General features: G+C 35.6%; 1 protein-coding gene and 1 long non-coding RNA gene across 2 annotated transcripts; one reads left to right on the forward strand and one right to left on the reverse strand.

Annotated features, from left to right (window-relative positions):
- Positions 1 to 28,638: 28,638 nt before the first annotated feature.
- On the reverse strand, positions 28,639 to 31,468 carry Nap1l3 (nucleosome assembly protein 1 like 3). Its single transcript, XM_034486064.2, has one exon. It carries the CDS (start codon positions 31,066 to 31,068, stop codon positions 29,467 to 29,469), a length of 1,602 nt encoding a protein of 533 aa, XP_034341955.1. The 5' UTR covers positions 31,069 to 31,468; the 3' UTR covers positions 28,639 to 29,466.
- A 227-nt stretch (positions 31,469 to 31,695) lies between these two features.
- LOC143435588 (uncharacterized) lies at positions 31,696 to 204,701 on the forward strand. Its single transcript, XR_013106066.1, has 3 exons — positions 31,696 to 31,964; positions 32,529 to 32,579; positions 204,535 to 204,701. It is a non-coding gene; the product is annotated as an uncharacterized LOC143435588 (long non-coding RNA).
- The last annotated feature ends 83,657 nt before the right edge of the window (positions 204,702 to 288,358 follow it).

Genomic DNA, 288,358 nt, shown 5'->3' on the forward strand with positions numbered 1-288,358 from the left:
GTTCATGATGATCACTTGAGTGCTGTAATTAATAGAATAACGTAGGTAATATAATCCTTAAGCATTGCTTCTAGGAGATAGTATTGAACTGTTCAAAACAGATCGTGGCAGTAAAATAGTAGCGTCACCTACCTCCCTCCCCTTTGTATAGCATTACTTTAAAAAAAATCCACTGATAGGATATCATCTAAAATAGCCCACCACAATTTCTGTAATTCAATTAATGGAAAATGAAGCTTTTGAATGACAACTTTTTAATGGGAACTCTTATATTTTGGGGTCCATTTCATCTTGTTTTTTCCATATAAGGAACCAAATTAGTAAATTAAAAACTTCTATTGAATAAAAATGTGTATCTCCCACAAAATAAGTCACGAAAATAATGCTAATAATAGAAATTAAAAAACATCATAAGAAACTATAAAACGTTTAAAAAGATAATTTTAAGAAAAAGAACATTAAACAGATAAGTAAAAATCATTTCCAAAAGTTCACTAATTCATCATTATTTTATAATTCAAGAAAGTAAAATAGGAAGCATTAAATCTTCCAATTCCATGCCTCAATATTGCTCAGTTCTTGAACTCTAAATTGCACATGCTACATTTTCCGTATATCTAAGATTTTATTTCATTGGATACTCAAATCTGTATCTGTGCTTTATCAGTATTCAAAGAAATGTCTGTGATATATATATATATATATATATATATATATATATATATATATATTTCTATAGTTATATATTATTCATTAGAATATTTATTCATTAGAATAATTATTTTAAAGTTTTACTAAAAGAGAAAAATGTAAGTAATCAAATAAAATAAATCCATTGCTTAAGTTATGTAATTGTAGTATGAAGAAACAATTTAATTAAAATTACAGTAGCATTAAGTATAATGAAATACATAGGCAAATTTAACTAAAGAGGTACAATAAAAAATGTATGTAAGAAAATAAGAAGTCATACAATGTTTTTGGTTCATGGGCATTTATGTGAGTCAGATTGTCAGTACATACATAATTTTGACATTATTTATGAATTTATGTATTCTCTTCTCAAATTGAAGTTTTCCTTCTCCCCTCAGTGCTCAGGGAGCTATGCAAAATAGAATGCTGAATGATTGAAAGATTTGAGGCCGTAGATGACACAAGTACATATAAATTCAGAGACTGTGACAATATGAACAGAGCCTATACTAACCCTGTTGTTAAGTAGTACTACAAAGCAGTAGTAATAAAAAAAAATCACACGGTACTAGCATAAAAACAGTCATGTTGATCAGTGAAATTGAATAAAACACACAGAAATAAACCCACACTCCTATGAATATCTGATTTATGAAAAAAAGCTAAATTATACAATGGAGAACAGAAAGCATCTCCAACAAATGTTGCTGATCTAACTGGATGTCTGCATGTAGAAGAACGCAAATAGATTCATATCTATTAACTTGCACAAAACTCAAATCCAAGAAGATCAAATACCTCAACATAAATCCTGATGCTCAAAACCTTATAGAAAAGAAAGTCTGGAATAACCTTGAACATATTGGCACAGGAGACAACTTCCTGAACAGAAGACGCACAACTCAGGCTCTAATATATACAAATAATAATGGGACCTCATGAAATTGAAAAGCTTCTGTAAGGCAAAGGGTACCATTAAAATGACAAAACAGAAGTCAACAGAATGGGAAAAATTCTTCACCAACCCTACATCTGACATCGAGCTGATATCCAAAATATATAAAGAACTCAAGAAACTAGACCTCACCAAACCAAATAATCATACAAAAACTGGGGTTTAGATCTAAATACAAAATTATTGACAAAGGAATGTTTCATAGCTGAAAAGCACTAAAAGAAATGTTCAAGACCCTTTGTCTGCAGGGAAATGTGAATTAAAACAACTCTGAGATTGTATTTTACATACTTTAGAATGGTTAAGACCAAAAAGTCAAGTGATAACTCATGCTGGCAGGGATATGGAGCAAGGTAAAGACACCTTCATTGCTGGGGAGGGTGCATACTTGTACAGCCACTTTGGAAATCAATTTGATCAGTTAGATTAGCACAATTTGTTGAATATTCTTTCTTCCAATGTATTTTGACTTCTTTGTCAAAAAAATCAAATGCCCATAGGTGTGTGGATTTATTTCTGAGTTTTTTTTATTTGATTCCATTGATAAACCTGTATTTTCTTGTGGTAATGCAATATTTTTATTGCTCGGTAGTACAGTTTGACTAGCTTAGTCTTCTAACAATGATGGATATGGATCCTGCACTGACCATCTACTTACTCTAAATAGGCAAGATTCATAATGGATTGATTGGGACACAAACCTAGCCACAAAACCTTCCACCCACAATTTTTCCTACCTACAAGATATACAGGAGTAAAAGATGGAGCAGAAATTGATAGAATGACCTACCAAGACTAGACCAGCTTGAGGTACATGCCATGGGAAAGAGAGCATTCTTTCTTACTATTAATGATATTCTTCTATACTTGCAGACATGAGCCTAGCATTACTATCATCATAGAAGTTTCACCCAGGAACTGATTGAAATAAATGCAGAGACCCACAACTAATTATTTGTCAAAGCTTGGGAAATCCTATGGAATAGATTGAGGAAGGATTGAAAAAAAAAACAGAGCTGTTGAGGAAGCCACAAGAAATCCTACACAATCAACTAAACTGCACTCATAGGAGCTCAAAGAGACGTAGTTACCAACCAGAGAGGATGAAAGGGATGGATCCAGGCCTTTTGCACATATGTAACAGTTTTGCAGCAACTTGGACTTCATGTAGGCATCCTAACAACAAAAGTGGGTAACTCTGACTCTGTTGCATGCTTTCAAATGTGTTTCCCTTAACTGGGCTTCCTTGCCTAGCCTTAAGAGTAGATGTGCCTAGTCTTACTGTAACTTGTATGTCCAGACTATTTGACATCCATGGGGAACATCCCATTTTCTGAGGAGAAAGAAAGGAGAGGTGGAGGGGGTATATGGCATGTGAGAGGCAAGGATAAGAAGGAGAGGAGAGAGAAGACAAAGTATTTGGACATAAAGTAAACAAGTTAATTAATAAAACATTCTTAAAAACAAAATGGAAATCAATTCATTAATAAATGAAAATATTAATTATTTCTTTGTAGCATAGGCATAAGAGAAGATATAGAAATCAGTTGAGGAAAATTGATTCCCGAGGTATTTACATACTGAATTGATTTTTTTTTCCAAGGGTGCTCTATTAATCAGGTTCTCTAGAGGAACAGAACTGAACCAAAATAGTGAATGTATAGTTATACAAACATTTGGAGATGTGGATTTCAGCCTTATTATAATGGAAACTTATTTAACAGACTTAGTTAATATGTTCTGGATAGTCAAAGAGTAAATATCTGTACACTTGAGAAGCTGCCAACCAGAAGACACTGTTCTACAAGGCTGGGAATAGTCCATTTGAGGAATGAAGTCTGGAGGATTCCTGGTGAGAATCCAGTCTCCTACATTCAGTTAGACATTCTAAAAATACTTTCCTGAACCACTTCTTCATTGATCTAAGATCTAGTCCACATGATAGCAAGACTAACTATTAAAGGCATCAAATAAAGTTAAATTGAAAGAAAATATTCTTTTCAACAAATCATGTTAGGACAATTGTACATGAACATGAAAAACAATCTTTGTTTCTTACCACATTCACAATTAGATTCACATTTATTATAGATATAAACATAAGAACTAAATATGTCTCCAATAATCTCTTCATCTTACTATTCCTAGCCTCTGATAACAATTCTACATTGAATTTCTCTCAAATCAACTTTTTAAAAGAATAAGTAAAATTATATAGTTATTATGATGTGATGCCTAGCTTGTTTACCTTAGCATAATGATTTCCAGTTACATTTTAGCTGTTGCAAATCGCGGAGCCCTTTTTTTATTTATCAAACAACCATTTTCTTGTGTATATGAACCACAGTTTTAAATCCATCATTGAGGTGATAAACTTGAAGGTTGGCTCTATATTGTGAAAATTTGGACTACTATTGTGATAAACATGGAAATACAGATGGTGCTTTGCTGTGTTTGTTTCATTTCTTAAAGGTATATACTACAGAATTATTTAAAAATCAAAGGCCAGAGACTTATTTCAGATATACAGTAAATGTAATACTTTATGTAGCCAAGAGCTGACAAGAGAATTTTGATGCCTCAGAGTAAAAAGTGTGAAAATAAAGTATCAACTATGTTGAAAATCCAAATTTACATTATTCTTGATTCCTACACTTTCCCAAGCATTGTATACATATTAGTCTCTTGCTGTTAATTTATTTTGTATCTGTAAGAAGACATTTATCTATGTTAAATGTGGGGACCTGGTCCTGCAGATGTCCCACGGCAGTCTCCTGGCTGGTGGCAGGGCGTGAGTGGGGAGGGGGTAATTGTCTGCCCCTGTCGCTGCTTCTGGTGTCCGTCGTTGTTGCTGGCCAATCTTCTCCAGGTGTTGCCCCTGCTACTCCGTGCTGAACTGGTCCAGGCTCGGGCCAGGCCGATAAGGAGCCAGACTAGCTGACAGAAAGGCAGCCGGGCGTTCCAGGCAGGCTCCAGGGAGAGCCGGCGGGTTGTCAAGCCGTACAGCTCTTTGTTTAGCCGGGGAATGCAGCTACGTAGCAGAAGAGCCTAGCAGGCTCTGAAGCGTTACAGCTCTTAAGCCGGGAAGCACCGGCTAGGTAGGCTAGGTAGGCTAGGTAGGCTAGGTAGGCTAGGTAGCCGGGAGCCCAGCGGGCTCTAAAGGGTTACAGCTCTTAAGCCGGGAAGCGCCAGCCAGGTAGCGGAGAAGGGCTGCGGCGGGTCAACGACGAAAGGAAGTTCTCGGACACCTGGATGGTTCTTGTGTGTCTTTACTTCTCAATTAAGCTCAATATATACAGTTTGGGGTGGGTGAAGGTTTTAGCAGCAGGTAACCTCATTGGCTTAGTCTGAGATTTTGGGGATGCCTCATATGCATGTGAGGAGAGCCTGGGGCACCATTCCTACCCGTCGTAGACCTCTCAACCTCTCTGAGGGAGGGGCTGTGAAGCAGTAAAGGGCGGAAGCTGAGAACGCCAGGGGGCCAGGAACAAAGCCAAACGGTCTACTGTCCCTCAAAGGGTCTCCAGGTCTCTCAGCTCAGTGCCCTACAGTTAAATGCTTACTCAGCTTACTTTTATAATGATATCCTAATTTAACTGATAGACTTATTACCTTAACCAATTTGGAAGTAAAACAACCTCCAGGCCTTGTAATACCAGTTCATTTTTATAGATTACAACATATTAACTTTGCAATAGTACAGAAAAGCAGTAGTCAAAGCAACATGGAATTAACCATCTCTCTGGTAAGTCAAAGACAAGATGTTATGTAAAAGGAAGAGAAAGAAGAATAAAGGCAAATAATGTTATTCAGAAAGTGGAAACCAAGGGAAAGTGAAAGAAATCAGGTAAAATAGAGATGACACAGAATATAGAGCCATCTGGAAAACCTGTTTGTGCTGTAATATTTAAATCCTCTCATCGGCCCACTGAAGTTCACACACTACAAGTAAATCTCAATAATACAAACTTAGCAATGTGGTCTTTCATTTGTTCTTGTCTGGAACATACTATCTTATTTAGCTATGGCAAGAGTGTTGTTTCAGCTGAACTAAATGTATCACTTTTTCACTTTCCCTTGAGAATAAAATCCTTAAATCTAGTGTAGAAATACTCCTTTGTTCCAAAAACCCAAAGAACAAAGACTTTTGATAATTGGGAAAGGTAATAAAGGGACTTAGAGAGTGGGGACTTTGTGGATGCTTGCAGTAGCAATGCCATCTGATAGACTCCAATTAAGGGACACAAGCAAGAAGACCAAGACAATAAATCTCTGACAGGACTATTGAATTTACTTGCATTACCCCAAAAGCATCAGAAAATTACTTCTAAGCATTAAAGTTATATATAAAATGGGACTTGTTCCTTAGTGTGATACATTAGTTCTCAGTGTCATACAGAGTGCAATGATAGAAACATGCAAATATGTTTATGAAACAGTATAGAATACACTGAAGCACAGAAAAAAGGAATGTATATGCACTTTTGCCATATATAATTAAGTAACCTCTAATGCTAATCAGAAATATTTCAGCAAAAAGTGGACTGGAACTAGGTTACTTGATCAAGTAAATTTGGTTACTTGGAAGAGGAAGGCTAAACATTTCTAGGATATTAAAAGGAAAAGTGAATACCTGAATATTAATATTCTTTATTAACAAAATAATTTGATGGTAAAAGTATATGGATTTGTAGGCCATCCATATCTAGCTAGTGTTTTATGTTGAGGGTGTAGATGCAATGAGTCCACAATTTCTTAGCTATGAGACAAGAAGCTAGGAAATATTTAACATTATGTTATTGTTGTTGTTATAAACAATTGCTGGATAGTTATCTACCATGAATGTAACAGCATTTGTGTGTATCCTTATAACATACTATTTTGCACTGGTACACATTCAGCATGTCTACATTTCTATACCTGACGTTGGAGACTGTAGCCCCATAAAATTGTTTCCTGGAACCCAGAAACATGTGCTATCACTGCATACTCCTGTAATTCCTACCATTTTTATCACACAAGAAAATTATGATCATCATTTAACTTTTAGAACACCAAAATTTGCTGATGAAAATTTACTTAAATATTTTTTTGCATAAAACCCACTATAAACATTCTGAGTTTTACATAATTTACATATATGAATATATTTCCACATCTTTTGTCACTTTTCATTAAACAATTTATCTCTGATATCTTTCATTATCAGCACATGTATAAATTATTATGTTAAATGCTTTTATCTTATACAGTATTATGAATAACATAAAAGCTGATATGTTGTTGAACATTTAACATGATTCCCATATTTCAGAATAACAAGCAGCACTGAAAGAAAATGAAATTTTAATTACTTTTACATACTATTATTTTTTTACGTAAAGTTTGGTGGCTTGCCCCTTCCTTTCATTTGCAAATTGTTTTCTTCAAAGTTTGTCATCCATGTTTCACATAGTTTTTTTTTTGGTAGGGCCAGTACAGACTTTAGCTGAGGATGTCAAAATAGATACTAAAATAGGATGAAAAATTTAACCTAGATTTTTCTTTCTTCTACAGTTTAATTACTGTTGTAAAGTTATTTTTTCTGTATTGCAGTATTCCTTCCCAGGAGATAAGAGGGCTCATAAGTTTCCTAAAGCTCAAAAGTTACAAGACTTAGGAATTCCCATCCAGAGTTTCAATCTCTAGATAATTGTTAAGGGAAGATAGACAAAATAAAGAATATTAAATACTAGTATTTTGAAATTAAATTATATTATTATTTATTTTTTAAAGAATTTCATATACAAGTATATTACATGTATTAATTTGTACACTTTCCCAGTTCCTTCAACTACTACCCTATCTAAAATACAATGCTTTCTCACACTCATGTCCTTTTCTAGAATTACTACAGTTCTGCATGAACACACACACACACACAATACAATTACTGAGACCAATTATTGACACCATAGGGTAAGAAAACATATGAGGGAGTTCATCTTTTAAAACAATAATAATTCTCATTCCCTCAGTAGCCATTGGCTGCTTGTAGCTCTTTATCTATATATAGATCCTTGGTAAATTTCCATAGTTCTCTTTGCCTGTCAACTAGTTTCTGTCATGTAAGTCTTATGAGATCAAACCTGTTTTTCATAGTTCACAGGTTGAATATCATGTCAAGAATAAACTATCATGCAACAGTCATCCCAATATTCTAGCTCTTATAATAAATATTTCTGCTCCTTCTTCTGTAATATTCTCTGATCCCTAGGTATAGGTATTGTGTTGAAGATAACCCAATTAAGGCTGGGCAGCCCAAAGTCACTTATTCTTTGAATTTTAAGCAGTTGTGGCTTTCTGTAGTAGCCTCTGTCTACTGAAAAACAGAATCTGCTTTAAAGACAGGTGAGACCAATATTTATGCATATGAGCATATTTTGAGATGGGTAGCCTCATCCCTCATCGAAGGCTGGTTGACAGATGTGACCACTGACTTATCTCAAAAATATTAACCCAGAATTGCTCATATCTAAAGGAAATACAGGGGCAAAGAGTACAGCAGAGACTGAAGGGAAGACCATCCAGTGCTTGCTGACAGAAGCCTGGTATAGCTGTCTCCTGAGAGGCTCTGCCAGTGCCTTACCAATACTGATGCAGATGCTTGCAGCCAACCATGGGACTGAGCACAGGGACCCCAGTGGAGGAGTTAGGAAAAGGCCTGAAGGAGGTGTAGGTTTTTGCAACCCCATATGAAGAACAACAATATCAAACAACCAGACCCTCCAGAGCTCCCAGGGACTAAACCACCAACTAAGGATTACACATGGAGGGACCCATGACTCCAGATGCATATGTAGCAGAGGATGGCCTTATCTGACATCAATGGGAGGGGCGTTCCTTGGTCCTATAAATGCTTGATGCCCATGTGTAGGGGAATGTTGGGGCAGTGAGCTGGGAGGTGGTCAATGGGGGAGCATCATCATAGAAGCAGTGGAAGTAGGAGGGGTTAGTGGCTTTGCCAAGGGGAAACCAGGAAGGGGGATAACCTTTGAAATGTAAATAAATAAAATAACCAACAATTCCTTTTTAAAAAGAGTAAGGATTTATGCACAAGTCAGTGCTTTATTAGTTAATATAAAAGAAGCTTCCTCTGGCAGCACATGAGAGCAGATCCAGAGACCCACAGCCAGACACTATGTGGAGAGAGTCTAAATTGGAGATGTCTATCAAATCTTTCCCCTTAGAGCTCATGAAGTCCAACAGAATAAGTGGGATAAAGATTATAAGTCTCAAAGGACACCAGGAGAACAAAACCCTCTGAATCAATTAAGTAAGGCCATATGAGCTCACAGAGATTGAAGCAACAAGGGCAGGACCTATATGAGTCTACAGTAGGTCCTATTCATATGTATTACAACTATTAGCTTAGTATTCTATGGGACTTCTGGCTATGAGAACTAATGTGTCTATGACTTTATTTCCTACTCTTTGTACTTTTTACTCTCATGTAGGATTGCCATATTCATCTTCAATACGAAAGATTTTGCTTTATCTTATATTTTATTTTTTCATGTTTTGTTGTTCTGTCTTAGAAACCTGTTTTTTCCTGATGATTCACAGAAAGGAAGTGGATGTGGGGGGAGGTAGGAGAAGCAGAGAGAGGGGAAACTATAATCAAAATATATTGCATGAGAAAATAATCTATTTTCTTTAGTTTTTAAAAATTAACTTTAATTTTTTTACAGTCCAGTTGTTATCTCCCTCCCTGTCTTCCCTGCTACATTTCCTCATTCCATTCCTCCTCCTGCCATCTCCAAGAGGATGTCTCTACACCCGTCTCACCCCTCTAGACCTCCCTATTCCCTGGGATCTCAAGTTTCTTGAGAGTTATGTGCATCTTCTCTCACTGAGGCCAGACCAGGCAGTTCTCTGCTGTATATTTGTCAGAGGCTTTGGACCAGCCCGTGTGTGCAGCCTGTGTAGCTTAGTGTCTGAGAGATCTCAAGGTTCCAGATTAGTTGAGACTGCTGGGCTTGCTATAGGGGCACCTTCCTCCTCAACTTTTTCCAGCATTTCCCTAATTCAACCACTGGGGTCACTGACTTCAGTCTATTGGTTGGGTATAAGTATCTGAATCTCAATCAGCTGCTTGTTGGGCCTCTAATAGGGCAGCCAACTGAGGCTCCTGTCTATAAGCACATTATCACATCAGTAATAGTATCAGGACTTCTTGGATCCCCAGTTGGGCTGGTCACTAGACCTTCTTAAAATCAGTCTCTTCTCCACTTTTTCCCTGAAGTTCTTTCAGACAGGAACAACACTGGGTCAAAGTTTTTGACTGTGAGATGGCAACTCCATCCCTCCACTTGATGCCCTATGTTTTTATTGGAGGTGGACTCTACAAGATCCCTCTCCCCACTGTTCCACATTTTATCTAAGGTCCCCCCTTTGAGTCCTGGGTGTCTCTCACCACCTAGGTTTCTGGTACATTCCAGAGGATCCCTTCCACCTTCAACCTTCCAATGTTGCCTGTTTTCATTCTTTCTGCTGGCCCTCAGGGCTTCACTCCTGCACCCCAATACCTGATCATATTCCCCTCCTAACACCCTCATTTTCTTCTTCCACCCAGGTCCCTCTCTCCCTCTGCCTCCTGTGATTGCTTTCTTTTTAAAAGAGCTTTAAAGATATAGTTGGAGGCTATGTCAATGTTTAAAAAGTTTTAATAGAAGAGTGCATCGAATCACATTACAGATGGTTCTGAGCCACCATGTCATTGTTGGGAATTGAACTCGGGACCTCTGGCAGAGCAGTCAGTGCTCTTAACCACTGGGCCGAGAAGGAGAAGGAAAAGGAGAAGGAGAAGGAGAAGGAGAAGGAGAAGGAGAAGGAGAAGGAGAAGGAGAAGGAGAAGGAGGAGAAGGAGAAGGAGAAGGAGAAGGAGAAGGAGAAGGAGAAGGAGAAGAAGAAGAAGAAGAAGAAGAAGAAGAAGAAGAAGAAGAAGAAGAAGAAGAAGAAGAAGAAGAAGAAGAAGAAGAAGAAGAAGAAGAAGAAGAAGAAGAAGTGGTGTAAGGGAAGTTCATGGTTCCCTAATTGTTTTTTGATTGGGTAAATAAAAATGGCAGACTTCAATCACTGGGCAAAGATATAGAGGCAGGAAAAAAGTTTTAATAGTATGTTCTTCTGCAGAATGTATGACTCTTCCATTTTTGGGTTCTTGGCTAGGTCTATAGCAAAGGCTGTGGTTCTCTTCCTATGGAATGGACTGTAGGTTCAATTTGACAGGTCTCAGTTGCAACAAGACATAAGTATAACTGCTACACCATTACAGATATCTTGCCAGTCCTGGCATTGCTGTGGTTCTCAGGCCTTACCTCCAGGTAATACTCTTGGTACCTTCTCTTGTCTGGCAGCTCCGACACCTATGAAAGCAAGCCTTGGGGAGGAACTCTCCAAATCTATAACAGCTAGGTTCATCCACTTTTCTGAATCAATGGTGGCTTTAGCAACAGTCTTTCATTGGACTTCTTAAAGGCAATAAGGCAATGAAGGTAAATGACAATGGCATATATTATTTGGGAGTCACATGGATCCCTTTAAAAAACAACACAAATACAGGTGTCCCATTAGACACTGGTTTTGTTTTTTTTTGTTTGTTTGTTTTTTTGTTTTTTTGTTTTTTTTTTTTTTTGGCTATATATAGTTCCTGGATGGAATGTTATCATCTTATTTCCAGTAACAAAATTTAAAATATAATCTTTGGTTGTTTCAGAAAACACACACTGATTTCTGGTAAACATAAATATATTTATATTCTCTGAGTTAAAACTTTTGACTAGTAGGGGTTCTTTAGATCTTCCTGGTGACCCATTCCAGCCTTTTCTGCTAGCCCATCCCCTGTCTTTTTAATTCTACTGTCCTCCAACACCTCTTCCAACCAGGGATCCAAAGCTTGCATACTAGGCTAGAACTCTATAAGGAATGTTCATTTCCTTTTTTTTTCTTTCATTCCAGTGTTGCTTCAGTCTACCTTCACAGTCCCTCCTCTGAGCTGAGCATTCAAGAAACACACTTAACCAACAATGATAGTCATCAAGTTACAATAAAAAGAAGGGGGAAAAGTTTTCCAAACAAATTGAGCCGAGAAGCAAGTAGATATAGCTACTTTATATCTGTCAGGACATATAAAGAAAATAAAAACTAACCATAAAAAAACAGAGGATACTACATAGTTCATAAAAATGTCAACCAAAAGTATATCACAGATACAAAATCTATGCACCAAACTCAAACACCAGAAGATGGAAAGATGTCCCATGTTCATGGTTCAGTAAGATTAATGTAATAAAAATGATCATGCTACCAAGAGTAATTTATCAAGGCAATGCAATCCACATCAAATTTTCTACAAAAATCTTCATGGAAGTTTAGCTCTCACCTTACTATAGACACATAAACACACACAAACATACATTCCAAGAATGTCAAAAATTTGATGAATAAAAAAGGACTGCTGGAGGTATTGACATCCCAGATTTCAAATTGTAGTACAGAGCTATAATTATAAAAAACATGTGTTATTGGCATAAAAAGCCATATTAACTATTAAAATAGAATTGGAGACCTGGACATAACTCCACATGCCCATGGACATTTGAATTATGGTAAATAATCCAAACACATACTGGAGAAAAAAGAGCATTTTCAATAAACGGTACTTACTAAAGTAGATGAGTACAAGTAGAAAAATGGAAATAGATCCCCATCTATAATCCTAAATAAACCTAAACTCCAAATGAATCAAAGACCTCAACATAAAATCAGATAACCTGAATCTGATAGGAAAAAGCCTTGAACTCATTGGAAAAATGGACATTCCAGAAAGGAGAGTGGTAGTATAGACATTAATATTAATAATTAATAATATAACTCATAAAACTAAAAACGTGTTGTACAACAGAGGAAACTAACTGATATGAGCAAAGTTTCAATCTTCAGAATGGGAGCAATCTTTACCAATTATACACTTGATAGAGTTTTAGTATCTAGTATCTAGAATGTGTAAAGAACTAAAACATTAAAAATGTGTTATAAAGCTAAACAGAGTTGTCATAGCATGAAAAACAATTAGCTGAGAAACATTAGAATACATGTTAAATATGTCTAGTCATAAGGTGATGAAAAATAAAACTTTTAGATTTCAACTTACTCCAGTTAACGATCAATAAACACATGACAACACATGGTAGTAAGAATGCAACAGGAACAATTCTTCATTGCTGTTGGAAGTACAACCTGGCAGAGCCATCATAGAAATTGGTATTTCTTTTCTTTTGCAGAAAGCTGAAAATGTATATATATCACATGATTCATAGATATAACTATTTTGCATATGTGCATATGTCTTAGGGTTTTGGTTGTTGTGAAAAGATACAATGACCAAGGCAACTTTTATAAAAGAAACCATCTTATTGGGGCTGGCTTACAGGTTCAGAGGTGCAGTCCATTATCATCATGGCAGGAATCATGGCAGCATCTATGAAGGCATGATGTTAGAGAACCTGAGAGTTCTTCATCTTGAACATACTGCAGCCAGAAGTAACACTCTTCTGCTCTGGGAAGAGTTTCAAAGCCCACCCCTACAATGACACACTTCTTCCAATAAGGCCACACCTCCTAACAGTACAACTCCCAATGAGCAAAGCATATTTAAAACACCACACTACATGACTCTATATCTTACTAGAGAGATAATTGCTTATGCATGTTAATTGATGCACTATTCATAATAGCCATAAATTTGAAAAATTGGAGATGTTCATCAACTGATGAATGGATAATGAAAAGGTACTAATTTATACAATAGAATATTATCCAGCTTTTCCAAAAGTGAATCATGAAATCTACAGGTAAATGGAACCATCATCCTCTGCGTTTGGTCACTTAGACTCCCAAAATACAAATATTTCATATATATATATATATGATATATAATATCATATATATATATATATATGATATTAAACGTCAGACATATGTGTTTCAATTTATACCCAAAGAAGTTCCATAGCTAGTAAGGGACTAGGGAGAAGAAGATCTCCCAAAATAAGAGAGATAGACTGCCATGTTTATAAAGAGATAAAGGGGGAACTAGAATAATAGTATTAAGTGGAGGGATGGGAAGGCAGGCTAAGGATGGAATATGGGCAAAGACAAGTAACACAAAAGGCTTTTGTCATATGAAAATATATACTATTTTAGAAACTTCCTCAAATATATTTAAATTGAGTTATTATATAAGGAAGGAGACAATGCATCAACCAGAAGTTTATGCCACCAAGTAAAACCTTTGGCATCAAGAATGGGTGCTAAAGTGCTCTTGTAGAGTTGTTACCCAAAGTGCTCCCATAGATTCCTAAAACACCAGAGGCTACTGCATAAACTATTGGTTTTTCTCCATGTGCTGAAGGCAACGCATTATTGCTTAAGATAAAACTTATTTATGCCTTTCCATATGGAAGAATATAACTAGTCCCCTGCTAGAAGTTTTATCCCTACTGACTAGCAATTATGGTGCTTTGCATAGTAACAGAGGAGAAAAGTAGTCATCAACTTCACCCAGATACAAAACTTATGATCAACCACAGAGACCCATATGATGTGGATGTCAGGACGTGCATGCTGACAGGAGCCTGATATAGTTGTCTCCTTAGAGGTCTGCCAGAGTCTGACATATTCAGAGGCAGATGCTCACAGCTAATCACTGATCTAATTAAGGGTTTCCCAATGGAGAAGTTAGAAAGAAGACTTAAGGAGTTGAAAGGGTTTGTGGCCACATGAGGAGAGAAACAATACCAACCAACCAGAACTCCCCAGGGTCTAAACCACCAGCCTGGGAGTACATAGGGAGGGACCCATGACTACATCTGTATATGTAGGTGAGGATGACCTTGTTGGGCATAGGTGGGAGAGGAGATCCCTGGTCCCATGAAGGCTGAACACCGAGTGGGGGGGAATTTGAGGGTGGGGAGATGGGAGTGGGGTGTAGGTGGAGGCACATCCTCATAGAAGCTGGAGGAAGGGGGATGGGATAGGAGGTTCCTGGGTGGTGGTGGGAATGGAGTAAGGGCATAAAATCTGAAATGTAATATAAAATCCAATACAAATTTTAAAAAAGAAAAATATACTGGTGTAGCTGAGGTGTTTATATTATGGGAACAGTCAACCATTTTTAAAATTTATTTAAGGCCAACATTCATAAAAGAATCCATAACTGACACTAAACAGTCAAAGAACTTTTAAACAGACACGTCATGGGTTGAAGAGAGTACTTAGTATTATTTTTTCTAAATTGACATAGCAATTAAATGATGCATAATGACATATTTCAATATACACAGAGCAGAATATTATACTACCCTTATCATAGAAGGCTTTTCTTACAAGTGGTGATATGAGCAAAGAGTACCATAACTGGGTAATGTTCAGAGAGTGCATGACTTAGTGGCACTGAGCCCTAAATGGTACATCTTTATTAAACACATCCCCTCATGGCCCAGGGTTCTATGAAGAAGGAAAAGAAGAAACATTGTAACAGCCAGAGATTGTGGAAAGTGTCAAGGAAACTGTACCAAACAGACACCTACCATCTGACATACATAAGAACTCACAGAGACTGTGGCAGCAAACAAAACACACAGGTTTAATCTAGTTAGTCTCACCACTCAAAAAGAAAAGTTTACTTCCAATTTTAGATCCTGCATGGTTTTGTTTAATTCCTTCTCCCGTTTGGTTGCATTTTCTTGCAATTCCTTAAGGGATTTTTGTGTTTCCTCTTTAAGGGTTTCTATCTGTCTACCATTGTTCTCCTTAAGATCTTTGAGAGTGTTATTTATGTTTTTCTTAAAGTCCTCTATCATCGTCATGAGAAGTGATTTTAATTCTGAATCCTGCTTTTCTGGTGTGATGGGGTGTTCAGGGCTTGCTATGATAGGGGAACTGGGTTCTGATGATGCCATGTAACTTTGGTTTCTGTTGCTTACGTTCTTGCGCTTGCCTTTTGCCATCTGGATAACTCTAGTGCTGCCTGTACTTGCTGTCTCTGACTGAAGCCTGCCTTTCCAGTTATCTTGCTTGTGTCTGGTCTCCTAGGGGTCCATATGTCTCTGTGATCTTTTCCAGCTGCACTAATTACAGTGGTATCTCTAGGGTGCCTCAGGATATGGTGCCTCCAAGGTAGCAGTCCAGCTAGGTGTCTGCTGTTCTGGGTGCAGTGTCTCCTCTAGGACATCTCCAGATATGTTGTCTGACGCTCTGAGTTCAGTTGTTCCTCTGTGGCTCTGGGTTGAGTGGACCTTCCAGTATGTCTCAGGCGGAATCTGGGGTTCACACAACAGCAGACTGGGCAGAGGTCTGGTCCAGGCCTCAGATCCAGGAGAGGGGTGGAAAAGGAGTGCTAGCCTGCAGGGGCAGGGAGGGGGGTATCTGCTGGGATCTGAGCACTCACAGCACCCAACTATGGGCTTAGGGCAGTAAGTGGGTCTTCCTACCTAACACGGGCTGTGGGATCCATGGAGCCTCCAGAATGTCTCAGGCAGGATCCATGGTCCACACACCCGCAGAGCAGGCAGAGGTCTGGTCTGGAGTGGGGAATCTGAGGGCGGGGAGGGAGATTGGGGGTAGGTGGGTAAACACCCTCATAGAAGCAGGAGGAGGGGGGATGGGATAAGGGGTTCCTGGGTGGTGGGGGGAATGCGGTAAGGGAATAAAATTTGAAATGTAAATATTATATCCAATAAAAGAGGGAAAAAAAGAAAAGTGGTTAGAACCAACATCCTTAATAAAATGTCAGCCCTCTTAAAAAAAAAAAAAAAAACTATCTTGATACTAAAATTTGTTTTGAGAATTGTATATTGCAGAATGATCAGCCTTGGTGTATCTACTCAACAAGCAAGCTGGGCAGACCTGCTTAAACCTCAGAGGTCTGGGAATTCCATCTGGAGGCAGTGAAGACACAGCATCAGAGGGTTGTCAATTTGCTCTTCCCCCCACTCCTCTTCTAATATCTCAACACCCATAATCAGCTTGAAGAAGCTAATGAAGTGTCAGCGCCCCTATTCCCTGGGCTTGGGGACTAAGGTGGTAAATGTTGGGCTGTCTTTCTAGGGAAAAGTAGTGGTTTTGTGGGAATAGAGAGGATTAGCTAGGGGTTAATTGCATAGCCATAACCTATTAGTAGAAATCTGTATAATTAGTATCAAGATGAAGATATTAATTCTTAAACGGCACCAATTTACTTTGATTACAAATTTTAAGGTTTTCATTGGCATGAGCTTCTTAGTGATATAAGAGTGAGATGAATATTGTTACTCTCATAGGCATTGTACCAGTATAACACATTAAGGAATACAAGTCTTAGACCCAGTCCTTCTTTAACTTTTTTAACTGATTTGAGATGGTCAGCCTATGAGTTAAGGGATTATAGCAAATTCATGGCTTGGAGTTTATTATAATGGTGTTCTCTATGTTTTATTTAGGAATAGCTGAGTGGAGTTAACAGACAACAGTCCAGATTACCTTACATGGATAGTTGGTTTTCAAAACATCAGAAATTTACAGAATTGACATGACAAACATTTCTGTATTAATGTTCATTTTGATTAGAGACCTGTCTGCTCCTGACAGCTTCCTATATTGAATTCTAAGAAGAAATGGAGCATCTTTGTAGTTACTCCAGTTGTGGTGAGACAGCCACTAGACAAGAATTGCCTCTTTCCTTCTACAGACAAATTACTGTCCAGAAAAGGACACACTTGCAGAATAGTCGACTGATTATATCTGCCTAGACAGAGTAATCAGCCCTTAATAATTCTGCATCACTAAGGTCTGTCAGATGATCCTGGGCCAGAAGGCGGAAGAATAGATGCTCCAACATTTTGAAGTAGAGGGACTGTCCAGGAGTTCAGAGGTCTCTATAAATTGGCTAAGTTTTAGAAGGTATGCTTCTCACAATTATAGTTAACTCAGTCATTCTGGATTTGTGATTGGGTTGAAAACTTATAGCCTCATAGCCAATCCTGGCTATTTACCTTGAGAGAAAAGATTTGAGTGGATGGTCGTCAGCTGACATTCATTCTAAAGCCAGGTTCAGAACTAAATGTTTTAGTTAGGATAGATGACAGAGGTGCTGGTTAGTCAACAAAAGGATGGACTGGGTATTAGGACTATCTTGTACCTCACTGGTACAAATCGGCATAATTATGCTCTAATTGTATTTTGAGAGAAAAGTTTCATTTTAATAGGAAGGGTGATATGTAGGAGGAGCTAAGGTGGAAGGAGTACTGAGAGGAAGAGAAGGAATAAGAAGAGGAGGAGAAGAAGGAGAGGAGAAGCTAGGTGATGAAAGAGAGAAAGAGGGGGGAGACAGGGAGGCAGATGTTCATGTATCTCCACCAGTCAAAGTTAGTTGATATATCTATGTTGGGTAGTGGGTTACACCTCTGATTGAGCAATACCAAACTTATAAAGCCTATGATTAACACTTTTAAAAATGTATAAATGCAAAATGGAAAAGGGGGCGTAGGATAGGGGTTTTCTAAGGGGGGGGATGAGGAAAGGGGATGGCATCTAAAGTGTAAATAAAATATCTAATAAAAAAAAAAGTTTACACAAAATCCCATCCCAAACAAAGAAGCTACTTGTAATTGATATCTGCTAGGAAAGGGAAAATGTGGCTTTTTTTTTCCAAGGAAGGATCACTGGGTATATTGACCATACTCTAAGACAGTCTATGTCCAGGAATAGTTGGCAAAGACAAAATATATTTTTTGTGCCCCTTCATTTTGTTTTATTGTTTTTGTTTGTTTCATTCATTTTCTCTTTTGAAACTTGCTTTGCCTTTTTGTTTGTTATTATTATTGTTTCTGTATTTTATAGGGACCAGAAAAAAAGAACAGGAGTTGGTAGAGGGGAAATATGTTCCAAATATAATTTATAAAATATTTAAAATATAAAATCAAAAATTACCTTATTATATACAGCATTTTATGTTATTGATGTGTTCATATTAGGGTAAAGCAGGTGTTTAAAGTATATTTAATACAAGTTTATCTCAGCTTCAAAGGAAAAAGCTGATTATTTCTTTTTTGTACATTGATAGGTAAAAAATTTCCCAACTTCAGTCATAAGTCTGAAGTTAGATGACCAAAATCAAGAACAACTACTTTCTTCCCTAAGCACATGTTAACCCTCCCAAGAGTAGTATCATGTCACCATCACTAACCTCAGAAGTAAACAAGTACTTTAAAAATTGTTCTATTATAGTAAACCTTGGCTAAATTCTTCTTAACTCTCTAATCTATAGTCTGTAAATGTTCAAAGCAAGCAGTTCATATTTTGCTCCCTGAAAATTTTTACTACAAAATATTGTGAACTCTAACATGTTCTGCCATTATTTCCAAGAAGTTGCTGCTATCTTCTGAATTCCACAAGCACTTGTTCTTATTTGCACATAGAACTCCACAGACAAGCATGCATAAATAAAAATATAGTTTTTACAAATAAAGGAAATATGATATGCATACACATTAATGTATGTACAAAACATGTTATGTGAAATTAACCAGTCACAGAAAAAGAAGTATCATATGTTCTCTTTCATTCATGGAAATAAAAAAACTCCTGGCCTGAAAGTAGAATTACGAAGATTGCAAAAGAGTACAGAGAAGAAGAGGAAGAATTATGGTTGGCTATGAACATTTCATGGTATGTGGATTCACCATGTAGAAACAGTGAGAAATTGTATGTATGATTAACACCAGCTTAAAAGTGAAAACAAGTATATTTAAAATAAAGAAAAGAGTTCCTCATAAATCCGTATTTAAACTAGTGCTTTAATACATTACATTTGTTTTGCCTGATTTTGAAAAGTTATTAAATCAGTATTCATTCTGCTTTATAGGGGTGAGGAAAAACAGAAGAAACTACCTTTTTAAAATATTTAATATAATACATTTTTAAATATATATTTAAAATAATATATATTTAATATTTAAAAATCATTTCTTAGATTATTGTTTAGAAAATTAGCCAATGATTGCCCTGAACAAAATTTTCTGGTGCTTTCTCACATGTTAATTGTAGACTATTTACCTACCATAAATTGCAAAAATTAGGTTTCCTTTTTCCTAAACCTTCATCACTCATACAGGCATTTAAAAATAGCTCTTTTTTTCTCTAGTCATTCAGTCTAGTTAAATATAGCAGTATTCTTTAGAAAAGAATTTCAAACAATTAGTTTGTAGTCTGTCACTGTTACTATGCTATGAAAATCTGTCTTTCAATATTTAAAATTAGTTTACTTTTATACTACTTTTTTTGTACTCTCCTTGAACCCTAAACTCATCAACAAAACCAGATAACAAACAAGAGATTTACCTCTCTCTGAACAATTATGATTGTATCTCAATTCAAAACCTGAAGAGATTTATTAAAGTTTGACATATAGTTAAATAATTATAAGTAGTATGTGGGATTTCCAGAATCCTCTGTTTTTCTATTTCTTTTACTTGAAATAAAAATACAGTGAGTTAACACTAATTCAGCAAGTCTCTAATAGCGATATTTTATCTTTAGTTTTAAATAGCAGTGATAGTTTTAGAGAGATACTACTTTTCACCTAATGTGGTACAAATATTTAAATAGTGATCATTTGGTAGGTCATCCATTGCCTTTTATTTCCTGCACTGTTTTACATATGTATACACAATTAGTTTTTAAAATATTTCTTATAAATGTTTCTTTTAAAATTCCACATACAGAGTCAGGAAATTGAACAGAGTTGTGTAGCAAAAGGGTAGGGTGGGGAACTGGGGGTAGTAACCAGAAAGACCCAGATGGCAGAAAAGCAAGACTCTGAGGACCCAACAGGGATGACATTAGCTGAAATGTCCAAACAAAGGGAGGCAGAACCTGTAAAGACAATATCCAGAGGTTAGGTACAGCTCTGGATAGAGGAATGGGGACACCCACCCTTCTCAAAAATATTAATCCAGAATTGCTCCTGCTAAAGGAAATATAGGGACAAAGAGTGGATTAGAGACTGAAGGAAAGGCCATTCGGAAACTAGGGATCCATCCTACATGCAGACACCAAACCCAGACACTATTACTGATACCAACAAGTGCTTGTTGATAGGAGCCTAATATAGCTGTCTTCTGAGAGGTTCTGCCCGATCATGACCAATACAGATGTGTATATTGGCAGCTAACCATCGGACTAAGCACAGCAAACCCAGTGGAGAAGTTAGGGGAAGGACTAAAGGAGTTGAAGGGGTTTGCAACCCCATAGGAAGAACAATAATATAAACCAACCAAACTTCCCCAGAGCTACTAGGGACTAAACTACCAACTAAAGACTACAGGAGAAGAGACCCATGATTCCAGTTGCATGTAGCAGAGGATGGCATTATTTGGCATCAATGGGAGGGGAGACTCTTGGTCCTGTGAATGCTTAATGACCCAGCATAGGGTAATGCTAGGTGGTAAGACATGACTGGGTGGGTGGCTGGGTAGGGAGGGGAATACCCTCATAGAAGCAGGAGAAAGTGGGTATGGGATAGGGGGATTTCAGAGGGAAAACTGAGAAGGGGTAACATTTGAAATGTAAATAAATAAAGAATAAGATAAATATTTCATGTCAGAAGTTTATCTACCCAGTTTTGCCTCCCTTAATAATATCCTGCTTAGTACTAGAAGAGAGTGGACAAAAAGCATTTATCTCTTCAAATTGTTTCCAAAAGCTTGGATTACTCTTTCACTGATGTTTATTACTAAAATATAATCAAAGAAAGGAGAGCTGAGATCTATAAAAAGGTATTCAGACATTTGATATTACTAAAGATTATAACAGGTAGACTTTTATTCTGCAACTATAGTAGAATCTTGACCAACTGAAGGCATGAATAATTCAGCATGGCTTTGAAAGACTGAAGATAGAGGTATTTAAGCATTTAGCATAAACATTAGCTACCTTTCTCACTGTTGTGACAACATCCTTGACAAAAAAACAATTTGATGAAAGATTTATTTTTGCTTGTGTTTGAAGGAAAAGTTCAATCTTATAAGCAAAAGCACAGGGATGAGAGCATGAGTCACCTGGCCACATGGAATCCAAGGTCAGAAGTGTAGTGGATACTTACTGTAGCAACATTTGCTTTTTCTATCTCCAGTTGGAGACTACCCCCAACCCATGGGATGCTGCCTCCTATATTTAAGTGTGTCTCCAACTTGAGTTCAACTTCTCTGGACACACTCTTGTACAGATGCTCAGAGAGAGGTTGCACTAGGGACCCAATGTCCCATAAAGTTGACAATCAAGACTGTTGCACTAGATTATTAGTTAAGACCTATTGAATTAGAAAAAGGTAATATAATAAAGGTTAATAATATTTACAAAAAATCCATGAAAATCAGAGGATACTTTTCTCTAGGAGTAAATATAAACTAGTAAGTTAATATCATTTTAAATACATTTTATACAATTTTATTATTCCTGAGCATGTTGCATTCAATAATAACTATAATTTCAATATTTATTAATATAACAGACCATTTCATATAATCATAGAAATGAAACTATAAAATAAATTTAAGAATATATTTTAGATTACATTCAAGGGTTATTGTAAGCTTAATTTTACAGAATGACTTAGGCATGGATTGCAGGAGGATTCAGTGAGCCACCACTTCTAAGTAAGTTGGAATTTATAAGCATTGCCTTGACTGTAGTCTATTACTTATGTGCTATTTTTATATTTTATCCTGAGTATAGACATGAGGCTGTTTTACTGTGTAGAGTAGCATGAAAGAATGGTTATATGTTATAATAGTTGAAAGTATGACTTCTAGATTGATTGCCAAGTTTACATTCTGGCTTTTAAACTTACCAGGTATGAGAGCTTGCATATGTTACTTAACTTTTGTTCATCTTACTTTTCCATTTGTTAAACAAGAAATAATAATAAAAATTACTTTATAGGGCTATGGAACTATGAAATGAACTGAAATAGCAATGGTTTATAGCATGAAAAATGATTGTATGTTATAATAGTTAAACTATGACCTCTAGCTTGATTGCCACGTTTATAGGCTGGCTTGTAAACTTACCAGGTATGTGAGCTTGCATATGTTACTTAACTTCTGTTCATCTTACATTTCCACTTGTTAACACAAATAATAATAATACTTACTTAATAGGGCTATGGAACTATGAAATAGATTGAAATAGCAATGTTTATATCTGAATACAAAGATCCTTATATCAGCATTACTAGATGTTAGAAAAGATGACCTTGAAGCTAAACATAATGGTACAAATGTGTAGTCCCAGTACTGGAGAGGGTAAGGTAGGATAATTAGGACTTCAAGGCCACTTTAAGCTACTTAGTGACTTCAAGGCCATCCAGGGATAAATGAATATGTATCTCAAAGAAGGAAAGCTATATGCCCACATGAAATCTGTTAATATGTACATGTGTCCAGGGCTGACAACTTGGAACTGGATAAACTGTGTAAAAGCTTATCTTCAAGGAAACTGAATTTCCCTCTCTCAGCCACAGTTGCCTACTTGTGGCTCTAGATATTGTGGCAGGAGCTTGTGGAATATCCCATGTCTATATTACCCTCTCAACTTATGTTGTAATAACATTCTTGTTTAGGCAACTGTATTGTTGAAAGTTTATCAGTTCATTTTCCTTGTCATGTATAGGAAACTCTATTTAGCAAAAGTCATCCTAGTCCTATGTCTCTTACAATTTCTCTGTCACCTCTTTTGTGATATTTCTTCCCTGAGCCTTAGGTATAGGTGGTATATTGCAGATATATCTACTGAGGTTGAGTACCTGATGGACATCTAGGCCGTTGTTATTATCTTTGGTTGCCTCCATAAACCTGAAGACACCATTGGTGAAAACACCACAAAGAGAAAGAAGCAATAGATAATCCTAGCCATCTTTAACCTCTACAAGCCACAATGACATATCAAGTAATATATTTACCAATGATACAATAGTGGCATAGCAACATTTTTATCTTGCACTTGGGTTCCACAGTTAAGTTAACATACTGTCTTGCAGAGGACCTGTTCAGTTGCCAGTGTGTTAGGTGGCTTGCCACCACATGTAACTCAATTTCCAGAAGATTCGGATGAACATCTGCATTCACACTCATAGATATAAACACACACATATACATACTTTAAAACCTTAAAAACAAAATGTTGAGTGAGTCTATAGATAGCAAACCCAAAGGTTTCTCATGCTGCTAACGTCCTGGAGCTTGGAGCACAGTGGGAAAGGGATCTGTAGGGAAATGATTAATCCACTAATGGGCTGTTCTTTAAAGTAACAGACTGGATTTCGCATCTGCATTATGATATACAGGCCCACTTTCCATTTAGTGACCCATCCTTTGTTTTCTCTCAGATCTCACTTTGTCTGTATAATCTTAATCTTACCTTTTTTTTTTTTTTTTGAGACAGTTTCTCTGTGTAGTCCTGGCTGTCCTGAAATTTACTCTGTAGACCAGGCTGATCTTGAACTCATAGAGATCCACAGACCTCTGCATTCCAACTGCTGGGATTAAAGGCACATGCCAACATCACCTGGCAATCTTATCTTTCTTTCTGGAGATGTTTAGGCTAGAGCATACTTTAGCTTGTTATTTACAGTGATGCAACAGTGTGATAGAATCAGTTTGATTCTGCCAACTACTGAAATGCAGCCATAGTCCAGGAACAGAGAGATGGCTCAGTGGGCAGGACCATTTGCTACTGAGACTGAAGAACTGATCTTGCATAGTAAAGGGAGATAACAGAATCCCATAGTGTCCTCTGACGTCTACATGCATTCCAAAGCATGCATGCGCCAACCCCTATTAATTCATATGGAAAAAAAATGTAGACAGTGAGGACTAAGGATGTATCTCAGCTGTGAGCATGAATGCTGAGCATCCCGAAGCCCTGAGTTTGCTCTCCAGCATCACATAAGGAAACTAATGACAGGAGGATGAGTTCAAGGTTCCTTGGCTATATAGCAAGTTCAAAAAAAAAAATGAAAATAAAAATAAAAAAATCGGTGCCAGCCTAGTAATTCCAGAGTTGGAATGTGGCAGCAGGAGGATCAAGAGTTCAAAGGCAGTTACACACACACATATATATATGTGTGTATTCATATATATATATATATATATATATATATATATATATATATATATACATATATATACATATATATATACATATGTGTGTGTATATATCTATATATATAATTTGTTCAGAGACTGAAAGTTTTCACGAAAATAAATATGAAAACTCATTTTGGGTTGAATATCCCACCCACTTAAAATGTAAAATGTGATTATAATGTTTTATAGAAAGATATTCTTTATTTCCTCTTTGTCTCTTGATAAACTTGAAATTCTCAATTTCTAAATATTATGAGGATCAAACCTCATTGTGACATTAGCTAAGATCTACTATATATTCATTTTGAAATATACAAGTACAGATGTAACATAAATGTATAGTTGAACAATATTTCTCCTAATAAATTTATTTTCAATTTTTGCCAGTAGTTTCTTAACATTACCACTCCTCTCACTATCTTTTGGGACATTTAATTTTCATCTGTCATAAGAACAAACCCCACATACTCATATAATTAATAGTGTCTTAAAACATCTCAAATGAGAGTTTGTATATAATTTTTTCCCAGATCCTTTAACCGTGAGCAAATTCAATTCCTATTTTATTTTACCCAATGGCCATGTAGCATCTGAAGGGAAAATACACCTGTGTGGTCCCTGTGAGTCCTGTGCAGGCATTATCATTATTTGAGCTAATATTTTGTGTGTTTTCATTCAGCTCAATTTTCTTCAGTGATTTTTTTTTAAATTGCTTTATCTTTTGAAGATTCAAAATAAATGTATGTTTATGTTTGTCTATATTCATGTCTGGGCACTGAATGCATGTCTGGTTCTGAAGGCCAAAACAGAGCATGGAAATACCCTGAAACTAGAATTACAGTGTTGTGAATAGGCATGCATATTTTGGGAAAAGAACCAAGGTCCTCTGAAACAGAGGCAAGTGTTCTTAACCACTGAGTCATATTTCTAGCCTCTATTTATTTATTTCTTAGACTAGTTCTTAAGTAGCCAAAGTTAGACTCACAGAATTTGCTCTCAGGCCAAGGATAACCTTTAATTCCCAACTCTCCTGCCTCCAATATCCAAATGAGTTCTTCAGTAAATTTTTTTGCTGCTGTTAGTGTTCCTGTTGCTGCTCACAGGTTCTTGTTATCTCATCCTGGCCTGTTAAAGAAAACAGCAAATATTTAGATTAACCAGAGTGATATTTAGATCAACTCTGGACAAGAATAATCTCATCATGGAACAGATGGTATCCATTGCTGAGGAAGAGTGAAAGGATGAAGTGGCAGAGGCCTTGATCAGGTTGGCAGCATCTAAGTGAGCAGTTGGCTTCAGCTTTGGATCACAGAAAAAAAAGGACAAAGAGTATAAGAAAGTCATGGAAGAGCCTGCTAAACATTTCTTGCAGTTCCACCAGCTTCATTTTCAGGAGACTTTTTTTTTTTTATAACATCCTTTGGCTTATAAGGTGTGATAAACAAACATGCATTTCAATAAATGCCATAGATTAATAGGTTTCCATGATCTTCTTACCTTCTGCTTATGTTTCAAAAATCTTAATGTTACCAGTACAGTCAGCTCCTCTTATACCTAATCCAGTGTAATTCACTGTAGGGTTTAAGACAAGGACTGGGAGAATGAAATGCCTGCAAGCAAGTCATATTTTAACATAATATGCTTCTGTGTCTTTATTTTTTCATTATGAAAAACACAGAGGAAAGGTGCTAAACTTCTGTAAGAGGGTTTTTTTCTTAGAATTTCTTTCTTTCTTTCTTTCTTTCTTTCTTTCTTTCTTTCTTTCTTTCTTTCTTTCTTTCTTTCTTATTAATCATTCCATTCTTTTATATCTCAAATGATACCCCACTGACTGGTTACTCTCTACACCAAACCCCAATCCCAGATCTGCCCTCCCACTTCCTATATGCCTGTATGAGAGCACTCCCTCACCCACCCACACTCTCATTGCACCTACACTGGGGCAAATACCCTCCCTGGGAACAAGGGGCCCCCCTTTCCATTGAAGAATGATGTACCATTTCAGGTATAAGTTTTAAAGGTTCTGTTATATGTGTTGCCTAGCAGCTACAGAATATATTCATTTTTGCAACCTATGCAGCCACAGAACAAGGCATAGTACCTTTTACTAGCCTTCAGTTAGGCTCTGTCATATAAGTAAATCTGCTCTATAAACTCTTTTATAAAAAGTAATTTTTATATGCTTTGAAAATTCCATATATTTATATAGACTTTAGCAATAGCCATTATACTCCACTACCCTCCAACTTCTGCCCTCTCTTCACCTTATCTCCCTTCCATGTTCATTTTTTTATCTTTTTGTTATCAATAACAGAATGTTCAATTGGTGCTGTCCATATGCACATGCTAACTGGTCTTTCTGACAAACTGCTTTATATTTATGTTTAATCTCATAAATTTGTGCTGCTTTCACCTCAAGTCAGAAATGCTCCTTTCTGCTTTGGATAACAGTTAATGTAGAGAGACTCATAACTCGTCTAAGTGCTGACTATAAATAATTCTGAGTGCTCATCTGTGGATGAGTCACCTATTTTCTAAAGACTCTCGATGAATGAAAAAATCTAAATTAAAAAGGACTGCCACCAACCACGCAGCATACACCAGGTGATAAGATTCCCCCAACAGCAGAGGACTGCTGTGTTTGGGTTCAGTCAAAGAAGATGTACCTAACCCTCAAGAGACTTGAGGCCCCAGGGAGTGGGGAGGTCTGATGGGGTGGGGTGGGGGGTGGGGACATCCTCTTGGAGACCAAGTGGGTGTAGAGTTATGGGATGAGGAAAAGTCAGAGGGTGGACTGGGAGGGGGATAAAATCTGGACTGTAAAAAAAGATTATAGAATAAAAAAAAGGACTGCCTAATGGTACTGATAAAGTAAAAATTTATTTGTTATTTATATCATAACCTAAAGATCAAGTATATTTGATTAGTTATCAGTCAGTTATTATTCATATTTTTCTTTTTTATGTATATGGGAGACAAAATTCTTATTAAGCAAGAATAAAAGGAAATTACTGAACTATATATAAATGGTAGGACCTAGGATGACTAGTACCAAATTTTATGCTCTGAGGCCTAGAAATCTGTAATTCTGTCATTGTTTTGTCACAGTATTTCCTATTATCTTGATGAAAAGCATCTATATGGAGAAATGCCAAATGTAAAATAAAGTACTTTTTTACTTCCAGTGCTTATTATGTTTGCATACTCTATTCCTGGTCCAGTGTACTTTAGTAAAATAGAATTTAGGGGACGTAATACTCTTGCTAGCCTCAACCTCAAATTTTAGGATATGATTCCCTTGAGATCATCTGTGAGTTATGAATGAAAAACAATGTTGCCTATAAGAATAAAACAAGTCATGATACTGTGACATCCTCAAGAGTCATAGTACAGGATAGGCCCTGAGCATGTGAAAGCAGTATCTTTCTGAGTAAGATAATCTCCCTTCTCCCTTCCCAGCTGTTCCCTCCCCTAGTTCAATCCCTTCCCCTTTCCAACATCTGTATTTCCCTCCCATCTTCTTCCCATTTCCTTCTTTCTCACCCTTCTTCTTTCCCTTATCTACTTCCACGTTCCTATTCTTCCTCCCATGTTCTCTTCCTTCTCCCATCCATCCCATTCCTCTTCAATATTTCCACTGGTATCTTCCACTTGAAGAATTACAATCTAGGAAAAATATTAGAATGTTAATAGTTATGCTTATTAATATTTCACTTTCTTCAGTATTCCTTATTTTGATAAGCCATTTTTATAATTAAAAGAAAATGGTAAGTTTATAGCATGGCAGTTTATTTGATATTTACTCAGGGTACAATAAAAGAACATGAAAATGTATCAATTGATAAAATAATTTTTAAAAGGCAAAGTAGAACACATTACGAAGAAAATATGGTTTCTTTAGTTTTCAATTACACAATATACAACGAGTCAAATTTTTAAAATACTATATCATATTTAACACCTTAGTGGTAAACAATACTTTTCCTAATAGAACAATAAATCACATGAACAAATCCACAAAAATCTAATGTGATCCTGAATGACAGTTTAAATATATTCTCATCTTTTTTTCAAGCAACTACATTTCACAATATAATGTTTTGGTTGGTATTATTACTACAATTCTATGGCAAAGTAATGAAGGCACAACTAGTGCAAGCAGATTTAAGTCTTTAGTCTTCTGGGCTGAAAAAAAGAAAGAGAAAACACATGTATATTGGCATTTATAGTGTTGCTTATTCAGGCAAGGATTTCTCTAACAAGTCTGACAATTTTCACAGGTACAATCTAATAGTAACATGACAAAAACTGACTTCACAAAAACCAACACTGTAGCACCAAACAAAACATGCTTTGGAAATTAACAGCAGTTTACATATTTTGAAGAATATTACAGTACAACAGGCAAGATAGAATAAACAGAAGTTTAAGACACTTTTTAGGACATTACCAGGAAAACTGAAAACACCAGACTATAAGGAGTAATAGTGTTCAGGTTATAGGGCAAGTATTCTATCTTATAAGGTTAGGTGACTCTACTTCACTTCTGCTTGCTTGACTTTAAGGATTCTTGCAAAATCTTTCAGCTTGCCCTTTTTACTTGTAGTACTTCCTGTTTCCATAATCTCTGAAGTCGTGGTAGTAGGGATCATTGATTTCTCCTGTGAAGTAATAGATTGACTTCAAGATGACATTATCATGCAACATTTGACCAATCTCAAAGTCCTCATCAAGAATAGCATCTTCTCTTGGTTCCAGCTTTCCAATCAAAGGAATCTCAGGAGGATTGAAGAAATTGAAGAAAGATGCATTCGGAACCACTCTTGGCTGGACTTCAATCTCCCCTGTAATAGCTGGGCGACTCCGGGTGGTTGTCACTGTAACATCTTTTCCTTGTCTCCAATCTATTTTGCAGCCTTTACATTCTTCAATTTCCCATCCCCAAGCAAAGAAAGGGTCGTAGTGATCTGGTTTTGACCTTATTATGTATGTCTTCATCAGGAGCTCATTTCTGAAGTATGGGTTAGGCAGGAAATGAAATTCAAAAGTGTAACCTATAGGCTGGCCAGGGTTGGAGAACTTCAGGCTAACATCAGATAAGAACTTCAAAATGGGTTCATCATACTTTTGAATCATTGGCCCAAGCTTATCAACATTCTTTAAAACAGTCAGCCAGTAGTCAGGAATACCTTTAGGATCTTCTTTCTTGGGTTTTCCCTTTCGAGCCCTTTTAATATTGACTCCTCCTTCAGGCTTTGTCTCAGGAACTCTTTTCTGAGCCTCTCTTACTGGAGCCCTTGATGTAGATTCTTCTGTAGGCTGATCCTTATTTTCTGCAACTGCCTGGGTAGCTTCTTTAAGGTCTTCTTTTTCTTCAGGGGCTGTGTCTATACAATCCGTAGAGTCTGTTTTTTCTTCACCTTTTACCTCAGGAATTTCTTTAGGAGATTCCTGTTCTTCAACTTTATCTTCAGTATCTTCTTTTGGAATTTCTTTTTCTTCAGTTGTCACCTCAGGAGTTTCTTTGGGAGCCCCCTCTTCTGCAACTTTTGCCCCAGGAACTTCTTCTGGGACATCTTTTACTTCTTCCTTCACTTCTGCTTTTTCTTTACAGCTTTCTTCTTCCTCCTCACCCTCTAAGGGTGGCATTTCATTAGGTGTGTCATCCTGCATTTCCTCATCACCACTGAACTCTTCTTCTGAATTCCATTCACACTCTTCTTCTGTGGGCTCATATTCTGCATTTATGATCTGAAAACGCTTATCATATAGAGGCTTATTGAGTTCAGCATACTTTCTTTCAAGATCATGAATTGCCCTTAAGAACAAGGTGTCTACCTTGTCACACTCACTCTGAATATTTCTGAGGGCCTGCACCCGATTTCTTACTGCTTGCGGCAGCTTATCTATGAAATATTTCCCGGAGGAGGGACGTCGCTGGGCCCTTCTGGAAGGCTCAGGTACTCTCTTCTTTTGGCGTAAGTGACTGCCATTGCTGCTGCTGCCACCGCTACCGCTACTGCTGCTACTGCTGCTGCTGCTGCTACTGCTGCTGCTGCTGCTGCTGCAACTAGTAGTACTGCTAGAGCTATTGCTGTCAGATTCATCCCCAGAATCAGCAGCTGCGCTAGCCATCGCCTCTTCAGCAACCCCATGGGCAGCAGGTTCCGTGACCATTTTAGGATCCGCTTCTGCCATACTGCTAGCCCCGTACACCTCTTTAAGGTGGTGACAACAGCAGAGATCGCGCACCCAGAGATGGACAGAAAAGGACTCACGGATGCTCCGGTGGCGGCGGCGGCTGGGGCAGCGGCGGCGGGGTCGAAGGCCCGAGCTGGTCAGGCGGCAGAGACTGCAGCGGCTGCGGCCGGGACCCAGTGGCGGCACGGACTGCAGAGGCTGTGGCAGTGGCGCGGTGGGGGCGGGACCACGGAGGAGGCTTGCAGGAAACCGCAGCAGGGTAAGCAGCAGGGAACCTCAGCTATGAGGCCTGTTAGGCCGCAATGGACCTGTGCCTAGATCTGCCGCAGTCCAATGACGCAGTATCAGACCCAGAACCAGGTCCTGGGTGAGGATGAGCAGCCCCTCCCTTGTTGACAGCCCTCCCATTAAATTCGTTCCCAGGATGCTTTCAGCTCACTCCTCATTTGCTGAGAGGACTTGATTGACTAGTATTGAGTCCAAAGAATGGCCGAAGGCAAACGCCCTTCCTCCCGGCTCCTCCCATCTTCCCAGACACATCGGGGTGTCGTAAGCACACAGCCTCTGAAGAAGGCTACCCCACCCTTTCAAAAATCTCTCCTTTGAGAGAGAGGAAAAAAAAAAAAAACATAGACAAGAGCTAAAAATTACAGCTATAGTTACTAACAAAGGAAGAAAAGGAGCCCCTATGCTCAACTGCCCATCCTGAATTCCTCTTTCTTTGATCACGACCACCACACAGAAAATTTTTAATGAAAAAAATTAAAAATAAAATAAAATAAGTGAAAATGCTTTAAGTGACGTCATTGGATACTGGGACTGTGGATGACTGAGGAAAAATAAAGAACACATAAGGAAAGAAACAGACAAGATTGCCTCTAAATATTCCAAGAGTATGTGTTTTAACCTGGAAAGGGGGAGTCCTTTATTTGCAGAGGCGGGGAGGCGCTAGACAGAACACATATTGCTTTCCACGTAGCGGATTTAATAAGTGCTGTCTGTGATGTTTGGCAAGCCTTGTTTATATCCATCTACGAGGTTTGCTGTGAGTCAGTTACACCAATTTTTAAAATTGTATTTCTCTTTTAAAGCTAGCATATTATAATACTCTAATCTTACTGTTAAATTGCCACGTAGTCCTTTTTAATGCTTGTAGCAACATTTTAGATAAAACAAAGGGCTATTTAAATGTAACGTAATATTTTTATAAAAGCAGAGAATTCTGTTTCAGACTTTTGTGCAGCAGGTTTCAGTTCCAGAAACAGCAGAATGGGAGGGGGGACTTGTTCTAATCAAAGTGCATCCTCTGTTAAGTGTTTAAGATGTCATCTGCCACCAATTTCATTCCAATTTGGAATTGTAACTGTATTAAAGAATGATTTGTAAGTGTAGTAATATGGGAACAAATTTTTTCAAAATGGAGTTTAAAAACAGATATCTTTTATTTTTATTTACAGGATTTAATTCTGCTACAACCCAAAAGACCAGTGTTTACTTTTCATTGAAAGGTAAGGGACATATTACCCACCATTTGTTATGAATGAACAGAACTGCCCCTTGGTACTTAAATAAAAATTCATAGGTTATATATAACCTGTTAAAGATTTGATTGGAAGATATCTTGATGTTTCCAGACAAGCAGAAATATCCACAGAAGTGACTTGTCATACAAATGGAAAAATAGCCTACTTAACCACATTTGCTCTCTAAACTTAGTCATAGACTATAAGTGCTATGTTTAGAATATAAAATATGCTGCATTATTAATTTCAAATGAAGAAATATATTAAAATGAGACTTTAGTGTACTACTTTGTATTATAGAGTTTGTATTTTTCATTTAGTCATGTATTAAGACACATATTGTTAATTTAACAAAGAATTTTTATTTGCTTATCTGTAACTCAAATTACATGTACATTTTAAAAATTACGATTCAATATAGAAGATTCTGATGATAGTTGAAATTTAATTTTACCAGAAGATAACCATTTTTAACATTTTGATTTACTTCCTTTAAGAAGTCCCTTTATGCATATATACACCTGATAATTTACGTATATTGTTTTACTTGTGTGACAACATATGATTGTTTGGAATTTGCTAATTTATGGCTAAGTTTTAACAGGAAATGATCAATGAATTGCTTTTAAATAGATATATACTCCCTTATAATTTCCTTTCTATATTTAATCAGAGACTTGTTGTGGGGAATATATACGTATGTATGTATTTGTATATATGTATATAAGGTTATATATACATATACATATACATATACTGCCCAAACTTACAAAATAACCACACAATTTTTTTCACAATCCAATTTCTAGATATATATTTTATGTTAATATTCTGAAGTACATACTAACGCATGCAACAGTTATACACAAACAATTTTTATAACAGTAAAATGTATATATGTAAGCAAAGACATGATGTGGATATATATATACATACATATATACATATGTATATATATGTATATGTGTATATATGTATATACATATACATACATATATACACACATATATTTATACATATATATTAACATAACATTATAAACATTAACATAAAATATATATCTAGAAATTGGATTGTTAAAAAAATCGTGTGGTTATTTTGTAAATTTGGGCGGAATACAAATGTCCATGGAGGCTCTTATAATTTAAAATGCTTAAGAGCTCAACCATTCCAATCTTCAACCAAAAATGCCCGTTTTTTTTTTCCTGTGACAGCACTATTAGTAATGGATGTCAATATAATGCTAAATAGAAGGGGCTTACCTTTAACTTCTTGTTTTGTTATCTTAATCTAAACCAACTCTATGTGAGCAGTAATTCAAATAGCTGGGTCACAAAATAAATATTATTATGCCACTTATTTTTACTGAGAGTAATAGAGATATTTTAAATGATGATTCTTATGTTTTATAGTAGTGTAATTTACATGCTACCTTCTGTACCATCAGAGATTACTTTTGTGAGTTAATTATGAGTTAAGATGCAGATTTGTTTGTGTGTTTATTTTTCCAAAGTAGGAATAGAATCCAGGAATCACACGTGTTGGGGGCCAGGATCACCGAGGTATACTAATAAGTATGAATATTTTAAATTTCTTAATACCACATTTTTGTGAACCTTTTATTTAGTAATCTATTCATCTGCACCCATTGAGTCCCTTCATTTACCAAGTTAACTGAATCGATTGGATTTATTTTTACATTCAGATTTTGGATTTATTGAACACAGATTGTAAGCAAATAATGGAATCAGGCCAATTTTGTTTTGTTTTGAGAGAAAATATCACTATACATCACAGGCTGGCCTGAAATCTTTTTGTGTTTCCTAGATTTGCTTTAGTAGTAAGGGACTTTTAAAGTCAATTTTTTAAAATTAAATGTACTGAATGAAACAAGTTGACAATATATATATATATATATATATATATATATATATATATATATATATATATCTGTCAAACACAACTCAATATATTTCAAGAGATTGTTACTATTCTCATTTTAACTAATATTTCCTAAATATTTTATCAATGCTATAAATATCCATTTCTTAGATTTGTTTTAAGGTTGAGTGTTTATTTTTACTTTTGTTGTCCATTGAACAATTATTTATTATATTCTTCTCTCCAATTGAGAGAAAAAATAAATTGGTGAAATCAAAAAAGTAAAGTGACTTGGGTCTTGAATTAAGGAAACCATGAATATTTTCAAAAATATTTCTGCTCTAACACAAAATATAGGATTATATTGTTGAGTTAAGTTTAACATTATCTCTGTAGAAGATTTTCATAATTATAAATATATATTTATCTACCTATATTGGAAATACCTTAAGAAGAAAAAGGGAAATAAACCTATAAAAACCTCATACAATATAATATTTATGAACCTTTTTTATATTTATTTATTTTGGATATGTGAATCCACTATCACTGTCTTTAGACAGAAGAGCACATCAGATCCCTCTTCTGCTTGTAAGCTACTAAGTGGTTGCTGGGAATTGAACTCAGGAACTGTGGAAGAACACTCAATATTCTTAACACCTGAGTCATCTCTCCAGCCCCCAAACTTTTATGATTTTATGAAGTTTCTTTCTAAACTATGAGTTTTGAAATTAGGTGAGAGTTTCCAATCATACTGCTCTCTCATGTGCCTGTGTATGTGTGTGTGTGTGTGTGTGTGTGTGTGTGTGTGTGTACATGTATGCATGAGTTCACATGTGTATTTTCTTTCTTACATATTAGGTACCACTAGTATCATATAACATTATTTATATTATATAATTTGTTTATTTTTAATTTTAAAGTCACAGTCATTTCTTCATTTAGACAACTTATGTCACTCAATATATTTTCTACTGTTAGTATATAAATTCAGTGGTTACATTGCATTATATAACTAGTTTTCATCAGAAGATTATGTATTAACTTCTTGCACAATATATGCTTTGTCTCTTCTATTGCTTTGTGATTTTTTATTAGATATTTTATTTACACTTCAGATGGCATCCCCTATCCCCATTCCCCCCGCCCCCCAATCCCCTTTAGGAAACCCCTATCCCATGCCCTCTTTTCCTTTTTGCATTTATACATTTTTTTTAAAAAAAATTTAATCATAGGCTTTATAAGTTTGGAATTGTTCAATCAGAGGTGTAACCCACTGACCAACCTAGATATAACAACTATCTTTGACTGGTGGAGATACATGAATATCTGCCTCCCTGTCTCCCCTCTCTTTCTCTCTTTCATCACCTAGCTTCTCCTCTCCTTCTTCTTCTCCTCTTCTTACTCCTTTTCTTCCTCTCAGTACTCCTCCTACCTTAGCTCCTCCTACATATCACTCTTCCTGTTAAAATCAGAGACTAAATTCTAATTATTTACATGAGAATATGTTTATCACAGACTTTTTTTTAGCTACTCAGGCTGTACATAGCTGTTTGAGAACTGTGTACAACTTTTCTGATGTGACAATATACATAATTTCATGAATTTTTACCACACACAAACACACACACACACACACACACACAAACTACACAATAAAATGTGTGGCTGCATTATCGTAAGTTTCAAATATCTATAAAGCTATGCATAACCCGTTCATTTCTTATGAGCTTTTAAATTAAAACTGTGTAAATTGTTCATATGTGTATGTTTGTGTAAGTGTGGTGTGGCTATATTTTCTGGGAGTGCATATAGAGACCAGATGACAAATTTGTGGGGTTGGTTCTCTCTTTCCCCATGTCTCTGTCTCTCTGTCTCTCTGTCTCTGTCTCTCTCTCTCTCTCTCCCTTCATTTTTTTCGTTATTTTTTATATATATTTTTGGTTTGTTCTGTGGATACTAAGGGTGATCATGACAGTTTTATCCCTATTAAAATAAGTATTAAAATATAACATACACAGCAAATTTTAATAAATGTATCAAATTTCAAATCATTACTGCCACACAAATAATGGAATTTTTCATCATACTAAATTTTTCTCATACATGTATATATCTATTATTTCTTCTGTCCCTTAGAAATTACAAGTCTGTTTTATGTTTCCACAGATTAGTTCTCAATTTCTACAATTGTAAATGAACAATATAGCAGAAAATTCATCCTGTTGCCAGTATTCTTTCTTTAGCACAAATGTTTAGAAAATTTCTACTTTGTATATGTTAAGAATATTGTTTTCTATTTGTTGCTCAGTACTGATATGTTTTTCTGTAAGTACAATAATTTAGTCATATTTGTTTGTGTGATTATTAAGTTTGTGGCTACTGTGTGTGTATAAAGATGCTATGATCCTTTTCTGTACAAGTATTTGTGTGAACATATGTTTTTGTTTATTTTAGAAAACATTCCTAGGAGTGGAATGGCTGGGTCACATGGTAGATGCATGTTTACTTTTATAAGAAATTATTTATTTCTCAAATAAGCGGTTATTTTCAACACATTAAAAATATTTAACACATTAAAAATATTTGGTATGGTCAGTGTTTTTACATGTAGCTATTCTTATAGTTATGTGATAGCAGAGTCTTGTGGTTTTTATTTTCATTTTCCTAATGACTACTCATGTGGTTATCATTTCATATACTGATTTGCCAATCATATATATATATATGTTTGAAGTGTATATTCATATTGTGCCTCTGTAGCAATGTATGTTAGTTTCACTGCTATTATTCTATCAGTGTTCTTTCTATATTGTTCACATAAGTCCTTCATCAACTAAAATATTAGCAAATCCAGTCTAAACATACACTACATTATCTTAACAACAACTTTCACAATTTTCAAAAACCAGAATTTTTTCTGAACATTTATGATGAAATCCAAGTGTACTGGTTGGTTTTGTATCAACTTGAGACAAGCTGTATTTATCACAGAGAAAGAAGCTTCAGTTCAGGAAATGCCTCCATGAGCTCCAGCTGTAAGGCATTTTCTCAAATAGTGATCAAGGTGGGAGGGCCCATTGTGGATGGTGCCATCCCTGGGTTGGTAGTCTTGTGTTCTATAAGAAAGCAGGCTGAGCAAGCCAGGGGAAGCAAGCCAGTAAGTAACATCCCTCCATAGCCTCTGTATCAGCTCCTGCTTCCTGGCTTGCTTGAGTTCCAGTCCTGACTTCCTTTGGTAATGAACAGCAATATGGAAGTGTAAGCTCAATAAACCTTTCCTTCCCAACTTGCTTCTTGGTCATGATGTTTGTGCAGGAATAGAAACCCTGACTAAGACACCTAGTAATATTTTTTCAAGTATCATGTGTCATTTTCCACACTTAAGGATACTTTGTTTATCATTTTCTTATGATGTAATACTTGCCAGTTTTATATTAAGGCTGATGTTTTTGAGTATGGCAAAATACATGAATTGAAGTCATTTTATTACTTTCCATATACATATACAATTGGTTCAAAGCCAAGAGATTTTCCATTATCCATTGATTTGACTTTGCACAGATGTCAAACATAAATTTTCTGTATATGTGTGGATCTATAATAGATTATTTTGCTCTAGTGTCTACTGATTTTAATTCCCAGATTGGTAGTCATGTCTTTATTAGATAGTCTTAGAGAGGGGATATGAATCACAGTGTGGAATAACAGGATTTCATTATAATGAAGACAATTAAGCAAATTTATTATCATTGACTTTTCTCTTCTATCCTAAATGTTTGAGAAAGAGGATCAAAAAAGTAATAGCATAAACCCAGAGAACAAATTTTAAAAAAAGACAAGTTAATTTTATGACATAGCCAGTGTATAGGTATATACAGTATAATTATTAAGAAAAGTATTTAGCACTCTTCAAGAGCATAAATGATGGTTTTGTCTTTTTTACAACAAAGACACCTGTATTCTGCAACTGAAATACAAAATATTTTCAAGATGAAATAAATTATTATTGAAAAAGTAATAGTGAATCTATATTATTATTTATTTCACACCACAGTTTTCAGTATAATATTATATTTCATTTTTATTCTTTTGATAAAATATAGAAATGAACATAATGTAGTATATAAAGTTTAATTAAAAAATAATTGCCTGTGAATTAATTGTATTTTAGTCAATATCTAGTGAATTGTACAAGGTAAAGTTACAGTTAATGCAATAGCATATAAGAAAAAAATCAATGATTTGAATAATTGGTATAATGATAATTTAAAAGAATATTTTACAATAAAATAATATATATATATGTGACCATATATATTCATATATATGGTCACATATACATTTTTAGACTGGCTGAATTATAGGCTTTTAAATAATTTATTTGGCATCTTGATCCTGGATTACTTCACTTAACATAAGGGATTCCAGACTCCTATGTAGTCACAAATGACAACAGTTCCATTGTTTTGTTTTTAATGCTAAATATTCCTAACCTCTTTGTATGAAATCCATTTTTGTTATGTTTATTGATAACTAGATTGATTCCATACCCTGCCTATTGCAAATAATATAGTAAACACAGACAGCAGCTACTTTCCTATATTTATTTTGTTTCTGAACATATTTATTTTCATAATGGCTTATTAATGTATATTCCCTTCAACTGTGTTAAAGGTTTCCCTTTGTTCTACACCCTCAAGAACAATTAGTAGTAATTCTTTTTTGTGATAAATATTTCAACAGGAATGAAGTGGTATTTCATCATAGTTTTATTTTTTAATGCCTTGATACACACACACACACACACACACACACACACACACACACACATATATATATATATATATATATATATATATATATATATAATTGTTTTTCATGATTCTGCTATCTATTTGTATGTTTTACTTTGTGAAAATATATGCTTAGTTCCTTTATCCATTTTTCAATCTGGTTATTTGTGTTTTATTCATTGAATACTATATATTTGGGCTACTAACCACTTATGAGACCAATGATTTGCAGATTTATTGTCAGATTCTATAGATTGACTCTTCATTTTGTTGATTTTTTTCTGAGCAGAAGCTTTTTATCTTATAATCCAAGTTGTCAATTTTTTGGCCAATGTTAGTTTTCAAATTAAAATTGCATACACTATTCAAGGATGAAAAATCTTATCACAGAGGGATATGTTTACAAGTGTTTTCAAGATTTTTTTCCTTGAAATATATCTCTAAAGTATTTTTGGTATAATTCCAATAAATTATATCTTTTAAACTGTAAGTTTACTTATATTTTATATAATTTATTGAATATTGAGGGAAAAAAGTTCAAAGAATTTAAGTAATAAACAGTGTTAATATTTATTTAGCTTCAATACTTATTGCAAAATTTGCAATTTATTTGGACACATGCACAATAATAGGTTCATATTTTCTCTCAACTTCTATGCAGAATAATAGTTGTTGGGGTCCAGCCTTGACACAAGATTGGAGTTCACAACTGGAAGTAGGGATATCTAGAAGGCACATAGTAAATATACATAAACTACCTTTTGGGTACAAGCTGACAGGCAACTTCAAGGCTTAAAGTTTCTCTCTCTTTTCTCTCACTCTCTGCTTCCTTTCTTTCTTGCTCATTTGTTCACAAGCTTGAGGCTGCATACACTATGCATTCTCCTGTGCACTCTGCTTTTCTCCTGTGCACTTTTCTTTTCTTGAACTCCCACATTTCCTACACACCTCTGTGTGTTCCCTTATCACTCTCATGCACACTCTTCACACACATCTCACACACACCATATACACTCTCCTTTAACTCTCACACACACTCTCCATACACACCTCATATTCTCTTCACTCACTCTTCACATGTTCTTCTCAAGCTCTCTCATTTGCTCTCTCACTCATTCTCTCTTACCATATTCACCTCACATGCATCTTTACCTTTCTCTTGTCCCAGCCTTTTATTGATACTCCAAAAGCAGATAGAGAAAAAGACATTGTATAATCATTGCCAAATCAAACTCAAAAGAATAACCATATCCCACAAAGAATTAAAAATTACAAATGTGGCCGGGCAGTGGTGGCACACGCCTTTAATCCCAGCACTTGGGAGGCAAAGGCGGTGGATTTCTGAGTTCGAGACCAGCCTGGTCTACAGAATGAGTTCCAGGACAGCCAGGGCTATACAGAGAAACCCTGTCTCAAAAAACCAAAAAAAAAAAAAAAAAAAAAAAAAAATAATTACAAATGTTCCCCAGAGTTTCAAGCTTCCCTATTCCCAGGCCTGGAGCCAAAATAATTGCAACCATCATTATTTAGACTTTAACTTTTAACTTATTAAACTTCAGAGCTCAGAGATCTGAGGTCATCTACTTGCATTTTCCTGTAAAGCACTAATGATAAATGACTTGGGCAAAGCTGCCAGGCAGTGGCCAGAAAGAATCAAATTAACCCTTAACTCAATAGTTCCACTAGCTTTCTACTTCTATACATTGCACACAATGACTCTCCTAAGAGTTCCAGTGTTTTGCCTGAGTTTTAGTAGTATAAGATTTTATGTAGTCTATACTTTCTTATCTAGGAGCCACTCTTAAATGTTCTGCAAAACTTATTTCATAACTTCAATAGATTTTTCCTTTCATGGGGTCCCAGTGTTGCAGGGAAGAAAGCTGAAGGGCCCGCGCACATGCACGTGGGCATGAGTTCTTTGTTGTATTGTGGATCCATGCGTCTGCCACAGCTCAGTCAGAAGACATGGAATCTTTGACTGAGTTGGTTCTGCACAGCACTGGGCAAGCCTGGTGCTGTGCCCAGTGGGAAGTGCTCTCTTGTTCTACTTGCTTGACTTGAACCACGCCTCCTGTTGCTGGAATGCAGAGAAGTCCTCCAGAATAGCAGCTTGACAGCAGGCCCCAATAACATGAGGAAGTCTGGGGTTCCAAGAGTTTTATTGACATAGCAGATGATAGATGGTCTGGATGTGCACCCCCCCCTTAAGCCAGGGTGGGCCTGACTTAAATAGGGAGGGAGAAGAAGGAGGGACTGGGAAAAGAATACTTAATTAGCTATGCTCTCTGGATTTTAGATAACTCAATAATATGGAAATCTCTTAAGGCCTGAGACCTGTAGTCACACCCTCTACCTGTGGAAGGTGGCACATTGCCCTAAGTGACTGCAAGGAACAGGTCAAATGGAGGTCTTAGACCATGTGTTAGTACCCTGGGTTCTGGGGGCACGGCTGAACATCTGCCATTGCCCCATTGGAGTCAGGGTTCAAGGCCTATGCCATACCAAAAATCAAGACACCCTTTCACGGCCACACACAGTGTTGGCTCTGTTTCATCTTCTTTTTTTTTTTTGTATTTTTTATTGGATATTTTATTTACATTTTATTTTATTTTTTATTTTATATTTTATTTACATTTAAGATGCCACCCCTTTCCACATTTCCCCTCCCTAGAACATCCCTGTCCCATGCCCCCCCTTTCCTCTTTGCTTTTATATGATTTTTTTTAAATGTTAATCAAAGGATTTATAAGTTTGGTAATGTTCAATCAGAAGCATAACCCAATACCCAACCTAGATATAAAAACTATCTTTGACTGGTGGAGACATGTGAACATCTGCCTCCATGCCCCCTCTCTCTTTCTCTCTCTCATCACCTAGCTTCTCCTCTTCTTCATCTTCTCTCCTTGTTCCATCTCTTCCTCTCAGTACTCCTTCCCACTTAGCTCCTCCTACATATCACTCTTTCTGTTAAAGTAGAGCTTTTCTCTCAAAATACAATTAGAGCATACTTATTCCTAATTGTACCAGTGAGGTACAAGATAGTCCTAATACCCAGTCCATCATTCTGTTGACTAACCAGAACCTCTGTCATCTCTTCTAACTAAAACACTTACTTTTGATCCTGGCTTTTGGCTTTAGAATGAATGTCAGCTGAAAACCATCTACTCAGATCTTTTATCTCAAAGTAAATAGCCAGGATTGGTTATGAGACTATAGGTCTTCAACCCCATCAGAAATCCAGAATGACTGAGTTAACTGAAATAATGGGAAGCACTAAACATAGCTTCTAAAACTTAGCCAATTTATAGAGACCACTAAACACCTGGAAAGCCCCTATACTACCGAACATTGGAGCATCAAATCTTCAGCCTTCTGGCCCAGAATCATCTGACAGACCTTAGTGATGCAGGATTATTAAGGGCTGATTACTCTGTCTAGGCAGATATAATCAGTCGACTATTCTGCATGTGTGTACTTTTCTGGACAGTAATTTGTCTGTAGATGGAGAGAGGCAATTCTTGCCTAGTGGCTGTCACCACACAACTGGAGTATCTCCAAGGATGCTCAATTTCTTCTTAGAATCCACGACAGGAAGCTGTCAGGAGCAGACAGGTCTCTAATCAAAATGAACATTAATATATAAATATTTGTAGCGTCAGTTCTATGGACTTCTGATGTTTTGAAAACCAACTATCCATGTAAGGTAACCTGGACTGTTGTCTGTTCACTCCTCTCAGCTATTTCTAAATAAAATATGGAAAACACCCTAACAATAAACTCAAAACCATGAATTTGCTATAGTCCCTTAACTCATAGGTTAACCATCCCAAATCAGTTAAAGTTAAAAAAGGGCTGGGTCTAGGCCTTGTATTCCTAAATGTGTTATACAGGCACAATGCCCATGAGAGTATCAATATTCATCTCATTTTTATATTAATAAGAGGCTCATACCAATGAAAACCTTAAATTTGAAATCAAAGTAAATTTTGTACCATTTAAGAAATTATAACTTCATCTTGATAATTATACAGATTTCTACCAATAGGTTATGGCTATTCAATAAGTCCTAGCTAATCCGCCCTGTTCCAACAAAAGCACTACTTTTCCCTAGAAAGACAGACCATTATTAACCACATTAGTCCCCAAGCTCAGGGAATAGGGGCGCTGACTCTTCTTTAACTTTTTCAAGCTGATTAAGGGCGTTGAGATTTTAGAAGAGGGGTAGGGTGAAGAGTAAGTTGATAAGCCTCTGATGCTGTGTCTTCACTGAATCCAGATGGAATTCCAGGACATCGGAGGTTTGGGCAGGTCTGCTCAGTATGCTTGATGAGTAGATACACCAAGGCTGTGTATTCTGCAATATACAATTCTCAGAACAAGTTTTAGTATCAAGAAAAAAAAAATTTCCCACCCCTAGGGGGCTGACATATTTTTTTAAAGATGTTGGTTCTGACGACTTTTTTTTTCGCTTATTAAAATTGGTTGTAGTATTTATGTTTCAGATTTTATCCCCTTACCCTACTTCTTCCCACCACCCAGAAACCTCCTATCCCATCCCCCTCCTCATTCTTCTATGAGGCAGTGACCACACCTACCCCCCTCACTATCCCCTCCCCGCCCTCACATTCCCCCACACACACTGTGTGTTCATTTTTTTTTTTATGGGACCAAAAAACTCCTCTCCCACCTATGTCCGACAAGGCCATCCTCCCCTACATATACCTCTGGAGTCTTGGGTCCTTCCCTATGTGTTCCCAGGCTGGTGGTTTAGACCCTGGGGGCTCTGGTTGTTTGGTATTGTTGCTTTCCACCTGGGGTCACTAACCCTTTCTGCTCCTTCAGTCCTCTCACTAAGTTCTCCATTGGGAACCCCCTGATCATATCAGTGGTTAACTGTGAGCATCATCCTCTGAGTGTGTAAGTCTTTGGCAGACCTCTAAGGAGACAGCTATATCATGTTCCTCACATTATGCACTTCCAGCCATCCACAACAGTGTTTAGCTTAGGTGGCTATACATGGGGTGAATACCCAGGTGGAATGGTCTCCTGATGGCCCCTCCTTCAGTTTCTGTTCCATGTTTTGTTTCCCTATTTGCTCCCTTGAGCATTTATGTTTCTCGTTCTAAGTAGAACTGAGGCATCCCCTCATGGTCTTCCTTCTTCATGAGCTTCATGTGGTCTGTGGGTTGAGTCTTCGCTAATCCATGCTTTTGGGCTAACATCCGTGGAGATATGTTTGTGTAACTATCTTTTTTTGGGGTTTTTGGAAGATTACTTTCTTGCTTTTTCTAGGTTGTAGTTTCCCTCTTTGTGTTGGAGTTTTCCACCAATCATTCTTTGAAGTGCTGGATTTGTGTTGAGATACTGTGTAAATTTGGATTTGTCGTGGAATATTTTGGTTTCTCTATCAATAATGATTGAGAGTTTTGGTGGGTATAGTAGTCTGGGCTGGCATTTGTGTTCTCTTAGGGTCTGTATGATATCGGTCCAGGATCTTCTGGCTTTTATGGTCTCTGGTGAGAAGTCTGGTGTAATTCTTATAGGTCTGCCTTTATATGTTACTTTGCCTTTTCCCCTTACTGCTTTCGGTATTTTTTCTTTGTTTTGTACATTTGATGTTTTGACTATTATATGGCGGGAAGTATTTCTTTTCTGGTCTAAACTATTTGGAGTTCTGTAGGCTTCTTGTATATTTATGGACATCTCTTTCTTTAGGTTAGAGAAGTTTTCCTCTATAATTTTGTTGAGGATATTTACTGGTCCTTTAAGTTGGGTGTCTTCCCCCTCATCTATACCTATTATCCTTAGGTTTGGCCTTCTCCTTGTGTCTTGGATTTCTTGTATATTTTGGGTTAGTAGCTTTTTGTATTTGCATTTTCTTTGACAGTTCTGTCAATGTTTTCCATGGTATCTTCTGCACATGAGATTCTCTCTTCCATCTCTTGTATTCTGTTGGTGATACTTGTGTCTATGACTCCTGATCTTTTTTTTAGGTTTTCTATCTCCAGGGTATTGTCCCTTTGTGATTACTTTATTGTTTCTACTTCCATTTTTAGATCCTGAATGGTTCTGTTTAATTCCTTTTCCCGTTGGTTGCATTTTCTTAAAATTCCTTAAGTTTGGCATCAAGTTAAATCAAATATTGGTTGGAAACTCCCACATGTTCTGTGTTACTACCTGTCAAGCCCATTTTAAAAGAACAGATTGTATGTGGAGGGATTGGTGGCTGGGTTGGTTCCCAGAATTCTCTTACCATAGCCTTCTGAATACCTTGCACAAAAAGACTAGAAAATAGGGGCAGAGTCTCCAAGCCTGCAGCAACTCAACCTTTCTATGTTAAAAGATTTGAGTGTAAGTTCTCCTCAACAATAGAGCACTGCTGCCATTGATAATGGCTTTTTTGCTTCCACCATGAGACAGTGATTTTATATGGCACTTGATTCTTGATAAAGAAGCTGGGCCTGCACATTGGGGAAAATACATAGCATCTTCCACAAATGGTGCTGGTAAACCCTGAATGCCTGCATGTAGATCAATATTTACAACCCTGCCCAGAGCTTAACTCCAAGTGGACCAAAGACATAAAGCCAGACACACCAATCTAATGGAAGAGAAAGTGGGGAACTGTTTTAAATACATTGGCACAGGAGACAACATCCTAAACCAAACACTGATAGCATAGACACTAATATCAATAATTGATAAATGGGACCTTATGAAAATAAAATCTATAAGGCAAAATATATCATCAATAACATAAAGAGGCAGCCTATGAAATTGGAAAAGATTTTTTTATCAACTCCATATCCAATAGTGCTCTAACGTCCTAAATATATAAAGAACTCATGAAACTATATATTAAATTAAACCCAAATAGTTCAATTAAAATGGGGTACCGATGCAAACAGAGAATTATCAACAAAGGTCTCTCCAATGGCAGAGAAACACTTAATTGTTCAACATCTGTAATTATTAGGGAAATGCAAATCAAAATAACCCTGAGATTCTATCTTATACTTGTCAAAATGGCTAAGATCAGTGACAAAAACGACAGTTCATACTGCCTAAGATGTAGATCAAAAGGAACATCCTCCATTACTGGTAGGAGTAGATACATGTACAGCAACTATGGAAATCAATATAGTGGTGTGGTGGTTTGAATATGCTTGGCCAAGAGAATGCCACTATTAGAAGTCTTATTGGAGTAGAAGTGGCCTTGTTGGAAGAAGTGTGTCACTGTAGGAGTAGGCTATGAGACCCTCCTCCTAGCTGCTTGAAGATACTGAGTCTTCTCATGACTGCCTTTTGATCAAGATTTTAAATGGTACCCTTTGGTAACCTTTACTGATTTTCTTTTCTCTGCCTTCCATTTCTCTGCCTCACCGTTATAACCCTGGGATTAGAGACAAGCTACTGAGTCTAATTTTTTTTTAAACATGTTGGTTGCTAGGGTTACATGGTAAGTTATTTTACCCTTTGAGCCATCTTACTTGCCCCAAATTTTCAAGAAAGGTCTTATGCTCTGCTTTCCTCATATGTGATAGGGCAATTTTAATAGGATCCAATTTTGCATAGTCATGATGAGATTTGAATGATACAATATATATTTAATGCCCTTAACATATAGTGAGAATTCTCAGATCTTACTAAACATATATTTTGTAGGAATGCTTGATCAGTCTTTCTTTCCTTTAGATCTTACATTCTTGGAATGCTTTATGCATTGTGTGAGTGTGTGTGTTCTAAACATTATTACCAACCTTCATAAGTCATTTCTTATATATGATCACATATGTTCCTTTTTTAAATATAGTTCATCTTCCCTAGGAAAGACCAAGATATTTCCTTGTGTATTAACTTTTATTCTCATGCAGAGTTTATTTTTGAAAAACATACTTATTTCTAATAACTATTTTATCCTTTAATCACAATATTTTATTTATATATTGTCTGCTTAATTTGACAAATTTGACTGTCACACAATAAATCACAATTATTCACACTATTTTAAGATCTGTGGGATTATTCATTTATCAACCAATTTCTAAATATTAATACCTCACTCACTATGTTAATAGATATGTGGCCATAAAAAAACTTTAAAAAAAAATTCTTTGTTTCCACATTTAATTTAAGACATTTGCAAGTGTAAATATTTAGTTTCACTAGTTCTATTATTTTAGAGATTTCCAGATATTAATTATGTCTAATTAATTTTTTAAATTGAATGACTATTTTAATTGGTTTATCATAAATGTCCATAAGACCTTTGAACTGTGTGCGGATCAAACCTTGTTCTGCAACCTGAATTATGGTAGAGCAAATTTAAGATTTTCATTTTTAAAAATTGTTTTATAAATCAAAGTTCCATAGTTCTGATATGATTTATGATACCTTTGACTTCTTTTTTGTTTTGTTTGTTTGTTTTTTATTGGATATTTTATTTGTTTACATTTCAGATGTCATCCCTATTCCCAATTTTCCCTCCCTAGAAATCCCCATCCCAACCCTACTCCTCCTTTTTGCTTTTATACCATTTTAATTACATGCAAGTATTAAGGTCAGTTCTAGGTTGAGGAGTTAGCAATACAATAGATGCAAAAAATTCAAGGAACAAGAAAGAATAAATACAAATAGTCAAAGAACAAGGAAGGCAAGGAGCAAAGTTCCACGAACACGCCTGTGATCATTGTTTCAGAGGGCTTATCAGGATGACCAAAATATCTGAGCCTTCTTTCCTGTCCTAGCCCAAGGTCATTTTCATGCCTGAAGTCTACTTCCTTGTTGTAGCCTAAGATTTAGCTTCCTACCTGAAATTACTTATTTGTTCTAGCCCAATATTTAGATTCCTGCTTGAAATTTTTTCTTTGGTCTAGCCTAAGATTTAGATTTCTGCCTGAAATGACTGTTTTGTTCTAGCCTAATGTCAGATTCTTGCCTGAAGCCCATTTTCTTGTCCTTGTCCCATTTCAGATTCTTACCAAGCAGCCCCAAAAGCTCTCCACCTCTCCCCATTTTTTTATTGCATAAACAGGACTGAGCCTGTCTTAGGTGGTTCTGACAAGAAGGCCTTCCTTACCCATCTTGGAATATACATTATCTAAAGCAATGCACTTTTGTCTTAGGTTGGTAAGGCTCTGTGCAAAATCTAATCTGTCCTTGCCTTGTCACCCTATTAATTTAATAACTCTGTCTGGAGTCCATTTTCAATTTCAAGCAATGTACTTTGGCTACCAAAATATTGATGTTATTAAAGACAAGCTTTAACATGATGGGCAGGAATAAAATTATTCCTAACATTTTTGTGAATTTTTACTTTTGTGAATTATTTATAAAACAATGACAGAAAACTTCTACATAGTTTAAAAGATACTTTTGATGATTTTTTTAGTACAAAAAATTAAATATTTAGTTCATGGTGAAATTGCAGAAACCAAGAACTAAAAAACATACTTGCTTTGTTAACTTAGAGCATAGGAATTGTTTTTAATATTAACTAAAGATGTTTAGAATTGTATGTCTTATGAAAAGTCACGTAATAAAAATGCATATATGTTCTTTTGTATATATCTATATGGGCATATAAACAATTTGCATGTATATGCTCTTGTTTTCATATACATAAAAACTTTGTATGTACTAATGTAGTAGCTATAACTTTTAATGTTGTGAGACAGTTCTTAAATTTGTAAACATATTTTATTACTTTTGTAATTAAACAACATTTTTTTTTCTAGACAGGGTTTATCTGTATACTCTTTGAGGTCCTGGAACTCACCCTATAGACCAGGCTGGCTCAAATTCACAAAAGAGCCCCCTGCCCTTGCCTCTGGAGTGCTGGGATTAAAGGTGTGTACTAATACTACCTAGGATATATTAAGCAAAATTTTAAACCATCATTAATCATATTGAACACAATCTGTGGTGTTCTTTTTTTAGTCATAGTATATAAAAAAAGAACTGAAATAGTGACAAGTAATTGCTTTCTGATATAGTTTCACACAAACATTACTTTTTCTTGGGGTTGGGAATTTAGCTCAGTAGTAGAGTGCTTGCCTAGAAAGCACAAGGCCCTGGGTTCAGTCCTCAGCTATGAAAAAAAATTACTTTTTCTCAAAGAGTCCATGTTTTATTCTTATTGTTAGTTGGATACTTTGTAAGCAACTGTTCTGTCCCACACTACTTTATTGAATGATTACAAAGTTATCAGAGGCTGTATTCCATTTGTTCATTAGTCTTCTTTCCTTTATCATTTTTAATAAGTTGGGCAGTTTCTTTTTACATTTATTTGTTTTTGTTCTGCTCATACACACAATGTGTGTATGCTTGTGGGTATGTACAGCATGCTTGTTCCAAGGTGGGTGTCTGGAGGTCAGAGGAAAACTTGGAGTCATTTCTATCCTTCCACCATGTGGGTTCTGAAGATCAAATCCAGGCTGCCAGGCTTGACAGCAGTTTCACTTCCCTCTCTAAGCCATCTCAATGGCCCTTGGTCAAGTTATTTTTATTATGTAAAATTACTTTTGCTCTTAGCTCTTTTTTGGCATGGAAAATGATGATTATTAATGGGACAACCATTTTTCTAAATAATTCAATTTTACCCTGATAGGAATTATGTCAGCCAATTCCTGAAAATGTCTGTCTAAATTTTACAAAATTCTTGTGTTTTTTTTCTGATGATTTGAAGAAAACTTCTACAAGTGATATGCTACTAATTTGGCTGCAAATCATGTGTGCTTGCTTATAAGTTTATAATGTGCTTACTAAGAGATTCTATTTAATTCTGTAAGACTAGTGCTTACTGGACTAAAATTTGAAATCATTGGACCGAAGTTATTATAAAACATCATGCAAAGGCATTAATGGGATGCACATTTTGAAGAGATAGCTACAACAAGGGACCATACATTCCTGTAGCTGTTCCCTTCTATGTGTTCATTGGTTCAAACCTATATTTCATTAGTCAGATATGTCACATCTTATCCTGATTATTCACTTCAACTTCCTTTTTCTTTGCTTCCATATTATATTATACTAGCAAAACCTACTGAAAATATGATTGTCATTGTCTTTCTTTTTCTTCTGGAATATCTTTACTGATTTTTAGTTAACAAGTTGAAAAGTAAAGAAAAGGCTGAAGATTTAGATTTTAAATCTTGTCCATGCTACAAAGCCCATAATAAGCAAACTTTTAGAACTTAAGATTTCAGAATAAAATAATTTTTAAAACATATTCCAGAGTACAGAATAGTCATAGTTATCACTTACTACACATGTGGTCTTAAAAATATACTCAATTTAATTTTTGGAATGTCCTTACTTATAAAATGTTGACAATGCTACATAATTGTCATTTAAGATTTCTTAGTTATATGCAACAGTAATATAAATACATTTTTTATCTATATTATATGATACAGATAGGAAACAGTAATTATCAAATTGATCATTACTGAATTTGTGCTAGTTCCAACTATAAGCTGACGAACAAAGATTTGGATTTAGCCTATCATAGTTTGTCAGGAGATTTTGTGCGAATGAACCTTTAAAATTCAGTTACTCATAGTACACTAATAAAATGGTAGATAATGCAGTATTCGAGGAAATAAATATTATGTCCATATGATCAAATAGAGAACATCATCAATTTGTAATGAATAGAACAGTCATAATATCAAGGCTAAGATCAACTGGAAGTCCACCAACTTAATTACTTGGTATTTTCTACAGTGGGGTAAGCCTCTTTCCATGATCCCATTGGATTGTTGTCACTAGAAAATATGTACCATGAGATTAAGAAAATAAATGTACAACAAAACTAATACAAAATAGATGCCCACTATGCATGAAAATCACAAGTCAAATAAACGCTTAGTAACTGGATATGTTAACAAGTCTAGACTCTTAAGTTTAAAATTCATGGTGATTTTTTTTTTTGGTCTCAGCCTTTTTGAGTTTTAATTTCTCTCATTTTTAAGCATAAATCCCCCAGTTCTGACACCTTTCCTTTTTACTTGGTATGGTTTTCATTCTTAAAAATGTGCTCTATATATCTTTTAAGGCTCAAGTTACATATAGCCTTTTCACATCTTAAATCATGTATTTGCTTTTTCTGCATTCTCTCTTAATTATAGATTACATTATAGTTTTGAATGATAATTTTAACCACTCATGTGATGTAACTTTTGTAGAGTGACATATAAGTATGAGAGACATGGTCAGATGTCTTAGTATTTCTTTCATTGGACTCAATCTAGTGTTAAGCTTATAAGGCATGTATTCATGATATTGAGTATTGAGTACAATAATGTAAATCATTTAAGTCAACATTGAATACTAATAGAAATTGCATAATTACATTATATACTCACTAATGTAGTCGTTGTCACTTCTGAAGCACTATATACCCTGAAGACCATTGCTAGAAATCCATGGTCACATACTTCAGAATCTCCTAAATAATCTCCTGCGAAAATCCCCCAACTCTCAAAAATTTCCAGTTCCTTTCACTTCTAGGTGCTCCATATTTTTTGAATTTCCACATCAAGAAATATTTGCTCTCCCTGACACTTGACCTCCAGAATTCTCCCATTCAACACACACACAAACGACTTCATATAACTCTCCTGGGAAGAATCTCTTCCTCTAAGCTTCAGCTCATATTTTGATGCACCCAGGGATTTTGAAACCCTTGCCCCCACATTCTGAGCATTCCTTCCACTCTGGTAACTCTGCTCTTTAATTTCTTCAATATGTGAAACTCTGTTCCATGCCTCTTAGGACTTCCTTCTACTCCTTTAATAGTAGCTAACACCTATTGTGAAATTACCAAATCTTCCTGCTGCCTTTGAAACAGAAAAGAAAAACACATCTTGTTTGTTTCTGACAGCGTCTCCTTGTGTTTCCACATCATGGCTTAAACATTCCTTCTGTTTCAGCTTCCTGGATTGCCACAGGCCAACTCCAGAGCTCTGGTTCCCTCTTGAAGTGTGTGTGGTTGGGGGGAGGAGGGTATTGGCAAGGGGCAAGAATTAGTCTTGCAGAGCTTAGGGTTGCTTTTTATAATAACTTCACTGATCTTGATTTTAATTTACTCTGAGTCCAGAAGCTGCAGGCCTCTGGACCTATTGACACTTTGTTGCAAACAGTGTGTGGTGGAGTGTGGTTGAGGGTGAGGGGATTAGGTAAAGGAATTATTACTAGTATTCTCTTCTCTGGCCAGGCAAACCATGCAAGAGCAGTGGCCCATGTCCAGGAAGGCCACCTGCTAGCTTTAACCTATCCTAGATGCTTTCTTGACACTGGATGACTGAGACTACAAAGGGAGAACAAAAATGAGTTTTGGAGTCCTGAAACCTTGTGTGGTATAAATCATTATGAGCCTCTTTATATATACACAAGTCTTTTATTGAGTAAGTATGTGAAAGACAGCTCAGGATTTATGGTAGGGAAATATAAGAAAAAGAAAATGTAATGTTGGGGCTTATAAACACGCATTTTATTATACATGATTTGTTTTCCTATTTTTTTTAAATATATTTTCATCACACTGCCCTTGTTGTCTGGAATACTAATTGTGACTCAGGTGGGCCTAGAACTTGTTATGTGGCTGAAGCTGCCAACACATACTGTATTCTTCAATTATAGATTCCTGTCATCATAAAAGCTCCATGATATACAGTGAGGTCTTGAGTGGGCATTACTTGAAAACCAGATGATTTTCAAAGCCATGTTTCTTTTATTTTTAAGTTTTTATAATTTATTTTTATTGGATATTTTATGTATTTACATTTTAAATGTTATTCCCTTTCCCAGATTCCTCTCTGGAAGCCCCCTATCCCACACCCTCTCCCCCTGCCTCTATAAGGTACTCCCTGTCCACCTCACTGCCCTTGCATTCTCCTATGCTGGGTCCTCAAGCCTTCACAGGATTAATGGCCTTCCCTCCCACTGATGGCAGATAAAGCTATCCTCTACTACATATGCAGCTGGAGCCATGGGTCACTCCATGTATACTCTTGGTTGGTGGCTTAGTCCTTGGGAGCTCTGAGGGGTCTAGTGGGTTGATATTGTTCTTCTTATGTGGTTGCAAACCACTTCAGCTCCTTCAGTTCTTCCCCTAACTCTTTCTTTGGGGTCCCTGTGCTCTGTTTAATGGTTGGCTGCAAGCATCCATATCTGTATTGGTCAGGCTCTGGCAGAGCCTCTTAGGAAACAGCTCTTATACATGATTTGTTTTCTTATTTTTTAAAATATAATTTCATTATACTGCCCTTGTTTTCTGGAATATTTATTGTGACTCAGGGTGGGCCTAGAAATTGTTATATCAGGCTCCTGACATCAAGCACTTCTTGTACTCAGCAATAGTGTCTGGGTTTGGTGTCTGTATGGATCTCTAGGTGGAGCAGTCTCTGGATGGCCTTTGCTTTAGTCTCTGTTCCACACTTTGTTCCCTAGACAGGAGCCATTCTGGGTCAAAAATTTAGTGATGAGTGTGTGGCTCTATACCACAAACGGAGACCCTGTATAACCTCTGGATATGATCTCTACATATTGATGAGTATTTCAGCTAATCTTATCCCTGTTGGGACCTAAGAGCCTCTTGCTTTCCTGGCATCTGGGACTTGCTGGTGGCTACCCCCAGTTCCCCATCCTCCATTGCTAGGCACTGCTGTTCAAACTCCTGACCCTCTTTATATTATCCCAGTCTCCTCCCATACCTTATCCTGCTACCCCTTTCCCCCTCCTCCTCCTCCTTTCTTCCTCCCTTATTCCTTCCACTCTCTACCTCCTGTAAATATATTGTTTGTCCTTCTAAGAAGGACTGAAGCATACACATTTTGGTCTTCCTTCTTCTTGAGCTTCATATTGTCTATGAATTTTATCATGGGTATTCTGAGCATTTATTAAAAACTGGGATATAGACCTAAACAAAGAAGTTTCAACTGAAGAATATCAAATGTTCAAAATGCACCTAAAAATGTTCAACATCCTTAGTCATCATGGAAAGGCAAATCAAAATAACCCTGAAATTCAACCTCACACTATTCAGTATATCTAAGGTTGAAAAGTCAGGTGACAGCAGATGGCTACGATGTGGAGAAAGAGGAACATTCCTCCATTGTTGGTAGGAATGCAATTAGTATAACCACTCTAGAAATCAGAATGGTGGTTCCTCAGAAAATTGGACACAGTATTATCTGAGAACCCAGCTACACCTCTTCTTGGTATATACCAAAAAGATCCTCCAACATATAACAAGGACGCATGCTCCACTATGTTCATAGCAGCCTTATTTATAATAGCCAGAAACTGGAAAGACCCCAAATGTCCTTCAACAGAAGAATGGATACAAAAAATGTGGTATAGTTACACAATGGAGTATTACTTTACTATTAAAGACAATGACTTCATGAAATTCTTAGGCAAATGGATGGAACTAGAAAATATTACTGTGACTGAGGTAGCCCAGTCACAAAAGAACACACATGGCATGCACTCACTGATAAGTGAATATTAGCCTCAAAGTCATGATTCTTAACTACTTGGATATTAATATTTTTTTATACTGTTGACAAAGAATTGAGGGTCATATAAGGGTCATCTGTTTGTGTGGTAAATATTACATGATATAAATCATTGCAATTGGAATTTATGTCACTGATACTGAAATATATATTTTAAATATTTAAAATAGCAATCATAAAACTATTACATACTACATAGATACAAATTTATTTAAATATCCATTTCCAAATGGAAATAATCACCAAGTGAATGGTGCTTTATATTTTCCAATTTTCATAACAACTCAATAGTTTTAAAAGTCTTGAAGATAATATACCCTGCAACCACAAGTTGAGTTTTTGTATAACATATATTACCATTACTAGAAATTTCTATATTATTCAATCTATATTGGACATAAAATGTAGGAACAGTATGGAAAGTAGAATATTAGTTTACACCATATATTAAAGACTATATCAACCACTCAAAATCTCAATAACATCAAGGAAAATAAGTAGAATAAGTATAAGAGAAGGCAAAAGTGATAGAGTGGACAACTAAATTCTTGAACTCTCAGCAGTTAAGTTGCCTGTGAGAGTGAGTCAGAAATTCAGTCACTTTGACATTCTATCACAGAGAAAAGGGGTGTCGAGAGACCCCATATCACTGAGAATTTGTAGGAAATAAACAGTTGTTAGGAGAAAAATTAAACATTTTCTTTAACAACTGTTTAATTTTCTCCAGTGGGGAATATCTGATTAGTTGCTAATTCTATATAACCCTTCAACCTTTTTCTCCTGCAATTCTAATTAAACTTATTGAGTAACAAAGAATCTTGAAAGTAGAAGGAAAATGGTTGAGAATTGGAAAGGATTCAGAGGGAGTAGATGTATGGCAAAACTGTTCAATGGGTGTGAATATGATCAAAATACACAGCATGTTCATGAAAATGTAATAATGAAATCCTTGATGTATGATTAATCTATGTTAATAAAAACTTTAAAATTAGCAACAGGATCTTATTACTTTCTGAATTTTAATGCATTGTAGAAATTTAATATGGACATTTATGTGATTGATGATAGAGGGAGGTTCTCAAGTTAAGTGGAAAATTAATTTGGTAAACAAGAATGGGTACAAAAAATGAGAGTGAAAGCAATCCCTATGGACTTACAGTAGACATATACAACTGAATAAGTTAGTGAGAAAATTCTCATTCACTTTTTAAGAGAGTTCCTTTTTGAACTAACACTATTTTTTTCTTTTAATTATTTGAGTATCCCAATGTTATGTATTCATCATATTTCCTCAATATATAATTTAATTTTTGCTCTGTCTATGTGACAGACTGTTACTATTTTCTAGCAAACCATTGGTTCTACTAAATTGGCATGATTTATGTAAAACCTAATTTTTCTCAGTTTTCTTTTCTTCCTTTAAAATTTAAGCCACCCTAAATGCTGATTACCAGCTTTTCCCATACAGATTCAGCCATGGGGCAATTTATTTTTCTATTTTAAAATGATTATTCTTGTATCTAACTTATGTAACCATGATTCATATTCTAAGGCATTAATTTAATAATATGAAAAGCAAGTTGTTCTCCATGATAACTGTTTATAAACTTTTAAAATGTTTCTCTATTTTCACCCTTTTTATTTTGAGAAAATTTGTTGGTATATAAGCCATAAATTTTTGGGAAAATTGCACTTGCCTGGAGTTATAAGACTTTGGCATCTGCTCTCACATGATAGAATTACATACCTTGCTACATATTTCTATAATTTTTTTTAGTTATTGAATTTATTTGGATGATGAGCAACTTATTATTTATACATATTGGAAGCCATGTATCAAATAGAGTGTAAGGTATTTTGTAGAAGTGCCTATTAGAGTACTTAATAAGTTAAATAGTTGATTTGTATGTTTATATTCCTTGTTATTGTTTAATTAAAATTTAAAATTTATTCTGCAGAGGAAAGGAAGTTAAATTCTATTCTTTCTTTCTTTATTTCTTTCTTTCTTTCTTTCTTTCTTTCTTTCTTTCTTTCTTTCTTTCTTTGAGACAGGGTTTCTCTGTAGTCCTGGCTGTCCTAGACCTCACTCTGTAGACCAGGCTAGCCTCAAACTCAGAAATCCGCCTGCCTCTGCCTCCCAAGGGCTGTGATTGAAGGCATGCACCACCACTGCCCAGCAGGAAGTTAAATTCTTAAATTATTTCAAAGAGAAAAAAATTACTATGCTTAGGGTAAGTGGTATAAATGTATTTAAGATCTTTATTACCATAAATCAAGCAAATATATAGACAGGTTAGTTCAATGTTTGTCAAAGTCGGGGATACAAGGGCTATGTTAAAAGAAATGATGTTTCATTTTGGAAATTCTATATGACGACTGCTACTTGTAATGATCTAGTAAATTTGAAAAATAACTAATACATCTAGCTTATCTGACATGGTATTGTCAAGTAACTAAGAGTACCTGTCAAAGTGAGGAAATACAGCCCACTATTTGGAACAATGTAGGGGCTTATGCTTTGAAATTCTTAGGGACTTTCAATCTAGTGAGTCAAAGGAAAAATTCAAATGATATTGTATAGGAATAAATAGAAAAAAAATTTCCTTTCCAAAATAATAGATATGCAATAATCTGGAATAGAAAAGAGGTAATATTTAGTAGAGATTATAGATTATTAAGTTGGAATTGGAGAGTTTTAATTTCATTTTTGTTGATTATAATATTATTATCATTTTTTTCTCATGGGCATAAAGACAAGTCAAACCTTCAACCAGTTCAATTTAACAGCACTGATGATCATGATGTATAAGGAAGAAAAACCTTTGAAAGTAAAAATGACACTTTGAAATATTTTACCTGTCTCCTTTTCCCTAAAATATTCACAATAATGTGAATGTACATTGTAAATAATCACAGGATAACAGAGAATAATCCACCGATTGAATAATGTAACCTAGAGTCTCATCTGTACGCTGTCATAGCACTGACATTTTTTTTGTTAAACTATCTGAAAATTTTACATTTATTTAATAAATTTGCAAGACATTTGCTTTAAGATATTATGGTGTATAGGAATGCATTTCATCAAATAATTTATATTTCCTTTCCTTAAACTGCCTCCTACCCTCTCAAAGAAATATTTGACTTCTGACCTGAAACCAAGTAGAATATAAATATACAAAAAATGCTCACAGGAACTCTTCTGTTTGTAACATTCCTACATAAGCAGGCTTTAAATCATACTGCTAAAGGATTAACCTCACTTTATCTCTAACTAGCTAAGGAAATGTGGACACATTACTCAACGTTTCCGAGACTGTTTCTTCATTTATCAATTAAAGAATAGAGTAGCACCTAGTCCATAGAATTATTGAAAGTTAAATGAAAATACATGCAAGCCACTCAGAACAGGTCGTGGTCACTGTAAGTGTTGATAGTTGTTCCCATAATGTATGATAGATGATAACTGTCATAAGTATAGTATTTCTACATTTATATAAATAATTTCAACTTTCAGATTTTTATTGGAGTATGGGGGCAGTGGAAAGGATTTTAAAAATAATGATAGTATATTAATTCCATTTTTGGAAAAAAAATAAATTGGAGAGAGGTTATATGGTTTGATTCTGAGCATTCAGCAGTGAGTGGGACAACTAGGCCCTCATATATAGACAAATGCCTTAAGATGCTTTTTCTGTTTGTGTTTTTCTCAAAGTTGCCATCTTTTTCTCATTCCCCTGAGGATAAATGCTGAGTGATCTCTTTGCATAGATATTCATATTAGCCTAGATATGTAAATATAGTACCTTTTGTGTGTGGCATAATTAAGTGATATTGATATAAATTTCACAGTTTATGGTGTTTCTGGATTTAGTCTACCATTACTTTCAATAACTATCTTTAATTAAATCATTGTCACATTGATATGTTAAGGGCCTTGTTAAGTAATTTGTATATGCTGTTACTTATAGCAGAAGGCCTGTGACTTATATAAATATACCTAGATCCAATAACAATTATATTTAACTTAACTATTTTATTGTGAGACTATTCATGTTTACACCACAGTTTTCTGTTCTGTTTTCAGAAATCCATAAAAAGAAGCCTTCATATGTGGATGGTCGGTTTTAGAATGTAATACTGAGGCATTGATAGATGAAAAACCAAGTAAAATGATTGAAAATAATTTTTAAATGGTCTGTGTTTTCTTGGAAATAGTGAATAGTCCCTCTGGTATTTTGCTTACTACATGTCAGCCATTAATCATTTATAAGTTATTAAAAGAGATGACAAGTGTATCTTGGTTAAACTAGTTCCTTGGGAAAAGATGATATATTTTGTAATATAAATCAGTTTGGATGCTCATGCTTGTGCAAATAGAGGTAGCTCATGGTCCTCTTCTATAACATATATTATTTCCATTTCATACAGACTCATAAAGTATATGTGTAAATACTGAACAAATTAGAGAGGTCAATCTACCTCAAAAATTGAAATAATATAACATTAACATATTGGGCATGAATTAATCTTTAGAGGTATAGTGTTGAACTATATACTGTCTTATACTTAGAAATGAAGAGTTCTTGTCAAGGTATCCTACAAAATTTATACTATAAACTATTTAAGAAAAAATTGGGACAACGGGCAAAGGATATGTTAAAATTTTGTTTGAAATATATATTTATAAAAATAGTCTTATAAAATGGATGGAAGATAATTAATGCTCATTTAGTCTTGGTTTATGCTAGAATATTTCTTAAATACCATAACTAGAATTTTTAGGGTATTTTGTATCTATAATGCACATCCATGTCTCACTACATATAAAAGTAATATTCTAGAAAAATACATATTGTCAGAGTGAAAATGTACATATATAAAATCTGTCAAATTCTTTGACATTATAAATATAATTAAGAAAAATGCTAAACTGAATTGAGAACTTATGCATTTTCTGCTTTAAACATTAATATAGACACTATAAGAACTATTTTTTCTCTAGTGGTTTCTTTACTAAAACAAAGCAGAAAACAACATAAATGATTTTGTTATTTCTGATATTATTTGCTCTGTAATTTAGACCACACTCCTGGCCTTTTCCAGCAATTTTATAAATGTATACAGAAGTTCCTGCTTTCTACTTCAGTAATGAGTGAAAGATTAAGTCTAGTTAAGATGAATCAATTGGGCCATACAGATATTACATTATAATCAGTAAATGTTTATATATAGCATCATTAAATAATTTGTGGCTGTAGCTCCTACAATATATTCTTAAATATATTTTGCATTTTTCTTATTCAGTATGTGAGCAGGCCTAGGACCTGAAGTACTTACATATTAGTTTCTGTTTCTGTAATAAAATACCCTAATATAATCAACAACTTGGCAGGGAAAAGATATATTACAGTTAATAATTCTGGGCTTTAGTTTACTATTGTATGAAAGAGAACACATAGGAGCTTCAAACTGCAAGTTACATCATTTCCACAGTAAAGAGCTAAGGCAAATCATTCAATACATGTTCACTGATCTCTCTTTTTCTCTTCTGAAACATTGGTACCACAGTTACCTGGGCCTTTCTATATCCATCAATTAAGAGTCTATCATAAACATGCTTAGAATTCAACATAATATAGACAACACTTCACTGAGATTCTCCCCTCAGTCATTCCTAGGTTGTGTCAAGTTGATAAAGCTAAACATCACAATAGCTTTCTTGCTGCCCTAATCTTTTTTTTTAAGTTATTGTATAGTGAAAGATCCAGAACTCTTAGAGATGGATGATGCTGGGGCTAATGGAGGGTATGAACAAAATATTATGCAGTACCTGCTCAGAATCAGAAAATATAATACTAAAAAACACAAAAGTATGTGTGTATGCAAAGGAGAGACAACTGAAGTATTCACAACAGCCAATGTTTTTGCGATTAATATGCTTTTCCTATTATTATTATTATTATTATTGTTATTATTATTATTATTAAAGAAATATAGTTATCACTAAGCAATAGCACACCCCTTTGGATCAGATCTCTGTAGATCTATGAAAATGTACTGTCTTGTAGCAATGCTGTGTAGACAAATAGATGACTTCCTAAGTCTTAATGATGATCCTATAAGAATTCCTAAAATTATATCAATGATTATTAAGCTCTTTTATAACAGGACCGCTATTAGGTCTTTTTTCTGATAGTGAAAACTGCAATAAGATCTCTGCCAGTCTCCAATGTGTCATCAGTTTATTGCTCTTAGATAGTAACCAGACTTTCTCCTACTCAGAGCACATTCCAAGAGGTTGTAAAGCAATTAACCATAGGTAACTAAAAGGGACCTAATGATTTATTATAGGTGCTAGGACATAATATAAAATATGGCCTGGCTTTATCTATACAAAACTTCACTAATTTCTTAGTTATAATTTTAAACTTTCAGTGAACCTGTGGAGCTAGACAGATGATGGGCGTTTAGCCAGATAATTACTACTAATAGATATGTATGTAAACATTCTCTGTTATAAACTTCTATTTCTGTTTATGATTTAATTTTTGGTGTGAACTTGTGATGACCTTTGTAACATGTAATCATGTATTCTTAGAGATGTATAAGTACTGAGGACAGAGAGATGAGAGTTAGTCAGAATAGAGAGATAGACTAGAGATAGAATAGGATTTTTTTTTTAACTTTCCCCATTTAAAGTAGTATACAGAATAGAATTTTTCCCTTTTCCCCGATAGAAGTTTTCCTTTTCCCCACGTAGGACCTTTCCGCTTTCCCCCTTAGATAGCTTTCACAGGAAACTTTTAACAACTTAATAATAAATGCTACAACCGCATCTGTAAGTGTCTTTTCTTCCTGTGACCTAAGACTAGCAGGCATAAGTTAAAACCCAGCAGTTCTGCTGAGAGAGTACAAAGACTATTTATTTAATCTTTTGCTGGTTTTGGGCTGAGGTGCTAAGTGCCAGAAACTGCAGTTTCTGGCAAGAGGTTCACAGATAGAAGGTCAGCTACAGTAGCATAATAAGTAAACTTTTCTAGCATAGATAAGTAAACTTTTATTATACAGCAATCCTAAATATCTAATAAGACTAAACAAAGTCTTACCTTGAATCTTGTAAGACTAAAGTCTTACACCCAAACAATGCTCTTTTCCCTTCCACTGCCTCAAGAACAACTGAGAAGAAGAGAAGAAGAATACTTCTCCACCCATGCCCGGGCTGGGCCCTGGCAGGTATTACCATGCTGACCCCTTGATAATAAGGGACTAAACCTCTGGACATGTAAACCAGCCCTAATTAAATGTTGTATTTAGAAGAGTTGCCTTGTCTGAAAGCACACTGTAGCATCAGTAATAGTGACATGCCTTGGAACCTCCTTTTGAAATGGATCCCAATTTGGGCTGGTCACTGGACCTCCTTTCCGTCAGTCTCTTCACCATTTTTTCCTTCAATTATTTTAGATAAGGACAATTCTGGGTCAGAGGTAGGATGACAACCTGTCAATGTCCTGTCTTCCTACTGGACGTGGACTCTACAAGTTCCCTCTCCATACTGTGGGCTATTTCATCTAAATTCCTTCCCTTAGAGTCCTGAAAGTCTCTTACCTCCCTGGTCTCTGGTACATTTTAGATCGTCCTTCCACCTCCTACATCCAGAGGTTGCCTGTTTCCATTCTTTCTTTTGGCCCTCAGGGATTCATTCTGTTTAATTCTATACTGCATTTTTTGATTGGGGTGCCCTCCGTGAGGCCAAACAAGCAGCTGAAAGGGTCAGATGCAGATACTTACACCCAACCAATGGACAAAAGCTGGGGAACACTGTGGTGGAAATATGGAAAGGCTGGAAGAAGCTGAGGAGGAGTGCAACCCCATAGAAAGACCAGCAGTCTCAACTAACCTGGACACCCAGATTTCTCAGATACTGAGCCACTAACCAGGCAGCATATGTTAGCTGATATGAGGGCCCCCCAACCCCCAAGACATATATGCAGGAGAGGACTGCTTAGTCGGCCTTAGTGAAAGAAGATGGACCTTACACTCAAGAAACTTGAGGCCCCAGGGAGTGGATAGGTCTGGTTGGGTAGGGTGATGGGGGCATCCTCTTGGAGATAGGGGAGAAACAATGGGATAAGAAACAGTTGGAGGGCAGACCAGGAGAGAGAGATAATGACTGGACTGTAAAAAAAATTAAATAATAATAACAACAATAATAACAAAAGAAACAAAACAAAAGAGTTGTCTTGTTTATGGTGTATATTCAAAGCAGTAATTCTTAACTAAGACAACTGTATAGAAATGACTAAAATATAGTATATACAATTGTCTCTCGTCTGAGCTGTCTGTTGTAGGCATCATTTCTTGGCGTTGCTGGTATATGTACTTTAAAGTGGACATAGTGTGCGTTATCAACCAAGATTGTAGTAAAATCACAGAATATAACTTACAAAAGTATTATAGAAACACTGTAGAGTCATCATTACATTTGATTTCTAATTAAACTGTTTGTTTCATGTTAAGGAACCTTTTACTGCTGTTAAATGCTTTGAGTTCCAACATTCATTTGTGCTTCTGTATAAATAAGCTGTGCTCTAAACAGCCTATGTACATGCACAAATGCATTGGCCCAGGTCGACCCAACCAAAAATCATGTTCACATGTTTTCTTGGTTATCCATTCTTCCAAGCAAAAATCAACTCATGGTATTCAAAGAACTACAGATCAAGTGCAAAATCAACCAGACTTAAGAAATATCAAAACAGAACCAAACTTCTAGTTAAAAGAGGCAAACTAGAATCATATCATACATATAACCAATAAAAGAAGTCCATATACCCAGGTCACTTCACAGAAAGACACATAACCAAAACAATATGTTTCTTTCAAATTCCACAAATTCTATGGACATATTCTCCAGTGTGTATTCCCTAGGTGAACTCTATGACATAGAATTAAAAAGCACAATTATAAACATGATCAAATAATCCAACATATTCAAATAAAATTTAAACAAACATGTAAATTTTGAATATATTTTTTTAATTAATTGAAATTGCATTATAAGTTGCTCATATTTTCTTAAAATAGAGTTCAATGCATATTTTATATGTAAATTTATTTGATCATCTACTATACTTGTTTTCCTTATTTTCTTTCTTTTTTTCTGAATATTTAAAGTTAGAGGAAATGCCTGCTTATCACAGAAACTAAACAATACACAATTGTGGGGATTCCTGTTTTTATGTTGCTTACATTAATTTGTTATTCTTTTTAAAAATATTTTATTATCAAATCATAATTTTTACTTTTTAACACAGGGGTTATAAACACAAAAATGCAGGATGTGGGGAAGGGGATGACACAGGAGCATAGGTGTTCAGGGGGAGTACAGATATCTTTTAGAACAGGGTATCAGCTGGGTAAAGGTTCAGGGGACAGGACACTATGACTCTGCCTATGATTCACTTGTCCTTATCTAAGTTGGTACTATCCACCAAGGCTGCCTATTTACAAGGTGTATGACTACTCAGACTGGTAGATTTTCACAAAAGCTGCCTGTTTACAATTGCATAACTTGTTTTATTTAAAATATTTCATTAGTAACTATGTATAAATATTTTCTTTGCCTTCAGTCTTAACTAATTTAAATCAATCTTTCATTTGGTAAGTAATTGCCTCTTAAATATTCAAAAAAATACACATGTCACTTAGTTGATTAACATAACATTTCATCATTATCTTCCCTTTATGTATCCCTAGATATACTTAACCTTCTTATAATAAATCTATAATATTTTTGGAACTGGGATTGCCTGATTTTCTAAAGTAATATTAGAACAAAAGCTCAAGGAACTAAAATTAGAACAAATTATGTTACTGTGTGTATAGAATAACAGAATGAACCATCAAATTCAATGTAATTGAAATGTTCATGCAATTCTGCTATTTAAGTCAAAAGGACAATAATGTAGGAGAGGTTTTTGTCATATAAGTAGCAATGAAAAGGACAGAATACCTGATCAAAGATGGATATAACATAATTACATGGAGAATAAGATCAAGGAAACAGTAAATCAAACACTGGAAAGTGTCACACAGTCACTGGCATATCTACACTGTCGTGATTGTGATACATAGGTATTATAAGCTATTTAACAAGTCAGAAGTGAAGATGGGGACTAACAGAAAAAAAATCTATTATGTATCTAGTCCTCTCTATCTTCTTCTTAATAGGCTGCATTTTAAATCAACTACAGAACAAAGCTGTTTAAATGACTCAGAAGGGCCTCCCAAGCTTCTAACTTTTTATGAAGCCATACTTCCAACTACTACAATCTTGTGTCATAGCCTACAACACCTCTAAATGCATGGTTCACTTTAGAATCCCAGTATTTTTTAACATGCTGTTTACCCTTCTTGATATACCCTTCATTATTTCACTCTCAAGGTGAATTTATCTCCAGATTTCTGTACAAAAATGAATAAATCTGTTTGAGTAGGGTGGCACAAATTTTTGAACCTAGTGCTTAGGAGAAAGTGGCAGGCAGGTCTCAGGCAAATCTGTTAGACATATCCAGGACACCCAGATTTCCATAATAAAATACTGTCTTAAGATAAATAAAAATTAAAAGATTACCCCCAAAGAATCTTCTTCTGAGTGTCCTTTTTCACATAGCTAATCAATCATGCATCAATTCTTATGTTTTTTTAATTAAGCAAATATTTGTAGTGTATTTAATATGGGTTAGATTATGATGTATATTGTGGACACCATAGGAACCAGGAAAAGTCAAACCCAAAAGTTTATTCCTCATGACCTTCTGTTTATAAATTGACACATTATACATATACAGGCAAAATGATTACCAATTTAGTAAAACCTGTAAATTAAGAAAAATATACTGACATATAGAAAATGAGGGTGGGAAGTAGACAAAGGTAAACTACATTGTTATAAGGTATAAAAAATAGAGTCAGTTTCATAGGGTGAGGCTAGGGATTGGATGAAAAAACATCTATTGCAGTGGTTAAAGCAGTCATTGGTTATAGTTTTTTAATATTTACTTAAGATTGAAATCAAGTAGGAAGGAGTAGTGGCCTGAGAAAAGTACATAACAAGATATTTGGAAAGAAGGGAATAAAATGAGAGATATCATAAAGGTTTAAACAGCTCAATCTAGTAATGATTTGGATATAAGAAATGAGAAAGAATGGTTTTCTATGTATAGCACTTCAAAAGAAGTGGGGGTAGACTTTACTTACCTAGGTTAAGAAAGATCTTTTTATTTTTCTGGTAGAGATTTTTAGCTGTCAATTTACTTGTGTGAAGCATGTAAGACAGGGATGAAAGAAAGGAGAAAATGGTATGTATAATGCTATGTAAATAAATAGTTGTCAAACACTTCTGGTATTTGTCAGACACATACATGACATATATAAAATGCATTCAACATATCTATCCCCAATTCCCAAATTTTCAATTGTAATTTTTTATAACCTTCTATGTCTAAGATGTGGTATGCATGGTTATGTGGACATCCACTATAGCAGGTAAACCTACAGGTGGTCACACCCTTAATAGACTAGCTCTCATAGCATCAAGCCTCCATAGGATCAAGGAACTCCCCTTCCATTAATGTCAGATAAGGCAATACTCTGCTACATAGGTAGCTGGAGCCATAGTTCCTCCATGTGTACGCTTTAGTTGGTGGAATAGTCCCTGGAATTCCTTAGTGGTCCAGTTAGTTGATGTTGTTCTTCCTATGAGGTTGCAAAACCCCCTCAGCTCTTTTAGTCCTTCTCCTAACTCCCTCATTGTGGTCCCTGTTCTCAGTCTTATGGTTGGCTGCTAGCATCTGCATCTGTATTAGTCAGAGCTTCTCAGGCTACTGTCAGCAAGTGCTTCTTAGCATCAGCCATAGTGTGTGTGTTTGGTGTCTGTAGATGGGATGGATCTCTAGGTGGAGAAGTCTCTGGAGAGCCTTTCCTTCAGTCTTTGCTCCAATCTTTGTGCCTGCATTTCTCTTAGAGTGGAGAAATTCTGGGTTAATATTTTTGAGAATGGTGGATGGCCTCATCCCTCAGTAGGCTGTCATGCCTAACCTCTGGATATCATCTCTATAGGTTTTCTCTCCCCTGTGGTATTTCAGCTAATGTCATCCCCATTGGGTCCTGGGAGCCTCTTGCTTTCCTGGCATCTGGGACTTTCTAGTGGCTATCCCCAGTTCCCCATCCCCTGATGCTACATATTTCTGTTCAATTTCACAACTTTCTGTATTTCTCGCCCATCTCTTCCCATACCCGATCCTGCCCCCCTTTTCCTCCCCTTCCACTCTTCCTTCCAGTTCTCTCCCTCTCTCTACCTCCAGTGATTATTTTATTCCTGAGTATAAGTAGACTGAAGCATCCACTTTGGTCTTCCTTCTTTTTGAGCTTCATATTATCTGTGTGTTGTATTGTGTGAATTTTGAGCTTTTTTTCATAAGATCTTCTTATCAGTGAGTACATTCTTTGTGTTTTCTTTTGTGTCTGGGTAACCACACTCAGGATAATATTTTCAAGTTCCATCCATTTGCCTGTTTATTTCATGAAGTCAGTTTTTAAATAGTGGAATAGTATTCCATTGTGTAAATGTACCACATTTTCTGTATCTTTTTCTCTGTTGAGGATTGCTTGGGTTGTTTCCAGCTTCTGGCTCTTATAAATAAGGCTGCTATGAACATAGTGGAGCATGTGTCCTTGTCATATGTTGGAGCATCTTTTGGGTATATGCCTAGCAGTGGTATCGCTGTTTCCTCAGGTAGTACTATATCCAATTTTCTGAGGAATTGGCAGACTGATTTCCAGAGTGATTGTACCAGCTCGCAATTATATTTGGCATTTTTTGACAGATGTATCCATTTCTTCTGTGGTATCTTCTATGCCTGAAAGCCTCTCTTCCATCTTTTGTATTTAATTAGTGATGCTTGTGTCTGTAATTCCCATTCTATTCCCATGGTTTTCCATCTGTAGGGTTGCCTACATTTGTTTTTTTTCTTTATTGATTCTATTTCCATTTTTAGATCTTAGACTGGTTTATTAGTTTTCTTCACCCATTTGACTGTTTTCCCTCTATTTATTTAAGGGAATCATTTATATTCTCTTTTAAGGCCTCTATCAATTTTATGAGATGAGATTTAAGGTCATTACCTTCTCTTTAGGTAAGTTAGGATCTTGCTCCAGTAAGGGAGCTGGATTCTGTGGGGGTTATATTTCATTGGCTTCTGTTGATTATGTTCTTAAGCATATCTTTATCCATCCAGTTGTCTCTTATGGTTGGCCTGCATTTTGCAGGTTGGAGCAGGGCTGCCTGGAGCCAGGTGGAACTGTGTATCCAGGGTTGGAGTAGGTATCCCAGAATTGGGTCTGGCATTTCTCCTGTGTTTCAGGTTACAGCAGTCATCCTGTAGGGCAGGCTGAAGTAGAATGGTGGGCAAAGAGCAAATCCACAACTTATAATGTTTGTTTAACACATATTGGGTGCCTTTGCTTTTGAGGGATAGGTGTTAATGATTAAAACATCATCTTGGTGCATTTTTCTTTGATGAGTACTAAGTATCCCTCTATATCTCTTTTGAATAATTTTGATTGGACATCTGGTCTGCTTGGTTACAAATTAAAATGGCTACTGTTAAGTTCTTCTTTAGATCGTTTTCTTAGAAAACACTTTTACCTACTCTTTACTCTGAGGTAATGCATATCTTTGAAGTTGTAGTCTGTTTCTTTTTTGCAGTAGAAGAGATCCTGTTTTCATATCAATTCTGCTATCCTGTTATCTTTTATTGGGGAATTCAGTCAATTTATATTAGAAGATATTAATCTCCAATGATAGTTAATTTCTGTTATTTTGTTGCTGCTGGTTTTCCTGATAGTGAGTTATTGTTGTTATTGTTGTTATTGATTTTGTTGTATTTGGGGGAAATAACCCCCTGTGTTTTCATGAATGTAGTTTTCCTTTTACTACCTTCTACAACCTGTATTTGTAGATCGATATAATATAAATTTGACTTTGTCATGGAATATCTTGTTTTTTTCCATCTATGGTAATTTAATATTTTGTAGAATATATTTGTTTGGGTTGGCAAGGATGGTCAATTAGATACTTTAAGACATTGTACAGGTCCATTTGACCTTTAATTTCTCATTTGCTTAATCAAGTGTAATTCTCATAAGTATGCTTTATTATCATTATTATTGTTAATATATCATTATTATATATATTCTTTTAGAGTCCAGACATCTTTATACCCTTCTTGGTCTGTCCTCCAACTGTTCCCTATCCCATTCCTCCTCTCCCTTATCCAAGATGATGTTCCTATCTCCACAATCCTACCCCACCAGACCTATCCACCCCCTGGGTTCTCAAGTCTCCCAAGTGTTAGATGAACCTTCTCTCACTGAGAACAGACCAGGCAGTACACTGCTGTATATGTGTAAGTTGCCTTATATCAGCTAGCATATGCTGCCTGGTTGGTGGCTCAGTGTCTGAGAGATCCCAAGGGTCTAAATTAGTTGAGAATTCTGGTCTTCCTATGTGGTCTCCCTCTTTCTCAGCTTCCTCCAATCTTTCTCTAATTCAACCACAAGGGTCCCAGCTTCTTTCTATTTTTTGGGTGTAAGTATCTGAATCTAACCCTTTCAGGTGCTTGTTGGGCCTCTCAGAAAGCTGCCATGCTAGGCTTCAGTCTGTAAGCACACCACAGCATCAGTAACAGTGCCAGGCCTTGTAGTCTCCTTTTGAGCTGGATCCCAGTTTAGGCCAGTTGTTAAGCCTCCTTTTCCTCAGGCCCTTCTCCATTTTTGTCCCTGCATTTCTTTTGAACAGGAATAATGCTGGGTCAGTGTTTTTGACTGTGGGATGGCAACTTCATCCTTCCACTTGATGCCCTGTCTTTCTAGAGGAGGTAGACTGTACAAGATCCCTCTCCTCACTGTTGTGCATTTCATCTAAAGTCCACCCACCCCCATTTGAGACCTAAGCATCTCTCACCTCTTGGGCCTCTGGTACATTCTAGAGGGTCCCCCTTCTACCTCCTGAGGTTGCCCATTTTCATTCTTTCTGCTGGCCCTTAGGTCTTTACTCCTGTTCCTCCCCAATACCTGATCATGTTCCCCACTCCCCTTTCTCTCCCTTCTCCCACTCAGGTCCCTCCATCCCTTTGCCCCCCATGATTTCTTCCTTCTTCCTCCTAAGTGGGATTGAAGCATCTTCACTTGGGCCCTTCAGCTTGTTAACCTTCTTAAGTTCTGTGTATTGTATCCTGGGCATTCTGTACTTTTTGGCTAATATTCACTTATTAGTGAGTACATACCATGCATGTACTTTGGGGTCTGAATTACCTCACTCAGAAGAATATTTCTAGTTACATGCATTTGCCTGCAAAACCCATGAAGGAGCCTTATTTTACAGAAATGATAAAGGAGCTGAGAAAGAATTTAGGGAAACAACACCCTTCACAATAGTCACAAGTAATATAAAATATTTGGGGGTAATTCTAATTAAATAAGTATAAGACCTGTATAACAAGAACTTCACCTCTCTCAAGTAAGATATTGAAGAAGACCTCAGAAAATGGAGAGATTGCCCTTGCTCATGTATTAGTAGAATTAACAGAAAAAAAATGGTCATCCTACCAAAAGCAATCTACAGATTCAATGGAATTCCCATGAAAATTCCAACTCAAATTTTCAAAATTAGAAAAAGCAACTTTTAAATTTATCTAGCATAAAAAAAGCCAGTAGAATGAAAACAATTCTTTTTTTAAAATTTTATGGAATATTTTATTTATTTACATTTCAATTGTTATCCCCCTTTCCACTTTCCCCTCCACAAATCCCATATCCCATCCCCACTCAGCCTGCTTCAATGAGGGTACTCCCCCACTCACACAATCACTTCCACATCACCACCCTTGCATTCTCCTACACTTGGGCATTAATCCTTCACAGGACCAAGAGCCTCCCTCTCATTGATGCTAGATTAGGCCATCATTTGCTGCACATGGACTTGGAGCCAAGGATCCTCTTTGGTTGGCAGTTTAGTCCCTGTGAGCTTTGTGGGATCTGGTTGGTTGATACGGCTGCTGTGCTTATGGGATTGCAAACCCCTTCAGCTCCTGCAGTTCTTGCCCTAACTCCGCCATTGGGGTCCCAATCTTCAGTCCCATGGTTGGCTACAAGCATCTACCTCTGTATCAGGCTCTGTCAGAACTTCTCAAGTGACAGCTATATTATGCTCTTGTCAGTCAGCACTTCTTGGCATCAGCAATAGTGTCTGGGTTTGGTATCTGAATATGGAATGGATCACCAGATGTAGCAGTATCTGGATGGCTTTTCCTTTAGTCTCTAATCCACTCTTTGTCCCCATATTTACTTTAGACTGGAGCAATTCTGAGTTAAAATTTTGGAGAAGAGTAGCAGAGGCGTGCAGCAATGGGAGATGGGGGAACCAGATGCAGCCACAGGAAAGTCACTGATGCCAGGAAAACAAGAGGCTCCTAGGACCCAACAGGAAAGACATTAGTTGAAATACCCAACAGAGGGGAGAGAAAACTTGTAGAGCCCATATGTAGAAGTTAGGCAAGAACAATTTTTGAGGGATGAGGTGAAAACTATTCTTAACAATAAACAAACTTCTGGGGAAATCACCATCTCTGACCTCAAGGTATACTATAGACCAATAATGGTAAAACCTGCATGCTGCTGGTACAGAGAAAGACATTTTGATTAATGGAATAGAATTGAAGATCCAGAAATAAAACCACAAAATCAATCTGGAGGTTTCTTATAAAATTGAAAATATATCTACCTGAAGACCCAGTTATACTACTCCTGGCCATAGACCCAAAATATGCCTCCATCAAGTCACAAGGGTACATGTTCCACTGTGTTCATAGCAGCCTTATTTGTGATAGACAGAAGCCTGAAACAACTCACATGTCCCACACGGGAATAATGGATGCAAAAAATGTGGTTCATTTACACAATGTAATACTATTCAGCTATTAAGAAAGACATCATGAGTTTTGCAGGCAAATAGGTGTGCTTTTTTATGTTACTTGGCCTTTTTCCTTGCAGTTTTTCTTTTTATTCTCTATATGGTTAGAGTTTGAATATTATGTTTGAGGGGGCTTTCTTTTCTGGTCCAATCTATTTGGTGTTCTGAAAGCTTCTTGTACCTTTTGGGGCATGTGTTTCTTAAGGTTAGAAATTTTTCTTATATAATTTTTGATGGATAGAATTTAAGACTATTGTTTTAAGAGATGTTACCCAGAGCCAGAAAAAACAGGCAATATATGTATGTACAAATAAATAAGTGGATGTTAGTGATAAAGTGCAGGACAAATATTCTACAATCCACAAACTTAAAGAAGCTAAGTGACAAGTAAGGCCCAAGTAGAATGCCTGAATCTAACCCAGAAGGTGAAAATAGACATCAAGTGTTGATGGAGAGAAAGAACTCTGCAGAAGGCAGTGTGGAGAGGGAACAGGAGGGATTAAGTGTAAGGAAGACTGAGGGAGAGAGAAGAGGAAACATGTGGTAGAGGAACTTTTTTGCTACATTTTAGACATAAATCAGAGAGAATACTGATCTCAAAGAAGATATTCCCAAAAATCCACCCCTAAGAGCTGTATTTGCACAAATTGCCTACTAACTCCTACAGTTTCAAGAATGGCCCTCAAAGTACCATCTGGGGACCAAACTTTTGTGAATTCACTTAATATCCAAATTATAAAAAATACCAATAAATGTTACTGATGAATCATCTGCTAATTTGTAGAATTCTGACTAGATTTATTTAGATCAGGCATATACAACTTCTGGTTTATAGTTAAGTGTTATTGTGTACTATCAAATTTATGCTTATTTAAGACTATTTTAGTTGATAATCAGCAATATATTTGTCTAGAGTTCATTAATCTTCCATGAACATTTTTCATGTGGAAAATACAGCAGGATTAAATCTGTATCCTAAAACCAAGAGAAATATATTGTTATCTTCCCCTTAAGGTTTATTAGAAGTTATATATATATATATATATATATATATATATATATATATATATATATCTGTGTGTGAGTGTATGTGTATATATATATATATATATATATATATATATATATATATATATATACCCAACAAATTTTTGATAACTTCAATACCTGTATTTCATAAAGCCCTTTCACTTTCATTTGGAGCTGATAAAAAGTTCATTCTTTCCTTATATTAAATTGAAATCAGAAGATTTGCAGTTCACCAAGAAATGTGTTTGACCAGCCCACAGAATATTCAATATGTTGCTTTCCAAATCCAAAGAATAGACCATGCACTGTAAAAAATCCAAATAAGTTAAATTGGACATCAGAAATAATGATATAGAATGAGTAAAATTTTATAAGAACTGATATAGAATTCTTCATACCTAATGAACATTATTATTGGAATTGTATTAGTTTTTGTTCCTCTTGCTATGATGAAATATCAAAATGACAAAAGCAACTTAAGAAGAAAAGTTTTACTTGGCTCACAATTTCTGGTCACAATCCATATTTTCAAGGAAATTAATGTAATCATACCACATTGTGTCAAAATAACAAAGCTAACCTTTACAGGAAGGGTAATTGTATAATGGAAGATATAGCTTATGTTTTATTTATGAAGGCAGGAAGTTGACAGGGCTTTGTTTACTAGGATATAATTGTGTTTGAAAATATTTTGTTTTCTTTCTATATTTTAAAATATTATTTATTCTTCTTTTATGTAATATATCCTAACCTCAGCTTACCTTTACTTTCATTGTCCCAGTCCTCCCCTTGATGGAATCTAAACTTTTAAATGCATAAAGCTTACATGACTACTTTCAACTGTCAAATTTTGAAAAGACATCATTTAAATTTGAGTTTAGAAAAGGCTAAGAAAATTTATGGAGACCAAAAAAAAAGTGTATGCTTCAGGCTTATTCAAAGGGAGTAAAACAAATTTGGAGCAATAAAAGGAATCTTTGAGACAAGTAGTTGATATTTCTACTAAATTTATGAAGTACACAATACTTTATTAAACTAATGTTTAGGCAAAATTATCATTCTATAGGATATAAGGATGCTCAATGTAGATTTAGGCTGTATTCTGGCCTATATTATGTAAGTTCACAGCCTTATCATGACAGTCAATAGTATACCATTTTTCAAGCATATATAAAGTTCTCTTTTTTGTAATCCTAGCTGTCAAGAACATTAAAGGAAATAATTCTAGAGATCTACAGTCATACACTAGCAAATAATTAACATTTGAGACAGTGGCTGTCAGTACATTTCCTATTAGTTATTTGTGATTTTCTATTGTTGTTTTCATTGACCCATCTGGCTTTTGTACTATCAGACAAGTGTGCTAAAGGGAAAGTTATAGCAATATTTCTCATGCATCTAATAATTAATTGCTGCTGGTGATTATATGATTCAGTTGGTTTGGGTTTTTTGTAGTGAAAAAACTCCCATTTCCCCTTCTCTTTCAGAATAGCTATTTTTCTATCAGACAATGATCAATTATGTAAATCCTGTCAATTACTTCATATATTACCTCCCACTACGTATTCTTCTAGCCTGAGAAGAAAAAACACATAGTGGTTTTTAGCGTCCAAATTAATGTGTTTTGACATGAACATGGGCCAAGATTCCATCTCTCACTTCATTTCACTGAGCTCTTTGACTAGTGGAGTATAGTATTCTGAATTCTTAGGCAACAACCCAAATTCTGAGGATATAGCTATTCACAAGGCAGAGTAAGATTTTCTTTGTATAATGGACAGTCAGTTATTTTTTAAAAGCTGCAGATTTCACTAAGAGAATATTGCCAGAATTTAATGATCTAAGCCTGTGAACACATTCTATGGTACTCCGCAGAGATAATATTTTGCCCCATCATCTGAAAAGCATTGACCAGATTTCCACTGGAATCTCAGAAGAAGAGAGTCAATAATTATAGAGACTTGAGTTCACCTTCCAAATTGACTCAGGTTTTTGCTACATTTACTATCAATCAGCAACTTAGTATGGAGACTGCAATGATTAGCATTTATGCAGAGGAAATAAAAGTGGGAATAAGCAGTACAGGTACAATGATCAATGACACACAAGCATGGGGAATCTATCTGTTGCTAATCAGTTGAATTGTATAAAAATTTGAATCCTAAGCCACTCTTTTTCCAGAGTGCTCTTAAATCATATTTGTCATATTGCCTGTATCCCAAATCCTACTTGACACATCATCTATTTACAGATTGATTTTTTTTAAGCTACTGACTAACTAATGTATTTTTTCAATGTGGGCATCATTAGTGCAATTGAAAGTGTATCACCCCTACTCTGAGACATTTAGTTTCTAGCAGGATGAGGCACATCATCTTGTACTGGTGTCTAAATAGGAAGTTTAGATAAGGGTTAAGTGGATCCAATGACCAAAGTAACTCATACTCTACTTGTTAAGGGTCCCATATGAGTACCAAGTTGCACACTTTTAGGATATTATCATATCATCTGCAAATAGAGATATTTTGACTTCTTCTGTTCCAATTTGTATTCCCTTGATCTCCTTTAGGTGTCTAATTGCTCTGGCTAGAACTTCAATTGGTATACTGAATGGAGAGAGAGAAAGTAGAAAGTACTTATTAGAATTAGATATCAGTTGCAACTTGTGGATGTTTATAAATCATTCTAATTTTTGGACCATTTATTATGAATTCTCTCATGAATAATAGTCACAGTGTTGCACATTATTTATAAAATAAATATCTGTCTCTATTTCCCAGTCAATCTTATAAATTTAGTGTTTTATTTGTCTATAGTTTTTTTTGTTGGGTTTTTTGGTGTTTTGTTTTTTGCTTTTTAAATAACACTTTTAATTTTTTTTGTTTAGTATAAAATCTCACAATCTTGTCAATGAATTGGAGAAAAATTCGTTGGAAGAAAAAGGTTCTACTTAGATTGTATTATGGTGATGACATTTGTTATCTGTTGAATAGTCATATTTAAATGCTGAAATATTTAATGACTCTTGGACATTTAAAATAATACTGTGCTTTTATATTGTGATGTTAATATTAACATTGAATCTCTCAGATAAACATGAAGGAAAACTGGCTTTTCTCTTCTTATTTTGGGGGGGTATTTTCTGGATGTGTGTGTCAGGGAATACTATGGCTTAATAGTATTCCATGAATGTCAAGTATAAAAGGGTTTACTTTTGCTAATTAGTTTTTGTCAACTTGACAAAAGCAGCATCATCTGGGAATGGTGAGCTTCATCTGAGACAATGCCTCCATCACCCTGGTGTGTAAGTGATTCTATAGCATACTTTGGTGATTAAATGTGGGAATATTCTGCCAACTGTAGTCAGTGCCACTTTTAGACCATGTGGTCCTGGGTTTTATAAGAAAGTAATCTGGGCAAACAAATAAGAAATGTTCCTTCATGGATTCAGTTCCTCCTTACTGGTTTCTCAACTGAGTTCTTGCCCTTACTTTTTTCAGATGGATTGATTATACACGAAACTGAAACAAATGCTTTTCTCCCTAAGTTGTTTTTAGTTATGGTGTTTATTGCAATATAAATCTAACTTGGAGAGTAAAAAATAAACTAAGAATTTGCATTTATAATTCTTCCTTATTCCTCTATGTTGTAAAGATATTTATTCTAAACTGAAACATTCTCACTTCAAAAGAGGAAGAACACTCACCCATAAGCGTCACGATATTAAGGATGCTAGTAACATTTCAGCCAGTTCAAGAAGGTAACAATATGTATAAGTTTCAAGATGGCCAAAGCTTACAAAAAATCATGTGATACCTTCTCAAGTTTATGTAAGCAGTGAAAAAACTCTGAAGTGCTGAAGGGCAAGGAATATAGCATTCATGTTTCAGCTCCCATATTAGGGTGGAGTTTGGAAATACTGAGTCACCCATGTCCCTGAAAGCAAAGCTAATTAACTCATTAGGTCATGAATATAGAGCCTAGTAAAGGCATTTTGTGATTGCTTTGTCTGTGAGAATAAACTTGTTTTTAGTTCAGACAAATAATATAGCTAATATCTAAAGACTACAGATACAGTAGAATTTTAAACAGTATCCTTTACTAAAAAAATTCTTAGATGTATAAACAAAAATATAAATGTAAATTAACACAAGAGACTGTATGCATGAACGTACATAAACAGAAATAACTCATTTCATATTTCATTTTCTTAACAGCATTTAAGATTAAGCATCATCTTTGATCTTATTTTTACAAATATAATTGTCTACAGTCCCCAAGTCCCAAACCTTTATAATGTTGACAGTGTTTTCATCAGAAAACATAATTGTTTGACAACTCATAACATCTTTGTTTCCCATTTTATTACAGTTTTGCCTAATTTCTGCAACAAACATTGTCTTGATATTTCATTCTTCAAGAACTGAGAAGAATTATAGTCTCATGTAAAACATTTATGCATTCTATTTTATACTTGTAAAAAATTAAAATATAATACTACAGTATACAAAATAAATGTATTAAACTCCATGTTTCTTTAAGACATCACATATATTAATTGTATGGAGAGAGAGATTCAAAGGATGTTTAGCAATTTGACCTATCACCAGGGGAGTGCCTGTGCAATACATTCTGATAAGAGTACTAACAATGACTTAAATATGACAATTGTAGTAATACATGCTTAATTTACTTTATGAAAAATATAAAATTGATATAAATTCTTAGTGAGATAATACTATATAAAAATAGAATCACTGAAATTTCAAAACCCCAAAATGCCAAGATTTAGTAAAGGTGAGTTGTGGGGAGCCTACAGAATGCAGCTATCATCTTTGCAGCCACCTTGAGCCATATACCCTGACAAGAGATTTGATTGCATTAGCCTACAACAGCTGAGCACACTCTAATAACATCTTGTTTTAGATACCCAGGATTTTCCCTTGGGTATGTGGGACTTAAAAGAGATGTGATATAGAGCTGAGACTTAAGAGATCAGATTTAGAGATAAGACCTAAGGGTGTGATTTAAGGGTGTGGCTTAGAAGTGAGACATATAAAAGGCAGAAGGCAGACAGGAGAGTTCAGTACAACTTGGAGTAGGAATTAGGCATTGAGGAAGAAGACACTTGGACTAGAGAACTCGGAAGAAGAATTATTAGGTATTAGGCACTTGGCACTTGGAGGAAGAACTTGGAATTAGGTATTAAGTATTAGGCACTTAGCACTTGGAAGAAGTAACTTAGAACTTGGAGGTACTAGGAACTAGGGACTAGGAATTCAAGACTTGGGACTTAGACTAAGAAGAGAGACTGAAGAATAAACAGAATTGAATCACACTCTGGTCTCCATTCCTCGAGTCCATCCTCACTCTCTCTCTTGCTGAACTCTGACCCGTGGACTGGAGCACCTTGGGGCAGTGCTGGCTCTAACACTTAACCCCCAAGGCTTTTAGAAGTGTGGACCCAACATTGACAGAATTGTCTGAGACACTTTGGCCCCCAAAAGTGGGGGGTAGAGCAGCTTGCAACACTTTTGGTGCCCAACATGGGGCACGAGAACAAGAGATCCAGTGAGGAACATTACTGGAAGAAGGATCTGCTGAAAATTCAGAAGTGAAACGAAGGTGATCACTGCTGCTTCGAGAAAGGTAAGTCATGTTAATGAAAATGGGGCAAGAAATAAGTCAGCCTGAACTCAACTCTCTGTTTTTATTTTGCTGTTTGCTGCTCACGTGTGTTAATTGTCTGCTTTTGTTTCATTGTTTGAATGCTGTCTTTCTTGTTCAAAATAAGAAGAAATGTAAATTAGAATCTAAGATACAACCAAAGGTTGATGATGATGTCAGAGCCAGATTGTGCTAATCTAGAGGAAGAGGCAGCTGAACATTACAGTCCTGAATAACCCTCTTCCCAAAGCCCCTCTCCTTGTGTACCTCTGCCTCCAAGTGCTCTTGCAATGGAAGTGGTGGTTATAGATCCCATAAGGGAGTTACAGGAAAAATATCTGTTCTAAGACAACAAATAGAGTTAGAGAAAGAGTATCAGGACTTAATTATACAAAAATTAAAGACATGAAAGATGTCTCGAGATATAAAATTCAAAAATCCCATGGCTTCTTGTGTTCCTCAACCAGGAGTCCAAAGGCAGTCCCTGTCCCCTAGCTTAAGATTAGCCATAGATCATCCAGAGAAGGGAGACGCTGAGGCTTTCCCTGTATCAGAGACCAGAGACAATCAAGGAGTTCCTTGGAGACATCACACAGGGTTTAATTTTCAAATTATTAAGGAATTAAAAATGCAGTATCACAATATTGTGCCACTGCTCCCTTTACTCTTGCAATTTTAGAGTCTGCCACAGAGGAGTGGCTGACTCCTAGTGATTGGAATACTTTGGTGAGAACAGTTCTTAGCAGTGGTGACTATCTTATTTGGAAATTAGAGTATCATGAGAATTGTAAAGAAACAACTAGGAGAAACATTCAGGCAGGCGATGTTTGGTCCTTTGATGCCTTAGTAGGAGAAGGATAATTTGCTTCTAGTGATAACCAGATGCAATATGACCCAGGCTTATTTGCTCAAATTCAAAAGGCAGCAATGAAGGCTCGGTATAAACTCCCAGCAAAAGGGGACCCTAGTGCATCCTTAACAGCAATCAGGCAAGGACCTGATGAATGGTTTTCTGATTTTGTTCATCAATTAATGAAAACAGCAGGGAGGATTTTTGGTAATGCATAGGCAGGTGCAGATTATGTGAAACAACTTGCATAGGAAAATGCCAATCCTGCCTGCCAAGCAGCCATTAGACCCTACAGGAAAAAGACAGACCTTATGGGGAATATCAGACTCTGTTCTGACATAGGTCCCTCCTACCAACAGGGCTTAGCTACTGCAGCTGCCATGCAAGAACAAACAGTAAGAGATTTTTTGGCAAGTAGAAACCAAAAGGCCTATTTTAAATGTAGAAAGCCTAGACACTTTGCAAGAGATTGTGAGGCAGAAAATGAGTTAACCCAGAGACAGCCCAGAAAACAGCCTGGGCTCTGCCCACTTTGCAAACATGGAAGGCATTGGTCTAGTGAATGTAGATCCAAAATAGACGCACATGGAAACACACTTTCCCATAATCAGAGAAATGGGAACAGGGGCCAGCTCCAGGCCCCGAACCAACTCAAGCCAAAACAGTCTTATGGAACATTCAGTTTCTTACCAGCAAACAACAATCCCTTTCAGAACTTAGTTGAGCAACACCAGGAAGGGCAGGACTAGACCTCATTTCTGCCACCCACATAGTATTAACTCCAGAAAAGGGACCTCAGCTCTTACCCACTGGAGTGTTTTGGACCACTTATCCAAATGTGTTTGGCCTGATAGAGGGAAGAAGCAGTACTACAATGCAGGGACTACAAATTTTTCCTGGAGTAATAGATAATGATTATCAAGGTGAGATTAAAGTAATGGCACAGGCAATTCAGAATATAGTCACCATTCCTACAGGAAAGAGGATAGCTCAACTGCTGTTACATCCATTGTACCCTACTAATCACAAATATAAGAATCTTAAAAGAGGGGATCAAGGCTTTGGTTCCTTGGATGCATATTGGGTACAGCCTATAGTTAAACAAAAACCTATGATGACACTATGGCTAGATGGAAAGGCATTCCAAGGCTTGGTTGACACAGGAGCTGATGTGACTATCCTAAAACAGAGTGAATGGCCTACAACCTGGCCTTTGACCCCAACCTTAACCAATCTAAGAGGTATTGGCCAAAGGCAAAATCCACAACAAAGCTCTAAGGTGCTGATGTGGAAAGATAAAGAAGGCAATACAGGGAATATACAACCTTATGTCATCCCAGGCTTTCCCATTAATCTCTGAGGCAGAGATTTGTTATCCCAGTTGGGATTGATTATGTGTAGCCCTAATGAAGTAATCATGGCTCAAACAATAAACTGGATTTTCTTCCAGGGAAAGGATTAGGAAAAAGTGAAGAAGAGATTATCTAACTTGGATTAGGCCATAAAGGCTCATGAGTTACATCACCTTAATTCTAAAACTTTAAAAAATATGTTTAAAATTACCAGAGCAAGCTAGACAAATTGTTAAACAATGTTAATCATGTGTTACACTTTTACCAGTTCCTCATTTGGGCATAAATCCAAAGGCACTGATACCAAACAGTCTCTGCAAATGGATGTTACACATTATAATGAATTTGGCAATCAAAAATACATACATATGTGTAGATACATACAGTGGTTTCATTTATGTGACATTACAATCTGGAGAAACAAGCAAGCATGTGATCACTCATATGCTTGCTGCAATTGCTATATTGGGTGTGCTTAAACAGATAAAGACTGACAATGGCCCAGGTTAAACAAGCTCCAGTTTCCAACAATTCTGTGAAAAATTGGGAATACTACATAAAACAGGTGTTCCACATAATCCATAGGGCCAAGGTATGGTAGAAAGGGCACATCGAACCTTTAAATGTCAATTAGAAAAAAAATTAAAAAGGGGGAATGGTACTCTATCAAGGGATTCCCCCAGAAATATCCTTCATCACACACTGTTTATTTTAAATTTTTTGACTTTGGATTCTGAAGGAAAATCCGCTGAAGATAGATTCTGGCATCCTGATACCAAAAAGAGTTTTGCAACAGTCCTCTGGAAAGACCCATTAACTGGAACCTGGAATGGGCCAGATCTAGTGCTTATCTGGGGAAGAGGTTCTGTCTGCATATATTCCCAAACTGCAGATGCTGCATGCTGTCTGCCAGAGAGACTGATTAGACAAATAGACAACAATAAACAATCCAGGGAAAAGAAACCCCCTGAGAAGCATATTTTTTCTTTACAGGAAACATGAAGATGCCTCTCAATTGCCTTCAAACTAGAACAGATCAACCAGCAAACCTGTCTTGGGAAGTCCTCAGTGTAGAAGGGGACATCACCACCTGTACCACCAGGGTGGTTCTATTAGACTCTTGGTTCCCCAACTTATGATTTAGAGGGGAACATTGCTTAGACCCAGGAGAAAACCCACTACCACAGTTACTATAGTTGTTTATTGGGTTCAAGATTGACTAGAGCAGGAACAGAGATTTCCTTACTTGTTTTGTTAAGATCAAAGCTATGGCTCAGTTCTGTACTTCTATAGATTTATATTCTGCTATAACATATTTGTAAACACAATAGAAGAGGCTTATACTCTTTACTCCTCTAACAGAGGGAGTTATGTGTTACCCTTAAAAAAAGAGTGTTGCTGTTATTCTAACTATTCAGGCATTGTTAAGTCTCTTGTCTCTCGGGTCCATGCTGTTCAACAAACTGATGGCTTTTATCTGAAACCCATACAGGTCCATTATTATAGGCTGGAAGTAGGGGGTTTTAAAACCTCTGTCATCAAGAATAATGAGGATTATCCCCTAACTTACGTGATAGGCTGGTTAGTCAATGACAGGTAAGAGAACACTTCAAGACCCTTGCCCCTAAAAAGGGAGGCCTCACCATCCTAAGACAGGAGCTCAACCAATGGCATACTCAACAGTGAGTAAAAATAGAGCCATAATTAATTTCCAGAAAAAATGTAGGAAGCTGAGGCAGGACTAAGTGAGTGTATAAAGAACAAGTGAAATCCTGAATGAATATGTATTGTTGATATTGGCATGGCTATGTCAAGAAACAGTACCTCTCAGATCTATAAAAATTTGGCAAAGCTTTTTATATGGAGTAAGGCTCAGAGGGATGCTAAAGTCTTTCTCTGGACCAAGTACAAATGTAACAGCAGCTCCTCCTTTCTCACAGATATTCATAGCCTGAGACTCTTCATCTACAGAGACTGCCTAAGGAAATTAGCTCATTCCTGTGTCCCGTATTGTTCATGTGAAACACACTGAGGTTTCAGATTTTTGTACTAGTTCTTGTGGCTCAGTGTGTGCATGTCCAACATGACTCTCACTTTTCTATATATACTTTCTTCCTTCCCTCCTCACATCTTGTCAAATTCTGGAACCAATATATTTAAATAGATTAGCACTATGACAAGAAGTTTTTCTGTTTCTAAATTAATGAATGGAAAATGTAACTGAATCATTGTTCTTCTTAGTTATATAAAAGATGAAGAAATACATCTTCACAGTTAGGCCTTATATCAATATACATATAAGTACTATTGAGAAAAATTATAAACTGGAAACAATCCAAGTATTAATCAGCTGGGAATTGATAAATACTAAACTTAGGCATATCTATACATTGGGCTGACAGGAAAAAATTAAAGCAATAAAAGTGAATCTTGGAAATACGATGCTAAAAGCAAGAAACTAGGAACACAGGTGATGGTATATTCTATTATTCTTTTAAATGGGACTCTATAAAAACCCCAATAATAGAGATAAAATACATATCACAACTTTTCAGAGTCTGGAGTTCACAAGAAGGACTTTAACTGAAGAGATCAGGAGCAAACTTTTCAGCAAAAAAAGCATTTTGATGTTGAACATATAGTTAGATATATTTGTTACATTTTACCTGTGAGCTTAAAGAGCAACTTACTATACTTTACATAAATTATACTAAAATATTAAAAAAGACATCTTTGAAGAAAACACTTCCTTATTCTATGAGATTCTACACTTCTAGTCTTTGCCTCCAATACCATCAAAAACTTAAGCAGAGAATATGTGACATCAATTTTTATATCAAAAACTTTCTCTGTATTTTTGTTTTTCCTGTCATTCACTTGCTATCAGTGAGGTACTTATGTCAATAATAAGAATGCACTTTTGATATCTAGTCAAGATGTTTGGTAAGTTTGGCAAAGAGAGCTGTAGAATTTATGGCTTAGTAATAAGGAAAAAGAAAACATATTTATGGGACATGGCATCAAATCACTATATTTTTATATTATGATTTGGAAAACATTTAACAGTGATTGTGAATAGAAAATACACAAATTAATGACAAATGACAAAAGAATATTTTGATTTTGAATGTTTTGATAAATATGTGTGTATGGACCAGTCTCTACATGTGAGCTTATATCTACATATATATTGAAAGCAACTGTATATATTATGTGTAAGAATATATAATAAGCTAAATATAAAACATTATTTATAAAATTTTAAGTCAAAACAGTTTAAAATTATGACAGCCTATGCTACATATGGCAATCTACTGGGATGTTGTTTGTAGTGTCCTGTACATCTCGTAGTCTTAAGCTGGTTAAGGGCAATAAGAGAATAAAGAAAGAAGAGACACATAAATGGAAAATCTGGGTCAGGTAAGCTGTGAGTACTCTGATGTAGCTGAATTCAATACCACACAACCTGAAGTTTGGTGTGTTTATTATATACAGCACAGGTGGGACATATTAACTAGTTTTAGGAGGAGGTCTCTGTAGGTAGACAGTCTAGGTTGTAAATTTCTGGGGTGGGGAAGAAGCTGGGGTTCATAGTCTTTCCCACATTGACAATATTCACACTCTGACCAGAGAATGGCTTTACCATGTCTCTGAGTCTTTCTTATCCATGGTGAAGGCTTTGCCAAATTCCCGTGAATATGAGGCATGTATCTATGTCAATAATACACATTCACTCAGTACTTCTTTCATTCTTTATACATTAATTAGTGGCTTACCAGGCTCTCTACAGTTGGTGCAACAAAAATAATATTAACATTAAGAACTTTAAGAAGTAGAAAATCTGAATCACACATATCTTTTGTTTAACCAACAATTCATACTTCATGACCATCTTATATACAATTTCTCCTATGAAAAACTTATATGGCACAAAGAACCTATATAAACTATACTTGTTTGTATCTTTGCTGATTCAATCATACTAGGGATTAATTAAAACAGCAACTTTGCAGCGCTGTTGCCAAGATGTTTTATTCCTACATAACTGCTGATGGGAACTTAGAAATTACAAAATTTTATGTATTAGACAAAATAACTACTTACACATTTAACATATAAGTATTGTTGACAATTAGCTTTCTCAAAACTCTTCCTTTAAATGTAGCATTTGTAGTAGGAGACTGGGGACCTTTACTTTGCTTTATAATAACAACAGCAACTTGTTTTGTTGTGGTTGAGCTTTAAATGACCCTCACAAGTTCATATTTTGAGCAGTTGCTTCCTACTTATAGAAGAATCTGGAATATTTAGTGTGTGGAATATAGTAGGAGGAAGTAGATAACTGAGGAAAGATGCTTAAGAATATATTATTCCTGTATTCTTTCTGTCTTATTCTCTATCTACAGATTTATACTGGGTGGAGAACTGGCCAATGCAAGCACTTACCAACACAAAATGTAACTACTTCTCTGTGCTTTTCCTATTATAAAGGACTGAAATATTTTTAAAACACTTAGTCAAAGTAAAGTAAACCTTCTCTTTCGTGAGTTGCTTCTGTCAAATACCTTGTCACAATTTCAGGAAAAGTAGCTAATTTATCTTTGAATATTATTTTTATGCATATCAGTGTTTTTCTTGCATGTTCTGAGCCATGATTTGGGTGCCAATAATTGAACTCCAATCTTCTGGTAGAGGAACTAGTATGCTGTTAACTACTGAGCCAGTTAGCTATCTCTCTAACACACACAAAGCTTTAAATGGCAATATCTGATTTCTATTTCAAGGCATATTTGGCAAGAAAGTCATAAGGTATGTCCATGTGCTTTTATCTAACTCCCTGTCTCAACCATGGATCACTCCAAGTATGGCTATTAGTATCATCTCATACACAAAAAGAACATATTCCTAGTATAGAAAAAGAGAAGCAATATTTCTAATGATTGAACATTAAATGGAATCAAACATTTCTGACAGACATGACATTATATTAGCAGATCTATTCTTTTTGCTTTCCTTGAGATAAGCTTAAATGGCCCTTACAATGACAAGTTTGAGATCCTAGTAAGAGCAAACAACTATAAAGGGTTTATTTCAATATGATACTGATATATTTTGTGAAGACTTACTTTACATTCTTATTGTACTTCTTTAATATTTTTACTTGTGAATTAAAAATAGAGTGTTGTAATAATACATTCTGTTTGTAACCACCTATGTGTTACCTAAAAATGAGTGATTGCATGCTATATTTTTTCACTGATACTGCTACCTAATAAATGTATGTCAAGTCACTTTTTTAAATGAGAATTTCTTCAAGGCAGAGAGAAGATCTCCTCAAATATTTTTAATTGAGTATGTTTTTTTTACTACAATATATGAGAAGATAAATAGAGAGATAAGTGATAGAGGGAAAAGAGAAACAGTAAAGGGGAGATGTAGATAGATAGATAGATAGATAGATAGATAGATAGATAGATAGATAGATAGAATATTATTTTAATATTACTTGTTTTGTGAATGCCTTATATTTCTACGACAAACTAGGCAAGAAAGAATTCTTCAGAAGGTAGGCAATGTTTTAATTCACTAGTCACAAAATGAAAGAAAACAAAAAGTACAAAAATTATTCTTTGTCTTCATCAAAATAAACCAAATGGCATTATTTTGTACAAGGCTCTATATCTTGAAAAGGTGCATACATGTATGTTAATGTAAAAAATAGAAAAGCAAATGTCTGTATTGTTTAGTTGCTTTTCCTCAGCAGGTAGCAGTTAAAAATGGGCACTAGGAACCAGGGCTGCTGGCAGTGAGAAAAGAGACACAGAATACTGTTGTTTGTTTATTGTGTAGGCAGTTATAATACTGGATAATTCTCTCATTTTGTGGAGACAGTGCTTGGTAAGAGACTAAAGAAAAATCTCTCTGTGTTTGTCTCTCTGTCTCTGTCTATGTCACTGTCTTTCTCTGTGTTTGTGTGTGTATATGTGTGTTATAAATTCAATAATATCCTCACATATTGATTTGGTATTGATGTGGTGTTCACTTTCCAAACAAGCCTAAAAGCAGTTTGGTTCTTCCAATGACAAACAACATCTACAGCAGACACTTCCCCCACTGCTACAGAATGAGAATCTATATCTGGACTTGTGCCTTTCAACTTGTCTTGCAAAGTGATTGCTCAAAAAAGATGAGTTCTCACTGTGAGGCTGCAGGCGAACGTGGTCTTGAATTTCTAATGAGAATGTGCAGCAGTTCTTTTTCAAGCAAAATCTGCCTTGTATGCAGAATGAAGATCAGTACCATTTTATGTTCCAGTTTCCTAAAGAAAAGCAATTGTGGGTCAAGGGAGAGGAGCAATCAATGTAGAGGCTTTAGAAAGCAATTAACTCTTTCAAGTTTCAGAATGTCTGAAAGCCCAGTGTCTAATAATAGTGACTAACATTTTGGGAGTACTTTCTAAATGTCAAGGAGTATTGTAAATGTTCAACATAGATAGAGATTTTTTTTAATCCTCATAACCCCTAGTAAGCTTCTAAAATGTGAATTAAACCAAAGAAGTTTTGCTTTAAGTTCAGGGCCTAAGGCCATGTGCATATTGGCAGATACATAAATTTTGAGTTCAGAGAGCTGTGTATTACATCTTTCATTTGCCAATCACTGGCCTTGTAACTATAAGCAGATAAGACATTCAACTACATTTTCATCCATGAAACAGAAAGTACTAGCAATTTAAAGTGATCTGAACAACAGTTTCAAATGTTGCAAATACCAAATATCACATTGAATGTTGTCTGATGTATTAGGTACCAATATATGTATCAACGTAATCAGCAGACTTCTATTTAGGTTCACCTATGGGGCATTCCTTTTAAGGGAACTGGGGAAAAGAAAAGGGTGAAGTTTACATTTTTAACATGTCTAGGTTCCAAATTTCTTTTTGTTTACTTGCCCATTTGGATTGATATGTGATAAAAGTGATTTACTCTTACTAACACCAAGGAGTTGTTTCCTTATATTTATTTTTATAAAATTACTAAATTTTATAATGATATCTATTGCATTCTGACTAAAACAATTAATGCAGTTTTGATGTAGTAATGGGAATAGGGGTCAGGATAAATGGTTATACAAAGGAAATAGAAAGGAATGAGATGGAAATAGTAAGTAAAAAATGAATTGTCTACAATTAATAGGTAAGAAAATGTGTAGGGAAAGACAGACTTGAAAGAAGATGTTATAATGACTTTTCAGTTGCTTAAATGAGCCAACATGGCCAAAGCAAGCTACAGAAGAAAGGGTTTATGTACTTGCTTACAGTTTCTACAAGTTAGAGTCCATGACCATCATGGATGGTAGCATGGCAGATTATGGCAGGCAGAGAACTAGAAAAATATCAGAGATATTTTGTTTGTCTATCAAGACAAGGTTTCTCTATATAACCTTGTCTGTCCTGGAACTCACTCTGTAGACAAGACTGGCATTGAATTCAGATCCACCTGACTTTGCCTCCCTCCTGATGGAATTAAAGATGAGTTCCACCACTGCTGAGTAGCATAGATTTTATATCTGATACACAAATACAAGGCAAAGCAAGCAAGAGAGACACTGGGAAATGAAAAAGACTTTTGAACCCTCAAAGCCCACCCTAGGTGACAAATCTCCTGTAAATCTTTCTCAAATAACTCTACCAACTGGGGAGCAAGCATTCAAGTCTATGAACCTATGGGAGGGGTCATCCTCATTCAGACCACAACTGGAGATAAGGGGAAATCAATGGTTTTCTATTTTTAACATTAATGATATTAAAATGTTTATAGAGTAGTATAAACTGGCCAAAAAATTGAGAAGTGTAGAGTTGTTATCTAGTAAAAGACAACAAATTACAGTGGGAGGCAGCTTTCAAGAAAAAGTAAGCAGAACTGTAATTATTTTTATATTCAAAAGAAAGATACTTAAATAACAGAGATTGGGGTAAATATAAACAGATATCAATGTAAACCTTGGAAGCATGGAAACAGATCAGTTTTTGCCTGAACACATCTTTTGTTTTATCTTTTTTCTCAGATGAGTAAATATGGAAGGCATTATAAATTATCACCATAGAAAATAAAAAAGGGGATGGGGATCTTAAAGGGATACTTGGATAAACTACCTTGTTTTCCTGGGAGGTCAGTTGTTTTTGGAATCAATAAGTTTTGAATTATTGAAAGTCTTGTTTACAGGAATATATCTAATGTCTATTTTGTAGAATAGAAGTGAAAGATATAGTAATTTGCTTGGTTACAGTTTTATTTTTTATTTTTTTCAAAATAGAAGTATTTTAATTTATTTCAACAGGAGCTAGGACAGGGAAATAGGCTTAGATATCTTGGTCAACTTGATAAGCCCTTAGAAACAGTGATCATGGGAGTGTTCACAGAACTTTGTTTATTGCCTTGCTTGTTCTTTGACTATTTGTGTTTGTTGTCTTGCTTGTTTCTTGACTATTTGCATCTATTTTATTGTTAGTTCCTTAACCTAGAACTGACCTTAATACTTGTATATAATTAAAATGATTACAGGTTTTATAATTTGGAATTCACTGTTAGTGCAACTTTCAAAGACATATGAAAGTAGAGAATACTAACATGAAAATAATTGAAGAAATTTATCAGTGAGTCAAACCTTCCAAGAGAAAATGGTAACATTAAAATAAGGCTGATGATGAATTAGAAAAAGAATAGGAAGGAAGTAGAGAGCTGAATGAAATAAAATATTATGTACAAATTGATGCTTTGGCATTTGCCTCTGATCCCAGCCTTGAGCTAGAGGAGGCAGGTAGATTATAAGTTTAAACTCAGTCCAGCCAATATTTTGTGGCTACTTAGTAAGATAATAGTTAATAAAATTCATAAATATCTGGGATATATATATCTCCATGATTTATGAGAATTGCTGCTTTTGCAAATGATGCAGATTACTTTCTTAGCATCCACAAGAGTTTCAAAGGCCTCCTCTCTCTACTTGCACCAGGCATATACATGTTACACAGACATATGTTGGCAAAACATTCATAAAATAAAAAGTAAATCATAAATATAATTTACATATTGAAAATGAATAATATGTGGAAACAGATATCATATATTACATAAAATCAGAATGGTGACAGATCGGTTTTTAGTGAGACTGTAATGAATAATAACATGATGGTAACCAATCCACAAGTGAACTTAATTTGTCAAATATATGATTCAGGAGTATGTTGTTTTATTTTGATTAATTCTCTATTAATTTGTATATTTTAATACTTTCTGAGTATATAATTTCATATGAAGTCTATGAATAGTAAATATGTTTAATGCAGACCCATTTACTAAAACTTGAAAACACTTTACAAAATTGAATTATTGATGTAAAGTGCCATTTTGGTAGTCACCTCAGGCAAGAGATTATAGTAATATATCTTTCCTTCTGAATTTTAAACTTCAGTTATTATTTTATTAAATATAATACCATATGGGCTTCTTTTGATAACATTTTTACCATGTTAGGTTTTAATGATCTCTTTTGACTGTTCATGATTAATGAATAAAGGACTATTTGGTAGAAAAAAGGAATGCAGCTAACACTATTTGATGGTCTCAAATATTTAATGATTTATGTATAGTATATGTCATTTTTATACTTCTTAGTTTGAAATTGAATGTAGAATTTTATTTCTGGAAGAAAATGTGCACTTTCTACCACTTCTATTTTCTTCTATGAACAGGTAGCTACATTAGTAACTTAAATAATCATTACCAGCAGAAATTAAATATTATTTTCCTGGAGAGCAGATACTTTTGACATCAAACCCTTATGCAGTCAGGTTTGTCCCTCAGGGAACCCAGAAACATATTTTTAACTTTTATTTATATTCCCTTGCAGTGCTTAGCCTCACAGCCTAAGCAAGAATTCAGATCACCAGTCAGAGGGGGTTCTGGGTGGCCTCTTTGCTTGGTCTAGGGTCAGAAGTCCTCACTTTTAGGTTGGGTGGAGATGGGATTTGGAAACACCCTGGATAGAGTAACAACTTTGTCTTCAGTCTTGTGGTCCTCTATAGCCAATTTATGACAATGTATCTGAGTAGATTTTGCTATCAGATTATCTATCTGTTGTTTCACAAAGTTAGTCAGCCTATTTAAGGCCCAGGGACCAAAAGAAATAAGCAAAAATAACCCAATTAATGGTCCCAAGATGGACGCAAGTAGGGTTGACAATCACGTAGAGGTTGAAAACCAATTCTTGTTCCAGCTTTCATCTTTCTCTTTTTCTCTCTGTCTTTTCTCAAACCCTTCTCTGGCCTTTTTCATGCTCTCTTTAATCATCCCTATTTTGTCTTTGTAAAAGCAACATTCTTCTTTAAGGGTTGTACACAGTCTAGAGCTGTACTCAGTGTTTTCTATTGTAAAAGAGAAAATCAAGTCTAATAAAGTCCTTTGCAATTTTTGGAGATCACTTCAGACAGAGAAACGAGGGATTTCTTCAGATTAGTGATGTCAATCTCTAGCTGTTTGATGTCCTTGTCAAAGGCCCATCGAAGGTCTGAGTAGTATAAGTCTGGAGGCCAGCAACAGGATTAGAACGCCTAACAGCAGACAACACAGGTGATTCATTTTTACCTGGAGAGGAAAAAGAAGGGAATTCTCAGGGAGATTTCTCTTCTCTGGATTTCAATTGTTATTCATCTTATTTATAATTGGACCTGGTTTTGTGGGGATATCTATTTATTTCATTAATCTTTTTGGCGGCCATTTAACTGTGCCTTCTGTGGTATCAAACAGGCATATCAATCCTCAGCCCTATATGAGAACTGGGTCCTGGCCATTCCATTTAAGGGTAAGAGAGTCCTGTCACATAGCTGTGGCATAGTGTCACATAGTTGATGTCAAAAGTATCCCCTCTCCTGGAAAAAAGACATCTGGATGGGTATGGCCCTCATGCCTCACTGGATAACAGCAGGAGGACCAGAGACATTACAAGGTCCCCTTTAATTAATGGAGGTCAGGCCTCTATCCCCACCTTGGCAAGATTAGAATTGCCACAGCTCTTCTATACTTGGAGAAGGGAGGAGATGTCAGGGGCAGCCCTGCTTATACATTGAAGGCTAAAATCAGCCATAAACCTAAAATCAGCAATAGGCCTGACATACATGCCTGCTAACACAAATTCTTGGGTCTCTATGGAAGAACACTAAAACAGATGGCTATAAGCTATTGTAAACAGGCAGCTTTTGTGGAAATCTACCAGCCTGAGTAGTCATACCTTGGTGGATAGTACCAACTTAGATAAGGACAAGTGAATCATAGGCAGAGTCATAGTGACCTGTCCCTTGAACCTTTACCCAGCTGATACCCTGTTCTGAAAGATATCTGTACTCCCCCTGAACACCTATGCTCCTGTGTCATCCCCTTCCCCACATTCTGCATTTTTGTATTTATAACCACTGTGTTAAAAAGTAAAAATTATGATTATTAATTTTATATTTTAATTATAATTAGAATTAAATTATGATTGTGATTAATTTATAATTATGATTAGAATTACATTATAATTAATTTATAATTATAATTATGATTAAATTATAATTATGAAAAGAATGAAATTAAGTATTATGCAGATGAATTTATTGCATCACTTATACTTTTGGTGATTCTATGTGAATGATTTATGCTTCTGAATGCAAAATCTTGGTATTCAATGGACTACTGCTACCTGTAGAGAAAAAACTGCCTAAGTCAGTGGCTTACTAATAAAAACCACACATTTCCTCTCATAATGTAGTCACCATTATCAGTTGAGTAAAAAAAAAATTTTAGTTAAATTATAGAGTATATTTTGTGTGTTCGACTTCTGTACCTCTGTTTCTTATCCTTTCTAATATAATGCCATCTCTGCAAATGAAAATACCACAGGAATTAAGACCAGGCCAAAGTTAACCTAGATTTTAAATGGTGTTTAATTACTCATTTTTAGTTTTATTATTTTATTTCATTTTTACATCAAAATTTCTAATATAAAATGGAGGAAATAAGTATATCTATCATTTAGAGGTATGACACTAAATGAATTAATGCATTAAAGTCACTTGCATTTGTACTTTGAGTGTAGGTATTTCCACTGAGTGCCTAAAATTGTACTATTTTAGCTCCAATTTACAATAGTCGGAAGTTTGGATGTTGCTATCTACCTCTAACTCAAACTGAATTTCAGACCAGTCTGGACTACAAAAGATTTGACAAATTTGATGTCAATGGTTACAAACTTAACAATTTTCAACCAGGCCTTCTGCAAACTCTAACTCCCCCGCATAATTTGTTCATTCTTTTGGAAAATTCAAAAAATTATCTAATGTGGTTATGTTAGGAAGTGCAGTTTTTCTCTCCAATAAAATACACAAAAATAAAATATGTATTCCACTCATAATTAAGCTCATTTACATACTTCATATGATATGAAATCTAGTAAGTATATAAATAATTGTCTCATATTATTTTCAGATATTTATGCTATGACTAATGCTTGCTTTCACATCACTAAGTAAAATATATACTATAATTCTATGATACTACAACTATAGTTAGGGTCATTAATAATCACATTATATGGAAATTTGTTAGAAATGCAAAACTTTAGACCTAATACCACCCATACTGAAGGAGAATTTATATGTTTACAACTTGCAGTATGTTCAAATAAATATTCCTCTCTGAGAATTACTGTGATGAACATCAAATACAATTGAATTTTTATGATTTAGTTGAATTATTGTATTTCCCAAGAACTTACACATCAAAACCAAACTAAATATGTATTTCTGAAAGAAAACTTAAAGAGTGGAAAGATAATTTCAGTGTGACCACACCATCTCAAATCAGAATCTTTCTAAGTTTTTCTGGAATATCTGTGAAGTATAATTATACTTACTATGCATTAAATATTACTTATACATAGAATTAAAGTGAGAAGGGAAAGTGAATCAATAGTATATCATGTTGAATTTTTCTTTATGTAATAGCTCTGCCAAACGATTTCATTTCCTCTTTTAGTTTTCTTTAATGAAGAAAAACACTGCTAATAATTGAGTATATCTTGCATTTTCTATCAAGTAAGCAAGAAAATAATTACATAAGAGATGCTGAAATGAGAAACTAGTGATTCTATAGGAGGATGGGAAGCCTTATTTACCTCCTTTTATCTACAGTAAAATAATTACATAGTTCCTTGTATACTTTTAGATTTTTCTCTGAAATCTAAATGTATGACTAGATTGCCATTCAATTATTAATCATGAGATACTTGTTCACTATACTAGAAATATGTAGCAACATTTGCATGATTATTTCATTGAAAATAAAAGACATACCAGTATTTCAGATTCCAGTTTTTGTGCAAATACAGCTTTGCATATTGCTCTTTAACTCAAAAATAATGCTTAATAATTACAAAAATGACAATAAATGACCCAGAGACACCTGCAATTTAAATGTAGAAAATTGCCATCATCATCATCATCATCATCATCATCATCATAATATAAACTTACTAACCTAGGTAATAATTGGCTGATTTTTGAACTTTTATTTGTCGTATGATTTTATAAAATTTAAAAATTTTTGACATGTTTCAAACCAATTGATTTACAATGTTATAAAACACTAATAAGTTAAATTTATAGCTTTTGGAGAGAATAAATTATTGCAAACATATTTTAAACTTGAGTATATTACAAAGCACATATACTTATTTTAAAAATGTATATATATATGCATATATACAATATCAGAGAGTAATATTAATAGCATACCATGCAATTTTAAGTTCATATATACATTGTATAATGTTTAAATCATTGTAAACATCTATTTACATAGCTGGTTATGTATTCAATACTTTTAATATGATATTGAATATATATATCAAGTACTATAAATTGAATATTAACAATGTATTTTTATACCTGAGGCTTTCATGTTTATTTAGTATTTCAAATATATAGTATACTACTGGTTTCTTTACTCAACTTATGATGCAATAATAGTACACTAGAATTTCTTGCTCCTTTTCATATATCTATTTGTCATTTGACTACCAGAATTTTTGTTTGGGGGAGGAAATAATGCATTCCATTACTTCATAGATATTATGACAGTGAATTTCTGTTTTTCTTGACTACATTTCAAGAGTTCTGAGATTATGTAGGGTGGTATGCTATGAGAGGCATCTGGGTACCTGGTTGAGATGGTTTCAAACCCTGGAGACCCTCAGGAATGGTAGGAATTTGACCTTGCTTTTGGGACCCCTGGTTGCTTTCACATAGCCACAGCCATCTACAGCCCCTCCCATAGGTTTGTAGCCATTGGCATGTAGCACAGGTAGAGGGCATGACTATAGGCCACAGAGCCCCAAGACATCTCCATATTCATAAGATACCTAAAGGCCAGAGGGCAAAGCCAATTAAGAATTCCTTCCCAGACCTTCCTCCTTTCAAAAGGCATTTAACCTCAGGACTTTCCTGAGACTACGGAGGGGAGGTATAACTTCATCCATTTTCCACCATGACAATAAACATTTTAAGATCATGGACTACCTCTTGTCTTTGGGGCCTGCTATGGTGAACTGTGGAGAAGGTTTTCAACTACAGAGCCACCTTTTAACCTCCTACCAATGACTTCTCTACATTCCAGCCATGAAGACCACCAACTCAAGCCAGTTAGCGGAGCCAGCGGAGACCCAGCCAAGTGAGACACCATCCCCTTCCCACAGGACACTGTAGGAGCTTGTTCCTCTTGCCTCTTTGGCTGTGGGTCGGTTCAGTCCATATACCCCCACCCCTGTCTTGGTCCTTCCATGGCCACTCAGTGGAGCCTGAGAGCCCAAGGGTCTGAGACCAGTCAGTTCTCAGCTACCTCCTGGCCTGGGGATCCTCAACCCAAGAGCTCCAGCCCCCGCAGGACCCCAGCCTGTGTTCCCTTAGCCCTGGAGTGGAGCCCTACAGCTTCTCAAAGCCCAATGTCTTCCTGGCACTGCATGGAGTGAGTACAGTCAAATTCCAGCACCTCTGCTGCCCTGAGCCATGGCCCCAGCCTCTTGTGGAAACAAACATGGACTCACAATTCAGCCCAAAGGACCCATGCCCACCTGTGCGCATGCCCTAGCCCAACAGGATAACAGATCCATCCCTATTTCATTTAAATATTTTAATTGATTATTTGATATCTCCATAAATATATACCACTTTTTTGATGATATCCATTCTCCAGTCCCCATCTCTCATGAAGATGTCCTACAGGATCTCCTGTAATACCTCTCCTGTCCTATAGGAGGTATTAATGTTGATACATCCTCAGAGAGAAGTGGGGCACTATGAGTTCTTCTCCTTGAATTATGGATTGTGAGAGACCTCAATTTGTGGAGGTATTAAGCAGGTAAATGCAGTTCCTTTGAGTTCATGAGAACATGGGTCATTTCATACCCAAAAGATAGTGGACAATATATATTTATCATATTTAGTAATAGACTTTAGCAGTAAATTGTTAAAGTCCACACTATACTCCCTACAGGTGTTCATGCCTTCTCAGTACTCGCCCAAGAACCCTGGATACACAAATGAAAAGACACACACTTTGGCTTATTTTTATTCTTAATACTTTTTTTACAGTCTAGTATTTACCTTCCTCATAGTCTGCTTTCCCACAGTTCTCTAGTCCCATTCCTCCTCACCGCTGTATTCAAGATGATGTTTTCCCCACTCTGATCTACCACACTCCACCAGGCCTGCCTGCTAGCTAGGGCCTCAACTCTCTTTAGGGCCTCTACTCTCTTTAGGGTTAGGCTCATCTTCTCCCACTAATACCAAAGCAGGCAGTCTTCTGCTGTATATGTGTTGGAGGGACCTCAGACTATCTCCTGTATCCTGTCTAAAGGATGATGGAGTATCTGTGAGATCTCAGGGATCCAAGTTAGTTGAAACTAATGGCAGTCTTATGTGCTTTTTCCAAACTTTCTCTAATTCAAGGACAGGGTATCCAACCAGTCCATTAGTTGGGTGTAGGTATTCGTGTCTGTCTCTGTCAGCTTCTTGTATTTCCCTGATGACTAAGGACTTTGAGAATTTCTTTAAGTGTTTTTTGCCATTCAAGACTCCTATAGTGAATTCTCTATTTAGTTGTATATCCAATTTTTGATTGGGTTGTTGAGTTTGGGGGAGGTTGGCTTCCTGAGTACTTTACATGTTTTAGATATTAGCTCTGTATCAGATGTGGGGTTAATGAAATTTTTTTTCCAATCTGTAGGCTGCTGATTAGTCCTATTGACTTTTTTCCTATGCCTTACAGAAGCTGTTCAATTTCGTGATGTCCCATTTATCAATCCTTTTTCTTTTTTCATTTTTATTGGATATTTTATTTATTTACATTTCAGATCTTATCTCCTTTCCCCATTCTGCCCCCCAGAAACCCCTACCCCATTTTTCTCTCCTCCTGCTTCTATGAGGGTGTACTCCCAGCCACCTATCTACTCCCACCTCCCTGCCCTTGAATTCCTCCACACAGGGGCATTCAGCCTTCATGGGACCATTTATTAATTCTTGAACATAGAGCCTTGGTGACTGGTGTTCTGTTTAGGAAATTTTCCCCTGTACCAATGTGAGTTAGAGGCTCTTTTCCACTTTCTTTTCTATTAGATTCAGTGTATCTGGTTTTATGTTAAGGTCCCTGATTCATGTGGACTTGAGCTTTGTGCAAGTTGAAAAATATGGATCTATTTTCATTTTTCTACATATTGAAAGCCAGTTAAACCAGCAGCATTTATTGAAGATGCTTTCTCCTTTCCATTCTATATATTTGTCTTATTTGTCAAGGAATAAGTGTCCATAAGGGTGTGGTTTCATTTCTTAGTCTTCAATTATATTGCATTTATCAACCTGTCTGCCTCTATGCCAATATCATGCCATTTTTATTACTATTACTTTGTAGTACAACTTGAGGTCAGGGACAGTGATTTCCCCAGAATGTCTTTTATTGTTAACAATTTTTTTCACTATCCTGGATTTTTCTTTTTCTATATAAATTTGAGAATTACTTTTTCCCTGTCTTTGAAAAATTGTGTTGGAATTTTTTTTGGGATTTCACTGAATCTGTAGATTGCTTTTAGGTAGGATGGCAATTTTCAAGATGTTAATCCTACCAATCCATGAGCATAGGAGAATCTCTTCATTTTCTGAGGTCTTCTTCTATTTCTTTTTTGAAAGAGTTAAAGTTCTTGTCATAAGGATCTTTTACCTGTTTTGTTAGTTACCCCATGACATTTTATATTATTTGTGACTACTGTGAAGACTGTTGTTTTGTGAATTTCTCATCCAATTTATCATTTGCATAAAGGAAGGCTACTAATTTGCTTTTCTGTTAATTTTATATCCATCCACTTTGCTGAAATTGTTTATCAGCCGTAGATGTTCTGTCGTAGAATTTTTACAGTTGATTATGTATACTATCATATTATCTACAAAGAGTTACACTTTTACTTCTTTGTCAATTTGTATCCCCTTGATCTCCTTTTGTTGTCATATTTAATAAGCAAAGACACTCCATTTTAACCAGCAAATTTATTAGTTTAAGATAGTGCAAAGGTATTAGGGAAGCATGCTTTTTTGTGTTTCTGTGATGATATTTCCAAAGGACTAACTGAAGAAACAAAAGTCATCCTAAACTTTGAGCATGGGTAATATCTTCTGAGGCTTTGTGGCTCTGAACTGACTTTTGAAGGAAAAGAAAAAAAGGTGGTTGAGGACATACATTTCTTTTTCTCTGTTTCCTAATCCCTGGAGATATAAACAAGCTATTTTCCATGGCCATAGACAGAAATTGGTCCTGCTGCCTTTCTGTTTCCATAATGGTGGACTATATGCCTGTACTGTTGGCCAAAATGTTCCTTAAGTTGCATATTATCAGGCATTTTGTCACAGCACGGAGAAAACACACATACACACACACACACACACACACACACACACACACACACACACACACACACACATATATATATATATATATATATATATATATATATATATATATATATATCCTATTACCTAATTTAACATTTTAACACACACCAGAGTGCTGGGGCACTGGGCAACAACACTTTATATGGCTGTAAAGGGGATGAACTAGATAACAGATTTTCACCAGGAACTGTGCTAAGTTCCTTGTCCTGTACCATATATATATATATATATATATATATATATATATATATATATATATATACATAGCTTGTTTTATGCAGAAATATTACAAGATTCTATTTTACAACATTTCTATCTCTTCTCAATATTTTTTCATATGTGTTTTCCACAACCCACTACTATTAACCTAAAGTTAAGAAAGTTATCTATTCTGATTCTTGTCTGTATAATTTTTCTACAAATTTTAGGTATACACAGGCATACAATAATTATGATTTGTGTCCCAGATATTTTTAAATTTTATATCTTTATTGATTTTGGGGGGGTTCACATAGTATATTAAATTCATATTCACTTCTGCATCTTCCTAGGTCCATCCCCCTTGTACCTCACCCCCAAAATAAATGAAAAGAAAAAATGAAACTGAAATACCAAATCCAATTTGTGTTGCCCATATACCCTCTAGAACATGATCAATCTCCCAGAGTCCATCCCTTTAAAAATAATTGAATCTTTTCCCATTCCCCTCTAGAAAACATCAATTGTGAAAAGATGATTCAGCAAAGAACTCTCTTCAACAGATTGGCATCTATACACTTTCATAAAAGGCATGTGGAGGGGGTCATCACAGAACCTTTCAATGTCTTTTATTCTCAGTTATGAGTCTACAGTCATCAATACCACTGTAAAAGAAATATTCTTGCCCTTTACAATCAGAAGCAGCCTGGACCATAGATTTTCACATAGTTTCTTGTGACAGCATGGATTACAGACATCCACATGACATACACAAACATCATAGACCAATAACAACAGCATGGTCTCTGGAGGCAATACAGACACTGACATCAACATGACCTTTTATCCACAGCATGGACTATGAACAACATCATGGCTTTTGTTGGCATCTCAGGCCACAGTTATCAACATGACCCTTGGCTGCAGCATGGCCCATTGACATCAACATGGTTTGAATGATAAAACAGATCACATGACCTCCGGTTATAATAACATGGACCATGGATATCCACAGAGACCCAGCTGCAGCAGGACCAGGCATATCTACATAAACCTTGGGCAACTAAACATCCTGGGGGCATACCATAATGAATGATTTTCTATCTCTGACGTATTGTCATTGCTAAGAGCCAAGGAGGTCATGCTGGAACTCCATCAGGCTCTAGCCTTTAACACGCTGCCCAGCAGCATGATTGCCCTGTTTTTAGCAATGACAGGATGTCAGAGATAGAGAACCATTCATGGTCAGATGTAGGACTCCTCAGAAGACCTCCAGGGTCTATGCTGCTGTCTGAAAATCATGCTAATATCTGTTATCTCTGCTAAAACTATGGTCTGCGTTATCTGCCCCCACCATGACCAGATGTTTTGATGCCCAAGTTTATGTAGATTTTACTGTAAATGACTTTGTTCTTCTGTATGGATTTATAGCATCACATTGTGAATATGCATGCCATATTTTCTTCAGCTACTTTACCTACACTCCATGTTGTTTTTTCTGTTTCTCTGGACTTTACATCATTGTGGAGGGATTTAGAATCCCATGATATTTTTGAGATGGGAGTTGAAATTACTGTAAGTATCCGTTAGATTTTAAGCAGCAACAGATAGTAGCAAGCTTCTGGCAAATATATTTTATATTATCTCAATATGATAGTTTCATACTTCAAGTAATGTGGCTCCAATCAGTCTTCAGATCCAAAGGGATTCTTCCACAGTAACAGATCTCTGTCTTTAGCTAAAGACTAACATAAGTAAAATGTCAAAATCTGAAGTTCTCATAAGCTGAGTTTAAAGATTAGTATCTATAGTGCTTTTTAGAGGAAGAGGATTTGACATTAGAAACATTGCAAAGTTTATATCATTAAATTAATCTGAAAATGAATGTAATTGAACTTTCAGTTATACAGAATAATTACATTATTTTTTAAAAACCCATGTCTTGACCACCCTATCCATCTACTTTGCAGCTCCCAAAGCAGGTAAAAGTAGGCAAATTCGGTCACAATCTTATTGCTGAAACTAATTTATCTGCCTACTATTTTTGGTGTACAATCTATATGTGACCTGATAAGTTATAAATAAGAGCAAATCCTCAGCAGGCAGAAAAACCACCGCATACTCTTGAAAGTATTGTCATAATTTTATGTGTACTCAATATACCTTTATAAGGTATTAAGGAAGATGGGGGTGATGAGAGCAATCAGATCTTCTGCTTTTTTTGTAGGCAAATGCAGTATAAATATAACTGAGTGGTTTTCTTTGAACTGAATGAATCAAATCCTTAGCAACGACGAGCACATTGTTGCCTAGTGAAAGAAGGCTTAGTGTGCAGCTGTTTTAGGAGAGAATACCAGTATTTCCAACTGCCAATTACTGCTAGAGCAGCTACTGCTGCAGTTTTCTTGCAGTACCAACAGAGGTGGAATTTAAGAGAGATGAATCACAACCACTGTTGAAAATTCTCAACATAAAAATGAAAGTAAATAACCTAGGAAAATACATTTTGAGAATCCTGCCCGAGAAGCAGTTACTGTACTGCATTTATCAATCAAAACCTTCACTGTAATAATGGCAAGCTGATGATATAAAATGAATTTTGTGTTTCTGTTTTACATCTTTTGATTTGATTCTCACTGTACCTTGAAGGAATAATAGAAACTCTCTTATTTAAACATCTATCCATTTTGTCCACCCCATGTTGATTGTGCTGTTAGGGCTCTCCACTCACTATCAAGAAATCTAAGTTTCTAGAGTATTGTTGACAGAGGGCCTGTGTAGGCATCAGAAAGACTCTCTTCTTAAGACCAGGAAGGCCACATAATTCCCAGGAATCCATTATGAATACTTTCCTTTAGGTCAATTTTATCTATCTCACTCCAAAACTAACTTACAGAAAATAAGTGGTAGTAATAAAAGAGAAAAATATCAGGGTGGTGCATTTCACCACCATATAATAATAATATTGATTTATTTCGTTTTATTAGGAAGGCATGCTGATGCTTATATATAAAACAATAGAAATAACTTTATACTTAAGCTTTTAGAAAGACTTCATATTGCATACTTCAACTATATCTTACAATATATGGCATATAATTAACCTCTATGTGCATATAATACAGCCCCAATAAATTGCTATTCCATTGTATAAATTGTTCTTTCAATGTTCTTATCCTCTCACTCTTACTGTTAGAATGGCTTGAACCAAATTCAATGAATTAATTTTATCCATAAATATATCTGTATGTATTTTGAAAGGACTCAGCCCAGTGTCACCATTAATACTAAAATGTTAAAATTAAGTTCTTAATATACTCAATAATAAATTCAAAGTTTCTGCATTATATCATGTACTAATACTTCTCAAATCTAATATTCCTAGAAAGCATTAGGAGAATTTATTAAATGATTCAGACTCAGGAGATAACAAAGTGAACTCTATAAAGTTGGATCTGAATAATTTCCAATTGTTGCAAATGTTCTAGTCAACATCCTAAATGTTGACAAAAAGTCAAGATTAAATGATATGCTTAAACTGCATGTATTAAAATATAATTCTAACCTTAAAGATGAGAGATCAATGTGTCTTCAAACATCAACATCAGAAAAGTAAGATTTTGATCATTCATTCTCTCTAGAAGTATTTGGTTAAGATAAGACATTGTCCTAGGACATTATATTATTATATCAGGGAAGTTGGTAGTGTTTATAATATCATCATTACTAGGAAACTGATAATTTTATAGATGATAGAAAACAAAAGAAAGCCATATACCCATATTGAATCTCTGTCCATCTATCCCATTCACATGCACAAATATTTACAATATGGTGCATTTTCTCATTATGGGATAAGAGTGGTATATTAGCTTTTGGTGACTGCTGTAATAAATTAGCATAAATTTCAGACCTAAGCCAAAAGAACCTTGTTCACCCACTCTTTTAGAGATGAAAAGTATGAAATAAATATTACAGAGCTAAATTCAGTTTGTTATTTAGGCACAGTCATACTAAAATGTGACTTTTTCTGGAAAGAGATGAAACACATCTAGTAACCCTAGATAAGGAAATAACAACAGATTAAAGTAATTATTCCACAAAAGCCTAACTTAATCAAGCAATGAATTTATTGAGGTTATTTACAGGAACATGGATGAGGAATTACTTAGAGGAGCATGTGCTACTAATCTTTTGCAAGATCTATGGCTTACTTCTGCCTAGGTGAAAACCTGTGAAACCTGTATTATTGAAACTCCCTGTATGATTTTCAGGAAGAATGATCAAATGGAGAGTTTCTTTGTTTCTAGTAGTTATTATTGCTTATGTAACACTGGGAAGAATATTGTGACTCTTGTATGCCTCAGGATCTTCATGAATATTTTTTACATCCTGCATATTGATACATTTCTCCAGACTGAAATATCTAATTAAAAGTAAAGTGCTAAAATACACGTTCTGGTTCTGTGTAGACTCTAAAAATGGGGGTTTGTTCTTCAAGTTTCCCATTTTGTACTAGCTGTCAGCATACTGAAGTTTTTCATTCATGTGTGTGGCTACATTACTTTATACTGTGCTGTTTTAATACAGCCTTATAATTTGTGGTCTTATAATCTTCTTCTGCTTGTCTCTTGGGAAGCTCCTGTGACTGGATTAAGGAACGATTTCGATAATTCAATATAATCTTGATGTGCCAAAATATTTAACAACATATCTGCAAAAACTCATTAACTCTAAGTTTACATTCATGGGCTCTAGGGATTATGAAATGCTAACTTAAAGAAAATAAGTGTATTATACTGAGCTCTTAAATACTTAAATCTTTATGACCAAAAATAGATTCTGTAAAAGGAACAACATTCCCTTAAACTTTAGTGTAAGAGATATATCTTGATTTCTTTATTTTCCCTATAAAAATGTGAAGATTGCTGCCATCCCCATAGACTAAGTATGCTGACCTACATGGTTTAGGGTGTGGTAGAGTGTGTAGACTACATAATGTGTCCTGACAGGTGAGCACAAAAAGGGTGGTAAAAAATCATGCATATTTGAAAGAATATAAATATAATATTATTAAAAAGATATATCACCAGCATTGTTGCTTATATGAGTCAATCTAGTGAATACATATGTAAAATATACTATTTTATTCATAAGGAGAATGTCAAACATATTATTACTCTACACCTGATATGTTACCTGCCACCTTGCTATATTAGTTTTATTATTTCAAATTACACACATGGTCAGTGGTTCCTCCATAATTTATTACTTTTTGGTTATGCTTCTGCATTTGAAAGCAGCAGCATCATAGTGTCATAAAGGAGAGTTAAATACGAATTCATAAAATTCTTTAATTGGCCATGACTATCTCTTTTTATCAATTTTGAAATACCTGTAAGAAGATTGTAGGTGCACATTTTTTGTAACCTACTTCTAATAAGGGTTCACCATCTCCTCTAACCCACACCCAGCAGAGGTAAAGTAAGAAGTTATTAGGACAGAGGGGAAGTAGAACCTGTTCAGAAGCAGTTCTTTGGAGGTAAGCTTGATATTCTTTTGCAGCAGTTTATTACTGTAGCAAACACCAAATATGATTCAACAACTGGAATCCAGGCCTCTAGTCATGCAGATATCGCACATAAAACAGCAGCTTCAGTCCAGTCTTCTAGTCAGGCAGACACCAGGCACAAGCCAGCAGCTGTAGTTCAATCCTGAAAGAACTGCATGGCTTGCCAAATGGTGTGAGATGAGGCCATGCAGAAGCAGAAAGCTGCTGCAGGAAACTCATGAGCAGTTCTTGGGCAAGTTTCTCTCAATGGCAGCAATAACACAAGTTGAGCTCAGCAATGCTCTGTAAGGTGAACCAATACATGCATGCCTATAGTGAAGAATAGTGAGGCAGAGCAAACCAAACCAATATTCATTGCTCATCCTCCAGTGTCTTATACTCCTTTATCAAGCATCCTTTCATGTGTTTGCTATATTGAATCATCCTTGCACCTGCATCTACTTCAGGAAAACAGCTTTTCTTGTGTTTGCTTTAGCAAGACATTCTTTCACCTGTATGCCCCAGTAAAACATATATAACTAACTTTCCAATGAACTAGAAGTTTACACTTCAGAAGAACATCAGCTCTGTCTACAGTTAACAATATGTTCTACATTCCTTCAAAGAACAGCACTGTCTTGCCTATTACAGCAATATATCACTACTGAAATGAACACACATGTACATTGCTGGGAGAACATACTATGACATTTTAATTTATAGTTTAATTTAATTTACTATGACATTTATGAATTTATAAAACAAATAATTTAATTGGGCTTACAGTTTCAGAAAGTTAGAATTCATGATGGTAGGAACATCTGAGAGCTCACATCTTAATCCACAAGCAGGAGAAAGTGAAAAAGCACAAAATGGCACAAGTATTTTGAAACCTTAGAGCTCATCCACAGTAACATACCTCCTCCATAAGGCCACACATCCTAATCCTTTACAAGCACTTTCACCATCTGGGAACAAATACTCACACATAAGCCTATGCTATTCTCATTTAAACCACCAGTTTCTATTGTATATCTGATGTTCCGTTTATATTAATACTAGTTAAAATTTATTAAACACCAAGCAATCTTAGGAGTTTATTAAGTGAAGTATTCCTTTTTTATTTCTTATAAGTCTATGACCTATGTACTATTATTACCTTCCCTTATAAATGAGAATCCTGAGCAGGCAAAAAGAGTCAAGGAAACACCCGCTCTGACTGTTGGCAGTCCCACAAAAACATTAAGTTAACAGACATAGTATATAAGCAGAGAAACTAGAATAGATCCTGTTGTGCAATGTCAGTGTCTGTTAGCCCATGCGAATGCTGCAGAGTTGATTAAGGTGACTGTGTTCTCCTCATGTCCTCCATCATCTATGATCCATATGTACCATCTTTATTCAGCCTCTTCCAAGGGGTTGCCCAAGCTCATCGTTCAGGAACCAGAAGGAGACCTCCACTTTAGACTCTCTTTTTGAATAATGTCTGGCTCTGATTCCTTTGCCTGTTCGTAGAGACATTTCCTTCCACTGGGTTGCCTTGTCCAACCTTTATAGGAGGATTTTTTCCCCCTTGTCTTATTGTATCTTGTTTTGACCTGATTGGTTGCCCTGTCTTGGAGGCGTGTTCATTTCTGAAGATGAAAGGGAGGGAGAGTAGATCTTGAGGAGAGACAAGATGAAGGTATCTTAAAGGAGTAGAGGTATGGAAGTAGAGGAAACTGTGGTTGGGATATATTGCATTAGAGAAGAATCTATTTTCAATAAACTACAAATAAATAAATAAATAAATAAATAAATAAATAAATAAATACCCTGAAGCATTAAGAATGTTAGTGGCACACAAATATAGCAAGTCAAAATATGATTTACAACTAAGGAGTACAATTTTAGGAGCATATACTTCGGTATTATGTTGCACCTTTACAATAAGTATTCAAGGATTATGTATTCAATTAATGAATTAGAACTCAAAATACTATACAAATAATCTAATGTAAGTAGATTCTTTTAATAATGTGTTAACAAGAGTTAAGAGCTGAAGTGACTTTTACTTGCTCATAGTAAAATTCCAACTGTCAAAGTTCCATTTCAGTATTTTTTCTTCTACTCCATGTTCTGAGTCTACATTTCAAAAATGAAAGAAAGAAAGAAAGAAAAAAGACAATTTTCTGTAAAACCCTGCTAAACTCCATTGCTTTCAAAAGATAATCATGGGCACCAGCCATTTCCAGTGATAAAAACTGTCACTTAGATACATGTCATGACAGTTAAACAAATTGCATGAAATCATAGACTCATGGACTTATCTATAGAATAATATTGTTATAGCTGAGTAAACTTAATATCACCCTGCAAAGTGAAAATTGCAGAGTTTGTAATATCTGAATGTTTCTCACTGTGAGTCACAAGTGAATTTTCATTTTTCCTCTGCTTATTTTAAATTATGGCAAGACTTAAGTTAGACTTGGTATATACTGCCCTCATCTGCTGTAGTGCACTTTTTCCTTACCTCCATATGTGAAATCCTGCCTGCTTCTTAGGTTGAGATTGATATACCCAAGCTTTCAAATAAAATTCTGTCTACCATAGCTTAAACACAGACAGTCATTTCCAGGCTTTAGTTGTTTGGCTTCCTGTTTTCATCAAATATAAACAGGAATTAAAGAAACAACATGAGAAAGACATTGGAAGGTTGTGAATTTGGTTAATGGGATAAGATTTCATTAGTTTGTTCCCACTTATTTTAGTTTTTAATATTACTCATTATGCTATATTCTGTGATGATTGCCCTCATCCCAGAAGCATAAAGAAATATCCAGAAAAGGGAAAAGTTGATTAATTAAGACAAATGTGCATGCATTCAATTGAAATTAACCCATTTTTCATATATTACTAAATATTGTAATTATGATTTTAGTATATTATAATTTCTGAAACTTAGAACTATCTTTGGAGTTTTTCAAAATTATAATGTTTAAGCTGATGATTGATTAATGTATAGGCAAACTTGTTTTTATTATCAAACCCTAAAAGTGTAAAGGTCTCATCTTTTAAAAATTATACACAAAGTATTTGCTTAAAAAATAAGCTAACTAGATTTTTAATGTCACTCTACTTTAATTTCTTATATTCTTTCTCTCTTTCCCTTCACTTCTCTTTCATTTATAAATAAAGTCTATTTTCTATGGGAATACCAAGCTTCTTGATGTTCATTTCTTATCTTCCCTGCCCTCTGAAGCCTATCTAGTGTTGAAACTAAAAATAAATGAAAAGGAAAGCATGTTTTAAATCATTGAATGTGTTGAAGATGTGCAAAAGCAGATAATATAATATAATGAACTCTTGAGTAGCAATCACCTAACTAGCCATTATTAATCAAGAGCTAATCTTGTTTCAATCTGTTTGGATTATTTTAAAGAAAGCCCTAATTTTCATACCAATGTATGCAGATAATGTACTTCATATATGATTAAACAACTGGATGACTTTTTTTTTTAAATTAGAAAAACTGGTTTAACTTGTAAAATTAACTTCCTGCAGTCATTACCAGGATATCCCCTGACAAAATAGCAGTGTTAATGGGTCAATAAAGAGTGCAAAATGAACTTTGGGAGACAGTTTAAGGAACCAGCATTGGTTATATTGCATGTGAATAGCTACTTACACAGTGGAAGCCTATCAACTGTGATTGGTTACGTCATTAACTCAGATTAGATAGTGAGAAGTCATACCACCAGGATATCTAGGCACAAGAAACACACTAAAGTACACAAAGAGAGGATATATTCATATGCAGTCCAACTACCAGCATGCTACTTCAGATTTCAGAGTTCTAACTTCTAGAGCATGGTGTACCATGTTTCTTACTTAGAAGTACAGTCTATTATGTATCAGGAAGGCTAGCCACCAATTCATGCCTGTATTTTCTCCTACACCCTTCTGTCTTCTCATCACTCTCTTGCCCTCCCTCATTCCATATAAACATTTCAACCCTCTGTTTTTCCCCTCACTACTTACATATCACCTATATTTCTCTGTACCCATCTTTGAAGGAAGTCCACACACCACAGTGGCTCTTTGCTAGCATGCTGGTCTCTACAAGTCTAAAAGTACTCAAAGTTAAAAACACATACATATCTAAAAACTGGAAGCTAGGATCAACATATGAAAGAGATTGTGACGCATTTAACTTATCCTCCTAGGTTACCTCATTCACTGTAATATAGTTGAATATATTACAGTTTACTTATCTTCACACCTCATTATTTCATTTTCTTTATATTAAATACATTTTTATTTTGTATAATACAAAATTTTATTTATTCACTTGATAGGTAATTACAGTGCTTTCATTTCCTAGCTATGTGTATAGAATAGCAATGAACATGCATGAGAATGTGTTTTTGACATAGTATACAGTCATTAGGGTATAGGCCAAGCAATGGATAAGACTGTTGATACCATTTCTCTCATGGCACTCTGCTAGCACCTTCCAATAGTATGAAAATTGGCCAGTTGAGAAAAGCATACAGTTCAGTTCTTGTTTTATTTCTCTGTATGTTGCAAATAAGCTTTTTGGTGTCTTCAGCCATTGGATCTCATCTACAGTTCATGACCGCAATGTAGCAGTATTGTTAGAGTCTCACTATGAGAGTCTGTGGAGCAAATGTCTCGGAACACAGCTTGTCAGTGGGTGTTCCACATCTGACATTAGGATATTTGTCTAAAAATGTATGAATTTTGAAACAGCATTATTCAACCTTGCAGAATATCAGACTATCTCTTCTAACTCTTTTATAAACTTACATTTTAAATATTTTACAAAATATTAGGGTTCCATATGGCTTTTCCATATCATCTTTTATTGATTAGTCATCTTCCTTCCAGTGCATAAGTACTTAGTACTTCAGTACTTATAACCCTGATTAAACATTCCACAACCAGTGTTTCTTCTCTCTCATTAATTATTTTCTTCTTTCTGCTATTACTTCCTCTATTAAATTATCCCCTCCTATAATAGCAAATTTTTCATTTCTGACTTCTACAGATACTTGTATTTAAGCACACAAATCTCAACATTCAAAGCAAAACTCCAGTCATTGGAACAAACATGTCATTTGTACTTCTGTGTCTGGTATATCTTGTTCAGTATAATTTTACTACTATCATCTATTGCCCTACAATTTCATTTTTATTTACAGCTGAACCAGATTCCATAGTGTATAAGTACTACATTTTCATTATGTGTTGAACTGTTGATGGACATGCATGAATATTGCATTTCCTTCCTACTATGAATAGAACTGTAGAGAATATAGTTGAATAAGTATCTCTTTTAGTACAGTTTTAGTTTCTCTTAAAAAGTGTTTGAAAATTATATCTTGCAAGAGTAACTAATGCTTCTCCTCCTAGGCTGTGAGGTCTTTATGAATTCTTCATCAAGATAGCACTGGAAGCTCCCAAACAGTGCAATGTCTAGCCACTCTTCTTGGTTGTCTACCCAAACTAAATGATAAAACTCTTTTGTTGAATAAGCCACATACATTGATTGCATAACATAAAGAAATCCATATGAAACAAAATTGAAAACTTATTCCATGCTGACTAGCTTGCAGGGTGGTATAAGGTGCTAGTCAGGATTCTGAAAGAAAAAAAAATATAAATGATCTTATCTCGACATAAAACTTATGAGCTAAAATAATGATATATCGAGCAAAACGCCCCTGCTAATGCAATGGTATTTTTCAGATCTAAGGGTAATCAGCTGCTTTCTGATTTGGATATAAGCCTCATTCCACTGCACAAACTCGGTACTAGTACTATAAACTTCATGAAAGCCATGACTATAGAGTCCAAAGACCCTAAGGATGAGCCAATTAACCATGCTTACTTTTCCCAATATATAGTGTATCAAACTATTTTCTATATATTTCAGTTGATAGTCATAGATAAGTGTTCCTCTCTGAATTACTCATAGAAGTATTTGTTATACACTAGACGATGCTTAAACAGAGAATCATAACAGTGCGTATTCTAAAAGTAAACAACTGAGTTTTCTTCCTTTAATAGAACATCTATTGTACCCTTCCATGTCCCAGTGTATATTACACAATAGAAAAAAAAAAAAGGGTGAAACATTGAGGATGGGATGAAATGCTATAAAATCTTATCTACTGGACATGGCATGGCTGACTCAGCCATGAACTCACAACAGTTTGTATCATACTTCCATAAGATTGGGCCCATCAGCATTCCACCATGGATGATGGAAAGTCTCATAAGGCCCAGCTTTCCAAGTGGAGCTAATGTTAAAATTTGCAGAAGGAGTGGGAGTAATACCCCTTACTGATGTATATTTCTTACTGGTATATTTCTTCTATCAAACAAATACTTCTTAAACAAGATCTTGTAAGCAGCTTCATTTACATTTTTATTAATCATTATATTTGTTTACATTTCAAATGATAGCCCCTTCCTGATTATCCCTCCACAACTCCCACATCACATCCCCCTTCTCCCCCTCCCCTTTCCCTCTGTGATGGTGTTACTCCACCCACTCACCCACTCCTTCCTCACTGTTCTATGCTGTGGTATCAAACCTCAACAGGACCAAGGGCCTCCCCTCCCATTGGTGTCAGATATGGCCATCCTCTGCTGCATATGTATCTAGAGCCATGGGTCCCTCTATGTATACTCTTTGGTTGGTGATTTAGTCTCTGGGATCTCTGGGTGGTCCAGTTAGTTGATATTTTTCTTACTATTGGTTTGCAACCCCCTTCAGCTCCTTAAATTCTTCCCCTATCTCTTCCATTGGGGTCCCTGGGCTCAGTCCAATGGTTTCCTGCAAGTATCTGCATCTGTATTGGTCAGGTGCTGGTAGAACCTCTCAGTGAACAACCATCCCAGGGTTCTGTCAGCAAGTGCTTCTTGGCATCAATAGTGTCAGGTTGGTGTCTGCAGATGGGAGGGATCCCTAGGTGGGAAAGTTGCTGGTTGGCCTTTTCCTCAGTCTCTGTTCCATTCATTGTCTCTGTCTTTCCTTTGGACAGGCCTCAACTAAGGGCTTTACCTATGTACTGGAGGTGGTCTCCACATGTTCTCTCTCCCCTTTGTTGTGTATTTCTGCTAAAGTTATTCATGTTGAATCCTGGGAGCCTCTTACTTCCTTGGAGTCTGGGACTTTCTAGTGGCTACTGCCAGTTCCCCATCCTCCACTGCTGCATATTTCTATTCGATTTCCTGACCCTCTGAACTTCTCTCCTGATTCTTTCAACACCCAATCCTGACCCCTTTTTCTCTTTCCCTCTTCTCTCCTTCCCAGGTCTCTTCCTCCTCTACCTTCTGAAATTATTTTGTTGCCTATTCTATGAAATGTTAGCACTTTGTCTACTTTCTACACTGCAGTTACCTGGCAACAGGCAGGTGTGCCTGATTCACTATAAAAGGTGCTACTTGACCCCTTTGCTCACTCTTTTTCTCTTGCCTGCTTGCTCTCACTCTGTCCTCTTGACCTCTTGACCATACCCCTTTCTCTCCATTCCCCTACCCCCTCTCTCTCCAAGTGCTCACGGCCTCTACTTGTCTACTTTCTCTGCCTTTCTCTGTCTCTAATACCCTTTCAACTCCCCTGCCCATGCCCTAAAATAAACTCTATTCTATACTATACCTTCCTGTGGCTCGTCCCTCAGGGGAAAGGCATGCTGCAGCATGGGCCCATGGAGGTACCTCCCTTACCCCACACCTGACTACTAACCTAACATATTCTTCTCCTCTTATCTTTTTATAAACACATGTAGGATTAAAGCATCCACAGTTTGGTCTTTCTTCTTAAGCTCCATATGGTTTGAAGGTTGTATCGTGGGTATTCAGAACTTTTGGGCTAATATCCACTTATCAATGAGTACATAACATGTGTGTTCTTTTCTGTCTAGGTTACTTCACTCAGGATGATATTTTGTAGTTCCATCCATTTGTCTGAGAACTTACTGAAGTCATTGTTTTTAATCACTGAGTACTACTCCACTGTGTAAATGTATCACATTTTTTCAGTATCCATTCTTCTGTTGAGGTAAATCTGGATTGTTTCCAGCTTCTGGCTATTATAAATAAGGTTGCTATGAACATAGTAGAGTATGTATCCTAGTTACATGTTGGAGTGTCTTTTAGATATATGTGCAGTAGTGGTATAGCTGGGTCTTCAGGTAGAACTATTTCCAATTTTCTGAGGAATCACCAGTTGAATTTTCAAAATGGTTTTATTGCTTTGCAAACAATTTTTACTTACAGTTGCTTAAATAATAAAAACTATTGTTCAAGAAATAAAAAAAAAAGACATGGGAGTAGTAGTTGGCACTTAGAAAGAAGAAGTTTGGCAGCACATGGAAAGTAATAAGAGAATAATCTGAGAAAATTAGATCAAAGAATATTACACACTTATTTGTAATTCATATTAAACAACAGAAGAATAAAAGAAATAAATTTTAAAAGAAAGTAAAATTATCACAGAAAAATAAAACTAGTAACTTAATTTAAATATATGATTTACATACAATTTCCTTACACATCCTTTTTTTTACAATAGCTTGTTGAAATCCATGTAAAATTACTATTAAAATTTTTGAAATAGTTCTATCTCTTAAACCTATTTACTAAACACAATTAACATATTTTTTCATAGTTTTCTAAAAACAACAAAACAAAAGAAATAAAACAAATCAGAAACAGATTTTCTGGATTTTATTGATCACATCTGTCTTAGCATTAGTATTGTTGAGATGAACTGCCATGACCAAAGCAACTTGGGAAGGAAAGTTTTATTTTACTCCTAGTCCCATATAACAGTTCATTATCAAAAGGAGTGAGGGTAGGAACTCATTCAAGGCAGGAATCTGGGAGCAGGAGATGATGTAGATGCCATGGAGGAGTGCTGCTTTCTAACTTGCTCCACAATGGTTTGCTAAGCCTTTTTTTACAGAACCCAAGACCACGAACTGAGGGATGGTACCAAGCACAATGGGATGGACCCTTCCATGGATTTAGTAAATACCTTGCAGTTAGATATTATGGAGGCATTTTCTCAATTGAGTCTCCTTGCTCTTTGATGAGACTATCTTATGTCATATTGACATAAAACTAGCTAGTGTGAGATCTCAGTAATATTTTTAAAAGTGTAGACTTCTGTACCCTCCACTGCATGTAAAATAACAGATTAATCTAGAAGCTTTATCATTCTTAAGTTATCAGTTTAGAGTGGGTAATTGACATTTTAATATTTTCCTTGCATTAAATTAATGAGTCTCTAACAAGCTGTGACCACAATTTGAGTCAGGTAATGATTAAACTTTGAAATCATAAGTTCTCAGTTGTATATTATGTTAGAAATGATGATCATGTGTTTTTTTTTCAGTTTGTTTATATGGTGGATTACATGATGGATTATCATATATTGAATAATCCCTTAATCTTTGGGATCAATCCTACTTCATCGTGTTGGATGATGTTTTTGATGTATTCTTAGATTTGGTTTGCCAGTATTTCATTGAGTACTTTTGCATCAATGTATTTTTGAGGAGTATGGTATTAGCACTTGTTTGAAATTCTTGTAGAATTCTGTACTAAAACACATGGCCCTGAGCTTGCTTTTGTGTTGTTGGGGAGGGGGGGGCTTTTGATGACTGTTTCTATTTCTTTAGGGGTTGGTTATAGGACTGTTTAAGTAGTTTACCTAATCTTGATTTAACTTTGGTAAGTTTATATAAAGTATATATGTAAAAATAAATAAATAAAAGAAAAAATGATGAAATTATAGCTAGAGAGGATAAATGATAGCAGGAACACAGTGTCTTCCAGACCCAATAAGACTGATGTTCATATGAACTCATTACACCCATGACAACTTGATACAGGACCTGCAGAGTTTCAAGTCAGAAAGGATCATGGTGCTGAGATGGGAAAATAGACATGAATTCCCATTCCTAAGCATGAAGCTATTTCCAGTTGACAACTGCTAGCAAAGGAAAAATAAGTTTTCTCTATGGGAATCACATGGAATATACAAAACTCAAAATTGTACAGTCTATATCCAGCCAGACCATTACAAAATAAATTTAATTTACCTGTAGAGGAGGATTTTTTTATTTCATATAGTTTTATTTGGGCAACAAACTATTTTAATACTTACAGATTTTTTTCCTTGTATATAATGATTATTTTTAATTATCTTTAATCTTTTTGTACAGTTCCATAGTTATCCCTTTCTTGCTCTGCCCTCCCACTCTTCCTCATCAAATTCCTTCTCCCCATCTCCCAGAGGATGCCCTCACCACCTAACCCACCAGGCAGCCCCACTTCCTGTGGCCTCAAGTCACTCTAGGGTTAGGTGCATCTTCTCTCACTGAGGCCACACTAAGCAGTCTTCTGTTGTACATGTGCTGGGGCCCTCTATCAGCTGGTTTGTACTGCCTGGTTTGTGTCTGTGTCTGAGAGATCACGGGGATCTAAATTGGTTGAGACTACTTGTCTTCCTGTAGGAATGCCTTCCTCATCAGTTTTTTTTCCACCCTTTCCCTAATTCAACCACAGGGATCCCATGTTCATTGGTTAGGTGTAAGTATATGCCTATGACTCGTTCAGATGCTTGTTGGACCTCTGTGAGGTCAGAGATGCTAGGCTCTTGTCTATAAGCCCACCATAGCATCAGTAATAGTGTGAGGTCTTAGAAACTTCCCTTGGATTTGATTCCAATTTGGGCCAGTCACTAGACATCTTTTTCCTCAGTCTCTACTCCATTATTTCCCTGCAGTTTTTTTAGAACAGGAACAATTATGAGCCAGAGTTTTTGTCTGTGGGATGACAATTACATCCATCTGCTTGATGTTCTGTCTTTCTATAGGAGGTGAAATCTACAAGTTCCCTCTCTCCATAGTTGGATACTTCATATAAAGTCCTTTCCTGTGAGTCCTGAGATTCTTTCACCTCCCAGGTATTTGGTATATTCTAGAGGTTGCCTCTACCTCTTACCTCCCAAGTTTGCCTGTTTCCATTCTTTCTGCTGGCCCCCAGGGCTTCAGTTTTTCCCCCTAATACCTGATCATGATCTTTTCCCTCCCTGTCCCCTTTCCCACCCAGGCCAGGTCCCTCCTTTCAACTGCCACCTTGGGTGCTTTCCTCTCAAGGCATCCTTACTTGGGCCCTTTGGCTTGTCAAGCTTTTTGAGTTCTATGCAATGTATTTTGAGTATTCTGTCCTTAAAAAAATAAACTAGTATTCACTTATTAGTGAGTATATACCGTACATTCGCTTTTGGGTTTGAGTTACCTCACACAACATAATGTTTTCTAGTTCCACCCATTCCACCTCATGATGGCCTCATTCTTAATAGTTGAGTAGTATTCCATTGTATAAATGAACCACATTTTTGGTATCCATTCTTCAGTTATGGGACATCTGGGTTTCCAGCATCTGGCTATCATAAATAAGGCCACTATGAACATAGTGGAATATGTGCCCCTATGGCATGGAAGGGCATCTTTTGGTTATATATACCCAAATGTAGTATAGCTGGGTCTTCAGTTATATCTGTTTCTAATTTTCTGAGGAACGTCCAGATTGATTTCCAGAATGGTTGTACCAGTTTGCAATCCTACCAGAAATGGAGGAATATTTCTCTTTCTCCACATTCTTGCCAACATGTGCTGTTACCTGAGTGTTTTATCTTAGCCATTCTGATTGGTATAATGTAGATTCTCAGGGTTGTATTAATTTGCATTTTCCTGATTACAAAGGACTTTGAACATTTGAACTTTAAATGCTTCTGATAATTTGAGTTTATCCTGTTGTGAACTATCTGTTCAGTTCTATACCTCATTTGTTGATTAGGTTGTTTGGTTTTTCTGAAGTTTAGCTTCTTGAGTTCTTTCTTTATTTGGATATTAGCCCTCTATCAGATATAGGGTTAGTGACGATTTTCTTTCCAATCTGTAGGTTACTGATTTGTCCTATTGACTATATCCTTAAACTTACAGAAGATTTTTGTATTTTCATGAGGGTCCATTTATCAATTCTTGGTCTTATAACCTGAACTATTAGAATTCTGTTTAGGAAATTGCTGCCCCCTATTCCCCAGTGGCAATGAGTTCAAGGCTCTTTTCCACTTTCTTTTCTATTAGATTCAGTTTATGCAGTTTTATGTTGAGGTCCTTTGCCCACTTAGACTTGAGGTTTGTTAAAGGTGACAAATATGGATTTATTTTTATTTTCTATATATTGAGTGCCAATTAAACCAGCACCATTTATTGAAGATTCTATGTTTTAATCCCATTTATATTTTTGCCTTTTTTTTTTTTGTCAAAGATCAAGTATTTATAAGTGTGCTGGTTTTATTTTTTGGGGGGGGGGTCTTCAATTCTATTCCATTGATCAATGCATTTGACTCTCTAATACCATGCAGGTTTTTTTTTTAATCACTGTTGCTTTGTAGTACAGCTCAAGGTCAGTGATTGTGATTCTCCCAGAAGTTGTTTTATTGTTAAAACTTGTATTTGCTATCCTGGGTTTTTTGTTTGTTTGTTTGTTTTTCCATATGAAATTGTGAATTGCTCTATACATGTCATTGGAGAAAGCATTGGAATTTTGATGGGGTTTGCATTCAATCTGTAGATTGCTTTTAGTAGGATGACCATTTTTACTATGTTAATCCTACTAATCCACAGGCATTGAAGATCTCCCCATTTTCTGAGTTTTCTTTGGTTTCTTTTTTGAGAAAGGGGAAGTTCTTCCCAGTAGAATGCATACAAAAACAAGATTCATCCCTCTGCTACATAGAAGATCAAAAACACTTCAACATCAAAGATCAACATTTCCTCAGAGTAAAGGTAGAAAAAAGAATTTCCAAGCAAAAGGACCCAAGAAGCAAGATGGATTAGCTGTTCTAATATCTAATAAATATCACATAAGCACCCTAGCCATTTGTAACGCATATCTTTCCTTGTTACAGAGTAAAGAAATACCTGCTTGCTTGTACTGTAAGAAAAAAAATTAAAGGGTTCAATCAAAAAAAGTTTTTTTAGACTAGAATAGTTATTCAGAAGTGACACAAACTTGAAAACTATTTTACCAGAACCAGTTTTGTACTACCAGTTTTCACAGTACAAGGCCCAAAGAATCTTCACTTACTAGCAACAAACAAATGGGATCTCCTGGGTAGAATTTCAAATTATTAATAGCATTTCCATGACCAGCATAGTGTTTTACATATCATTATGAGAATTATTATTCTTACTATGCCTTTAACTCCCTCAATAGCCGGAAAAGTTGGCCAGTATTTCTATCATACATTATATAGTGTGAAAGTTCTCATCAGCATCTACATCAGATAACAATCATCATATGTGCTTTTGTAAATGATAGAAATACAGGGTCACTATTGTTTCCTGCAAACACCAATGGCTCTCTTCCTTGAGTGTACCCATGTTTAAAATTCTTTCAGTACTAATAGCACCAGCATTTTCTCTCACAGGAGGTCAGAATTTGGTTTCTCCACACTGTTCAACTTCTACTTCCTGGCTGTAGACACCTCTGTTCCAGATGCTGCTGTAGCTACCTTTTTCTTAGAAATATTCCTCAGCCCCTCCCCAGTTTTTTGCCTCTAATATAATTCTATTTTTCTAATTTTATTAATTCTTTTTTTACAATCTAGATATAATGTTCCTCACAGTTCACCCTCTGACTGCTCCACATCCCATACCTCCTATCCTTTTTATTTCTGTGTATTCTTTTTTTTTAATTGTGTATTTTATTTTTCCAGATTCCTCTCTGTAAACCCCCTATCCCATTTCCCCTCCCCTGCTTCATTGAGGGAACTCCCCCTTCACCCACCCACATCAACCTCACCATCCTGGCATTCTTCTACACTGCAGCATCCAGCCTTCACTGGACTGAGGGACTCTCTTCCCATTGATACCAGACAAGTGCATCCTCTGCTACATATGTGACTGGAGCCATGGGTCCCTCCATGTGTATTCTTTGGTTGGTGGTTTAGTCCCTAGGAGCTCTGGAGGGTCTGGTTGATTGATATTGTTGTTCTTCCAATGGGATTGCAAACTCCTTCAACTCCTTCAGTCCTTTCTCTAACTCCTTGATTGGGGTCCCAGTGCTCAGTCCGACGGGTGGCTGCTAGTATCCACCTCTGCATTTGTCAGGCTCTGGCAAAGACTCTCAGGAGACAGCTATATCAGACTCCTGTCAGCAAGCACTTCTTGGCATCGGCAATAATATCTGGGTTTAGTGTCTGTATATGGGATGGATCCCCAGGTGGGCCAGTCTCTGGATGGCCTTTCCTTCAGTCTCTGCTCCACCTCTGTTCCACACTTTGTCACTAGACAGGAGCCATTCTGGGAACCAATACCATGCAGTCTTTATCATTATTTCTCTGCAGTATAGCTTGACATCAAGGCCTGTGGTTCTGCCAGAAGCTCTTTTATTGTTAAGAATTGTGTTAGTTTTTCTGAATTTTTTTTTTTTTTTGCTTTTTTTCCATGTCTTTGAAAAAAAATTTGGATTTTAATCGTGATTGTATTGAACCTGTAGATTGCCTTTGGTACAATGGCCATTTTTACTATGTTAATTCTGCCAATCCATTAGCATGGGAGATCTCTCCATTTTCTGAGATCTTCAATTTCTTGACAGACTTGAATTTATTTTCATACAGATGGTTCACTTGTTTGGTTAGAGTTGCCCAAAGATATTTTATATTATTTGTGACTTTTGTGAAGAGGGTTGTTTCCTTAATTTCTTTCTCACCGTTTTTATCATTTATATACATGATGGCTACTGATTTATTTGAGTTAATTTTTATAACCAGGCTATTTGCTGAAGTTGTTTATCAGCTGTAGAATTTCACTGGTAGAATTTTTGTGATCATTCATGTATACTCTCATTGCAAATAGTGATACCTTTACTTCTTCTTTACAAATTTGTATCTCCTTGATCTTTTTTTGTGTTATTGGTCTAGCTAGAACTTTGAGTAGTAGGTTAAATAGATATGGGCATCATTGTCTTCTTCCTAATTTTAGTGGGATTGCTTTAAGTATCTCTACATTTAATTTGATATTGGCTTTTTTGCAGTAAATTGCTTTTATTGTACTTAGGAATCAGGCTTGATTTCCTGATCTCTCCAATTCTTTTAACATGAAGAGGTGTTTTATTTTTTCAAATGCTTTTTTATCATCTAATGTGATGACTGTGTGATTTTTGTCTTTGAGTTTGTTTATTTCGTGGACTATGTTAATGAATTTCCGTATATACTGCACCAATTTTGCAATCCTGGTATGAAGCCTACTTGATCATGGTGAATGATGTATTTTATATGTTCTTGGATTTGGTGGTCTCTCTCCATCTCTTTCTTGCTGCCTACTAATCTCAATGTAACACTCTCAGCTATCTCCTCAGTCCCATGTCTGTGTGCAACCATGTATCCCACCATGATGATAATAGAGTCTGAAACTGTAAGCTATCCCAAATAAATGCTTTCTTTTAAGAGTTGCCCTTGTTGTGGTGTCTCTTCACAACAATAGAAACATTGAGTATGACTCCATATGACTATATACCTTTTTCTTGCTAATGTGATAATTATAAACCTATTATAACTTTGAAAATTTTATACCATCATCAGTACCATCCATGAACTACTTTCTTATCATTACATAGGTATTTTCCTTACTCTTTCCATTCTAAAAAATGTGAGTATTAAATCTTTTGTGTTGTATATTGGTAATTATAAGACTAAACTCAAGGAAAAGTGGTATCAATTTTTAAGTGATATTATATCTTATCTTGACAATCTTATCATTTTCCTCTTGTTATTTTACCTATTCACTTTACATCCCTCTCACTGCCCATACCAGTCATCCCTCTCAGAATTCTTCCCCCAATACTCTCTCCTCTTCTTCTCTGAATGGGTAACCCCTACTAGGTATACTCTCCTACTGAGGACAGACAAGTCAGCCCAGCTAGTAGAACATATCTGGCCCTACTTGAAACCCATCCCATGGACAATCACTAATCCCTGACACTATTAATGATTCTTCGTTATGTTTTTAGACAGGAGCCTAGCATGGGTGTCCTCTGAGAGGCTGTGCTCAGCTATCAGCTGATCAGATAAATTCAGATGTTCCCAGCCAAACAAAAGCTTAGAGACTCTTTTGAAAGAATGAAAGGAAGAATTGCAGGCCCCAGAGGGGATAGTAACTCCATAAGAAGGCCGACAGAGTCTACTAATATGGATCTTTGGAACTCTCAGTGTCTGAACCAACCAAAAGCATATATTTGCTGAACCTAGCCTGATTTGTGGCTTTGTCTTCATGTAGATCCTGAACAACTGGAGTGGGGGCTATCCCCAAATCTGTTGCTTGTTCTCGACATGAATTCTTCTAGCTGGGTAGAAGAAAAGTTAGACTCTAGTTAGATGTCTATTTCTTTAATGTAATAAAATAATTTTTAAATGAACTGTTTTAGAATATCATATTATAAATCCCAATCTCAGTAATATCCCCACCTCTTTGTATCTTATCTTACAAATGTTCATTGAAATGAGTGATTGGGCTTATTCCTGGCCTCTGGCTTCTGCTATACTATTGACATTGGATTCTCACTAGGACTCCTCTGAGATACCCGATGTTGTCTTATGTCATGGAGACTCTGCAGCATTGGATATGCAGGACTGACCACTTCATGTGCTCCAGAAGTTCATAAATAAGGTAGATGTTGAGGCAGGCCAACTAAACATCCTGGATCTGGTCTTGGGTAGTGGCTGTGTTGGGCAGCTTCTAGATTCTCCTTTATCCATACCATCAGGGCAATCTCTTCAGTATGCTCCTAGCTAGCTCACTCAATTCCAAAGCCTGTAAGGGCTAGGATAAACTCTCTAGCTCTTACACCCTCCTGGCACTCTTGTCCACTCCCACACCATCAGGCCAGCTCTAGTGTGCTTCTAGGGCAAGGTATGGTGCAGGGTCTTTCTCTTGAATGCTGCAGCCAGCAAGGGGCTGGGCCAACTCTGTTAGGCCTTTGTGCATCAATATGGTCCAAGATGACAGCAAAGACCAGAGACATGCATTGGACTTTGGTGAAAATATGACCTGAGGACATCAACACAGACCTATGCTGCTACATTGCCAAGGACCCAGACATGTCTCTCAGCGACAGTATGGGCTGGAACATCACCATGACTTCAAGTGGCAGAGCAGGCTATTCTTATCAGTCAATTCCTCTCTATCCTTGTGTCTCTAGATCCACCACTCTTCCATTCAGCTCAAACCATTCAGCTTCTTTCTCTCCCCTCTCTCCACCACATATTTGCACTTCATTGTAGCTCCCACTCCCAGTGGGCCACACAGAAGTGGGCCTTTGTGTGTCTTCTATCCAACTGTGTTGCTCAATATGAATATGGTTTTTATTAGCTATATACCTGTCCATAGAAAACAAGTAACTAGGTTGTTCTCTATTACTCATTACCTATTTCTCCCAAGTTCTAGTTTTTTCTATATAATTAAAATTGAACTATATCTGCATGTATATATTAGATGTTTTCATGGATAAAATGACCTGAAGAGAAAGAATTAATGGCTGATAAAACTGAAAGAAGCCATTAGGAATAACGATATAACCATGGTGTTAGCTTATTATTTTTACTTCTTACTCTCAATTTTTTATATTCTAATTTAAAATAAACATTAGGAAGTTTTTCCAGACTGCAAAACCACTACAAAATAATTAATGTAAAACATTAGGCATATTCTACAATAATTTTAGTGTTCTCTTAGGTTTCTATCTCATAGTACATTCTTGAGATATATCAGTTAATTGCAATACAAGGTTTAGTGTTTGGCATGGTGGCTCACACATTTAATCTCAAGGTCTCTGTGGGTTTGAGAGTAGCCTGATCTATGTGGTGTGTTTCAAGACATTTAATGTTAGGTAGAAAGAGCCTGTCTTATCCCAATAAAACATAACAAGTTTATTTTGGCACTTAATAGAGAACATATGTGATGAAATTTACAAATTACCTAATGAACAAAGAACAGTAGACAAGAAGAAAGAGATGGAGGGAAAGGGTATTATAACCTCCTTTTTTGAACTCACCCACAAATTACCCAAAGACTTCTGAACAGGACAGATATTTTAAAGAGTCTACCACTTGTTGACAGTGCTTAGCAAAAAACTAAAGCAATAAAACATAAGCTTTAGAATAGTAATTTTAAACCCAACATATGACAGATGCCTTTGTCTTTCTCAAATTGTTCACTGAAACATTTGTTTTCTGAAATCTAACAAATAACATCTAATATGAGATGTCCTTAGTCAGTCAACATCTCCATGATCCCATTTTTTCAAACATATTTTTAATCAAAATCTTGATTTTGTATAAGAATCTGGATCTTTGATTAGTGGGATAATATAATACTCTAAGTTCTGTATTTGAAGTACTACTTGAAAATCTTTAGAGGCTGTACTTTTTACTTTAGAGGCTCATCGTCATCTTCATAACTGAAATAGTTATTGCATGCTCAGCCTATTTTTTTAATCCTGTCTTCTAATTTGAATTTTTCAGAATGTATTTTCCATAATTTAATTTTTATCATTAGGTTATTATCTTACTACTGTGTTTGACATTTCACATTAATTTTGACTCACAATGAACTGTCTTTTTAAGGGCTTGATATGATTCTGATAGAATGTGTGTTTTCCAAGATATAGTCTAGGAATAATAATTGTGTTTTCTAACCTTCTGGCTCTAATAGAACAGAGTAATCTTTGTTCTTGAAACAGTTGTAATTTCTAATAATTTTTGGAGGATTTGATGCTATAATTGTAAAAGAACAGTTTTCTGCTGTATCCTCTAAGTATATTCTAATAACTTTATTAAAAACCATGAAAAAGATCATCATTAGTCTATACCATGTTGCTTTAGAAGAAACATTTTTGCCTATATTTTAGTTTCTATTTGTGGTATCTTACAATCTGGAACAGTTACTAAAATACAGAAAAGTAGAATTTTCTAGAGAAATGGGTGTTCAGAGGAAATAGATATGTATTCTTGCCATGCAAGCATATAAATGTGATAGTAAACTTGTGCTTTTTCATTTACTCCACTATGTAGTTCCAAGAGATCAGACTTGGTTTGCCAAGTCCAGTGGCCATGTCTGTACATATTCAGCCATGTGGCCAACTTGGAGAGAAATTATACCTCTTATTTTGGTTTTACTCCTCTTAAGGTTTATTAAATTATTTCCTTAGGATAAAATTTACTGAGTCTAAGTGAACACTTTGATAATGTTATTAAACATTTATAGCTGTACAACTAATAAAAATGTGGTGGTAGTGGTAGTGGACATTACACAGTTCACACAATAGAATAAAATAACATGAGACACTGTCATTACTTTATAAAAATTGTCATTTATCAGTTAGCTGCTTGTTCCTGAATCCTGGACATGAGCTGTGAACATGAACCATGTCTAAGGACTCAGTAGGAAACATGGATAACATCTTTTTATGCAGATAATATTTGCTTTCTGTTCTTATTTTTCCATATTCATTAATGGCACTAAAAGAAAGGCCACTGAGAAATCCTGTGTATTTTATATGAGTGTAATTTATATCTGTTTAATGGTTATTAAGGTTCATGAGCATCCATATATACTAATACAGGTTTCCCATATGTTAAGCAAAGAAAGCAACAATGGTTGTCTATAGCAGAAAGTATTTGAAATATTGATAAATAATAAAAAAATATAGGCAACTAAGGAGGCTTCATAATGTTGTACCAGCTTATTTCTGTCAGATGCTGAGTAAAAAAGTTGCTGTTTGTAATATTCCTGTCTAAAATTCATGAAATTTTGGGACATTGTACCCTCATTAGACCTTCAATATTTATTATTCAATAAAAAGTGGGTCATGTTGAAGTTAGTAAATGTAGAATTTTTTTTAATACAGAGGCTAAGGTGAACAATAATGTTCTTTCCAGTAAAACAAATGCACAATAATCATGCTTGGTTCATTCTCTATTTGCTAAAGGGCTTTGGATAAATTGAATATCTCCTGGAAACTGGTGTCTCTATTAAGTCACAATCATTTAAAATTCATGGATGCAGACATTATAAAATATTGTTTAGTGTTTACCACGATTCAGAATCATCCATATGTGCTAAGACAGACTAACTAGCAAAAGACCAATATAGAATTACCAGGAACAATTTTAGAGGTTTTGTTTATATAATATAGATCTTGTTAACATAAATGAACACTATAGGTATATTTATATAAAACCAAATCTGCACAAAGTTTAAAATAAAGTTCAGGTGCATGATAGAGTGTCTGCTAGTTTGAAACTTTGTGTGGTTGTTCTGTAGTAACATGGAGTTTCCAGATCCATTCCACATAGGCTCTATGCAGTTTCTTATTTGCTTAGGTTCCATGTAAACCATCCTTCTTTCAAAACAGAAAAGTATACTCCCATTCTTTTATTTAGACAAAGTATATTATTCACTGTTCATGGTTTCCTCAGAGATTCCATTAAAATTTTGCTCTAAGTAGCAGTGGTTATGCGTAGGTTAATTACATAAATTAATCTATGCTATGCATTAATGAAGCACTGAATTGTTTTAGCCAAAAAAGAATGATTATCTTAACCAAATTAAATATACTTGTATATGCAAAATGTCCTTCTAGTGAAAAAATTTAAGACAACGTCCTAGTCAGGTGAAGATATTTTTAGAGCCTTCATTACTTTCTCAATCATACTATATAGACTCTGATATAAAACTTGCTTTGTTCAATTATTGGGCATCTTTTATTGTCAGTCCTGTCTCTTACTCGAGTGAATCTATCACATTCTTAGCTGAAAGATTTAAGCTCTGTTTTGCACAAGAAAAAGCATTTCCAATTTGTTTTTACTGTTGCAAAGTAATTCTTTCATATGTTTATATGGTTCTAGTGAGAATATTAAAGATATTACAGAGTAAAACCTTGGCTGGTATAGAATATTAATGGCTAAGCAAAAAAACCTTGTTTTTTAGAAATTCTTGAATATTGTACAAAAAGATTATTATTCTCCTTTGAAAGAAAAAATTTTACTTTTCCTTCATGGGGTTTGCCAACACAGTGTCATGTTTTAAACTTTAATTTGAAGTTCAAAATATGCCTATGAATTAAATAAGCCAGAAATTCTCATTTCCATAAAACAGAGAAAGACATATATAATATGTGCTCAAGTGTGTATAGCCATTTTGAGCAAAGCACTATGTTCTCCATATATTCAATACAATGCAACTTCTAAGTACCAAGCAAATTAGGATGACTCTATTTTGATCAGTAACATATATCTCAAAAGAAGATGCTTGACTTCATATTTCCTCTCCTTTTTCCACTTCTCAAAGAATATAGCTTTTGACAAGACTCGGGACACAATGAGATTTGCCTATGATATTTTTAGATAAACATTAAAAATGATAAAAATGATCATTGTATACTCTTTGATATAATATTGTTAGCTATTGGGGAATATAAAATGAAATTTCCTTTAATCTTCTTATTATAGTTTAGAATACTATTTAGTCTGAGAACTCCGTATACTCATTTGGGTGAGGAGGCATTTTATTTAACTATTATCTCACAGAGTGTTTCATCATTCTGTAAATACTAGTTATGTATATTTTGATATGAAGAATTTAAAATCATATACTGAGATTGAGAATGGTGATGGTAATAACAAGTATGGCTGTTACCTTAAATGGGATAGTCAGAGATAGCCTCATATAAATTATGACGTTTGATATGAACTCTGAATTATGAAGAGGTAAAGGATGCCAGGTTGATGGGACAGCAAGGTTTTGAGACAGAAGTAACAGTTTTCCACATAACAAAAAAGGCAGGGTGATTAGAGCAGAAATGGTGATAAAATAGTAGAAGGGTATAGAGTATGAGAAGGTGGACAAGTTACATTAAGATATCTTGAGTTCTGGTTTTTGAAGCACCAGGAAATCCTCTCATATGATTTTTAGAGAAAAAGTGATCGTTGCACAAGTTATTAGGAAAATACACTCAGTATGAATTTTGTCTGAAATACAGCTACAAATTCAGTTTAAATTCAAAGATACATCTTAGTGTATAAATATGTTGCCACCAGAAACTTGGTCTACTTGACTTTAGGAACCTACCATTAACTGTTTTGGGGAATTGGCAAATTATCCAGGTATAGGTAACATTCCTTTCTGAAGGTTTCTGAAATATCTTATAATTCTTTTCCACTCTTATTACTATCTCTTGGTTGTAGAATGAATCTGTCTTTGTAGAAAGATGGGGTATGTTCAATGAGGGGTAAGAATTATATTTGATATGTAACCTTTTATTCTAATATTTAAAATATCATTGACATATTTTTCTAATTGTGTATCTCGTCATGAAGGAACTCTTCAAATACATTTTTTTATCTAGAGTATCAGACACAGTGGTTTGTGTAATGTATTATTAATTCTTGGCCACATCACTCAAAGGGTTTCTATTAAAGCTAAAGCTTAACTTTAACATTAAGTTCTACTAGTTCAAAAATTCCTTTGTGAAAAGGATGAAAGTCTCTAAATACCAGGTATAAAGGACAAAATATTTCTTTTGCTTTCTTGAGATAAAAAGGTAACCTTCTCTACCATAAAGGCAACATTTCTCCTTTTACATGCTTTAAAGATTTGCTTTGTTGAACATGAAACCTTTCCCTTCTAAAACCCAATGTTTAAGATGTACTGCAATTTAAAACACACTCACACACGTGCATGTGTACACATATACATGGGCACACTCAAACTTCTTTTCAAATGAGCTTTCAAATTGCTTTCCTCTTTTGATTCAGATCATTACCAACAGCTATGGTGAAATTCTCTCAAATTGCTACAGGGAAATACAGTACTGAAGAAAAAAGGTTTCCCTTTGGGTTTAACACTACAGTTTGCTCTAATTTTATGTGACACTTTTTTCCATCATACTATAAGAGTCCTTTAAATTTTTCCTTTCACAAGGTGAGAGAACAGTTTTCTTCTTTTAGGTGGCTGCCCTGTTCTTTGTGTTCAAAAGGAAACCACAGTTTTCTTTTTATCCTTCTTTCTTCTTAGCCTCCAAGCAAAAGACTTACCAAGGGTGAGGATTAATAGCAGCAGGAGATTAAGCAATATCTTCAATTCACAAGCACCTCTGTACATGGTAGTTGTTCAACTCCATTTATGAGCAAGACTCATGAATTTTACACTTCTCATATGTGCAGTAGAGAAATTACTCTCTGATTTGCTAGTTTCTACTTCAAGCGTATTTTTGTACAAGGAAATAGAGTGTATTGGTAAAAAAAGGAAGAAGTGAAGTCATACTACTCTCAGAATCAATATTTTTAACTTCTAGCAGGCTGATAAGAAACCTCTTTTTAGTCAGACTGTAGTCTATGAAATTATGGGAACAAAGAGAATCCTTTCTGTATGCTGTCAGATGCCATATACTATGTTCAAATTTTTACCTGTGCTGTATCATTCTCATGAACATTTTGTGATGTGGAGCTTTCTATCTTCCATTCACTACATTTTAGGTGATTTTATCAGTATCATACTGCTATTAAGATTTTATTTTACCAGGTGCCACATTAATTTTGCTCTCCTTTGCCTCCCTGAATTTGCAACAATTTTCTTTTTAAGCAATGAATAAAAACAAAGTCTGTCTGTTCATTATTACTGCTTACAGTTGGTATGGATCAGTTTCCAAATAATAATAATAATAATTAATAATAATAATAATAATAATAATAACTGTTATTAAAAATTGAAAACTTGTCTCATATCAGATACTATAGGTAAACTTTGAATTGTCATCTGCTTTAATGATGTTCTAATTCCAAGAATTAGATATACAATATTGTTATAGTTTCAGAAAACAGCAAGATGAAAAGACTGACCTGTTAATATTTACAGAGCTATTAAGTAGTGGAGCCAGAACTTGAAGTCAAACAGAATATCCATATAAAATATTCTCTTAGCAAAGGTATAGAATATAACAGGCCTCAGTGACTTCTACATGATGGCTGAGAAGTATAATAATAATTTTGACCTTATTAGCTTTCCATCCTTTTAAATATTGCATTATTATTTATGAGATGCATAACAAAGTATTCTAATTAAATACTATAAAAAATCATCCAGAGATATCTGCTAAGATGCTACTATATTTTCCATATCTGAGCTCTAGATTAAAATTAAAGTGTAGAAGAAATAGTTAAGCCACCATGTAAAAAAAATCATTTTTAGACTCTGTTCTTAGCATCGTTGTGATACCCTCACACATGTGTATACTTGCATTAAAGAGTATTTTTTTTCGTACATTTCTTGCCTTAAATCAGATATGCATCTGCTATGATCCATTAATATATAGCTTCCATTTTGGACTGTGACATCAATCTCAGATTTTAGTGCCCTAAATTTCCTGTAATATTCCTGTAAATTTTCCTGTAAATATATTCCTGTAAAATTTTGGTTTGGACTTAAATGCCTATCTGTTTTTATCATATGTACCCAAACATAAGATTTTTGCATTGTAGTTTTGTTTCATTTGAAAATTGTAAACTTCATCCAGTGTGGTAGAATATACGAGGGTCATTTAAAATGCTTGCATAAAAAGGCATTAGTCATATATAATTTTGATACAAAACAGAGTAAACAAAGTTATCATGGAATGACTGCCATTAAACTGACTAAAAAACCAAATGGGAAAACTAATTACCCTTTTTTTACAGACACTGCTTTGGTTATAATATTAATGGAAAACTCCACAGAGTTCATACCATCTAATGCAAGAAAGGCTTTTAGCAAGAACCCATATTTGGAAGTAGGATGTAAAAGTATTGCTCAGTATATCTGAAAACAATGGTGAAATGAAATGAAATTGTGTGACTTTTTTCCAAACTAAAAATGTAGAATTGTCTATTTTGTCTATTTCTTCTTTTTTTTTGGGGGGGGTAAACTATCCCTCTCAAGTATGTGGGACTATAGTAATTAAAAGCTTTACATAAACTCTTCTCATACCTTAAATATAAGAATCAAAAAGTGAGGCAAAAGTTTAGATGTTTCTCATTTACCTGAAATTGCAGCTAGTGAAAATCACTGAATTTTGTAACCTGGAATTTAATATATTCTACTTTGTTTACATTAGAACACTAGGAACATCGGTGATGATGTCAGTCTTTCATCAAGGTAACCAATGTGTTGTTTTATGGTGTGGCTTTATTATCCTCCTCAATGGAACAGGGTCCAAAATGTTAGATAAAATAAAAATGACATCTCACTTAACTTTATTCAGCTCTCCTAGTAGAAAAGAATAATGTGAACCAAAACAATGGCTAAGATCATACATAAGGGTACAGTAGTGACACTCATATTTTGGCAGTAACCAACATCTCTCTAATTGAATTTAAGGCCTGCTTATCAGGAGGGAAATCATGCCTAGTATTAGAAACCTAGATAACTTGCCTGGGCATAGTGATTTCAGCTACCTTAGAGGAGGATCATTTCTCTAGACCTAAATGAATTCTCACCCCCTCATTAAAGAAACTATTTTTTGCAGCAAATGAAGGTCAACATAGAAAACCACAATTGGTAAGTATAAAAAAGAAGTAACCATAGAGTGACTATTCCAATGTACACATCAAAAACATAGCTCCTGCAATGACAAATCAAAGAAGATTACAGAAGAGAAGGAAAAATCATTTGTAAAAATCAGAAAACCAGAGAGACTGCCTTGAGACTATGCATTCTAGAAATTACAGAGAAACTAAATTCATTATACCCTAGTAAGATCACAGCCTAATCAAGGACCAAACAGTGACAGCATTAACATATATGTGAAGGTGGAAAAGAGATGTCACAAATAGCCCCACTCTATACAAAAACTAATGACTTTTGGGAAAGGAAGAATTAGTTTTTCCAATGGATGAGTACCCTATTTGTTTATCCAATACCAAGTGGTTAGCTCTAAAATCACGTTCACCTACAAAGTACTAAATTGGACCAGCAGATTGTAATTATATATTTGGATTTTCAAAAAGAGGCTATCAATTTGACAATGAATATAGGGAACACAAGAATGGCTCATTTCAGAAGGAATCTTAACGGAGAAAATGCCTTAATAAAATTAGTTGGCAAAAATGACTTTAGTGTATATACTTGACTGATGATTGATATAAGATGGCCCAACTCATGGTGGTTGCTACCATGCCTGGGCTGGTGGTGTAGGATTCTTTAAGATTGTAGGCTAAGAAAGCCATAATGATCAAACCAGTAAACAGCACTTCCTCATGATCTCTGAATCAGCTCCTGTCTGCTTTTAAATCCTTGCTCTGAGAATCTGCCTTGGCTTCCCTAAATAACATATTACAAGCTGTAAGATAAAAAAAAAAATCTCACTGAATTTTATTTTTCTTGCTGTAAGAACATATGACTTTGTTAAATTATTTCACCTGTCTGTGAATGTTTCTTCAATTATGAAAAAATTGCCTCATAAGGTTATTACAAACATTATATAACAACACTCATGAAATATTGCGAGCAGTGTTTTCAAATTGAAACCCTAAACATATTAAATAATTGTAGCCTGTTGCATTAGGCAGAGTTCTATAGAGGAATAGGAGCAAAAGAACACATGCATATTATAAATTAAAAAATACTAGGCTTTTTTATCCAATAGGGACTGGGTAATCAAGTGTTGCTCTTTGTGTACTGGAGAGCCAACAGAACTTGTAAGCTGTTCAGTCTGTGATTCTGGATGTTTCAGCAATCCCAATCTAGTGTTGAAAATCCCTGAAGTATCACTGATTAGAACTCTTCATTGGAAAGCAAATGAAATTGGTGTCTGAAGGCAGTAGAGGATTTTATCAGCAATAGAATCACTCAGGAAGAAGAATCAATGGGTGTGGCGTAAACACAGCTGTTTTTTTCAGCTCTATTTATATCTAGGACATTAATTGGAAGGTTCCTACTTTAAGGATAAGCATTCTTCCTTTAGTGAATATTGTCTTTAATCACGTATTTCTCCTAGGTAATTTTGAATTCATTCAAGTAGACAATCAGTACCAATATTCCATTAATATTATTATTTGAACTTCATAACACTGTCTTCCTATGGTTACTCTCCAATATAAAATAATTGAACTACTGAGTTGTATGGATTTTCTACCTTATTTTTAGGGTTATTTTTGTACACAGCTTTTGATACTATAATGTCTTATAACATGAAAGTATTCAGAAAAAGTAAAATATCTTTGTATCATTATTCAGTTGGAATTATCAATATGACCTTAGAAAATATATTAATGTTTTCAGTTTCTTAAAGTTTTGTATTTTCTAGTTTCTCACTATAAATTAAAATTTACAATTATTAGGTATTCTTTTAGAAGGCTGCGGTGTTGATTTTCATGTTTAATTTTGTTCTTCCTTTGAAAATAAAAGGGCCTGAATGCATAATACATTGCGGTTATGCTTAGTTGGACAAACTGCCTTCGTGGCTTCATGAATAATAATATTCATATTCAGTAGATTTTTCTTCTTTATAAAGAGGTGGGGTATGACTTTAGTACAATTAGCTGTAATTGTGGATCATTTGATGCTTATCTCAGAGATGAAATCTTTTAATATCAAGATCAGATAGGTTAGAAAATTGATATGAGGGTATAATATCAATGAAACCAGCAAAGAATGACCACATAAAGAGTCAGGAAATTATAGTTCTGTAAAAAGGGAACATGTTGCAGCTGAGAAACAGTCTGGTCAATTAAAATCATACCAGCCCTTGATTGTTTCTCTAATGCCTTTTGATTAACTGCTGTACAAAAATGAACTTTATTATTTTCAGCCTAGAGGAGCAGATTATCACTGCAGTTAATGTCCTATTATGCATGTGTAGTTTACTGGCCTTGAGGGATTGTCTGCCAACCTGTGAGCCAGCTGTTCCTTGTCATTAGAATTGGAAGCATTAGCAACAACTCACCTAACCCAGTGTACTTTGACTTGGCTGGGTGAATGGACTTTAAATTTTCTACTTTATGCATGGTCCAAGAATCAGAAGAATTCCTAGGAATATTGCTACAATCTTATTTAGGTTTTTTTTTTTTCAATTTAAACTACAGCTTTGAACTTTTGTTCTGATAACTTGCTATGCTTTGAAATGAGCAGGCCTGTTTTGCACAGATACATAATCACCAACATTCATCACTAATTACTTGCTTCTCCAATAACGTGAATATACTTGTGGATCATTTATGTCAGCGTTTCTCGGCGTTCCTAAATCTCCACCTTTTAGTACAGTTCCTCATATTGGGTTAACCTCTAACAATAAAATTGTATTTGTTATTGTTACATAACTTTCATGAATCATAACGTAAATATTTTTGGAGATAGAAGTTTGTTGGAGGGGTTGTGACTCATTGGTTGAGAACTGCTAATTTATGTGCTCACAATGATTATTTTTTGTGGAAAAACTTAAGCTTGTGAAATGTATCCATTGAGGATGAAGAGCCCAGTTTTAGTAATTGGGGTGGATATAGTACTTCACAGTTTAGAATCAAAGAGCTGTTTTAATAAGAGATGATTTAGGCTGAAGAGATGGCTCAGTAGTGAGGAACACTGGGTGCTTGCCCATAGGATCTGTGTTCAACACCTAGCACCTACATGCTGGCTCACATGTTTAACTCTAGTCCAAGCAGCTCCACAGGCATGAGGCACTCACAGGTGTGCTGACATGCATGCAAACAAAACACCCATGCACATTAAATGAATAAATATTAATAAATAAATGAAATTTTAGAAAAGATACAATAAATCAAATTTAGAAAACACTCTTCTTTTGGCATGTTATTGTTTGAAGATAAATAATGATACCTGAAATTTACAATGCTTCTTTACAAGATTGTTTTGAATAAAACTATAGGGTAATGCAAGATGGCTCAGTCAATGAAGTATTTCCCTTGCAAGCATGAAGACCAGATATCCTGATTCCTACCTCCACATAAAACAACCAGGCATAATGAAATATATCTGCAGTCCTGGTGGTGGGAAGGCAGACATAGGCAGGTCCATGGATCACTCCAGTCAGACAACCCAGGGGAATCAAAGAGCTCCAGGTTCAGTCAAAAACTTTCTTAAAAAATAAAAATATAATGAGATGGAGCATGCCAGTGCAACACACCTGTTGTATAGGACTAAACACTGATCCAACAAAAACAAGCAAATAAAAAACAAATAGAATAATATTTGGGTTTTGGCTGTGACCAATTGCAAAAGATCACTCCTTCCGGGCTCTTTGATTGTTTGTATTCCCTCATAGAGGAGCAGGAAGCGTCATGAGACACTTGCCTAATAGGTGCTCCCTACCACCTGATGAATACTACATTCCATTAAGTGGATATCCTTTCAGGAATGAGGTACAGTGTATACCCCAGAAAAGACTAGACTCCATTCATGTCTTAAGGTTTTACTGCTGTGGACAGACACCATGACCAATGTATCTTTTATAAGGACAACATTTAATTGGGGCTGCATTGCAGGTTCAGAGTGTCAGTCCATTATCACATGGCAGCATCCAAGTGGGCATACTGCAGGAGTAGCTGAGAGTTCTACATCTTCATCTGAAGGCTGCTAGAAGAATACTGACTTCCAGGAAGCTAACATGAGGGTTTTTAAAGCCCACACCCTCAGTGACATACCTACTCCAACAAGGTCACAACTTCTAATAGTGCTACTCCCTGGCTAAGCATATACAAACTAACACAGTCCATGTTGCTACAAAAAGGCCCTTATTCTTGCTTGGTAACAGCTATTCAGTTTTGAGATATTGAAGGAGGAATGCCCACATCCCTGTAAGTAACCCCCTCATCTTTTCTCTCCAAGAAGCCTAATGAAGTCATTGATTTCCTAGGATGAACTTTGTTCTAATTGTGCTTCCTTTTCTTGTTGTTACCCTAAGAGAATTAGTAGATCTTATTTTCTTTCTCGCAAAAATGATGGAATTTTAGCTTTTCTAGCCAATGTTGACTTCTCTTTTCTAAGCAGTTTATACATACACATACACAGTCACACATGCTTGAACACATAGACACACATATATCACACACACACACATAAACAGAAAATGCTTGACTTAGATATAATTCACATATTGCACTATTCAATACTTCATAGAATATTAATTTGTCAAACTAATTTTACTGTCTATATTCAAAATATTTCTATTAACTCAAAAAATCCCCATTATATCTCATAATTTAGATAACCATTATTCTCATTTTCCAATAATTTACTTTATATTTTTACTTTATATATGGTAATATATAATATAATATGAAATATATACTATATATATATAATTTATATATAGAAAATATATTATCCTAATAATTTGCTTTATAAGAAGGTTTGCCTATTTGTGATAATTTATACAAAATAATCATTTTAAAAAGTGCCTTTGGAAGTTCTTTTAGATTTTATGTATTATACATGAATTAGTATTTGGCTAGCAAGTTTCTGTGTGCATGCATGTTTCATGTATGCATGCATGTTGCTGACAGAGGTCATAAAGAGGAAGTCACATGCTCTGGAACTGGAGTTACAGATAGTTGTAACATACTAACATTCTAGCCTCCAATATGTAGCCTTTTGATGCAAGCTTCTTTAAATACAAATAATATTTTATGGACTATAAATATTATACCATGTATCATCACAACATTTCTTAGTAATAGTATTCTATAGCAGAGATGTTGCACATTTTATTTGTATATTAGCTATAAATATTTAAGTTATTTTCATTTGGGAGCTAAAATCTGTTATTTTCTTTGTCTAAATTTAGATATCTTAACTTTGAGGAAGATGTATATAGAGTTTAGAGTTCTAAAGTAAACCTTGCCTATAACCTATTACACCAAAGCTCTTTTCAGCTTCGACTATACAAAAATGTGGGTATATCTGATACATCCTTGGGTTCCATAGTGTTTTTAAAATGACCAATATCAGTTTAGATAATTGATTCAATAATTTCTAGCCATCTTAAGTACACAAATTTTATAAACTTAATTTTATATAAAAGTGTCTGTGAAATATTTTTAAACATAAACTTTATAAGACTCAAAAATGATTTTTTTATGTTTTGAACATGCCTCATTTTGTGAAAAATTACCCAAAAGATTTAATGAGGCTGCACATATGCCATTCATGATTCTGGGCAAACAAATATGTAAGGGGTTTGGATCTTATATGCCTCCCACAATTTTCTTTGTTAAAAGCATGCTCCCTACATAATGGGCTGTTGAAAATTGGTACCCTAATTTTATTGTCTTTTGCTGTGATTAACACCATGACAAAAAAAAAAAAAACCTTCAGGAGGAAGACATTTATTTTAGTTTGCAGGTTGTTCAGTTGTCAACTTGACACACCTGTATCAAAAGAACATCAAAGCGAGGAACTGTTTTTGTTGGATAGATCTGTGGCAATGTATAAAGAATTTTCTTAATTGCTAGCTGATGTATTAGCACCTACCTGACTTTGGGTAGTATCAAACCTGAGCAGATTAACCTGTGAACTGTAAGAAAGCCAGAGAATGTAAATTAGTAAGCAGCATTCATTACTGATATTTTCTTCAGTTTCTGCCATGTCTTCCCTTGATAATTGTCTGTAACTGGTAAGGCAAAGAAAAATATTCCTCTTTCAAATTTGTCTTAGTCAGTGTTTTATAACAGCAACAAAAACTAGGATATACAGTATAGTCAGTCACCAAGGGGATACAATGCAAAAGCTCAAGGCAGGAACATGGAGAAAAGAAATAAGAGAGGAATGGTGCTTACTGGGTAGCTCCTAAGCTGATGTTCAGTTGCTGCTCTTATGTAGCCCAGGCTTACTAACCTATACTGGGCTCTGCTATTCTAAATTAATTACCAATAAAGAAAATGCCTCACAGGCCAATTCCATGGAAGCAATTCTTCAAGTGATATTTCCTCTTACCTGGTGGGTCAAGTTGAAAACTGAAGCTAACTATAACCATAGGTCAGGTCTTTAAATCAGAGGTTCTAAACCTTCTGAGTGCTGTGATATTTTACTACAATTTCTCCTGTTGTGATGACTCCAAAGATAAAATTATTTCATTGTAACTTCATTAGAGTGATTTTGCTACTGTTATGTTCCATAATTAAATATCTCTTATGCAGGGTATCTGATATATGACCCGAAAGGAGTCACAACCCAGAGGTTAAAAACCACTATTTTATGAGATAGGGTATATCATTCAAGGTGCACTCTTGACTGACACGTACTGGCTTCAATCCTGCCCCATGCCTCTCAATCCCATCTCTGTCTGGCCTCTATTTGGTGAGCAGCACCTCTAACATATGCTCCCCATCTTGAGATTTGCTTTTTTACAGGACTTGAAACAAATGGGACCAAGTAATCCTGGACTTAGTAAACCTCTGAAACCATCAAGTCACATATATGTATCTACTTTGTTTCAGAACAATACTGATACACACTTAAAATTAATGCAAACCCCCTATGTATGCTAAAGAAGATATACATAGATCATCATACTCAGTTTTTATTCTGTCCTACCTCCAATCCTGTGCAGTATGGATAACATCAATATATATTGAGAACAGGTTTGGTAATGAAACATTTTTTCAGAACCATTTTTATTGGATATTTTATTTACATTTCAGATGTTATCCCCTTACCCCATTCCTCCCTTTGAATTCATGATTTTGTTAAGTAGAAATTCAACATGTTTTCATTGTAAAAAAAAGACAAGACAACATGATGATTAACTTGTTAATTACATTGCTCTTTGTTATATTCCAAACAGTTTATCTTCTCTCTCTTTTTCACTTAGGTTACTGCAACTGACAGCTTGGAAATAACTATTAAATCAGACATAACTAACCCTGAAATGTCTAATTTTACACTAGGTCTCTTCCTTTGAAGATATGTCATAGTAGTGTAGCTAGTCATTAATATAACTTTTATTTCAAGTTAAAATATTCAGAATTTGACACCAAATTTTAGACATGCATTTTACAATGGTGTCTATTTGCCTGTCTTTGTTCTTTGGTTTAGCTGTACACCTCTAAAACTCAAAAAAAAAAATGCTTCCAAGTTCAATTGGAAATAAATTACTACACTGACTCAAAGAAAGCTCTCTTTTCTCCAAATTGGTTGAATATTTTATGAAGAAAGCTTGTCAAAATTCCTTATGACAATCCTTTGGCTCTGCTGGGTTTATCAATTTGAAGCTAAAATGTTTTCAGTAAAGTGTGCATTGTTTCTCCTCATTCTGGTAAGTGTAAAATTTTATCAACATAAGAATGCCTTAGGCAGTTGTGATATAGCACCCAACAGTCAATTTAATTACATTTCAATATAAATCACACCTTATTTTTTTTTGTTTCCATAGCCCTGTGGGCTTGATCACCCAGACACTTCAAAGCTTGGAAGAATCAAACTACATGAGTCTCATTAAAAGAAATCATATTGTATTACTCCTTAACAAAGTGATCTTTAAACATGTATTCCTTGTGCAAGAATCTGTACGCCTTTCAGTGCTTGTTTCTAAAATTCAAAAGAATTTCATATGGAAAGGGAAAACATAGTATTAAATCTAACTGATGAGAGGGGGTGTAATGTTATTCCCTGCTTCTAACTGGCCATTAGCACTCAGTAGCATTATTCCTACCTTGGTCATCTTTAGCTGTGCCATTTCCAAAGATTTTATATAATGAACCTGCTACCCTTCATGATTTCTCATTAAGTCTTTGGCTTGAATCACTGACATAAGCAATGGTCCCAGAGGTAAACTACCTGGAGAACTTCTCAGACTAAATGTTGCTTTGAGAACTATCAATTATATGAATGTATAATTTCATTTCTAAGGAACTAAATGTTAATTTCTGTTTTATTATTATTATTAATTAGCAGCAGCAGCAGTAGTAGTAGTTAGTAGTAGTAGTACTAATTTGACTGCTCAGTGAAAAACAAAATTTTATTTCACTATACACTGGTCTACACTTTCTCATTTTTTCACAAATTTAATAAAAATTTCATAGCTTTGATTTGTTATTAAAACTCACCTGGCCCTGTAGATATTTTTAGTGTCAGAAGCCCCAGTATTCTTAGTATATACTGTGCAACTATTATTTTGATTTCGCTTCAATATCTGAACAAATGATTTTCAATATAATTTCCTGAAATAGTATATATATATATATATATATATATATATATATATATATATATATATCATGCTGGTATTAATGAACTAACAATTTTTACCCATCTTAGAGGACAATCTTTTATTTCTCACTTAAACAAATAATATAGACAAGAGTTAAATTATTTCTTGGATAATTTAACAACTTTTGTTGCTGAATAATAGGAAAGGAGATAGTTTGTAGTAATATATATTCTTTTTAATTGGATATTTTATTTATTTACAATATAGATGTCATCCTCTCTCCCCATTTCCCCTCTCTATAACCCCTTAGCTCATGCCCACCTCCTATATGTTTTTATACCATTTTGATTACATGCATGTAGTAAGGTCAGTTCTAGGTTGAGGGTAAAGCAATACAATAGATGCAAATAGTCAAGGAGCAAGCAAGACAATAAACACAAATAGTCAAAGAAAAAGGAATGCATTAAAACCAGTTACACTCCCATAATCACTGTTTCTAAGGGCTTATCAGGATGACCAATGTATCTTTGCCTACTTCCTTGTCTTAGCCCAAGGTCATTTTCATGTTTGAAGCCTACTTCCTTGTTCTAGCCTAAAATTTAGATTTTTGTGTGAAATTACTTCTTTTTTTCTAACCTAATATTTAGTTTCCTGCCTGAGATTACTTCTTTGCTCTAGCCTAAGATTTAGATTCCTACCTGAAATAACTTCTTTGTTCTAGTCTAAAGTCAGATTACTGCCAGAAGCCTATTTCCTTGTCCTTTGCCAGTGTCAGATTCTCACCAAGCAGCCTCAAAGGTTCTCCACCTCTCCCCCTTTTTATTTCATTAACAAGACTGAGCATGTCTTAGGTTGTTCTGACAAGAAAGCCTTCCTTACCCATCATGGAACATGCACTATCAAAAGCAATGCATTTATGTCTTAGGTTGGTAAGGCTCTGTGCAGAATCTTACTCATCCTTGGCTTACCAGCCTGTTAATTTAATTGCTCTGTCTGGGGGTCCATTTTCAGGTTCAAGCCATGTACTTGATGGCCAACATGCTGATGTTGTTGAAGAAAAGCTTTAACACAATGGGCAGGAATAAAAGTATTCCTAGGACAAAAATGGCTAGCATGATCAAGCTATATATGCCATTTTTGATGCTTGACCAAAATAGAAATACTGACCTCAGGCCATGGATAATTTTATCTGCAGTATCTACCACATCAACGCTCAGCAGAGCTGTTTTCTTGAAATTCATAAGCTCCCTATGTATTGTTAAAACATCCAGAGAGGTATTAGAATTATGCTGAATATACTGCATGTGTCATTAAACTTCTTCCTAATTATAATGACTACCACTGTAAATTGTAGAAGTAACATGGATTCAATGGTATTTGGCATGACACTCAAGATGGCTCCTTCCCCTTAAATTCTGAACCTCCTTCCAATAATTTAAATAGGATAAAAAGCATCAATCTGTTCTTCCAAATGTCTATCTAAATCCTCTGATATATTAAACACATTATTAACATTTTTTTTGCTAAATGATTAACAAAAGTAGCTGTCTTAACTTCTTGTGTCACAGCAATTGCAGAAGCAGTGGTACTTAGCAATTAACGTAACTAAAGTTTCTATATTTTTAAAATAAAAGTGTCCTGGATATTATATAGGTTTAAACATATTTCTAACATGTAATATTTAATACACAAAATCTGGAAAAAATAGATCTGACAGACATTATGTACATCATTATACGTTTCTAGATTTCTGTTTCTGAATGAGAACATTCAGAGAAATGATTTCATTGATGGATTTTTGAGATCCTTCTAACTATTACATTCTGAGCACTGTAAAAATTGTGGCATGATTAACAAACAATAAAATCTGCTTATTCCAAATTATTTGACTTATCTTTATTATCTTAATTCTAATTTTAATAACCATATACCTAATTGGACCTGAAATTTCCTAAATAGTAGGTCATAGAAAATTACCCAACATCTTTGGGCTAATGATGGAATTTAGCTTAGAGAAAAACCTAAAACTACCATTTTCTTAGATAAGTATCATTCCTAACTGAATTCTAAATACTTATCCTGAAGTGAGGTAACCCAATCACAAAAGAACACACATGGTATTTACTCACTGATAAGTAGATAGTAGCCCAAAAGCTTGAAATAGCCAAGATTCAACTCACAGACCACATGAAGCTCATGAAGAATGAAGACCAAGTATGGATGCCTTGGTTCTACTTAGAAGGAGTAACAAAATACTCAAGGGAACAAATATAGAGACAAAGTGTAGGGCAGAAACTGAAGGAGGGACCATCTGGAGACCATTCCACCTGGGTATCCATCTATGTGCATGTCACCAAAGGGAGACATTGATGTGGTTGTCAGGAAGTGCATGCTGACAAAAGCCTGATATAGCTGTCTCTTTAGAGGTCTGCCAGAGTCTGACATATTCAGAGGCAGATGCTCACAGCTATCCACTGATCTGGTCAAGGGTTTCCCAATGGAGTAGTTAGAGAGAAGACTAAAGGAGCAGAAAGGGTTGGTGGCCCCATGAGGAGAGCAACAATACCAACCAGCCAGAGCTCCCCAGGGTCTAAACCACCAGCCTGGGAGCAACATAGGTGGAAGAGAAGATCCTTGGTCCCATGAAGGCTGAACACTGAGTTGGGGGGATTAGAGGGTGGGGAGGTGGGGGGTAGGTGGGGGCACATCCTCATAGAAGCAGGAGGAGGGGGCATGGGATAGGAGGTTCCTGGGTGGTAGGGGGAGTGGGGTAAGGTGATAAGATCTGAAATGTAAATATAATATCCAATACAAAATAAATAAAATAAAAATAAAAATAAATAAATACTTATCCTAAAAGGTACACACACATACACTCACATATACACATACATACAATATATACAATATAAATGTATAGATCTCACACCTCATCAAAGAAATGGACTTTTCCTCCCCCAGAAGAATGATGAGTGCTTAGATATAAATATGAGCATATATAATGTAACTTTCTTTTAAGTTTCAGGGATCAGTGAGCCAAAGAGAAAGAAAATATTTCAATAGCAAAAGTGAAGCTTGGGTGCAAAATTGTGGTTTCTGGACTTGATAGCACTATTGCACACATTATCTCACAATGTCTATGACTGATGATAATATTTAAAACAAATGCATAAACCGTATCATTTTAACCTATGCTCTGATGGCTTTAATAATTACATACAGTGAGTTTAAATTCTTATTGTCTTCATTTTTAAACTAGATTAGAAACAAACAACATTGAATATGGAAGTATTAGTGGAATACAAAAGCAATTAAGGATTCATGTACAGTATTTTCTTAGTCAAAGTTCTAATGCTGTGAAGAGACATCATGACCATGCCAACTCTTTAAGAGAAAGACATATAATTGGTGCTGGTTTATAGTTTAAATATTTAGTCCATTACTGCCATGGTAGGAAGTATGGATGTAAGCAGTCAAACATGAACCTGGAGATGTAGCTGAGAGTTCTATATCCAGACTAAAAGCCAGTAGGAACAGAAAGAGACATGATGCCTGACTTGAGCATTTGCAACATGGAAGCCCATCCCCAGTGACTCACTACTTCTGACAAGGCCATGTCTACTCCAATAAGACCACACATTCAATAATGCCACTCCCTACGAGTCTATGGGGACAATTTTCAGTCAAACCACCAAATGTGTAGCTTTCTTTTCACACATAATATTGCATGTTTAAAAGATAACTCTGATATATCAGAAAGTTATATATAAGCTTTAATATCTACTTTATTGCATTTTATAAATTTCTGACAAAATATAATATTGAAGTAGTTACTAAAAGATTTTTAATGAGTACAAGATTTTATATTTGAGTGGGTTTTCTTTAGTACCTGCAAAATTTCCCCATAAATCTAGGTAAAGAGATGCTATTGTTCAGTAAAATGTGACAAAAATCATATAGTTTTCATTTAAGTCTTTGAAGTGGAAAGTTTTAGTTTCTTTAGAAAGCTAGATATGTCAAATTATGTTTATCTGCAGCACACAGGTGGAAGGATGTTTTGTTAAAGCAGACACATGAAAGAATGCGTTCCTGAAGCAGACACAGGTGAAAGGATGTATTGCTATAGCAAGTAGTGATGACATGGAGAGAAACTCGCCAATGAACTTGTAAGTCACTGCCAAGTCTACTGGATTTCAGCTGCATCAGACATCATTTGTGTGGTGTCTGACAAAAGCACTGGACTGAATTGGTGATATCCTGACAATGAAAATTGGACTAGTACCCAAAGAACTAGTACCCAATTTTGTTTCAAAACAAATCTACTTCTCTGTGACATTTTCTTTTCTACTACCTCTGGTGGATGGTATGCTAGTGGGAAATTTGTACACTTATTAATATGAAATGACAAAATTTATGCCTACATGTCCTGTTATTAAAAGTAGAAATAAAATTTTAAAGCACAGAGATATGAATCACAAAATTATCTTTTAATCATATATGCTTTCTTTATATCAGAAAATTAAAAGTAGACCTACACCAGAATGTGTTCATTTGTTGGTAGCTCTGAGTAAAATAATAGTTTGCAACTCAGGAGGAAGCTATAAAACACCCACATGTTAAGCCACCCCCCACAAAAGTCAATGAATGAGCAATAAGCAAGAGTTATGATCAGTCAGAACAATTATACGCTTTACTTTGCATTCAAATTTATTAATAAAACATCTAATAATATATTAACACAATGAAAAACTAGATCTATGGGTTCCATAAAAAATGAGTTCTTCATCTGGAAAGTTTCAAATTTAGAATGATATACATTTCTACAAACAAAGAAATATTAACCTTTGGAAAGTGCTAAAACTGGCTTCAACCAATCATTTTACCCATAACTCAGAAAAGTTAAACTTGACTCAATTTTGAAATAATAATTATGAGACAAATACAGAAGACACCAAACACTTAGTATGCAGAATTTTAGACAAAGGTAGAGAAATCTTACACCTGTAGACTTCTTTATTTAGCAAAAAAATAAAAAGAATTTTAAAAAGTTATATTTAAAACTTTAAGATTTATTCTTTCCTTTTTAAAAACTAAGTCAGTTTCAGTAAATGAATACCAGTTTGCAATGGGAGTAAATGCAAAAGTTAGTTTAAAATGTCTGAAATAATCATAATCATGTACTGATGAACTGGAATGAATAATGGGTAAATAGAACATCATATATAACTGTATATAACTGTGAAGATAGAAATTGATTTGCTGTTCAAAATAGAAGAAAGATTATAGGAAAGTGCACTATCAGACGAACATTTTCATGTTTCTAAGTTTGAAATTTGTACAGAATTTAATTATGTGCAGATATTTTTATAGCTACATTATTGCAAGCTACAGTAAACTGATTATAATAATCGAAGTTGAAATAAAGTGCATATACCTGTGGAAATCAGTCACAAGTTCATGGTATCAGTTTTTAGTGTATTTTCCCTTTTTCTTAGTTTATAATATATTATTGTATGAGGATTATTTATTTTAATGTAGTTAAAAAAGAACTGATATTGAGCATAAGAATGTTGTGATATTGATATATTACTCAGTAAGTCTCTAGTTTATTGAACACACATTCTTTAATCGACACTGTTTAATGTTTATATAAGGCAGATAACTGACCTAGAGTAGGGAAGTCCTCTAATTAGGTCTTGAAATTTAATATACATTGGTTAAATGGGGAATAACAAAACAAAAATACATCTGCATAAAATAATGATATTTTAGTAAATGTAAAGAGACATAAAGAATTTGTGCAGGCCAAAAATGCAGGTGTGCAGCACATGAAGGCTAGGGGAACAAAAAGGCAATCAAGTTCAATAGTCCTAAAGCACCAGCACCACTGAACTGAACTGAATCAAAGATCATTTTAAATCAGAGCTGAAGTATAAGGAAGTATTGAGTTCTTAGGAGAAGAGAAATAAACCCATCTGCTGGTGATAAATGAGGCTTAGAAGCTAGAATGAGGAATAGACCAAGAAATCAAAATGATTTTTTTCCTTGGATGGGCTGGATAGTGAACTAAATGTGTCCTGTTAATATTTTTATTTGTCTACAGAAATGGGGAAATGTAATGAAGGGAGCTATTTTTGATACTTTTTTTTTCACTTTCAGGAAGGTCATTATATTAACATGTTAAGAACCTTTTCTACTTTGGATTTTATTGTATGCTTGTAGGGATTTCATTAGTCACACAGAAAGCATTGTTGTGAGAGCTTTTGTTTTGATACAACCTTCACTGTACAATTCTACATCCTAAGATATAAAAATCCTTTTCTTTTAGTGATGCTATGCAAAAGAATTTTAGATTTCTTCTCTACCAACTCTCATGGCCCACTTGCCACCCCCACCCCTCTACTTCTTTCTCTGGATTTACTTGTAAGTGTCTCACGCTATTTGTTTTGTGTTAACATGCCCATTCCATTTAGATTATTTCAGCTTTCAAATGTATAATAATAATAATAATAATAATAATAATAATAATATTGGTGTAGGTATGTTTAGCATGTAGCTTTACAAGGTAAAATCACGTAGGAAATGCATTTGAGTAACACTTTCACTGTTTATGAAACATAAAACAAAAACCATTATTATTTTCTTGATGCTGGGTTTTCTGGGGATGCTCTTTGAAATACCACCTCAAGACTCAGTTTCTGTGAAACACGTAAAGATTATATCCATACATTGGCATGAAAATAAGCAAATCAACCCTTCTTTGCATACATCTATTCTACTTTTATTCTCATTCAACTTGCAATTTAATAATCACAATCTAAACATCTCATCAGGACCCTGTTTTAATATTATCATGATAGATATTAATATAATTGATCAGATCTTTCAAATGATGCCCATGAGCCGAGTCTAAAGTCAGGAATTGTTTTTCATTAAGTTTTAATAAGAAAATCTTACACGAATATCTTGTATAATGAGGTTTTACCAAATAAAAGTTGTAAGAGTCAGTGTCTAACCACAGTAAAAATTTAAATGTAAAAAAATCCATAGCCTTTTACTTTTTGTCCAGATAATAGCTCTGCTTTCCCCAATACACATGCTGCCAACACTGCAGTTTCCCTGATGAGTTGTAAGATTATTAAATGGGCGTATGGCCAGGTCAATGTAGGAGTATCATTGGCAAAGGGCAGAGGAGAGAAGTCTTCTGGTTAATGAATTGCTCTTTCCTTTGTTTCTTGTTTCCCAGAGGTAGCTACTGAAGCTGTGGAGTTTTCATCAATTTTCTATATATTAATTTGCCCTATCTGCTAGGGATAGATTTCAAACTCCCCAGTGGATGTCTGAAGCTGTAGACAGTATTGAGGCCTATATATGCTATGTTTTAAATTATTTTAAATCTTACACTGTTTTTGACATTTTAGTGGGTAAGGGACTTTCAATTTTTCAATGAAAGAAAGTACTTAATGGCATCTTATTTAGCATATCGAAAGTAGTAGCTTCAGTACTCCTGTTTGTTGTTAAGGCTCATTATTGAGTAAAATATGTGTTTCTTTAACACAAACATTGTGATATTGCAAGTCAATGTGGAAGTAAGAGAAGTATCACACAACTGATGGAGAACACATGCAAAATTGATATAATTATCAAAGGGATGATTGTATATATATACATATACATACACATACACACATACATACACACACACACATATATATACATATATATATATATATATATATATATATATATATATATATATTCCTATATGTTGTATAAGTATATACAATATACAATTCATTAATTTGTTTCCAGTAGTGATGAAATCTAGACCAGAAGAACAGAATGGAAGCAAAATATTTGGTAACGGTAATGTACCCATTGATATCCTCCATTGAGGATCAGGGAAACATCAAGGTTTCCACTTATTACTCTATCCTCCAGCTGCAAGTGATCTTCAGAGACTAAAGGTAAAAGGCTGATTTAAAGCCGAAACTTAATAGTGGACTTTCCGTAAGGTCTTTAAGCATGCTTGGGTGAAACTTTGCAATGATGCAGCTTTTCCCAGTGAGAAGTTTGCCATACTTCCATAAGCAACTTGCTTTTTTCTGTTAAAAAAAAAAAAGAAAGAAAGAAATTCACTGGTATAATTATTTAATTAATTAAAATGAGTGTGTTCTATTGTGTATAAATAATTTTTCAGGAACTATTCAAAGAAATCATCTAATTCCTTTTTTGCATTCTTTCATTATTTTATTTATTTACATTCTAGCCTTTGCCTCCACCCCCCCACCCCCCCACCCCCCCACCCCCGCTTATGCTCCACAGTTCCTCATCCATTCCCCTTAGATATTGCCTCTGAGTGCTCTTCCTCTCCTTGCCACCAGGTATCATCCTTCCCTAGGGCCTTAAGTATCTCTAGGATAAGCTCATCTTCTCCTACTGAGACCAGACCAGGCAGTCTTGTACTATATATGTGCCAAGAGCCTTGATCCAGCCTATGTATACTGCCTGGTAGGTGGTTCAGTCTCTGGGAGCTCCCAGTCATCCCGGCTAGTTGAGACTGTTGTTCTTCCTATGGGTAACATACTCTTTAAATTTCTTCAATCCTTTACCTAATTCAACCATAGGAGTTCCCAACTTCAGTCCAGTGGTTGGGTATAAGTATCTGAGTCTGTCTCAGTCAGCTTCTGGTAGGGCTTCTAAGAGGACAGCCATACTAGCCACCTGTGTGTAAGCATATAATAACAGCAGTAATAGTGACGGGTCTTGGTGACTCCCCATGTGGTGAATCCAAGTTGGGCATGAGGTCATTAGATTGCCTTTCCTTCAGTCTCTTCTTTATTTTTGTCCCTGCAGTTCTTTCAGACAAGAATAATTCCAGCTCAGAAATTTTGAATGTGGATTGGTAACCCCAAAAGATGGAAAGATTTCTCATGCTCATGGATTGGTAGGAATAACATATTGAAAATAACCATCTTATCAAAAACTGTCTACAGATTTAATGCAATTCAAATCATAATTACAACACAATTCTTCTCAGACATAGAAAGAGCAATTCTCAACTTCAAATGAAAAAACAAAAAAATTCAAGGAAAGCCAAAACAATTCTCAAAAATAAGAGATCTCCTGTGGAAATCACATCCCTGACCTCTCACATTGTACTACAAAGTAATAGTTATAGAGACTGGATGGTATTGGTACAGAGACATACAGGTCAATCAATGTAGTAATAGAATTAAAGACCCAGAAGTAAACCCACAAACCTATGGACATTTGATCTTGGACAAAGAACCCAAAAACATACAGTGGAAAAAAAGAAAGCATCTTCAATAAATGGTGTTGTTATAACTGTTTAACTGTATGTAGAATAATAAAAATGTATCCATATTTATCACCTTATAAAAAGCTCAAGTCCAAGTGAATCGGTAACCTCAACATAAATAAACATAAATAAAATAGAAAGAGGAAAAGAGGCTCAAACTCATTGACACTGGGGAGAAATTTTCCTGAACAGAAGATCAAAAGTTCTAAGACCAATTGATAAATGGGACCTTATGAAACTGAAAAGCTTCTTTAAGGTAAAAGACACTGTCAATAGGACAAATAGGCATCCTACAGATTAGGAAAAACCTTTACTACATCTGATAGAGGGTTAATATCCAAAATATATAAAGAACTCAAGACGTTAACTTCTTAAATTCCAAATAACCCAATTAAAAATGGGATACAAAGCTAAACAGAGAATTCACAACAGAATCTAGACTGGGTGAGAAGCACTTAAAAAATGTTCAAAGTCCTTAGTCATCAGTTAAATGAACATCAAAATGACCTTGAGATTCCACCTTACACCAATCAGAATGACCAAGATCAAAAACTCAAGACATGACATATGTTGCTAAAGATCCATGTGGAGAAAGAGAAACACTCTTCTGTTGCTGGTGGGATTGCGAACTGGTACAACCACTCTGAAAATCAATCTGGCAGTTCCTCAGAAAATTGGAAATAGTTTTACCTGAAGTTGCAGCTATATCACTCCTGAGCATATACCCAAAAGATGTCCCACCATACCACTAAGACACTTGATCCACTATGTTCATAGCAGCTTTATTTGTAACCAGAACCTGGAAACAACCCAAATGTCCCTCAAGTAAAGAATGGATGCAGGAAATGTGGTTTGTTTACACAATGGAATATATTTCAACTATTAAAAGTGAGAAGATCATGAATTTTGAAGGCAAATAAATGGAAGTAGAAAGTATCTTCCTGAGTGAGGTAACACAGACCCCAAATGACATGCATGGTATGTACTGACTGATAAGTGGGTATTTTCCATAAAATACAGAAAACCTAGGATACAACACACAGATCATAAGAAATTTAAAGAGCAGGAAGGTCAAAGTGGGGATGCTTCAATCCAACTTAAAGGGACAACAAAGTATTCACAGGAGGCAGAAGGAGAGAAGGACTTTGTTCAGAGACGGGATGGGGAGGAGACAAGAGAAACAGGATCAGGTATAGAGCAGAAGGGTGAAAGACAGGAAAAGAGTTAAGCAGGCCAGGAGAATGAATAGAAATATGTAGCTTCTGTGTGTGGAAAGTAGGAGACACTCTAGAAAGTACCAGAGACCTGGGAGGTGAGAAACTCACAGGACTCAATGGTGGTGACCTTAGCCAAAATACCCAATAATGAGGAGAGGGAACTCAAAGAGTCCACCTCCATTAGATAGACAGGGCATCAAGTGGAGGTAAGGAGTTACCATCTAATTCTTAATTTAGATTATTTGATTCATTCTTCTTGGTGGATAGAAATAATGTGTAATAATATAATTCATTAAAAGAAGAAACACTAGCAAACATTTCCTTGGGGAAAATGTGGAATTCAGTGATGGCATAATACTATGATACTACATAGTCAACCTTTAGATAAAGTTTTATTTTCACTACTGTTCACAGCAAGCAACTGAGGTTCAAGGTACTAAATGCACAATTCTAGAAATAAATAATTTACACATTTCAATCACATACTATTCTAAGTAGCATAATGCAGTATTTGACTGCCCCATTCTGTCTTGGCCTGTGCATCAATCATCCCTTTGGACAGTATGTTGATGCTACATGTGTTCTTTGTTAATTATGTGGTTATTCTCTTACTTTATATCAACTTGCAATATCACAGCACTTGTTTAAAACACACTCACTTTATTCAATAATGATTCTAGACAACAAACTGAAGTACTGAAGTTAGTAGAACTTCAACTTTTAAGTCTATACAACATATAGATACATATAAAATGAATAAGAATAAGAAATAGGGTATTCTATGAAGTTGAATACTGGTTTTGAAGATCCCGTCTTTAATTTCTTTATTCCGGTTTTATGTTATAGAATTTCACACTTTCCTATTGATGATTTGTACATTGCTCCTTGTGTATAACAAAAAATCATTTTTTCTATTTTTCTGTTGATAACATTTATTTGTGTATTGTTTGAATGTAAAATGTCCCTCCATAGGCTTATACTTGAACTATCATTCCCCAATTGGTGGTGTTGTTTTGAGCACATGAATGAGAATTCTAGGAAAGAAGCTGTCTTAACAGTATAATCAACTAATACAAACTTCAGTGACTATATAGAGTTTGTAATGTTTCCTATCCCATAGACTAAATATAATTTCCTTAGGGCTACCATTAGACTCTTGAACTATACTTTGCTCACATTCATATGACAACTTACATACAAAAAGAAAAAGGGAAAAAAGAAACATATAAAAACTTTTGAATTTACCACGTGAACAAAATCTTATTCTCTATCCATTAAAGGGTAAGCATGCTATTAGACAGTTTTTGGTCTATAGTTGACATTCCATTGCCTGTTGTAACTGTCCACTTTGCATTTCTACCAAAACATTTAAAAATGCCTAGATTTATAACTTTCTTTTATCTGTCATTGTAAAAACACCATTAAACCACTTATATATTAAGAATTTATATTTGGAAAGACCTAAATATAAGTCTTGGGACACAGTGATTTGACTCCAGAATAAACTACCTCTTATCCCCTTTAAGGTGAGATATTTTTTATTTGCATAGAAAAGAAAATGTGGAACTATGAGAGTAGGGACTAGTAGTTGAAGACTAGGGGTAGGTTTTGAGTAATATTTTTCTATTGCATAACTATACTCAATTTATGTTATGTGTTCTCTATTTGTATAGATGTCTTTCTTTGTGTTTTACACAAGATAACTATATTTAGAAAAATGGTAAGCAAAAACTCCAACAGACTCTCAAACATTACTAATTTTTTAAAGTATTTTATTTATTTACATCTCAAATGTTGCCCACTTCCCAGTCCCACTCTCAGAGTTCTTCACCACCTCCCTTGAAGACTTCACTAGGGCTTCCAGCCTTTATATGATTACCCATAACTTCTCCCCCTGAGGTTTGACATGGCAATTTTCTACTACATATGTGACAGGAACCTCAAAGGAGCCCATATATGTTCTTAGTCTCTGGAAGAGGCTTAGTCACTGGGATCTCCCCAATGTCCAGGTTATTTGACATTGCTGGTCTTCCTATGTCGTTCCCATACCCTTCAGGGCCTTGAATCCTTTCCCCAAACCTTCTACAGGATTCCCTGAACTCAGTCTAATGGTTGGCTGTAAGTATCCTCATTCGTCTCAGTTAGCTGGTGGTAGACATCCTCTCAGACAACAGCCATGCTAGAGTCCTGTCTGTAAGCAAAACATGACATCAATAATAGTGTAATGGGATAGATCCTAAGATGGGCTCATCACTGGCTAGCCTTTTCCAATTTCTGCTCAGTTTTTCTTCCTGCATTTCATTTAGAAAGGAACAATTTTGGGTCAAAATTTTTGAAAGTGGGTTGGTAACCCCATCCTTCCACTGGGGCCCCTCTTTAACTACTGAAGGTGGTCTCTTTAGGTTTAAAATCCACACTATCAAGCATTTCAGCAATGGCCACCTACATTGATTCCTGTGAGCCTCTAAGAGCCCAGATCTCTGGAACATTCTAGAGATTACCCCACTCCTACCCCCACCCCCAGCAACTGAATATTTTCATTCATTCTCCTGGCCCTCTAGGCTTCTCTTTTGTCTTCCCTCACACTTGATCATGACCCCTCCTCATACCTCCTCTCATCAATTTTTTTCCTTCCCTATGTTTCCAGTAATTTTATTTTTTCTTCCTTCTAATTTGGATTGAAGCATCCTCAGTTGTGCCTTTCTTCTTGTTAAACTCCATATGCTCTGTAGGTTTTATCATGAATATTCTGTACTTTTGTCTAATATCCACTTATCAGTGAGTACAAATCATGGCTTGGGATTCCATCTTACTCTTACACCAATCAAAATAGCTAAAATAAAAATCTCAAGGAATAGCACATGCTGCCAAGAATGTGGAGAAGTTTCCATGATGGTGGGAGTGCAAACTGGTATAACTGGAAATCAGTCTGGTGGTTCCTCGGAAAATTGGAAACAGTTCATCTGAAGATGCAGCTATACCACTCCTGGGCATATACCCAAAAGATGTTCTACCATACCACAAGGACATATACTCCACTTTGTTCATAGCAGCCTTATTCATAATCGTTAGAAACCTGAAACAACCCAGATGTCCCTCAACTGAAGAATGGATAAAGAAAATGTTGTTCATTTAAACAATGGAATACTATTCAACTATTAAAAGTGGGGATGTCATAAATTTTGAAGGCAATTAGATGGAAGTAAAAATTATCCTGGGTGAGGTTACCCAGATGCAAAACCTTCTTGGTTTTTAAAATTTGCTTACTTTCTAATGGTGTTTAACTTGACTACATTTAGAATTAACTAAAACATATGCAACTGGGAGAACATGTGAGGGGTTTTCCTTAGTTTTGTTCTCTGAGTTGCAAGGCCCACTTTAAACTCAAATCAGTTAATCTGGGTCACATATTCTTGTGCCACCTCATATAAAGTGACATTGAAGAAAAGCTTGTACTGTTTCTGTCTGTATGCCATCAATCTCACTGACAAGTTCATCTAGCATGAGTCATTCCTTTTTGGGTTAGAACCTATTTTGTTGGGATTCCAATAATGATTGTCAACTGGTGGCTTTCTAGGAATCAGCTGGGACTCTAGCACCAGATTAGGAACGTTGAAACATCTAGTATCATGGACTGAACAACTTCTGGGTCCTTGGCCTTTCAATCAGGTGATAGCTATTATTAGTCTACTTAGATCACAACTTCTAAGCCTCAATAATAAATCTCTAACAAATATGTTATCTCTCCTCAAGGGAAATTTCTTTATAAAATACTTTATAAAAGTATTTTAGTCTTATTGATGTTAATCATTGTAAGTATCCATTAATTTCTGTTTCTTGGTATATTAGTTTAAACATTTTACGGTGACTATCCACAGTATAACACAGCGCCTTACTTCACTTACACAGCACCAAACCCCTCATACTATGCCCAAAAGGAAGAAAAAAAATAGACATTTGCTTTTAAAATGCTAACTCATTTAACAGTGTCACAATACCATGGACATTTTTATGTGTTTTTAAAATTATTTCTTCATTTTAAACCCCTCTATCTCTCATCTGTGTCCCAAGCATATACAAGTATCATAGACAATCATTTTAAAGGTTATCACTGATTTCTCTTCTTGTTGTAGGTGTCACTGTTTTTTTTTTTTTCAATTTTATTTAATCTTTTTTTTTTTTTTAAACTCTCGATTTTATTCCGGTCCATGATCTCACTGTTCCACATCTCGTAACTCCTCCCCCAAACTCCCATCTCCAAGAGGCTGTCCCCACCCACCCACCATCCACCTGGCCAGACCTCCACACTCCCTGCCACCTCTAGTTTCTTGAGGGTTAGGTGTATCTTCTCTGACTGAACCCAGACCTGGAAGTCCTCTACTTTATATGTGTTAGGGACCTCATATCAGCTGTTGTATGCTGCCTGGTTGGTGGTCCAGTGTCTGAAAGATCTCAGGGGTCCAGGTTAATTGAGACTGCTGGTCCTCCTACAAGGTGGCTCTCCTCCTCAGCTTCTTCCAGCTTTTCCCAAATTCAACCACAGTGGTCATCAGCTTCGGCCCATTGGTTGAGTATAAATATCTGCATCTGACTTTTTCATCTGCTTGTTGAGTCTTTCAGAGGGCAGTCATGATAGGCCCCTTTTTGTGAGCACTCCGTAGCTTCAGTAATAGTGTCAGGCTTTTGGAGTTTCCACTTGAGCTAGATCCCACTTTGGGCCTATCACTGGATCTTCTTTTCTGTAGGCTCTTCTCAACTTGTGTCCCTGAAGTTCTTTCAGACAGGAACAATTATGGGTCAGAGATTTTGACTTTGGGATGGCAACCCCATCCCTCACTTGATTCCCTGTCTTTCTGCTGGAGGTCAGTTCTATAAGTTCCCTCTACCAATGTAGGACATTTCATCTAAAGTCCCTCCTTTTGAGTCCTGAGAATCTCTCACCTCCCAAGTCTCTGATACTTTCTGGAGGGTCCCCCAACCTCCCACCTCCTGAGGTTGCCCGCTTCCATTCTTTCTGCTAGCCCTCAGGGCTTCAGTCCTTTTCCTTCACTCAATATCTGAACATGTTCTCCTCTGTCCCCTTTCTCACTAAGTACCTCCCTCTCTCCTCCTGTAATTGCTTACTTCTCCCTCCAAGTGAGATTGAGGAGTCCTTACTTGGGCCCTTTTGCTTGTTAAACTTTATGAGTTCTATGGATTCTATCCTGGATATTCTGTACATTTTTTGGCTAATATCCACTTTTTAGTGAGTGCATACCTTGTATGTCCTTTTGGGTATGTGTTACCTTACGATGATATTTTCTAGTTCCATCCATTTGACAACAAAACTCTGGATGTCCTTGTTCTTAATAGCTGAGTAGTACTCCATTGTGTAAATGAACCACATTTTCTGGATCCATTCGTTTGTTGTGGGACATCTGGGTTGTTTCCAGCTTCTGGCTATCACAAATAAGGCCACTATGAACATAATGGAACACGTGCCTCTGAGGCATTGTTGGGCATCTTTTAGGTATATGCCCAAAAGTGGTATAGCTCAATCTTTAAGTAGATTTTCAATGTTTTGAGTAATCTCCAGTTTGATGTCCAGAGTGGTTGCAATCTCATCAGTAATGGCGGAGTACTCATCTTTCTCCACATCCTAGCCAACATGTGCTGTCACCTGGGGTTTTGATATTAGCCATTCTGGTTGGTGAATAGTGAAATCTCAGGGTTGTTTTGATTTGCATTTCCCTGATCACTAAGGACTTTGAACATTTCTTTAAGTTCTTCTCAGGCATTCAAGTTTCCTCTCTTGTGAATTATCTTTTTTGTTCTTCACCCCATTTTTTGATTGGGTTGTTTGGTTTTTTTGGTGGTTAGCTTCTTGAGTTCTTTGAATATTTTGATTATTTCAGTATTTATAGTACAAATTATCAACAACTATAGAAAAAGGTCACATGAATTTCCCTTCAAACTAGTACTTTAGAATAGTGCCCATGTCCTCCTTCATACCTGTCATATTTACATATTATATATATAATTTAAAGTACCCTTTTATTAGATATGATGGCACATATGTTTAATCACAGCATTTAAAAATGAATTCTGTTAGATTATGAGTTCTCTCCTAGTCTCAGTACTTACTGACTTTGAGAAAAACCTCAGATACTTAGGATAATATGTCAAAACAAAGCAACAACAAAACCACATATTTTCATTTATGTATAATGAATAAATGAATAAAAACATTTGGATGATTAGCTCAGCATTACAAATTTTCATCAATTTTGTGGCAAAATATTTTTTAAAATCCTGTCTTATAGTTATTTTGAAACAAATATATTATTGTTAAATATAGTCACTGTATTTATTATAGTATTGTCCTAATACAAAAGGTAAAATGTTTACTTGGTGGGTAAGTGATACTACTTGTTTGTATGTGTGGATGTGTGGATGACATATTTATAATTACTACTGAAATTGAGCACAATTTTATTCCTTTCTTTTCCTTTTTAAGCTTGAAGAATTTTTATCCTAGTTTCAAAGGAAAGTACAAGTTCAGGCAAATTATAAATCTCAGTTGGTAGAAGAAAAGAAGAGAGAAGAAAGTAACTCACGTTATTAATGCTGGCATGGATGTTCAGTGATGTGGCAGACAAGCAGTCATATGATTCTGTGCATGGTTTAGGAGAAAAACATATGAATGTAAAAAGTACCAAAAAATGAAAGCCCTAAAATAAAATAAACAAGCAAATAAACATACAAAAAACTTAGGTACTTGTCAACACCAAAAAGATACAAATAAGGAAAAAGGTATGCCTTTCTGACTCAGACCCCAGAAAGGGAGCAGGCCAAGCTGAATCCCATAGTGGCTCATAGGAACTACACTAGAGGGTGGGAATTAGGGGATGAAAAATTGCTGTATCTCAATAAAGGAAAAGTCATTCTGCTTATCTCTTTAGCATGGCTTAAGTTAAGCCTTTTTTCTATTACCTAGTTGACTAAACTGGCTACCCAGGAATATTAGGTAACTACAATGTTAGAAATTCTATTCTTTTAACCAGAATTTTTTCAGTCCTCAATGGATGTTTACTGTGATGCCAACAGTTCCCTTCTAATGAGATAATCCTAAAATTATATAGGAGTCTCACCAGGGATAAAATTCCTCAGATTTTCTGGCATCTCTGGCCTCTAAACAAGGACAAGGCTGAAATAAACCTAAAGAAAACAAAGAAATTGATAATTTCACTTTGAGATTGTTTTACCTTAAACTACCAAGGCAATTAAATCATTCTGTTCTCATTATTCCTTCCTCTAAAGAGGTGATACTAACTGCTATTGCTAGGGTGATGACTGATCTGGGTCTTTTCAGCTGAATGGAGGTATTAGGTTGGCATGACAAGTATGATACCCTGAAGTTGGCCTATCCAAAGACCCCAAATAGCATCAGTAGTTTTATTTATTTAACAAGCAGAACTAGGGAGGAAAGGAAGCCTTGGGTACCTGGAAAGCAATGTGAGGGGAATTTCAAGAGTTACTGATATTACAAGTTCTAGTGGGGGATAAGAAGATGGAACAGCTTGTTTTGTAAATGTCCAAATCAAAATACATTACAATTTCTATTTTTATTTCTTTTTTGAGATTATAATATAATTACATCATTTGCCCTTTCCTTTTCCTCTCTCCATACCATCACATATAACCTTCCTTGTTCTCATTCAATCACCCTTTTCATCAATCTTTTACACACACATGCTCATACACACACATACACACATATGCACACACACACACACATACACACACACATATATAGATAGATAGATATAGATATAGATATGGATATATATTAATACATAAAAAAGCCTGCTCAGTATCTATAATTTTACTTTTATGTATATTTTCAGGGCTGACCATTTGTTATTGGGTAACCAAATTGTATGTTCCTTCTTGCAGAAGACTATATCTCCTGCTCTCAAAATTTCTTAGTTTTTATAGTCCTTTGTGTACGTTTGAGGCCTTTTGGGTCCACTCTAAAAGTCTTATGGTAGTTTCCCTTCTTCAGCTCATGCTTAGGAAGTAATGTTGGTGAGACATATCAATGTAGCTTCTGAACTTCCTAGGAGATAACTAGTGAACTCCCTCATCCTCTACCTCTTAGAATCTGTCTGCATAAAATTCTGAAATGGTCTCTGAAACTGGTTCAGGAGTAGTATTGTAGATGTGTCTCTTATGAGTAGGCTTCATAACTCTGCAATTTGATTGATTTAGATTCTTTGTAATATTCATCATCTGTTGCAAAGAAAAGCTGTCTTGATGAGGGTGGCAACTACACTTATCTGTGTATATAAGATCAAATATTAAGGATGAAACTAGTTTTGTTAAAGTTGTCATTTTAGGTTATTATCTAAGATCTAGGTTTTCTGTGCAAGCAAAGATACACTCTTTTTCACTATGTCTTAAGCCCAGTTAGAGAACTTTTGGTTATTGCTGATGTATGTATGCCACCACTGAACCTTTGAGTTTATCATTGCCATGCTGGTTGATTATATGGTCTGTAGAAATCATAGTTGATATATCTTGGATGCCTCCTTCCTTTGCAAGCTTGCATTGTGCCTTCTGGTGTCATGAAGGCTAGTCCTTACAGAGGAAGTTTTCAGTTTAGATCTAGCTCAGGATCCTTTGAGCCCTGTAACAAAACTACATTCAATGTTCATGGATACAGACTTACCTTGGACCTCTGGCATATAACCAAGGGCAATAGCAATATTCTGTAATGTTTGGGAGTCTTTTGGACAACTCTGATCATAACAACTCAAAGGAGGACTTCTGATACCCTGCATTGGGTTTTTATTTGTTAGAGTTTGGCTGTTTTATGGAACATTATCGACCCGGATAGAATACTTTATTTAAACTATGTTTATATATTTATATAACAATTTTGATAACCAGTTAATAACATGGTTTCTTGTGACCTTTACAAACATCCTTAGTATTGTTTTAGCATTCTTCTCTACTTGTATATGTATTTCTCTCACTCTTCTCTAACTGTAGCCCCTTGGTTTTTTTCAATTTTCTTCATTAGATTACTTGGACAAATATTATTCTACTCTTTACTGCTTCTTATTCCCTCATTCCAGAAATGGTTCTCTGTTATTTTCCTGATTTCCGAAGTTACATTAGAATATAAGCTCATATTTGTTAAGAACACCCAAAGATAGAGAAAGATGTTCTGTTTGATTTTCTGGGACTAGGTTACCTTACTAATTATGATATTTTCTAGTTCTATCCACTTACTCACAAAGCTCATGATTTCATTTATATTTATGACTGAATATTATTCCATAGTCTATATTTACCATATTTTCTTTATCCATTCTTCACTTGAAGAGCATTTATGTTGCTTCCATTGCATAGCTATTTTGAATAAAGCAGACAAGAACATATTTGAACAAAACAATCCTGAATAAAGAAGAAATACAATGCTAGAGGGTTTGTCATACCAAATCTTATGGTATAATACAAAGCCACAGCAGTAGAAACAATACAGTACATACATATGCATAAATACATCAAACAATGAAACAAAATTAAATATCCAAACATGAATACACATAACTTCAGCAACTTAGTACTTGACAAAGACACCAAAAGATATGCTGAAGATAAGCAAGTAAATTCAATAAGTGATGCTGGAAAAACATTGAGAAGAATGAAATTAGACATGAATCTATTATGTTGCATGAAAACTAACTCTAGGTTCATCAAAGAACTATATATGAGACCTGAACTCCAATAAAAGTGCTAGAAGAAAACATAATACCCTATATGATATAGGTGTCAGTAAGAACTGTTGGAATAGAACTCCAGTTGTCCAAGAATTAAGGAAAACAGTTGATAAACCGCACTTTATAAAACTAGCCAGCTTCTTCACAGCTAAAGAAAGAAAAAGGAGTGAAAAGGAATCCCACATAATACGAGAACACTTTTGCCATTCTTATACATGACAATGAGTATATTGAATATGTAAAGAACATTTTGTGTGTGGGGGGAAAGTGAACCTTCATTCAGCATTAAAAGGATTGCAAACTAGTGTAGCCATTATTGAAATAAGTTTGAGAAATTCTTAAAAAGCTAAAAATAAATCTATCATATGACCCAGATATATCACTTCTAGGCATATTCTCAAAAGATTGGACATCCTATTTACTGTACAGATAATTATTAGCCATATGTGTTGTTGCTTCATTCACAATAGTTAGATTTTTTTCAGTTGCCTCATAAAGTATTCATACTTTCTTTTCCCTATTGGTTTGTAAGGCTGGATTATAGAATGATGAACCAAGTATGTTTTTAGGCACTGTGATAAATGTTGCAGTGGCTAGAGTCATATCGAGAGATCCCCCTCAGATGGTATTTGATTATAAAGAGAAAATAAATATTACAATCATGAAGTTTTCAGGCTAAAATCATTGTGGGGATGCCTCTCTTTGCTATAGGTAATTTTAGTATTCAAATATAAATGCACCTTGGCATGGTAGCACAAACTATCTGATGCCTTCATCTAGACTTCTGAAACCTGGGACAGGATGTACTTTAGCACTTATTGGGTGTTTTATAATCCAGGTAAATTGACAATCAAGATGACAATCACATGTTTCACAACACAGTAAAATTAAACTTTTAATAGAACACTTGTGATACATTATCACATATACAAATTTCAAGGTTGTATTCTTCAGCTTTAAGAGGTGATTTTCATTTTAAAAGTTAATGGTTTGGTTTTGGGAAGACATTTGTGTTTTATCACAATAAAAGCAAGCATTTGATTTTTAAAGCAGCTAAATTGTTGTCATATATTAAAGTGAACTATTGAATAATTTCTCTTACATGCCCTAATGTTTCCAGTCAATTTTCCTCCAACTTCAAAATGTAATATAAATATGTAGCAGAAAAAAATGATATTATTCAAAGAGTTTATAAATGAGTTTAATGCTCTTTATAAAGAGTATCCAGCCTTTGTTCTTTCTTCTTCTTCTTTCTTTCTTCTTGGTTTTGTTGGAATAGAGAGGATTAGCTAGGGTTTATTGCATAGCCATAACTTATTAGTAGAAATCTGTATAATTAATATCAAGATGAAGATATAAATTCTTAAATTGCACCAATTTACTTTGTTTACAAATTTTAAGGTTTTCATTGGCATGAGCTTCTTAGTGATATAAGATTGAGATGAATATTGTTACTCTCATAGGCATTGTACCAGTATAACACATTTAGGAATACAAAGCTTAGACCCAGTCCTTCTTTAACTTTTTTAACTGATTTGAGATGGTCAGCCTGTGAGTTAAGGGACTATAGCAAATTCATGGCTTGGAGTTTATTATAAGGGTGTTCTCTATGTTTTATTTAGAAATAGCTGAGTGGAGTTAACAGGCAACCGTCCAGATTACCTTACATGGATAGCTGGTTCTCAAAACATCAGAAATCCTTAGAATTGACATGACAAACATTTCAGTATTAATGTTCATTTTCATTAGAGACCTGTCTGCTCCGGACAGCTTCCTATATTGAATTCTAAGAAGAAATTTAGCATCCTTGGAGTTACTCCAGTTGTGGTGAGACAGCCACTAGGCAAGAATTGCCACTTTCCTTCTACAGACAAATTACTGTCCAGAAAAGGACACACTTGCAGAATAGTCGACTAATTATATCTGCCTAGACAGAGTAATCAGCCCTTAAAAATTCTGCAGCACTAAGGTCTGTCAGATGATCCTGGGCCAGAAGGCAGAAGAACAGATGCTCCAACGTTTTGAAGTAGAGCGAGTGTCCAGGTGTTCAGAGGTCTCTATAAATTGGCTAAGTTTTAGAAACTATGATTTGTGCTTCCCACAATTATAGTTAACTCAGTTATTCTGGATTTCTGATGGGGTTGAAAACATATAGCTATTGACCTTAAGAGAAAAGACTTGAGTGGATGGTCGTCAGCTGACATTCATCCTAAAGCCAGGTTCAGAACTACATGTTTTAGTTAGAATAGATGACAGAGGAGCTGGTTAGTCAACAAAAGGATGGACTGGGTATTAGGACTATCCTGTACCTCACTGGTACAAATTGGCATAATTATGTTCTAATTGTATTTTGAGAGAAAAGTTTCATTTTAACAGGAAGGGTGATGTAGGTGTGTTGGAGGAGCTAAGGCAGGAGGAGTACTGAGAGGAAGAAAAGGAGTAAGAAGAGGAGAAGAAGAAAGAGAGGAGAAGCTAGGTGAAGAAAGAGAGAAAGAGGGGGGAGACAGGGAGGCAGAGGTTCAAGTATCTCCACCAGTCAAAGATAGTTGTTATATCTAGGTTTGTCAGTGGGTTACACCTCTGATTGAACAATTCCAAACTTATAAAGCCTATGATTAACATTATTTTTTAAAAATGTATAAATGCAAAAAGGAAAAGGGGGCATGGGATAGGGGTTTCCTAAGGGGGGTGGGAGGGAATGGGGAAAGGGGATGCCATCTGAAGTGTAAATAAAATATCTAATAAAAAAAAGAAAAAAGAAAAAAAATAAAATACAGTTAAATGAGAAAAAAAAAAGAGTATCCAGCCACAGCAAGACCATCCTGAATACATTAAATTAAGTCAAAATTATAGTATGGTTGTATAACTATAGCACCTTAATCATTTCTGGTGAACAATTACTCATTTTGTAGTTATTAAAGCCAGAAGTTAATAAACCAGAAAATATGTTTGTTATTTCCATTTTAACATATAAGAATACTTGAAGCTTTTCAATACTTTTTATTTTGTAGAAAAATCAGTCAAAAGAAGGAGTTGGTAATAGAGTCTTTTCTCTGCCTTCACTAAAATTCCACCAAAATGTCTGTTATTTTGAATAAGAAGTTTTATTTTGAAGCTCATACACTAAGTCCATATGCATATAACAAAGAGCATATTGTAGTGGAACTTTAACTGCAGAGCATTTTTTCAGAGTTGATCAGAATGCTTTATTTTTTAATATTATCCTCCTGGGCAAGCTAGAGTAAACAGTAGAAATTGGTCTTCTCAGTTTGGCTTTTTTTCAGACTATCTTTTTTTTTTATTGTGGTTCTCTTGAATTAAATGAAGAAGTGGAGACTGTAAAAATAGGTGGAGATGGTTGAGATACAGCTATAAATGAGGGTGAGAAAAGAAGAAAAATAAACTATGTGTAGGGCAATTAATATGAGAGAAAAAGTAATAAAAACCAAAGAAGACTCACAGAAATAAGAGGTGATGCAGTATGATCAAAACTAAAATAAAAATAAGATTGTAATAAAAAACCTTATTTTCAGGTAGTTTGTTACACTCATATTATATTTGAAATAATTATTCTCAGACAAATATTTGGAGCAAAATTCCATTTATGGTATGTTGATTCATGCAAGTTGTTTCTCAAAAGAAATGTAACATTAGTCTTTGAGAGGTTTTGAAAGTTGTTTACTCCTATTCATTCATTTTATTCATAGAGTTGCGTGTTAATTGGTATTTGTAAGGTTTTAAAATTTATAGTGCCTTTATTCACTATAATCAAACAACAAATTTTATTAAGATGTATTCTTTTGCTTCAAAGCAATATTTTTGTGAGTTTTAGAATTATTGTCTAAAACATAAGCCGAGTTATATCTATGTTTTCTTTATATTTTGTACTTAGTGAGTGAAATCACTATTAATAAAAATGCTTTGATTCTTTTAAGATTCATTTCAGGCTTTAATTATGTAACTTTGGTTGAGCATTTGCATAGTTAGCTAACTAAATGTTGCACTACCTCACAAAAAAAGTAGTTTATAAAAAAATCTGGTTCAAAAAATAGGTTTAATCTCCATTAATGGTTGCTACTGAGACAGAGCAATTAACATATTACATTATTATTCATTATTCCATGTACTCTGGTCGTCTGGGTTCCTGCACTCCCACCTCCAAGTGGAGAGACAGAGCCCTTTGTGAACCTCCATTTCACTTGTATTTTATTTGGTTTTTCCTTTGCTAAAAAGAAGTCAAAGTTCACTCCAGACCAAATTGCCTCTGTGAGTTTACCTTTAACTCTCTAATACCAGAGGATTCATGCTTCCTTTTGTCTCTGTTACCTCCTCTCCATTAACCCCATTTGTCTTTCAATGACACATAGATGTTTTCAACTCAGGTCATAGATATGTCCTTGATTTTTCAACAATTACATCACTTTTTAAATTTTTTGATATATTTTCAAAGTTATTTTTAAGTGTCTTTATTGAACACTTTCTGCAATGACTAAATGCACAGAGCATACTCTACCAGGCTCTATTTTTAGCATTGTATACATATTAACTCCTGTGGCTTATTTTAAAGGCCTTTGCTTGACTTTGAATCTCATTCTCATTCTGGTATTGATTTTTTTCTTGTTCTAGCAATAGCTCCTGTGATAAGATCCCTGAGTGTTTTACAAAATGAATTATCAAACAAAAGAAGGGAAGTGACAGAATCTAAAACAGAAGATAATGTGGTTGTTTCCTGTTTTTTCAATGAATAATTCCACTTTTATTTTGCTTGTGATGTGAGTGTGGTACTGAGGAAGGCAACGGTGCAAACATTGATGGTTACTATGTATACAGTGCTTCATGATTTAAGCACTTTACATACATTATCTTGTATCCTGAGGACAACTGAATGCAATTTATTTATTATCTCCTCCAGTTATAAAAGAGGCATTCAAAGGCCAGAATAGTTTAGCAAATACTATTGAGATGTGAATTATTTGCCCACAATTCAGCTCCTGAGATAGGATATGATGGATGCATTTCAGAGATGGGAAAACTGAGATTCACAGAGCCATTTAATGATTGTCAAATGCGAATAGAAATTTGTTAAAAATTAAACCTTGTGACATATGTGCAATATATTGGTTGGTTTGCAAAGATCCTGAAATAAAGAACAGAAAAGTTTTCTATATTTATGGGATATAGACTAATCAGATGTTTTGAAAAAACAAGCAGCACATAAAATGAATTTCATTGTTCTGTGGAAAAATATTTTTAAAAATTATTTATTTTATCATGTATTTTCAAGACTCTAGCCTAGCTGGTATTTTATTGATTCTATCTTCTAGGCCAAGTATAAAATTTCATAGTATTTAATATATATATATTAGAAATGTATGCATTTTAAATATATAGAAATGCATGAGAGATGGCTCAACAGTAAGAACAGTTGTTGCTCTTCTAGAGGACCAAGGTCTGTTTTTCAGTATGCACATGGTGGCTCAAAACTCATAGCTTTAATTCCAGTGCACACTTTTCATTTACTTGGGCACCCAATCTTTACATAATACATATACATACTGTTAAGTTGTAATAAGACTTTTATCTCAGCATGTCGGGCCATGGAAGGGTATCCTGGTTCTTGGGTTGTGGGTTTGGCCATGCCCCCAGAACCCAGGCTCCTGTCAAGAGGTCTAATCTCCATTCCACCTTCATCCTTCAGTCACATACACAGGTGGGCTTGATAAACAGGCCCCAGGCCCTAGAAAGATTTACATACTAATGAGATACCTGAAGGCCAGAGGGTGGAGTCAATTAAGCATTCCTTCCCAGCTCCCCCTCCCCCTCCCTATGTAACTCAGGTCCACCCTGGTTTTAGGGGGTGCACATCCAGATCCATCCACCATCCGACATGCCAATAAACCTATTTTAGAAACCCAAGGACTTCCTTGTGTGTTGGGGCCATGCCATGCCATGAGGAGCTGTGGAGAGGCCTTTAATAAGCACCCGGCCTAACTTCCAGCTGGAGGAACCCAGGGCATTCCCAGCCGACTACATATATGGTGTGAGGAACCCTGTGGTTCCCCAGCCATTTCTTTTTACCTATATCAGCAGTTGTAGGTGAAAGCACGAAATGATAAGTTCAAAATTACACTTGCCTACATACTGAGTTCAAGGTAGCCTTGGTTACATGAGGTCCCATCTCAGAAATCCAAAAGCATAAAAAATAAAAATAAACTACACAAGAAAATAAAAGTTAAACTAGTGCAGAGGCACAGCTATTGATGCTTTTGAAGTATGGAAAATACAAGGTAATCTTAGGATATGTTTTGTTGTCAAATGAAAATAAAGGTTAATTATTTGGATTATGTTATGGGCTTGAGAAACTTCAAAAGAATCCCACTTAGGTGAAACCTGAAGTACATGGAGAGGTTCCTAGGATAAGTAGCAATGTGACTATGTTCAAATCAATTCTCAAAACATCAAAGACAGGTACTTCTTTGCAGGGTGTGATGTGAATGTTGTGGTGGCTAATTTTCAACTTTGTAGTGACTAACAGAAACAGACTTCCTAACTAGATAGAGGCTTCATCAAGTGAGGAAACCATACTTCTAGTTCTCTCCATTCCTCTCCCTCTTCTATCTCTTGTAATCTGTTCTCCACATCCAGGGAGACTGGCTTCCATTTTTTAAAGATGGTGGAGAAAATCAAAGAAGCAATTGAGACACAAAATATTGCTTATCCTGTGTTGTGCTCGTCCTCTTTCTTTCTCCTTTTAGACATCTGTGTGGATGGCTTTTCAGACCACTATATTCATTCTATGGTAGAAAGTCTTTGCAGTTTTGCTGAGGAAAGAACAGAATAACCTCAAAGAACAACAGGATATGTGTTCCAGAGACATTCAAAGCAGATGGGTTTGCAACAGGATTTATAAAAGAGCAAATGTCAATTCAGAATCTAAAGCTGCAACTAGTTATGCATAAGCTAAAGATTCCTATGAACACTTTCTTGGCAGACAGCAAAATGCTGGATGATATTTTTTGCAATAGAGGGAGGAAAGTTGTTATTTAAAGATGAACCATTTCCAACAATGTTCTCAGTCTCTTGTTTAAACAATATTTTCAGCAATATTCTATATGGATTTGTGGATTTATGTATCCCTTTTCAGTACATCTTTAAAAATCAGCCTTGAAAGTATTATTTTTATAAGGATATTTTCTTTTGTCTTTCCTTTATTTTTATTTTTAAAACATAACAGCATGTATCAGTATCAGTAAGCCTGAGGCAAAATTGAGGAGTAGCACAGTTTATTATAGAGAGAGAATGACCTCTAAATAACAATCCAAGACCCTCATTCAGCAGAACCTTTTTTTGATCTAAAGAAAAAGAATCTGCCAAGTTTTGTCACACTAATATGTGAATGACTTAATGTGTTGTCTTTAGCATTTTACATTTTAATAAGGAAACTCACTAAAAAGAATAATGCTTAATAGAACAATTAAGATTTGATTGAAAACATTATGTAGCAAATGTGTGTTTGTATGTGTGTGTGTTAATTGGAACAGTGGTAGTGGCTATGGAAAGGAATTTTTGAGTGATAAGCTACTGCAGTTCCTTTACAATACCTATGAGGCTAGCTCTGACAATTTTACTGTAGCAGTGGATGATGCTGTATGAGCTACTGAGGAAAAACAGTGTTGAGTAATTATGTTTCATTTACTGAATCACTCAAGAAAGACTCATTTCAGATAGAAACAGTGCCACAGGCTTTTAAGAGTGATAATAGCAGTTTACATTTATTGAGGATTTACTGTACAGACATTATACTAATAAGGTTAGATCTATTAAGTTATTTAATCTTCACAGCAGTCATATAAGGAAATTGAGGCCCACAGGGTTTAAACAAGTTACTTAAGGTCATCAAGTTAGTAAATAGTAGAGCTAAGCAAGTATTGTATTTATAATCTTAATAGCACATAGTATTTTAGAGATCATTTAAGTACAAGGTAGCTGATACACTCCACATAGGGACAGTGACTTTCTTAAAACCTTGTAAGCTAATGGAAAGATTAAAATTTGTATTCAAATCTCATGGTTTTTAGTATTTTCCAATTTCTCTATTCTTTTCTTTATATCTCTTTTTTTCTATGTTTTTGTCACAATGAAGATTTACCAGGTAGAAATTAGCAAGAATAAAAGGTGCAGTTTTTGTAAGTACAGGAGTAACTTTGATTAAGAATTTACCAACCATAAAGTTATAGGGCACAACACACAAAGATTGCAATCAGTAGATGTGATTTTTTAAAGATAAGAGAGTTTACATGAAAATGAAGATTAAGAAAGTTTCAGGAAATACATGACATTTGTTTTGTGAAAATGCAACCTTGTATTTTCTTGCTTTAATATAAACCAAACCTATATGATAAGCAGAAAATACTAGTATTGAAGTTATTGTAACAAAGACATGACTGGCAAAGGGAATAGAAGAGTAGAGTCACTCTTGACAAAAAAGAAAAACAAAAACAAAGACGATGACAATGGTGACCCTGACTGCAACAATGACAAGTCAAACCAACCCCATTTATCTGGCTGCCAAATGCTTTACCAGTGAGTTTGATGAAGAACTGAGAGCCAACATTACTCAAAGACTTTCAAGCCAGATTGAGCATCAATTTAGAACATGATCAAGAGAGACTGTAACTGAGCCTTGAAAATATATTTTGATATAAAATTAAAACTTAACAACTTTATTGGTTGCTAAATCTTTAGAGCATGGGTGATTCTACTTGACAGAACTCTCTTTGTAGAGATATTGTCTATATTTTATAGGTACAGGAAATAAGAAACTATGACTACAAAACCCCAATGGCTCATCTCAATCTTCAAAACTATTAACTGTCAGATCCAAAGGTTATCCCATTCCTGCCTCCCCCTAAAACACACAGAGCCGCTGACTTGATGCAATATTGAATCTAGGCTCTGCTAATACTGGATTCTAGAAGGATTTCTTGTGGTTTGATAAAATCCAACATTCCTTAGAAATTAGTTAAACAAGTTCAAACAGTCATTTACCTTGCCTCTGACAGAGGCATATATGACTACCCACATGACACATACCTGTGATAGCATATCAAAGCCCATGATTGCTTCTAGACTTCTTCAGTCCTTATTTACATGTACTTTACATACATCTCAAATACCTCTACCCTGGCCTTTCTCACTTCCCTCACACTTTCCCAACTATGTTATCTCTCATACTAATTGTAATTCACAAGCTTTTGTCCTCCCATGTATCTGTTCATTCTTAATGGCAAAGGTTTTACCCCTGCCCCTATTATTCTCCCTTTTCTTGAAGATAGCACTTGGTCTGCCCCTTGGCCCCTCTGCTAGTGTCTCTGCCTCTTGAAACCTAGACCTCTTGCACCCTGCACCCCTCAAACACCCATTTGCCTAGCCTCTAGGACCTTTGCTCTCTGTACCTTGGCTTGCCTCTTGGCAACGTAGTATGCCCAAAGTCTTCAGCCAGCCTCTCTGCATCTCAACCCCTTGGCCTTCTTCTCATCTTGTACCATCAGCCCCTCAAACTACCTCTTTGCATATATCTACTGTTGGTCTGCCTCTCTGTCACTTGGCCTATGCCTCCACCTCCCTTCCTTTTAGCCCCTTGGTCTTGTGCCTTGTATCATTGGTCTATAACTTGTCCCCTCTGCCTATCTCTTGTCCCCCTGACTGCCTGGCTCTAATCTGCTCATCCCATCAAAATGCAACTTAGTCCAGCTCTAGGCATGTTGGTCTGCCTCCCTGTCCCTTGGCCTATATACATCCTCAGAGCTTCTTGGCTCTTTGTACTATCCCTTGGCCTCTGGGTGTATGTCTCATCCTCTTAGCCTTCTTGGCCTCTCAGCCTGCCTTTCTGCTCTCACACACTCAGCCCATCAAACTGCCCCTCCAGCCAGCTCTGTATCCATTATTCTGCCTCTCTGTCCATTGGCCTTCATTAATCCCTGCCTCAAGGCAAATCTTTCTTCATCTAGGATCCTCATACTCTCTCTAGGCCACTGACTTTATATCTAGGCTCCTTGAACTGCTCCTTGGCCCAATGGTCTTCCCTGACTCCCCTGCCTTTTGGAAAATTGGTCTGCCCCCAGGTACCTCTGCCTGCCTCTAGGTCCTGCAGGCTGCTTCTCGGTCTTAGCCACTGTGTCTCCCTTGCCTGCCTTTCTGCCCCTCAGCCTGCCTCTCTGGCTCTAGGGAACTTGCCCCCTTAAACTGTTCCTTAACCCACCTCTAGGCCTCTTAAATTGCTTCATTGTCCCTTGGCTTGCCAGTCTTCCCTCCTGCCCCACCCTGTCTTGCCACTTGTTTGTCCCTAGGTCCTTTGAACTCTCTCTTGGCCCATGGGCCTGCCTTTAGGTTCCCCTGCCTTCCTCTTGACCCCATGGCCTGCCACATCTATCCCATGAGCCTTTGTCACCTGGACCCTGTGCCTACCCATTTACCACTCAGCCTGACTCTCTGACCCTTGACCTGTCCCTAGATCTATTGGCCCCTCAGTCTGCCTATACATTCTACTTTTAGATTCTTTGCCTGCATCTCATCTCCTCAGCCTGCCTTTAAGCCCTAAGGCCTGCTGTTGTAGCCCTCTCCGCTCCACGCTTGGGGGCCAAAATGTCCCAGACTGCTCTACCGCTTTGGTCTGCAGGTCAGGGTCTAGTGAGAGAGAGAGTGTGGATAAAGTAGAAGAGATGCGAAGAATGGAGACAAGACAGAGGTTCTGATCAAGTCTCATTTATTGAAGGGAAATGTGTGGTATTTATACGCTTTTGTCATGTACCTTGTAGGTGCTTGGATACCACGTACACCTTACAGGCATGTATGGTGTGGGTAGCACATGGATAGCACGTGCACTGCATTGCCTTGCAGGCATGGATACCATGTGCGCCTTGCAGCTGGGGGCACTAAACAGCAGAATAAGATATGTGGGTTATCAGAGTGTGCTTCAGCTGTTGTAGGCTGTTGAAAAACAAGTTTCATGTCAGGGTATATGGCTTGAGATGGCTGCAAAGCTGATAGCCGCTTTCTGCTACAAGTTGGCTCCCAACAGCCTGCTCTTAGGCCTCCCTGAGACTTGTGCCTCTGCACCTAGACCTGTCCCTCAGTTCATCTGCCTGCCCCTTAGTCTGTCTCTTGACTCCTATGCATGGCTCTCTGCCTCTTACATTATTACCCTTTACAACATCAGGCCTTCAAACTATGCCTAGCCCCAATACCTCTTGGAGCAACAGACTGCACCTAGGGCCCTTGGCTAGCCTTTTGGTAGATTGGTATACCTCTCTGTCACTTAGCTTGCCAGTCTTCCTGCCTCTTGGCACCATGGTCTGCCGTAGGCCCCTCTGCTAGCCTGTCTGTCTTTGATCCTCTTGGTCTGCCTTTCAGACTAATTTACCATTGGCTCCTCTATCTTTTCCTTCTCCTCGGATCACCTCTGCTCTCATTTGTCTTGCTCTCTGTCCCTTGACCTGCTCTTCCTCCCTGCCTCTTGGCCCCTTGTTCTACCTCTTGGCCCCTTGGGCATTATATTGTCCCCTTGGTCTGCTTGTTGGCCTCTCTGCCTGTCTTTCTGCCTCTTGCAGCAGTTTCCCCTTGGTGCAACTCTAGGTCTGATTGTCTATCTTTCTGTCCCTTGTCCTTCCACTCCTCACTGCCTCTTGGCACTTCTGCATGCCCCTATGCCCATTGTAAGCTCTCTAGACCACCAGGCTTGCCTCAAGGCACCTCTACCTGCCTCTTAATCACTTGGTCTGCTACTCTGCTCCTAGACCTCTAGTTACCTGGCTGTCTGGGCCTGCTGCTCTGCCTTTCAGCCCAATTCTCTGCCCCTCAGCTTTCTCCTAGACCCCTTCACCCCTTGGCTCCTTGGACCCTTGGTATGCCCATTGGCTGGCTCTTGGCCGCTTAATCTGTCTCTTGGCTCCAAACCTGCTGTTAAGCCCCTTGGTTTGCATTTAGACTTGCCCTTGAGCTTACTGTTTGGCCCCTCAGCCTGCCACTAGGCCTATTGCCCTACTCTTTGGTCTGCCTTTTAGCCTCTCTGCATGCCTCTCTACCTCTTGCACCCTCGGCCTCTCCCACCCTAGCTTTCTCAAACTTCCCCTTGCCCCACCTCTAGGTCAGTTGGTCTTCTTCTTGAAGCATCTGCATGCTCCTAGTCCCCTAGGTCCACATTTAGGCCCAATGGTCTGACTCTCTGTCCCTTGGGTTGCCCCTCCTACACACCTCCTGGCATATCAGTCTGCCCTAGGACCCAATGCCTCTCTGCCTCTAGGCTTTTTGACCACTTAGGATCACCTTCGGCTCACCTCTAGGCCCATTGGTTTGCCTCTTTGTCCCTTGCATGCCCCTCTTCCCTGACTCTTTGTTGCTCTGTCTGCCTCTAGGCCCATGGTACTCTCTCTAGACCCCCTGGGTTTGCCTATAGTCTTCACTCCCTGCATCTTAGCTTCTTGGCTTGCCTGTCTGCAGCTAGGTCCTTAGTCACCTCCCATACTAGCCCTGCAACTATAACCCTCAGCCTGACTCTTTATCCCTAGGCCTTCCCCTAGGCCTATTGTCTTCTTACTCTGCCTATATGCTGGCTTCTTGGCCCCTTGTCCAGCCTCTAGGCTGTCCTGACTATCACTAGGCCCCTCAGCCTGCTCTTAACTCTCTGGTTACACTTGCCCCTCTGCCAGTTAGCACATTGGCCTGCCCCTTGGTCTGTTTCTTGACACCACTCCATTCCTTTCTGCCTCTCAAATAATTGGCCTCTCACACCCTTGGCCTCTCCCAGCCTAGGCCCCTCAAGCAGCCTCTTGCCTTACCTCTAAGCCTGTTGATCTACCTCTTGGAGTAGCTGACTGCTCTTAGGCTCCTAGGCCCACTTCTAGGCCTGGTGGCCAGTCTCTCTGTCTCTTGGTTTGCCCCTTCTCCCTGCCTCTTTGCACCATGATCTGCCATAGGCCCCACTGTCTGACTCTATGCCTGTTGTGCCCTCTGCCTGCCTCTCTGACTCTTGTCCATTTGAGCCCTCAAATTGCCTCTAGGCCCACCTTTAAGCCCATTGGCTTGCCACTCTGTACCTTGGCCTGGTCCTCCTCCCAGCCTCTTGGCAACTTTGTCTGCTCCTAGGCCACTCATACTATCCCTAAGTCCCTGGGCCTACCACTAGGCTCCTCAGCCTGTCTGTTGGCCTCTTGGCCTGCCCCTAGGGCCCTAGGCCTCTAGGCTCCTAGGCCTCTAGGCCCCTAGGCCCCTAGGCCTATAGGCTCCTAGGACTCTGGCCCCCTGCCCCCCTGAGCCTGCCTTTGCCACTCAGCCTATCTGTCCCTTGGACTTTTACTAGGCCCATTGACCCCTCTGTGTGCCCATCTGTTAGACTCTTGGACCCTTGTCCTACCTCTCATGTACTCTGTCTGCCTATAGGTCCATAGACCTGCTCTTAAGCCTCCCCTTAGGCTTGTCCCTTTTCCCCTAGGCCTGTACCTTGGCCCATCTGCCTGCCCCTTGGTCTACGTCTTGCCCTTTCTGCATGCTACTCTGCTTCTCCTACTACTGTCTTTTCTACCTTCAGGCCCTCAGACTGCCTTTTGTCCTAACTCTAGGCATGTTGGCCTCCCTCTTAGAGAACCAGACTGCCCCTAGGACCCTCTATCTCTCTCTAGGCTCTACTTCTTCATCCCTTGACTTGACAGTCTTGTTTGTCTCTTGGCTCCTCTGTCTGCCTTAGGCTACTCTGTCCATTTCTATGCCTCTGGGCCCCTTTGCCTGACTCTGGCTCTTGCACCATTGGCTCCTGAAACTGTCCTTCAGCACCCCTCTACACCAATTTGTCTCTCTCTTTGTCCTTTGGCTTTTCCCTCCTCCCTGACTATTGGCTGCTTGTTCTTCTCCTTGAGCCTTTGATCTTTTTCTTATTCCTCAATCCTTAGCCTGCTTCTTGGCCTCTCTGCCTGCCTGTCTGCTTCTTGTACATGAATCTGACCCATAAATCTGTAACTCTGCCCAACTCTAGGCCCATTGGTCTTCCTCGCTGTTCCTTGTCTTACCTTTTTCCCCATCTCTTGGCACGTCTGTTTTTACCTAGGCCCCTCATAAGCTCTCTAGGTTACTGAGCCTGCCTCAAGACGCCTCTACTTGCCTCTTGGTCCCTTGGACTGTTCCCCTGCCACTAGGCTCCAGGTTGTCTGGCCATGTAGGCCTGTGCCTCTGCAGCTTGGCCTTTCCCTAGGCTCCTTGGCCCAATGGTGTGATCATCATCCAAACTCTTGGCCACTAGGACTGCCACTCAGCTCTTCTGCCCCTCATCTCCTTTGTCTGCCCCTTATCACCTGGGCCTGCTTCTTGGCCTTTCTACTTGCATATTAGCCTTTCTCCCCTTGCCCCCTCAAACTGCCCCTGGGGCCACCTCTAGGCCTTTGTTCAGCTACTCTGTCCCTTGGTTTATCCCTCTGCCCCATCTCTTGGTATTTCCATCTGCTCCTTGGTCCTTCTGTGTACTTCTTGGCCCCTTGGCATGAGCCTAGGACTCTGGGCCTGCCCTTTGGTCTGTTCTTGATCTGCCTCTTGGCCTACTCTCGGGCCTAACAGGAGGTCTAATCTCCATTCCACCTTCACCCTTCAGTCTTGTACACAGGTGGAGGGCCTGAATAGGCCCTAGAGAGATTTACATACTAATGAGGTACCTGAAGGCCAGAGGTGGAGCTGATTAAACATTCCTCCCTAGCCCCTCCCCCTTCTCCCCTCCCTATTCAACCAAGGTCCACCCTGGGTTTTAGGGGGTATGCATCAGATCCATCCACAGTCTGCCATGTGAATAAACTGGTTTTGGAAACCCAAGGACTTCCTCGTGTGTTGGGGCCGCGCGGCCATGAGGAACCATGAGGAGCCGGGGAGAGGCTTTTAGTTAATGAGCAGCCAGGCCCAACTTCCATCTGGAGGAACCCAGAGCATTCCCAGCCAACTAGCCACAGCATGGTGAGAGGAACCCTGGGATCCCCAGCCTTATTTTTTTCCCTACATACCTCTAGACCCCTTTTCCTGCTCTTAGTCCAACTGCCTGTATCTTTGCCTCTTGGGCCCTGGGCCTGTGCTTTGACCTGCTCCCCAGTTTGCCTCTTGACCCCTTTGCCCCTTGGCCTGCCTCTCTGCCTTTCTGCCTCTCTGCCTGCCTTTCTGCCTCTTAGCCCCAAACTGGCCTCAGCACATGTGTAAGACCTTGGTCTGTCTCTCTAACCCTTGGCCTGCCCCTCCTACTTATCTCTTTGCCCCTCAGTCTTTCCCTCATCCCCTCAGTCTGCCTCTTGGCACTAGGCCCTACAGCCCTTCAGCCTGCCTCTAGGCTCCTTTGCTGCCTCTTGGCCTGCCCTTCTGCCCCAAGGACCCTGGACTACTGGGCCCTTCAGCACCTAGCCTCTTGGCTTGCTTCTCTGCCCCATGGCGCCTTGGCCCTCCTTTAGACTTGCCCTTCATTTTGACCCTTGGCTACTCGGTCTACCCCTCTGCCTGCCTCTTGTCTTCTCAGGCTTCCTCTTGACTTCTCTGCCAGCCCTGGAACCTGCCACTCAGCAGGCCCCTCAGACCCTTGGCCTACCCCTACCCCTACCCCTACCCCTTCCCCTCTGTCTTCCCTTTGGCTTCTTTGTCTGACTCTCTGGCTCTGGCACATTCAACTTCTCAAACTATCCCACAACCCATTTCTAGGGTCATTGATCTGCCTCTCTGTTCCTTAACCTGCCCATTCCTACCTCTTGGGACCTCTGTCTGCCCTTAGGTACCTCTGCCTGCCTCTTGATGCCTTGAGCTGCCTCTTGGCCCTAGACCCTGCTGTCTCTTGGCCTGCTTCTCTGCCTCTCAGACCCTCAGAGTGTCTACAGGGCCGTGGGACCAACTCTAGGTCTATTGGTCTGCCTCTCTGCCTCTTGGCCCCTCAAACTTCCCCTCAATTTCTTAGTTCTTTCTTATAGGCCCTTGATCTATCTCTGTGTCCCTTGGCTTGCCCCATACCTCTGCCTCTTGGAGTCTTGTTCTTCCCCATGGCCCCTTGGTTTTCATCTTGTCTACTCAGGCAGATTTTTGGCCTCTGTTCTTTCCTCTGGCCCTTGTGGCCTTGCTCTATTCCTCTTGCACCCTCAGACAAAGGATAAAATTCTGGTTTCTCTGGAAAGGTAGTTACATCAGTTGGTGTTTTGTTGTGAAAAACATGAAGAGGTGTTTTCCTGAAGCTAACACAATTGAGAGGATGTTTCCCTAGGCACACTTGTGAAAGGACAAGTGATGACATTCATGTATTGGTTCACCTTACATTGTGTTGTTGAGCTCCACTTCTTGTGACTACATAGAAAGAAATGTACCAAAAATTTTAGGTATGTTTCTGGCAGTGTGTGTGTGTGTGTGTGTGTGTGTGTGTTGTGTGTGTGTGTTATTAATTAATTAATTAATTAATTTACATTTCAAATATTGTCCCCCTTTCTGGTCCCTACCTCCCCAAGGTCTTCATAAACTCCCTCCACTTTGCTTCTAAGCAGGTGATTCCTCACCCAGCCTTCCATCACCACCTCATCCAACCAGCATCACCTTTCCATGGGGTATCAAGTTTCTATAGGATTAAGCACATGATTGCCCACTGAGGGCAAACAAGGCTACATATGTGCCCAGGAAAATGGGCCAAACCATGTATGCTCTTTGGTTGGTGGCTTAGACTCTGAGAGCTCTGAGAGCTCCAGGTTAGTTAATGATGTTATTCTTCCTATGGGATTGCAATCCTCTTTAGCTTCTTCAGTCCCTCTCCTAACTCTTTCATAAAGGTCTCTTACCTCAATGCAATGGCAGGCTTTAAGTATCTGCATTTGTCTCATTCAGTTGCAGGTAGAATCTCTCAGAGGATAGCCATGCTAGGTTCCTGTCTGCAAGCAAAACATGGCATCAGTAATAGTGTCAGGGTTTGGTGTCTACTTATGGGATGGATCCCATGTTGGGATGGTCACTGGATGGTCTTTCCTTCAGTCTCTGCTCCATTTGTGTCTCTATTTCTCTTTAGACAAGACCAATTCTGGGTCAAAAAAATTGAAGTTGGGTTGGTGGCCCCGTGCCTTAGCTTGGGCCTTGTCTATCTACTGGAGGTGGTTTCTTCAGGTTCTATCTGTCTACTATTGGACATTTCAGTTAATAACATCCCCATTGATTCCTGGGAACCTCTCATATCTCAGGTCTCTGGTACTTTGTAGGGGTTCATCCACCCCCACCCCACACTCCTTCATATTTCCATTCATTCTTCTGTCCCTCTGGCATTCTCTCCTGTCTTATCACATACATGATTCTGCTTCCACTCCCTCTTCTTGCTCCCACCCAGGTCCCTCTCTTTCACAGTCTCCTATGATTATTTTGTTCCCCATTCTAAGTGCGTTTGAAATATCCACACTTGGGCCTTCCTTCTTTTTATCTCAGTCAGGATGATATTTTCTATTTCCATTTATTTGTCTGCATATTTCATAATGTTCTCATTATTAACAGCTGAATAGTACTCCACTGTGAAATGAACCACATTTTCCGTACTGGAAAATGTACATTCTACCAAACAGTAGTTTATGATCAGAGACCCAAATTAATGGTACAAATAAATAGTGTTGACATAGAAGGTTTGGTGGATACAGGAGCTGATGTTAGTATACTTTCACAAGAGTCTTGGAATCCAGATTGGCCACTTCAGGTTTACACACAATTTATAAGAATTAGTATGTTATCAGGTATAAAACAAAATTTCCAATGCATTACATGTATTAGATCAGAAGGACAAACAGGGAAGTTGAAACCATATGTGGCTGATATTCCCATAAACTTATGCAGACAAGATATTTTTGCAATGGGGTACTCAAATTAATATAACTGCAATCCTAGTGAAAGCAAATAAGGAAATTATAGGTGATATGGTCAATGCTGTTGCGCTTACTGGAGCCTGATGTTGGACGCCAAACTGTTACAGCCCGTACTGCCCGTTCCGGTCCGAGGGTCAGGGTCTAGCGAGAGAGAGAGTGGGGATAAAGGGGAAGAGACGCGAAGAATGGAGACAAGACAGAGATTCTGATCAAGTCTCGTTTATTGAAGGGAATTCTGAGCTATTTATAGGCTTTTGCCACGTGCCTTGTAGGCACGTGGATACCACGTGCCTTGCAGGTGTTGATATGACATAAGCCTTACAGGCGTCTATAGCGTGGACAGCACGTGCACCGCAATGCCTTGCAGGCGTGGATAGCACGTGTGCCTTACAGGCATGTATGGCGTAGATAGCACGTGGACAGCACGTGAACTGCATTGCCTTGCAGGCGTGGCCACCACGTGCACCTTGCAGCTGGGGGCAGTAAGCAGCAACACAAAATATGTGGGATATCAGAGTGTGCTTCAGCTGTTGTAGGCTATTGAAAACCAAATCTTTCGTCAGGGTATATGGTTCCAGATGGCTGCAAAGTTGATCTAGCCGCTTTCTGCTAAAGTCGGCTCCCAACAGGTCCCCCTTTTTAAATTTTTTTCAAAAGGGAAGGCTGGGAAAACTTACTGAAACTGTGCCTGTCCTAGGTTGGAACAAAGGACCCCAGCCTCCCTTTCCCGTCCTTGGATACTCAACAGCCATTGGTTGAGCTCCTGTCTTAGGATGGTGAGGCCTCCCTTCTTTTAGGGGCAAGGGTCTCGGTATGCTCTCTTACCCGTCACTGACTATCCGGCTTAGCGCGTAAGTTAGGGGTTAATCCTCATCAGTCTTGATGACAGAGGTTTCAGAGTCCCCTACTTCCAGCCTGTAATAGTGGACCTGTATGGGTTTCATTTGAATAGTATCTCGTACAAAAGCCATCAGTTTGTTGAACCTTATTAACCCAAGAGACAAGAGACTTAGCAATGCCTGAACAGTCAGTATAAAAGCAACACTCTTTTTTAAGGGTAACACATAACTCCCTCTATCAGAGGAGTAAAAAGTGTAAGCCTCTTCTATTCTGTTTATAAATGTCTTATATCAGAATCTAAATCTATATAAATACAAAACTGATCATAGCTTTGATCTAAAGAAAACTAAGGAAATCCCTGTTCCTGCTCTAGTCAATCTCAAACCCAAAAAACAACTATAGTAACTGTGGTAGTGGGTTTTCTCCTAATCTAAATTCCCACTAAATCTAAAACAATCTAGTTCCCCACTAAATCATAAGTCAGGGAATCAAGAGTCCAATAGAGCCACCCTGGAGATATGGGTGGTGATGTCTTCTTCAGCACTGATAACTTCCCAAGTCAGGTTTACTTGTTGATCTGTTCCAATTTGAAGGCAATTGTGAAGCATCTTTATGTTTCCTGTGAAGAAAAAATATGCTTCTCAGGGGGTTTCTCCTCCCTGGATTTGTTATTGTTGTCTATTTGTTTAATCAGTCTCTCTGGCAGCCAACGTGCAGCATCTGCAGTTTGGGAATATATGCAAACAGAACCTCTTCCCCAGATAAGCACTGGGTCTGGCCCATTCCAGGTTCCAGTTAATGGATCTTTCCAGAGGACTGTTGCAAATTTTTTTTTTTTGTATCAGGATGCCAGAATCTATCTGCAGCAGATTTTCCTTCAGAATCCAAATTTAAAAAATTTAAAATGAAGAGTGCATGATGAAGGATATTTCTGGGGGATCCCTTGGTAGGGTACCATTCCCCCTTTTTAATTTTTTCAAATTGACATTTAATGGTTTGATGTGCCCTTTCTACTATACCTTGGCCCTGTGGATTATATGGAATACCCGTTTTATGTAGTATTCCCAATCTTTCACAAAATTGGTGGAAACTGGAGCTTGTATAACCTGGGCCATTGTCAGTTTTTATCTGTTTAGGCACACCCATTACAGCGATTGTAGCAAGCATATGAGCAATCACATGCTTGCTTGCTTCTCCAGTTTGTAATGTTGCATAGATGAAACCACTGTATGTGTCTACACATACATGTATATATTTTTGCTTGCCAAATTCATTATAATGAGTAACATCCATTTGCCAGATACTGTTTGGTATCAGTCCCTTTGGATTTACACCCAAATGAGGAACTGGTAAAAGTTTAACACATGATTGACATTGTTTGACAATTTGTCTAGCTTGTTCTCTGGTAATTTTAAACATAACTCTTAAGGTTTTAGAATTAAGGTGATGTAACTCATGAGCCTTTATGGCCTGATCCAAATTAGATTTTTGATCTGATAAAGTCACTGCAGCTATTCGAGTAGCTAGGTCTGCCTTGGTATTTCCTTCAGAGAGAGGACCTGGTAGCCCAGTGTGGGCTCTCAGATGTCCTATAAAGAATTTACACTTTCTCTTCAAAATTAATTGTTGGCACTGTAAAAACAAATCAGCTGCTTCTGAGGAATGCTTTATTTGTGCAGCAGTTTCTAGCAGAGGGATAGACTGAGCTATGTATGAGCTATCTGTATAAATATTAATGGGTTGATTTGGAAATGCTTGAAACACAGCAATAACAGCATGTAATTCAACCAATTGAGCTGACACAGATGATGTAGCAAAGGAGATTACTTGATCTTTAAAGGCATAAGCAGCTGTTCCTGATGAGGAACCATCAGTGAAAACTAGCAATGCTTCCTTGATAGGTTCATGTGCAGTACGAGATGGAAAAACAAATTCATGATGATTACAAAACTGAACCAATTTATCTGGTGGATAATGATTATCTATCTGACCAGCAAATGAGGCACATGCAATAGGCCAGACTTCAGAATTCTGCATAAGCCAATCAACCTGATGCCTTGTATAAGGTTGTACTATGACATCAGGATCTTTTCCAAAATATTTTTGACTGTTATCTCTGCCTAATCATAATCATATCTGCTACAGCTGCATAGTATGGATTAAGAACCTTCTTGGGAGATGAGGGAAGATGAACCCATAATATGGGTGCAGTTTGCCAAAAAACTGCAGTAGGAGTTAGTTTAGTGTTAAAAATAAGAAAATATAAAGGCTTAGAATAATTAATATGAGTTACAAATTGGGATGAAATAGCATTCTCTACCTTCTGTAAGGCTTTTCTACCCTCCTCTGTTAGAGCCCTGCCAGATTTAGGGTCAGGATCTCCCTTGAGAATATCAAACAGAGGCTTCAATTCTCCTGTTGTAAGTTTCAAATATGGTCTTAGCCAATTAATGTCTCCCAGTAGTTTTTGAAAATCATTAAGTGTCTTAAGGGAATCAGTCCTCAGTGTGGCTTTACTATTAATAATACATGGACCATTAATCTGAAATCCTAAATAAGTATATGGGTCTTGTAATTGCACCTTTTCTGGTGCTATTTGTAACCCTGCAGTCTGTAAAGCTGTTCTAAGATCATCAAAGCACTGGAGTACCTGTTTTCCATCTTTTCCAGCTATCAAAATATCATCCATGAAATGAATCATGTAAATTTGCTTCCACATAGTTCTAACACCCTCTATGGCAGAAGCCACAAACTTTTGGCACAAGGTAGGACTGTTAGCCATACCCTGAGGCAATACCTTCCATTGATATCTTTTCATAGGTTCTCTAAAGTTTATAGAGGGAATACTGAAAGCAAAACGTTTTCTATCATTAGGATGTAAGGGGATAGTAAAAAAACAGTCTTTTAAATCTATAACTATTTTATAATAACCTAAAGGTATGGCCACCGGTGTGGGCAGCCCAGGTTGTAAGGCTCCCATTTTAATCATGGTTGCATTAACAGCCCTCAAGTCTTGCAACAATCTCCACTTTCCTGATTTTTTCTTAATGACAAATATTGGGGTGTTCCAGGGAGAGTTACTCTCTTCCAAATGCCCTGCCTGTAATTGCTCCTGCACTAGCAACTGGGCAGCTTGTAATTTTTCGGTGGTTAGGGACCACTGATCCACCCAGACGGGCGAGTCCCCTTTCCAGGTGATGGGATCCGCACAACGTCCTAGGGGTGCAGCTGAATCAGTAGCCCCCATCAAAAATACCCCAAGCCTCTTCTTTCATTGTTACCATAAACTTCAGTAGGATGAATAATTTCATCTTCACCTTTTCCTAATCCTTTGCCTGGGGAAAGCTCAGAGTTTACCATTTGAGCCATGATTACTTCATTAGGGCTGCACATAATCAATCCCAACTGGGATAACAGATCTCTGCCCCAGAGATTAATGGGAAGGCCTGAGATGACATAGGGTTGTATATTTCCTGTATTTCCTTCTTTATCTTTCCACGTTAGCACCTTAGAGCTTTGTAGTGGATTTTGACTTTGGCCAATACCCCTTAAATTGGTTAAGGTTGGGGTCAGAGGCCAGGTAGCAGACCAATCACTTTGTTTTAGGATAGTCACATCAGCTCCTGTGTCAACCAAGCCTTGGAATGCCTATCCATCCAGCCAGATTGTCATCATAGGTTTTTGTTTAACTATAGGCTGTACCCAGTATGCATCAGAGGAACCAAAACCTTGATCCCCTCTTTTAGGATTCTTATATTTGTGATTAGTAGGGTACAATGGAAGTAACAATAGTTGAGCTATCCTCTTTCCTGTAGGAATGGTGACTATGTTCTGAATTGCCTGCGCCATTACCTTAATCTCACCCTGATAATCATTATCTATAACTCCAGGAAAAATTTGTAATCCCTGCAGAGTAGTACTGCTTCTTCCCACTATCAGGCCAAACACATTTGGATAGAGTGGTCCAAACACTCCAGTGGGTAAAGCCTGAGGTCCCATTTCTGGGGTTAATACTGTGTGGGTGGCAGAACTGAGGTCCAGTCCTGCGCTTCCTGGTGTTGCTCGACTAAGTTCAGAAAGGGATTGGTATTTGCTGGTAGGACACTGACTGCTCCATAAGCCTGTTTTGGCTTGTGTCGGTTCGGGGCCTGGAGCTGGCCCCTGTTCCCGTTTCCCTGATCATAGAAAAGGGTGTTACCTTGTGCGTCTCTTTTAGACATACAATGACTAGCCCAATGCCTTCCACGTTTGCAGCGTGGGCAGAGCCCAGGCTGTTTTCTGGGCTGTCTCTGGCTTAACTCATTTTCTACTTTGCAATCTCTTGCAAAGTGTCCAGGCTTACCACATTTAAAACATGCCTTTCTGTCTTTATTTGCCAAAAAATCTCTTACAGATTTTCCTTGCATAGCAGCTGCCATAGCTAAGCCCTGTTGATAAGAGGGACCTATGTCAGAACAGAGTCTGATATATCCCGTAAGGTCTGTCTTTTTCCTATAAGGTCTAATGGCCGCTTGGCAGGCAGGATTAGCATTTTCATATGCAAGTTGTTTCACATAATCTACACCTGCCTCTGCATTGCCAAAAATCCTCCCTGCTGTTGTCATTAATCGATGAACAAAGTCAGAAAATTGTTCATCAGGCCCTTGCCTGACTGCTGTTAAAGATGCACCAGGGTCTCCCTTTACCGGGAGTTTACGCCAAGCCTTCATGGCTGCATTTTGAATTTGAGCATATAAACCTGGGTCATATTGCATCTGGTTATCACTAGAAGCAAATTGCCCTTCTCCTACTAAGGCATCAAAGGACCAACCATTGCCTGCCTGAATGTTTCTCCTAGCTGTCTCTTTACAATTCTCATGATACTCTGATTTCCAAATAAGATAGTCTCCACCACTAAGAACTGCCCTCACTAACATATTCCAATCACTAGGAGTCAGCCACTCCTCTGCAACAGATTCTAAAATTGCAAGAGTAAAGGGAGCAGTGGCACCATATTGAGATACTGCATTTTTTAATTCTTTAATAATTTGAAAATTAAACCCTGTGTGATGTCTCCAAGCAACCCCTTGAGCGTCTCTGGTCTCTGATACAGGGAAAGCCTCAGCATTTCCCTCCTCTGGCTGATCTGTAGCTGAACTAAAGCTAGAGGATAGGAACTGCCTTTGGACACCAGGTTGAGGAACATGAAAATCCGGGGGATTTTCGCAGTTAGTCTCTTGAGACCTCTTCCCTGTCCTTAATTTCTGTAACTGGTTACTTAAGCCCTGATACTCTTTTTCTAACTCTATCAGTTGTTTAAGGGTAGTAATTTTGTCCTGTAACTCCTTTTTAGGATCTACAACCATTGTCTCCATTGGGGGAGCACTTGGAGGTGGAGGCACATAGAAAGAGGGCATTTCAGCGTCATAAAATTTGACTTCCTCTTCCTCTCGGTCAGCACAATCTGGCTCTGACAAATTGTCATCAACCTTTGGTTGTATTTTGGATTCTAACTTACTTACTTACTTCTTTTTATTTTGAACCAAAATGACAGCATTCAAGAACAAAAGCAGAAAATTAACACATGTGAGCAGCAAACAAAACCAAAACAGAGAGTTGAATTCAAGCTGACAAATTTCTTGCCCCATTTTCATTACCTTTCTCGAAACAAACCAAAACAGAGAGTTGGATTCAGGTTGACTAATTTCTTGTCCCATTTTTCTTACCTTTCTCAATGCGGCAGATTCCTGCGGCAACCAACAGATCCTTCTTCCGTAAAGTCCCTCACTGGGTCTCTCGTTTCCGCTGCCCCACGTTGGGCTCCAAACTGTTGCACTTACTGGAGCCCGATGTTGGACGCCAAACTGTTGCAGCCCGTACTGCCCGTTCCGGTCCGAGGGTCAGGGTCTAGCGAGAGAGAGAGTGGGGATAAAGGGGAAGAGACGCGAAGAATGGAGACAAGACAGAGATTCTGATCAAGTCTCGTTTATTGAAGGGAATTCTGAGCTATTTATAGGCTTTTGCCACGTGCCTTGTAGGCGCGTGGATACCACGTGCCTTGCAGGTGTTGATATGACATAAGCCTTACAGGCGTCTATAGCGTGGACAGCACGTGTACCGCAATGCCTTGCAGGCTTGGATAGTACGTGCGCCTTATAAGCATGTATGGCATAGATAGCACGTGGACAGCACGTGAACTGCATTGCCTTGCAGGCATGGCCACCACGTGCACCTTGCAGCTGGGGGCAGTAAGCAGCAACACAAAATATGTGGGATATCAGAGTGTGCTTCAGCTGTTGTAGGCTATTGAAAACCAAATCTTTCGTCAGGGTATATGGTTCCAGATGGCTGCAAAGTTGATCTAGCCGCTTTCTGCTAAAGTCGGCTCCCAACACAATGCCTCTGGGGAAGGTATTCATAAGGGTAATAGAAAACATAAGCTATATTCATGGTAAAAAGCAAACAAACAAACAAAAAAAAGGAAGTACATCACAGTGATTGAGTTTCTAAATTTATAAAGGGGAGTACTGTGTCAGCAGTAAGGCATTACTATTTGGCCCATAACAAAAGAAAAAAAGTTTTAGATACTTGAGCAACTGATATTAGAGCAGCTAGAGGCTCAAAATACAGAAGTGTCTACCAGCCCATAAAATTACACTGGGTTTGTTGTAGAAAAGAAATCAGAGTCCCATGTCTCCCCATTTCCTTAACCTTTCTTTCTCCATGTGCTCATGGCTAGCCTCTACTTCACTATTCTCCCCCCCTCCTCTATCTCTACTACCCTCTTAACTCTCCTCCCCATGCCCTGAATAAACTCTATTCTATACTGTACTGTTGTGTGGCTAGGCCATCAAGGGGAAGGAATACCTCTACATGGGACCACAGTGGCACCCCCATCCCCCTTACCTCACCACACATTCAACAACACAAATTCCTCCTCTCTTTAGCTTTTCATAACCATATCATCATATGGTTCCTTGACTCGGTTTTAGAAACTCTGCAAGTTTGCATCCTCTATGCTATCGCATGGATATCCAATGTTCACGAAGCCAAACCTCAGAGAACTGGTAGCCCCCCCCCCCCACTGGTCAGAGTAAACATCCCCATGGTCATAGAGGAGAATTCTTGAGCTCCGAGTTGCCCGTGCTACTCTTTGAGAATAAAAATATTCAGTCTTTTCACTGACCCTCTTTCTAGGACATTTTCCCTTGAGTGAGTTTTCCTTTCTCCTTTGAGACAGTTTCTTTCTTTCTGCTGAGAAACCCCAGGCCTGGGTAAACTTCTTTCTGTAGCTCATGGTCACTGTCTCAGACTGTAGCCTCCAGCCTACCACATGACAACCTTGTGGTCTAGTCTGCACTGGAAATCTCTCTGGTTATTAATAATGCTCTTAGAATACTGGTAGGGGTAGTTGATAACCTTATTCTCACCTATGGGTTGGTCTTCACTGCCTTCTACATACTTAAACTCTCTTGCTTGCTCCCTTTCTTGCTCCCAGCTCAACTCAGAACTGTGCTGTTTCCCAGTCCCCTTTTGAAAAGAGGGTCTAGCCCTGCCTCTTGCATACTGTCAGGGATTCTGTCTGCTAAGACACTGATTTCCCACACTCCACTCGTGACCATCCACCGCCCCTACATTTGTAATCTCTCTCCTGCAGGGCACCTGTGCTCTGCCAAGGCCCTTGCCTGGCTGCTCAGCTAGCAACCTCAGGAAAATCAGCTTTGTCTGCCCTGCCCTATTTGCCCCTGTCACTCTTGCCATTGCCTCCTTTGACCACTTTGAGCACTATTGTAGTTGCTTTTGGGTGTCCTGTTTGGGGCTGCCACACCTTGAGAAAAAACAGCTTTCACCCTGTCCCCTTGGGACTCTGTTCACTGAGAAGTCATTTTCCCATGTACACACATATGCCTGCATGTTAGCCCCCTCTCTCCCTCTCTTTCTCTCCCTGGGACTTGAGAAGTGAGCAGCTAGCCCCTCCACCCACCACAAGAATAGTGCATGAGTTAAGGGGAACAACAATCCACAGATGTGGATTGGAGTAGGCCCTGCACCACCTGCTCTCCTCTGAGCCATGTCTTCACCACAGCACTATTCCTTGACATGGTCACTGCTGCCATTTGTTGGTGCTGCGGTTCTGCACTAGCTGTGTCATGCACACAGTAATCTAGGTTCCTAGCAATCTGTGCTCTGCATGCTGTGCACATATTCCACCACTACCCTTCAGCCCAAGTGTGTGCCTGGTGCCTCCACTGTACGTGTGCACTCTCCTGTCTATAGCTCCACAGACTGGCCCATTCTCATGTCTTTCCTGCCATCTCAGTTCATGTCACAGGCCTGAACCTGCCTGGACAAACTCACTTGCTGTCACCATCATCTTATGCCACCTCTGCCAGCTTTCTTATTCCTTTACATAAGCCAAGTTTTTCTCTACTAATGCAAAGCCAAGTGTTAATCTGTTAATACAAAATGTGTTTTTCACTACTTATACAACCTGCCAAAGTTACTTAAGGTATTATTTCCTATCCTGTCTTGCTAAATGATTTTTACCATTGCTACTAAATTATAGTGTCCTATACTTACTATATACATTCTCAAATAAGTAATTTAACAAACACAAATTATATAACTCAGATATGACCAATTGATATAACCCCCAATCTTGTCAGAAGTCTAATTATTAATACACATAAGTTTATGACAGACAGAATCTCCAAAGCCTAACAGTTTACCCAACAATGTCTCAGAAAATATAGACACAGCTACAAGACGTTGCCTGGATTGTGATATGAAAACTACTGAGAAACACTGTGGACAGACTAGAGAGTTAAAGGCCTCATTGTCTAAGTCAAAGTGAGGCATTTCTCATTTCACGCATTATCAGACCCACAGGGGAAAAAAGGGGGATACTTCATAAAAAGTCTTCTGGGCTTGAAAGCCAGACTGACTCTGCCCAATTTGCCATGGAGACCACAGAGACCACAGCAATCTGTTTAGGCTATAGATAAACTCTGTCATTTTTAAATATATGACCGTAGATTATAATTTATTCTTTCTCAGATTTCTGACTACATTGACAGCTAAGGTAACTATAGCTAGACAGCTAAAAAGAAGACCTAGCTCTTTTCCTTAATGTGTATTTACTCATTAATAAATTTATTAACTAGCTAAAATTGCCAGATTTCTGATGGACTAAGCTTTAACAAATGCAATTTTTTACTTCCTTACCTAAACTTGGATTCCTTTGACTAGTACAGTTGTAAGCTTTCACAGGTGCAATCAACTCAGTTTTCATCAAGTAAATGCTTCATATTTCTTCTTCTTGCTATGCCACAGCCCTAACATAATTCTAGTTCTTAGAAATTTGTGTACCTCTAATGAAATATTCTACTATATGATCCAACTATATAATCACAAATTTTTGTTCCTTCTCCTCCACAAAAGGCTCGTCTTAAAGAATGATTATGTTGTTAACTCATGTTGCTTTGTCATTTGTAAATTTATAAGCTCTAGGAAATCAATTCAAATTTACCTCTCATGGACCAAAGAGACTGCATCCAGATAAGTACATCCAGTAATCAATAACCTAAAGTTCCCACTTACTAGCTACTCCAGAGGGTAAGATTCCTCTGGGTTTCAAATGTACATGTAAAAAAAAAATTTCTTTCTTTCTCTCAAACATATTTATCTTATTCTCTACCTATAAAATACGTATGTGTGTTTCAGTATCTTGTCAAGTTCAAGTGCTTTCTACATCCAGGACATCTCCAGAGAAACCACCCACAGATGCTCCAAACTTCTCTCACAGATACAGATGCTTCTACTAGACCTGTTTTTTTCTGATTTATCCTTAGATGTTTGTACATATCCTGGACAAGGAAACAGCCAATTCTAAGACTGGACAAACATCTCCATACCCACTTTCCTAGGTTTCCTAGAGATATGTCACCCCAAAGTCATCAGGAAGTACTTAAAGATCATGAAGGAGCCGGGAAGTGCTGGCACATGCCTTTAATCCCAGCACGTGGGAGGCAGAGGCAGGTGGATTTATCAGTTCAAGGCTAGCCTGGTCTACAGAGTGAGTTCCAGTACAGCCAGAGCTACACAGAGAAACCCTGTCTTGAAAAAACCAAAAAAAAAAAAAAAAAGAAAAAAAGAAAAAAAAGAAAAAGATCATGATGACCATATTCCTGCTCCACCATCACCTTGTTCTATTTTTTCCTTTTTTAATTAAACCAAAACTGGAGAATGTTAGCATTTTGTCTAAACTGCCCCATAGTTACCTGGCAACAACAAGGTATGCCTGACTCACTATAAAAGGGGCTGTTTGCCCATTCCTCTCTCTTGCTCTTTTTCTTGCTTTCTTGCTTCCTCTCTATCCTCTTTCTCCTTCTCCCCCTCCATATTACCTTCTCCCCTCTCTCTCCATATGTTTATGGCTAGCCTCTCTCTCTCTCTCTCTCTCTCTCTCTCTCTCTCTCTCTCTCTCCCACTCCCTCCCTTTCTCTGCCTCTACTAACCAATTAACTCTCCTCCCCATGCCCTGAATAGACTCTATTCTATACTATACCACTGTGTCACTGGTCCGTCATGGGGAAGGGATGCCTCAGCATGGGCCCCTGGAGGCACCCCACTTCCCCACACCTCATCACACCCACACCAAAACATATCCCACTCTCTTTATCTTTTTATAAACACATCATATATGAGTTAAGTAATTTGTTTTAAACATTACAAAGAGATTCATATTTAAATGGTTCCAGGTGTCTAAAAGCTGAAGCATGTATAACATGAAAAGTATTAACTCTTCTAAAACAAAGACCGCAAAAGTAATAGGTGGATTGAATTGACCCTAAGTTTTATTGTATTCTGGTTGTTTTACCTTCAACTCATTCTCCTACTAGACTCATTATGCAAAGAGAAAACAGTATTATGGAATGGATTTTTGTAGTTTAGAAATAAGGTAAGAAATTGATGGCATATATAGAAAAATTTCAGAATTAATTATAAAATGTAGAATAAGAGTATATCAATTGTCAGAAACCGATCCAGTGAAAATTGTAGTACCTCTTACAAATGCTGAGATTGTGTTATTATGGGTGATTAATGAGGATTGGCAAAAAATTTGTAGTAATTTCTTGGGCAAAATTGATAACAAATATCCAAAAGAAAATACAGTTTATAAAAAGAACTAATTGTATTCTTTTACATATTGTAATGAGAACATGAATTCCAGAGGCACCAACATTTTATACTGATGCAAACATGATGGAGATAGCAGGTTATAAGTCAGATAAAATAAGCAAGATGATCTAAATTCCATATACATTGGTTCAAAATTCAGAATTGTATGCTATTTTATGATATTATTAGATTATCATGAATCTCTTAATATAATCACTAATTCATTATATGCAGAAATAGTTGTTTTGCATATCACAGATGCTGAATTTGTACCTGATTATTCCAAAGTAACTTTGTTATTTATACAATTACCACAGGCCATCAGAAGTAGAAATTATCCATTATCTAATCTCACACAGGTTTTTGTGGCTCATTAGCTCAAGGAAATGAGAAAATTGACCAATTATTTATAGTAAATGTGGTAGAAGGCTCAAATTTTCATGAAAAACATAATGATTATAGAAAAAGTTTAAAGAAAAAAAATTCATCTTTTTACAACAAGCCAAAGAAATAATGATGATGATAATAATAATAATGATAATAATAATAATAATAATAATAATAATAATAATAATAATATCCTATTAGTTCTCTATACAACCAAACTTTGTTATCTGGTGTTAAAAACCCTAAGGTTATCAAAAGAAATGACATCTGGCAAATGGATGCTTTTCAGTTTGCAGTATTTGGTAAACAAAGGATAATACAGCATATGATTGTCATGTACTCAGGGTTTCTATTGGCATCTGCATTAAGTTCTGAAAGGCTGTTAGTGTGATTACACATTTATTGGAAAAATGACAATTATGGGGATATTTGCACAAATTAAAACTGATAATGCTTCCACATATGTATTCAATAAGATGAAGTAATATTTTTTGCTTTTTTTAGTATAAAACAGGTTATTGGTATACCACATAATCTCAAAGGACAAGCAATTATAGAAAGAGCCAATGGTACCATAAGAGATGGGTATTAAACAAAAGGGAGAGTGAACCTCCCAAGGACAGACTAAATAATGCTTTGATAAACCTCAGTTTTCTTCACATTGGTGAAAATGGAACAACAGCACCTAGGAAACACTGGGTTATCAAAAAAACAAAACAAAACAAAACAAAAAACAAAAAAGCAAAAACAAAAAAAAATGATGAACTAGGCCAACCAATATACTCTAGGGATATGCTGGAATTAAAATGGAAACCTGTAATGGTTTCAAGATGGGATATGGATATGTTTATGTATCTACAAGGAAATAAAAACATAGTTACCAACAAAGCTTACAAAGATTAGATCAGACAAAAGAAAATCTCTTTATCACCTGAGATATAGATGTCTTTGCAAAACAAAACCCAGGTGATTCATAGACTCAATGCACAGATTCAATTAGTGATATTTTCAAAATATGTATCATACACATTAACTTCAAAAGGACTAGCCCAAATGATCAATTACACAGAAACTGAATAAAAACAGAGACAGGACATCATATAGACTGGACAGACGATATAGAGAATGGATAAACACATAGCCTGGGAAATAAATGCTACAGACTATCCATTTTATTTTGTTGGGGCTCCAAAACAGAAATTCTTCACCATAATTTTGCAGGAAGCAAACATATATAAGACCATCATCTCAGTCCCTTAATCTTTTAAATTGGGCTGAATGGTTTTAGTTGCATGATATGTTATGGTTGCTTTCATTTAGAGTAGAAGGTTGTTATTGGTTATGATCAAGGATTGATAGAAATTTAAAATTGTTTGACCTAATTATTGTATATTTATAGAAATTAAAAGATTTATTTCAATTATTGCATATTGATAAAAATTTAAGGATTTTTGTTTAATTCTTATACATTAATAGAAATTTAAAATCCTTTTGCTTTATTGTATGTTAACAGAAATGAAAGATTTGCCTAATTATTTTACATTAATTGAAATGTAAATTTTTTGTTTAGTTATTATTTTTATAATTTTATTGGTTATTTTGTTTATTTACATTTCAAATGTTATCCCACTTCATTGATTCCTCTAAAAAACCCCATCCCTCATCCTTCCCCCTGCCTCCATGAGGCATCCAGAGAATATATCCAGAAGTAAGGCACAGCCTCTGGTTGAGGGATGGGGCCTTTCACCCCTCTCAAAATTTTAACCCAGAATTGCCTCCCACCCACCTGATCAATCTCTTAACCACCTGCACAGTCCTGCTTCCCTGCCCTAGCATTCCCCTACACTGAGACATCGAGCCTTCATAGGACCAAGGACCTCTCCTCCCACTGATGTCAAACAACTGGAGTCATGGGTCCCTCCATGTGTGTTTTTTGGTTAGTGGTTTAGTCACTGGGAGCTCCTGGGTTGGGGTTGATTGGTTGATATTGTTGTTCTTTCTATAGGTTTCCAAAGCCCTTCAGCTCAACTAGTCCTTCCCCTAACTCCTCCATTCACCCACCCATGCTCAGTTCAATGGCAGCTGTAAGCATCCCCATCTATATCAGTAAGGCTCTGGCTAAGCCTCTCAGGAGACATCCATATCAGGCTCCTGCCAGCAAGCTTTTCTTGGCAATGGCAATAATGTCTGGGTTTGGTGTCTATATGGGATGGATTCACAGGTGGAGTAGTCTCTGGATGGCCTTTCCTTCAGTCCCTTCTCCAGTCTTTGTCCCTGTATTTTCTTTAGACAGGAGCAATTCTGGGTTAAAATTTTGAGAAGGGTGAGTGGCCCCTTCCCTCAACAAGCAGCTGTGATTGACCTCTGGATATATTCTATACAGGTTCTTTCTCCCCTTTATTGTGTATTTCAGCTAATTTCACCCCCATTGGGTCCTGGGAGCCTCTTGCTTTCTTTATATCTAGGACTTTCTCCTGTCTACCCTCAGTTCCCCATCCCCCATTGCTACACACCTCTGATCAATTTCCTGGCACTTCATATGCCCCAGACTCCTCCCATACCTGATTCTGCCCCCTATTTTTCTCTCCCCTTCTTCTCTTCCTCCCAAGTCCTGTCCACCCTCTACCTCCTGTGATTATATTGTTCCCCCTTATATGTAGGACAAAGGCATCCACACTTTAGTCTTTCTTCATCTTGACCTCAATAAGTTAATACATGATACAACCTGTAAGTTGTATCATGGGTATTCTGAAATATTTAAGGTTTTTATGTATGTACTTAATTGTTTTAATTTTATGTAGTCTTAATTATTGTACATTGATAGAAATTTATGGTTTTAGAGTATTATTTGACTTTCCTTTACAAAATATTTTATTTGAAGTATGATGGTTCTTGTAACTATTTCTATTATGCATAGATTGGCAATGCTAGTGAAAAGAAAAATTCTCAAACAGAAAGGGGGATATTAAGTGGAAACTTCTGGTTTTCTTGGAAAGTCAGTTATATTTGATGTTATTTTTCTGGGGCAGACACCTAAAGCAGTGTTTTCTTGAGACACACAGACACAGGTGAAAGGATGAGTTTGCTAAACAAACACATGAAAAAATGCATGATATTAGAAGGAATATAAATATAACCCAATAGATAGTGGATGATACTGAATGGCATAGGTACACCTTGCCATTCCTTAGTCTTCATTGTTTGTCTGATTTCACAGAAAGAAACACACTAAGAATCATCTGGTGGTATTCTGGTGGCTTCTTACTGCTTCTGTGGCCTCAGGTCAATTGTCAGAATGATGTAAGTTGATACAAATTCACATAGATTTTTCCTAAGATAGACTGGTGGTGTTTTGCTGAGACAAGACCCATGGAAGGACAAGTGATGTTTTAGGAAGTATAAATAGGACTCAGAATACAGTGAATTTGGTCTTATATAGACCAAATTCTTGCTACTCACTGTTGCTCTTGAGTCTTTGGTTATCTTCATTGTTGAAAGAGATATGGCAGAGTACTTTCCCTTGTATTCTTGCTTTTCCTGGTCACCTTTTCTGACTCATGCTGTCTCTGAGGAGGCCTGACTGTTTCTGCTGGGTCCTGCCACCTCTCCTGATTCTTGCTTGCTATCCTGACACTACTGAACTTGACTGCTGACAATGAAGATTGGATTTGCTCCTAGGAATTATTTCTAAACATATTCCCTTTCCCCATTATCATAGTATCTTTTTTTTTTTTTTTTTTTACTACCTCTGGTGAGTGGTGGGCTAGAAGTGAGGTTGAAGTGTTTTAGAACCTTTAATAAAAGTAGAATTTAAGAAAATGAAAGCCAACAAAAGATAGCAATTGTTTTAGTTTTATGTGGTAATTATTGATAATGTAAGTAGAATGTATTTCCTTATGAATGGTTTTGCTGATTGGGACTACTGTACTTCCATACTCATTAGAAACTTCTTGTCAATTTGCACAAACTCTATCCTTGGGAATTCGTTCTAATTGCATTAAATCCATAGATCAGTTGTGTTTGAGTCAATATTATTAAAATATTAAGTCTTACTATTAATGGCCTAGGTATAATTTTATGCTTCCCATTTGCTAAAGATATTAGCATAGACACTAGTTATCAAGGACTGCTAGAAAAAGGCCTCATGGACATTTCAGAAATGATTAAGTGTGCTTCTTCTCCTACTTATATGCACCCTAGACACTCTGAATAATCCTAGGGCTAGTGACACTTTGGGATTTGCCTTATGAATTCCATTTACAAATTCTGTGACTGTTGCCATGCTTTTAATGAACCAAGGTACTGTTCATGTGTTATGCTTTTGTGTATTATGCAATACTAACAAAGTTACAATAAAACTGAAGCACTTAGAAAAAAGCTGCAAGGCAGCATTAAGTAGTGGAGCCTGTTTATTATACCTTAACAGAAATGTAAGGAAAACTGAGCAACCATCAGTATTCCCAAAGTTTCCCAGAAGTGCTATTGCAATCAGCAGTTAACCTATAAAAGTAACCAATTGAACCAAGATGTTAGTGTTTTAACATCATTGTGATGGAGCTCCATGACAAGAAGTAACTTTTAGAGGAAAGGTTATATTTATTTTACATTTTCTTATTGTAGTTCATCATCAAAGAATATCAGGGCAGTAATTTAAAAAGAGAAGGATTTGGGCAAAGGCAGCAGCTGATGCAAAGACTATGGAGAAGTGCTGTTTATCTCCTATTTTCATCCTCATGGCTGCTGAACCTTTCTAATAGCACAAAGGTAACCATACCCACACTAGCATAGGCGCTTCCACATCAACCACTAATTTTAAAATATGCTACTTGCTGCCTCTCAAGCCACTGCCTACCAATTTGCCTGAAAGCACACTCAATGGTCAGCTAGACCCCTCTTCTGAACCCTACATACCACCTCATAAACCTGCTTGCATATTTTGTCAGCCTCTAAGCACCAGGGATACCAGGTAAGCCCCTCCTCCCCCAATATTCCAAAATTTGCCCTAAAGATCTCAAAGAACAGTATATAGTATATCATACCCTATGGTGCATTCCCCATACCACAACTCTGCCTACATTTCATTGGTCTTCTGGCAAGAGAGACAACTAAGTAATACCCTGCACCAAACCCTTTCACAACATATTCCTGTATTAAACTGCACCCTACACCCTGAACTCCATTTTTCCACTCACAAACTATCTGGCTTTCCTGGATGCTTACCAACACCAGGGACCCTATCCTGGCATTGGGACACCAGAGGCAAGATTAACAACTAAAACCCCAGAGGGTGGATGGGATAGAAGGTTTCTGGGTGGTGGGATGAAGTGGGGTAAAGGGATAAAATCTGAAATGTAAATATAATACCTAATTTTTAAAAAAGAAAAAAAAGGATAAAAAAGAAAAAAAGGTGATTTAATAACACAAAAGGAAGGATTTAGAAATTTAGGAGACAGTTTATGTTTAGGGAAACAGCATCATAGAAACAGGAAAATCACACCTTCATAAAAGCAAAAGGAGGGGGGGATGGGATTAGGGGTTCCTGGATGGTGGTGGGGAATGGGGTAAGGGGATAAAATTTGAAATGTAAATATTACAACCAATTAAAAAAAGGAAAAAAGAGAAAAAATTATCTTGATACTAAATCTTGTTCTGAGAATTGTATATTGCAGAATACACAGCCTTGGTGTATCTACTCCTCAAGCATACTGAGCAGACCCGCCCAAACCTCTGATGTCCTGGAATTCCATCTGGATGCAGTGAAGACACAACATCAGAGGCTTATAAATTTACTCTCCCCCCCCACCCCTCTTCTAATATCTCAACACCCATAATCAGCTTGAAGAAGTTAATGAAGAGTCAGCACCCTATTCCCTGGGCTTGAGGACTATGGTGGTTAATATTGGGCTGTCTTTCTAGGGAAAAGTAGTGATTTTGTTGGAACAGGGAGGATTAGCTAGGATTTATTACATAGCCATAACCTATTGGTAGAAATCTGTATAATTATTATCAAGATGAAGTTATAATATCTTAAATAGTACAAAATTTACTTTGATTTCAAATTTAGGGTTTTTATTGGTATGAGCTTCTAATTGATATAAAAGGGAAATGAATATTGATACTCTCGTGGGCATTGTGCCTGTATAACACATTTAGGAATACAAGGCTTAGACCCAGTCCTTTAACGTTTTTAACTGATTTGAGATGGTTACCCTGTGAGTTAAGGAATTACAGCAAATTCATGGTTTTGACGTTATTGTTAGGGTGTTTTCCATATTTTATTTAGAAATAGCTGAGAGGAGTGAACAGAAAACAGTCCAGGTTACCTTACATGGATAGTTGGTTTTCAAAACATCAGAAGTCCATAGAACTGACGCTACAAATATTTATATATTAATGTTCATTTTGATTAGAGACCTGTCTGCTCCTGACAGCTTCCTGTCATGGATTCTAATAAGAAATTGAGCATCCTTGGAGTTACTCCTGTTGTGCGGTGACAGCCACTAGGCAAGAATTGCCTCTTTCCATCTACAGACAAATTACTGTTCAGAAAAGGACACACTTGCAGAATAGTCAACTGATTACATCTGCCAAGGAAGAGTAACAAGCCCTTAATATTTCTGCATCACTAGGTCTGTCAGATCATCCTGGGCCAGAAGGCTGAAGATTGGATGCTCCAACATTTTGTAGTATAAGGACTGTCCAGGTATTCAGCAGTCTCTATAATTTGGCTAAGTTTTAGAAGCTATGCTTTGTGCTTCCCATAATTTCAGTTAACTCAGTCATTCTGGATTTTTGATGGGATTGAAAACCTATAGTCTCATAGCCAATCCTGGCTATTCACTTTGTGAGAAAAGATCTGAGTGGATGGTTTTCAGCTGACATTCTCTCTAAAGCCAAGAAAAAAGCCAGGTTCAGAACTAAGTGTTTTAGTTAGGAGAGATGACAGAGGTTCTGGTTAGTCAACAAAATGATGGACTGGCTATTAGGACTATCTTGTACCTCACTGATACAAATAGGCATAATTATGCTCTAATTGTATTTAGAGAGAAAAGTTTTATTATAACAGGAAGAGTGATATGTAGGAGGAGCCAAGGTGGAAGGAGTACTGACAGGAAGAGAAGGAGTAAGGAGTGGAGAAGAAGAAGGAGAGGAGAAGCTAGGTTATGAGAAAGAGAAAGAGAGAGAGAAAGAGCAGGGGGCATGGAGGCAGATGTTCATGTGTCTCCACCAGTCAAAGATAGTTGATATATCTAGGTTTGGTATTTGGTTACACTTCTGATTCAGTAATACCAAACTTATAAAGCCTTTGTTTAACATTTTTAAAAAATTGTATAAAAGCAAAAAAGGAAAGGGGGCATGGGATAGGTGTTTTCTAGGGAGGGGAAATGGAGAAAGGGGATGGCATCTGAAATGTAAATAAAATATCCAATAAAAGTGGAGAAAAAAGAGAAAAAAAAGAAAATAACTGAAACTAACAATCATTGGTCATTAACATCTCTCAATATCAAGGGATTCAATTTCTCAATAAAAAGACACAGACTAGCAGAGTGTATGCAAAACAGGATCCATTATTTTGCTTCATACCAGAATATAAGAAACACATTATCAGCAACAGATAGACATGATGTTGGGATAAAGTGCTTTGAAAATGGTTTTCTAAATGAATAGACCCAAGAAACAAGGTGGAGTAGCCATTCTAATACCTAATAAAACAAATTTTACCAAAAATTAATCCAAAGTGATGGGGAGGGAAATTATACTCATCAAAGAAAAAAAATCTACCAGGATGACTTCTCAATTGTTAATTTCTATGCCACCAATGCAAGGACAATCACATTCTTGAAAGAAAAATAAATCTTAAATCACACATTGCAACCAATACATTGATATTGATAGACTTAAATATCTCCCTCTCACCAATGCACAAGCCATCCAGATAGATACTAAACAAATAATGGAGCCTACAAACATTATGACTCACATTGACCTAACAGACCTCTACAGAATATTTTACCCAGACAGAGTATAAATTCTTCTCCACTCCTCAAGGAACCTTCTCCAAAATTGATCACATACTTGGACACAAAACAAATCTCAACAGATGAAAGAAAATTGAAATAAACCTCGGTATCTTATATCACAACAATGGATTAATTCTAGACCTCAAAAACAACATAAACAACAGAAATCCAACTAATTCATGGAAACTGAAGAATTATCCACTGGGTTAGGGAAGAAATAAAGAACTTAAAGACTTCCTAGAAGTCAACAAAAATGAACATGAAACATTTCCAACTTATTGGATACAATGAAAACAGTGCTAAGAGTACAGTTCATAGCATTAAGTGCCTTCATAAAAAATGGGAGAGTTTGCATACTAATGGAATTAAAACTACATATGAAAGCTTTAGAACAAAAATAAGAGAACATGCAAAAGATTAGCAGACGGCAGGAAATATTCAAACTTGGATTGGAATCAATAAATTAGAAACAAAGTGAATAATACAAAGAATCAACAAAATCAAGAATTTTTTTGTAGAAAACCAACAAGATATACAAACCCTTACGAAAACTAGGTAAAAGGCAGAGAGAAAATATACAAATTAACAAAATTGGAATGAGAAGGGGACATAAGGAGAGATACCAAGGAATTCCAAAGAATCATTAGTTATTACTTCAAATACCTACCTTTCACAAAATTTGGTAAAGTAAATTAAGTGGTTGGTTTTCTTGATAGATACCATTTACCAAGTTTAAATTTATATCAGGTAAATATATACATAGGTCTATAATCCCTAAAAAATAGAAGCACTCATTGAAAGTATCTCAAATAATAAAAGTCAAAGGCCAGATGATTTTAATGAAAAGTTTTACCAGACTTTCAAAGAAGAGCTTATACCAACACTTCTCAAATTATTCCACACAATAGAAACTAAGAGAACACTGTCAAACTCATTCTATCACCCTGTTACCTAAACCTCAAAACTCTAAAGGAAGAGAACAATTCAGAAGAATCTACCTTATTAATATTAATGCAAAAATACTCAACAAAATACTTGCAAACTGAATCCAAGAACATATAAAATATCATACATCATGAACATGAAGACTTCAATTTTCATACAAAAGGAAGGGATGATACAACATATAAAAATTGATCAAGGAAATCCACGATATAATTTATAGATTGCTTTTGGTAAAATGGCCATTTTCAGTATGTTGATCCTATCAATACATGACCATGGGATACATTTCCATTTTCTGAGGTCTTTTATTTCTTTCTTTGGGGACTTGAAGTTCTTGTGTTGCTTGGTTAGAGTTGGACCAAGATATTTTATATTGTTTGTTGCTATTGTTAATGGTGGTGTTTCCTTACTTTCTTTGTCAGCCTGTTTATCATTTGTGGAAAGGAGGGCTACTGATCTCTTTCAGATAATTTTATATCCAGCCACTTTGCTGAAGGTTTGTATCAGCTGTAGGCATTCTCTTGTAAAATTTTTGAGGTCACTTATATATACAATCATAATATCCATAAATATTGATAGCTTGATTTCTTCCTTTTCAATTTATAACTACCTGATCTCCTTGTGTTATGTTATTGCACTAGCTAGAAATTTAAATACTATATTGAATAGATAGGGAGAGAGTGGGCAACCATATATTGTCTCTGATTTTAGTAGGATTGTTTCAAATTTCTTGCCACTTTATTTGATTTTGGTTATTGTTTTGCCATATATTGATTTAAAACAAAAGAGATAGCACATGCTGGTGAGGATGTGGAGAATGGGAAACACTCTTCTATTGCTGGTAGGAGTGTAAAGATTTACAACCACCCTGGATATCAATCTGGTAGTTACTCGGGAAATTGGAAATAGTTCTACTGGAAGAATTAGCTTTACCACTCCTGGGCATATACCCAAAAGATACTCCACCATACCACAAAAACATTGCTTCACTATATTCACAGCACCCTTATTAGTAATAGTCAGAATTGGAAGAAACCCAGATGCGCCTCAACAGAAGAATAGATAGCCAAAATGTTCACTTACACAATGGAATACTATTCAGCTATTGAAAACAAGGACTTCATGAAATTTGCATGCATATGAGTAGGGCTATAAAATATCATCCTGAGTGAGGTAATCCAGACCCAAAAAGACATGCAAGGTATGTATTCACTGATAAGTAGATATTAGCCAAAAACTACAGAATACCCCTATATGCCCATAGAACCTAGACATTAAACAACAAGAAGGGCCTAAGTTAGGAAGGTTATATTCCGCTTAGAAGGAAACAAAATAATCAAGGAAGGCAGGAGGGGAGGACATAAGTGGGAGAGGGAAGGAGGAAGATAATAGGGGTGCAGGCTCGGGTAAGTGTAGAGACTGGAGAGAGGCTCAGAGGGCAAAAGGAATGAATAGAAATCTGCAGCTGCATGGGTAGGAGTAGAGATATTCAGTAGGATTTCCCAGAGAATTTTGATAGGGGTGGCTCCCATGTCTCAATGTGGGTGACCTTAGCTGAAATGCCCAACAGTACAGATATGGAACCTGAAAAGACTACCTTCGGTAGTTAGACAGCCCAGTTGAGGAATATGGACACCAACCCACCTACAAAACTTTCAACCCCAAATCCCCTTTATCTAAAAGAAATGCAGGGACAAAAAAATAGAGCAGAGACTGAAAGAATGACTGGCCCATATTGAGACTCATTCCATTGGCAGGCAAATATCCCTCATACTATTAATAGTGGTATGTTATGCTTACAGACAGGAGTTAGCATAGCTGCACTCTGCGTGGCGTTAAACAGGACCTGACTGAGACAGATGCAGACACACACAAACAAACACTGGATGGAGGTTAAGAACCTCTATGGAAAATTTAAGATAAGGATTGAAAGAACTGATGGGAATGGCAACCTTATAGAAAGACCAACAGTGTTAACTAACCTGGACCCCTGGGAGCTCCCAGAAACTGAGCCACCAACAAAAGAGAGTACACAGACTGGTCTGAAGTGCTGGGATCATATGTAGGTAGCAGAGGGATGCCTTCTCTGGCCTCAGTGGTAGAGGATGTGCCTAATCCTCTAGAGATTCGATGTCCCATGGTAGGATGATAGGGGGGAGTCTATCCTCTATCCTCTCAGAGGAAAAAGGGTGGTATGAGGGGAAAGAACTAGGAGGGGAAAATTTGGGATGAAAATATATAAAGTAATTAATAAAATATCATCATATAAACAAACTGAAAGAAAAAACACATGATTATTTCAGTAAATGATGACAAAAGAAACTTTGACAAATTCAATACTCCTTCATGTCAATAGTCTTGGAGAGATCAGAGATTTAAGGCACATACCTAAATACAGTAAAAGGCAATATAAAACAGGGCAATATCCTAAATCAATTTAAATGCAGAAAACAAAGCAATTCCATTTAAATTAGGGACATGTCAAGCCTGTCTACTCTCTCCCTATCTCTTCAACATAGTTGAAGTCTTAGAGCAATAAGACAACTAAAGGAGTTAAAAAAAAATACAAAGTGGAAAGGAGCAATTCAAAGTATTGTGATTTGCATATGATATGATAGTATACTCAAGTGATTACAAAACCTTTAAAAGAGAACTCCTCCTGATAGAAAACACCTTCAGCAATGTAGCTGGATAAAAATTAACTAAAAAATAACAGTTGCCCTCATTTTTATAAACAATAAATAGGCTGAGAAAGAAACTAGGGTGACAATACCCTTCACAATAGTCACAAATAATATAAACTATTTTGGTATAATTCTAATGAAGCAAATGAAAGACCTATATGACAAGAACTTCATGTCTCTATTGAAAGAAATTGAAAATATCAATAGATGGAAATCTTCTGTGCTCATGAATTGGTAGGATTAACATAGTAAAAAATTTACTAAAATTTTACCAAAAGCTTTCTATAAATTCAACACAATTCTCATCAAAATTACAAGACAATTCTTCATAGACCCTGAAAGAATAATACACTACTTCATATGGAAAAACAAAACAAAAAAAAAACCCAAATAGCAAATAAATCCTGTATAATAAGAGTATTCCTGAAGGTATCACTATCCTGATTTCAAGCTGCACTACAAAGCATTATTAATAAAATAGTGCATGGAATTGGAATAAAAACAGATAGTTTGGACAGTGGAATTGAAGGGAATACCCAGAAGTAAACCTGCACATGTACAGACCCTTGATTTTTTTTTTAAAGAGCAGCAAAAATTCTACAATAGAAAAAAGAGTTCATCTTCAAGAAATGGTGCTAGACTGTCTGGATATATGCATGTAAAAGAATGAAAATAGATACACATCTACCACTCTGCACAAAACTCAAGACTGAATTATCAAAGACTTCAACATAAATCAGGATGCAGTAAATCTGACACGAGAGAAAGTAGGGAATAGCCTTGAATACATTGACACAGGAAACAACTTCCTGGCCAGAACACTAACAACTCAGGCAGTAAAATCAACAATTTATAAATGGGAACACATGAAACTTAAAAGCTTCTGTAAAGGTGAAAGACATAATCAAAAGGACAAAACAGGAGCTTACACAATGGAGAACTAACTTTACCAATCCTACATCACAAAGAAGGCTGATATCCAAAATATATAAACAAGTCAAGAAACTGGATATCCAAAAGTCAAAGAACACAGTTGAAAAATGTGGTACATATCTAAACAGGGAATTCTTGTCTTAGGAATCTCTAATGGTGAAGAACCACTTAAAGAAATGGTAAACATCATTACTCATTCATGAAATGGAAATCAAAATGACTTTGGATATTTTATCTTTCTTATCCAGAATAAATAACTTCCCTCAGTCATGAAGCAACCCTTTTGGTAGTTTCTTACTGTTTCCCTTGCTATTAACAACTACCACATTTGTATATTCCAGCAAACTACATAAAAAGTTTACCATAGAGGGTCTAGTTTTTTGTTTGCCTTTTGTTGTTGTTGTTTGTTTGTTTTTTGCTCTGGCCCTTTGAAAAGACAGAATGTTGAGATACAGCCAGTCAAATATCATAGAGCTACTTATGCATTTGTTTGTTTTGGTGGCACTATACATTGAACCCAGGGCCTTGCACATATTAGACAAGTTCTTCCACTACTACACCAGTGCTATATATATTTCATCAATTATGTATCGAGAGCAAGTTAAGTATTAGGGCAAGACTTTTTAAAAAAATAATGATGCAGGGTGTTTTAGTAATTTCTGTGTACCTTGTAATACAGAATTCTTTTGTCACAGTTATATGATTGGAAATGAATAGTACTACGACTTATCAAGTGAACTAAGGCCTTGTGTTTATGAATAGTTTACAAAAGAGAAGCCACATTCCATTTACAAAACAGAAGAAAAGTCTACCTTCCAGGAGATGTATGAAACATTAGTGGCTGCATAGCCCCTCCTCCCTGTGTTAATAGACTTTCAATTCTTCAATATTATTCCTTGTTTGCATACTACATTCCATTGCAGTTATTGAGAGGGGGCATCATTTAAAACTTGAATAAATATTGATATGTATATCTCTACATATTTCATGTTGTATAATTAGAAAGAGAATAAGAATTTTCAAAGTTATCTATCCTACATAAGCTAAAAACATTTTCTTTACTGTTTTGTAAAATTATAGTTCTTAAAGGAACAATTACCTGCCACTCAAGGTTACGATGTATCTATGTATAGAGAAGGAAATATTTATCTTTGGTTACCAATTGCTAGTTGGCTTGAAAGAAGCAGATTAATAAAGTAAAAAAGAAAAATAACTTAGGTTAAAAGTATCTGCACTGTAATAAAGTAATAGTGACTAAGAAGCTAGATTATAGCATTAAATTTTCTATTGATTTTATAATTATATATTTCATCCATTTATTTGTATAAATTATCACTGATGTATTTCTTTAATGTCTGTAAACTATGCAATTTATAAGAGATGTTGATATGAGCACATATAACATGTTGGTAATTAGTAACACCAGTTTGTTAATTAGATTAGTTGCTTTCCCAGAGAAACCAAAATATATAACCTGAGTCCAGAAATTGTAAAAATCAGTAATTTTAAAAAAAATTTAAAATTTTTCTTCTGGTATCCTCCATAGGGATGTTTTAGTGGAAAGTTAATGTTTGGATTTAGTTATGCCATAGAATATCTTGGATTCTCCCTCTATGTTGATTGAAAGTTTGCTCGGTATAGTAGTCTGTGCTGACATCTGTAGTCTTGTAGGATCTTCCAGACCTATGTGCAGGCCATTTAGCTTTTAGAGTCTCAGATGAGAAATCAAGTACAATTCTCATAGGTATGATTTTATATGTTATTGGCCATTTTCCCTTTCAACGTTTCGTAATCTTTCTTTGTTCTGTGTATTTAGTGTTTTTGTAATTATGTGATGGGAGTATTTTGTTTTCTGGTCAAATTTGATTGGTGTTTTGTTAGCTTCTTGCACCTTTATAGACATCTAAATAGTTAGAAAAAATATTCTTTTATGATTTTGATGAAGATGTTTTCTGGGCCTTTGAGCTGGAAATCTTCTTCTTATATTTCTATTATTATTAGGTTTAGCCTTTTCATAGTGTCCTAAATTTCCTATATGTTTTGTGTCAAAAACTTTGTAGACTTTTTAGTTTATTTGAATAAAAAAATAGATTTCTTCTATTGTAGGATGTACAGTATCTTCCATCTCCTGTATTCTGTTGATTATGCTTTGGTCTATAGTTCCTGTTCTCTTTCCTAGGTTTTCTATCTCCAGGATTACCTCAGTTTGTGTTTTCTTTGTTGCTTCTATTTTTCTTTTCAAGTCCTGGACAGCTTTATTCATATTCTTTACCTTTTTTATTTCATTTTCCTTTTTCTCTTTATATTTATTTGCTTTCTCTTTTCATGTCTCAAAATTTTTGAATGTATTTTCCTGTATTTCCTTAAGGGAGTTAGTCATACTTTATTTAAAGGAGTCTATCATATTATGATTCAGTTTCATTAGGATATCCAGGATTTGTTGTGGGAGCATTGCCTGGCTTTGGTGGTGCCATATAGCCGGAGGTCTCTTAATTGTGTTCCTATGCTGTCTTTTAAGCATCCGTTTTTTTTTTTTTTTTTTTTTTTTTTTTTTTTTTTTTTTTTTTCTGGTGTTAACTAGATAATCCTGATAGCAGCAGGAATTCTTGAAAAGATGGGGCAATCCATGGAACAGACTATGGAAATCAGAGTGCCCTACTCTGTTGGCTGTAGAGTAAGAGTAACCAGAGGACAAAGCTAGGAGGTACTGTCATCAGAAGTAACAGCAATTATACAACAGAGGAGAGAGAAAAGGTAAGCATAAATAATGGCAATATAGATAAACACTCAGAGATTGGCTTCCATTTAACCAAAGACTTGTTTCCATTTATTTTTGAGAATTTAAGGACCAGCAAAACTACTGATAATGAATTAACAGAAAGTAGAATGTGCTGGATGGTGTCAAATGAGAAAAAGCTATAGTAATTTGTACTAAGATGGAGACTGGTTTAACCATTACACACAGATAAAGGCTTTCCTAGTTAAGTAATTGACATTTTAATCCTAAGGCATTATCAAAGTGAGATTCAGATATTGATTCCTGAAACTCAATAGTGAGTTTGGGATGATATAAGTAAGCATGCATTATAAGTATCTATAAACCTTAATTCAAAGGCAAAAGATCACAGAATTACAATTTTAAGTAAATAACCATGAACCACTATGGCCAATTTCTGATCTCTGGTGCTGGGTTAATGGAATTCAATCAACTATAATGGTTTTCTTCACTTTCCTCCTATTGTTTGTTTTGTTTGGTATAGATTTTTCACAAAGGACAATGATTTAAGCAAACATGCATTTTTTGCATATTCATAGAATGCCTGTATCCATAAACTATTCTAATAAATCAGAAAGTTCTGAACTTTCTCACTAATGAGTTGTTGACAGATGGATCAATTGACTGACCTTTAAGACAGGAAGGAACCAAGAAACTAAACTATTCAATTTCTATGAGTATTATCCTCCACATATAGTTGAACAAATGCTCAGAGTCACCTTCCCAAGGAGTCAATAACTGGCCAAATGGAGCAAAAATATTATGATAGTTTCAATATACTGTTTTTGAGTCGTTGATGCTTTTTAGCTTGCCACATCATGATCTATGGAAAGCCACAGGCTACAATGCCTATATATGACAAAACCTGTAAAAAATAAATAATACTTGTAAGCATCTGTGTTATCTCATTTGATCATTATACTGTAATTTTCTATTTACCTTTTATAGATTTTGAAAATAAATCTTGATTGATTGACTATTTTTTTCATTCCAGACATATCTATTAACTTAGCTAGATATTTCAACTTAGGTTATCTGATTTTAAATTCAGCACTACTATTCTTCAAAAAGTAGTTTTTTCTAATATCAAGGAGATAAGTAATTTTGAAAAACAATCCTTGTGTTAAAGAAAAGGTAGCTGCCTTTGAAGGCATTTTGATATTTATTATTGTTTAGATTTTTTGTAAGGGCCAAAGGAATACTACAAAGTGTTTACCACCAAGAAAAATGTACTACACCATATATAAGATGAATTTGCAATTGTCACTTGGGAATCTATTAAGTGCTTGCCTCTGTACAGAACACTAATGACTACCAGGAAAACGTTTTTTTTCATCATTAGTTGCCTGGGTGATTAATCACTAATATTGACGGATTCCAAAAATCTGTGATAGACATAATTTTTTCTATGCAGTCAGCCTCCCATCAATCAGAGTCCACGATGGATCAGGAAACACATTTGTTGACAAATAAAAGCTTGTGTTCCATGCCAATCAATCGAACTGTGCTACCACTGTTCCAATTGCTAGCCATGAAATATTACTCTGAGACATAGAATTTATGGCTGGAAAGAGCCAGTATAAATCTAGTTATCCTGCTTCATTTCAGCAGGTGCATCTTGCTATTCAGCAAGCATATCCAACTGTATTGATTCCAAGCATACATCCATCTTAGCCTACTCTGAATAAATTTTGTAATATGCTGTTCCCAATTCCAGTGATTTTTTTGAAGCTGGGACACTTTCAAAACCCAAATATAACCTACACTTTTCCTTGAATGGCTCACAGCCCTGTTATTATATATTGGTTTTTAGAAAAGATTTTTAGTTTTGAAAATTTGATATAGGCTACAATGAAATATGACCATATTTATATCACCACTTCTCCCACAAGTCTCTTAATATCTCCTATACCTACTTCTCACAACTTGACATATATTTTATAATCTACTAAATCTAGTTATAACTGCCCATAAATGCATGGATGTGGAGACATCCTCTGGAGCATGAAAAGTTCCACATCCTCAATGACTGAGTTTGTCTTTCCAAGTAATTATCAATTTCTATTACCATATCAGAGCAATGTGAAGCCTGGAGGACACCTTTTCCACCAAAAAGGACTTAGTTGGCTCAACATCATATTGGTCTTATTTAGATAACTACATGTACCATGAGATCATAATTTTGATAACCATGTCATGCACAGAAAAGTCATTATTGCACAACCATGTCATGCACAGAAAAGTCATTATTGCACAACAATCCTTACCATCTATCAACTCTTAAACTTCCTGCTATTCTTTAGTGTTGTGTTTGTTGATGGGGATTTTAATATGGATGGTTTAATATGTATGGTTTCAGTAAACACTTGGAGTTGCATTTCTTTTGCAGGGGTGTTATAAGAATTCACTCTGTATACCAGGATGACCTTGAACTCAGAGGTGCACCTTCCACTGCCTACCTAGTGCAGGGAATAAAGGCATTTGCTACCACCACCAGTTGATATTCTTATCACTTTGAACAGTTGTTCTCTCTCCACTATCTGTTGTCCACTGCAAAAGGTAGTTTCTCTGACCAAGATACAGGTTCAGCCACTTAGCCTATGTATATATTTGAAAGATACTTTTACAATGTGGTTATTTTATAAGACAAAAATAGTAGGTTTGAATCTAGAAACTATGACTTTCAAAGACATAGGATTGACCAGGATTAAAGAAACAGGAATGAAATTTTATCTTTAAAATATATCTTTATTTGAGTAAGCAAGTAGTTAGAAGTTTTGCCACTATTGCACCAATAGTTATATCATGTTTGGTAGGTCCATACTGTAGAAAGCAGAGCCAAAGCCAGGTAAGACCATCATATGTTTAATCTTCCTTCATAGCCTGAACAGATTTTTTCTGTACTATGAAAGCTAGCTAGTCATCAGCTAGGAAGTTACATATTCTGTTTGAAATTATCTGAAGTCATTATATATTTTGCCAATAGGGTGTGCCTGCTAATTATTTTAAAGTGAGTTTAGATATAAATTGAGATATAAAAATACTCATAATTGTTCCTGTCTGAAAGAGCTGCAGGGACAAAAATGGAGAAGAGACTGAGGAAAAGGAGGTCCAGTGACATGCCCAAATTGGGATCCATCTCAAGGGGAGGTCCAAAGGCCTGACACTATTACTGATGCTATGGTGTGCTCCCAGAAATGCTGCCTGTCACGACTGCCCTCCAAAAGACTCAACAAGCAGCTGAGAGAGTCAGATGCAGATATTTACACCCAATCAGTGGACAGAAGCTGCTTACCTCTGTGGTTTAATTAGGGAAAAGCTGGAAGAAGCTAAGGAGGAGGATGACCCTCTATGAGGACCAGCAGTCTCAACTAACCTGAACCTCCAAGATCTTTCAGACACTGGGCAGCATATACCAGCTGATATGAGCCACCAAACACATATACAGCAGAGGACTGACAGGTCTGGATTCAATCATAGAAGATGCACCTAATGTTTAAGAGACTGGAGACCCCAGGGAGAATGAAGGTTTAGTGAGGTGGTCATAGGGGAAGTAAGAACATCCTTGTGGAGACAGGGGCAAGAGATATGGGATGTGGAGCAGTCAGTAGGTGGACCAGGAAGGAGATAAAATCTGGACTGTAAAAAAAAGATTAAATAAAATTAAAAAAATAAAATAAAGGCACTTCATGTAAATGTAACACATGCAAAGCTTATCTTATAGCTCAAAGAAACAATATATAGAATGCTAGCAAAGATGTTCCTAAAAGAGATCATTAAATTCAGAGGTTTGATAACAGAGATTAAATTTGGTAACTAGTCACTTTCCTTTTCAACTCAATGAAACATACCATTTCAAATATAGTTAACTGCTTTTATCAACATCAATAGTCTCCTGTATATGAGAACACTGATAATAGGTTTTGTATCTTTAATATTAGTTCAGTTAATAGTATTATTTGCATGAATGTATTGTACATGCTATGTTGTCAATATTTGGGTGTGATTTAATATGATAGGCATCATATATAACATTTATAGGAATCTTGTAAAGCTGGACTGCAAAAAATATGACAAAACAAAATAATGCTTGTGGAATTCCATTTTTCAAACACTAGAAGGTATGACAATTCTACAGAATATCACTTTTCACTCCACTGACTATTGTGGCAGCTAATTAGATTTTTAAAAGTGTTCTTATGTCTGCTATGCAGAAAATTTTATTAATTTCTGATGACATTATGTTTGTAATATCAATTCAGTAACACACTAGTCTGAAGCTCTTGAGGAATTAATTGTTTATAAGATATAAAAGGACAGGGACACAAATTTCTATACTAGTTGCCTTTGGTTGACATTTTATATGATTGACCACATAGAAACAGATGTACATATGTTTAACCTTCATTATGGAATATTCTTTTACTTTAAAATTACCATGTTTTAGTCTTTGTATCTGGAGAGAATATTGAAAGCTATACCATGCATATTATACATGTTTTTCTGGGTCTGAATTTTGGCATCTTCTTACCATATTGGGAATAGTTCACCTCAAGACCATTCCTGGGCATATATCCAAAAGGTGCTCAAAGACACTTAACTATTTTTATAGCAGCTTAGTTTATAATAGCAAGAAACTGGAAACAACCTAGATGTCCTTCAACTAAAGAACAAAAAGAAAATGTAGTCCATGGACACAGTGAAATACTATTCAGCTATTAAAAACAAAGCAATCATTAAATGTGCAGGTAAATGGATAGAACTTGAGAACATCATCTTGAGTAAGGTAACTCAGAGCCAGAAAAATAAGTTTACTAACTTATGCTTTGTCATTAACCATAAAGTTCAGAATAACCATGCTACAATCCACACACACACACACACACACACACACACACACACACACACACACACAAACTGGGTGATGACGAGGTGCCAAGGGAGGATGTAGAAATCTCACTCAGAAAGGAAAACTTGGAGGTAGAGAGAAAGAACTTGAAAGGATAGATTGTGAGGAGGGGAATGGGGAAAGTGATTAGTATGGCAAGCAGGATGTGGGAGAGGGCTGGGAGCTAAAATGGAAATAGGTGGGATGGGGCATCTTTGGGACTTGCTGGAGGCCTGATACAGGGAAGCTACTGGGATTATATGAGCATGAACCTAGCCAAGATTCCTACTGGATGGGAACATGGAGTCTGAAGTGGCTACCTCCTGTAACCAGGGAGGAGAAAGGGAAGACATCAATCCACACAAAAAACTTTCAACTCAAATTTAGTCTTATCTACGAGTCCTGGAGGGATAAACATGGAGCAGAGAGTGAGAGAACAGCCAACCAATGAATGACTTCTTCAACTTGAGTACCATCCCATGTAAGAGAGCCAATGCTTGATTCCGTTATGAGATTCTGCTATGCTTGCAGACAGGAATCTACTATAGTTGTCTCTTGAGTGTCTTTATCCAGAATCTAATGGAAACAGATACAGAGACCCACAGGCAAACATCAGGCAGAGCTCAAGGAGTCCTGTGGAAGAATGAAAGATAGGATTGAGCAACCCAGAATCATCAATCACACCACAAGAAGATGGTGTTGAGCCACCAGGTGGTGAACCAAACCATGGTCCTCTGCAAGTGGACTACCTACAATTAACCTCTGAGACATCTTTCAGCCTTTTTGATGTTGTCTTAATGTGTTGAATATTCTAGATTGTTCTTCTATATCTTATCAATGTCATTGTCATCTTCCTCCTCCTCAACATCACCATAATCATAGATGTATGTTTTCTACTGAGAAGAAAAGGAGAGTGTGTGAGTTAGAATAGGTGGAGATATGGGGTGGGGGTCTGGGAGTAGTTTCAGAAGTACACTGTAATCAGGAGATACAGTATGAAAAAATCTATTTACAATTAAAATAATAAATAAAATATATTTAAAAAACCAGGGAAAATATTGTTCCCTTTACTACTCCCCATAGTATAGTGTTGAAAATGATATTGAATATATATTGTTGTTTAAAAGTCCACAATTACTATAATATCTTTTGTCAGTAATTAAAACTACTGTACATACATTAATCTTATAGAAAGAATGGATATTTGGTAGCCACTTATTCTTCTTTTCAACTATATAGACTTGTGTTTGTGACAGTAAAAAGTGAAAAAATCTTGAAGAATTTTGATTTCTGTTCAACAAATTTAAAATAACTTGCATTCCATAGCAAATAGGCTTATAGTTGAGTGACTGGATTTTTAAAAATTCTTGTGCTAAAATTTATAATAGACAAATAAAATATTGAAAATACATGTCATTCTGTCACTTCTAAAGTATCTAGCATTGTGCTCATCCACAGAATCACTACAGAGATTATTGTGGGTAAACATCTTCACAGTCCATTATCAGCATTATTGCTTTGAAACAACACAGTATGTGCACATTTTCATCACTCAATCACATCAACTGAACATCTCAGACATTTTCAATCTTAGAACAATTTGCTTGGCATTGTCAAATACAATGTTTCTCCATGACATTTTGTTTCAATTGGTCATGAAGAAAGTGACTTTTCATGCTATGGTTATTGAACTGACATCTATAGTACGCAGTCTTCAAAGCAATGAACCACAATAAAGGTAGTGCTGAAGGTTTATAGACTTAGTTTGAAAGCTCAGCAATGGAAAACTATAAAACTGAGTCTTTCCAATGATGTGGGCAATTTTGTTTTCTGAACAGAATGTGTTTGGCACAAAGTAATGAAGGGATAGTTATATAATATCTGCTTATAGAAATTAATGAAGTACATAAAAATAGATCAATAATCAATCATGGAATGGATTCTTTATTTACCTTCAATTAAAGTAGGAAATTATTCATTGTTAGCAATATGTTAGGGAAGGCAAGATAAGAGTTATTATTTTCCTCTAACTAATGTTGGGATCAGAAATTTACCATTTATTTCTGTGATATAAAATTAACTTGCTCTTTTCCTACATTTTTTAATGGATAGTGAGGAAACTGTTTCTTTTGTATTAGAGAAGACAAAGAACCTAATTCTAGTATCACTTATAAGAATAAATAAATATTTACATTAATGAATTTCTCATAATTTTGGCATGAATTTTTTATTGATAACCACACATGAATGGTTATATACATATTAGTGTGATGACTAATAGGCCTATATACGACATAGCTGTTTAAAAGTGGGAAAAAAAACCTTTAAAGGTTTATGAGAGTCTTTTCCCTGTCAAAGGTCTTCAGTGTCAGACACACACACACACACACACACACACACACACACACACACACACTGAGACAGAGAGGGGGGAACCACAGAGCAGAAGATGTTAATAATCACAAATGATTTTGCAAGGTACATATGCAGTGCCTTAAGTTCACTCTGAATAAATATCCAGGATGATTTGTTTACAAGACATGAATCATTTTTATTTCATTCAAATTGTATTTTAATAATACAGGGCTTAAATCCCTTTGCAGATAAATAAAATTTGATGTCAACACACAATAGTTTCAGTCTCTGGAAGCAAAATTTTTATATACACTTACATATATACCTATTAAATACTATTACATCTTTATAACTTTTAAAATCCATTTAAAATTATTCCAAAAACCTGTTTGGAATTATTTTTTCTTGCTATACTATATCTTAATTCTATTTATAAATCTTTATTTTTTTAAAGCTTGTATTCTCATGTACGCTTATAATAGGCTAGTGCCACTGCCACTGTAGATAAATGAGTTGACCTTGTTGATGTTCCTGCCTGTCACAGGGAATTGAAAGCCCAGCTGAGAGCAATTACAAGCAATATTACTACCTTGGCAGGAGCTGTCAGGTCTCACATTACTGGACGGAAGCTGGATATGTGTATGCTGAATGACAGTCATAGCAACACAGCATTTCCAACCATCTTTTGAGAAAGGAGAAAGTCATGATTGTTTGAAAGCATTTTTCCCCATGAAACAACAGTGAAAATACAATTTTGTGTGTGAGTGTGTGTGTGTGTGTGTGTGGTATATGCTCTGTGTAAATTTCTATATATGCCAATGCATGCAAATGAGTGCATGAAAATTTGTGCATGTAAATGTGAAGGTCCAAATTGGGTTTTTATATCTGTATCTCCTTTTTCAAGACAGAATTTGTTATTGAACCTGGAACTCACAATTAAGCAAGAATAGCTGATCTTCAAGTAGTGTTCTCTCTCTTCCTCTCCAATGCTAAGATTACATATTTGGTATAAGACCTGAACTGGAGATCTGAATTCAGGTCTTCATACATTTGTGGGAATAACTGTACCCATCAAAACACTTATACATTATTCAACTTTGAGGTATTACACTAGCTCTTACCACCATAGAGATGGTGGGACTGAAAAAAAATGGAGACAATAAGTAAGTCAGCTTAAGACACAGGCAATAGCAAACATTATTCATAGCTTTACACAATTTAAACTCTGAGGGTTAGGACAGCAGTCTACAGATTGGGAAAGGATTTTCACCAACCCTACATTTTTTTTCTCTTTTTCTTTTTATTAGATATTATATTTACATTTCAGATTTTATCCCCTAACCCTCTTTCCCACAACAACCCAGGAACCTCCTATCCCATCCCCTTCCTCATGCTTCTATGAGGATGTTCCCCATCTCACCCCCCAGTCCCACCTCCCCACCCTCGAATTCCCCCACTACTCGGTGTTCATCTTTCATGGAATGAAGAATCTCCTCTCCCACCTATGACAGACAAGGCCATCCTCCCCTTCATGTACAGATGGAGTCTTGGGTCCCTCCCTATGTGCTCCCAGGCTGGTGGTTTAGACCTTGGGGAGCGCTGATTGGTTGGTATTGTTTCTCTGATCATGGGGCCACAAACCCTTTCTGCTCCTTCAGTCTTCTCTCTAACTTCTCCATTGGGAAACCCTTGATGAGATCAGTGGTTAGCTGTGGGCATCTGCTTCTGAATGTGTTAGCCTTTGGTATACTGCTAAGGAGACAGCTATATCAGGCTCTTGTCAGCATGCACTCTCTGTCATCCACATCAGTGTCTAGCTTAGGTGACTGTACATGGGATGGTTACCCAGCTAGAATGGTCTCCAGATGGCCCCTCCTTCAGTTTCTGTCCCACACTTTGTCTCCATAATTGCTCCCTTGAGTACTTTTGTTACACCTTCTAAGTAGGACTGAGGCATCCACACTTGGTCTTTCTACTTCATGAGCTTCATGTGGTCTCTGTGTTGAGTCGTGGCTATTCCAAGCTTTTGAGCTAACATCTGCTTATCAGTGAGTAAATACCATGTGTGTTTTTTTGTGATTGTGTTAACTCACTCAGGATGATAATTTCTAGATCCATCCATTTACCTAAGAGTTTCTATAATTCATTAATTTTAATAGCTGAAAAATACTCCATTGTGTATTTGTATCCATTCTTCTATTGAAGGACATCTGGGTTCTTTCCAGTTTCTGGCTATTATAAATAAGGCTGCTATGAACATAGTAGAGCATATGTCCTTGTTATATGTTGGAACATCTGGGTGTATGCCCAGGAGTGGTATAGCTGGGTCCTGAGGTAATGCTATGCCCAATTTTCTAAGGAACCACCATACTGATTTCCAGAGTGGTTGTACCAGCTTGTTATCCCAACAAAAATGGAGGAGTGTTCCTCTCTCTCCACATCCTCACCAGCATCTACTATCACCTAAGTTTTAGATCTTAGCCATTCTGACTGGTGTCAGGTGGTATCTCAGGGTTGTTTTGATTTGCATTTCCCTGATGACTAAGGATGTTGAGCATTTCTTAAGGTGCTTCCTGGCCATTCGAGTTTCTGTAGTTGATTATTCTTTGTTTAGCTCTGTACTCCATTTTTAACAGGGTTATTTGGTTGTCTGGAGTATAATTTCTTGGAGTTCTTTGTATATATTAGATATTAGCCTTCTATCGGATGTAGAATTGGTAAAATCTTTTCCCAAACTCTTGGTTACCGTTTTGTTTTACTGACAATGTATTTGCCTTACGGAAGCTTTGCAATTTTATGAGGTCCCATTTGTAAATTCTTGATCTTAGAGCATAGGCCATTGGTTTTCTGTTCAGGAACTTTTCCCCTGTGCCTAGGTATTCAAGTGTCTTCCCCATCTTCTTTTCTATTAGCTTCAGTGTATCTGGTTTTATGTGAAGGTCCTTTATCCACTTGGACTTGAGCTTTGTACACAGGGATAAGAATGGGTTAATTTGCATTCTTCTACATGTTGACCTCCAGTTGAACCAGCACCATTTGTTGAAAATGCTGTCCCTTTTCCACTGGATGGTTTTAGCTCCGTTGTCAAATATCAGGTGACCATAGGTCTGTAGGTTCATTTCTGGATCTTCGATTCTATTCCATTGATCTTCCTGTCTGTCTCTGTACCAATACCATGCAGTTTTTATCACTACTGTTCTGTAGTACAGTTTGAAGTCAGGGATGGTGATTCCCCCAGAAGTTCTTTTATTGTTGAGAATAGTTCTTGCTATCCTGGGTTTTTTGTTATTCCAAGTGAATTTGTAAATTGTTCTTTCTATGTATATGAAGAATTGATTTGGAATTTTGATGGGGGTTGCATTGAACCTGTAGTTTTGGCAAGATGGCCATTTTTACTAAATTAATCATACCAATCCAGGAACATTGGAGATCTTTCCATCTTCTGAGATCTTCTTCAATTTCTTTTTTCAGAGACTTGAATTTCTTGTCATACAGATCTTTCACTTTCTTGGTTAGATTCATTCCAAGATACTTTATATGATTTTTGACTATTATGAAGAGTGTAATTTCCCTAAATTCTTTTTCAGCTTGTTTATCCTTTGAGTAGAGGAAGGCTACTGATTTGTTTGAGTTAATTTTATATCCAGCCACTTTGCTGAAGTTGTTTATCAGGTTTAGGAGTTCACTGGTGGAAGTTTTAGGGTCACTTAAGTATACTATCATATCATCTGCAAATAGTGAAATTTTGACTTCTTCCTTTCCTATTTGTATCCCTTTGACTTCCTTTTGTTGTCTAATTGCTCCAATTAAGACTTCCAGTACTATATTGAATAGGTAAGGTGAGAGTGGGCAGCCTTGTCTAGTCCCTTAACTTTGTGGGATTGCTTCAAGTTTCTCTTCATTTTTTTTGATGTTGGCTACTGGCTTGCTGTGTATTGTTTTTACTATGTTTAGGTATGGGCCTTGATTTCCTGATCTTTCCAAGACTTTTAATATGAAGGGCTGTTGAATTTTGTCAAATGCTTTCTCAGTATCTAGTGATTCATGAAGTTTTCTCATGCCTTTAATATTATATAATTAAGCCCAATAGTGAAGACAGTACTTCTAAGAGTAAGGATCACTAAAATATGCTTGTTTTAATGTGGGACTTTACCTTAATAAACTAAAAAATGGTGTACTTTTTCTTAAAGAACAAATGAAGAGAAGATTTTCTGAAGATTTATGTGTTATCAATTTTGCATTTGCTGTAAGGTAAAATTTTAAAAAAATTGGCATTTACTGTCACATATATATTAAAGTAACCTGTGGATCTATGGAATTAATGACTGTAATTTTTTCTTTGTGAATTAACAAATTTATGGGTCAGTAAGTTGTCTCAGTATATAAAGACACCTGCTACCAAACTGATGAACTGAATTTGATTTCTGGCACCCTCCTAATAAAAAGAGAGAATCAAGTTGTTATTTTATCTTCAAGGTGCAATTTGACATGTGAAGATAGGTTTGTGCATGGGCATGTGAGTATGCAAACATCTGTATGCACACATACAAGATATTATAAAACAAATTTTAAAAGTATTAGCAACATTATTAAGGTCTAATTACATAAGACAGACTACCTATTTCAAATACACAATGTATCATCTTTCTGTCTGGGAGGCTTCTGGAAGGTGTTGCTTAGTATGGAGAAAGCTCTTATCATATAGACCTTCTAGGAAATAGACTCACAGACAGATCCACATAACAGTTTCTTCTAAATCTAATACAGTTGGGAACTAAGATCATCCAGCACAATATCTATAGCCAATAATTCCTATGACATCAACTGAAAGAATATAGTTTACCTATGAATTACTTTTGAAATTTGTCAAACAGGGGTTCTTTGTTTTGTAGAGAGTGGATGAATTGCAGAATGAATATGTGTTATTGACATGAGTATAGTCATATTCAGGATCCTAATGACCTTCCTGGGTCATGCTCAGAGAAATGTCCAAACATTCATCTTGTTAGAGGACAGATGGTGACAGGGTGTGCAGAAAGCATCAACTGCAGCTTCCTGGCCCTGAATGTTGATTGTATATACAAAAAGTGGTAAATATCACTTCTTCCAGGAAGACTGAAATCTGGTCTGCTCTCCTACAAAGATATATTGTTGATATTACCTAACTTGCTTCCATCTACTTCATATAGTTTTTAATTTTAACACTTGTCTATGGGTTATATAAAAAGTTGTACAATTTATATATTTTGAAATCTATATATTTTTTCATTTTTCATGGCAAAGTAGTAAAATCTCTAGTTATAAATGGTGTTTTGGATATTTATCGTTTCTACTACAATCATGTTCTTAAGCAGGTAAGAGAATGTTTGAGAATTCATCAATATGAAACAATAGGCCATGAAATAGTGTGACCAAAAAACAGGCTGTGTTTCCCTACTATAATTAACCTAATCTAGAAAAATCTAGACAATCTATCTAAGCTATGTTCAGAAGCTTATTTGTTTAATTATTTAAGGGTATGACAAATTAACAATTAATATAAACCACTATATACAAGGACATCTGTGCTTTCTTTGGTATCAAACAGGCATATCAATTCTCAGGCCCATATGAGAACTAGGTCTGGGAGATTCCATTTAATGGAGATCATTTCAGACAGCAAAACAAGGGATTTCTTCAGATTAGTGATGTCAGTCCCTAGCTGTTTGATGTCCTTGTCAATGGCCCATTGAAGGTCTGAGTAGTATAAGTCTGGAGGGCAGCATCAGGATTAGAACTTCCAACAGCAAACACTATGGGTGATTCATTTTTACCTGGAAAGAAAAAAGAGAATTCTCAGGGAGATTTCTCTTCCCTGGATGTCAATTGTTAATCACCTTATTTATAATTGGGCCTTGTTTTGTGGGGGTATCTATTTCATTAATCTTTTTGGCAGCCATTTACCTGTGTCTTCTTTGGTCTCAAACAGGCATATCAATCCTCAGGTCCATATTACAACTGGTTTGGGCCATTCCATTTAAAGGTAAGAGAGTCCTTCCATGTTGGGTGCCAAAATGTCCTGTCCAGCAGGGCATTATACAGGGGTCTAGGGGGGTCACCTGAAAGAGAAAGTGGGGGAAACAGGCTGACACAAAAATAGCGATTTGTCTATAATCTGACAAAATCCTAATTTTTACTTTTTCACACAGGGGTTATATACACAAAAAGGCAGGATCTAAGGAAGGGGTTGATGCAGGAGCGTAGGTGTTCAGGGGGAGTACAGATATCTTCCAGAACAGAGTGTCAGCTAGGTGAAGTTTCAGGGGACAGATCACTATGACTCTGCCTATGATTCACTTGTCCTTATCCAAGTTAGTACTATCCACCAAGGTTACCTATCTACAAGGTCTATGACTATTCAGCCTGGCAATTTTCTACCAAAGCTGCTTATTTACAATAGCTTCTAGCCATCTGTATCAGTGTTTTTCCACAGATATCCAAGACTTTGTGCTAGCAGGCATGTATGTCAAGCCTATTGCTATTTTAGGCCTATGACTGATTTTAGGCCTTTAGTGTATAAGCAGGGCTGCCCCTGATACTCCTTTGGGTAATCCTCTCCCTGTTAAGGTTAATGACTCCAGGGTAATTAGAAACAGGATGAGTCCAGGAGGTAAGAATGTGTTTTTTAGCAAAATGGTAAATACTGTGACATTCAGGACAGGCCTTAAGACTAGGAAAGAACTGTGAATACATGAGCTGAAGAATGTATAATTTCTCAAATATGCAAATTATAGTGATGCAGTATGAATTGTACAAAGAGCTTTAGGGACCTAACAGAACAGAGACAACAGCAGTGAAAAGCCAGACTGTCAGAAAAATACAACAGCAAATGGATCTCTGACAAAGGTTCCTGAGTTCAAGAACAGCCTAGGACAGAGCAAGTTTAGGTCCACACATTGTGGGAATGGCAAACCCAGGATGGGGTTGCACCAACCTAAATTTATTGTTTGAATTTACAAAGGTAGGCAGATCTCTGAGTTCATTTGCTATGTTAAAAAATTAGGGCATTATGCATATTTAAAAACATTATGTGAATAACTTATGACCCTGGTCTTTAAGTTGCATATTAAAAAGCACTTGTTTATGAAAAAATAAAATACATGATCTCTCTTTCTAAGAATAAGATCCTTAAATGCTGATTCATGGGATAATCAAAAGTGAACCTGGGTAAGTGTTTGAATTGATATATAAATAAAAGACTGGGCTTTCGTCTGCTAGAGATAAGCTGTCTAGAGAGCTATAGCAATTTGTTGGCAGGTTTTCTGACTTTGGTTGGAAAACCCAAGAAGTTTTTTCTAATAAATTTTCTGACTTTGGTAGGAGAACCCAAGTATTTTTTTTAGCAGGTTTTTGGATTTTGGTCCAAAAACCCACAAAGTTTTCAAACAGCTTTTTTGACTTTGGTTAGAAAGCCTGTGAGATATCCAGAAAGCTTTTAGAATATTGTTCTAGTTAGAACTGTCCTAAGCAGAGATCTATCTAAGGAGCAATCTCAAGCAGACTACAGTGCTGTCAGCTTGTACCCACTATTGACTATGAGTCCTTCTTTAACTGCTCCTAAAGACCACTTCCTCAGGTTCCCTTCTCCAAGCCTAGGATGATCTTTTCACTTATACATGCATGCACGCACACACACACACACAGGCGCACACACATACACACACACATGGACACACACATGCACACACATACATGCACACACACATGCATGCACACTCACACACACACACACACACACACACACACACACACACACACACACAAACTGGCCTCACAAATATATTTTAGCTTTAGCTTTTTAACTACAATCTTAGGCAACATTACACTTTTTGGAGTAAAAATCAAATTATTGCCTTCAAAAAGTAATTTCTCTTGTTATTTTAAGCCAAAAGCTGTTAATTTTGTAAAAAATCTTTATTCAAGTTTTAGAGATGAAATGTTAGAACTTAAAAACATTTTCTATAAAGTTGGCCTTGGTGGACATATGAGCCATACCTTGTTAAAACTCTCCCTTTGACTCCTACATCATCCCCTTTTCCTGTTTTCTTGATTTGTTTGTTTTGTTTTTTGTTGTTGTTCATGAGATTTCAATTTCATTATTTACAATCATTCTTTTTTTTTTCTCTTGTAAATACCTATTTTTTCTCTGTGGTCTTCTGTGAGATTTATTTTAATGTGTATCTTTAAATAAATGTTTATAATAATCTTTTATTAGTGATTGCCTTTGTGTGGCTATTTCTACATATCAGATTCACCATGAAACATTTTTGATTTCTTAGAGTATTTGTCTTTCAAATCATTGTTAATGGACATTTTTATATTTAAAACTTTTGGAACTAATGAGTGTCAGGTATGACATGGTTGAAAACATGGCTAGATGACATAGTTTTAGAGGCAGCAGCACTGTCAACATTAATAAAACATTTCTGGATTTCTAGTATACACATGGAATTGTTTTTTCTTGTATGTTTGTCTTTTTTTCTATACAATATTTTTGTCATATATAACTCTGGTAAGAATTTCTGAGAAAGAGATAGAGGTTATTAATAGAGGAGGAAATGCCTCTGGTATAGGTTAGGAACAAACTGCTTTGTCCCTGGCCATTTTAGTTGTCAACTTAGGCATAACAGTACAAGAGGTTCTGAATATGGAGGCCGACTGCCTTAATTATTCTTTGAAAAATTTTAGCCAACTCATAATAATTAATTTGTACCAGGAATATTTGAAGCAGGCAATGTTTTTGAGAAATCTGAAGTTTTAGAAGTTATGATAATTGAAAACCCCAAGGAAAAGGAACACTGGGACTGGGTCACTAAGAATAGGGGTATCCATAGAAATTACAAGGTACAAGATAGAGAAAGAAATAGCTGGGTACTGGATCAGTGGGCAATGGTGAGAGCCTCCCTGAGGGCAGAACTCTAAGAATAGAAATTTTGATTCAGAAATATTATTGGGGAAGACCAAAAGACATATGTATAATAAAAAAGATAAAAGTATGGGTAGACAAGTTTGGACCCCTTGAAGGGGCCATTGGATTAGTGTAATTACCTTCCTGGAAAGATTGAAATATATTGATTTGACCCCCTGTTATCATTTGCCTAAGGAAATTGGGATGCATGTTCTAAGAGATAGAATTCAGGCTTATGAAGGAGGCCTAGGGGAAGCTGCAAAAGAAATTAATATTGCATATAGAAAGCAGTTGGGAAAGAATTGTAGAAATATATATTTGGGCAAGTTCAATAAATTGAAGGAAGGGATTTTGCAAATATAGTCAAGCTAAAAATATTAACATTACCATGACTGGTTTGTACTTTTCTGCTTTTGTGCTAATGCTGTAACTACAAGTTTATGCTCAAATGACCTGTGATTTGGAGTTTTTTCTGAGAGTTAAAAGTTAATGTATAACTTGCTTTTACAGTCACTGAATTGGGACATTGTGTGTGCACTGTGCTGGTCTAGTGACATAGTGACATGGCATTTTTGAGGAAAAATGTTGGGCTTGAGGAAAGTAATGAAAAGGCACTTGATTATATATTATTTTATAACAACGTGGTATGTAAAAATAAAGGACTGAAGTGAAGAGAGAGAGAGAGAGAGAGAGAGAGAGAGAGACAGAGACAGAGAGAGACAGAGAGAGACAGAGAGAAAGACAGAGAGAGACAGAGAGAGACAGAGAGAGACTGCAAGCTGTATCTGAGTGTACTTTCAGAAGAGCAATGAGTCACCTGTCAGTTTGCACCTGTATTATTGCCTAAGTCCCTGATTTCCAGCTGATACAATCTTCCTATTCGTAAGAACCCCAACATGACTAAGGCTGGTCCTCAGCAAGTGAGATGATAAACTGATACATTTACCATCAAGCCTGGAAACCTTAGTTTGATCCCTAGAACACACAAAAGAAGGGGAGAATAGAGTCTTTCACACTGTACATTTACCCAAACACACACACACACACACACACACACACACACTAAATATAAAAACAATTAAAACCTTAAATTAGAGGCTAACTGTAAATGAAAGCCAACTTTTAGGTTTCAAGTCAGAACTAAAATATATATAGCAAACAGCTAATAAATTCCAGCAATATAAAATATTAGAAACTGTGAAATATGTAAAACTAAGTTTTAATTCATATATATATATATATATATATATATATATATATACAATTTTCTTCAGATTATATTGTTGATAACTATTTTGCAGCAAGTCTGTAATGTGTGTACATATAAATTTTACAGTACTTTTTCAAAATCCAAATGAGGAATTTCAAATTAGCTATTAAGTAAATCATGGAAATAATTGTCTGTATACAAATCACTCAAATACACATAAAGATTATACATGTTGTGGGTTTGCTCATGCTTTAATGCATACTTTTAAATTTGGAAACACTAATACCCTTATAGAAAAATATTTTAAATTATAGCATTCATAGTAATTATGATTAAATTTTAAAAGAGCCTATATCACTTCCCTCGCTGAGGCAGAAAATCAAGTACATGGAAAAACTAAAAAATATGTAAAGGCCACTTAAATTTACATATGGAAATGCATACAGAGAAAATGCTATTCAATAAAATTTGCAGGATGTGATATTTGAGTCAAGATTTGATAAGGGACAATAGGTATGCACTGAACTGTGCCTCGCCAACCCTGACCAGAAGGAATTAAGACATGGAACAACCGGTTCCTTCTCACAGCAGTTTACTCAGGATGCTTAGCAGTTGGTAGTCAAGATGGCGAGCCCCCATCCCTTTCCAGGCACAGCTTATAAACCCTGCCAGGAGCCCATGAACTCATGCCATGTGCACCATACAGCTGAGGTCACTAAACAGCAAAACAAGCTATGTGGGATAAACAATATATTTATCAGAGTGTGCTTCAGCTGTTATAGGCTTTTGAAAACCAAGTCTTTCATCAGGGTATATGGTTCCAGATGGCTGCAAAGTTGATCTAGCCGCTTTCTACTAAAGTTGGCTCCCAACACTGAACTTGAAATATTTCCTTTTGAGTAGTAAACTGCTCAATGTAAGACTATTTCCATGTATGAGTTATTGAGCTATGTTCTCATATAACCAATGCATTTAGTGCATTGAAGTAGGAATACACTATTCCAATGACTTGAGCAAGTTTTGCTCAGTGAGAAAACAGCTTAGTTTGTGAACCACCCACACTTTCAATACCACGGTCTTAATATATGCTGTAGTGTAGTGCAAAGAGTTGACAATTTTTTTCACAATAGTTATGTTTATAGTTACTATGAAGTTCAGAATTAATGAATATTTAACTATTATTTGTTAATTGTATGTAAGTTCAGATACTTTCATTTTATGCATATTTTTCTTTATGATACCTGCTTTAACATGTATTACAGATTCATTAACATCTTGTGGCTAATGACACTATAATTCATGCTTGATTGAATCTCTTCTAAGTCAAATATGTTCCTAAAGTATACTACAGCATTCTCACACAAGAGAACTAGACATAATTTTAAATCATAGTATTAATAACATCTAATCTTATAATATTCTTAAATCCACAAACCACCAATATGTAGACTATGAAAACCCAATTTATTACTTAATATTTAATGTAAGAATGAAGATGGTTTGTTTAAATCTAAATACGCATGTACATCAATTGATGTTGGGGGCCGACTTTTAGCAGAAAGCGGTTATCAGCTTTGCAGCCATCTTGAGCCATATACCCTGACATGAGACTTGAATTACAATAGCCTACAACAGCTGAGAACACTCCGATAATCTTGATTTAGATACCTTGAGATTAAAGGTGTGTGAGATTAAAGGTGTGTAACTTAAGAGTATGATTTAGAAGTATAGAGATCAGAGTTAGAGACAAGACCTAAGGGCATGATTAAAGGTGTAACTTAGAGGCGTGGCTTAGAAGTAAGACATATAAAATGCAGAGGCAGACAGTAGGATTCAGACATTAGGAAGACACAGCAGAGAGAAGACATTATTGAGACGATAGAAGACAGAAGCAGAGATCAGAGAATATAGACGGAGATCAGAGACTATAGAGGGATCATCAGAGACGAATCTCAGACATTAGGTAGAATCTGCTCTTGCTGAACCCCCCCCCCCCCGACCTAAAGACCGGAGCGGCAGCTTGGGCTGGGATACAGTGGCCGCCCAAACGTGGGTCGGCCCGGGCCTCAACATTTTGCTCAGGCCGAGACATTTTTTGGCCACCCCAACGTGGGACTAGTGCAGTCCTCAACAAATTGACTCAATTATTTTGCCACTCTGCATATGTCTATAAGTGAGTGAAAGTTTCATAAGTATTAATTTTTGAATTGAAAATAAATATGTTGGCAAATTTGAAAGTATGGAACATATGATACAAAGATTAATTGTAAATAAGAATGATTTGCATAAAGAAATAAAAACTCAAAGATGAGTAACTCATGTTTCTTAATGATGTAGCAGAAGACATGAATTTAACATTTCAGATTTTGGAAGGACAAGTTAGATATAAATTTAAAATGCATGAAAGCACTAGAGAACTAAGCACCTATTATCTGTAAATTTCACAAGTTCCTAAACTACCACTACATTTTTTTCTCAATAGCTATTAGTATTTAAATAAGTAATTCCTTGTGTGTAATCTAGTATTATAAAACAGGACTCCTAATCTTTTATCCTCCCTCAGAGAGCATTGCATTTGTAACTCATTTATATGAGATTAAAATCTAAGGGCTTGTTTTTCACATTTCATTAGTGTCATATTTGACAACTTTACAGTATTTGATCACCCAGATGATTACATTTCTGGTATTTTTTCAGTACATGGATATATCACCCAGATTGAAAAAAATAAATATGGAAACACCTCTAGTAATGGTGTAGAACATCTGTAATCCTAATATTCTGGAAGTAGAGGCAGAAGAATAGTGAATTCTAAGAAAGCCTCATCTACATGATAAACTTGAAGCCATCATTGTCAGTTAAACCTCTGTCATAAAACTACTGTAAACCCACAACAAAAATGAAAGAAAAGATTTCTGTTTTATATATTATATTAATATTGTATATAGTAGGGCTTTAATTTTTATTTCTGTTATTATTTCTTTTTATTTTAGACAAGATCTTCCTTGGTAACCCACAGAGCCCTCTATTGTCCTCTTGCCTACAGCCTTGCAAGTGTAAAGAGGATCTATGAACACCACTTTACAAACCACAATTTTATATGCATATGGTAAAATATTAGAATATATATATATATATATATATATATATATATATATATATTCCAATCTGTAGGTTGCTCTTTTGTCCTTTGCATTACAGAAGTTTTTCAGTTTCATGAGGTACTACTTACCAATTGTTGATCTTAGAGCCTGAGTCACTGGTGTTCTGTTAAGGAATTATTCCTCTGTGCCAAAGTGTTCGAGGCTATTTCTAGTGTATCTTCTATTAAATTTAGTGTATCTTATTTTATATTGAAGTCCTTGATCCACTTGGACTTGAAATTTGTGCAGGGTGATAAATATTTATCTATTTGCACTATTCTACATTAAGACCACCAGTTAGATCAGCACCATTTGTTGAAAGTGCTTTAGCATGGCTGTCCTCTGAGAAGCTCTATCAGCCTGACTCAAATAGATGCAGAAACTCACAGCCAAGCTTTGGAGTAATACCGGGGACCCACATGGGCTTAGGGGAAGGACTGAAGGACCTGAAAAGGATAGGAACTCCACAGAAAGACCAACAGTGTCAACTAAGCTGGACCCCTCAGAGCTCCTAAAGATTAATCTACCAGCCAAAGAGCATAAAGGAGCTCGTCCAAGATGCTGGGCACATAGGTAGCAGAGGACACAGTGGGAGAGGAAGCCCCTAATCCTTTAGAGACTTGAGGTCCCAGGGAGGGAGGATGTCTAGAGAAGGGAGTATTCTCTCAGAGGTGAAGGGGGAGGAGGATGGAGGATGAACACTGCAAGAAGGACCTGGGGGGGCAAAACTTGGGATGTAAATAAATAAAATAATTATTTAGTCCTTATGCCATCATGGTTTTATAATAGTTAAATTTGTATTTCTCTTAAAAATATGCAACCTCATAGGAAGAACAACAATATCAACCAACAAGACTCCAAAAGCTCCAATGGTCTAAACTACCAACCAAAGAGTACACAGGAGGTATCCATAGCTCCATCTGGATATGTTATAGAGGATTGCCTTACCTGGCATCACTAGGAGGGGAGACTCTTGGTCCTGTGGAGGCTTGATGACCCAGAATAGGGCAACACTAGGCCACAGAGGTAGAAGTGGGTAGATGGATGGGGGAGCACCCTCATAGTGGCAGAGGAGGGAGGAGAGGATAGGGGGCTTGTGGAAGGAAAATTGGAAAGGGGGATAACACTTGAAATGTAAACAAAAAAATAAAAAATGAAAAAAGAAAGAATTGTCAAAAATAAAATAAAATAAAATAAAATAAATATGCTTATCCATTTTGTTGCATTTTAATCATAGAATAGAAATTGCTTATTGTGGCTAAAACCAGGATATAAGACATTATAAAACAACCATAATAATTTGAAATGTATAAAATTCTGCTGTTATTGTTTTAGGTTAAAAATTTTAAAAAAACAGTTCATAAGCAATGAAATGGATATTTTTAGTAGGTAAACTCTCTGAAGTGAATATAATAATAAATAAAGAAATGACAAGAAGCAGACAAAGGGCAATAAAGTTCTAATAGCTTTAAATGATTTACCGAAAGTGACCATCCTTAATAATGAGGTTTGTACTGACCTTGGATCATCTTGCGTTTTCTAGTTAGATTATAATGATTAACACTAACTTAGGGATTGCACTCCAGTGCATTTAAAATAATTTTCAATCCGCCAAGACACTGTCATACCCTACCTTGCGCTCAACAAACTGTGAATGCTGCCAGTTACTTTGAAGCATTCCTTTGAACTCTAGATATTTGTCATTGTTCTTTGTATTCTTTATACTTAGTAACTATTGTTTACTTATTATTGATATACTAGGTCCTAAAAATCAATACAATGACTGTGTTTCATCCTATTTCTTTTTTTTCTCTGCATTTCAATTCTAGTTTGTCATGTGACTCATAAGAAACAATGGTTAGGACTAAGGAACAGAAGAAGGGACATTTAAACCAATTAGTCATTTGAGGCTAAGTCAATAATTGCACCATGGTTTTTAAAGAAAAGACTGGCTTATTAATAAACCTATCTGAACTTACTACTTTCTTATTCAGTGTTGAACAAATAACAGAGACCTGTAACAGCACCACTTGAAAAATATACTTTAGTAAAAATTTAATTCAGAAATGCCTATGAAATTGACATTCTCATATAGAATTTTCTTCTTAGTTTTTCTCAAACATTTTCTTGTTGGTATATCACCTATCTTACATCTGGGGTTCATGTCAGTTAATTCTGGTATTGCACAAAACAAATATTAAAAAATTCTGTGTCATCAGTAAGCCAAATTATCACAAACTGCCTTGCAAAGAATAAAGTGGTGGAGCCTAGAAGAGGGACACATTACTTATCCATGGCCTTCAAGTTTACAGATCCTAGTATATTCCTTTCCTTCACCACTTAGTCCTCACCTATGTCCTACCATAAAAATGACTGCCCAATTCCACATTCTAATCTTAAGAGGCATACTCAGATAGTCATGGTAAGTTCTCAAGTCTTACGAACTGGATTTTTTAAATCTTGTTTCTCAAAATCATTTATTATGGTTTTCTAAAATTATTTACACATGTCTTATAATATTTTGCCTATCAATTTGAACTTTTAATACTATAGATATACTGCATTCTGGTACTAAGAGGGTTATTTCATACTGCAATATCTATTTTTTTCTTGCTAAGAACTATTTACTTGCTCCTTGGAAATATTGTCACTGTTGAAAATAGATAGTGTATGTTTTGTTATGCTATAAGCATGGTTGTACAGCCTTGTGATCTGGGTTCCTATTACTTTCAAATGTCAAAGGTTTCTATAGATACTCCTATTAAACTGTTAATCTTCCTTTCCTATTCATAATATTACCCACACCATGACAAAAATATCTAACATTACTGTACATGTACTTGTTACAAGTGTACATTCAAACTATTTTACTTAAAATTGTTGGCACAGGAGGCAGAAAAATAAAATCTTGTGGAAGTTTTCAATTCCTAATATATGGTGTCTTAGAGCCATGATGATTATGAGGGTCCATTTTAAGTAGGAAATAAAGCTTTATGCCCGCTTTTTAGCAAATAAATTATAGAGGACTACCTAACAAAAGGACTCAGAATGACCACTAATCAGAAAATTTTATATTTTATTCTGTCACATAGCAGAGGGTTTTTCTCACTTTTTATGAGCTAAGGGTTCATGAAAGGTTTTTAAATTATGTTCATGTCAAGTAGCCATTATACTACTTCATACATCATATTTGACTATAAAGCAACACTTGAAACTAAGCAAAATCTATGTTTCATATAATGGTTTCAAGAGTTCAGAAACTAAATATAGCTGCCAAGAAATACATGAAGTATAAAATTCAGAAATGACAGTGTATTCATACAATCATAATTAATTCTATCAAATTATACACAATTAACTCAGTAAAGAAATACATATATTCATAAGAACTGGACTAAGAAAATATCAACACTAATATGTGGGACAGCCTGCAATTATTAATTATTAATTAAAACAATTTTAAAAGTTGAATATATTTTTATTATATTTGTCATTTTCCCAAATTCTTATATTCTCTCTCTTCTCTGTCTTCTTTACCCAACATCAAGTTTTTCTTCTCAAAAGACAAACAAAACCTCACAATAACAACAAGCACATTAATATCAAGAAAACCCAATTAAACTACATGTAACCTACACATACAGTCATTATTCATCAAATGATGAAAACATTGTGAATAACACTGCAATAAAATAAAAGATTTGTTATTTGGTCATGTAATTTTATTTTAAATTTTACTAAGAATGGACATATTATTTTTATGGTGAGTTCATTATTATATAAAAACATGAATGATAAAAATAGCTCTGTTCCTTTGCAGAATCTCCACATTAATTACCTAACCATACATGCATTAAGATTTCAGTTTTTATATCTTTAAAATGTATTGCTTTCATTCAAATATAAAATGACAAATTCTTTCTAAGTAACTTGGAATTGCAAATAACCATTCATAGAAACAACTTCGACAAAGAAAAATTAAGCAAGAAGAGGACATTATTTGATAGAAATATTATAAACTTACAGTGTGCAAAATTGCTGCATATATGCCCTCCTTTATGCTATGTATATCTTTATATTTAAAGTACATTTCTTGACAAAAAAAAACATAACAAAGGTTCTTTCATTTTTCACAATGACAAGATGACTCATATTTTAGAGTTTTAACTATTGTCATGTATGTTTACAGATGTTGTAATTTAAAATGTACACTTTTGTTTTAGTTATTTTATTCTTTAATTAATATACCTCTCTCCCTTCATATAATAAATATATTTATTAGTATTCACTATTCCTTTTTTACACTAAATGTGGTTATTTGTTTCATTGTTTTAGTGGTTTCTAGAAAATTGTAATATACATTTTAATGCATCAGCATTTAATTACAAGTAATATTATACATATTATACTATATTAGTAGAATTTTGTAGTTTCCCTACTTGTAACTTAATATTTTCATCAAATGTTTTACTTTTAATTATGTTATTCATTTCATACTACATTAGACTTCCTTTTTAAAAGTAGCATATTGAGTTTTCATAAAAAATATTAATAATAAAAAATTCTATACATCAGCTACCCTACTTTCTAGTTTTACTCTTCTTCATTTATGTTTGCAGATACATATTTTTTGAGGTACCTCTATCTATCTGTACAAAGGAGCACTCACTTTGTTGTAGTCTACATCTACTTATAATCAATTTTTGTCAACCCCGTTCCCTCTTAAAATATCTTTTATTTCATTTTTACTCGTGAAATTCATTTTCTCTGGGTATAGAATTCTATGTTGACTTTTTTCTGTGACTTAATGACCTTTTCACACAATGTCTCTTTTTTCTCATTGCTTAGAATAAGAAATATATGGCTTGTTGTTCACTGCATTGAGGACTACCAGTAATTTTTTTAGCATTATAACTATTATTTTCCTAGGTGTAATTTTTTTCATTATCCATGTGTTTTAGACTTATTATACTTATGGCATGTAGCAGATATTACCAGAAAATAGTTGTAATGTGTTGAATTGTGTACTTCTGTAATCATATTGTGAACCCAAAATGTCTAATACCTCAGAATGTGAGAGTAGTTTTAATAGGGCCTAAAGAGAGGTAAATATGTTTAAATGAAGCTCTGACAATGGCTAATAAGCCCATCTCACTGTAGTCTTTAAAAGATGAGTAAATTGTGAAACACAAAAAAAAATGCTCAAGAGGTATACATATCCAGAAAAAATACCTTGTGAGATCACACTATGAAGAAGTCTGAAATCCACCAGAGAGACCTCAGAGGGAAAAAAAAAATATTCAAACCTGGTAACAACTTCCTGCCTCATTTCTAGTATCCAGCCATGAGAAAATAAATTTATGTTTTTTTCAGACATGTCACTGTTGCTTTTTTGTTATGACAAGCTTAGCAATTTAATTTAATAGCTATAATTGGTTCTGGATAGTTTTTCATGATTATGTATTCATGCCCCCCATTTCTTCCCTTTCTTCAAATTGCATGAATCATATTTATATGGCTTTCTACCTCATATACTCAGTTCTGTATATAAAGTTCTGGTTTTTAATGTTTAATCTTGATATTTACATTATTAAATACTTAACATCACTAATTATAAACTGAAATGTCTTCCCTGCAATTATTTTCACCAATATACTTTCAGGCATTCATTATTTTATGTATTTTTTCTCTTACCATTTTAATTCACTAGATATAAGATAAAAAGTATTTTATGCATTTTAACCTAATTAAAATGTCTGACTCAGTTTTAGATCAATTTCATGTGTTTTTTATTATTATAGAATTTATTTGCCTAGTTCTTGTTTGTTTTGTCTTTTTTTAATTGAATGTCAGAATGTGAATAAATTTTTTTAATGGTGGTGCTGCATGAAACTGGATTCCTATTCTTGAGTTTAGTTCTTAATTTTAGATTTGTTTTTAAGAATTGCTATATATTATCAAAGTAATATAGATAAATATATTATAACAAATATTATGAAGGGAAGGTCTTTCATCATAGCGGGGGGGAGGGGAGGGTGGATTGAATAGGGGGTTTGCAGAGGGAAAACCAGGATGGGGAATAACATTTAAAATGTAAATAATTAATAAAAAGTCAAAATTCAGTTCAATATTTTATGTGTTTTAGAAATTGATTTTGTGAATGTTAATCATTTAACACTGAATATTTATAGTAGTGCCTTAATTTTTTGTTGACCTTTGTATTTTGCTGTTCAGAGCTTAGACTTAGATGTTTGTTTTTATCACACTATCTCATTTATAGGACAGGAAAAATTTTCATGCTATTGAAATACAGAGAATATAAAATTAATCATCCTTAAATATTTTAAAATTTCCTAAACAATGAAATATTTGGTATGAAAGTAAATAGGGAAGTGCAGAATAGGTCTAATTATTTCCATTTACTGAGGCATAATGATTCTTTCTATATAGTGCTCCCTCCATACATGAAATTATTTTCTACTATGATTGATGGGAATAGTGAATCTTATCTGCCAGATGTGAATGTCAAGCATCATTTTCTCAAATCATTGGTAATTCTTTCCAAGAACAGCAGCTTCTTTATATGCATGTCCAAATCTGTGTTCTCAGAGAAGATACAAAGAATGTCTCCAGTCTTATGGATATACTAATCACTCCTCTCTTTTCAGTCCTGCAAACTTGAGGTATGATCTTTCATGCTGTAATCAAGTCCATACCAGTGCAACTGCCTGGGTCCTTCTTATCTCTAAAACAAACTGGAACCTAATTCAAAGCAATAATAACAATTACAGGTCTCATCTCATTTAGATTTATTTGTGTCAAGAATATTTGTCATATCCTTCTAAATGTTTAATGTTTTGAATACTTTATTCACTCTTTTAGATTGTGAAAAGAACAGATAAATATCAGAAGTGCTTCTTCATCTTTATATATATGATTTATATATAATTTTATTCCCAATTAAATATAGAATGTTCAAATCTATGTACAAAATTAGTTTTGTGGAAAAGTTAAAATAGCAATAGGTACATTACAGTATATTATATCTCATCTAATATTGGCTAAAATATTTTCTTCATTATAATCAAGAATATTTTCTAATTCATATAATTATCTATATACATTACACATATATGTTCATTTAGATGAAATATATTGAAAAGAAAATATTTAAAATAAATAATTTAAAGTGTTTTTTATAATTCTCACTTTAGTGGCTTCCTTATAAATTAAAGATAGTTCATTAAGAAGCATAGCCTGATATTTATATAGAGATATTATATCAACTATAATAATAAGAGAAACACAACTTTACTCTTAAAAAATTATATCAGCTATGAATCTTCTTTGTATTCCCAGTGTTGATTATAGCTTAATTTGATATGACTTAAAAATTTTCCTATGTTGTTGCTCTGGATAGATGTTTGCATCTGCTTTTGTTTTTGTTGTTATTTTTTCTTCTTTATACATTAAGGAAGAGTTCTTAACCACTAATTATTATTTTTATTTACTTTACATCCCAATCACAGCCTCCCTCCCTACTCTATCACAGTTAAACACTTAAAAATCCCTGCCCCATTCCCCCATTATCCCACTACCCCTCCTCTTCTCCTCAGTAAAGGGGAAACCCCTTGGATTCTACCCAACCTTGATGCATTAAGTTAGATCAGGACTAAAAACATCCTTTTTAACTGATGCTCAACTAGGCAGCCCAGCTAGGGTGTGGGGATCCAATGACAGGCAACAGAATTAGAGGCAACCCCCAGTCCAATTTTTAAGGGACTGCCATGAAGACCAAACTGCACATCTTCTGCAAATATGTAACAGTCTATGGAAAAATTGAGTTTTATGGAAAACCACTCATAGAAGACCAATTATTTATGTTCACAGAAGACATCATTCTATGTGTATCAGTGATGTTATTTGGTTACTTTCTAGTTATTGTAATATTTATAACAAATGCAAACAACACAAACAGCAAAATCACTAATAATAATATGCAGGTACTTAAGTGACAATCTACTCAAAATAATCTCAATAGGGTATAATAATGGTACAAGTTCACACTTACTTATAAGAATTAGCTTTTGAGTGTATCAAGTGATATCATACAAATTTCTTTCTTAGTAAATCTTATGCTGAAAAATATAAAAAAATGACTTTCAAAATTACAATTGCATTTACTCTGTGTTTGAATTTTGCCCTTTAAATATACCTTTTGGTTAGTCCTATTAACCTCACAACTGAACAGAAATAAGAATCAACCTTAATTGTTGGATTTCTGTGTGCTTTCCAATCTGACTTGCCAAGTTCATCTCTGTACCTTTTAGCCAATAATTTCTTCCAAGAATACAGAGCTCAAAAAGATGCAACTTAATTATTCATATTTTGTCTACACTTAAACATTCTTATTCTACATCATTTTTTACCTTATGTTTAAAGCTACATATCTTCATGCACTACCCATGCTACAATTTCTAACAATGTATTCAAACTTTTCATTTTTTCCTGATTTTTTTAATGATTTCCAGCCTGAAAGAGGCCTCAATTAAATGATACAAGTTTGTTCTCTATTTAAGTGGTATATACTTGAATCATTAAGTGTAATTCCAAGGAAAATATTCTACTTAACTCCAAGCAGTTCATCTACTTTTCATCACTCAAAGTCGGGAAAACATCAAAAAATACCAGTCCTACCACAATTACTCATGATGACTCTTCTGTATATCAGGTCTACAATCCATGAGCCTTTACCTAAAAGAAACAATTGCATTTTTAGTATTATGTCTTGACATCCAATAAAGATATGCATCCTGTATAGGAAAGAATATTGGTCCTCCCTCTCCATCCCCTCACCTAGCCCAGGTACACTGCTCCTACATTTTCCTTCATAAGGGGGCAGACCTCCCAGTGATATTAACCAAAAAAGACAAAGAAAGACATAATAAGACTAGGCATAAACCTAATATAAAGGTTGGACAAGCAAACCCAGTAGTGTGAAAAGGACCCCACAATAAGGTAAAATGTCAAAGATAACCCTGTCCTATAGTTAGGAGTCCAAGAAAAATTCACAGACTAAACTATGACAGTATATATATGGAGTGCCTAGCACACACATTATGAGCCCTGCTAGCTCATTTTGTGAGCTATATTCTGTTGTCCTTAACCCCTTTAGCTCCTCCAAACTTTCTTCCCACTCTTCTTCAGGGGGTGGGTCTTAGAGTCTGTCTCCATCAGTTGCTGGAGAAAGTCTCATTGATGACAATTGGGGTAGGTATCAATTTATGAGTATAGCAGAACATCATTCATTCCACTGTCATTTTTATTTTTAAGTCATGTTTGGTTCTCTGAGCCATGCAGCTTCAGCTTCTTGATTCTGGACATCAGAGGCTAAAAAGAATGGGTTCACTCTAGTGGCTTGTTCCTCAATTTAGTACAGTACTTCTTTATTCACTCCTACAAGCTCTGAGCCACAACTGCTCTGGCACATTTTTCAGGCAAGACAGGTTTATATTTTGGGTTTTGTCGCTGGGTTGTTAACAGTAACTACAGGTGCAAGCATCACCAACAAAACACCAGAGATGGTAGAGAAAAATCTCAGGCACTAAAGCTATGATGGAAGAAATATATGTATATTAGCAAAAAAAAAGTTAAATCTAAATCTAATTTTTCTGTCACAAAATGTCAAGGAATTCTGGGATACCATGAGAAGTCCAAAAGTAATAATGCTAATAGATATATGAGAAAAATCTCAGCTCAAATATCCAATAACCATTTTCTAAAACAAATCATGAAAGAAAAGTTTCCTAATTTGAAGGAGATGCCTAAAAAAATACAAGAAACTTACAGAATACTAAATGCACTAATACTAAATACTAATACTAAATGGACCAGAAATGAAAGTCTGCTTGCCACATAAAGGGAGACCTCTTAGAATCACACCCAACATCTCAGTGAAAGAATAAAAACCAGTAGGACCTGTACAGATGTTGTATACTCAATAAACCCAGAAAAAATGAACAAAAACAACAACCCACAGATTCTAGTCCAGATTACTATACTCAGCAAAATTTTCAAATCACCATAGAGAAAATAAGATGTTTCACAGTAAAATCAAATTTAAACAAATAAATATACATATTTAGCTCTACTGATACTAGAAAGAAAACACCAACCCAAAGATGGTAACAATTAACAATCATTTCTCAGTAACATTTTTCAATATCAATGGACTTGATTTTCCTATAAAAAGACACAGACTAACACAATGAATGCAAAAACAGCATCAGTCTTCTGCTACATAGAAGAAACACACCTCCACACCAAAGAAACACATATATTTCCTTCAGTGTAAAGAATTTAAAAAAAGACTTTCTAAGCAAATGGACCCAAGAAGCAACCTAGTATATGTATTCTAATATCTAACAAAATAGATTTCCAGACAAAATTAATCAAAAGACATGAGGAAGAACACTGCATACTCACCAAAAGAAAAATCCACCAAGATGATGCCTTAATTCTGAATATCTACATTCCAAATACAAGGGTACCCACATTTGTAAAGGAAATATTACTAAACCTTAATTCACATATCAAACCCTGTATTTTAATAGTGGAAGCTTCAATACCCCCTCACACAGAGAAATACTGAAGCTAACATACATTTTAAACCCAATGGACATAACAAATATGTACAAAACATTTCACACACATATAAAAGGCTACACTTTCTCAACAACTCATGGAACATCCTCCAAAATTGGCCACATACTCTGTCACAAAGCAAGACTCAACAGATACAAGAAAATTGAAATATTCCCCTGCATCCTAGAAAACTACTATGGACTAAAGCTAGGTTTCAACAGCAGAAACAACAAGAACCATAGATTTAATTTTCAACTCATGCTAATTATATATACATGTAATATATGTCTATAAAATATTTACTAATAAAATTTTGCAAAAGTTGAACTAAGCTTTAATTTTATATTTTAAAATGAATATGGTTACTTTTTAGAAATTGGATCTCTCCATGTAATACTGACCTGTAACATTTTATGTAGCCATCCCATGATGAGATTAAATTAGTCTCCCAAGTGCTAACCTACTTCAGTCTCTCAGGTGCTAAGAATTTGGCCTTATCAAGTATGACACCTATCATATCATCTATGTATATAAATTTTAAATGTTAAATTTCCACATGATTATTTGAATGATTTCCCCATTTTCTAAGCATTTCACAGCAGACCTGGCTGCAAACAAAGGCTTCAGGTGTGAGAAACTAAGATGATTCCATCTTATCATGATTTGTTTATGTGAGCAAAAAAGTCTTGTTAAAGATTTCCTAAAATTCCCTCATCTATATCTATCTATTCTTTTAGTGTCTAGAGATGGTTAATTCAAGAAACATACTGCTTGTTGGTGAGTAGAAAGCTACTGCATTCAAGCAGAGCTTGCAAAGATTGGAAAAAGTAATTTGTTCCCTGTAATGTGGTCTGCTAATAAAAAGCAGCTATGCAGGAATTGCCTATAGAAAATACACTGAAAGCAGCAACTTTTGCTACCACCTAACACCTTTCACATAGTTAGGATTCTCAGTCACATCACTCTAAAGCAGAAAATGAAAGGAGCCTGGTGTGAAAAAAGTTGGCTATCCTATAATATTCATTCCTTACCTCACACAGTTTAGAGAGATTTTGTTCAACAAGAACAAAAAATAACTTAAACCTCATTTTTTTGAGATAAGAACACATCTCCATATCCAAACTAGGAAATTGTTAGTATCATTTTTTTTTTCAAAAACTATGGCTTAGAAAGTATTGTGTATGCTGTTAAAATAAGGTTGCTATAATCTCCTGGAGAGTAAAACAGCACTTTTTGTAGATTTTGTAGACATTTCATGACAGGCCCAAACTGCTCTGTTATTTCACTTACAGAGCTACTATTTGTAATGATTATTCTTTCAACTGAATTTTTTTCACATCACTAACTATTTAATGGCTCTCCCTTTTCTGTAGCATAACTCACCCAGCCATTCCACTTTGAATCATGCTATTCAAAGACGTGCTATTTCAGAACAGATACTAAAATCTAAAATAAGAGCTTTCCCAAGTTTCTTTGGGCAAAAGGTTATCCATAATATTAAAACTGTAAGCTTCTAAAGTCTTATAAATGTATGAGAAAATAAAAATTGCATTAATAGAAAATGAGAATGAACTGAGTTCTTGAATGAGGGCACATAAAATGAAATGTACAAATTAAAGTGTCTCTAATATATAAAAAATTAATTTATTTGTAATAAACTTTCAACCTAAATGAGGTTGTTTTTAACAGAATGTCAGATACACATTAGAGTGTGATTTATTGTAACTGAACGTTCAGTATAATTCCTCTCATTAATCTCTCTCTCTCTCTCTCTCTCTCTCTCTCTCTCTCTCTCTCTCTCTCTCTCTCTCACACACACACACACACACATGCTTTGAGCCCTGTCCAAAGGAGTATAAATGAAGTGCTATGCTAATAAATGTTTAACATCTAGCTGTTTCTATTTTTTTGTTGTTGTTTTGTTTTTTAAGACAGGGTTTCTCTGTATAGCCCTGGCTGTCCTGGAACTCACTCTATAGACCAGGCTGGCCTTGAACTCAGAAATCCACCTGCCTCTGCCTCCCAAGTGCTGGGATTAAAGGTGTGAGCCACCACAGCCCTGCCATCTGTTTCTTTAAAAAAAAAGAAGAAAATACAACCCAATTTACATTGCTTACTGATTTCCATGTCAAAGTGTTAGAATTCAAACTAATATCACATTATCACATAATCAAAGGTGAAAATTATGTGCATAGTTGAGCTCATATGAGTTGATGTGATATAAGTACAATAAATTGTGGCCCATTCTCTTTAATGGATGTGATAAGGGGTGCTACATAGGAATAAAATGACTCTCTCTGTTCTTTGATTCCCATGTATTACTCTTGACATATGAGTATCCATATGTCATCTTTCTCTCAAACAGATGGTGAACTTGATGGTAACACATTGGTAGATACAATTTAAAAACTTAAATTGGAGACAGATTTCCAGAACTATGGTAGAAATTACTCTTTATAAGTGCTCACTTTCCATTGCAAGATTAATAATAAACAAACAGTAACCTTTGAGTACTAATAAAGGTCCACAGGTTACTTGTACCTACAAAAAACAAATATTAGCAAATGACAGGGGCTTCAAACAGTCTAAAGAATTAAAATGTAAATTGCTAACAGTAAATACAATTAATAATTTCTTCCTGGCACAAAGCTAAATAACTCACTTAAATGTAAACTGATAGTAAATGCTGATAGCTACTACTGTTAGCTACAAACATAAATGACAAAAAGACAACAGCTCTTATTCTTTCTTAGCTTAGGCATAATTGAGTTGTCTATTATGTAGAACAACTCCAAGATAACTACTGGTTTAAGGTAAATATTATAATTAAATATTTTCTTTTTATTTGCTCTGAAAGAGCAGAGCAGTGCTTTATGCCCAAGGCCCATTTCACCCTGGGAAGAAGAGAATTCTGTGACCCTTCCAATAAAAACTACAAGAGACATAAGCCTTATAAACCTGACTCTTTTTCTTGTCCTTGTGTGTACACAATATTATAAAAGTGTATATTTTCCTTGTACTCTGTAAAAATAAATTCTCTGTATCTCATTCCTTCTTGAAGTTTACAATATTTTCAACATGGTACAAAGTTGTGTTTTATCTCTCACTTAATTGAAGTCATCTGGAAGTTCCCTTTACATTTATTTATTAATTTATATTATTTTATTTTGTGTTTTTTCTGCTTTTACCTGCTTGTATGCCTGTAAACTAAGTACTTGTCTGGTGCCTGCAGAAGCAAGAAAACAGTGGCAGATAACCTGCACCTGGAGTTAATGACAGTTGTGGGCCAACAAATAGGTACTGGGAATGGAACCCTGGTCCTCTATAAAAGTAATAAGTAAGATTAATCACTAATACATTTCTCTGGCCTCTATAGCTGTTGTTATTACTATTATATTCACATCACCAAGAAATGATAAAGGGAATCCATGGCCCTCCTAACAAAATATTAAAAGGAAATAGAGAAAATATAGTCTTGCTTCTGATACGAATAACAGGCATACGATAAGACTGAAATAACATTTCTGATGATGCTTCCATTGAAGCCCATCTAACTTTTGGTTTGAAATACTGCAGTTATCCAACTCATGGTTTTCAGCATTTTTCAAGAATAATTTAATTCTCTACTCTGAAGCTGCTAAGGTCCTAATTCTCAAGCCTAGAGTTGCCCATTTTTTTTTTCATCCCTTGTAATTCTTCAGAACCTATAAAATTAACATTAGAAAACAGCTCACAGTCATATTCCTTCTTGTAAAGCAATTCACATGCCTCTAAAGTACAAGTTTGTGTGGGGCTGTGGGGTGTGAGAGGCAGCTGGGAACCTGGTTGAGCACAGGCCTCAAACCCCAGAGACCCTAAAGAGACTGTACATGTTCAGCCTTTCTCCTGGGCTCTGGTTCCTTTCACTTAGCTTCAGCTATCCACAGCCCCTCCCAAAGAAAGGTTTGTGGTCTTTGGTCACATAGCACAGGTAGAGGGTGTGACTGCAGGAGAGCCTCAAGAGATCTCCATATTAATGAGATACCTAAAGGCCAGAGGGCATAGACAATTAAGCATTCCTTCCCAGACCCTCCTCCTACTTGGAAAAGGTATTTAACATCAGGCCTGCCCAGAGAACACAGGGTACAGCTTCATCCGCTTTCTGCCATGACAATAAACCTTTTAAAACTATGGACTACCTCTTGTCTTTGGGGTCTGCTGTGGGGAGCCCTGGAGAAGACCTTCAACTACAGAGGTGCAGCCTAACCTCCCACTGAAGGCCCCCTCTGTGTTCCAGCAATGGAGCCTGAGCCAAGACCCAGCCAAGTGAGTCAGTGACTAAGATTCTCATTCTCTGCAGGCATCTAAGGAGCTTCTCCCCCTCACCTCTTTAGGCTGCCAGTCCTTCCAGCTCATATGCCTCCCATCTCAACCCTTCCATAGCCTCTCAGTGGTACCTGAGAGCTCAAGGGCTGAGACCAACCAGTCTCTGGCAGCTGCCTGGCCTGGAGATCTCTAACCCAAGAGCTCTGGCCCACTTGGGTTCTCAGACTATGTTCTCCCCACACCCAGGTTGAAGCTCAGCAGGTTCCCACAGCCCAGGGTCAACCTGGCACTGCTTGGAGTAAGCACAGTCAAATTCCCACACTTCTGCCCTCTGAGCCTTGGCTCCAGCTGCCTGGAGTGGCAGGCACTCAGGACCAACAACTCAGCCCAACAGGCCTCACACCCCATGCACAAGCCACAGCACCACAGGTTTATAGATTAACTCTATCAGGAACATTTAAAAAGAAGATTCTCTATTTTTTCTAAACAACTACAGAATTATTTGTCCTACTCTGAAGTCAATAATTTGAAATCAGTGTTCTCATCATTACATAGATGAATATATTGGCTTAACAAATTTCAAAATCTTTGAAGTGTAGTTTTGGTTTCATTATAGAGCTATTTCAATACTACTTTGTTAATTTGTTACCAGGGTATCCTAGGTAATTTATCAGATTTCACTCCTTATTTGTGGTATTTGGATAATAATATTTATTTTATAATGCTAACATGATGATTAAATTTTATAACCCCTGGAATATAACAGTAATTAAATATTTATGTATTTACCCTTCTCTTATACGTATCATTTTATTCTTTGATCCAATTATGACTTTCTACACTTTCCATCTATGCCCCACAGGATTATAAATTCTCTTTCCCTTTTCCTTTGAGAAAATAAAGTCTCAAATGTGTGCTGAGGCCAGAAGTGTATCATTATGAATAAATTCATATGACCATGTCTGTACAGCCTACATAGAACCATGTAGAAAAGTGAATCCTCAGTTGTAATTTTTTGAGATTACAATATAGATTATATGTATATATTTAGCAGCATATATGTATAGACACATATGTATGTTAAGAATTCACTTAAAATCTAAAGTAAAAATTAAAATTTAAATATAAATAAAATCACAAATATAAATTATTTACAAATGTAATATATATTTACATTTATAAAATACTGTTATATATAAATAGATAAATTTATATATAATATAAAATAAAAATTTTTAAATTAAAAAATCAACTTAAAAGATTTTTTAAAACACTTTAATTAAAATCTAATTATATCAGTTACCTTTCCCTATCTTCCCTCAAGCTCTCTTATATCTGCCCCTGCAACCATCCATGGTCCCCTCTGTTCCCTTTTAAACCAAAGATTTTTTAAAATAATACCAAATTGCCTCAGCAGATTATATATTACATATATGTATATATGCATATTATATATGCTTAATATTTTTAGATAAATGGCTAAAATCATTTTCTGAATAGATTTTAACAAATAATAAATTTCTAAAAAAAAATTTCTGTGTCATCTCTGAGCTGAGTTGGATCTCCTAGGCATGTAATATATGACTGTGTGTACCAATGTTTCTCAGATGATGGATCTGTCCATAAGATTGCTTCATAACACATTATTACATAACTTCTTGTATAATTCTCAGATACAAATTATCATTATCAGTTTCAGGGTCATGTGAAATATGACTTAGTTCATTCATATTTCTTGTACAATAATTTCAATTCTAATGTTAAAATACTATTTGGTATATTTGCTAGAGACTAACAAAAATGGAAAATTCTATCACTATTTCAATTATAAATGCTAAATGAACATTGGTTAAGTGATTTAAGAAAAATAAATAAGAAACTTTAAAGACATTTCCAAAGAGTTTATTTAAAATATGATAAAGCATTATATATATGAGATTCATCATTCTACAGCTAGTAAAAATGGACCAAAACATGGAAAAAGTAGAGACATATAAGACCCTGAATACCAGGTAAACAAATTCAGTAGTCTTTATAGATCTAGTGAACCTTGTAATTTTCTATTTCATTACTTTGAGAAAGATTAGAATCTGCATATCAGAGAGGCACAACATAATCAGAACCCACCAAGTATTTTTAGATTGAAAGCAATAGTATAAATACATGAATCCCAAGCAAATTAATATTTCCAAAAAAGATAAAGGAAAGCATAGAGATAAAAGAAGAGCATTTTACCGCAAAGCCCGTTATTGTGACTGTTTCTATCAGCCAGCATAGAAGAATTTGCAATTCATGACAAATTAATTATAATATTAACAGGAGACATTACCAGTATTTAGAACACATACTTACTTACAGTAAGCATATAGAATTACATTCTTGTCTAATTGAGATTAGAAATAAGAACCAAACCAGAAAAAATGTGCCACAGGGGTTTGTTTAATCTATCCAAGACTAATAGTCAATATTTGTATGAACATATGTGTATAAGTAACAAGGAGCTAGACAGATTCTAAGACATATGTGGAAAGTGTTCACAAAAATATCAATAAATTTAGAAAAATGTCTGATTCATTTCTACTATATATTAACATAAGACAAAGTGTTAAATGGCTTTTTTTGCCTAAATAGGGTTACTATTTTCAGCTGACTGACAAGGCTGGCCATATATGCTCAAGGTAAACCTCAACATATTTAACCAAAACTGTGAACCTACCAACTTCCTTTATTTTAGTAAAATGAACAATCCTAAATTAGTGGAGGAGGAATACATCCCTGGGTTCCAAAACCCCTTACCCTCTTCCCAATCATCATTTAGAAAATGGTCATTGACTTCCTGAATCTTTTCTCTGCCTCCATCTCTATACATCTTTTTGTGTTCTGTGCTGTGTGTTTCATTTTTGAAATAAAGACAGTGTTATGCCTTGCTTTTATCTGTTTATGACACTGCCTGCTGTGCAGAAGACTTGTTATGTCCTTTGATTCTTTAATTGGGTGAGAAAACAAACCAAATCTAGATTTTCTGAAGCAATAACAATTAAATAATCCATATACTGTAAAGAAATCTCACAATGACTTGCATTCAACAAAAATTTAAAAACATGTAAAGAATTAACTAACGATAACAAATCAATGAATCAATTGACAAAATTACTACATTAAATTATCCATTTAGCATGATTGTATTTTAGATGCTGAAGAGAGTACCACATAGAAAAGATTTCCTGTGTAAAGAATTCACATGTTAAGCATAGACATAAAAAACATATTTTTAATATGTCAAATCACTCAAAGTGATTTGTTCCTGATAAAAGCAGCCTTGCCTATAGAAAAAGATAGTGAATGGTAAATTAGTTGTCACAATAAATGTTGTCAGCCAGGATACATAACAATAAAAATATTTAAAGGGAAAGAAAGAAAAAAGAAGAAAATTTAGTTTTCAACTAAAATATATAGCAAACATTATAAGAATACTGAGATAGATCAGAGGGACATATGTATTCATAAGCATGTTTGGCTAAGATATATTAAATGTTAGAAACATATATGTTAATTATAAGTCTTCATCGTATGAACTGTTTAATGGTTGAATTTCTTTCAAGGCATCTAAGCTATTGCAAAACAAATGGTCAGATTTGACTCTGAAAAACATCTATCAGATTTTAGCACATGTTTTATTACCTTGCTTATGTAGCTGTGAAACATCAGTCATTTTGGCTTATCATAAACTCTCAAAGTAGAATCCTGATGCTTTAAATATTTTATAGATGCCTTAAAGGAACTACACTCCAGAGTAAAGGATACTGCAAGCATGGTACTGCTGGAGTCACAGAATTCTTCAGGACTACTTACTGCAGTTATGACAGCCTGAGGCACCTTGAGCTGGCTTCGAAGACTTCATTTTGGAAAGACAAGCCATAGAAAACTCTAAATGACTGTTTGTTCTCTATCTATCCTCAGTCAGGACATAAGAAAGGCTCATAATGTATGCCTTGCAACTAATCTTTATGTGGAGTTTGTGATTTGATATTTTTTTTTGGAAAACAAAACGATTTGATTGGTGCAATTGGAAGCTAAATTGTGGTAGATAGAATGACAATCTGCATATAAATGAAATTTTTCTGACTACAGAAGTGAGCTGTTTTATAACGTGGTTAGTCTACTAAAGGTAGTTTCTCTTTTATAGATTATACCACCCAATTATGTTACAACATTATCTCTGATAATGGTTTCTGTTGTCTTTAACCTAATTTTGGTCTTCATCGTGGTAAGAGTAGGGTGAGCTGTTTGCTTTAAAAAAAGGAGAGTGAGTGTTTAGTAGTGGTGACTCACCTAGGCCCTAAATTCAATAATTTTTACAATAGAGATGAAAACAAGGAGAACAAGTTGAGAATTCCCTATAGACACAGGAATAATGAAGAGAAGGCAGAAAAGCTAGAGTCATTAGGAAGTAAGGGCTCTCTGATTCCTGAATCACAGAAACTATAACACCTAGAGTCGATTGATGGTTCCGAATAGTCACTGAGAATTAAATACCATGAGATCTGAACTCTGAGCTGTAAAATTGTGAAGTAGTGCAGCTGAAGCCATTCAGGAAGGAACAGCAGGCAGCATGTAAAATAGGATGACAAGAATTTTGCAGAAGCTGAGACTAAGGAAGAAAATGTTGTAAATATCCAAAGAAGAGAATTTAGGCTATAGAGACTGTAGGTCCTAGCCATTAGAGTTGTTCACATTTGTGGTAAAGGAATAAAAAGCCAAAGATCCTGATTTTCAAAGCTCAAGTGCTGTAATTCTGGCTGCCAGGTCTTGGGACTATATACTCTGAACAATGTACCCCCACAGTGAACACATAGAATAACACATGTCTGGTTTCCATGGAGAGTACAAATCTGTGTTTGAAAATTCTAGAACTCAGGGCCATCAACACTAAAAGTGCTTTCACTTTTCTTCTTTGTTTTTCATGATTTCTATTAGGATATATCAAAAGAACCACTTGCCAACTATCTGTAATAATTCTGGTCTCTGGGAGAAAAGAAGTTTCACAAACCTTTTTTTGAGTATGCCCTGGTCTCTCAGACCCTGCCTCACAACTGAACACGAAATGTTTTTAATATCAACCTTGGAATCCAATATATGTGTGCTTATATAGATGCATAGATAGCCAAGTATATTTTATGTATATAAGTATAGCAACAACAATCAAAGAAAAAACAGAGGCTATAGATTTGAGAGTGAATAAGAGGTATGGGAGAAGTAGAAGAGAAGGCAAATTTGAGGGGATAGTGTGAAAATGGAGAAAGGAAATCATATAGTCATACCTTAAGTGATAGAATAATGTTTTTCAAAAGTTAAAAATTAGATGTTTTTATTTATATTGATCAATATTTCACTGGTTAAACTCTTCTAAATTAAATAGAGCTCAACCACAGTGTAACTTTTTCATTGAGTATATTCTGATGAAATGATGTTATGACTTGGTGCAATCTTTTATTTCAATATTTAAAATAGAGTATATTATTTACCACAAATCTGCCTAACTTCTGCATAGCTGAATAAGCAATGAAAATGTGAAATTAATTTGATTGTGTTAGAGGAAAATGAGCTCTGTGACCAAGTGATATTAGACTTGTACTTATATAGGAAGTCCACATTTTCACTAAAAATATGTGTTAAATAGGTACAGAGTATAAAGATTTTGTTATAACATTCTAATTGTCACATGTTTATTTCATGTACTATATGAAAGTAAAAGGATTCAGCACCCCTATAGCATCAAAATGTAGGACCACACTAGTTTATTACTTCAAAGTATGCATATGAGAATAGATAGAACTTTTCCATCAAGGTCTGTGTACTTCAATTTATATTGAAAAGGATGTGATTTCTCTAATTTCTTTTTTGACCCATTTATCATTTATATAAAGGTGGGTTATTGATTTATTTAGCCAATTTTGGATCCAGACGCTTGTTGCATGTGTTTATCAGCTATAGAAATTTTCTGGTAGGATCTTTTTGATCACTGACATATACTATTATATTTGCAAATAGTAATACTTTACCTCTTTTTCTTTCCAATTTGTATCCATTTGATCTCCATTAGTTGTCTTTTGCTGTATCTAGAACTTCAACTACTGTACTGAATAGAGGGGGAGGCAGGAAGAGTGGACAGCCTTGTTTTGTACCTGATTTTCATGAAATTGCCTTTTGGTACAGGAGACATTGTCCTGAGTAGAATGTCAATTGCTCAGGCTCTAAGACCAACAAATGATAAATAGGCGCTCATGAAACTGAAAAGATTCTGTAAGGCAAAGGGCAATGTCATTAGGACAAAACAGTACCTTCAGATTGGAAAAGGAACTTCACCAACCCTACATCTGACAGAGGGCTTATGTCCAAAATATATAAAGAACTGAAGAAGTTACAAAACAATACCCCAAATAACACGATTAAAGATGGGCTACAAACATAGAGAATTCTCAACAGAGGAATCTCTAATGACCCTGAGATTCTACTTCATACCAGTCAGAATGGCTAAGATAAAAAAGTCAGGTGACAGCAGATGTTGGAGAGAATATGAAGAAAGAGGAATATTCCTCCATTGCTGGTGGAATTGCAAGCCGGTAAAACCATTTTGGAAAACAATTGGCCAGTACATCAGAAAAGTGGAAATAGTTCTACCTGAAGACTCAGCTATACCACTCCTGAGCATATACCCAAAAGGTGTTCTAACATGTAACAAAGACACACATTCTTCTATGTTTATAGCAGCCTTATTTCTAGTAGCCAGAAGGTGAAAACAACCCAGATGTACCTCAATAGGAAGAATGGATACAGAAAATGTGGTACATTTACACAATGGAGTACTACTCAGCTATTATAAACAATGACTTCATAAAATTCACAGGCAAATGGATAGAAATAGAAAATATCATCCTGAGTTAGATAGCCCAGACAAAAAAATAACACATGTGGTATATACTAACTGATAAGTGGATATTAGCACAAAAGTTCAGAGTACCCATAGTACAACCAATAAACCACATTAAGCTTAAGAAGAAGAAAGACCAAACTGTGGATGCTTTAATCCTATATAGAAGGTAGAACAAAATTATCACAAGAAGTAGAGGGAAGGAGGTACCTAGGTGGGAGAGAGGAGGTAGAGAGAAAATTTGGCAGGATCAGGTATTGGAAGGGATAGGAGGGAAGTCTAGAGGGTCAGAAAATTAGACAAAAATATTTACCATTAGGGTATGTGGAGCTGCGAGCAACCACTAGAAAGTCTCAGACTCCAGGGAAGCAAGAAGATCCCAGGACCCAACAGGAATGACTTCAGCTGAAATACCTAATACAGGGGAGATAGAAACTGTAGAGACCACCTCTAGTATATAGGCGCAGTCCTTTGTTGAGGGATGGGGCCACCTACCCATCTAGAAATTTTTAACCCAGAATTGTTTCTGTCCAAAGGAATGACAGGGACAAAAAATGAAGCAGAAAATGAAGGAACGGTTATCTAGAGATGGCCCAACCTAGGTATCCATTCCATCTACAGATACCAAACCCAACACTATTGTTGATCCCAAGAAGGGCTTGTTGGCAGGAGACCAGTATGGCTGTCCCTTGAGAGGTTCCGCCAGCACCTGACCAATAGATATGGATACTCACAGCAAACCATCTAACTAAGCCTATGGACCCCAATGAAAGAGCTAGGGGAGGGACTGAAGGAGCTGAATGGGATTGCAACCCCATAGAAAGAACAATATTAACTAACCTGACCACCCAGGGCTCCAAGGGACTAAACCACCAACCAAAAAGTATACATGGGGGGGGGGTCTATGGCACCAGCTACATATGTTGCAAAGGATGGCCTTATCTGGTATCAGTGGAAGGGAAGGCCCTTGATCCTGTGGAGGCTTGATGCCTCAGCATAGAGTGATGTTACAGTGTCAAGGTAGGAGTAGGCAAGTGATTGGATGAGCGCCCTCATAGAGGCAAAAGGAAGGGGGATGGAATGGGTGGTTTTAGGAGGGAAAACCTGGAAGGAGGATATCATTTGAAATGTAAACAAATAAAATTATTTTTAAAAAGAAATATTCAAAGTCTCTACTGATTAGGAAAATGCAAATCAAAATAACACTAAGATTCCATTTTATACCCTTCAGAATGGCTAAGTTAAAAAAGTGATACTATCTGCTGGAGTGGATATAGAAAAAATAAAACATTCCTTCATTGCTGTTGGGAGTGGACTTGTACAACCACTTTGAAAATCAATTTGGAATATTTTCCAAAAATTGGGAATACTTCTAACTCAAGACCCAGCTATAACTCCTAGGTATATAACCCCCCAAAATGTGCCACTATACCACAAGAACACTTGCTTAACTGTGTTTATAGCACCTTTATTTATAATAGCCAGAAACTGGAAACAACCTAAATGTCCCTCAACTAATGATAATAAAAAGTAGTACATCTACACAATGGAATATTATTCATTCATTAAAAATAAAGACATCATGAATTTTGCAGGCAAATGGATGGAACTTGAGAATATCATTCTGAGTGAGGTAATTTAGACCCAAATGGACATGCATGGTATATACCCTTATAAGTCAATATTAGACACAAAATACAGGATATCCACAGAAGCAAAGAGTTAAAACAAGAAGGAAGGTCCAAGCAAGTGCCATGTTCTAAGAAATTAACCCTCAGTCATGCTCATATAATCAACTATAATTAAACTTAATTGGTCACAACAGAGTATACAAGTGAGTATTTCAATTTTGTTTGTCTTAGCATTTGGGAAATAATTTTAGTGAAGCACTTGAGATCATTTTTATTTATTTCTGATCAATTTTTCCCTGTTTACAGCTCACATTTGGATCTCATCTTATTGTTTGTAATTATAATGTATGAAGTCATTTTAATCTATTTTTTGCCATTTACTTGTCTCAAAAAGGGTTCTGTCAGTTAAAAAATGCATACAAGGAAAATGGAATATTCTTAACTAATTGATTGAAAGTGATGGCTTCAAAAATCTGTAACATAGCTGTAGTTACCCAAGGAATAAGCTTTATCTTTTGTGTGCTAGATGTCACAATACTGATTCTGTAAATTTGTAAACTAATTTCTGATAATTTTGTTAGTCTCATTTGCAAATTAAGGAGAACTTTCTCTTAGGCTGGACAGCTCACTGATAACACAGGTTTCTCCATTTATACCACAGACTATGGAAATTGACTGATATCCTTGGAACTGGTACTAAAACTATCTTTGTTAATACTGGTTGAAAATGTGCCTGGAATCTTTGCATTTCTCTTTCCTTTTCTTTTCTTTCAACATCTATTTCTTTTTTTGTTGTGTGTGGTTTTTCGAGACAGGGTTTCTCTGTGTAGCCCTGGCTGTCCTGGAACTCACTCTGTAGACCAGGCTGGCCTCGAACTCAGAAATCCACCTGCCTCTGCCTCCCAAGTGCTGGGATTAAAGGTGTGCGCCACCACCTCACGGCTTTTCACTTTTTTTTTTTTTTTTGACAACATCTATTTCTTATTTTGCCAAATATTTTGATTTTAACTTAACAATGTCTCTCTTTACATTCATGTGCTTCAATTACAAATCTGTTTGTCAGTTACCTATAAACATTTGTTCTGCTTAATTTCAGTTGCTTTGTATTTGATTTCCTAGTTTCTAGTTCTTAGCTGTTACTCTGCTGATTATGGCACTCTCTTGCTCAATATTCTTTTGTTATTCCACTACTACCTCAAATGACTTGAGTAAACACCAGTCACTCAAATTCAACTTATTGTAAAACACATTGACCTTCTACCTTCTTTTTATCCTCTCATAAAACATTAGCATGACATGACATTCCAGACCTATAACCATCTCAGTACTTAGCAAACACAGGTAAGTGGGTCACAATTTTGTAGTTACCCTGCTCTTCTAGTGTGTTCAAGGCCAATCTTGACTACACAATAATATCCAATTCAGAAAACTGATGCTAGCCATATAGTATATCAATATAGCATTTACCTAGCACATATAAGTGCTGAGTTTGATTCCTTGAACTGTAAAATTTTTATTATAAAATTCTATAGACTAAGACATCTAAATTGATTTTTGTTTTAATTGGTGTTTCTTAGACATGACTATAAAACCTCTTTATCAATTCCTATTATTTTTACTCTATATTCCCAAAGACTTATATGATTTAAACTATAAAATTCGTCTATGTAATACAGTGAGTTCTTTTCAAATTTTAATGCTGGGAACAAATATTTTTTACCTTGGGATTTTATGTTTGAGTGGCTCAGTAACACACACTATATTGTACTTTGTTGTAATTTTCAGTAGAATAATAATAAGATGAAACATTTATTGAGCAATTACTATATTTCAGGGAGCTGGCTGAACATTTTACACAGACTATATTACTTTATATCACACTTTTCTTACAAGACATTATTATCATCAAAGTACAAATGATATGTTGGATGAAAAATTAAGATACTAATGTTCAGTCAGGATGTCAGAATGCTACCACAAGTGTTTTAATTCTGTAGTTTTCTTGAAAATTGCTTTTCGTTCTTTTGTGTAGAAATAATATATAGGTGATGAAGGGTTTCCTGTATGTATTTAGAGTAAATCAGCGTGATTATGGATTTTATCATTGTACTAAAATAATCATGAAAACATGCATAAAGTATTCCTTGCTTTGTCTTGCCATACACATCCACAATGCCAGCTCTCAGGATGCATAGGCAGGGAGGAGGATCACAAGTCTGTGGCGAGTCCAGTATCCAGTCAGACCCTTGCTCAACCTTCTAAAACCAAATATTCCATTGTGGATTATCTGTGTTTAATGTGGTTCAATAGAATATTAGTATTCATAGCAATTTTGTGACCTTACTTGAATAATGAAGATTAGTCTACATATCAATAAAATGGAATATTTATATTTTATTAATAGTTTAAGAGTTAGGATAGTTGCCCCAAGGAAATTTTACATTTCATTACCATTTGGCATTATAAGCTGATCAAATATATTATGTATAAAAACAAGCTGTAAAATGATCCAAAATATAATGAAAGCCATGTTTTACAAAATCAACAACTCCGGGGTGGAGGAACAGGGTTGGAGTGAGCTTGAGGGGATACATTAATGAAACGTTCCCTTCTTTCAGTTATCATTGTTGATAGTGCAAATTTGAGACTGAGAAATGAAGGCAGACTAATTTGCATTTGACTTCTCATTCTCACTACTTTTAAGATTAGCTTGACAAGTACAGCTATTTTAAGGGCTTTGAGGATTTCATAAAAATTTTTGAGAAGACATGACTGAATTAATATATATTTTAAACAGGCTTCCGCAATAAAAAAAGTTAAAAAGACTTTTCTAGTAGCAAGTAAGTATATTTTCCTAACTTGAATAAGTGCTGCAATGAGATAAATTCCTTCTTAAACTAACAAGTATTCTTGTTCATTTTCTTTCTGTATCTTTTCATCTCTCTGTGCTTCAGCCACATTAGTAAAATGGAATTAAAATTATTCCTATGACATATGATAGATTTAAGCTATATTGCTGACACTCTATTTGAGTACCTGGCATAAGCACACAGGGTTGTGCTGTTTGTAACAGTGCCATTAAAAAAGATTTTTATGTATGGAGTCTTTTTTGACTTCATAGTAATGTAGTGTTAGATAATTTAAATAATGTCTTTTGTCTACATTTCTCTAGGAGATCACTAGGCTCATGGTCTTCAGGCTTGATCAGCTCTTTCCTTCATATAAGTCCATATTGGTTTTAAGGTAAATTCTGCCTATACATGTTTTCTCTCCCTAGGAAGCTAATGACAAAACATTAGATCAGAAAGTGATAGTTTCACAACTGAGAAACAGTAGAAGCTGCTGTTACTTTTTCAACATTTAAAAGCTCAGTGTCACCCTTGTCCTACATTTGGGATATTTTTGATAAGAAGATGATTCATAGAGAGTGTTGACTTTGGTCATTTTGAAACATTGAAGCTGATTATCTGGCATGCTATATAACATAACTAAAATAATCCAGGCACCTGGAATTCTGTATAATAAATAAAAATAACTGAATGATAAACAATGCTCCAAAAGTCTCTATTGTACCTTCAGATGATTGCTTAAGATGCAATGCATTTTTGCTTTTACTCTAAAGAGAATTTAATCAGAAAACAGTTGAAATATTAAGTGATATTGCACTGTTTAGACATGCTTAGTTAGACCATACTTTATTTAAAGGTTCCAAAATTGTTGAAATTTGGGTTGTGAAAAAAAAAAGTAAGAAGAAACTAGAAGCACTTGAAGCTGAAGTCAAACTATGAGTATCTATATGAAAATATACCAGAAAACAGTAAACAATTAACAAGAGAAGATATGCCTACATGGAGAATTGAAAAATAACATTTTCTTTATACATAGTAAAGCCTAAGCAAGAGGGTACAAATTTAGAAATGAATGACATACAAGGTTTATGTCTTACAATATTAATCATTTATTTTTTTCATTTAAATTTGGAAACTTTCAGAAATTTATGGGGATATATGACAGAAAGAATGGGAAATCAAAAATTCTGGAATCTGGAACAATGTGTGTATGAAACATAGAAATTATTTATTCAAATGTTGATATTTAGAGGAAAAATCAGAAATCACTACTGAAATATCAAAAGTTTGAGACATGTAGTTTTACAAAATAAGATAAACAGGGACTTTTAAGATGCATGCACACAAAAAATCAACCAGAGAAAAATATTTTACTTCTGTGAAAAAGTACAATTACTACTGTACCTTTATTGTCCAAACCTTAAAAATATTCAATGCTTCTGTGTGGAACCATATATATATAATATACATATACATACATATACACATACATATACACACATATGTTATATATTATATACATATTTTATATATACATATATATGATTATATGTATATGATTATGTACATATATATAATTTGGTAAATATATATACATATATATGTGAGTATATATGTATATATATTTTTATATAATCAATATTCATATAAAAGTCACTGAATGCAACAGATTCCTTCAGAATAAACAGGAACAGATCAAAGAAATGTCTAAGAGTTTGTTAATGAATAAAGATACTGCATCACACAATGAAAAGCATATTTGTTGCAAAGAGTCCTCAGTATTTTCTGGTTGAATCTTGGCAGATAGCCACAGATCTAGCACTGAGTGTGCTGTTGCCTATTATCTGTGAGAGTATCAACAGTAGTGACAGAAATAATGCAGAAGTCTCAGAAGCCTAGGTATCTAATATCCTTCATCAGTTATTGAAGGAAACAAGAAGAAATGCACTTGATTCACGGATCACAGAGACATGTTTCTTATCTACCAGAAGAGCAGAAACAAGGCACCAGAAAGATATACTTCCCTTGAATCCTAAGGTATGATTGTAATCTTCACAGCAGTATTTAATACCAAAGTAGAGACAAAAAGTCTGTTTATTATTTAAAATGCTTTTGTTTTGCTTGCATTTAATAATCATATGTTTCTTAGAAGTATTTTTAAATGTGAGACATGAAGCCCTATTATATGTACACTAACATAATTATCCTAAAGCAAAATCTTTTCTGTACAAATACAGATACTATTCACTACTACTAAGATTGTTAAAAGTGGAGACAAAAGATGGAAAGTTTGAAATAAAAATGCAGCTTTTACTTTGAGCCTGGTAATCAGTACCTTATCAGAGTTAAATTCAAATATAAAAAAAAATCTTCCTCCACTGTGTTGTTGTTTTTGTTGCTAGACTTTCCCTGGCAATCTATTTGTGATGATATGATAAAAAATGTGATGATACTATAATACTTCAATTAATGTCAGTTTAGGCTGATTGGTCCTGGCAAAGAAAAGGTGCATCTTGTCTTGATCTGTACCAGCACATGAACGTAACATTGCTGAAAGATCAAGTTTTACACACACTTTTTGTTGTTTTTGTTATTAATAATAAAAACCAATTTCATTAATATTTTGGTATTGAATTTATGTACTTATTGGCTTATTTATTAATAGATAGCTTTTTTATATGTTTATGTCCATGTAGGATTATGCATGCCACTGTTCATTTGCTAAAATCAGAGGAAAAGTTGTGGGAATTATTTCTTTTCTTTCTACCATATGGGTCCCAGTGATCTAACACTGGTCATCAGTCTTTGTGTCAAGTGCCGTTACCAATTGACTTAGCTTCATGACCTGACACACTTTCTATTTTGTACTGCAATATATTAAATTTTAAAATATATTTATTGGTACTGGCAAAGTGGCTCAGCAAAATAAAGGTGTTTGCTATACAAGCATGATAACTTCAGTTCTATCCACTATAATTCATCTGAAAAATATGGATGCTATAGCAGGTATCCCTAATATAATTATTCCTAGGATAATATGAGAGTTATAACCTGAAGGCCCTGTGTCATTCTGGAGTACTCAACTTGTCAGACTCAAAACAATCCATATCCACTAGGTGGACAGAGAGAACTGATTCCAGAAAGTTTTCCTCCAACCTTCATATACATGCATTGGCAAGTGAGTAGAAATACATACATATTTTACATATGTACACACATTCTTTTTCAAAATTAAATAAATATATTTAATAAAAGAAGATGCTACATGCCTCTCTAACACATCTAAGAGAAGTAACCCACTACAGTCAATTTGATAAAAAAAAAAACACTAAAAGAATTTAAGAAAACAAAAAGGGATATGAAACAATAGTTTTAAAAACTTGTTCAATTCGGGGTACAGAGGTGGTTCACCTATTAAGAGTATGTACTTTTCTTGCAAAAGACTTATATCTGGTTTCTAGAACTATATAATACCTTACAGCCATCTGTAACTTCAGTTCTAGGGAATAAGCACTCTCTTCTGGCTTCTGGGCACACACACACACACACACACACACACGCTCGCACACACGTGCGCACACACACACACACACACACACACACGCGCGCGCGCGCACACACATGCGCGCACACACACACACAATGCATGTAGAAGACAATCATACACATAAAAGAAATAAAAATAAATTCATCTTTTAAATATGTTCAAATTATACTTAGAATATTATAATATTTGTATTTTATGTTGTTCTTCTAATGATGTGGTTGTTTGAATTTCCAGATTAAGTATAGACTATGATTTTCTTAAGTGAAAATTAAAAGACATGAAGCTTTAAAATTTGGGGTAGACTCCACAGTCATATCAGTCCATTATTTTGGTACCAAATATATAGGATTTCATTTATAGCAACTATAATCTTTTTAGTATATTGCACATTCCAAATAATTAGATGTAATTTTCCAACTACAAAGTTTTATGTCATTATGGTACTTAAATACAAAGCAATAAATATCATTCATAAAAATAAATATCATCTATTTATCATGAATTTCATTTTTTTATTTACTGTTTATGAGTATGAATGTTTTGCCTGCATGCATACCTTGTTACATATTTATGACTGGTTACATCTTCAGACAGAAGAGGGTATTGAATCTCCTAGAATTGGAGGTACAAATTGTGAGCCATCATTTTAATGCTGCTAATCAAACTTGGGTCTTTTGAAGGAAAAAACAGTACTCTTAGTTTGGGGGCTATTACTTGAGCCCATAATTTTTATATATTTTTGGGCTAGAACAAGGAAGTAGACTTCAGACATGAAAATGACTTTGGGCTGGGACAGGGAATTAGGCTTAGATACATTGTTCATCCTGATAAACTGTGATCATGGGAGTGTTCATTTAATTAGGTTTAATGCTTTGCTTGTTCTTTGATTATTTGTGTTTATTGTCTTGATTGTTCCTTGACTGTTTGCATCTACTGTATTGCTAGAACCTCAACCTAGAACTGACCTTAATACATGCATGTAATTAAAATGATGTAAAAGCAAAAAGGAGAAGGAGGGATAGGATAGGGGTTTCTAGAGATGGTAAATGGGGAAAAGGGATGACATCTGTATTGTAAATAAAATATCCAATAAAAATTAAAAGAAGAAAATAAAATTTCTCCTGTTTTCCTAGGACAGTAATAATAATTTCATTTATTTTCAGCTTGTGACTTGGGAACTTAAAGTCAGCCATCAGTAATTGCTAAGTTCTGACAGTGAGGAAAGTATTGAGACTTGGACTGTTTTTACCCCTCAGAGAGAATCTTGTGAATTTTATACTCCCTACAAATTTTAGAATATTTAAAATCAAAATGACTTCAATTGGAATTTATGATAATAATTTGTTTTAACTAAAGTAATCCCATCCCTGATTTAAGTACTTGATTTACTTTATTTTTACTTTTTTTTTTCAATATTACAGAACCCGAAAAGAAAGCAAATGAAATGACAGAGTTTCTCTATGAAGGGAATAAAATATCTTTCGTTTCCTTGCTTTTGGTGATGGTCACCAAAGGTAGCTATTGTAATAACCTCTATTGCCCTGTCTGGAGAGTTCATACTATTCATATAAATATGTGTAGATGCTTAATGTGGAAAACCATTGATGATTTGAAATTCTTAAAATTATTTGCATTGACTAACATAAAATACAAAGAATTGACTTCATAACTATTGAGCATAACAAAAATATATGCAATCTTCTGGTGCTATAAGTATAAATATGTATTGAGGGTATTTAAGGCCACATGGTCTTCAAATAAGACATGGTAAGTTTCTTTGATAATCAAAACATTTATCTTTGAACCTATTAATATTTATTCTGTATAAAAGCATGGCATTAAAGGAATAAACTTTCTGTTTATTAAACCCATTTTTTTCACAACTTGATCAAAAGATTCTTTGCAGTTCCATTTTATGCTTGGTTAGTTACTGGTTCATCTTTCTTAAAGGCTCACCATTATCTTATCCTTTTGAAATTAGTATTCAGATAAATCTGAATTTATATAGTGTATTTTGTGCTGAAATGTTTATATACCCAGGCAAGTTTCTTAAGTGAGATTTAGTGTATTCATGAGGAAAATGGATACCAAATAATCACTTCATCTTAGTTTTTTATAAGAATTGGATAATTAATATATATTATACTTCAATACATGTCATTTATTGCTCTAGATGCATGGAAAACAGTGGTTAATTAGATGAGTATGAACTTTCTGCAGCCATAAGAATTGTGGTTTTTTGAAATTTTTAGATAATGTTCTTAAATGATCAATCTAGTTTTGAAATATATGCATTTAATAGAACATATTATAGTAATTCAGAGTATGGATACCATATATAATAATCAAATCAGGGAGATGTGCACTTTCATATCTCATTAATCATTTTTATTGGGAGTTATGTCTTCTAGACATTTTGAAAGAGAATTGGTGCCTCTACTTGACATTTGTTTGCCCTAATTGAACTTACTTCGGGGTTCTTTGTTTCTTGCTAGCCATATGTATTGACTACTATTCCATTTCAATCTTTCAAAGGGTTGGCTAACTAAAAAAAACCTATGTTCTAGTTTGGGAAAGCACATAATATGAAATAAACATACAAGGTTATTTCAGACTAAAGTAAGCACAAAAATACAGAAAAGTAGTAATATGGTAAAGGCTTATTTGTATTTAACTGATAATTTTACTTTGGCAAACACCTCATAATAGAAGCAGATATCTCAGCTGAGATATTAACATGCAGAATGACCTTTTTGTAATCAAAATAATTAGTGGTAGCATCTAAGAGGATAAAAGAACTATGAAGACTCTAAGAAAAAAACTATCTGAATTAAGAGGCACTATCCTCATAGGATTTATGTCAATTAGGAGATGAATATAAAAGTTAGAGCTAAGGAGTTAAGCTGAGGCTGTGCCAAGTGGTATAATAAAATCATTGGAGAAATTTTAAGTGAAACATAGTTTTCATTATATTTTTAGGTAACTCTGACTACCATAGGAAAAATATATGAGATGAAGACAAGTATTTGAATAAAAAGAGCACATGGGATATATTACATTAGTAATATTAATAATATATAACAGTATTTTGAACTAGACAATAGTGATGAAAAAAGAAGGAAGAAGATAGACTTGGGTTATACTTTTTATTCAGTTTACATCTTGATTGCAGCTCCCTCTTTCCTCTGTTCCCAGTAAGGCCCTTACAAACCCACCTTACTTTTCTCTCCTTTAAAAATGGGTTGGCATGTCTATCCTCTGAAAGGCTGCTGACTCAGACAGATACAAACACTCATAGCAAAACAGTGGATGGAGCTTGGGTACTCTTGGAAAAATAGGGGGAATGATTGCAGGCCCCAAAGAAGTAGGAACTCAACAGGAAAACCAACAGAATCAACTAACCTGTACCCTGGGGCTCTCAGAAGCTGAGTTGCCAAAAATAGAGCAGAAACAGGCTGGATCAAGTCCCTTCTACCCTTGCACATATATAGCAGATATGCAGCTTGATCTTCATGTGGGTCCCAAACAACTGGAGTGGGGGCTATCCCAAAATCTGTTTACAGTCACAAGTAGAATATGTTCTTCTAGCTGGGCTGCCTTGTGTAACCTCAGTGGAAGATGTTATGCCTAGCCTCACAGAGATTTCATTTTACTGGGGGATAACCAGTGGCCTTCATTCTCTCTGAGTAGCAGGAGAGATTGAAATAAGGGAATAGATTATGGAGGGGAGGTTGACTGGTATGGAACCAGTTAGTGGGAGGTAAAGTGAAGAAATAAAAATAAATAAAATACAAATTATAAAATTAAATGCTACTATATTAGTATGTTAGTTTTTGAAAGTATAATAAATTATAGTTATACATTTAAGAATAAATCAGTTTATAAATCATTATTCTACCATAAAAATTACATGAATTTTATTGTTTCTGTTTTAGTTGTATTTTGTTTGTTTTAACATTGGGGAAATGAATTTTGTGAAACACTAGATGTAATTTTTCTTGTTTATTTCTGAGCAAATTTTCAAGTCCTAGGAGAAGGTAGGGAGAATGGAAGTTTGTGGGAGGTAGTGACCTGGAAAGGGGAAGTTAACATGATGTAAAGTAAACAAATTTAAAGGAAAGAAAGAACTATTTGCGATTGAAATGGCACTTTAAAAAGACATAGAAGGAAAGAGAAGTTGTGGATTGTACGAGGTAGATGAAAGTATCATGTACTGAGGCAGGGAAGAGAGAGTTGTGTTTATAAAGGTTAGCTTGAATATATGTAAACCATCGAAAATACTTGCTAAGATTTATGTGAATTTGCCATTGGATTCATCTATTTGTTCTTTGAATGACAGACTTAGACAAAGGCAATCGCTTTTAAGTTTTTAGATACCACATGGGCTCTGTATTGTAAATGTTTTAAAATTTAATTTCTGAAATATAGAAGATCAATATATTCAGGTAAATTATGCATTTATTATTATTTTTATTTCTATTACTTGGAGTAAATTTTGGCACAAGGCTTGAAAGAAAGATAAAAACAGAGAGGAAGAGGAGAGAAATATGAAAAAATGAAGGGCAATAAAATTGTCTTTTTTTAATATGTATTTTAAGTGTTTAGTGTGGTGATAGGTTCATAAAAGTTACAGACCTAATACATGTTCTGTAAATGTAGATAATAGTGAGAAAAAGTCAATTATCTAATAAATCATAAGCTTCCATAGATATTATTTCTTTTTAAAATAACATTCTTAATATTACAGAAATATCTTTTATACATTGTAAGAAATTAGGAATAAAAATTTAAGGAAATTTGTAATAATTTAGAGCCTTACTATCCATGTATAGTCAATATTTGTATTTTGCTGCAGATTTATACAATCTTTTATCTATGCAGATGAAGTGATTTTAGCAATAATATTGAAGGGCTAGTGATATTTGTCATTAGATTTTTCTATTTTGTGGTCCAGAAAAGACATTATGTTTTACCTTTATTTTAATTGCTTAATGCTTTTTGTGGATGGATTGATAAACTATCTAGAAGAGCAGTATCTAGAAGATCATGTGACAAAGCCAGCTTAGTCAGTCAGCTGGGTCTCAAGGGAGGGAGCAAGGATTAAAGAAAGAAAAGACAATTAGACAACATTATAGTAAGATTCCTGCAAATGCTGAAGATGGTTTAATTTTTTTCAGTTTACTCTTATAGCATTCTAGGTATATGCATAGAATAGGGTCAGTTCTAAGGCATAAACAATGTAGTCAAGGAACAAACAAGACATAAACAAAGATCCCATGGTATTCAGGGACTTGTACTAGCCCAATGTCAAATTCTTGCCAATATCCTTGAAGTGGCACCAAGAGCTCTCCACAACTATGAAAGAAGTTCTGTTTGACATTTCATGTGTTTAACCTTCATTTTAACTAAGTATTTCAAGTTTTACTGTGAGATAAATGTATTGCTTAGACTTGTGTGTGAATTACATATTTTATCCTTTAACTTTGTAGAGATTCTGGATGATTGGTAACATGCTCAGTGTAGCATATCCATAGACTTTTTTGAGGGATGGTAATAATTTCTTTCTTAGATTGAAGCAAATTTTGTGATTTTTAGGGGAGTATAAGATGAGTGCCTAATTTTTAGGGAGATGAGTAAATAGAAGTTTATGGAGATCAGTTATTATTCAAGCTAAGATAATTTGTTAGTATGATTAGCATGAGCCACATGCTTTTAATACATTTCAACTCAATTCTCTGAGTTTAACTTATATACCACTATTACAGTAATATATATTTTTACAGATGCTCTGAGAAATTGTTCCCATACTATCCCCTATTTGATTTTTACAATGAAAGGGAGCAAATTTACAAACTATAGACAAATGTATTGATCTTCTCTTATTATTAACTGTATATTACTGTTAATATTAGTATTCATGCTTTATACCATACATACAATGTGTTTTGACTTATGAATGACATGTGTATATCTTTCTTGTCATAAAGCATTGTTTTAGTTCTAAGAATCCCATGTAATCAATGTACTCATCTTCTCTTTCTTCTTTCCTTTTATTGTCTTTTCCTGAGAAACACTGATCTCTTAATTCTGTTTCCTATAATAGGATATATGTGATATCATACTGTATAGTTTCTTCAGATTTGTCTCTTTCAATTAATAATAAGATGACTTTATATTTTACCAGATCTTTCGTCTTCCAAATTGTAACAACAAAAATAAAGGTGCTACATTTATGCCTGTGAAGATATTTTTGTATATATGTTTTTTCACGAGTATGTTTACTACATTTTATAGTAACAGTACATTTAGATTTGTAATACACTGTCACACTCTCATCCAATTGTATCTTTACAGTTTTAATACCATCAGTAATTAATATATATTCCTACATGTGATCCCACATTCTCACCAGTTCTTGTGGTTATCACTGTTTTGAATTCGTTTCAGACTATCTGGTTTTTATAGTACTAATATATTACTCTTTTAATACTAAACAATAAAGCGGCCTCTGAGAATTAACAACTTTTCACATTTTATGTATCATCTACATATTTTCCATAATTTGTTTTATTGGCATTCCATTGCAGTTGGGACACATTTCCTCCTTTCCTAGTCTCAGCCTTACAAATCCCTCAATCCATTAATTCCTTGTCTTCTCCTCAGAGAAGGGAAAGCCCCTCTTGGATGCCACCCCACCCTGGGAAATCTTGTCCCAGTAAGACTACATACTACTTTTTCCATTGATGCCCAACTAGGCAGCTCAGGTAGGGGAAGGGAATCCAAATGCAGGCAAAAGAGTAGTAGACAGTCTCCACTCAAATTGTTAGGGGGTCCTCATGAAGACTAAGCTGCACATATGCTACAAATGTTGGGTGGGGGTGGTGTTGCATGCTTTTTGCTTGGTGGTTCAGACTATGTGAACCCTATGGATCTAGATTACTTAACTCTATATGTCTTCTAGTGATGTCCTTGAACCCTCAAGCTCATATAATTCTATTTTCCGTCTTCCACAAGATTCTCTGAGCTCCATCTAATATTTGGCTATGGGACTCTGCATCTGTTTTTATTGCCTGCTGGATGAAGCCACTCAGACTCCTGTCTGCAAGCATAGCAGAAAATGATTAATAGTGGGAGTGGCTACCTCAGTCTCTATTTCCATCAGTGGTAGGAATCTAAGCTAAGGCCACACCAATAGACTCCATATAGCCTCCCCATTATCAGCTTTCCAGCTAATACCAGAGATCTCCCTATCAATTTCTATTCTCACACCTAGTTCTCTCCTGCCTTTTAACCCCCATATCTGATTGCTATCCTCAAATCTTGCTTCACCATCTCTCCCATTCAGTTTGTCTCTCCATCTACCTCTGATGACTATTTTGTTTCTGTACCAACCACAGCCTTCTGTGTGATATTCAGATATCTTCCCTTGGCCCTTCCTTCTTACCCAGTTTCTTTGGGTCTGTGGATTATATCATGGTTATCCTGTACATTGTGAATAATGGCCAATTTTAAGTGAGTTTATACCATACATGTCTTTCTGGGTCTGTGTTACCCCACTCAAGATGATAGTCTCCAGTTCCAAACATTTGCCTGCAATTTCATGAAGCCTTTATTTTAATAGATGAATGGTATTCCACTGTGTATGTACAAACATTTTCTTTTTTCATTTTTTATTTGAGAGTCATCTAGGTTGTTTCAAGTCTCTGGCAATTACAAATAAGGCTGCTATGAACATAGTTGAGAAAGTGTCCCTGTGGTGTAGTGGGGCATCTCTTTGGTATTATTCCCAAGAGTGCTATAGCTCAGTCTTGAGATAGAACTATTCCAAATTTTCTGAGAAAGTTTCAAATTGATTTCCAAAGTGGTTGTACAAATTTCCACTCCCAAGACAATGGAGGAGTGTTTCCCTTGCTCTACATCCTTGGCACCATATTCTGTGACTTGATAATTTTATCTTAGCAATTCTCATGGGTATAAAATGGAATCATACATGTTCTTTTGTGAATTAGCTAGATTGATTACACATTAAGTTTTATAACATTTCTCTCTCTTGAATACAAGATCATTTTTGTTTTTATATTTATTTTCAACACTAAATTAGTATTAATTGTAGCCATTTATCATTTTCTGTTTTGTTTCTGTACCATATAGTCTCACAAGTGAAAATGAGTAGCAATTGCCAAGGAAAACATTCTTAAATATCACCAACCCTGAAAACTAACACCAATAGAGAAATTTTATTTGTTATGTTTGGTTTTATACTAAAAGATTTTATTTTTCCATTGATATTTAATTCAGCCTTGACTGCTTAAAGGTTTACAAGTATGAAATATCTTTATTAATAAAACCCAATTTGATATTTCTGAATTCAAGTTCATAATATCAAATGGTTATTGTTTTCATGTGAGCAAGGTATGAAACTGAATTTTATAGTAAGAAATTTTTAATTACTGTAACTAAAGTTTCAAGGATGACACCATGAACAAAACTATTTGACCAAAAAAATATATTTAGTACCTGGTTACATTGATATGGCTTTGGAATGAACCACCTGAAAATACATATGTAAAAGAAAAGGTTTTGAATGAGAAAACATAAGCACTGATATTCAGGAACTGCTCTTTAATGTCCTTTATTCTTTTATAATAAGGATGAATTGAAAGTATGTGTTTATAACCATAGCAATTCTAAAATTTATAGCAAAGGACTTACCAAGAACAACTCAATATTGCATTATCTTTAAGAAAAAAAACCACCTGTCTCAATTAGTGGCCTTCTTAAGGGGTTACATGTTAGAGATTTAAAGGTGTCAAGAATTTAAAAAAAAATATTTCCTAATTATACCACTTGAATGATCTCCCTTTTGAAAACTAGGTGAAACATTTTTGTAGCTTCATCAATAAAAAAAGCAAATTTAAAGTTTGTGGTGAATGAATGCTAGTCCAATGACTTAAATCATAAGTAAATTGATTTACTCCATGAGATGTTTTGAACTGTCAGTGGATGAATTCCAAAAAACATATGAAGCTCCAGAATAAAAGTAACAGATAATATAATTTATGTTTTGAAAAAATTGTGTGTATGTGTGTTTTATGTATATCATATATTCTGTACATGTGTCTGTGGGCAACTACAGATATATCACACCCACAAAGGTTGGAAGAGAGTATTGAATCCCATGGAACTGAAGTTATAGATATTTGTGATTAAACTTTTTCATAAGGAATTAAACTCATGTTCTCTACAAGAGCAATAAGTGCTTTGAACCAAAAAAAAAAAAAAAAATGCCATCTCTGCCGCTTTCAGGTAAGCTACTGCAGAACGTTTAAATTTCATTTTCAATATCTTAAAATTGCTTTTGAATATGTTATACTCAGGTCATATTTATACATTTTTGTTTGTCAGAGAAAGACATATTACTTTAATTTATACTGGATTTTAAAGTAAACATTCCTACAAAATTTTATTCATGAGTCAAACCATTGGGATAATATTCATTCACCGCATTCTTGAAACTCACTTAAATTTATGGCACAGATATCTCATAGTTTCCAAAAGGAACTACATGAAAGCTATAGTTCAAGGCATATTTTCATTAAAATTCCGAGCAAATAAATCCATGAAGCTATTATGTTTTTTTATAATTGTACTTTAAACAAGGAAAGAGAAACAAAAAAAGCCACTATATATAGCAGATAAATAAGGCAAATACACATGCACTTTATAAAATGAAATTAAAAATTAGAAAAATCTCAATGCATTTAAAGTATTTTCCTTTGATTGACTTTTGATTCTGATTTTGATGATGTTTTCTCTATGTATTATTACTATATAATATCAAAAGTGCTGGAAATAACATTACAGTTTTAGATAAATTAGGAAAGCTTTAATTTTTGCTTGTTATAATCAGTATTTTGAGGAAATACATTTTAATTTTGTTTTTGGATAAATTGATCCTTGAAAGATTTTGAAAAGTTTAGAAATTAGCAATGTTATATTTATTTTACCAACTGATACACTGTCTAAAAAATTTTTGCATCCCAATAGCTGGCTCACAGTAAGTGATCATAGATATTTTGTAATGCATAAGTAAATAACTGAATGCATGCATGAATAAATCACTGCAGGTAAGGTCATAAGAGAAACTGAAGTGTTATTTTCAGAAATGATTCTTTGGAGAATCATTTAAGCATGTGAAATCATCTTGAAGTGGGGCAAAAGCAATATGTGTGTTCAAATATGCATATGAAGTATATCAGGACAAAGTTAATGTTTGTTTGAGTAACAAATACTGGAAAACAGCTTCTGAGCCATATTTGAATGAAAAATATACCTGAAGAAATTTTCTCAACATCTTTTAAATGTAGTTGTTTTTTTTTTTAATTGACCTTGACAATTGCCAACCTACAGAAACTTTCTGGTATGATAGATTTGATATTCTATCCCAGATATAAGTAGATTTGAGTAAGTTTTAAAATTTGATCAGTCTTTGTTTCTCTATTTTTAAACTAAGTATACATTTACCTTCCTCACAGGATGAAAATGAGAAAACATATGCTCATATAGTAGAGTCTCAACACATGACTGCTATTTATTTTTTTTGTGCTCATTTTGGTTCCTACAATTTTTCTTTTGATTTATACTTTAGCCACAACACTATTTGATCCCACATCCCTATGTTTATATCTATTTATTTGATTTTCCTCTTTTTCACCACTCTTTCTCATCTGAAGTTCAAAATCCTCAGCATTTTTCTTATGTATTCATCTGGAACCCCTACAAAATAAAAGCTTATGTAGTTTTATGCATAGTTGATATAAAATAGAATAATATGAAAAAAAGATAACCTCATTTGAGACTTTACCTCCATAAGACTTTACCTCCTTTCTCATGCTGTAGAAAAATTTGTAGAGTATTTTCTTAATTAGTGATTGATGGAAGAGGGTCCATCCCATTGTGGATGGATGCCATACTTGGGCTGGTGGTCCTGGTTGCTACAAGAAAGTAGACTGCAAGGACGTGAGGAGCAAACCAGTAAGCAGCATTCCTCCATGGCCTATTCATTATCTCTTGCTTCAAGGTTCCTGCCTGTTAAATAGATGATGACCTGTGATAACTTTGATAAAGCAAGATAACCCATTTCCTTCCTAAGTTTCTTTTGTTTATACTGTTTCATCACAACAATAGAAACCTAACTAAGACAGTATCTATTGTTCTGTACTTTTCTTCAGTGGGAGACATCATAGGCCAGATATTAAAGCAGTATGGTTACAGATGTGAACACTTTCATGTAATTAAGATTTTAAAATGACCTATTGTTGCTGCTCCAAAAAGGAGGTGCTGAATTGCTGCATGAACAACAGCTGAAGCAGATTATGAAACCAATCATATATTCTCTTCTCAGATATTGTAATTCAGGTAGTCTCTAGTGTAGTACCTGAGAATATATTTTTCATAAGAAATAACAATAAAAAATACCATTTCAAATTATTTTGAGTCATAATAAGTTTTAGGTACTAATTATCTATTTTAGTTATTTATCCCTAAAACTATGGATCCAATAAATATTTTGTGATACAGATGTTCCTAGAAAGTAGTTAGACTTGAACTACTGAGTTTATGTGTTTGGTTTCTATGAGAGTTGTACATTACAAAGGCATCATCTGAGAATGGAAAGTATGTATGTTTTTGTGACTAACTTGGATTTAAGTGCTGCATGAACAACAACTGAAGCTGACAATGAAAGTAATCATATGCTTTCTTCTCAGATATTGTAATTCAGGCAGTCTCTAGTATAGTATCTTGGAATCTTGCAGGAAATTAACCTAATCACCTACTTTAAAAGGTTCTTTGATAAATTAAATGATATCATTTGTGAAATCATTACAACATATTGTCATTTTGCAGAAGTGGCTGCTATTAAATATTCTTCTGTTCTTAAACTTTTTACAACTTTCAAGGTGACATGCTGTGATAGATAAGTACTAGGGCTAATTCACCTGCTTTTACATATAAACGATGGTTATCACCTTAACCTTACACTGTTTCCCTGAATCTTGATTTTTGCCTCTGCTCTTGTAACTTGCTTTCTCTTGTAGGACATCGGAATGAATGATGCAAGATAGAGTTTAGAATATGCTTGCATGATTCATTTCATATTTCTCCCCTTTTTCAAAAGTAGGAAGAAAATATTTTTCAGCTGATATACTAGACCAAAGAAATTTAGGGACACTTACATAATAATGACACAATGCATGATATAAATTGCCATTTGAAGTGTTACTTGACTGTATCCAGCCAATTTAACATAAATATGCTCAATCCCCTCTGAGCTTGATCATGTGTATGTAAGTCCAGCTGAGATAAGACTTTATGTATCCATTGCAGCCTGAAGCAGAGTTATCTAATATGACTTGCAGCTTCATGAAAATAATAATACTTGTCTGTTCTCTTTGGTTTGGGATGGTGTGTTCTTTAGTTATAGGTAAAAAAAAAATAGCTATCAATGGAAGATGTTATTGACATTTTCTAATTATAATTATCAAACTACTAAATGCAAAACAGGTTACACATGACAGAAATACAAACAAATGTCAGAATCTGTCATTTTTACTTAGACATACCTTATAGAGTTAGATGTTATAAAGCATCTATAAAAATTATATAGTCATATATCTATGCCTATGAATATTACTAGGTAAATTTTCAATTTTAAAATATGTCCTATAATTAAAGTTACACATAGGCTTGGCATCACATTTATTGTCATTATACATGTCTAAAATATGGGAAGACAACCATGGACAACTATTTTTATAAATGGGTTACAGTGGGAGCAATAAACAAAAGCAAGGTATTCCAGAGGTTCAAAGAAATATTATCCAAAATGGATGGAGAGAAATGAGAAATTTAAGAAATCATAAAGGTAGTCCATAAAACAAAATAATTAAATAATGTGTCTACTACCATTTAGAGACAATTCACTTCTTACTTATTGCTTGCTTGTTCTGTTTTAGATATAGATATTTTTTTTGATCCAGGGTCTCATTATGTAGGCTGATCTGAAGTTTACTATGCATCAAGGCTGGCTTGAATTCACTCACAGCAACCCTCTTAGCAAATCATCCTGAGTTCTGGAATTACAAGTGTCTGCCACTATGCACAGCTTGCTCTTTGCTGCTATAAATATTACAATGATGAATTTCATTTCTCCTCTTTCTTCTCTTTCTCCTTCACCAGCTGTTTTTGCTGTTGCTATTCCTACTCCTTTTCTTCTTTATTCTTTCTTCTCCCTCCTTTTCCTCTCCTCTTCTTTTCTTTCTTTTCTTTTCTGTTCCTCTTTAACTCCTCCTCCTTCTCCTCTTCTTCCTCCTCATGTTTTACTATTTTATTCTTTTGTCCTCCCTCATTTTCTTCACAGAAGTATATATGGAATACATGCTTTCCAGAATTCTAGGTAGATGTTCAATCACAAAGCTACACTCTGAGCCCAGAATCTGTTCAACTACTGCCTGGGCAAACAATTATGCAAAGGAAATTCTAAAAGCATGTTGAACTTTTTACAATTTATAAGCAAACAATCCAGCTGGACAGATAGAGCTGGAAAAATCAACATAGGCAGGGGTGGACATTATTCAACCCCTTATGCCTTTAGACACACAAAGACATTTATGATCGACAACATACCAGAGAGAAAGGTTTAACTGTCAGTCAGCGATCTCAAATCTGCAAATTCATATTGAAAGTCTAGTGTAGTTTCATAAAAAATTATCTCTGATCAAGAGCACTATTTTGTCTTACCATGTTTAAATTACTGAAGCCAGCAGAGCTATCCAGCCAGCAGAGCTTCCCATAATAAGCAACCAAAGGAGTGGTATAAGCCCTATTTAAACCAACTTAGAAGAAACATGGACATAATGCGTTCTTATAAAATGTATTTTAATTTTATATTTGTATTGTATTTTATTAATTTTAATATTTCAATTGTTTATTTGTAGTGTGTCCTAGTTTGTATCTTACTTCAAAAGCATTTATGGTTATCTCTTATAATTCTGCACTTATTTTATTATATTTTTCACTATTATTTCTTGTAATTCTATTCTAAAAAATGTATTTTCCTTGTTATTTATACTTCTTCTCTTCACCCTTTCCCACAGATTTTCCTTGATGCTCATTTCATAATTTTTAACTCTCTCAACTCAAACAAATTATAAATTAATTTCTACCTAATGCTGCTTTATGTACCAAACCAATAAAATACATGTCTTTTATTTCAAGTTAATATGAGAATTCTTACCAAAAATTGTATCTTTTACTGAACTTAGTTTTCCTACTAAATAGTAGTAGAAAACAAAAACTGAAATGATGAAAACTCATCACATAGATTAATCAAAATAGGACAATGAAATTTGTGGGGAAATGGCAAAATAAAATTTAGAGGAAATATCTATCTCAGTAGACTCATGAAACCCATCAAAAAGACAAAAAGAATATGGGAAAACAGAAAACATTGACAATTTCATTATCTCATAATTCCTAAACACTGAAAATCAAAAATAATAAGATAGGCAAGCTGCCTGAAATAGACTTCAGACTTCTATTTTTAAAAAGGATCCAAGACCACATACATGGGGTACTCAATAGTAAATCAACTCAAAACCATCAAGGGCTCCAACAGGTTTTGGTAGCTTCCAATCTACCACTTGTGAAACGTACAACCTTTCTCTTGGGCAAGTTCTCTATACACCTAAAATTCTCTTCAGTAGACATCCCAGGTTCTCCACTGAAATTTAGTCTTCACCTACATATCTCTGCTCAGTACATTTGAATTCAGTTTCTTCCAAGTTTCAAAACATAGGGAAATGTAGCCAAATTATTATTTAGCTATCATGAATTTTCTCCAGACAAGTTTCTGATAGAATATTTACTCCTTTCTAGAGGACAGGCCTTTATTTCAAGGTTCTGTCAACATAATGGACTCCAAAACTCTGATAATGATGCCCTATTCATCAGTGCTTACAGCATTCTTTTTAAATATATTTTATTTATTTACATTTCAAATGTCATCTGCTTTCTGCATTTCCCTCCCTAGAATCCTCTTTCTCTCATACCCCCTCCTCCTTTTTGCTTTTATACCATTTTAATTTCATGCAAGCATTAAGGTCAGTTCTAGGTTGAGGGTCTAGCAATACAATAGATGCAGATAGTCAAGGAACAAGCAAGAAAATAAACACAAATAGTCAAAGAACAAGCAAGGCAATAAACACAATTCTATAAACACTCACATAATGACTGTTTCTAAGGTCTTATCAGGATGAACAAAATATCTGAGACAACTTCCCTGACCTAGCCCAAAATCATTTTCATGTCTGAAGCCTACTTTCTTGTTCTAACCTAAAATTTAGATTCCTGCCTGAAATTACTTCTTTGTTCTAGCCTAATGTCAGATTCCTGCCTGAAACCTACTTAATTATTTATGATATTTTATTGATTGCACTCTTTGTTTTCTCATTGTTTATTTTTCATACAAATTAAAATATCTTACAAATTAAATAAGGTTTATAAGTGTGATTTTTAAAAAATGGCATGTGCAAAATTTACTGACTGACAATAGTCAGGGAAAATTATTTGATACGCTCTACAAATCTCAATTCCTTTTAAATTCTTATACTTTATAGTTTCTTCAGCACAGCTTTCTTTACTAGATGCTCTTTTGCTTTCATCAAACTTACACAACTCTGTTTCTCAACTAAATATATCACAATATTGATTTGGTGTTAGTTTTACACATTCTGCTGAATGAGATTGTTCTAAGGGACTAATCAGATAATCTTAGGCTCAGATAGGATTTGTTTTTTCTTGTAAACTTTGTAACTGCAAACATCAAAACTTACTTTTCTCATAGGAAAACTTCATCAGACAAAGATATATGAGAAATGCTAGTTACTAGAAATATTTACAAAGATATTTTAAAATTATCATTTTCTAGTAATGAATGGTGAGAAGATAGCCTTTTACTTCCTAGATTTCTAAAGAAAACAGTGCTTGTCAAAGTCTAGATTGTGACACACTGGTTTTCTTGCAGGTTATTAGGTGACATATATCTCTATTTAGAAAACAAATTAGGAAGGATTTAAAGATTTAAGAGACAAGAAAAAGTGATTTGAACATTTTGATCAAACTAACTGGAGAAAGGTTACATTAGATTGGCTTTTCTATAGACATTTCTTAGAAGTCCTCCAGTGCTAGTGTGCACAATGATTTTCTAGGTAGGAGGGGACAACATTGCTCAGGAATATCTCATAGGACCTATGTATCTAGCAAGATACATTTTGAAAAATTTTACTGTATAAAAAATGTTATCAAAAGAAAATGATAATAGTATATACACATACATATATACATATACACTTATAATTTACATGAACAATAATTTTAAAACATAAAATTGCAGAAAATAACATGACAAATTGCTAGCACTCTCAGAAGTGAGAGTGGAGAAGGAGAATGAAGGAGGGAGAAAGGTAACAAGGAACACAATTTTAAAAATGTAGAAAACACTTATTTTACCTGTTAATGGAAAAAATTATGTTCTACTTTGTCTTAGGACAGTAAGTTATGGCAACATATTCATCTTAAAATACATCAAAGCACCAAAAACTTTTAACAGCCCAATGTAGACAAAACAATCAAAAGATAATCAAACAACTAATAGCCTAGGTCCAAGGACAAATTTGGGCATACAATTCAGAGCATGTCATGAAAAATTGTTAAGAGTTAATTTTTTTATTCCTTGGTAAAGTGTTTGCAGAGACCTGTAAATCATCTACCCATTATGCCAATTAAAAATTCATCAAATATTTAACCCCAAGTAGGCACATAGTATCTTGATATAAAGACAAACTTTTATTTTATTTCTTTTTTGAAAACTCTAATCCATTTAGTTTTCCAAATAGATTGTGGTCATCTTCTCAATATTAATGGGTTAATAATTGTAACTTTTCTGGATTACTATTGTTAATTATCTGATACACTTTAAAATGCTTTCAGGAAATAATATCAATAGAATGAAATTTTCTTTGTTTAATAAATGTTTAAAAAACATATCAATTACTTATCAAGAAAGATTTAAGTCCAGCTTGGTTAGTCAATGAGATGTTTATGTTTGCTTATGTGAACATGGTCAAACCAGATATATCTATAACAATGGAATATCTTCTGCATGAATTATCAAGAATTATACCATCCAATGATTTATGCCCTATAGGATGGTAATTGGAATAGTTTGGAGGAAAACACCTTACTGAATATTTTGAGAAGGTTGGGAGTCTTGTAAACCTCCCTCTACCACTTACAGATGCTCTATTTTAAGATGACAAAGGTCATACCCAAGCATGAAGAAAACAATTAAATTAAAATTTTTTTAGAAGAGAAATTTTCTGTAAATATTTGACTATTTGAAAGTCAGTGTATTTTGACCAATTGGTTTCCAAAAATGTTGCCTAATTTTTTACAAGAAATAAATGAGACTGTATTCTTATGTTTATTTTTTATCATCCTCTAAAATATTTTTTGAAAAGTATACTCAGGGACAAGATAGTTGGCTTGGACATTTACCACTCTTTTTGCTATTGTAAATGGCTCACGTTTAATACCCAGCACCTACATACAACCTTCCCGAATTCATATTCTTTTTTCTATGCACATGTTACCTATTCAAACATGTGGCCAAAACATTTACATATATAAGATACATTTTAAAACACTAAAATATACCAATACACAGGTGTCTACTTTGAGTATACTGAATTTTTTAATAGAAGAAAGGCTGAACATTTGATATTTTTAAATTATTCACCAACTAGCCAATTATCAAAGAGTTTACATTGGCTCTTTGTAGTACTTTCACCTTTCTTGTGAACACTGATGCTATACTTATAACAACTAGCAAAACTCTGCACTCCAAATCATATTTTTGTACACATATATAACTGTATGTAAGTGTAGTTACATTCTTCCTCCAAATGGTTCTTTTTACAGCAGATGGAGACTATTACAGAAAATAACAACTGAACACACTATAGAGAGCAATGGATCATGGCAATCCTAGCCACATGGATACATCTACATCACAACTACTGCATTTATTGATGAAAGAATATTTGGGAAAAAAGAAAAATTATAGAATCCAGAATATGTGAAAATCTGCTGTGAAGCTATCTGTCTTAGAAATTTTTCTATATGTAAATCTAGAACAATAGCAATATCTGTAGACATGCTTAAGTGGAAGATAGATTTCGTAAAGTACCACCAAAGAACCATAGGCATCTAGAAATGCTGGGAGAGGGAAAATTAGCCTCTTTTAAGGAAGAACTACCATATTGGCTATACAAAGGGCTCATCCCTGAAAACATGTACATGCAAACAACAAAAACAGACTCATCAGATTATATTTGCATATTTGTGCATATATACACATACATAAATACATGCATGTAATAAAGTCAGTGAGAAAAAGGCTATCAATTTGAGCGGCATATAGGAGGGTTGCAGAAAAGTACCTAGGAAGTGCTTGAAGGAGAAAAGACAGAGAAGAAGGAAATGTGATTCTATTTTAATTAAAATATACATGAAGAAAAAATATGATCCCCACTCTTTCAAGCTTATTAGAGAATAAAATTGAAATTAATCAATGCCTATGTAGAAACTTTTTGAGTTTACATTCCTCAAATGTAGATACTTTATAAAAGCTACCCCATAAATCTTCCATTATAATTTTACAATGTTTAGACTTTGGGAAGGAAATGAGACTAGGCCATTTTCCTAAACACTGCATTATCTAGACAACTTCCTTCAATTTAAAGACTCATTACTTACTACCATTTGATACAGCATAAAACTAATGTGAAAAAAATGCTTGCTAGAGTGGAAGATATAGTATTTAACATGGTGATCTTAAAACTTCTCAATAACATAGACGCAACATTGAAATTGCTAATTAATTTCAACTGAGAAATTCTATCTATCTATATCTATCTTTATACATGCTATACATACAGATATATATAGATGTAGATAGATATGTATATATATATAGATATACCTATACAGATATAGATAGATGTAGATAGAGATAGATAGATAGATACATAGATAGATAGATACACAGATAGATAGATACATAGATAGATTAGTAAATAATGTAGAGCTATACTTTAAAAATAGCTGGGCTTTTTTGGTGTATTTCAACTGGTTTAAACTGATGCCAACTGATGGATCTGGGAATTATACTCTATGTATGAAATCCTGAAAATGACTAAAGAATAATTAGTTTTTCTTTCCTTTTCTATTTAAATTGGGGGAAAAGGAGAGACATACAATTAAAGATCCAAGCTATGGCTTTTGTTTCAATTATGTACAGCCTGGGCACATAAACCACCAATGCCCTCATGGGAAAAGCAGAAAAGCACTGGTGGAGAGTCCTTTGGGCCAAGAAGAGGCTGCTCTTCCAGTTAAATTGTTCTCACACTGCCAGAAAGGATACCATTGGCAGAGAGAATGTAGATCTAAATTTCACAAAAATGGCATGCCACTCCCTGTTAAAGGGATATCTTCTCAGTAGGGAAACTTTCAGGGACCGCCAACCACAGGCTCCTCAAATAATGGGGTCAGCATGAAGCCTTCTGCTCCAGTCAACCAAGGGTGCCAATTGATTCCCTATGACAGGCCACCCCAGGTAGGACAGGATTGGACTTTAGTTTCACCACCTAACTCCTGTTTCTCCTCCAGAGACCATGCCCAGAGGGGTACATTGTCTGTTGCTCTCAGTCATGGTAGCATTAGCTTTAGGCACAAGATGCACCTTCCTATAAGGGATACATGTAATTCCAGGAGTTATTGATTCTGACTACACAGGAGAAATAAACATCATGTTGCAGTTACCAAAAAAAAAAAACCAGTATTGATTTTTGCAGGACAGAGTGTTGCTCAAACCTTGTTGTTGCCATTATGTGTTAGGGGACAGTCAATACACAGTCACACCAGGGGAGAGGAAAGCTTTGATTAAAGTAATCTAGTGTTTTGAGTGGAAGAAATAGAGAAAAACGGACCTTTTAAGATGATAACAATAAATGGAAGTAATCAAAGGCCTTTTGGATACTGAAGGACATGCTTCTTGCATAACTGGCAAATATTGGCCTGAAAATTGGCCCATTTCCTCTGCTCCCTGTACACTTTTTGATGTGGGGCAAACCTTCAATGTTGCTCAAAGCACAGCCATTTTGCACTTGGAGTAATAAGAAAATAGAGCAAATTTCCATCCTTAAGCAAAAGCCTCCTGACCCTTTGCACTATATGGCAGAGGTTTGTTCAGTCAAATGGGAGTTTTCTGCTGTCTCCTGTAGAGCATGTCATGCAGCAGATGCTAAAGTTGGACTTTCAAAAAGGCAACAGTATGCTCATACCCATTGAGCCACAAAAAATAAAAGATAAGAAAGGACCTATGTCCAATGCTTTCTCTTTCTGTTCTATCTCCCAGGGCTTTGCAGAGTGGCACCCTGCTTACTACCACCCAAAATGCTGTGGTGACATGTAGCCAAGAAAACACATATTTGAGAAGATGGGACCTGGCACAGACAGGCAAGCACCTGGATCATGTCCTTCACCCTCCCCTAGGCCAGAGAGAGATGACATCCCATTAATGAAGCAAGGACCTACCAAGCAGAAAATGATGGGTGGAATCTCCTTGCCAATAACTTAGAATAACACTGCTCACCAAAAAAGTTAAAATTTCATGCTTTTTTTTTTGTTTAAAATTTGTTTAAACGCTCATTCTTCCCTCATAACAACAGGAACAGCCAAAATAACATTGATGCCTTTCTTTTTAATTAATTAATTAATTTTATTTAACTATATCACAAATGTTGCCTCCTGTCCAAGTCTCTCCTGGCAGAGTTCTTACCTTCATCCCCACTCTCCTTCACCTCTGAGAGGGTACCCCCACCAGGTATTCCCAAGTCTGTGGCATCAGGACCTTAAAGGATTAGGCCCATCATAACCCACTGAGGCCAGACAAGGCAGTCCTATACTTCATATGTGCTGGGGCCTTGGGCTAGCCCATGTATACTCTTTTTTGGTGGCTTGGTCTCTGGGAGCTCCCAGAGGTCCAGGTTAGTTGACTGTTGGTCTTCCTATTAGGTGCCCATCCCATTTAGTTCCTTGAATCCTTCCCCTAACACTTCCATAAGGGTTCTCAAAATTCATCCAAAGGTTGGCTGGCTGTAAGTATTTGGTGGTAGAGCCTCTCAAAGGACAGCCATGCTAGTCTCCTGTGTGCAAGCACAGCATCAGTAATAGGTCTCAGGGATTGGTACATGCCTATGGAATGGATCCCAAGTTGAGCCAGTCATTGAATGGTTTTTCCTTAAGTCTCTGTTCTATTTTTGTCCCTGAAATTTTTTATGGACAGGAACAATTTTGGTTAAAAAAAATTTGAAGGTGGGTTAGTATATCTATCGCTCCAGTGGGTGCCCTGTTTAATTACTGGAGGTGGTCTCTTTAGGTTATCTCTCCTCACTGTTGTGCATTTAGATTAAGGTCACCTCCATTGCATTCTGAAAGCCTCTCATATCACAGGTCTCTGGGACTTTATAAAGGGTCCTCTCAACCCTATCTTCCACCCCATCAGCTGCATATTTCCATTCATTCTCTTGGCCCTTTGGGCCTTTCTTCTGTCTCCCTACATACCTGATCCTGCCCCTTTTGCTCCCCTTCCTCCTTTCTCCCACCCAGGTCCCTCCAACACTCTGTCTCTTGTTGTCCCCTTATAAGTTGAAATTAAGCATCCTTGCTTGGGCCTTCCCACTTGTTAACTTCACAGGATCTGTTGGGTGTATCATGGGTAGTCTATAGGTTTTGGTTAATATCCACTTATCAGTGAATACATACCATGTATGTCCTTTTAGGTCTAGGTTACCTCACTCAGGATGATGTTTTCTAGTTCCATCAATTTTCATACAAAATTCATGATGTCCTTGTTTTTAATAGTTGAATAGTATTCCGTTGTATAAAAGAACAACATTTTTTATATTTTTTTCATTGAGGGAAATCTGGGTTGCTCCCAGTTTCTGGCTATTATGAATAAGGCTGCTATGAACATAGTGAAGCATGTGTCCATGTGATATGGTGGGGTATCTTTTGAGAATATGTCTAGGAGTTGGAAAGATGGCTCAGCCATTAAAGGCTAGGTTTACAATACAAAAATATAAGTATTCATGGCTTTTAACCTAAACTTGTTTAAAATTTTTGAATTTGTTTAAAATTCTTTTGAGAATTAAAAAAAAATTGTTTTGGACTAAGTAGTTCAGTGTCTGAGAAAGTATGTGAATGTATAGGAAAATGATTGCTCTTTTGAGCTTCCCAAAGTGTTTGAGGGTCTGAGAATGTGTGTGAAGATGGAGAAAAGTGTTTGAGGCTGCTAAAGCAAGTTATGAAACATAGGAGATGTGAAAAAACTAAAAGGATGATGGGAGAATGATTTATCTCTTTTTGAACTTAATAAAAGATTCTTATAAACTTTGAGTAATCTACTTAAATATACTTCCCATAGGTCAAATGACTATGTTAATAAGCATTATTTAATCCTTAATTAATAGAAAAATATTATCCACTTAAGGTCATACCTTTTCAGACAAGCTGTTAGTAGCTACCCCACATATAAGTAAATAACATGGTCTTTGTCTTTGGCTATTTTGTCTTTCTTCAGCAGATGAAATAAATAATTCCCAACTTCTCCATTTGTTTTCCTTAAATGCAACATGGGTGACTTCTTACTTACAGGAATGTTAAAACTCTTAACAGCAATTTTCTAGGCCTATGTGATAGTTTGTGTATGCTTGGGCCAGGGAATGGCACCATTAGAAGGTGTGTCACTGTTGGAGTAGGTGTGTCACTGTGGTGTGAGAAATAAGACTCTCATTCTAGCTGCCTGAAACCAATAGTATTCTAGCAGCCTTCAGATAAAGATGTAGAACTCAGCTCCTCCTGCACCATGCCTGCCTGGATGTTGTCATGCTATCACCTTGTTGATAATGGACTGAATCTTTGAACCTATAAGCCAGCCCCAATTAAATGTTGTCCTTGTAGCAGATGCCTTGGTCATGGTGCTAATTCACTGCAGCAAAACCCTAATTTAGACAACCTATAACAATGCACCACTGATATACTGCCAACCAATGTGCCATGTTTAACATATGCATGACCCGCTTTTTCCACCACTATAGTGACTATTCCACAGGTCTGTTGCTAAAAGGAAAGGAAGTCATGATCAATAATTAAAGGCTATGCAGACAAAGATCCCCAACTCTCCTGATGAAGTGGAGGAGGTCCTGGAAACTGTCAATTTTTTTGCAGCTGGCTGTCAGGTAGAGACACATTCTGTGTGCAGTATCTAAAAAGACAGCCAGAGGCTGGTATATTCTCAGCTAGGTCATCCCCATGAAGCAGCCATAAGAAAATATGGGGAAAATTGCACTTTTTAGAGAGATTTGTTTATAGATGCTTTTCATAGGTTTACCTTGTCTCTAAAAAGATCTAAAAGATTTGTTGGTGCCTTGACTTTGGATATCACAACCTTAAGAGGAAGGACTTCTAGTTTTGTCTTATCTACTTCATCTATAGTTAAAGAGACTCACACAGGACATTATGTAGATCACTTATCCAAAAATATGTCAATAGCACTCATGATACAGGAGAATATTGACAAGGAACTCCAGGATAGGCTTAATACTGTAGACAAACAGTTCTATGGGAAATCAAGTTCAAAATATTAAGATCAAGACAGTGCAATGTGATTTATTCTTCCTTTGAGTTCATGTAACACCCTTAGAATGTAATACTTCTAAACATGACTGGTCTAAAATTTGGTCTCATTTATGGGGGATAAGGAAAAAATTTAATTTGGCTTTGGATATGGACTCCCTACATCATTAGATCAAGGATGTTAGTAATTCTAGAATGAGATCCACTTCTATTGAGAAAGTGTCTTCTGCTTTTGCATCTGCTGTGCATGAGTTCACTTCTTAGTCTTCCTGGACAACTTGGCTGATAAATCAAAGAATCACAGTTAGTTTACTCTTACTGGTTTTGTTTCTCCTTCCAGTCTGCATTAAGCAAGTCAAGTGCTCAATAGCCTCACTCATGACTGAAATTCGTATGCTTGAATTAAATCAAAAGGAGAGATGCCAGTAGGTTCAACATGTACTTGGAAGGGACAGAATGATATGGTTCCTGCCCTTGGGACAGGATGAGCAGGCATCTCCTTGAGTTTCCATGGCTGCTGAGAGTATAAGGCTTTTTTTTTATATAATAATGCACATCTTTTATATTCCTCTTTCAAGGAATGTCCTCCTTGCTAATACTAATGACTCCCTTATGATCAGAGACATCAGTCCAGAGGCAAAGTGTTGCTAATGTCTCAGCAAAATGACAATGCTCAGACCTGCAGGATAGCCCCTAATGCTGTGGAAAAGAATTTCCAAACTATGAATTCAAAAATATATAATTTCTTTAAAAATAAGGATCCACTATAAATTATATGAGGGCTTCATGAATCTAATGGAACTAAAGCAGCTGTACTGTGAGTCAACATGTCAGAAAGATAATAAGAAAGGAGATAAAGAAACTTAGAGAATGGTGATAACAGAAGATTTTAACCAGCTAAGGTTTGTTTGTTTGTTTGTTTGTTTGTATATGCTTATAAAGGCAGATTCCTGAGTTCCAGGTCAGCCTGGGTCAAAGCAAGTTCAGGTCTGGGTGTGGTAGAAATAATAATTTCTTATAGTCTGTGCTTAACAAGGCAGTCAGATCTCTTGATTCTTTTGCAAAACTAAAAGAAAATGTGTTCTTGCTCTCTACTAAGAAGTAAGATGCTGGGTCACATGATGGTGATTCACAGGAAAACTGAAAGGGAAGGAACCCAGAGTAAATGACTGAATTTATATATAAAATAAAAGACTGGGTTTATGATCTGAAAGAGATGAGCTATCTAGAAAAACTTTTTAGAATAGCAAGAGAGAACCTACTTGAAGAACTGTATTAAGCAGCACACATACACACACACACACACACACACACAGAGAGGGGGGGGGGGACTATCTGGAGATCTTCAGAGAGATCAGAAAGCAATCTAGAAAACTGTCTTGAGCTTAACATAGGCCATCAGCTTAGACCCACAGTTTGACTTCACGTTGTTTGTTTTCACCACCCTCAGATACCCTTTCTCTGAGAAACTTTCTTCCACCTGAGGCTGGTCCTTGGCATGCAGTGAATTGCATGAAATCACTAAGTAATTCAAATCCATTGTAATACATTCACTACACTGACTCCCAGCTCACTGACTCCCCCCTCCCCCCTTAGATACCTTCTTTTTCCTATGCTGTTCTCACGGGAGTTGGTCTTATGCTATTTCTGACTCATACTGCCAAATCTTTCTCTGAATTGTCATTTTTGTCAGCTTCTCAATTAGAAGTCACTTTCCAACAAGGCTGCTTCCTTCTACAAACTAACCTTGCTTTCATTTTTATGTAATTAAAATATGTATTAAGGGCATGTTTCTATTCCAGCCAGGTCATACTATAATCCAGAGCATCTCTGCCTTCCAGACAGATAGCATGGACTTTGAAGGTCTTTGGATGTAATACTTGCCAGAGCAGCCATGTTGCTGAACTAAAATTTCTTTATAGAAGTCAATGTGTTATTGAAGTCTAAAAAGAAAACAAGGAATTTGGGTAGTAGAATGGTAGAGGATATATCCTTGAGGAGTTAAGGTGAAGAATAGGAGTGAATGTGTTCAATATACATTCTATGATATTCTCAAAAAATTAATAAAAATGCTCATTAAATATAAAAATGTTTACAGAGAGGGCTGCAGATGTAGTAATGTGACCCAGTGCTTGCATGGCCTCTGTGATGTTCTGAACTCTCAAGTAACACTATAAGGATGGCATTCTCAATGACCTCTGTAAGGATAGAATACTATATAATATTTTATTTAAAAAATTGTTCATCTTAAGTGTAGTGGTATATGTGGTTTTTGTGGATACACTCAGCCAAGTCGTGATCAGAGCACAATTTGTTGAATTGATTTTTTTTTACAACTTTATGTTGGTTCTTTGGATTAAACACTTGATATTATATGTGTTTATACAGGTTTACACACATATTTGCTCACAGGATTCTGAATAAAGCCTATAGAGCACTGCTTATACTAAAACACTCATCTCTTTTGCTCATGATACTCACTGGTACATCCTGTAATTAAGACTACAGAAATTTAAGATCAAAATCTAATTTAAGATTAAAGTAAATTTTTTAATTTTGTGGAAGATAGCATGGTGTCTCACACCTATAATAACAGCAGTTGGAAGGGAGAGGTAGAATGTTCAGGAAGTCAATACTGACACAAATAATTAAATATAAAAATATAAACTTGAGCTAGAAGGAAACATCAATGATAAAATTCTTGCTTCTCATTTGTGAGTATCTAAATGTGATTCTCCTCCTCCTCCTCCTCCTCCTCCTCCTCCTTCTCCTCCTCCTCCTCCTTCTACTACTACTACTGAAGAGGTCAACTCAGGAACTTTGGAAAATTGCACCAGACCCCTCCCCTCCTGAAAGAGAAAGGTCATAGAATGCTTAGGCACATCTCCCCTCCAGAAAGGAGAGGATAATTAACATTTCTCAGACCACAGGGGTTGGGGAACAATCTGCTAATAGAGGAGGCCCAGAGCACATGGACAGATTTCACAGGATGAACCTTGGCCATGCACAGAGAGAATGGAGGTCCTTGCTGCCTCATTCCCTAAAGACCAATCAGTTTAAAAAGTCATACTATTCTGCCAATCACATTGTGCCTAATGGCTGCTGCCCTAAAGACTTTACAAAAGTTGACTGAAGGAGCAGCATGGGGTCTCCTCTCCTTTTGGATGCAGGATGGTCCAGCATGCTGGAACATTAAAATTCCTCTTGCTTTGTGCATGGATTCATTCACGGTCCAGTAAACAAAGGCTCTTCAGAGTCTTACACCTCTATGCTACTACTATAGTTACTACATCTATTGTTGCTGCATAGTTACTACATCTATTGTTGCTGCTACATACACACACACACACACACACACATACACACACACACACATTTTAAGGATCTAATTTTTAAATACATTTCTAAATTATTCAATTTTCTTAATAATATGTTTTAATTTTAATTGTCTGCTTACATGGCCATATTAACACAACACTGTTTCAGTGCCATACATGTACCACACTTTTACATAAATCATGTGGCAGAAGCATGAACCACTTACTGAAACAGTGAACATTGGGAAAAGAGGAAGAATGAAATGAGAGAATTATGTGAGAGTGTTGAGTAAAATTATTTTTAAAATTCTACAAATTATCTCATTATGAATCACCCATTAAGGTAAAAGGAAAATAAGAAAATGTTATTTACATTAATTGTCAGGAACCATAGGTTACTTGAAATCTAGACAAATGATTCCTCATAGCCTTTCAGATATGACAAAATTCTTGTTCAGTATATATCTTTCTCCCTAACACCATTTCAGATCCTTGTCTTTATATGACCATTGTTGTAATATTTTCTATTTATGCCTCACTTATATATAAAACCAATTTTATTTAAAAATGTGTATGTACTACTGAAAGAGTAATAAAATTAAAAACAAAAATGGATAGTATGTTAGAAAGTAATTTTTAAAATATTCTTTTATAATATATGAATGTTTTGCTGGATATATGTTTATATTAGTACCACATATATGCTTTGTGCACACAGAAGCCAGATGAGGTATTCCTGGCAACTGAATTTGCAGATTGTTGTTAGTAGCCAAATGGATGCTGGGAACTGATCCTGAGTTTTCCACAAGAAGAGAAAGGTATGTTCACCTTTGAGACTATTTTTCAATACCAGAAAGAAAACAATTCTTTATGAAAAATATAAAGAATAGGACTAAAGTTGTAAATGTTGTAGATTGAGCAGAATCTTGGAAGCTAATATGTGTGTAGGCAATCAATCACTCACTTATTGTACACATTTTTAAATTTTCAAATTTAATATCTGTAGGACCTCAAAAATCTATGCCAATACCTGCCCATTGGTGCACTTACATCAACTTCTCTACTATATTAACATGTTACTACTTAGCATCTTTACATACAAACAAAAAAGAAATGGTTTTACATAATTCAATCTTGTTACTGTAAAATCCTTACTTTATTTGTTCAATCTAATCAAGAGGTCCAAAAGCAGCAACCTATACTTGAGATCTAATTGAATACAACTATTTTTAAACCTCACAATGATTTCATAACTATTGAATGTCTAGGATTGTTTTAAACACATGAAAGGTATTATTAAATAGCATATTTCCCATGATAAATAAAGACAGAGTTATTTTCCTTGGGACAAGTTAAGAACATTTCATTGTCACTGGGAAAAGCATAACTTAAGAAAATTCAATAACATTCTGCTTCATGTGAGCTGTATATCAAAGTGTCTGTCTATCTATATATCTAAACACACACACACACACACACACACATATATATTCATATTCATAATATCTAAAAAAATTAAATGTTTTTGATAACAAAAGATTTACTCATGTCACCTTTACATGAAATGCAAGCATATACAGTCTGGTATTTTTGCAAACTGTGATTGACATTGATGCTGCTTTAGTTCTTTGAGGCTCCTCTATGCCACTTGGATACAATACATTTCACATTTCTAAATATCTATCATTTTTACATGATTTAGAAGTCACATGACATAGGTCAATATCTTGAAGAAAACTGCTGCTATCTCAACAAAGATGAAAGGAGAGAGTAATGATAAAAAAAGAAGCAAAAGATGAAGACAATGACAGAAGTGGAGAAGAGGTTTTCATCTTTAATTTAATAAAGGAGGGAATGGCACCAAAATACCAACTGAAATTAGTAGTTTCCTAAAAAAAAAAAGATTACAGTTGGCACAACTTTTATGAAAACAGCTGCTACCCCAGACAAAGGGTCAGAAGCCACACAAAGACAAGAGAATAGAACTAGAGAGATGAACAAGATTTAAAGAATACTGACAGTTCTTCCAGGGGGGGTTCACTTCAGTTATCAGAACCCACATGGTTAATCACAACCTCTGTATCTTAAATTCAAGCATGTCAGATGCAGTCTTCTGAGGGCATTGAGTACAAGCTGTGCACAGATATACATGCAGAAATCCCTCATATACATAAAACAGAAATAAAGTTTATAAAATGATAGTAAAATCAACTAAAGTAGTCACAACATCTGTCAAAAAGGTACCCAAACAAGAAGAATCACTAGATGGAAACATGGGTAAATGGAAGCTGTTATTCTATAATATGTGGTGAAACGCAGCAAGAAAGCTAAGAGGTAAAACATGAGAATAATGAATATATGGTAGAGGAACAGGACAATGAAGATGATAGGAGGGACAGGAAGAAATTAAGGTGAAAATGACTTTGAATCTTCAGTGGTAAATGCAGTAGGTGCTCCCGCCCGATTTAATGAGGAAAACAAAGATGGTGAGTATGAGGAGGAAGAGAAATTTAAAGAAGTTATGAGACTATACTAGCCAAGGAGGTGAGAGGATTAACTCTTACAAAAGTAGTTCACATGAAAGCCTTGGCAGGGAGGAAGATGAAGATGATGAGGACCAGGGCATGAAAAAGAAAGAGGAAGGTAATGAATACTCAGAATAAGGATCATCAATAAAACATCTGGAAAATAAATGAAGAAAACAACAAAGCAGGTACCAAAGCCAGAAAACAAACAAACAAAACCAAAGAGGCTCAGAATCAGGTATACTTTTGATCGTTCTTCATTGGAAAGCAAAATCCTAACAAACCTGTCCCCCAAATAGCAGCTGCCATGAATAATTTTTGCTAACCTTAATGTATCTGTCAGCACTGGTCCTAATAGAAATCTTGGTTATATAGATTTTGAGTTGTTAGCTAAACTTGAAAATGCCCAAACTTGCTTATTTAAAACTATTTGGAAATGGAATTAATGTAGAGAACCTGAAAGGCAGATGCAGTAAGAAAATGTAAGCTGTAAATGAGATTTGGTCAAAATTTCTATTTCAAGGTCACTCAGGATGAATTGAAAGAACTGTATAATGGTGTCACAGAGATAAGTTTAGTCAGTCAGAATGAGAATAGAACAGGGATTGTTTTGAGTGTCCAAGTGAAGCTGACGAAGAGAAAGTCTTTGAAGAAAAGCAAGGGACAAAAATCAACAGGTGATCCACATCCTTCCACTACACTGCATAGAAAGGTCAAAGGAAAGAGAGCTGTGTATGAAAAAAACTTTGGTTTTAAGTAACCTCTCCTATAGTGCAACAGAAGAAACTGTTCAGGAAGTGTTTGAGAAAGAAAACTTTTATCAAAGTGCCCCAGAACCTAAATGGTAAATCTAAAGGGTATGCATTCATAGAATGTGCTCCATTTGAAGATGTGAAAGAAGCTTTAAACTTGTGCAATGAAAGGGAGATTGAGGGCAGAACAATCAGATTGGAGTATTAAATACACAGACATTCACCTATTATAAAATTCAGTCATCCAACACTCTGTGAAATGCATATATGAGGGTACCACTCAAGATGGCTTAAAAGGATCACACGTTTGAGGCCTCCATTCAGGCAAGAATCATCATAGATTAGAGGTATGGGTCCTCTAAACATTTGATTATGTGCCATGGAAGATGGTGAAACTACTGGAAAAAATACCTTGGACTGGGCAAAGCCTAAGGTTCAAGGTGGCTCTAGGGGTTCATTGTAGAGGTAGAGTAAAGTTAGATTGCTTTTCAGAGGTGGAAAAGTTTTGGTTACAAGGAACATTCAAAGGAAAAAAAAAGATAGAAAACAGGTACAGGAGGAGCAGTCAAGACAAGAAAAAAAATCTGAATATTTTCTTCTTATTGTATGTTTCTTCTATTAGAAGCAAAGAATTTTGGAGATTTTATTATGTTGTTTGCTTTATGATAAGGCTATCTAAGGAGATTTTAAGTCAGTATACAATCATGTGATCTACATAACATTTCAAAAGAAATACCATGTTCATTCATATATATATATTCCTCTTAGAGAAACTAATGAAAAAGCTTACAGTATCTAAAGTTTTAAATTATGTTGTTTTACCATATGCAATAATCCTTTATTATCCTACATTTAGTTTACTTGTTTTTCATTGTACCCTATAAGAGAAAATTTTACAATTATTTTGGATTTGTGACTTTAGAACTAATTACAAATCATAAACTCTGCTGCAAATAATCTGAAACCTAAATATAATAAGTAAACTCATTGCTGAATTTCCAAGCTATCTTAACAGATACTTCATAGGTACAGCAGAGCTCAGAGGCATTTGGTAACCACACTTTATTTAATCAACACAGTTGTGCCAATTTTTTTTTTTTTGAAAATAAGTCTAGATGTATCACATATGCATTATCTCATGGCTGTTCCTTGACTGCAAGAAGTATGTTCCCATCAGAAACAATAAAAAGGTAAAATATCATAAACTGAAAACCTGTTTAACATGCTTAGGTTATTTAATATCAAGTTTTGCAACAAAAAAGCACAATAGAAATCCATTCATTTAGGCTTCTGATATGATTTTCTGAGGGCTATAGAACAATATGGCTGTTCAATATATCTACAGGGCATCATATTTCAAGAACTAACATAGAGTCTTTGTTTAATATTATTTCCTTCAACTTACCCTCTAAAACCATTTAAAGAATCATTGTGAATAGAAGACATTGAATTGAGTATCTGAAAGAAAAGAGTCTACTTTGCTGTAGGGCAATACTAATAAATTCAGTCATTAAAAACTTTAGGTGCACAGAATCACAATGAGATGTTATAAATTTTCCAAGTAATTGAACTTTTGTGTAAAATCTGAAAATACTCTCCTCCTCACAATATTACAAATCTATATTCTTTCATCTCAGCTCCCCTATTTTGCTTTATTTCCTCTTCTTTTTGCATTTTTAGTGCTGCTCATTTCAAGATACTTTCTGTGCTGAATGTTGCTAAGATCACAGAATTTCAATATTATGACCCTTAATTCTCAATATTTTTGCAATTAATTCCATCACATCTTTGGTTCAAATGTATATTTTTGAAAGAAATATAACACCAAAAATTCAGAAGGTTAAAAATCATTTCAGTTTTAGTATAAGACTCTGAATTTTATATGAATTAAAATGTTCTAAGATTTGATGATTTGCTACTATGATTTTAACCCATTATAGAGAAAAGTCAGCATTTTAGTTTGCTCTCTATTGCTCTGATATAAACGCCATTATCAGTAGAAACATGGGAGGAAAAGTTTTGCTTTAATTTATAGCTTATAATTCATCACTGATGGATGCCAAGTCAAGAGCTCAAGGCAGGAACATGGAGGTAGGAACTAAATTGGAGACTGTGAAGTAACTCTGCTTACTGGCTTGAAATTTTGGCTCTCTCCTTATACAATTCAGGACCTTTTACCTAGGGTTGACACTGCCTCCACTGTGATGTGCTCTTCCATATCAAAAACTAACCAAGAAAATTCTGTACAGATTTATCTGCAGGCCTATTTGATGAATACATTTTCTCAAATACGTTTCCCTCTCAGTAATGCCAATGAAATTTCCTCCAATTTAATTCAGATTACTAATTTAAAAATAATAGAATTCTCAAAAAATTTAAAGTTTCTCATATTTCACATTTATATCCACATATTTTTTTAATATTTAAACTTTTAGTGTGTGCCATGTGTGTGTGTGTGTGTGCCAGTGTGTGCCAGTGTGCCTGTATGAGTATATGTTCACATGTGTGCACAGGTGCCTATGTAGACCTCTGGAAGTGGATATCAGATCTTCTGGAGCTAAAGTTACAGGAGATTTTGAGCCATCTGATGTGATTGCTAACCTGTGAATTCTGGCCTACTATCAAAGCAGTATGTTCCCCTAACCACAGGAAAAAATAAAACTGTTCAGCATGTTTTTAATTTAAATATTTATTTATTCATTTATTTATTTGTGTGTGTGTTTATGTGTGTGTGTATATTTATGCAACATATATTCAGTTCCCAAGAT

This window comes from Arvicanthis niloticus, chromosome X (assembly GCF_011762505.2).
Source record: "Arvicanthis niloticus isolate mArvNil1 chromosome X, mArvNil1.pat.X, whole genome shotgun sequence".
Lineage (NCBI taxonomy): Eukaryota > Metazoa > Chordata > Mammalia > Rodentia > Muridae > Arvicanthis > Arvicanthis niloticus.

Bases quoted from the DNA above. Each gene is read 5' to 3' on its own strand.
- Nap1l3 (XM_034486064.2), bottom strand. From the start codon at position 31,068: ATGGCAGAAGCGGATCCTAAAATGGTCACGGAACCTGCTGCCCATGGG.